Consider the following 284950-nt stretch of genomic DNA (forward strand, 5'->3'; position numbering starts at 1 on the left):
TTCAGAGCACAGTATCATACAACCTCAATGAGTATCTTTTTCTGATGGTAACAAAATCATTTCCCTTGTAGTGAGCCGGACATTTGACCACAGCCACCTCTCGGGGCAATTGAAGTGCTTCCAACAATCTTCTCACCACTTCGCCGTTTCTGATGGGTGATATCGATGAGGTCATGAAACGCCTTTGAGACCTCAACTGTCCACAGTCATGCACCACACAGAAGCCATACTGGCTGTCAGTAAAAATGGTCACCCTCAGTTGGTCAGAGACACAGCATGCGCTGGTCAAAGAAATTAGTTCAGCTACCTGTGTGGAGAATACTCCTTGCAAACAGGAAGCTTCCACAACCCCTGTGACAACCCCTGTGACAGTGCAAACAGCATAGGCATCCCTCGGATTTCCCTCATGATCCCTTAAACATGAACCATCTACAAACAGTGTTTGGTCAGCATCCAGTAGTGGTTCATCAATAATATTAGGATGGGGCTTGGTGCATAGTTCCGTGACAGCAAGACAGTCATGCTCTCTGTCTGGCTCACCCTCATCACTTTCCGGCAAGGGCAACAACGTGGCAGGGTTCAGTGTAGTGCAGGTTTTAAGGGTGAATTTCTCAGCAGCCAGTATAACCTGCTCATAATGAGTAAGTCTACTGTTTGTGACCAAAACAGGGAAGCTCCCCACCCCCTACCCTCAATATGGAATTAGTAATTTGGAGGACAGCCAGAAATACACAGCAATGGTTACTGATATATTGTTGGAAACACCTGCTTCTCTGTCTATTGGGATGAGATCCGGGTAAAATCAAACAAAATTGTGATGATGCGACTGCAAGGATTAGTTGATGATAAGGAAAAACTGTATGTGATATGAGGGTGTACTCTGAGGTTAAGCTCGGGAATTATGGATAACTGACTCAAATGGTGCCTTTGATTTGAGGATACTTAAAAAACCTATTACATGTAAGTGCAATGTAATGAGGTTTGTTTATTGTATATCAAATACTCAATCAAAAATAAATGTAAAAATCTACTGTTTGTGAGATTCTGTGTGCGTGTCTTGGTAAGCAGCAACTCCTCTGAGTGAGGAAAATACAGTGTGTGCAGGTGACCCATCACAATGCTTTCACACTTCTCCAACTGACATCTGTTGCAGCCACGGATTTGAGACATCCGGATAACATGGACACTACTGAGTCTTAAGTTGCAGCAAAGTAGTTAACTGGTCTACGGGCACCTCCATGAGTCTGTTAGCACTGAGAGAGCACAGCCCTCTCTTTCATAGCAATCGAGAGAAAACACTTTGTTGTAATCGAGCATCCCCAGAGCTGTAGCTTGGTAAAGGCTTCCTCTCAGCTCCAGGAATGCCCTCTAGCAGTCATTGTCCCAAGGTACCTGATCAGACACATCATTGTGTGGGGGGCGTGGCTTAGCACGCAATGGTGGAAGACGTACCCGGGTAGAGCTCCTGCCTGAGCTCCCCTATCCCGGGCCTTTTCTCCGGATTAATTATCCTGATTTGGCTGCAAATAGTTGGCGAGCCTGCACGCGACGCTTACCTGCCCGCTGGCTGATTTTGAAGAAGGCCGGACACCGGGGCCCGCGCCGGTGCTAGTGAGAGCATAGTGGCCGGCCTGGTCGCGACGCCGCTGGGGTGCATGTGTGTGCGAGACCGAGGATCTAGACGCGCTACTGGGCCTCGCGCCGCGGCCTACACGGAACCCATCCGGAGCCTGCAGATCCTAAGTGGGGGGGCCGGGCAGCCCTCTGAACACCGAACTGCGACTTGCCCTGCTGCGTGGATGTGTCTTCCTTGCCCGGGGCTACCGGTGACGATTGTGGCGGCATCGACGAACTGGCAGTGGCTGGGACCCTGAGCCGGGCCGCGACTTGAGGGGCCGGCCTGGAGGAGGACGAACACTGAGATGGCCTGAGCGCCCCCACCGGCGGGGAGGAAGCATCCGCCTAGCCTGCGATACCAATCACCACCACGGCACGCAGAGGTACCGGGACATCACCTGGAGGCGAGCGGTGGCCCCCCCAACGTTACTGCCGGCTGAGGCCCCCGATCAAGGAGCTGAGCCTGGGGGTGCGAAGGACTTGGCACAGAGCTGGACCCAGGGAGGCCTTTGAGGTCTGGACAGGGTGACTCCCCCTCCCCCCCTTCCCCCACTGCCGACCCTCAACGGACGCGGCTATTCAAAGGACGCCACATCCAAGAGGATACGCAACACCCCCCTTTACGACTGGGCATGGGGATGCTATTTAGTGCGAGACGTGCGACCAGGGAGGCCCAGAGACTCGGGTCACCAATGGCATCACCAACGACGGGGGAGGACCTGCCCACCCCCCCTCCTGCCACCATAGGGCGGCGCGATGGGCGCTGATGCCCACTTCGTGCTGCGCCTGCGATGGCGCCGCGCTGTGAGGAGCCCCGGAGGAGAGGACAGTTGCGGTGGGGTCGCGAGGGCCTCTGGAGGTGAGACGGGGACCCCCCCCACTGGAGCGATCATCCTTTCACACCCTCACTTCTTGTCCCATACCGCGGACTCTGGGAGGTGCCGAGACGGGGCGGTCAAAATCAAAAAACAGCGCTGCTGCCTACTAATGCCAGGACACCCCCCTATTCGGGTGCAACAGAAAGGACCACACACACCAGCCGTCACGCAAGCCTGCGGAGATTCCACCGCATCCGCAGCGGGTCCTCACCACTTGCCCTGCCCCGGTACCTATCCCAAAGTGGCCATTACAGCTGGACTTAACTCACGAGGACTACCTGACACCAGGGTGGTTCAAGCCGCTGCGTGCCGGGCCTACTCCTGGGGGTACAACACTAGCCCAGTCGCTACGCCTAGCCCATGTCTGGAGGGGTGAAGACACGGACCGGAACCGGTGGCACAACGGCGAAGGGGAAGCTACTCAAGGCATCGTCCAAAATGGACGCTGAACAGGTGACGTCCAAACTGGACAGTGTACTGGCGGGTCATGGAACGACTGGAGGAGTCCTTACAGCAGACTCGCACCTCCCTGGAGACTAAAATCGACAGCGTGGCGATTGACCTGACCCACCTCAAAGCTGACCACAAGAAGCTTCAAGATCGCACTTCGACACTGGAGGGGGCAGTGGCGGCGCTGGAACCCACTGTAAGCCAGGCGGACAAGCACATCCGGGACCTGTTAAACCGGGTGGAGTTCTTGGAGGAACGCGCGGAAGACGCGGAGGGACGGGCGCGTAGAAATAACATTCGCCTAGTGGGCATACCGGAGAAATGGGAGGGGATGGACCCCACTGGTCGAGTTGAAAACTGCTCCGAGACCTGCTGCCGGAGGGTGCGCTATCACCCCACTTTGTGGTGGCGCGTGCACATCGAGTGCCCATGAGGCCCCTTCCTGTTGGCCCCAGGCCTCTAATCTTTCGCGTCCTGAACTACAGAGACCGTGACACGATCCTGCGGGAATCCAGAAAGATTAGCGATATCCGGATAGACAATGCCACAGTGATGTTTTTCCCGGATTATACCGTACAGGTGCAAAGACAACGTCACTCCTTACTGGCGGTGAAGAGGCGATTGCGACAGGCAGACCTCAAATACTCGTTACTCTTTCCCGCTAAGCTAAGGGTAGTAGCGCAGGACAAAACGCACTTTTTCACTAATCCGGAAGAGGTCGAGGCCTGGTTGGATGGAGGAGTGACTGAAGCGGCTAGGAGGGTGCAGGGGACCGCCACGACCTCGCGCTCGCGTGGATCAAGGCGGCGCCGCAGGCGTAGAATGCCTATATTCCCCCACACTCGGGAGGCACCGACTTGCTCTTCACCTACAGATCTGATCCTGCAGGAACAGCAAGATGCGCTACGCAGGGTCACAGAGATCAGCAGCTCTCCGGTCCCCTCCTTGGCCCCAAACACCAGCCCGATCACATTTCCAAGTGATGATGAAGCGATTTACGGTCTGCCAGACTCTCAACAATCAGCGGATCCACCGGATATCACACCTCAGACAGCGGATCTTCTCGGCTGAGAAGGACCAGAAAACCTTCCTCCCCCGCGACACGGGACTGGTGCAGATATGCTGATTCACTTTGACTTGCCCTGAGGTGAGCGGACCACAATGCTGCCTGATGCAGGGGGGTTTCCTGCCCTGGGAGGCCGAGAGTCGACGAGCCGCAGTGAGTAACATTTTGTATTGCACACACAACCCAGTCCTCTACCTTCGCGGGACCAACACCTTGGCAATACTCACACGCCTGCTGAAGACCTCCACCCTGGTCTCTCCAGGGACAGGGACCCTATGGGGACTCTCCCCCCCGACTCCTGGTGCCGAGTGACCTTCCTTGCAGTGTTCTGGGCGGGTGGCCTCGTGGGCCTGCCAGGCAGCTAAGGCCTCTTTTACGGCCCAGGAGGGGCGACACTCCACTCACGAACAATATTATTGATCAGACTATTGTTACATAAGCCACTTCATACCCCTTAGAACTGTATAGTTTACTTAAGCTCACTTGAGTGTTTGGACGGCGGCATGTTGAGCAGCCGACCTTTTGGTATTATCTATCATGTTGTAATTTTTTGGTTTTTTATGTTCCCTTTCTCCCTTACCCTTTTGGAACAGTGGGGGTTATTACTTATTGTGTTAGCAGCTAGAGGGGATCTAGAGGCGGAAATGGAGCTTTGGGACTGGCGGGAGGCCTCGGTTGGGGGGCTGGACATGGAGGGCATGTGTGAGACTTGCATAAACAGTGACTATGGCTGAAATTCGGATTTGCACCTGGAATGTCAGAGGCATGCACACACCGACCAGGCGGTATCAGATATACTCTTATTTAAAACGTCACAAGATAAACATAGCGCTGCTCCAAGAAACGCATTTGAACAAGGCGGAGACACGAGCGCTACATCGCAGGTGGCGTGGGCAGCTCTATGCCACAGACTACTCCTCATATGCACGCGGCGCCATACTATGGATCCGTCCAGGAACCCCCTGGGCGGTAATGGACACACATATAGATCCCGAAGGCAGATACGTGGTGGCCCAGGGTAGGCTGGATGGGCAACAGGTGGTGTTGGTCTCCGTATACTCCCCGAACACTGATCAGAATGGCTTCCTCGCGCGCCTTTCTACGACAATGGCGACCTGGCATACTGTCCCATGGATACTGGGGGGCGAGTATAATTGCGTATTGGATGCAACACTAGACCGCTCCTCCCCACCTTTAGCTGGCGCACCGACGCACAGTGCCATGAAAGCACTACTCGGCTGGGCCGCGCAGTGGGATTTCCATGATGTTTGGCGATCACGCAACCCTGCCACGCGGGTTTACTCCTATTATTCAGGCGCGCACAAACTGCACGTACGGCTGGACAGATTCATGGTGTCCGCTGAACTTCTCCCACTCGTCGCGGACACACGATACATGGGGCGCACTCACTCAGACCGCAACCCACACTTCATGACCGTTGCTTGGGAACGCCCACACCCCCCCACACCCACCTGGCGACTCCAGCCGACGCTACTACTGGACGCAGCTTTCCGCCATTCCCTTATCACACAAACTGCCCAATACTTTGAAGAGAACTCTGGCACGGCGTCCTCTCCCCTAGTTGAGTGGGACGCCTTTAAAGTTGTGATCCGGGGACTCTGCTTGGGAATGCAGGGACACATGAGACGCCAGCTTGAAGGCGACTTAACGCGACTGGAGACTGACCTACTCGATCAGGAGCGGGAAGCGGTCGGTGGCACTGCTGACTCACTGACAGAGGCCCATGCAGAACATGATCGTCTCCTGGTGCGACTGCGCAATCTTAACTATGCAGCACACTCGGCGCGCACACACCATCTAAGCGATAGGCCTGGCAGACTACTAGCCTGGCTGATTTCGCAGGAGGACCGAACGGCTCCGGTGGCAGCGATACATGTAGAGGGGAGGGGCCTGCTATACTCGCAACGCCGCATTCATGAGGCGTTTTCGACTCATTATGGTGCACTCTACCGCTCCCTCCTCCGCGACCCTCACCCCAATATAGCAGAGTATCTCTCCCCCTTCAGATGCCACAATTGACTGTTGCTCAACAAGACGAACTTGGGGCCTCGCTCACCCCTGAGGAGCTCCGTGAGGCCATCTACAACTTATCGAATGGCAAAGCCCCCGGCCCTGATAGGCTACCGGCCGAATTTTACAAGGCTGCCTCGGACATTCTCATTCCGGAACTCCTGAAGGTGTATGCTGCGACCGCGGAGGACTCCTCTCTCCCTCCCACACTACACAACGCCAACCTGATATCCATTCCTAAGCCCGGCAGAGATAACACGTGGGTAGGCTCTTATCGCCCCCTAGCCCTCCTGAACACAGACTATAAAGTACTAGCTTCCACCCTGGCTCGGAGACTGGCTCCTCTGGTTCCCCTCCTGGTGCATCATGACCAGAACGGCTTTGTTCCAGCGCGCCATACTTCTTATAATATTCGTCGCTTGTTCCGTGTGCAGGAGTATGCTGTTAGACACTGGCCTAGAGCGGGGTGCCTGGTATTAGACCTCGAGAAAGCGTTTGATTCTGTTGAGTGGCCATATCTGGGTGCTGTAATGGAGAAATACAAACTGGGAGGTGGCTATGAGACCATGGTTAATCTGCTGTACAGCAAGCCCAGGGTTCGAGTCCGCACTGGCCGATTGCTATCTGATGCCATCCGTGTTCGGAGGGGTACCAGACAAGGCTGCCCACTGTCGCCCCTGCTGTTCTCTTTGGCCATGGAACCCCTGGCCACGATCCTCAGGGCACAGGGAGATGAGTGGGGCATCCCACTGGCAGATGGACTTCATGTGATCTCATTATACGCAGATGACCTGCTGTTATATGTCAAAGACCTGACTAATGTCCCTGGATCCCTTACGGATATTTTCTGACCTTTTGAAGATTTGTCGGGACTGCGGGTCAACTGGTCCAAGTCGGGAGCCTATTCCTTTAGCCCGGACATGCCTGAAAGCGAGATCCGCCTAGGCGGAGAGAGGCTGCAATGGTACCCCACCACGTTCCGTTACCTGGGTATTCATATCTACCAGAGCCCAGCGGACGTCCTGGAGGGAAACCTGCTACGGGCGATTGCCTCCATCCGTGCCCAAATTGGATTTTGGAAGACCCTACCCCTGAATGTACCTAGCCGTGTGGCGTTGGCCAAGATGATAGTCCTACCACGGTTATTGTACTACTTCGCCACTGTTCCAACGTATGTCCCCCATAAGATATTTCGGGAACTGGAGGTCCTACTTCGTGGCCTTATCTGGAACTCGGGTAGGCCCCGTGTGGTGCTGGCTAAATTGTACATGACGACTGACGCGGGGGGCTTGGCGGTTCCCAACATGGAGCTGTATTACCTTGCAGCGCAATTGCAGTGGGTGACGGGATGACTCTGCGGTAAGAAACTGGAAGAAACTGCCTCAGACGCCACCATTTGGACCCAGATGCAGGTTTGCACACTGTTCCATCCTGTGACTCGGGCCCACTGTCCCTCTCAGCTGCATCTTGCGGTGGCACGCAAATGCTTCCTTTGATGCCTGCGACTCACTAAGGCAACGAAGCCGTATGCCCCGATACTACCACTCCTGGGCATCCCCGGGACAGCGGGTGCACTGACAGAGGCCCTCTTGGCCAGCTGGACACGGGCTGGGGTGGAGACGTTGGGGGACCTCTACACTGACGGCGCGCTGCTCTCTTTCGTGGACCTTGCCACTAACACGGACATCCCGGCTGGGCAGTTTCTGCTACATGCATCACTTATACATGCGCTGACCGCCTCCTGGGGCGATTTATTGGTGGAGTTGCCAATGCATCATTTTATGCAGTATCTGCATGTTATGGGAAATGGCTCACACATTATACATTGGCTGGCACAGGCCCTGCTGACTCACACACAGCCTTCCACCTTGCCGCTGAGGGAGAGGTGGGCTACTGACAGAGGGAGGGAGTGGACTGACAAAGAGTGGGCAATGATTTTGGTTGGACCAACTAACATACCACGCAATCCCCGTTTCAAACTTATCCAATTTTATATTTTGCACCGGGCCTATCTCACGCCCGATAAAATCAACAGATACTTCTCGACCACTGACGCTGCCTGCCCACGATGTTCCTTAATAGGAGCAGATCTTTTACATATGCTCTGGCACTGTCCTAACTTACAAACATACTGGGACGAGGTTACAACATTACTCACGCAATCCACCGACGAGCGTGTGCCGCGAACGTGGGAAGCCTGTATTCTGGGGCTCTACAAGCGCACAAAGCTAAATAAGGTGCTGGCAAGGTTCTGGGACATGGGCCTGATCACAGCTAAGCGCTTGCTTACCAAACACTGGAAGGCCAACAACCCCCACACATCCGACATTGGCACACATCCTTCATTAATTGGGCACGAGCAGAAAGTACAGTACTCCTCCGGGAGGAAACAGCGGGCCTCCGGAAGGTTCCTATTGCACAGATCTGGGACGACCTGCTCAAGTCCTTCCAGCAAGCCTGTCAGGAACAGGGGATAACTTGAGCTGTAGTTCTGAAAATTCTGAACTCGTGAATAAAACTTTGTCGTAGCATGACGATTTTTATATCAAAAGACCGAGAATGGCTAGTACACTATGTACAAGCATTTTCGTCATATTCAAGTAACGATTTCACCTCGAAATCGTCATTTTTGTCCTGAAACCCTTGGCTTCCATTTTGTGTACGGCAGCCATTTTGTGGGTTGCCCTCACATAGGCTTATAATACAGCTAAATTCGATTCCTAAGGACACGTACACCTTAATTGACTTCTCTCTGACCTGGGCAAGCTGAAACCATTGCCCCAGGCCGAACCTGTTTGGTCAGTTCCTCTCCCAGTGGACGAACGAGATAGCATCAAGGCACAACATGCCATAAACCCTTTTCATCGCACACACACCCTGCCTAATCTTGCTCACACCTGTCTCTGTTTCTTTACATATGTCTTGCTTTATGATGAGGAGGTGCCCGTTTTTATTGGGGGTCCACCGATATCTGATGAAAATGTTGGGCCTTGCCGGGTAATTTGTTGTGGGCTGGACGAACTGAAATGTGGGATTGTCATCATGACTCTGCTTTTTCTTTGTAGTGAAAATATGTGAATGGCCTACTGTAAATTTAAGAATGTTTGCCTGAAGCATAATATTTTGTATAAAAAGAGAAGCCTGGCTTTCTAAATTTGAGCAGTCTCCTGAGAATATACACACCGTGCTGTTGTACTTCTAGGACGCCTGTTACTTGGTTGCAGTCAATAAATTCGATCTTTGACTTCACCTAGAAGACTCTGAGTTTCTGTGTCTGACTCAGGAAAGTACTCGAGGTCTTAGGGTGTACCCTGACACCGCTGGGTTACCGGTTCGGTACCGGTTCTGAAAAACCCAGTACCTCAGCTGGCGCCCAACGTGGGGCGATACCAACCGTACCGGTCCAAGCCAGAGGTTCGTGAGGAGCTTCGTGTGAAAATTCTGGAGGAAGGCCGCCACTTCATCGACCCCTGCATGTCGACGTGGTCCGAAGAAAGTCTTTGCTGCGAGGTTCCCCGCTTCCCGACGGCTACGAAGGACTGCTGCCCTGGCTATCGCCCTGATTTGGACCCTTGATGTTTGGTAGAGCGAAACGATAGACGAGTCTTCTGGTGACATCATCGATATCTCAGTTAAGTATAAGTGGAGCGTCTCCCAGTCCTTAGTTGGTCTTAGTTTGGGTATCCCTTTGGGATCTTTGATTTGGAACTTGCAAGTACCAAAGCCGAAGGACTCGTGTATTCACAAGAATATCGTATTCGATAATCCTTTGAAGTTTGAAGCTAGACTAGTGAGCGAAGATGCCTGGTCTTAGCAGACTTGGAAATTTGTTTTGTCTTGGTTGTAATAGGGATTCCCGATTGGAGGACTCGTGTCCGGTTCCTCCGATTGGAACTCCAACTTATGAATTGTATGTGAAACATGGAGTAGGCCCCATCACATATAATGAAGTGTGGATCAAATACACCAGAAAAGATGGTGTTTTAAAATGGCCCCAATATGGTAGCTTTGACACGGAAATCCTAGATAATCTAGAAGTTAAACTTTTTAAGAAGAGAGCCCGGCCGGCGATGTTTGACTCTTTCCGCCTATGGCGTAAGGAAGCCAAACAGAAGGAAATTAAACTAGCGAAGAAAAATAAGAGAGAAAGGGGTATTTCGATAATACAAGCTGCTATGCAGTTTAAAGATAACGAAGAAGAACAGATGAGTGAGCAGTTGCACAGGCAACGTAAAATGGTACACGATAAATGTTATCCAGTTTTGCCGCCTCTTCAGCAAGATGCAGCAAAAGACCTTGAAAAAGATCCTCTAATGTCGCATTTGTTAAGTTCGCCACCCCCTTATGCGCAGAATGCTACAGCACCTCCGCAACCTTTAGCTGCGCAACCCGTGGTTGCATTGCCTCCTGCTCCTCTACAGCACCCACCAGCTGTTCTTCAGTTGGCTCCTGCTCCTCCGGTGCAGCCTCCTCACCGGCTTTTACATCTGCTCCTCCTATACTTCCTACAACTTTAACTACTATAACGACTACCACTCCTGGTACTCCTCCTGACACTGCCTCTGCATCTGCCTCGCCTCACCCTGCTTTTCCGCTTGTCTTTTCATCGACTTCTCCTTCTGTTCGTCAGAGAGTGGCTAGTACTGTTACTAGTATTCTATATCCTTTCTTTGGAGCGGCAAGTCCAGCTCCTACCTCTGAGCGCACACAGTTACGTAGCCAACTGCCTGATTCTAGGGAGAAGGAAACGTTGAATCATTTGGCACATAGATGGGTGACTGACCCGATAAAATATGATCTAGAATCTGTTATGGATGTCTTCCATCAGTGGGAAGCATCAAAGCAGAGATACGTTTTTGAGAAAATGTGTGCTTTTCTGTGTAAAGATTTGGAGGACAATGATTTGGACTCCAATCCGCCCGAGTTGAGCCATGTACGGTTTGAGTTTTCAAAAGGCGCAATTGTGGGTTCAGATGTTAAGAAAGCAGTTGCGACGTTGTTGTCGCTTAGGACTGAAGGTGTTTCTAAGTCATTGTTTGAGTCTGATTCTTCTGTTAAAAAGAAGGGAAGACAATATCCCATGAGAGAAGTTCCCCCACAATGGAGGGAAGGGGACCTAGCAGCTAACCCACCTATTCAGCCTCATTTCCAGCGTGTGTGGGTACATGTCCCATGGAAGCGAGCTGAAGTCTTGGCCCTTAAACAGACATTGCCTGATCCCCGTAAAAATCCTGCAGGGTATTACAAAGAGTTGTCACAGACTGCTGGGTCATGTATCATGAATTTAGCAGATATAGACATGTTGTTTGGGAACGTTGTTCCACAGCCTTTATGGGGAAAGATTCGTCATACAGATCATGATCAGGAGTTGGGTGACTCATGGGCTAATATTGCTGCTGCAGATGCCCTACAAATTGGTGGTGCTAAACCTGAGCCTTTAGTAGCTGAACTTCCTGGTAAAATCATTAATTACATGAAGACTTTAATGCCTGCCATGCGAGTAAATTGGAATAAATTGTCTGCGTGTAAGCAGAAGAAAGATGAAACAGTGTCAGATTTCTTCACCAGGTTTGAAGAAACGTTTGTCGACCACAGTGGTCAAGATATGAGCACAGAAGGTGGCCAACGATTGTTCGTCGATAAATTTGTGCATAATTTGTTACCCGAGTTGTGTAAAAAGTTAAAAGATTCAGAGAGTTCTTGGGCAGTTTCCTCTTCAGCACAGATATTGGCTACTGCACAGTATTACGAAAATTGAGACAAAGATGAGAAAGATAGGGCAGAAAAGAAAACGAAAGAGTTAAAAACGAAGGTTCTGTTACAGCAAGCACGTGGTGGTCAAAATAGTGGTGCTCAGAGTAACTATCAGAATAACTATCAGCAGCCTCAACAGTATCAGAGGAACTCGCAAAGAGTCGAGTATACTCAACCACGTGTCCCTGTAGGTCCCAATCAGTGTTCGTATTGTAAGGAAGAGGGTCATTTTAAGTATAGTTGCCCTGTTTTGTTACAGCGCGCGAATGGTGTCTCAAGGGTACGAGGTCGAGGTGTTCAGCAAGCGCCTAGAGGTAGAGGACGTGGAAATTTCCCCCAGAACGCTCGTTCCTTTCCGCCTCAGAATTCAATGAATAGGTTTGATCAGCAGAATAACGCGTCTGGTAGGACAGCTCAGTACTATGCTGATGATTACTATGCAGAAGATGAGCATATGGAAGGTAATGATTGCTAGGACAGCCATAGACAAAGAGAGGGAGTTGTTTCAGTTCCAGTAGATCAGAGTGGACCTTACGTTGAGGTGATTACATCAGGTGTGGCAGAGCCTTTTCTGTTGGATACTGGTGCTACAAAGAGTTCTATTATGCACTCCAAACTCCCTGGCGCACCTTTGTCTGGCGAAACGAATGTATCAGTAGGTTTTTCTGGCGCCCCAGTTAGGAATCCGATTTCTGACCCTTTGTCCCTTTCTGTTGGACCTTGTGAATTCGAAGCACCCCTTATTCTGACAACAGGTTGTGGTGAAAACCTGTTAGGATTGGATCTGTTGAAAAGATTGTATGCAACTTTATATTGTTCTCCTTCAGGAGTACAACTTACACTGGGTAAGAAAGTGATTTCTCCAATGTATTTGTCAAGGGATAAACTTCCAACAGAATTGTCATCTCTCCCTAATATTCTTTGGGCTACTGGTCCTAATGATGTGGGTCTTTTGGAAATACCGCCAATGTTGTAACATTGAAAGCCAATGTTAAAATGCCACGCATTCCCCAATACAAAATTTCTAGTGAAGGTGAAAAAGCTTTACTAGCGATCATTTATGATCTGATTGAAAAAGATGTAATTGAAGAGACAAGAGGCAACGTTTGCAATAGTCCTGTTCTGCCTGTTTTGAAACGAACTGACCCTTCTCAGCCACCTGTGTACCGATTTGTGATTGATCTTAGAGAGGTGAATAAAATAGTTGTGCCACAATTTCCAGTTGTACCTGACATTACTGCCCTATTGACTATGATTCCAGCTTCTGCCACCTGGTTCTCGGTGATTGACTTCAAGAATGCTTTCTTCAGCATCCCGATTGCAGAGGAGAGTAGGGATATTTTCGGCTTCAGTTTAGGAGGTCGAAGCTTCCGCTTTAAACGCGCTCCCCAGGGCTATTGTGAAAGTCCATCAATATATAGTCAAGCTCTAAAAACACAGCTTGATACGATTGTTTTACCTGATGGCGCTACCCTCATTCAGTATGTTGATGATTTGCTTGTTGCTGCAGATACTGAGGAAATCTGTAAAGAAGCCACGTTGTCATTGTTGCGTCATTTGTGTGATTTGCATCACAAAGTGTCTCTCTCAAAATTGCAATATTGTCGACAAGAAGTGACCTACTTAGGTCATCTCTTATCGAAGGAGGGAAGGAAACTGACCCCAGAAAGAATTCAGGCAATAGCGAAATTGAGTGTGCCAAGAACACAAGGAGAAGTGCGTGCTTTCTTGGGCATTACATCATATTGCAGGCAATGGATACCAAATTTTTCGTTATTGGCCAAACCTTTGGTGGCATTAACTTGTAAAGATACACCGAATCCCGTCCCATGGTCTGAAGAGTGTCAGAAAAGTTTTTCTGAATTGCGCAGTGCATTATGTTCGGCTCCTGTGTTGGGTACCCCCAACTACAGTAAGCCCTTTACATTGTATGTCCATGAGAAAGAAGGTTGTGCATTATCAGTGTTGACTCAGTCTTTTGGAGACAAGCAGCGTCCATGTGCGTATTTTTCGTCGACTTTGGATCCGGTAGCTAAAGCATTGCCGAGTTGTTTAAGAGCAACAGCAGCAGCAGCTGTTTCTATTCGACAGTCTGCTGGTTTGGTGATGAATAACACGTTAATTGTGATGGTTCCACATGCAGTGGACACGTTGTTAAACAGAACCAAGACACAGCACTCGTGACAACATGTAGATCTGGCGGGAGATTTAACTCCAAATTGAAACTTTTAAGGAATTGCCTCTGTATATATCGATCATGATGTACTTTGAGAATACAAATGATTACTCCTGAGAAACTGAATTTAGCCTTGAGAAAGCCCTGGCGCAATTCGCCAAAGAGGGCGAAACACGTGTCGGCTGTCTTCGTTCAATTTTGTACCAATAAAAATGTTATACTTTGTCTAAATCCTGGATCGACCCTATTTGTTTGAATGATAACTTGAATCAACGTTTAAAGGATTTAACCTAAAAGATTACGCAGAAAAACTTGGAACACATACTCTACTTTTACAAAATAGCACTTAACTAGTGCTCGATTGTCAGGTTACGAGTTGACATTGTTAGCGAGTCATGTGCACATAAAAAGATGCAACACTCTTAACCCAGCTACGTTGTTGCAGAGTGTAGAGGAATTATTTATTTATTTATTTATTTATTTAAACACTTATAAAGCGCGAACGAAGGCCCATGGGCATCTCGGCGCTAAGTATCTGCTGGATTCAGCCTTACAGGAGGATGTGATTATTGGTCAAATAGCCACGTTTTAAGGTGCTTTCGAAAGGACCGTAGAGAGGGGCTACTTTTTATGGAAAATGGCAAAGTGTTCCAGAGCTTGGGAGCTGAAACGAGAAATCTTCTATCACCCCATGAAACCAGTTTGGTGCGGGGTACTTCCAGCTGGAAACGATCGGAGGACCGCAGGGACCTGGTGGGCCGGTAGGGAACAAGTTGTTGAGTGAGAAAGGCTGGTCCCTGGTTATGCAGTGCCTTGTAGACAATGCAAAGAGCCTTAAACTTAGTTCTATTCCTGATAGAAAGCCAGTGAAGTTCTCTGATGGTTCCTGAGACTGATTGAAATTTGGGGACATCACCCAGCAGTCTGGCAGCAGCGTTTTGAATAGCTTGCAGCTTATTAAGGACTCTTTCTTGAGAGTTCAGGAAGAGGGCATTGCAATAGTCCAAGGTGGACAAAACCAGGGACGTAATCAGGGTTTTGCCAGCTGAAGCAGGGAGGAAAGGGAGAATTTTCTTAATAATTCGCAACTTATAAAAAGCGGAAGAGGCGATCTGATTTGCGTGAGGGAGGAAAGTGAGACGGTCGTCAAACATGACTCCCAGGTTCCTCACTTTGCTGACGGGAGTAGGGGGAGGACCCATGGACTGTGGCCACCAGCGGGAAGACCATTCTGGGGTTAAGTTTCCAAAAATAACCACCTCGGACTTATCCGAGTTCAATTTAAGGCAATTGGAGGCCATCCAATTCCCTATGGCCTGCATGCCCAGATTGAAGTTATCGGCGATTTTTTGGCCGTCATTTCTGATGGCTAGGACCAACTGGGTGTCGTCAGCGTAGGATGTAAGGCTCATCCCGTGAGCACGAATGGTGTTGGCAAGGTCCGACACGTATATATTGAAGAGTGTCGGACTCAGGGATGAGCCTTGAGGTACTCCGCACGGCAGGGACAGGGTGGTGGACTGAAAAGGCCCTATGGTGACCACCTGAGTTCTTTCTGCCAGAAAGGAAGCCAGGAGAGTCCTGGCCTTATGCCGAATCCCCAGGTCTTCGACACGGTCGATCAGGATGGCATGATCGACCGTGTCGAACGCCACCGACAGGTCCAGCAGTATCAAGACTGCTGTACCACCCGCATCGCGAATGGTTCTAATATCCTCTGTTGCCTTGATCAGGGCCGTCTCCGTCCCATGATGTTGGCGAAAACCAAACTGGGAGTCATCCAGTAGATGGTGAGTTTCTATAAAGGCTGACAGTTGGACATTCAGGGCCTTTTCGACAACTTTTGCCAAAATAGGAAGATTGGCAATAGGTCGGTAATTTTTGAGCTCGTCCCTATCTAGGTTTGGTTTTTTCAACAATGGCTTTAGTAGTGTCTTTTTTAGGTCTGAGGGGTAAACGCCTGTATTGATCAAAGTGTTGCAGATAGTGGTAATAGCTGGGAGCAGCACTTCCAAGACTGGAAGCAATACTTTAAAAGGGCAGGGATCAAGGGCAGAGCCTGATTTGATGGATGACATGATATCCCTGACCTGAGTGATTGAAACCTCCTTAAACTGAGAAAGCGAAGGGCCAGCCATGGGGGAACTCGCCGGCTCAGGGGGAGTGTTTAGAGGCATTTTTACGCTATTGGCAAAGACTGCGTAGATGTCATTAACTTTGTCGTAGAAATAGTTTGCCAATGCATCACAAAATGATTGGGAGGGAGGAGGTTGTAGACTGGGCAAGCAGCCAGCCAACTGTTTGGTGGTCTCAAACAAAGCCTTCTTTGAGTTTTTGGAGAGTTCTATTTTCTCAGAAAAGAACTTCTTCTTGGCATCCAGGATCATGTTTTTGTATATGATGACCGTATGCTTGTATATTATTTTGGCCTCTTCGGAATAATGTCTGCGCCAGTTCCTTTCATTCCTCCGACACAGCTGCTTTTGTGTCCTTAGAGTCTCCGAGTACCACGGGGCAGACGGGGATGATCTATTTCGGGAGCTTTGTTTTGACTGGACCAGGGAGGAGGTCGCAGATGCAACCCATTCATTGTATTGAGTAATTGCAATATTGGGATCATATGACAGGGGTGGGCTAGTTTTAATCAAAAGTGATTGAAGGCAGTCACTGTCAATATCATTCCAGGCCAGGAAAGTCTGACGATGATTACCACTGTCCATAGCTGTTCCTGGGTCATGGTTAATTAGTGCGACCGTTATGACAAAGTGATCTGACCAAATGATGGGAAAAATGGCAGAGACCTGCAGGTCATTTAAATTGGAAAAAATGCCATCAAGAGTATGGCCTCCTTCGTGGGTAGGGGCTTTAACTAGCTGAGAGAGTCCGAAAGTTGTCAGGCATGCCTGAAGGGCAGCTGTGTCATTATCTTCAACTTTATCGAAGTGAAAATTGAAGTCGCCTAAGATGGTAAATGAGCCATCAAGGGCAGACACTTCCAGGATACGGCTGATGTCGGAGATAAATGCCGACCTTTGCCCTGGAGGACGGTAAAGGAGAATACCTTTGAAGTTTACCGAAGGAGTTAGTTTAATGGAGAATTGGAGGGCCTCACAAGAAAGGAGCGGTATCACGTTAATTCTGACCGCATAGGTGTCCCGAGCAATTATTGCTATCCCTCCTCCTTTCTTGCGTTGTCTATCCAATCTGTGGATTGAAAACCCATGGGGAACAGCGATAACTAAATCCGGATCGGAAGCATTGTCCAACCAGGTCTCTGTTAAAAACAGTAAATCTAACTGTTTATCTTCCATAAGCTCGGCTATTTCTTGTCGGTGTTTACCTAAGGAGCGGACATTAATAAGGGCCATGGAGTGGTCACTTAAGGTTTTGTTGGGCTTCCAGCGAGGGAGGTCCTGACAGTTTGATATCATGGCGGCGCAGTTCGGACAGCATTGATGAGCATTTCCCTCAGGATAGTATGGGTCGAATATGGAACATAGTGGATCTCGTGGAGGACGGCAGTTCCTAAGCTGGCTGGAAGTGTACGTTCCTCGTGGGGGTAGCGGAAAATGGCCAGGGGTGGTGGCCCTGGGCCCGGTCCCGGCTCGGACGGGCGCAGACGGGCTTACCTTTGGCGCGCCCGATGCGCCCGCCCGCTGCGCGGACGGGTGGGACCTTGACCTAAGTACATCCTGGTATGTGGGAGGAGGGTGGGAGGGGCTGCGAGCTCCAGCGCGAGCCTTCCCCGGCCCAAGATGGCGGCTCCAGTTACTAGGGGAAGTGACCAGCGCCTAGCAACAGTGGCGCCGTGTCACCCAATGAGAAATATCCTGGCGATGTAGATCTCGCTACAGGTAGGGGCTCCTATTAAAATCTCCACATTTTAAAATATCTACAGTTTTTAAAAGTTATTCGTAGTCAATAACTCACAAACAGTGACACAGTTTCAAAACAATCAGCGTTTCAGCTTCTCACAAATAGCGCGCAAGGGAGCACAAGGTACCCCCGGCTTCCGCCTCAAGGGTGAATAAAGCAAATCTCCCGAATGCTAATGTGAACGCCCTTAAGTACCTGGGAGGGCGGGAGGGGCTGCGAGCTCCAGCGCGAGCCTTCCCCGGCCCAAGATGGCGGCTCCAGTTACTAGGGGAAGTGACCAGCGCCTAGCAACAGTGGCGCTGTGTCACCCAATGAGAAATATCCTGGCGATGTAGATCTCGCTACAGGTAGGGGCTCCTATTAAAATCTCCACATTTTAAAATATCTACAGTTTTTAAAAGTTATTCGTAGTCAATAACTCACAAACAGTGACACAGTTTCAAAACAATCAGCGTTTCAGCGTCTCACAAATAGCGCGCAAGGGAGCGCAAGGTACCCCCGGCTTCCGCCTCAAGGGTGAATAAAGCAAATCTCCCGAATGCTAATGTGAACGCCCTTAAGTACCTGGGAGGGCGGGAGGGGCTGCGAGCTCCAGCGCGAGCCTTCCCCGGCCCAAGATGGCGGCTCCAGTTACTAGGGGAAGTGACCAGCGCCTAGCAACAGTGGCGCTGTGTCACCCAATGAGAAATATCCTGGCGATGTAGATCTCGCTACAGGTAGGGGCTCCTATTAAAATCTCCACATTTTAAAATATCTACAGTTTTTAAAAGTTATTCGTAGTCAATAACTCACAAACAGGGACACAGTTTCAAAACAATCAGCGTTTCAGCGTCTCACAAATAGCGCGCAAGGGAGCGCAAGGTACCCCCGGCTTCCGCCTCAAGGGTGAATAAAGCAAATCTCCCGAATGCTAATGTGAACGCCCTTAAGTACCTGGGAGGGCGGGAGGGGCTGCGAGCTCCAGCGCGAGCCTTCCCCGGCCCAAGATGGCGGCTCCAGTTACTAGGGGAAGTGACCAGCGCCTAGCAACAGTGGCGCTGTGTCACCCAATGAGAAATATCCTGGCGATGTAGATCTCGCTACAGGTAGGGGCTCCTATTAAAATCTCCACATTTTAAAATATCTACAGTTTTTAAAAGTTATTCGTAGTCAATAACTCACAAACAGTGACACAGTTTCAAAACAATCAGCGTTTCAGCGTCTCACAAATAGCGCGCAAGGGAGCGCAAGGTACCCCCGGCTTCCGCCTCAAGGGTGAATAAAGCAAATCTCCCGAATGCTAATGTGAATGCCCTTAAGTACCTGGGAGGGCGGGAGGGGCTGCGAGCTCCAGCGCGAGCCTTCCCCGGCCCAAGATGGCGGCTCCAGTTACTAGGGGAAGTGACCAGCGCCTAGCAACAGTGGCGCTGTGTCACCCAATGAGAAATATCCTGGCGATGTAGATCTCGCTACAGGTAGGGGCTCCTATTAAAATCTCCACATTTTAAAATATCTACAGTTTTTAAAAGTTATTCGTAGTCAATAACTCACAAACAGGGACACAGTTTCAAAACAATCAGCGTTTCAGCGTCTCACAAATAGCGCGCAAGGGAGCGCAAGGTACCCCCGGCTTCCGCCTCAAGGGTGAATAAAGCAAATTAGATGCTTCAGAACAGCATGATTGTTTCCTTAGAACAGAAGAAGAAACGAAAGGGAGAATAGACCTCCAGGACACTCCCCTTGCAAAGTGTGATGGTACCTTATGGGTGGATGGTTCATGCTTCAAGCTTCCGAATGGTGATACGACTGCAGCATATGCTGTCACGACTTTGCATACAATTGTTGAAGCTGCACGTATTCCACATAATTCAGCTCAAGCAGCAGAATTGATTGCACTTACGAGAGCATGTGTGTTGTCAAAAGGAATGAAAGTGACCATCTATACAGACAGCCAGTATGCATTTGGTGTGGCTCACAGTTTTGGACGATTGTGGAAAGAACGTGGGTTCCTGACTTCGCATGGAGCTAAGATACAGCATGGTCAGTTGGTGAATGAGCTTCTTGAGTCACTGACTTTGCCCCTGCAAGTTGCGATTGTGAAATGTAGTGCGCACAAGAAAGTGACTGATGATGTTGGTCGTGGTAATGCATTCGCTGACGAAATAGCAAAAGAAACTGCAAGGAGTGTCATGAGCCGAATGTATGTTGCAGGCCCTGCAAGATGGGTTGGTGACGTTGGAATGTGTGAAGACACGATAGAGAGTGTGAAATCGATTCAAGCTGAAGCTACAGAGAAAGAGTTGAGTGTGTGGAGAGAAAGTACGGGTAAAATGGATGCCAATGGTTGTTGGATTGAATTGTCAGAGCATCAGAGATGGTTGCTACCCGATGCGTATGTGCTTGCAGTGGTTACAATGGCCCATGGAATGGCTCACATCAGTGTGAAAGGGATTTGTAAGTTGTTGGCTCCGGTATGGCAAAATGCTGGAATTCCTAAATGTGCAGAGAATGTGGTCAAGAATTGCATGGTGTGTCGGAAACACAATCCTGGTAGGGGAACCCCAACTCCAGCTGGTCATTTTGCACCTCCTACATATCCGTTCGAGGTTTTGCAGCTAGATTTCATCCACATGGAAAGGTGCAACAATTTAAAATACGTACTCGTTGTTGTTTGTGCCTTTTCAAGATGGGTGGAAGCCTACCCCCTAAAAGACAACACTGCCTTATCCACAGCTAAAGCCCTTGTGAAAGAGTTCTTCCCCAGATTCGGAATGCCTAGAATAGTCTGGAGTGACAATGGAAGTGAATTTGTGGGTCGAGTGATGAAGAAAGTATGTGAAGGGCTAGGCATCCAGCAGAAATTCCACGCTGCAAATCACCCCCAATCAGCTGGACTAGTAGAATGCTACAACGGCACATTGAAACTTAAATTGGCCAAAATACAAGCGAGCTCTGGTCTTAAATGGCCTGACGCTCTACCCCTAGCACTCCTATCCACCAGAATGACTGTGCATTCGTGAGTGGGACTTAGTCCTTATGAGATAGTTTTTGGCCGCCCGGCCAACATATGGGGAGTGCCAAGGCCCACCAAATTCAGTGAAATTGAACACCCTGTTTTGCTTGACTACTTGTACGAATTGACGGCTAAATTGCGTGTTTTACATCAACAGGTGCATGATACACTGCCTCAAGCCTCTGAAGCTCCAGGTCACCAGATCGATCCTGGATCCTGGGTTCTGGTGAAGAACTTTCAGCGAACAAAGAACGACCAGCCCAGGTGGACCGGCCCACACCTCGTCCTTCTTTCAACAAGATCAGCTGTTCGTGTAGAAGGGAAGAAGCACTGGATCCACGGCGTACACTGCAAGAGGGTGCCTTTACCTCTGCCGTACGACCGGTGGGTCCAGGAGGGTGTCACCGACTCAGAGACTGAAACCGTGCCACGTTTTCTGCCTTTCAGTGATGCACGTGTAAAAGGAACACTTACTGAAAAAGAGAGTGACAACATTTTGCAACCAGCTGTATCACCGTCAATTCGATTGGACACTACAGAGCCTGAACTCCTTTTCCAAGACCAAACAGTACCTGGGAGAAAACGTTATAATTTGAGGCCGAGACCTATGGACAAATAAACAGAATTTTCCTTTTTGCTATTTTTGAAAGCGCAGCTCCCCCATATGAGAAACTTGCTTATTTTTGTTTTTCGAACCGCCATCCGGGTTCCGCTGCTAGGGCCGCGATTGCCCAAAGTCTTTGGGGTGCAGCTGACGACGTTAGGTTGACAGTTCTGGTTGGTCTAAGGGAGTTGCCCTAGACTGACAGAAGCATTCCTTAGCAGAAACAACCTCCCATCGCGGGCAGCATTTTAGAGAGGATGGAGTTTTTCGAGATGGAGAGATCTGCCAAAACTGTGAACTTTAAAAACCGAATATGTAAAATGATGACAAAGAAAAGCTTTTTGATATTGTGCATTTTCATGTTATTCAGTGTGATGATATTTTTAATAGGTTATGTTTTATTCTCTTTTCGAGTAACATTTGCACCCACTACATCGCCTATACCTCCTCCTTCTACTGTTTCCCCACACTCTTTTCAACCCCTTCCTGAACACGAATCAGCTAGGAGATTAGAGTTTATTAATAACTCCTTTGTTCAGCTCTTGCACCAACACCAACTTGTAATGAACACGACTAACTGTTGGGTGTGTGGTCTTAGGCCTCACACAACGGATAAAGGTATCCCTTATCTGGTCCTGCCTTTCAGCCACAATGGTTTAGGAATATAGACCTGGACTCAGACTAGCATGAGGATAGGTTAATTGCCTATGTAAGGGCAAAAGGAGGGTTTGTAGTTCTGAAAATTCTGAGCTCGTGAATAAAACTTTGTCGTAGCATGACGATTTTTATATCAAAAGACCGAGAATGGCTAGTACACTACGTACAAGCATTTTCGTCATATTCCAGTAACGATTTCACCTCGAAATCGTCATTTTCGTCCTGAAACCCTTAGCTTCCATTTTGTGTACGGCAGCCATTTTGTGGGTTGCCCTCACATAGGCTTATAATACAGCTAAATTCGATTCCTAAGGACACGTACACCTTAATTGACTTCTCTCTGACCTGGGCAAGCTGAAACCATTGCCCCAGGCCGAACCTGTTTGGTCAGTTCCTCTCCCAGTGGAAGAACGAGATAGCATCAAGGCACAACATGCCATAAACCCTTTTCATCGCACACACACCCTGCCTAATCTTGCTCACACCTGTCCCTGTTTCTTTACATATGTCTTGCTTTATGATGAGGAGGTGCCCGTTTTTATTGGGGGTCCACCGATATCTGATGAAAATGTTGGGCCTTGCCGGGTAATTTGTTGTGGGCTGGACGAACTGAAATGTGGGATTGTCATCATGACTCTGCTTTTTCTTTGTAGTGAAAATATGTGAATGGCCTACTGTAAATTTAAGAATGTTTGCCTGAAGCATAATATTTTGTATAAAAAGAGAAGCCTGGCTTTGTAAATTTGAGCAGTCTCCTGAGAATATACACACCGTGCTGTTGTACTTCTAGGACACCTGTTACTTGGTTGCAGCCAATAAATTCGATCTTTGACTTCACCTAGAAGACTCTGAGTTTCTGTGTTTGAATCAGGAAAGTACTCGAGGTCTTAGGGTGTACCCTGACACCGCTGGGTTACCGGTTCGGTACCGGTTCTGAAAAACCCAGTACCTCAGAGCCGACAGGATCCTACATCACTATAGCGATGAGGAACACCGCGAGAGACCGCAGCCCTCGCTTCTTCCCCCCCCTTGCCAACATACTACCCAAGCTGATGTTAGCACGCCTGACTTTTCACCACACCGCACACGCCTGAGCCGCGACATGTCCATGCTCACGCTTCCGTTTCTGATCGTTTATCACATACGCCCCACCGCTGATGGCAAGCTGACATCTCCTCCTCACCGGATGGCGTCTCCCGCACATAAAACCCTGATCATACACTTCGGGGGGTAACCCCTGCCCTGGCTGCACCCTGGGGGCTTCACACAGGGGCCTCCGCTTGGGCCCCCCCGCGTCCCGGCGACTGACCAGCCACGCCCCGCCTCGGGACCACTGACCCCCTCATTATGATTGCAACTATCCCCCCCTTAATGTATTGCCAGACTCTATAGTTTCTTTTTTGACTCCCTTCCCCTGACCTTACACCACTCTATAGGTTTTGGTATTTGTTCATTCACTGGTCATGTTTTTCGACCAGGCCCTTTATTGTTATGGACGGAATCACTCTACACACTGTGACGAGTCACGAAAAGATATGTACCTGTTGACACACTACACTTCCGCTCTGAAGACACGCCACAACCTATTACACACAAGAGACGCGGGCCAAGATCAAGATAAATACCACCCGACACTAGGCAAATGAGCCTATGAGCTGACTTCTATCTCTGGCACTCACACACATGTCACCTGCATTGGAGGGTTCCACGAGCACTAGGCCACCAGACGTCTAGATTACAACAGTGACGGCTACAGCCCAGCGCCGTCGTCAATACGAGCTTACTACTTCGCCTTAGTGAGCTATACCGTTACACACCTGCCCACGATATAGTAGCACCACAATTGTAAGACTACCAATACCTCTACTGTCCGTCCATACAGTATTGATTAACTATTGCCACCTTTTGATACTCCCTGTGGATTGGAACTCTAGTTCGTATGGTGCAGATGCTGGGGGCACATCGATGTGTCCGAACCAACAACAAAACGACAAAATCTACAGACCTGCTGGTTATTGTGCAGTATATTGAAGGATGTTTTTAAGTGTATTTCCTAAACTACGCCGCCGGACCCCAGGGTTGCCGGCTAAACGGCTGTGTCTTCTTGCCAGTATTTTTTTTTTTTATAATCGCTATTATCTGCTGCCGGCCCTTATGGGTTGTAGGCTGAATGCTGTGTGCAACAATACTTTGAACAATAAAGGTCTTTTCACAACAAAAAAAAATCTGACACATCATTGTGTGTCAGCCTCAGTAGAGGCTTAGCCATTAGACAAAAGCTGTGTATCCACTAGTAACAGTAACCCACCATTCCCAAGAACATCCAGACCTAATTCTGCGTACGTTGCTGATTCATTTGCATGATCGCTGTAATCCTCTCTTGAGACTCTTTTATGACACCCTTCGCAATCTTGTGCCCTGGATAGAGAACCCCCTTTAGACTGTACTGTAACTTATTTGGAAATACCTTATGTCCATTTTCAGACACATGGTTCAACAAAGCAATGGTATCAGTGCAGTACTCGTCCTGAGTATTTGATACAACTAATAAGTCGTTAGTATACTGTATCAAGACTGCATTGCAGGGCATGTTGAGATTTGAGATTTCTCTTCAAGATTTGGTTGAAGATCGAAGGGTTTTCCGTATACCCTTGTGGGACACAACACCACATTAGCCTGAGAAGAACGCCTTACAGAGGCCGTTGACGGTGAACCATTCGGCTTCACATGGAATCCGAAACAGTATCACAGATGTATTCGGTACCACGGGAAAACAAGGAGCCACAATATTGTTGATTTTTCAGAGATCCTGCACAATACGATACTTGCCGTTGGGCTTCGGTAAATCCAAAATGGGAATGTTACATGGGTTCCCAAGGATCTCCTTCTAAATCTGCTGACAAAGTGTGCACTCAATCACAGGCGTGATCTCAGTAATTGTCTCTGGAGTCAAATAGTATGGTGGCGTTCTGGGATATTCTGCATCAGGTTTAATTTGTATGCGAACAGGCTCAACCCCTTTGATGAGTCCTTTTCTGTAAGAATCCCAAACCACTTTCGCCTCTGTCTCTTTGAGATCTAATGGCAGATCCTCTAGGGTTAACAAAGGGAATAATTAAACCCCTTCCTTCTGATTCACCAGTTTGAACACCACATCCTCATCCTGGGTCTAGGTGTCAATACCCTCGGGATACAGTATATGGTACAATTGAGCTTACACAACAAGTTTCATTCCAATAATCTTACACGGCTTGAATCGCACACCACAAACTGATGATTGTCCTCGAAGGTCCCTATTCTCACAGGTACCTCCTTAGTCAAAAGGTTTTGCATTCTCCTATTAGGTACTCCTAAAACTTGGATTGTTTTTCCCCGAGATGTGTAGGTTGGGAGCCTATGCAGTCCTCACAGTAGAGGGGGTAGCACCAGTATCAGCTAGAAAGGTAAGGTTGTGACAATCTACATTCACATCAAAATATGGTCCAGTCTGGTCTACCTCCAAGACTGCATCAATGGTACAGTCTTCCTCCCCTCTCAGGCACCATCATAAGTCGTTTATTTCTCTGAGCCATCGAAGGTTTTAAACATGGGGACCAGGGCATTGTCATACGCGACCTTCTGGAAAGCCTGCAGTGGCACGGGCATCTGCATTACAGGCCTCTGTGTTCCTCCAATATTCTGGGACCTGGATCGGGTGATATTTTGCGATGCTACAAAGCTACCCTGGGGTGGATTGGATTCCTCACTCTGATCCCGGTTTGTAGGATTCAAACAACACTCGCGCTTCCAGTGCCCCACCCTGCTGCAATAGCGACATGGGCTGGTTTTCTTAAGAGTTGCAACATCTATTCCTGTCTTTGGGTCCTTCCCCTTCCTTTACCTGCACCCCTCCCCCTTGGGGTACCTGTACTCCTTGAGGGTAGGTTCCTCTCATAGGACCCATGTTCCCTCCATAAGTCTGACTCTGACCTTACCTCTTCGCAGCTTTCATTTGGACTAACATCAACTTCTCCATCTTCTTATGTCTTGCCTTGATTTTGTCACAACAATACTTGCAAGATTTCATCTATTGTCTTGTTCTGCCAACAAATCAAATGCTGTTAAATCATTAGGCTAATTTTGGTTCGCAGCACAGTCACAAATTTAGACACAACCTGTTCCATGTTTTTTTTTCTTTTTTTTTCTTCTTCTTTTTATTAAACAATTGTGATGGTATAATAACAGGTCATAGGACCACTATCAAAGCACAAACAAGGCATCTGCACATGTTTACATATTTCATCGCAGCACATTATAATATTAGACAGGAAGAGCATCAATGTCATTAACATTTTTCTCTAGTTCAACTGAGGGGGAGATACAAATATAGCCTCTTGATACATTCCACTTTTGCCAATTTATGATCCCACTTCGAAGGGCACCCTCGATGCTTAAACACATCTTTTTCTGCTATCATGGCATTGTCCATATCTTTGGCCCATTTCGAGTATTTCGGCAGCACACCGGTCCCCGCCCCTGAGCAATGTTTCTTTTTGCCAGAACAAACCCTAGGGAGGTGTCCCATGTCTTTAGGTTGTAGTGTATCAATTCTGCTTTACTGTTTAAAAGCCTGCAACATCTGCTCTTAGTAAGCACGCACTGCCTCTTTAGGTTTCTGGGTGGTTCTATCTATCTATCTTAACCCAGTCCACATCCTGTGGAGCCACCTTGGCCTTTAACCATGTAATCGCCTGATCATATTTCTTCATCACCAAAGGGGACGACCATGAGTCGTCGATTCTCTCTCAGGTTCACCTTCGAACCATCCTTTAGTTATTTTACATGCTGATCGTAAGTTGCACAGGACAACGATTTCAAACAACGTGCTAAGATCAACCCAAAAAACCTTTGAAATCTTTACAAAACGATCAACCTGTTATACCACTCCACAGCTTCTCTCTCAATCTCGGGAAGTCATTTGTAAAAGCAGCTAAATCACCCCTACTCCAGGGTACATGTACGTATCCACCGCTCAGTACCTCTCGCAAAGGGAATGCTCAAACACTCCCTCTTCTTTCCTTTGCAGCCTTCCGCTTTACCCATCTTTCCTCACACTTCTCTAACAAACTCCAAACTTGGATACATACTATTGTTCCCGAATTGTTTTTTCTAAGTCCTGGCATCCTCAAATTCTTCAGATCCTGGTTACTGTACTTAAGCCAATGATTTTTCTGTAGCGCCTTGTCCTTTCTATATCGACTTCATATTTAGTAGCCAATTCGGACAGTTTTCCATGTGCCTCCCTTGCCTTCTAGTAACATCCTTACTCATAAATAACAATTAATTTGGCTGCTATGAGCCTATTCGATAGAGCTCTAAGATCCCACTTATCATGGCATCTAATTCAGTTTTCAACTTTATTACATCTACCAAATCCATCATCACTGCTGACTTAAGTGTCCCTGAACTGGCGTCTGCTCTGGCTCTCATTAGTATGACTGTGCTTCTTCAACCATTTCTCTAGGTCCAAAACATCAAATCTACTCCGACTTTCAGCCTTCTTTTGGGTATTTACCTGCTCTCTAGATGTGCTAATACGCACTCTGGGTAGGGTTTCCGCATAGATTAATCCGCCCCTGTAACCCCTGAGGGCAGCCTGACAAGTCCCAGCCCAATTTGGACAACAGATGAATCTGAAGTAGTGGCACAGGGGGTGCTTGCATTTGCTGAAGTCAAAAGAACACATTTTGTGTTGGGACCCTTCACTCTTTCCTGTGCAACTCCCCATTCTGACACCCCTGGCATCCCTTGACCTCCGTTATCACTAGAACTTCCGTCATATATGAGAACGATGGGGCCAATGGTGACAGGTACAGTGAGGGTATCCGGGATCCTTGAAGCAAGGCCAGGATGCTTCCGTAACTCCTGTAGGTGTTCCCTCCAGCCCCACCATATGGGCGTTCCCCATTGAAAGACTCCCTACAACATTTGGATTGGCAGCCACGAGTACTGGGACACTCGCAGGGTCACTGGGAACATTAGGATTTAACCCACACCCTGGGTATGATGGACTATATGAGGGTGGACGCTCTGCCAACAACCTGTCCAACAAACCATCCTCAACATCACTGTCACTATCCTTCCCTTTATCCTTCCACTTCTTCCCATCCTCCCCTGCCTTTCTCTCTTCTGTCACCAATGCCAGGTACAATCTCACTCCTTCAATTACGTCTGCTCTCCATCTTTTTTGCTTCTTGTCCCATTGTGCCTCCTGGTATGTAAGCATTGCTTTTTTTTGTCTTTCCCTGATAACACTCTCTTTGCTTGGCATGTGCAGCACGCATCCATGCATCAAGTGCCTCAAACTGTGTGGGTCTAGGTAAAGGTTTCATAGCAGACAACATTCCACTCAAATGATCTATTATCCTAAAATTAAAGGTACCATAGCGAGGAAACACCAATGCATCCTCTTTCTCAGTGATCTTATGCCAATTTTTAAGCCAAATATTAGTGTGAAGCCCTACATTCATTGCCATATAGTGAGCGGGCATATCCTGTGGGGGTGCCTCTTTCCTCAATCTAGTCAGGACGGGCATTTCTCCTCTAAACAGTTCTCTGGTCGCTTTAAAACACTTAATTTCCTTTTCTTTTTAGCATTATATATAATTCACCTATAGACTGTAAACATCGGAGTTAGTACAATTATAGTTCCCAATCCAACGTATCCCAGCGTGGCACCTTCTGATGTCGCCCCTCCTCCTCGCAGTGGTTCACCCTCCTTCACAATCTCTCTTCACACACATACATGTCTTCTTAAACAACAATAGTCTCATTCACAAAAAGTTCCTGTTAGAAGGGGCGATCCCAGAGGGCCGGGTTGTGTTCACCCGGTCACCCCAAGACCCACCTCTTCCACAGAACTTGCCGAGTCTTGATTGTGAGGTCCTCACCGGGGAGGACTTCGAGTCTAGGATCGTACACACTGAGCTCACACCACACTACGAACAGACACCACACCGCTGGATTCTGGTAACAAGTTCTTTATAGAAGCAATAAATGAAGAAGCACTCTTATATACACAGTGGTCGAGGGACCGCAACGTCTTTGAGGATTCGGGAAGGGGGAAGCGGGACAGTCTTTTAGTCTCTGGGTCAGTACGAGGCGTACCCTGCGCACAGCTCTCAATCCTCGAGCCGGGGGATACGGGATGATAGTCGTACCGACTGTTTCGCCTCTTTCGGGTCGGCTCGGTTGTGATGGTGGTCTCGATGGTCCAGCCGGACCAGAGTACTCCTTGAGCCGCGACGAGGTCAGCAGGGCTCCGATGGTTACAGTTCAGCTTGAGCCGCGACAGCGTCAGCAGGGCTCCGATGGTTACAGTTCAGCTTGAGCCGCGACAGCGTCAGCAGGGCTCCGGGGTTCAGGATGAGTCTTCTTAGGGTCAGCCGCGATCAGATCAGCAGGCTTCAGGTCCAAGATACAACTGCCCGCTAGTTGTCGGGCGGGCCCAGTTATAGTCCTTTTGCTCTTTGATCTCCGGACCCTCGCAGGCAGAGGTCTCCTGCCCGGGGGGCTGGTCGTTGGCGGGGTCCGGCGGTCGGCTCTTTGATCCCTTTGAAAGATGGGTCCGGGAATTCCCAGACGCCAGCGGGTCTGGAGCCAGCACTCGGGGAGGCCAGAGTGGTGATCGAAACTGGCTCACAGGGGAGGGCCAAAGGTGTGACAGAAACCAGCCCCTCAGGGGAGGCCGGAGGTGCCATCGAAACTCCCTGGCTTATCTCACTCGGGGAGCCCTTTACCCCCCATCCGGGACTGGCGCGCCTTTGGAGTCTGGGTTTCGCTGGGGCCGGGGTCACGCTAGGCCCAGGAAGACAGGGATGTCGGGAAGGGAAGATGGCGTCTGAACCTTGTGGGGCATGCCAGGTTAGGCGCTCGGAGCCGGACGTGGAGCAGGAAAGGCAGGCCTAGTCGAGGTTCTAGGGGGATCTAGGCTTAACTGGAGTAGGACGACCAGGCTCGGGGTGTAGGCTACACTAGCGGGGAGGCTGCGCAGGGGACTCGGGGTATAGGCCTACGCTCACAGGGTGTGGAGGGACAGAGAAGGACCACGCCACGAGGCCGGGTCCAACACGCGTCCCCCCCAGCTGAAGGCGGGGAGAACTACCCATCCTCTTGGGGGTTCTCTTCGCTGAGGCGGAAGAATCGGGACAGGCCGTCTGCGTTGGCGTGGTCAGACCCAGGCCGGTGCTCAACAGTGAAGTCCATCCCCTGGAGGGAGATGGACCAGCGCAGCAATTTGGGATTTTCCCCTCTCATCTGCATTAGCCACCGGAGAGGTCGGTGGTCGGTCTGGACCCGGAAGTGAGTACCGAACAGGTAGGGCCTCAGCTTCTTCAGGGCCCAAACCACCGCGAAGGCCTCCCGCTCGATGGTGCTCCACCTTTGTTCTCGAGGGAGTAGCCTCCGGCTAATGAATGCCACTGGTTGGTCTAGGCCGCTCTCGTTCACCTGGGACAGGACGGCTCCGATGCCATGTTCGGATGCGTCCGTCTGGACTACAAACTCTCGGGAGTAGTCGGGCGCCTGTAGGATGGGGGCAGTGCACATGGCGTATTTTAAAGTTTCGAACGCCTCTTGGCAGGCAGAGGTCCAGCCGACTTTCCTCGGCTGGTTTTTGGAGGTTAACTCCGTGAGGGGGGCTACGATGCTGCCGTACCCCTTGATGAACCGTCGGTAGTACCCCGTGAGCCCTAGAAACGCCCGCACTTCCGTCTGGGTCATGGGGGCCTCCCAGGCCACGATGGCATCGATCTTGGGCTGGAGGGGGGCTACGAGGCCGCTTCCGACCTGGTGCCCGAGGTAGACTACGGACCCTTGTCCGATCTGGCACTTGCTTGCCTTAATGGTGAGACCGGCCCTTCTCAGGGCCATCAGTACCGCCCTGAAGTGCTGGAGGTGCTCGGGCCAGTGGGAACTGTACACTGCGATATCGTCCAGATACGCAGCGCTGAACTCCTCCAACCCCGCCAGTACCTGGTTCACCAGCCGCTGGAAGGTGGCAGGGGCGTTTTTCATCCCGAAGGGCATCACCCGAAAATGGTAGTGACCATCCGGGGTGGAAAACGCGGATCTTTCCTTGGCTCCCTCGGTGAGGGCGATCTGCCAGTAGCCACTAGTCAGGTCGAACGTGCTAAGGAAGCGAGCAGCCCCGAGGCGATCGATGAGCTCGTCGGCTCGGGGGATGGGATGCGCATCAGTTCTGGTGACTGCGTTGAGCCCGCGGTAGTCAACGCAGAACCTCAGCTCGGGAACAGCACCGGGGGCGGCCGCCTTCGGAACCAGGACCACGGGGCTAGCCCATGGGCTGTCAGAGGCTTCGACCACCCCGAGGGCTAGCATCTTTGATACCTCGGCCTTAATGCAGGCCCGGACTCGGTCAGGGACGCGGTAGGCTCTGTGTCGTACCGGTGGGCTGTCCCCGGTGTCCACGTCGTGGACGCACCAGTTGGTGACGCCGGGGGTGAGGGAGAAGAGGTCCGAGAACTGTCCCAACAACTGGCAACAGTCCTCGCGCTGCTCGGGAGAGAGGGAGGAGGAGAGACTCACCCCCTCTACGGAGCCATCTTTTTCTTTCACGCACAGGAGATCGGGGAGAGGCTCCGTTTCTTCCTCTTCCCCGTCGTCCGTGGCGAGGAGCAAGCTCAACTCGGACCGGGCGAAGTGGGGCTTGAGGCGGTTCACGTGAAGGACCCGCAAGGGGTTCCTGGGGGACTCTACATCGATGAGGTAGGTCACCTGACTCTTGCGCTCCACTACCTTGAAGGGCCCAGTCCACTTGTCTTGCAGGGCACAGGGCTCCACTGGGGCCATCACCCAGACCTGTTGTCCGGGCTGAAACTCGACCAGAGTGGCATTCTGGTCGTACCACCGTTTCATTTCTTCTTGACTGACCTCGAGGTTGGCCTCGGCCAGTTCTCTGAACTTCCTCGTCTGGTTCCGGAGGGCCAGAATGTATCGAAACACATCGGGAGGGGGCTCTGGGGCCGCCGTCTCCCACCTTTCCTTGACCAGGGTGAGGGGTCCCCTGACGGGGTGCCCATAGAGGAGCTCGAAGGGGCTGAACCCCAGGGACTTCTGGGGGACTTCGCGGTATGCGAAGAGGAGACAGGGAAGGAGGACGTCCCACTTACGCCTCAGGGGCTCTTCGAGACCCATGATCATCCCCTTGAGGGTCCGGTTGAATCGCTCAACCAGACCGTTACCCTGGGGGTGATATGGGGTGGCAAATTTGTACGTCACCCCACATTGCTGCCACAGGGACTTCATGTACTTGGAGATGAAGTTGGTCCCTCGGTCGCTGACGACCTCCCGGGGGAATCCCACCCGAGAGAAGATGGCCATGAGGGCCCGCCCCACCACGGGGGCGGTCACCGTTCGGAGGGGAATGGCTTCGGGATATCGGGTGGCATGGTCCACCAAGACAAGGATAAAGCGGTGACCCAAGGAGGTCCGGGGGTCGAGGGGGCCCACGATATCGATTCCCACCCTTTCAAAGGGGGTACTGACCACGGGGAAGGGCTGGAGGGGAGCCTTGCGCTTCCCCCCGCTCTTTCCGCTGGACTGACACGTGGGGCAGGACTTACAGTGGGCCCCCACATCGGAGCGCATGCCCGGCCAGTAGAAGTGGGTGACTAGGCGGTGATACATTTTGTCTTGGCCCAAGTGTCCCGCCAGGGGCACATCGTGGGCCAGGTTCAGGAGAAAGCCGCGGAAGCGTAGGGGTACCACCAGCACTCGGGCTGACCCTAGCTCGGCGGATTTTTGTTCGCTATACAAGAGGCCGTTTTCCCAATAGACAAAGTGGGAGCCGGACTGGTCACCGGCGGCCTGGGCGGCGGCCTGCTGCCGCGGCCCAACCAAGGATGGACAGGAGGTCTGTTCTAGGCAGAATTCTTCTCGGGACGGTCCTCCTTCCTGGCGCCACTGGGCCAGCTCAGGAAGGTCGTTCAGGCTCGGGGTCGGTTCGACGCCGGGGCCGAGGGGCCCTGCGTCGGGGGTCTCAGAGGATTCAGGGACCTCGGGTCCTCGGGGGTATCCGGTGCTGCCTCTAGGGTCGCCCCTTCGGGGGTGGCCTCTCGGGCGGTCATCGACCGGGTGCTCACACAGGCCCACTCGGGCAGGCCCACCATCTCCAAGTGGGTCCTTTTCTCAACCCGCTGCCAGGGGGAGCTCTCCAGATCGTTGCCGAGCAGGCAGTCCACGGGCATGTCTGAGCGGACTGCCACTCGTAACTCTCCAGAGACGCCCCCCCACTCGAACGGGACTTGAGCTATCCGGCAGGTGCGGACGGAGTTATCGGCTGCGATCACCCTGCAGGAGATGTGGGGAACAATCTGGGCTTCGGTGACTAGGTGCCGTTTGACGGCGGTGATACTGGCTCCAGTGTCTCGGAGCGCCCCTATGTGGTGGCCATTGACAGTCACCTGCTGTCGGTACTTCTCGGTGTTGTCGGGTAGGGGGGCTCCCGGAACCATCTCTCTATCACCCAGGGAGACTAGCATCATAGCTGCTGGATCAGCCCCCTCGAACTCTTCCTCCCCCTCCTCTTCTAGGGCTACGGAGGTAATGTGGCGCACTGGGGGCCCTGTAGCGGCGGGCTTCTTGAGCAAGGGGCAGCGGGGGTCATTGGCATAGTGCCCTGGTTGCTGGCAATGATAGCAGGCTTGGCTGACTCGGGGCCCTGGCTTGGGGGGAACCCTGCGCGCGCAGTGGGAGGCGAGGTGCCAGGCTGGTTTCTGGGGGGACTGCGCGGGGACCCTACCTGGGATCCCCTCTGTCTATTCTGATTCCCCCCTCCCCTCTGGCAAGATGGTCTTTGTTCGTTTCGGCCAGAGTCTCCCCCGGGCCCCCGGGGTACTCTAGTGCTCACCCAGCGATCGGCCTCGACGGCCAGTTTCCGGGGGTCAGCCAACTTGCTGTCCAGGAGGTGCTGCCGGAGTTCCACAAAGCAATTCAGGGACAAATGTTCATACGCAATGAGGTCGATGAGTCCCTCAAAGGTGGATACTTTGCTGCCTTTGATCCACCCTTCCAGGGCCCGGCTGTAGAAATTGACATATTCTACCCATGTGGTGCTGGGGATCTTCTTGCATTCTCGGAAGCGTTGGCGGTACATTTCTGGGGTGAGCCCGTACCTTGTGAGGACGGCCTCTTTCATGTGGCTGTAGGAGGTCTGTTCGGCAGGCGGTAGGTCGCGTAGGGTATCTCTCCCCTCACTCAGGAATCGACCCCACAGCCCGGCTCCCCAATCTTTCTGCGGAACTCGATGGGAGGTCATGGCGACCTCGTAGGCCATGAACCATTGCTGGATGTCATCGTTTTTGTAATATTCTTTGACCACATCCTTGGGGATGTGGACCTTGGGTTCCACCGGGGGAACGGACTCCCGGGTAGCTGCTGTTCGGTTGTCTTCGTTCCGGGCCTTTAGTTCTATTTCCAATACGCTGCGCTCGTGCTCCAGCTGGAGCTTCTTTCCGTCATGTTCTCGCTGGAGTTTCTTCTCCTCCAGTTTTCCTTGCAGCCGCAGCTGCTCGATGGCTAGCTTCTTCTCGGCCAGCTTGAGTTCTCCTTCCATTTTCAAACGGGCTAGTTCTAGCTCGTGGTTTCGGTTGCGTTCTCGGTCGGTCATCTCTTCTCGAGACAGACCTCTCTCGGTGCTGTGAGTCCGTGTCGGGGACTCTGCTCTTTCTTGCTCTGGGGCGTGGGTTTCGATCAGGGGTGCTCCCCCTCCATCGGCTTCCGTCGGTGCTGGAGGTTGGGCACCGGTCTCCACCCAGGCTGTTTGAGCTTGTTGGAAGTCCTCTTTGGTGTTTAATCCCGTTGACGGGATATGGAGATCTTTGCAGAATTGCTTGAGCTCACGGTGTGAATAGTCTCCCAGAAGCTCCATCTGGAAGGTGGTCTTGTCGGTCGTGATGCTCATTGTGGTTCTTCGTTTGGGTAGTGTGTCAGTGCTGTACGATCCCTAGACGTAGGTTCTTATCGCGACGCTGCCACCAATGTTAGAAGGGGCGATCCCAGAGGGCCGGGTTGTGTTCACCCGGTCACCCCAAGACCCACCTCTTCCACAGAACTTGCCGAGTCTTGATTGTGAGGTCCTCACCGGGGAGGACTTCGAGTCTAGGATCGTACACACTGAGCTCACACCACACTACGAACAGACACCACACCGCTGGATTCTGGTAACAAGTTCTTTATAGAAGCAATAAATGAAGAAGCACTCTTATATACACAGTGGTCGAGGGACCGCAACGTCTTTGAGGATTCGGGAAGGGGGAAGCGGGACAGTCTTTTAGTCTCTGGGTCAGTACGAGGCGTACCCTGCGCACAGCTCTCAATCCTCGAGCCGGGGGATACGGGATGATAGTCGTACCGACTGTTTCGCCTCTGTCGGGTCGGCTCGGTTGTGATGGTGGTCTCGATGGTCCAGCCGGACCAGAGCACTCCTTGAGCCGCGACGAGGTCAGCAGGGCTCCGATGGTTACAGTTCAGCTTGAGCCGCGACAGCGTCAGCAGGGCTCCGATGGTTACAGTTCAGCTTGAGCCGCGACAGCGTCAGCAGGGCTCCGGGGTTCAGGATGAGTCTTCTTAGGGTCAGCCGCGATCAGATCAGCAGGCTTCAGGTCCAAGATACAACTGCCCGCTAGTTGTCGGGCGGGCCCAGTTATAGTCCTTTTGCTCTTTGATCTCTGGACCCTCGCAGGCAGAGGTCTCCTGCCCGGGGGGCTGGTCGTTGGCGGGGTCCGGCGGTCGGCTCTTTGATCCCTTTGAAAGATGGGTCCGGGAATTCCCAGACGCCAGCGGGTCTGGAGCCAGCCCTCGGGGAGGCCAGAGTGGTGATCGAAACTGGCCCACAGGGGAGGGCCAAAGGTGTGACAGAAACCAGCCCCTCAGGGGAGGCCGGAGGTGCCATCGAAACTCCCTGGCTTATCTCACTCGGGGAGCCCTTTACCCCCCATCCGGGACTGGCGCGCCTTTGGAGTCTGGGTTTCGCTGGGGCCGGGGTCACGCTAGGCCCAGGGAGACAGGGATGTCGGGAAGGGAAGATGGCGTCTGAACCTTGTGGGGCATGCCAGGTTAGGCGCTCGGAGCCGGACGTGGAGCAGGAAAGGCAGGCCTAGTCGAGGTTCTAGGGGGATCTAGGCTTAACTGGAGTAGGACGACCAGGCTCGGGGTGTAGGCTACACTAGCGGGGAGGCTGCGCAGGGGACTCGGGGTATAGGCCTACGCTCACAGGGTGTGGAGGGACAGAGAAGGACCACGCCACGAGGCCGGGTCCAACAGTTCCCTATCTCAATTGGGGCAGTTGATGACGTCTGACAACAGATTCCCACAAAACAGAGCAGACAAATACTACACTGTGTCTTCTGCACCTTACTATATATCTCGGGATCTTGGACCACGTCGGACCTGATAACAACTTCAACAACATACCACCACATTCACACGACTCTCACAACATCTTCACCAGACATCCTACAGCGGACTCTTCAACTTCTAACAGCCACCACTCTCATCACCCTGTTAATACTTACTTCCTCTCCACCACTGGACTCTGCTCTTTCACCTCTCACATTTGGGTTCCACACCGGGGGGGACTATCATCGGGTTCTAGAAACCTAGATCTTGTTCATTACTTTAAGTGCAGAACCATCCCCTGTATCTACCATCTGCTAGCGCAGAAACTTGTCTCTTCAACGTTAGGTTCTTGTTAAGCAGCATGGGGGGTAAGGAACTCAATTCATTCACTCAGAAATAGAAATTTCTCAGTAACTCAAGTCCACAACTAGATAGTCGTTTGTCAATTTATTGTAGATTTTGAAACAGATTCAAATAGACCAATCTAAGCATAATAGTATAAAAGTACAGAGAACAGGATGAAGCCAAATCTCCAAAACCGATCCACCCTATATAACAAAAGAAAAACTACTAGTTTGGTTATAGCCACGTAGGTTATTAAAAGGCAAGAATGTAAGTTAGATTGCGTTGAAGCCTTTGGAAGAAATATTCCCCAAGTACCTTAACTATCCCTACACTATGGAAAGGGGAACCCTAAACTAAGCGAGTTCAAGGGAAGCATGAAAATGTGTTAGTCATCAGAGCCCTCCTAAGAGAAACTCTAACAGTGGTCGTGAAGCCTAATGCCACAATCCTCAGGAGAGGTTCGTACCTCGGGAAGTCTGCCAGAAGAGTGTCAGCTGTCCCTAACTTCATTAGTATTAAGTGGCCATCCAATACTGACACCTCTCAATCTGCAAAGCAATTTTCTATTATCCAAGGAGCCTTTATCAAATCCTGACTCCACCTTCTATTTCGCACAGTAAACTCCCCTCAAGTCCCTGGTGTCATCTCCGTCTCCCACGAGAATTCATTCTGTCTTTTTTATCCCATTCCTTCCTAAGCCTAACTATCAACTGAACAATGGACCCTTCTCTAAACTAACAATGTCGTGTCCACCTGCAGTGGGAACTCAAATACATGCAACATTTCCCAGTCTAAGCAAAATAAAGTTAAATGCTAGTCAGGGGAAGAAATCCGAAATACAGTTCAGGCCTACTGCTTTGGCTAAATTAGTCTGACACGAATTTCAATGCAGCTTCTCCGTGACTCTTAGAAAAAGTTAATTTAACATCCACTACATCATGAACACCCTATTTCTACTATGTTGTTATGACAATGATATTACAACGATTTGACAAACACTTTCAATGCTAGATTATTCTTGGGTTTTGATGTAGACTCTGAAGTTGTCAAATATATTTCTAATACTCACGACATACATTATAAAATGAAAGAGTCCATGAGATCTTTAGAATAGACCCTCTTAGTTCCTAAATTAGTTGCACAAGGTGTACGTGAGTGCAGGCTACTCATGGTTATAATGCACTTCTACGGAATCTATCAAACGAACTGAAACAAAACATAAAGCGTAAACGACGCTTCTCCACCTTGCAGCTAGAGAGTCTAAGAAGCAGGCGAGGATTGACCCTGGCGTTGTAGGGTCCTCGGGTGGGGAGTGTAAATGTTGTTGATAGGGGCCCTTGTGGCTGCCATGCATGAGCACTGCTTGCTGTCAATCCTAACATGCAGGATTATTGGCACAGCTATGAACTTCCCTGTCCCCTCCCACCTGCACCAGAATCCTCCCAAAAGGCGTTGGAGACCTCAGCTGGGGGTTGCAGCTGTCCTCTCAAACACCACACAGCTCAAGGTTCTACCCCCTGTCATTGCCAGTTCTATACTAAAACGAGCTTTGGGCCCACCCACTACTTACCATTGGTTGGCTTTATTGGTTTGGTTTCACGTGTCCTCTCTCCCCTGGAGCATGGAGCAAATACTGATTGATTTCCACAACAGTGTTGTTTCGTTGCTGCTTGCACTGGGATTGTGGTACTTTTTTGTGTTTCTTGTAAGGCACCTTGATTACGGGTTGGTGAAAAATTTGTAGCATGCAAATTACTTTATATCGTTATGCTATTTTTCCAAACAAGTAATAAATCACTTTACGAGGCAAAGTAATTTTCATGCTTTAATGTTGTCCCTGAACCGTAAGCTTGGAAACATAAACCTTTTGAAAACACTGCATGTTTGATTATGAATAAAACATCCTCTAAATTATAAAGCCGTGAACCCACAAGCAAACATTTTGACTGGCTGTCGCTTATACAGATTAAGAAACTTTAAACATAGTCCCTTTTTTGAGACTTTTGCTAGATTAATATGTGTTTTTAAGAATTAACGTTTGCCGTTGTGGAACATTTACTTATGTGTTGGCTACCTGTTTTGTAATTTGGAGGATGTTTTATTCATCATTTAAAACACAGTGTTTTCAAAAGATTTATCTTTCATCCTTCGTTCCTTTACCTCTACATACACTGAAACCCTAAATCACCCTTACCTCCCTTTAAATCTTCCTGCCTGAACACTAAAAACACCTTACCTCCTTTACCTCTACCCATCCTAAACCCTAAGATCATGCTTACCTCCCTTTACCTCTACCCACAGTGAACCTTAAAATCACATGTACCGCCTTTTATCTCTACCCAACCGCAAACCCTAAAATCATGCTCACCTCCTTTGAAGACTACCCATCCATAAACCCTAAAATCACATTTATCTACCTTTACCTCTACCATCCGTAAATCCTCAAATAACCCTTACATCCTTTACCTGTACCCACCCCATACACCTAAAATCACTTTTTTAAAATAACATAAAAATATGTTATTTAAAAAAAAGAAAACTTTACTGCATGGTAAAGGTAGAAAATGTTACCTGTATGGTACTTATCTGGGTTTTAAATTCTGCATGATAAAAGCAAGGACACATCCTCGCCTCCTTGTACATTACCCTGCTTTCGACCTAGCGCCTCTAAATGATTTTTAGGCACTGTCTGTTGTTGTATGCCATTTGATATGTTGGGTGGGCACCTTCGCTTCTTTGCCGGTTCGCCCCCAACACCATATACTTTAGGTCTCAGCTGAGGCAGTGTATGCCCTGTTACTTCAGAGACATTTTGTTTACTTACATAGGGCTTTGCGCCCACATCCATTGCTTAGTTTCATTATCACTCTTGTTTTGCTTGCTTCCCTATGATCAGCGAGTGCTGGCTTCACTACCTCTTTGTGCTCTTCTTGTGTTTGTCCTTACCCTGGAGCCCTGTTCTCCCTCCCCCCTTACACATTATTTCTTGCGCAGACCGCCAAGCCCTCTCCTGCATTGTTGCTTGTCCGGTAAGGCCAAGCCATCCAGCCCTTGTTGCTTGCACTGTCTGTCCCCCACCCATTTCCCCCTTCCAGCTTTTGTGCCTCCCATCCAGCCAGAAAAAAAGCACCCAAACGTTACTCCAACAGGTTTCAAGATGCTACAAAGATGCAGACAGCGCAGTGATCCCTGCTCTGCATGGCCTTGTGGCGCTGTCTTCATGTGGGAGAGTGTCAGACATCTGAGCCATCATGCCATGATCCCTCTCGCTTTTGACAACTTCAGACCGCTTTAAGTAGATTGTAGCCCTCGCACCAGTTTATGGAGGGCAGTTATTTATTTTTGTTACTATTGTTTAATTTGTGCTTTGCCCAGCCTTTGGCTCACATGTCCTACCCCCTTCAAAAAAGATTGATGCATATATATATATATATATATATGTATTTTAATTGCTTGTTGGTTTACGTTTGTTGACTAGGTATTATTGTCATTTGTACTTAAAAAAAAAAATTTCTTTGTGGAAAAATATTAAGAAAATGGATTATTGCACCATGTAGTCAGTGCCGGCAGCATCATATTGCTTCTGTTTTTCCTAACGTTCAGCCATGCTGTACATGTACAAATGGCTAAAACACACTGACAAAGCCAATAGCTCTGGCATAGACGCGGCCTATTGGCTTTACCAATGCTTGTTTTCTTTTTCTCGATTCCCCACAGTCAGAACAGGCTCGTTTGTCAGCGACAGCTCACACCCTCTGCCCAGAACAGACCTGTTAGTCACCGTCGAAGCAAACCCATTCCCCAGTGTCGCAGCAAGCACCACGTCGACGTTGGCCACGTGCCCAGCATTGAGCAGGCCTGACGCACGGTCGAAGGGGGCCGAGGCCCAATCAGAGCGGGTCAGCTGCCCAGTGTTCGAGCAGGCCCGGCCCTCAGCATGAATGCCACTGTTGTACAAGACCCCTGCGCCGGGGCACAATAGACTGCCTGTCGTGAAGCCTGTGCTCTGAGAATAAGTGGAACAGGAGGCGGCCGTTGTCCGGATGTCTCTCTCAGCTGTAACCACACGCACCGGCTTCTGTGGTGCGCCGGGCCCGAGCGCCAGTTATATTTCAGTTGAGCACCTCAGAAAGCGCGCCAAAGCCCGTCAGTGAGGCCTAACGTTCATCTTCTCGTGTCAGACGAGTTCAGTAGCTGCTGCTACGCAGCGTGGCCGCACACGAGGTGGGCTCCTTGTAACTGGTGCTCCGGCTCGGACTAGGGCCGAAAATAGGCCCCGGCGCCAAAATAGAGGTGCCACCCATCAGTGAATTTAAAAATTTAAAAAACTGGCGTAAAGGTACGTTGGTTAAGTGTTTTGCAAGGCATAGAAGACTACATGGGTTTGAGATTGCTCCAATGATATGTTTTAATATCGGGGAAATTGACAGTAAAAACCGGCCCAGCAGAACATAAAAGAGGAACACAAACAACCATAAAACCCAAGCACGCACTGACCAGTAAGACTAGCCCATCGGACGCTGCCTGGTTGCCCTACAGGCCAGTCCGTCCCCGGTGGTGCTATGAAATACGCCCCACCCCCCATTGTGGTAGGCAATATTTTAGCAAGGTCGGTTGTTTTAAAGGTGCTAGATGAGGAGGTCGAGCCAACAAACGAACAGAGAGCCGAGCCACAGACGAGTGGAGGGGTTGGCCTGACTCCAAGAGCCCATGCACAAGCCTAGCCATAGACACGTTTGGCATTAAATATTGTGCGATATACATCCAGCGTCGGATTGGTAACGGGGGCATTCGGGCAATGCCCGAGGGGCCGGGGTCCGAGGTCCAGCTGAGGGCTGCTTTTGAGCAGCCTGGGGGCCGATTTGGGCGGTGTCTCTGTTGTGCGACTATACCGCCAGCGGCCCAGTGGGTGTCTAAGTGGCCTTTCTGGAGGGAGATGGGCGCTCATTACCTCCCGTATAGCAGCAACAGGTAGAGGTGTCACCCCTTTTCTCTCGCTGGGCCTCCCATTAATGTAGGCATACTGAGCGGGGGCAGGGGGCCTGAGCAGAAGTGTCCTCACTTGTTTTCAGGTGTGTTTCAGTAGTGTAAACTGATGCGTGCATGTTTTTTCTACCCACCCCCAGGGCCGGACTGGGAACCAAAACCAGCCCCGGCAAAGTGCTCGGAGGTCTGAGCTCTCTGCCGGGGTCGGTTTTCGGCCGATTTTGTTGCAGAGCCGATTTTGCAGCTATGCTGCATAAACAGCCCTGTAACAAAAACGGCCCCCAGGGGCCCAAAACCAGCCCCCATCCTTGCTGCGCACCGGGGGATTGCCCAGTGCCTGCAACGGCCAGTCCGGGCCTGCCCCCCCCTTTTTTATGTAAAATTACGCTGAAGCAGTGATTTGAGGGAAGGCATTATACAAATGTGGGCTGATTTTTTTATGCATGTCCGGGCCGATTTTTAATCCCAATCCAACCCTGTATACATCATGTACAAATAGTTAGGGGCCAGGGCCGGCTTTAGTGCTGGTGGCGCCCAGTGTGACGATCATTTCTTGCGCCCCAAGACCTCTCCTCCTCAGATTCCCTCACTACCACCCAGCTAAAGTGCCCCTCAAATCTCCATAGCCCCTCTCCCAAATACATTTCATTTGTTGTAAACCGCTGGTAAAGACTTGCTTTACTGATCTATTCAACTATCCACATAAAATACAGATCTGTTCTTTGCAGCAGGCATATTAACCCTCTGTGCTAATTAATAGCGATCCAAAACTGCCTCTATACAAAACTCCAATCTCTCTGTGTAGCAGAAACATTAATCACAAGAGTTATCTTGACATTTTTATTGCTGCCTGAAAGCTGGACACCAATGAACTCTGCAGCAGGTGCTTTTAAATCTTAAATTATGCTAAACACAGTGCCCCCCTCCGGTCAGTGCCCCCCTCGAGATCAGAGATCAGTGCCCAGTGCGGCCGCACCAGTTGCACTGCCCTAAAGCTGGCCCTGATAGAGGCTCTTCAAAATTTAAAAAAAGAGTATATCTTTAACAAGCAGAAGCACTTCACATTAGTAAATCAGATTATTTAATTGCATTTAGAAGCATTTATTAAAAGTGATAGTTTTTAAGCATGAACTTATAAACATTCCTGCCCACCAGCCTGGTGGCAATCCAATTAGTAAAATAAGAGGCATCAACTGTCACGTACACTGAAATCCTCATGCTATGACCCCAAGGCACTTCCACCCTAACATCAGGATTCACCTGCTGTTGTTACGCGCCCTGCTCCGCCAATACTCCTCCACCCTGACCTCAGGGCTGCCTGGCTACCGCAGCACTGAGACCCTCGCACACCTCTGCGATGACACCTCTGATTTGATTTGCGTTTTTTCCCAAATTTTGGAGCCCTACAGATTTGTATTTACTCATGCCCTTAATTTCTGTGTCGTAGCACCTGTGTCAGTGAAATATTATAAAAGCCACGAAAAGGGGGATTGGGATTAGAGGGGAGACCATCATACCAGGTGACATTGTGACAGGCCGTGCCTAATCATATCTCTCATTTTACTTGAAGGTGGCTTGGGAGGCACTTAGCCTACACCTCTCCCTTGGCTAAACTTATCAGTGCAGCTTGCCTTGCACAGCAATAATAGTACTCCCTATTATTAAACCTAACACAAGTCCTATTTTTCCAACAATTTCAGACATGATTCTGTGTGCCTGTTGTGCTTTTGTCCCCACCCTCCATGCCCACAGCACCCCTGCAACCCCCTCCCAGCTACCACCCCTGATCAGGAGTCTAGTAAGTGAAGACATCTGTAGAGATAAGGCCTGCAGGTTTACAAACTTGTGGCTAGTTCACGATATGTTCTATCAGTATACATCATCTTTTTTAAGTGCTCCCGACAGGATGGTTTTTAGGCCAAAAGCACAACACTTCACAGGTATTTTAATGCAATGAGTATTAAAAGCAAAAGTCTGACAGGATGACATAGACAATCAATTTTTGCCACACCTGATTTCAAATGACACGTTTATAACTTTGTCTCCTACTGGGAAGCATCTCTGGACCTCCCTGGTGGTTTTGTGCAAAATCAATAAAAATCTTTTTTTTTTTAAATTGTATTAAATGCAAAAGATAAGTGACAAAATGAGTGACGGTTGGTGACATACAAAAATGGTGAGGCGCTATACAAACATGCATAAAAATGAACATTTAACAAAGAAAAAATAAAAGTTTCACTCACCTTAGCCTGCAGTACGTCCTCAATGTTCTCCGGTCCCTGACTCCAGACTGCTCTGAACGTGAGATCCCACAGCCAACTACCCTCATGCTGTTAACAATGTTAAGCAGCATCAGTAAAGCGCCTGGATTGGCTCGAGCAGACTACATAGGAGCGGAGGAGCATCGCCCCTCCCACCACTGCTGCAGAAAGTGTGAAGAAAAAATGCTAATAAAATAATTTTAGTACTGTTTTATTTTCTACTCTCTGACGAGCGGAGTGTGAGGACGGGGTGGGGCCAGTGCATCATTGCCCATGATTGTCAGCAATGAAGAGTGGCCACTTCCACATGAAGTGTGCAAGTCGGTTTGTCCGGCTGTCTTGCTACGGCCAGCCCGAAATGGGCAATTCAAACATCTCCAACTGGGTTGGACGGCAGGCACAGGCCTCCAGTGCCTTTCGGAGCACTGAGCCAGCCTGCTCTAACCAATCCAGGCGCTTCACTCATGCTGCTAAACATTCTTAACGGCATGAGTGCAGCTTCTGGATTGGATAAGATAGTTGGCTGTGGCACCTCGCGCTCGGAGGAGTCTGGAGGCAGGTAGGACGTGTTGCAGGCTGAGGTAAGTGAAATTTTTCTTTTTTCTTTGTTAAATGTTTATTTTTATGCATGTTCGAGTAGCGCCTCACCATTTTTGTATGTCACCAACCACCACTGCATTCATGAAAACACAATGAGATTGAGCATATGAATCGAGCTACCAGAAATGTTTCTGATGAAAATTGGACAACTGAACATTTTAAAGTTTATCATTCCCAACTATAACGAGTTTGAACAAGTCGCAAATGTATTTGCAAGAAGACTTTGAATTTAGGAGTGCAAATGCCTTATTACAAGTGTACATTTAGAAAATGTGATCCCAGGAAATGGATTTGCACACATAATATGGCATAAGTATGGTATAATACTACTTGTGAGCAACTATGCACCATGAGCCTGTGGTGGGCATTTGAGTGCTGTAATACTACCGAAGTGGATGAATACCCGCATGTAAATTTATGACTATTAATAACGGGGAGAAAACACCCAAAAAATCGGTTGGAGTAGTGGTAAAAATGGTTTCTCCACACAAAAAAAATGGTTTCCAAGCATAATGCTGATGCTTTTACCTGCCTCGTGATGCCTGCCTACATTAGAAGGTCATTCTAGGCAGACACAGAATCAATGAATAGCAGTCCAGTTGTTACTATGCCACACAATGTTGTGGTCCCAGTTTAGTGTCACATGCTGCATTCCCTTCAGTTATTTTGCTTCTAATTGGCTTCTTTTGCAACAGAAGATTGTGCCTCAGTTTATGCGTGAATTATGCTTTCTCATTGCCCCATTTCTGTTTCTGGGACGAGCCCTAAAGTATGCATGTTATCTCTAGAAGTGTATATCACATCTGAGAAGGAGGGGCTGAATACAAATGCAGCTTGTCCTTAGACCTTACACCTGTGGCTGTAATGAGTATATCTCTGCAGCAGCACAGCTCCTGGATTCCCAGTCAGGCCACAAGGTAAACATGCATTGGCAAAGCCAATAGTTCTCACCTATGCAAAAGCTATTGCCTTTGCCAATGTCTTTTAGCCATGCTGTACAGCAATGTGGCTGTGCAGCATAAAAAAAGGAAAGTTAGAAAAAAATGTGCCATGATGCGTCATCACTGGACACGTTCTAGCACTTTTTTAGGTTTCGCCTGGCGTCCACTGTGCAGCAGTGTTCGCGCAGACGAAATCTTTTGGGTTTCAGTATGGGGCTTTAACCCACCTCTCTGTTCCATTGGCTAGCTCCATAAATGGAGGCTAGCCATTGGAACAGAGATGCGTCAATCATTGTCCGAGCAGATTCGTGGGCGTACCGGTGATTTTTTCGCTTTCCGCCCCTTTAACCACATCATTGCGGCGGTGGGCGGATGTTTTTTTTTTTCCCCGTCATGTTTTGGTCTTTTTCGAAGTGTCTTTTGCCGGAGTGGGCTGCGCGATTGTCATCTCCGTGGCTTCTTTCCGTCTTGTTTTTTTGTTGTAGTCTTTGTTTTCCGTCTTTGCGTGGCTCGTTGTTGTCGTGTCTGTTTTCCGTCTTTGCCTGGTATGTATGCTCCTGTTTTTGCATTTAAGGTAAACTCGTGGCTGTCGTCTTTGTTTTCCGTCTTGTGTGCGTGAGCTCCTCACCCCCCTCCCCTCTCGTTCCTTGTGTGCGTGCGCTCCTCACCCCCTCCCCCCTTGTTGCTTGTCCGCCCTAGTTACATATGATTACCTAGTTCATGCTCATTGTAAATTTAATCTATTTTTATGAGGATGTAGATTGAACAACAATACTGATTGTGGAGCATCCAGTATATTAGTTTAATCAGATGTAGGGGTGCTTGTTACTAACAAAACTGCATCCTGTTGGACCCGGCCTCGTGGCGTGGTCCTCCTTGACCCGTAGTAATCCCTCCTGACCCGTACAGCACCCCATGGCCCGGATTCCCCCGACCATTCCCTCCATGACCCCCATCGCCGACACTGGGCTTCCCGGTCCTCTCCCTCCACTTCCCTGGTACCCGAGGCCGATGCCCATGTCCCTGTACCTAAGATGGCCGCCCCGGCCCCAGCCTGACCTCGGCCTTCGGCGCCATACCCGGCCAGGGGGTAGAGCGCTCCCCGTGAACGAGAGAGGAAGGAGTAGCTCGATCACACCTCCCACCTCCCCTCGAGAGATGAGTTTCGATCACCCATCCGGCCTCCCTGAGGGCTGGCTCCAGGCCTGCTGAGTGTCTGGGATCCCTCCAGACCCAACTTTAAAGGATGAAAGGAGCCGCCGAGGCAGAACCCCAACAACCGGCTCCCAGGTGCTAAGACCCCTGCCTGCGAGGACTCCGGACATCAAAGGCGAGGAGTCCTATATCATGGGTTGCTCAGGGATGATCAAGTCAGTTGTATCCTGGACTACGTGAGCCCTGCTGACCTCGTCGCGGCTCCTACCGAGCAGAGAAGGACTTCTACTCGAGGACCACCTGAGCCCTGCTGACGCTGTCGCGGCTCCCCTGCAACCTGAAGAACCACCCGAGCCCTGTTGACGCTGTCGCGGCTCCTACCTGGCAGAGAAGGACTTCTGCCCGAGACCACCTGAGCCCTGCTGACGCTGTCGCGGCTCCCCTGCAACCGTGAGACTCCTGAGCCCTGCTGATTCGATCGTGGCTCCCTAAGACCGTAAGAACTGCTACCTCCTTGCTCGAGCCCTGCTGATTCGATCGCGGCTCAGAGACTATCCTGGTCCGGCCGGACCCAAGATCCCTCCGTATCCCCCAGCTCGAGGATTGAGAGCTGTGCGCCGGATACGCACCCGCAAGTGACTTTGAACCTTGAGACTGTCCCGCTACCCTGTGCCTACCGAGACTCTTGGAGCCCTTGCTCGCCTGTACATAAGAATCTGCGGATCATAAAGATCCATTTTATTTGAAGATATAAGGCATACGTTCTCTTTATCCTACGGTGTGGTGTCCCTTTGTCGAGTGGTGCTAGCGCAGCGCGTACGATCCTACATTCGAGATCCTCTCCCTGAGGGTCTCCCACCATTGCTCGGCTGTGTTCCTAGGAGAGGTGGGTCACAGGGTGGTCAGGTGCCGAGTCTGTCCTCCCCTGGGATCGCCCCTCTAACATTGGTGGCAAGCGACGGGATCCGAGTTCACAATCTAGAGATCGTACAGTAAGCGGCTGATGCACTACCGAACAAAGATGGCAGAAAGAAACGCCAAGAGTTCCACTGAAGCCGACGCGTGTACCACGTTCCGTGCGGAACGGCTGGAAGAGTACACGCACAAAGAACTGAAAGAATTTTGCAAAGCACGAGGCATCGCTACCACAGGCCTGAACATGAAGGGAGACATGCAGAAAGCCCTACAAGCTTGGGTAGAGTCCGAGGAAAACACTCCCCCATCAGGAGGAGGAGAGGAGCAACCGACCGAACCCGACCCCAGCCCAAGAGTAGGCAGCAGCGCTCCGGTACGGAGCAGCGCACCAGATGGGGGCCTCTCCCCAGAAGAACTGGCAGACAGAGACCGAAACCGAAATCATGAACTTGAACTGGTAAAACTCAAAATTGAGTGCGAGTTACAGCTAGCAGAGAAGAGGCTAGCGGTAGAGCAGCTACGAGTGCAAGGAGAGTTGGAGGAGAAGAAACTCCAACGGGAGCACGAAGACAAGAGACTCCAGCTGGAGCACGAGCGCGGCCTGAAGGAGATCGAACTAAAGGTCCGGAGCGAAGAAAACCGAAACTCGGGGAACCGCGAAGCCGTTCCCCCGGTAGAACCAAAAGTCCACATCCCCAAGGATGTGGTGAAAGAATACTATAAGAACGACGATATCCAGCAATGGTTCAAGGCCTACAAAGTCGCCATGACCTCCCACCGAGTTCCACAGAAGGATTGGGGAGCTAATGTTCCCACATTGGCTTCAGGACAGGATGAAACTACTTCATCCCTGCTGTCTAAGGCCCTACATTGGCTGACTAACAATATGGTGATTACTCCCTGGGGTAAGCAACAGTTGGCAGAAGAATTAGTTATGGCTAGGAGGGTGGAGTGGATTGGAAGTAGCCCTAAAAGATTTAGGGGTGATTGTGTTGTACTGAATTTCTCAGATCCAGATGTATTAACTAACATTCTGCCCAACCTTCTCCCGCCACAGCGAAGAACAACTGATATTATTCCACTCACTTTAGACTTTTTTTATCACCGAAGAGGGAGGAGTCTTAACTCGTGTACACTAAGGACAAAATGGAATGTGGTGCCCAACAAGGGTAGGAGGGCTGCTCAATCTACCGAGTGGGGATTAAATCTTGAAAACAGGTTCTCAGCTCTCTCTAATCTGAACGAATGTGATTGACTCTCTGGGGGCAAAAGTTCTGTACTATTAGCTTCAACTGTTCAGAGTAGTGGTAGCCTGCCTGCCCAGAAGGGCAAGTGTTCTGGAAACAAGATGGTCCCTAGAATTGGGGCCGGGTTCGGCCCGACGGATCCCCAAACGGTCACGGCCTTATCCTCTGTATGCTGTGATTTTGTAGTTGGCTCACAGGGGGTGGGTAATAGTGATGTCATATGTAATGTAGCCCAGGCAAGTTCTGCAGTGATAATAGCGGGCGAGCCTAGTAACCCGGGCCCTACTCCTAAGTTGCAAGCTGGTACTCTGATTGGGATGGGAAACCTAATCTCTTGGAACTTGGCCGGGCTGTGTTCTAAATTAGATTGTGGGGACTGGCTTGGCTTTGTTAGTACATTCGATGTATGTATATTCCAGGAGACTTGGGCATATGAACCTGTTTATGCGTTGGGATATTTACATTTTTCTGTGCCAGCAATAAAGGGCCCAAAAGGGAGACCTATGAGGGGTCTCACAATTTGGGTTCGACAGTCCCTTAAACTAATAATCAAAAGTATGGTGACTAGCCACAATGATATCCAGTTAATCAGGATAACCAATGATAATTCAGGTTCACTTGATATCTATAATATATATGCCAGAAGTGCTAAGGTTGGTCGATCTGAAGTTTTGGGTAACCTTCTTGACACATACTCGTATGATAATAATATCGTTATAGGAGGTGACCTTAATCGGACTTTTGAGCCTTTGGTCACTGGCGAGGCCTTCCTTGGAGCCGAAGAGGATTCCCTTTGGAGTATCCCTGTGTTAGAACTGAAGCCAGTCACACGTTGGACTGAGGACATAATAGGTCTGAATGCTATGTGTCTCGAAAAAGGTCTAAGAGCTTTGAATGGAAGAACAGCATTGGATAAAAAAGGCTCTATGACTTTTGATAACGGGAGACACAAAAGCAGAATAGATTATGTAATTTGTAGTATGACATTATGGCCTTCTGTCTGTGACATGGAGGTTGTTGCGAGACCCGAGAGTGACCACAATCCCCTATGTGTGGAGCATAAATGGTAGCCCGCTGGGAATGATTCATTTCGTCCTAATGCTCCTGTACCACCTCTGATTATTCCAGGAAATGATATGCGTAGGCTCAGATGGGCTAGCGTAGTAATTAACTAACAGGCCATTGATAATATTAACCTTGAAACTGATAAAGCTATACAGGCCATGGAATTGACTAGCGTTTCTCCCTTGGGGCTGGGGGACGTGGTCAATATTCATGATACCCTTTTTGGCAAGATCAAAAATCATTTCTTGAAACCTGCTAAGCGCAACGGGGCAAGAGCTTGTATAAGTGCAAAATGGTATAATGCAGAATGCAGGGCGGCACGATTTGCTCTGGGTCACGCCATTAAGATGAGGGAGCCCGTGGCCACCCGCCTAGCCAGAAAAGACTATAAAGCCTGTATAGCGAAAGCAAAGAGAGCCTGGGATGAGCAATATTGGTGTAATTTGAAAAGAGCTAGTGACAGAAAAGATTCCAGACTGTTCTGGAACATTGTTAAATAGGGACGTGCGAGAGTGGAGGACCCCATTAATAACAATGTCCCACAAGACGACTGGGTACAATATTTTAGCTCCCAGTACGCTGCTAATAACCAGACCATAGGCGAGGACAGTATTATCCCGTCTTTTTCCCAAGGTAATCTCTTTACCTACAAAGAGACTATGTCTGCCCTAAATACAGTGAATAGAGGGCGTGCGCCAGGTCTAGATGGTGTCCCTGCTGATATTTTCTTAAATGACAAGGAGCGATGGTGTAAATATATTTACTTAGTTATCAACTTCATAGCTAAAGGTGCTGAGGTCCCGGCATCGTGGCGGGGTGCCGTGATTATCCCAGGGTATAAAAAGGGAGATCGTGCTCAGCCAGGTAACTATAGGCCAATAAGCCTTATTGACACTGTGCAAAAAATAGTCGGCCGTGTGGTCGTAAATAGGCTCCTTAACTGGGCAGAGGACAACAACATCTTATCACCCTTTCAAGCGGGGTTCCGAAGGTCAACAAGCACGGTGGACCAAGTATTCCGCTTTCAATTGCTACAATGGAAGACTGTGGTGCTGGGAGGAGGTAGCCTATATGCGGCTTTTGTCGATCTTCGGGCTGCCTTCGACCTGGTGCCACGGGTTAAATTGTGGCAAGTTTTACAGAGTTTGGGGGTCCCTGTGGAGCTATTGAGTTTGATAATGCGCCTCCACGAGCTTACTTTAGCAAAAATCCAGTGGGGTGGGCATGGGATGGTCACAGTGGACTTTCCCGTTGAGCGCGGGGTTCGAGAAGGGTGTTCAATGGCCCCAACCTTGTTCACTTTATACATTAATGGTGTTGTTTCCCGTATGGTATCAGCGTCAGTAGATGCTCCCTCTCTTTCAGGTCTAAAAATCCCTATCTTAATGTTTGCGGATGACACGCTTATTTTATCCAAAACCCCTAGTGGCTTGCAGCGTGCTCTGTCCATTTTTGATAAATTGTGTGGGGAACACGGTCTAGAGGTGAATGTGACCAAAACGAAACTCATGATTTTTAAACCACACCGTAGTTTTAAGTCCAAAATTGTCATGAGTGGCCGGCCTCTTGAGGTGGTAAATTCATTTACGTATTTGGGTATCCATATTGCAGATAACAACAGGTGGTGTCAGCACATAAATATTGCTACTCTGCGACATAAGCAACTAGCTGGTGCTATCAGTTCGGTACACAGAAAGTCTTTGACTAAACCCGTTAAGCCAGCATTGCTGGTTTATGAAGCGAAGGCAATTGGGTCCGCACTTTACGGTGCGGAGATGTGGGGGTTTGAAAAGTTGAGTACTTTACAAGCCACCGAGAACAAGTTTTTACGGTTACTCACTGGTACCCCGAAAAGCACTCCATTGTTGCCTTTAAGATATGATCTTGGTAGGAAACAAATCATGGATCTAGCTAGACTACGACCAATTCTGTATTGGCGAAGGCTCTGGATTACGCCAGAGCTTTCTCATTATGCTGAAGGTTTTATTGATGTCATCAAGGCGGACTGTTTTCATAAAATTAGCTGGTTCAAAACATTGAAAGCAATATTGTTTGAGCTTGGGCTAAGCTCGCTATGGTTAGACCCAGCAGGTGCAACATTTCCCACTAAGTCTGTGTTAAAAAATATATTCTGGGAAAATGTTGCGAGCAGGAGCCTGAGTAGATCTAGCATTGGGTCCATGACTGCGGGTTTTCTTGAGGTTAAATTGTATCCGGCTTTGGAGTCATACTGGGATATTATATCTAAGCCGGGAGATAGAAAGCTCCTATTCCAATTGAGAGCTGGAGCCCTCCCCTTAAGAACTTTGTCAGCAAAATGGGGAGCAGGGGGGTGTGACACCTGCCCAGCCTGTGGACTGGGAAAGGAAACCCTTGGACATTTTTTGTTCTCTTGTAAAGCCTACTGTGCTCCAAGACGCGTCTGGTTAGCACCTATGTGCAGGAATCTCGGGACCACCTGTAGCTCTGTTGCCCTGCGTATTATATGTTCAAGCTCACTTACATGGATATCAATTGCCACTGCAAAATATATTGGTTGGGCTTGGGCGATCAGACAGAGACTGCTAGTTAATTAACTATTCTCAGTCTGTAAAATCTGTATCCATGAATTTGATATTATTGTTTTTAGACCGTTAAATGTTTTTATAACTCTGCCATTTTTATCAATGTATTAACCTTTTTTTACTTGCTAAACAAGTACCATGGGAAACTTTTTACTAGAGTGTATTTTATGGATTCTATAGTGCACTGTCTTTGTGATTGACTGTAAATTTAATTGTATTTTAATTTTTGTGTATGTCTTGCTTTTATGAGTAATTACTCGAATAAAGCACTATTTGAATTGAATTGAATTGAAACTGGTGACGGTGAACGGCCACCGACTGGAGGCCCTTCGCGACACTGGGGCGAGTATCACCGGTGTCCTCAGCCACCTAGTCAGAGAGGATCAGATCCTTCCGAATGTCCTGTGCCCCGTACTGTCCACCGAGAGTGTATGTAGAATGGCCCTAGTACCGTTCGAATGGGGGGGAGTGATAGGAAAATTACGAGTCGCTGTCCGAGCCTCCCAACCTGTAGACTGTCTCCTGGGCAACGACCTAGAAAGTTCCCCGTGGGGACAGGTGGAGCGCAAGACCCACCTGGGCATGATGGGCCTACCCGAGTGGGTGTGCGCCACCACCCGATCCATGTCCGCCCGACTACCCCCCTCGGGGCGGTCGACGCCAAGCCTCCCAGCCACCGCCCTGTAGAATAAGATAGGGACGACCAAACTGAGCCCACCGGCCTCTCCCCCAGAGGAGAGCCCATCCCCGACAACGAACCCTCACATCCCGATCCCGCACAGATCCCTGAGCTGGATGATCTGCCCGAGTTGGCGCAGTGGCGTCACGAGGGGGGCCCCTCCCGAGAGGAGTTCTGCCAGGAACAAGCCACTTGCCCTTCCCTGGTCGGCCTTCGGCGACAGGCCGCGGCCCAAGCTGCGGGCGACCAAACTGGAACCCATTCTGTGTATTGGGAAAATGACCTCCTGTACAGTGAGCAGAAGTCTGCCGAGCTAGGGTCAGCCCGAGTGCTTGTGGTACCCCTACGCTTCCGAGACTTCCTCCTGGGCCTGGCCCACGATGTACCCCTGGCGGGACACTTGGGCCAGGACAAGACCTATGACCGCCTAGTTACGCACTTCTATTGGCCCAAGATGCGAGCGAATGTAGAAGCCCACTGCAAGTCCTGTCTCACGTGCCAGGCTAGTGGAAAAAGTGGGGGAACGCGCAAGGCTCCCCTCCAACCCTTCCCCGTCATCAGTACCCCCTTTGAGCGGGTCGGGATCGACATCGTAGGGCCCCTGGACCCTAGAACCTCCCAAGGTCACCGATTCATCCTCGACCTGGTGGACCACGCCACCCGATACCCCGAGGCCATCCCCCTCCACACCACGACGGCCCCCGTGGTGGGTCGAGCGTTAATGGGGATCTTCTCCCGAGTGGGTTTTCCCCGCGAGGCCGTGAGCGACCGCGGCACAAACTTTATCTCCAAATACATGATGTCCCTGTGGCAACAATGTGGAGTGTCCTACAAATTCACAACCCCGTACCATCCCCAAGGAAATGGCCTAGTGGAGCGGTTTAACCGGACACTGAAGGGGATGATCATGGGCCTAGAAAAGCCCCTCCGGCGCAAGTGGGACGTCCTCCTCCCCTGCCTCTTGTTCGCCTACCGGGAGGTCCCCCAGAACTCCCTGGGGTTCAGCCCATTTGAGCTGCTGTACGGGCACCCCGTCCGGGGGCCCCTTAGCTTGGTCAAGGAGGGTTGGGAGACGGCCCCCGAGACCCACCTCCAGATGTGTTCCGCTACATTCTCACCCTCAGAAACCAGACACGGAAATTCCGAGCGCTGGCCGAAGCCAACCTCGTAGCAAGTCAGGAGGAGATGAAGCGCTGGTATGACCAGAATGCCACTCTGGTCGAGTTTCAACCGGGCCAGCAGGTCTGGGTGATGTCCCCAGTGAAACCCTGCGCCCTCCAAGACAAGTGGACCGGCCCCTTTAAGGTCGTGGAGAGGAAAAGCCAAGTGACCTACTTGGTGGACGTCCAGTCCCCTCGGAACCCCCTTCGGGTTCTCCACGTGAACCGCCTCAAGCCTCACTTCGTGCGGACGGAGTTGAGCTTGCTCTTGGCCACCGACGACGGAGCAGAAGAGGAGACGGAGCCTCTCCCTGACCTCCTGTGTGCCAAAGAGAAGGATGGCTCCGTAGACGGAGTGAGCCTCTCTCCCTCCCTCACTCCTCAGCAGCGTGAAGACTGCCGCCAGCTCTTGGGGCAGTTCCCCGATTTGTTTTCCCTGGTCCCCAAGGTCACCGACTGGTGTGTCCACGATGTGGACACCGGGGACAGCCCGCCAGTGCGACACCGAGCCTACCGAGTGCCTGACCGAGTCCGGACCTGCATCCAGGCCGAAGTCTCGAAAATGCTCACCCTAGGAGTGGTCGAGCCCTCCGACAGTCCCTGGGCCAGCCCAGTGGTACTGGTCCCGAAAGCCGCGGCCCCTGGGTCTGTCCCCAAACTTCGGTTTTGAGTGGACTACCGGGGGCTCAAAGCAGTCACCCGAGCAGACGCCCACCCAATTCCCCGCGCAGACGAGCTCATCGACCGCCTGGGGTCTGCTCGCTACCTGAGTACCTTCGATCTGACCTGCGGCTACTGGCAAATTGCGCTCACAGAGAGAGCCAAGGAGCGGTCCGCCTTCTCCACCCCGGACGGGCACTATCATTTCCGAGTGATGCCGTCCGGGATGAAAAACGCCCCGGCCACATGTCAAAGACTGGTGAACCGAGTCCTGGCCGGGCTAGAAGAGTTCAGCGCCGCGTATCTGGACGATATTGCGGTGTTCAGTTCACAATTGGACGAGCACCTCCGGCACCTCCGGAGGGTGTTGCTAGCCCTGCGCCAGGCAGGCTTGACGGTGAAAGCCAGCAAGTGCCAGATTGGGCAGGGGTCAGTGACCTACCTAGGCCATCAGGTCGGAAGCGGGCAGGTTGCCTCTCTCCAACCAAAGATCAATGCCATCCTGGCCTGGGAACCGCCCACCACCCAATCAGGAGTTTGTTAAAGCGCGACTACTCACCCGTAAGGGTCTCAAGGCGCTAGGGGTGGGGGGGGGTTGGGGGGTGCAGGTTCCATTCCATCAAGGAGGGGGTCTGTCGAAGAGCCAGGTTTTGAGGTTTCTTGCGAAGATGGGGAGCGATGTTGTCTGTCTGAGGTGGAGCGGAAGGGCATTCCATGCTTTGGCCGCGAGGAAGGAGAAGGAGCGGCCTCCCGATCTGGTCTTTCTGGTGCGGGGGACCACAGCGTAGGAAAGCTGGGCTGATCGTAGGGTCCTTTGGGGTGCGTGGAATTTGAGTCGGCTGTCCAGGTATGCTGGTCCAGTGCCAAACCGAGGTCCGAGCCTTCCTGGGCCTCACCGGCTACTACCGGAGGTTTATAAAGAATTACGGCAGCATAATGGGTCCCCTCACAGAGCTGACTTCCAAAAAGCAGCCCAAGCGCGTGCATTGGACCCCCTCCTGCCAAGAGGCGTTCGACGCCTTAAAGACCACCATATGCTCTGCCCCCGTGCTCCAAGCCCCGGACCACTCCAAGGAGTTTGTGGTCCAGACCGACGCCTCCGAACATGGCATTGGAGCCATACTGTCCCAGCTCAATGAGGAAGGCCTAGATCAGCCCGTGGCCTTCATCAGCAGAAGGTTACTGCCCCGAGAACAGAGATGGAGTACCATCGAACGAGAAGCGTTTGCAGTAGTCTGGGCCCTCAACAAACTCCGACCCTACCTGTTCGGAACCCACTTCCGAGTCCAAACGGACCCTCGACCCTTGCGGTGGCTCATGCAGATGAGAGGAGAGAACCGCAAACTGCTGCGATGGTCAATCTCCCTCCAGGGGATGGATTTCACCGTAGAGCATCGCCCTGGTACCGACCACACCAACGCTGACGGCCTCTCCAGGTTCTTCCGCCTCAGCGAAGAGAACCCCCAAGAGGATGGGCAGTTCTCCCCGACCTTCAGCTGGGGGGGACGCGTGTTTGACCCGGCCTCGTGGCGTGGTCCTCCTTGACCCGTAGTAATCCCTCCGGACCCGTACAGCACCCCATGGCCCGGATTCCCCCGACCATTCCCTCCATGACCCACATCCCCGACACTGGGCTTCCCCGTCCTCTCCCTCCATTTCCCTGGTACCCGAGGCCGATACCCATGTCCCTGTACCTAAGATGGCTGCCCCGGCCCCAGCCCGACCTCGGCCTTCGGCGCCATACCCGGCCAGGGGGTAGAGCGCTCCCCGTGAACGAGAGAGGGAGGAGTAGCTCGATCACACCTCCCACCTCCCCTCGAGAGATGAGTTTCGATCACCCATCCGGCCTCCCTGAGGGCTGGCTCCAGGCCTGCTGAGTGTCTGGGATCCCTCCAGACCCAACTTGAAAGGATAAAAGGAGCCGCCGAGGCAGAACCCCCAACAACCGGCTCCCAGGTGCTAAGACCCCTGCCTGCGAGGACTCCGGACATCAAAGGCGAGGAGTCCTATATCAAGGGTTGCTCTGGGATGATCAAGTCAGTTGTATCCTGGACTACGTGAGCCCTGCTGACCTCGTCGCGGCTCCTACCGAGCAGAGAAGAACTTCTACTCGAGGACCACCTGAGCCCTGCTGACGCTGTCGCGGCTCCCCTGCAACCTGAAGAACCACCCCAGCCCTGCTGACGCTGTCGCGGCTCCTACCTGGCAGAGAAGTACTTCTGCCCGAGACCACCTGAGCACTGCTGACGCTGTCGCGGCTCCCCTGCAACCGTGAGACTCCTGAGCCCTGCTGATTCGATCGCGGCTCCCTAAGACCGTAAGAACTGCTACCTCCTTGCTCGAGCCCTGCTGATTCGATCGAGGCTCAGAGACTATCCTGGTCCGGCTGGACCCAAGATCCCTCCGTATCCCCCAGCTCGAGGATTGAGAGCTGTGCGCCGGATACGCACCCGCAAGTGACTTTGAACCTTGAGACTGTCCCGCTACCCTGTCCCTACCGAGACACTTTGAGCCCTTGCTCGCCTGTACAAAAGAATCTGTGGATCATAAAGATCCATTTTATTTGAAGATATAAAGCATACGTTCTCTTTATCCTAAGGGGTGGTGTCCCTTTGTCGAGTGGTGCTAGCGCAGCGCGTACGATCCTAGATTCGAGATCCTCTCCCTGAGGGTCTCCCGCCATTGCTCGGCTGTGTTCCTAGGAGAGGTGGGTCACAGGGTGGTCAGGTGCCGAGTCTGTCCTCCCCTGGGATCGCCCCTCTAACGTCAGCCTAGTGGAGGTAGGTAAAGTCTGTGAGAAAAGTGAAATTGTTAAAAGCGCGGTGGTTGTTGGTTAAGTGCCATTGTCTTTTGTTTTTGTTGCTGAAGATGCATGGCGGAAAAAACTGCTTCATTTCGAAGTGGTCACGGTGATAATTACTTCCAGTTTTTTAATTGAAAGTAATGTGTTTGCTGCTTTAGGGCCCGGCTAACGTTCTAACTTGCTGCGAGTATACTTTAAATCCGTGATACTCAATGTACGGCCCATGGGGCCGCTTGCGTCCAAGTTGACCTTTACATGCGGCCCCGCCTTGTAAACAGCAGCAGTGTGTGGGGCTCGCAGTGTGTGGGGCTCGCAGTGTGTGGGGGGGCTCGCAGTGTGTGGGGGGCTCGCAGTGTGTGGGGGGGCTCGCAGTGTGTGGGGGGGTTCGCAGTGTGTGAGGGGGCTCGCAGTGTGTGGGGGGCTCTGTGTGGGGGGGCTCTGTGTGGGGGGCTCTGTGTGTGTGTGTGGGGGGGGCTCTGTGTGTGTGTGGGGGGGCTCTGTGTGTGTGGGGGGGCTCTGTGTGGGTGTGTGTGTGGGGGGGCTCTATGTGGGGGGCTCTCTGTGGGTGTGTGTGTGTGGCATTTGCGAGAGATTAAGCTATTGGCATTGTAAATGACAATGCTATTTATTTATCTGTTTTCAAAACCAACACATAAATAAAAATGTTGTCATTTACAATGCCAATAGCTCTAACTTTTGCAAAGGCGAAACCGTTGCATTGTAAATGCTTGTTTTCTTATGCGGGTGGGGACAGGGCAAAAGAAACAACAGGGGGTTGTAAGGGGAATTTTCAACACAGATAACCGGGGGAGTGGTTGGGAGGTGTAAAAATCAACACTGATAATGGGAGGTGGAAGGAATTTGCAACACTGACAATGGAGGGTGGGAGGGGAATTTGCAACACTGATAATGGAAGGTGGGGGTGTAAAAGCCACACAGTCAATGGGGATAGGAGGAGGTAAAAGCAACGTGGAAAATGTGGGGGTAGGAAGGGATTTTGCAACCCTGACAATGGGACGTGGAAGGTGGTAGAAGCAACACGGTCAATTGGAATAGGAGGGGGTAAAAGCAATACGGACAATGGGTGGTAGGAGGGATAAAAGCAACCTGGACAGCATTGAGTTTGGGGGTAAAAGCAACACTGACAAAGCAACACGGATAACAGGGTGGTGGGAGGCAACATGAAACAAGCATTGGAAATGCAATAGGTCTCGCATTAGAAAAGTTGGAGTTATTGGTCTTGTAAATGACATATTTTATTTATTTGTTGGTTTTTAAAATTGCTAAATTGATGGCTTTGTCATTTACAATGCCAATAGTTATAACTTTCACGAATGTGACACCTATAGCATTTGGAATGCAACATGTTTTGTATTTACGTGACTTAGATGGCAGCTCTGGTCGTTAGGCCACATCTCTAGAGAGCAGGAGAGTGCAGCAGGGGAGAGAAGCACAGCAATGCAATAGGTCTCGCATTAGGAAAGTTTGAGCTATTGGTATTGTAAAGGACACATTTTTTATTTATGTGCTTGTTTTGAAAATAGCGAAATTAATAGCTTTGTTTTTTACAATGCCAATAGTTTTATCTTTCGCAAATGTGACACCTATTGTAACACAATATGTGTTGTGAGGGTGAGTGAGGGTGAGGATGAGGGGTTGAGGGTGAGTGAGGGTGAGGGGTTGAGGGTGAGTGAGGGTGAGTGGTTGAGGGTGAGGGGTTGAGGGTGAGTGAGGGTGAGGGTGAGGGGTTGAGGTTGAGTGAGGGTGAGGGGTTGAGGGTGAGTGAGGGTGAGGGGTTGAGGGTGAGTGAGGGTGAGGGGTTGAGGGTGAGTGAGGGTGAGGGGTTGAGGGTGAGTGAGGGTGAGTGAGGGTGAGGGTGAGTGAGGGTGAGGGGTTGAGGGTGAGTGAGGGTGAGGGTGAGTGAGGGTGAGGGTGAGTGAGGGTGAGGGGTTGAGGGTGAGTGAGGGTGAGGGTGAGTGAGGGTGAGTGAGGGTGAGTGAGGGTGAGGGTGAGTGAGGGTGAGTGAGGGTGAGTGAGGGTGAGGGGTTGAGGGTGAGTGAGGGTGAGGTTGAGGGTGAGTGAGGGTGAGGGGTTGAGGGTGAGGGGTTGAGGGTGAGTGAGGGTGAGGGTGAGGGGTTGAGGGTGAGTGAGGGTGAGGGGTTGAGGGTGAGTGAGGGTGAGTGAGTGAGGGTGAGGGGTTGAGGGTGAGTGGGGGTGAGGGTGAGTGAGGGTGAGGGTGAGTGAGGGTGAGTGAGGGTGAGGGTGAATGAGGGTGAGGGTGAATGAGGGTGAGTGAGGGTGAGTGAGGGTGAGGGGTTGAGGGTGAGTGGGGTTGAGGGTGAGTGAGGGTGAGTGAGGGTGAGGGGTTGAGGGTGAGTGAGGGTGAGGGGTTGAGGGTGGTTGAGGGTGAGTGAGGGTGAGTGAGGGTGAGGGGTTGAGGGTGAGTGAGGGTGAGGGGTTGAGGGTGAGGGTGAGGGGTTGAGGGTGGGTGAGGGGTTGAGGGTGGGTGAGGGTGAGGGGTTGAGGGTGGGTGAGGGTGAGGGGTTGAGGGTGGGTGAGGGTGAGGGGTTGAGGATGAGTGAGGGTGAGGGGTTGAGGGTGAGTGAGGGTGAGGGGTTGAGGGTGAGTGTGAGTGAGTGTGAGGGTGAGGGTGAGGGGGTGAGGGTGAGGGGTTGAGGGTGAGTGAGGGGGTGAGGGTGAGTGAGGGGGTGAGGGGTTGAGGGTGAGGGGGTGAGTGAGGGGTTGAGGGTGTGAGGGTGAGGGGTTGAGGGTGAGGGTGTGAGGGTGAGGGGTTGAGATGGGTTCATATAAGGTTCCAAAGGCGAGGCCTATTGGCTATGCCAGTGCTTGTTTTATTATTACAGTTTTCTGTTTTATTTTTAGCAGTATTTGAATCACGAGTTAATTTCCCTGTAACTGTCTGACACGAACCTCGAACAATTATATGAGCTATGTGCATGTTGTACTATTTTGGAAATCTTGAAAAACTCAAATAACAGATTCAAACAAAAAAATCACTACATCGTTACGTGCTTCATGTGCAGATTTTGAACCCCACATCCTACTGCCTTGAGTCTATTGCGCGCGCTGTTCCAAGCTGTGCACGTCAGCCTCCTGAGACATTTGTGTACCAATGCGTGCCGTCATGGTTGTGTGACGTTTTCTCCGTGCATGCTGGGAATGTCACACACGCTCAGTATAATGTGCTTGAGTAGAGTGCGCTAAATATAGACAACCTTTCACTGCTCACACAGTTTATTATTGCAACAGAAGCTTATATGCAGGAACGCATTGAGGCAACTTTCAAGACTTAACTAGCTTTGAGGTGTGTTTGACTTGTTAAAGTATGGCTTCAAATAAGTTATTTAATCATTAACCCAGTCCATTTCTCCAGATTCCTGGTAAACCACAGGTCAAATGGCAACTGTGATTTAGAGCATATGAGAACTGTATTATCGCAAATGATGGAAAAGATATCTCACCTGAAAGAAAAACAAGAAAGGAAACAAGACGGAGGGCATTGCTGTGGGGAGGGGGGGGAGGAGAAATGCACACGGCGGGCAGGGGAGGGGGCGGAGCGGGGAGAGCGGCATGAGGGTGTGAAGCAGCCGGGGCCTTTGAAGTGAAGCTAAGCTTCACTTCAAAGGTGTGGGAGGAGTGCGGCTGAGGGAACAGACGGCGATTTGGTGATGTGCACGCGCATTTTAGGTCAATGCGCTTGCGCATTGACCTAAAAGCCACGGGCACAGCACCAAATCGCCACAGTTAGGTAAACTTTGTTTAAAGCCCTATAGTCTCGCTTCTCTCAATGCGCATGCGCATTGATAGGTCACGAGACCTAACGAGAAGGTGGGAGGAGGTAAAAGAAACACAGAAAACGGGAGATTTACCCAGGTAAAAGCAACATAGACAATGGGGTGGGAAAAGGAAAGGCAACATGGACAACAGGGTAGGAGCGGGGAAAAAAACATAGACAACGCGGTCAATCAACAACGGGCACACAACAACGGGTGGATATGAAAACAAAAGTACTTCATTCCCTGCTTGAGTAGCAGCGGAAGAACACTAATCAAAGACAATCAAACAGTAATCAAAGACAATCAATCTGTATTTTGTCCATGCTCCCAAGAAAAGAAGAGGAATAGAAGCCTTCAGGAGCTGCCCATATAGGAGGCAGAAAAGAAGAGTGACACTGAAGACAACAAATGGTAAGCAGTGGTTGGGCTCCAAGACAATTTGTATATATCTACTGCAAGCCAGAGCAGATGCAGAACATGCGCTGTTGCATGCAAAACCAAAAAATACAGACTGCAGGATTCCAGGAGCCTGCATGTAAGCTAGCTGGTTGCTTGAGGGGTGCAGTTCAGTTGTTTTGACTCCTGGCTGACAATAGAAAGGGCGAAGGAAGAAGAAACTGGAAGACCTGGCAGGTGGGGAAGAGCAAGTGGATGAAAAAGGGAAATAAACTAAAGGAAGGATAAGGGGTAAAGAGTAGAGCAAAGGAAAGGTGGTACAAGCGCTGGATAGAAGGAAGAGAGTGAGAATTGGTGATTTGAGAAACCATAGAATGGAGTAAAGTGGAGGGGAAGATGAGCATATAAAAAAACAAATACAACTACCATGTTTACAGACTCTCTCCAAAGGTATATTGTAAAAGAAAATACACTATGCAAGTGAACTCTAAATACAATATCCGCTTAAAAATCCCTTTCAATATGGTTGCCCCTACATTGCGCTTTTTAAAGCCTGATCTCTTGAGTGAAAGGAAGCCCCCCTTGTGTCACTGGCACCAGTCTTTTAGTGAACCATAATGAAGTAAAAGAGCAATCATGGTGCTTGCTCACTCAAAAACGTAGCTGTTTTCCTGCACAGTGCTTCTTTCATTGTCACTGCAATTCATGGAATTAGAAGAAAGGCATCTAAAACACAGGATGGTGAATGGATCACTTTGACTTCCTCTAAATGTTTGACACTGCATCCACTGGTAAGCTTGCCATCTCAGGTTCCTTCTTGGAGCCTGGGATACATTGCCTGGACCCTCCTGCAATGGGTTGGTTCAGATGTGCAGACGAGAGGGTAAGAGAGCAGCTCCCCTCCTTCTTTCTGCCCAGTTGGAAGGGCAGGTGGACACACCTTTAACAAATAGTACTGCCACTGCTTGTGATCACTAGTGAAATTATAATCAGAAATCTAATATAACGAAGGCAACCTGTGCACCACTTCAACACAGTGACAGTGTTAACATGTTAATATCAGAGTTCTTAGTGTTTGTATTTGAGTTTTTGGTAGGGAAATCTGCTTTGTTTTCCATGTTTGGGGATTAGGGTTGTTACTATACCTTAAAGGTTGAATAACTGCAGATATTCCAGCTGAGTACTGATCAACACACGTGAGACCAGGAGGAAGTGAGTCGGACAGAGCACACTAGGAGAAAGGGAGCAAACGAATGACCTGGAAGGTAATTATTCAAGCTCTTGATCTAGCTGGGAAGCAAGCCAGCCTGGTGCTGGCCCTACGCTCTGCCAGGCACGATCAGGGCACCTCCACATGTGGTTTGCAGTTTATACTTCCAGTGTCCAGGCCAATACAGATGGTGTTGGTGGTGGCTGAACACTGCAGAGGCTAAGGTGGGATAGCACAGAGGTGAAACGGTACAAGTGATGGCACACAAAGTTGGAGTGGGACAGAAAAAGGGTCTTGACACCAAAATATAAGTGGCCCGATTAGCGAATTAAATAGCTAAGAAACATTTGCAGTGCCAAAATGTCTGGCTTTAAAAGAATGTTAAGTGGTAATGAGACGCATTACAAGTAAATAGCATGGGAATTAAAATGTATTTGTGTAGTAGGAAGGAACTGCAAAATAACATTGGTGTAGGTTAAAAGGTCAGGGGAAAGCTGCACTGTCAAGCTAGACCTAAAAATCCATAAAGGTTAATGACTGCACTCCTCTCATCTGTGATGCTGCCAGAGAAAAACAACATAAATTATCTAGGTATTTAAGACTCTTTAATAGCATTACAATGTCATATGTGTGCCCGTGAAAGTCCAACTCAGGCAAATGGATAAATAAATAAAACAAGCATTGGCAATGCCAAAAGGTCTGGCTTTAAAGGTATGATGTATCGTAATGTGAAGCATTACAAATAAACAGTATGTGAGTATATATGTGTTTGTGCAGAAGCAAAGAACTGTAGAATGATAGAATAATATTAGTGTAGGTGAAAAGGTCAGGTGACAGTTGAACTGCCAAGCCAGACCTTAAAATACATATAGTTTAATAAATGCCCCCAACCCATCTGTGCTGCTACCAGAGAAAATAAACATATATAGTTATCTGGGACACTTTAAAAGCCACCAATTGTCATGTGTGTGCCCCTTAAGTTTCAAGGTTAGGCAGATGGATAAAAACAAAATGATCACAGTTGCATGGAGGGCAAGCACTTTTTTTGTGGAAGAACACAAGTTCTGCTCAATCAAAACATACTCTTGGCTTCCAACATGTGGACGGAGCCAAATCCCCTCTCTAGTGAAAATAGACTAGCGACAGCTGTGCTGTCCAACCAGACCATAATTACCATAGCTGTGTGGATGGCAAGCACTTTTTGGTGGAGGCACACTACTTCTGCCCAACCAAAACATGTACTCCAGACTTTCCATATGTGGTCAAAGCCAAAGCCCCTCTCTAGTAATATTCACATAATTGTTAGGCGACAGCTGCTCAGCCAAGCCAGACCATAACAAGTGGTTCCACCTTTGCAAATCAAGGCATCCTTGAAAGTGTATTGACATCCTAAGTGTTTTGCAAAGCATGGGAGACGGCATGCATTTGTGATTGCAACAGGCTAGCTCCACAACACTATTGCCTCGTTCATAGTTTGGGCGAGATTGGAGGAGAATATATATATATATATATATATATATATATATATATATATATATATATATATATATATATATATATATATATATATATATATATATATATGCACACACACATACATATAGGCCTCAATCTTTCCATATGTCTCTCTGTCATGGCACACAGCACTCCTCTTCCATTAGAGTGAGATTTGGAAGTCCCTAGCCAGATTCAGCCAAGCAATTCAGATGTTTCATACGCTAATATCCACTTTACACTTGTGTGTTTCTTTTCCCTCTTTCACTTATTCTGGAAGCATATACAAAACTCAACAGTTCTGCATCCTGTGCTCATTAATTCAACGAGTAGGTATAGGCATTCCAGCTTTATGCCCTTCAGTACATCTCTTATGCTCGATGCGTTTCGGGCTAACAAGCACTTCATCAGGAGCCAGTGTACAGCTCTTAAGCTATTTTGCAGCTCCTGGTCTCCCTCTAGGCCCCCATCCTCCTCCTACCTTTCGCCAGGACGTCTCTTTCTTCTCATTTCTTTCTCAGAGGTCAGTAGAGATCTCGCCTGGTTGCAGCTACTGCACCCCAGTTCTCTAGAAATACTGCCAGGAGCATATGAAGACTAATGCATTTTTCATTTTTGCATAGCTCTAAGCTCGATTCCATAGCATGGTGGTACAATTGAGTGTGGGTGGCAGTAAAGGATCTTCTTTATCGCGGGGGCCCCAAAGATGTCCCAGATGAGCACAGGAATTTTAGATTTTGGGGTCCATTGAAGCAGGGATCCTACACACCGTAACAAGATGTAAAACTACATTTGGAAATAAATGTAACATTTATTTTAATAGTTTCATACGTCTTTATTTCGAGATATTCCATCATAAAAGACATCATACAAAAAATTCATAAAAATTCATAAAAACACTACGCTAAACAATATTAATATACACATTTATCCTATGTAAAAACATTGTGTCTAAGTTAATAAAACCTTGTATACATATGTTATTTTCAACACACAAATAATCAATGTATAGGGTGTTGGACAAATCGTACAAACTCATAAAACATGATTACATTTGCAGTTAAAGACGCACTCAATTTATTAAAGCTAAAAACTGTCAATTAATCAGCTCGCATGTGGGTACCTAGCTCTAATGATCCATGCCCACCCCAAGAATTTTGCCACTGCTATGGTCACAATCTCAGATGTGTTAGTTCTTAAAATCCAAAGCGCCTCTGCACCCACCCGTGTATTCATCTTTCTACAAATTGGTGTTAGCCATTTGCTCCGGGGGGCTAGATAAGCGGGACAAACAAAGAACATATGACCTATAGACTACTTTTGGTCACTACACCAGGGGCAGTACTCTGACAACTGTCCACGCCATTTTTTTGTAAATGTCCTCACAGGTAACGTCCCTACTCTAAACTGGTGATAGAGCTTTCTATCATTACTCCTGATAATGACATCCCAATAATCCTCCAAATGGGGGTCGAGCTTACGAACCAAAAACCAACCAGTCAAAGTAGTGGACTCTGTCAGAACAGCAGATTGGTGTCTTACGGTCGCCCAGTACAGTGTTTTAAATTCTTTTTTTGATGGAAAGGCGTTTTTACTGGGAGCTGACCACTGCAGACTAAGGCCCATATTTCCCAATATAGACTTCACATCTCTGAACCAGGGAAGATTACCTGATCCCATGATAGATCTTAGATCTGAGATTTCATTGGCAAAAAGGGCCAATTCCGGGGTTGACCATATTCTCCTCCACAGTGCTACTATCCTATACCGCACTACATCTTTAATAGAATGACAACCCATATCGAGGAGTAGGGGTTTCATTGGGGTAGATTGAGGAAGACCAACCAGATTGCGTAAAAATTTGGTTTGAATTCTAACCAATGGGGATAGGTCCAAGAAGCCCTATCAGACCGCACCGTACAAAATTGCTGAACTTATTTTTGCATCATAGATTTTAAGTGCTGGCATTATCCTTTTGGTCAGTGATGTTCTTTGTTCCTTGATTAAGCACCCTGTTAGTCGAGCAAATTTTAAACAGAGTGCATTGAGCTGTGGTTTCCATCTCAACCTGTAATCTAAAACTACCCCAAGATAAGTCATAACCTCCACCTGCTCTAATTCAATACCATTCATACTAGCATAACTCTTTAACGGCCTGTTTTTGGTTAAAACCATGAATTTAGTTTTGCTCACGTTCACCTGTAAATCGTTAAGTTTGCAAAAATCCTCAAACTTATTTATCGCTAATTGGAGTCCCTTTTGTGTTTTAGAGAGAATAAGGGTGTTGTCCGCAAAGATAAGGAGTGGAAACTTAGTACCACCCAGAATAGGTGCATCAGTTGGTGTGTCTGCTAGATACGGCACAACTTGATTGATAAATAACAAGAATAAAGTCGGAGCAAGGACACACCCCTGTCGGACGCCACGGGTGACGGGAAATCGCTCAGTCACCTGCCCCTGTCTACCCATCTAACCCTAGCATAATTGTCCTCGTGTAATCTTATTACTAACTCCAAAAGTTCTCGCGGCATTCCCATATTTCCTAGGGCAGCCCATAACTTATCTCTTGGGACGAGGTTGAACGCGGACTTAAGGTCCACGAACGCTGCATATATGGTTCCTCCACCCAAGGACACAACCTTCCAGTATATCAGAATAAATCTGAACACCTGATCGATTGTGCTAATACTAGATCTAAAACCAGCTTGCATCTGGGATAGGATGTTCTCATTCTCCATCCAGACCTGAATTTTAGCCAGCACCATCCTGGCTATGACTTTCTGTAATGCATCTATAAGGCTAATGGGGCGATAATTCCCCGGGGTCGAACGATCCCCCTTTTTATATATGGGTAAAATTTCGGCCCCTCTCCATGAATCTGGGATCCGAGCCCCATTCGCGATAGCATTAGCAAATGTCGTAATGTACGGCACCCAATTCGACAGGTCATACTTAAATAAATCGGCCGGAATACAATCCATGCCTGGAGCTTTGCCGGCTTGGACCACACCCAGCGCAATCTCTACGTCATTGTTCGCAAACACTAAAGGCGAGCGTGACATTGAGAACGTAGGTGACGGGTTGGCCAGTACACTTGTAAGTTCTATCTCGGGGTCCCTAAACTGGGATGCATAGTGATCAACCCATTCCTCAGCAGGAACATGATTCGCCGGGGTTTGCGAATCCGAGTTCCCGAACCATTTTACAACCTGCCAGAACTTGATCTGGTTTGAGGACATACATGATTCATATAAATCCTGCCAGCGACTATTATCCCAAGCTCTCTTGGCCTCCTTTTGGGCCTTCTTACACGCTAGTCTTGCCATTCTAATATCTGCAACCACTCTGGATTTTAAGGCTTTGATCAGGGAGCTATGAGCCTGACGGCATGATTTATTGTACCATTTGTTCCCTGATATTGGTGCCAAGACTATCCCGGGTTTGCCGGTTTTGGTAAAGAGAGCTTTCAGATTATCAAAAAGCTGCTTGTGGTAAACACTTATATGCTCAAGGAACCCTGCGGTGTTAGTCAGTGCCTGAATGGCACACCGGGTGGATGAGACTTCATATGAAATCCTATCTAATATAGCAGAGTCTTCTAATACCCTACTCCAACGGACCCTACATCTGTCGCTGGTTAGAATGGCCTCTGCTATGACACACTTGGTAACACTATTACGCCCGGGACCGCCCTCAAGTTTCAGACTTAAAATCATCGGGTTGTGGTCACTCTCAGGATGAGCAGAAATTAACATATCATCTAGTAGTGACCAATACTCAATTTTAATTAAAATATAATCGATTCTACTTGTGCTTATTCCATTATCAAAAGTTGCCCGGCCTATTTAATCGGAGTGTGAACGGCCGTTAACCGCTCTCAGCCCCCACTCAAGGCACAATCCCAGCCAATGAAGTGCTACCTCAGTTCCCTTCTTAATTGGATTTAAAGCAAGGTGTCGGACATTCCATAACTCATCATCTTCTATGTAAATGTCCTCCCTCTCACATAGAAGAGGTTCAAAGGTACAGTTTAGGTCCCCAGCCACAACTATAAACTTGTCCCTCCCAATTGAATCGAGGAAAAGGTCTAACTCTTCAATAATTGCTGGGCACTGCCCTCCAGGTAAGCCACGTGCATAAATGTTAATTATAAAAATATCCTGGTAATTTTCCCTGCTAAGCTTGATCCCAAGGATATCAGAGTTATGCACTAATACTTCAGTGGGCCTATAGCTGAGGAACTGGCTCACCCAAATAGTTAAGCCACCAGACGCTCTGCCTTTAATTCCCCGGATGGCTGGTTTAAAGAAATTTAGATACCCCATGCGAAAAATGGGGTCAGAGGCCCAACTTTCTTGAAAAATTAAAATATCATGCTCGTCTACAAAATCTGCCCATTCTCCTAAATCTAATTTCCCCTTGAGCCCTGCAATGTTCCATGAGACTATTTTAAGCAAAGAGTCCTGTGTGGTCAATTGACTATGTTCGGGGACTCCCAAGTTAGATCCTTGATTCCTCCCTTCCTCTATCGGCATTTCTCTGACAGGAAGTTCACAATCTAGGGAACCCCGGGTAGACCGTTCCACACCATAGCCAACATCCTGACCCACCTTGACCCCCTCTATGGGCCTTCAGTGTACAGAATCACTACTATCCACCACCCCAACCTCTAATATACTTGTTCCCCCTAGATCCCTTCCAGAATTTTCAGAGTGGAAGTTACCACCAGGCTTAGTCGAAAGTCAATCAACTCCCTCCAAGGCTGAGAGTGGTTTGAAACGGTTAAACAAGTGAGGAATATGTGGGGTATATGTTACCCGGTCAAAGGGAAACCTTCCAATAGGACTTCTCCTTCGGGACTTGGGTGAGTGGTAAAGAGGACCACAGTTTCTTTTGGGATAAAAATAGTGTAGGCCTAATGATTGTACTTCGCCCACCCTGCCAAATCTTGGTTCTCTACGAACAAAATCCACCACCCAAGGGTCCCTAAAATTAATTAAAACACAATCTTCCTCTAGATCCTTTGAACAAGGTCCCACCCAACTTACTCTTCTGGCGTTTAGAATCTCCGTTTTAGAGGAGGGAGAGTTCTATTCTTGTTTAGCCAAAAAATGACTTTATTTTTCAACTCCCTATATGATTCCGTTTTATCCTCCCCAATAGCTGGAACGCCCGTCAGTATGATAGTATAGGGGGCAGACTCGGGGGGGGGGTAGATTAACACATGGGAGACACTGTTTGATAGCCTCCTTCCCCGGTTCACTGTGCCATTTTGACTGGCCACCAGTTTCTGGTGCTCTAGGAATGGACTGTGTGCTAGGCGCCGCACCCTCCTTCGAGACCCTACCCCTGGCATTAGCCAAAGGATTATTACGGACGGGAATTTTCTCCAAACGTGGTCGTCCCTGCTGTATATTCGATGATTCGGTTGGGGCTGAAGGGGCCAACTTTAATATATCGCTAGACCCTATTTCCTGAGGATCAATGGAAGGATCTTTGGGGTTTTTCAACACTTTTACTAGTTTGTCCAGTGTATTAGTATTAGCTGTAACTATGTTCTCCAGCTGATCAAGTTTAGAATTGATCAACCTCGTTCGTTCCAGTAAGGGTAGCATCAGGGATTTAACAAGAATTTCCATCTTACCCAGAAGTCCATCATCTGTACTACGAATGGGACATTGGTCAACAGAATTAGTGGGGACCAATGAGGGATTCAGGGGGCTGGGTAAAGCATGTGAGGGCTGGGTTATGATATTTTTTGGGGGAATTTTAGCAATGCCCCCATTGTGGATTCCACCCCTTCTTTTCCTTTTGCTGGGATTTGAGTTTTTTAATACACCCTTATTTTGTGCATTTTGAGCAGGGCTAAATTGCGTTAAGCAAACACCCTCTCTATGAGTTGGACTACTTGAGGGCGTACTAGTTGTTGTTGTATTTAATATGGAACAGTCTACCTCATTGTGAGGTACTACCGACATAAGGTCTATAATTGGACTTTGAATATCTATGGGGGCTCGATGGCTAAATGTGGCAGGAGATACTACTGACCCAATATGACCTAAGGACGAGCGTTTACCCGTAATAAGATCCACGGATAAGCGCTTCTCAACAAAGGCTATTTCTTTTTCTAAAATACCGGTTGCCCGTTTAAAAAAGTCATCTAAAGTCCCCGATACCACCCCGCTCTTAGTTGAAACTTGTACAGTTCTGTCTTTCTCAGAACGTAGTGCCATAATGGCTAATAACTCAATACTTCGGTAAAGACAGCAATTAGTTTGGTACAATAAAGCCTTAAAAAATGGGTTATACTCAACTCGGGCCAGAGATTGGGGGGCGGGCCCAGCCCGGCCTCACTCGACCTCGGACGGCCTCAGACGGCCCGCCCTTTGCCCGGGGTTGCCCTGCGCCCACCCGCGCGCGTCGCGGGCTAAATGGGGTGATTATAACCCTTCCAGGCAGGGGGTGTGGACACCGAGGGAAGAGGCAGCAGCTGTGAGTGGAAAAGCGTGCTGGTCCTCGCAGTCCCTCGGTGTGAGTAGTTCGAAAGTTTCAGCCCCGTGAACGGCTCCCGTGGAGCGGGGGCCGTGAACTATCACCACAAAGTCCCTCCGGTGTCCTCCAATTCAGGCACGGCAGGTGATGGCAAATGCAAACAGAGGCAAACACGGTGAGCGGCACTCAGAGGTCAGTAGAGATCTCGCCTGGTTGCAGCTACTGCACCCCAGTTCTCTAGAAATACTGCCAGGAGCATATGAAGACTAATGCATTTTTCACTTTTGCATAGCTCTAAGCTCGATTCCATAGCATGGTGGTACAATTGAGTGTGGGTGGCAGTAAAGGATCTTCCTTATCGCGGGGGGCCCAAAGATGTCCCAGGTGAGCACAGGAATTTTAGATTTTGGGGTCCGTTGAAGCAGGGATCCTACACACCGTAACAAGAAGTAAAACTACGTTTGGAAATAAATGTAACATTTATTTTAATATAAAACCTGCGCAGCGCTGGCGGGCGGGGTCATTTCTCAGAAAGTTAATCCCAAAGGAAAGATAGCAGTAAAAAGAGGGCATGTTTCCCAGAATCCTCTTCCAGCGGCGCTGCCACTCATGCTGTCGGCGGCAGGAGATTTTGCACATAAGAAAGTAATGGCGGCGCGCTCGTGTTATCATCAAACGCTCTTTGATGCCTTTAACCAGCCGAATCTCGCAGCAGAGGCGAGAAAAAAGGGAGGCGAGGCCCTTTCAACTGCGAGAGGTGGGCCGCGCAGGAACATATCTGCCCATTAGCGGCAATGGCGGCCTCCCTGCCCTGCCACCAATTAGTTGGATGCGTTCTATTAATGGGACACCTGGAGTTCGGAAGGCCCTGGAGACCTGGCCTGACATTTACCTCTTTTATGGTTTGTTTCTCTAATATCTACCCACTAGCGCAGCAAGGATGCGATGGGCCCTGATGCAAGCAAGGAAAATGGCCCCGGTGACTGATTTGGCGTGGTAAAATACAGCAAAGATCATGGTTCTATGGGGTATCCGGTTCCACTGCAACTGCTGCACCAACGTACCCACGCCCCTGTATCTACCTCGCAGGTAGCGTGTGTTTAGAATCAACACGCAGGGATAGGAAATGGGCTGTTGTGGTTTGTGAGCTTTCACACCCAGCTCTCCAACACTTTCCACCCTGCAAATGGTCAGAGATTTTCTCCTTCAAAAATCTGTAAAACAACCCCTTCCTCGGAGTGCAAGAGAACGGAACAACCCCAAACTTCTTGGGATTGTAGGTGAAGAGGGTTCTTCAAGGGGGAAAATACTTTTTCTAAGCGAGGAAAGAAACAAACAAATGTGCACTGGCACACCATTGTGGCTTTCTCCCCGGAGCCGCTATCTAACTTAGCAGCATTCTGCACTGGGGAAATAGCCACTCTAAAAATATGCGGCATGGCATTCCTGCGAGTGGAACAGCTCTCTGGGTGCACTACTGGATATGTTTGTGACTAGGTAAAAAAATCATAAATCTACAGCCTAGCGCAGAAGCACTTTCACGGGTGCAGACTGACGATTCTGTTTGTGAATTTGCCAAACCTGTTTTCAGAACCTACTGTTTTGTCTGGAGTCAAACACATAACTTTCCATAAAGTGCGCGATGATACAGACCTGCAGGTTGATAGATGTCTGCTGCATTACAAAGTTGTTTCATGTCATACTTTAAGGGGCAGATTTACAAGCCCCTTGCGCCTCATTTACGCTGCCGTTGCGTCACTTTTGTGACGCAGCGGAGGCGCAAATCCTGCTCCATGGTGCGGGGGTACTTACAACGTGACGCATCTGGGAGATGCGTCACGTTGTAATGCCCTGCGCCACATGTAGGCGTTCCTGTGCAGGGGGGGCGTTCCGGCGCAGGAACGCCTCCTAAAAGTGGCTGAGTGAAATCTACAAGATTTCACTCAGTCACTTTTGAGCCCATGCTGCGTCAAAACCCTGCGCCAGCCTGATGCAGGCGTAAGGATTGACGCAGCATTAACTAGATAGGGCCCCAAGAGCATTGCTGGAGCTGCGTCGCGCTAGCGACGCAACTCCAGCAATGCGTCACTTTTACGGCACAGATGCGTGACGCATTCGTTCCGTTTTTGCCCCATGGTGCGCCGCATTGTAAATGCGGCACATCCATGATGGCGGAGCTGTGGCGCACAATAACTGGCGAATCCCTGCTAATTTGCATGGATGCGGCAGTTATTGTAAATATGCCCCTCTGAATCTTCAATGCAGGGAACTACAAATTGCCAGAAAATCGCATAATTTACATCATTTACACAACTGAAGGCATAATTTAGAGAGGAGTACCAATAACCGAATTCCAAGGGGTAAAACCAGCATTTCCCCCCGCTTTTACACGTGATGCATATTGCATGTTTTGCAGAACTTGCACACATGCCCAGTTTATTTCACATGCAATCCCCTAGCTAAGCTGCAAGAAACTCAAAACGCAAAAGAGTTAGGTGAGGTGCACACTGTGTAAAAACAATCACAAGAACAGAGCTGAAATCGGAGGAAAGTGCTATGGTCTGAAGTTGAAGTGGGCTCTGGCTTGATGATGCTGGCTTTTAGCTTCTTGCTAAAAGTTGCCAAAGAGGATTGACACGGAGGGTACAGCAGGAGGCCGTGCCCAAGCCTGGCATCGGCTACAGAAAGGCTCTGCCACATGACTACAATATACAGAAGGAAGGGGTATGAAGAAGAGATTGATTTGCAGAACATAGATAGCAGGAGGGAATATACATGTCAAAATTTAAGGCCCAAAATGAGAGAGTACACCGCTGTACGAACAATTGCTATAGATATTAATTGTCCACACTTACGAATTGGAAGCCCTTGCAAACGGCGAAGGACAGGATATGCCCATATTGTTCTTATCCCATAAGCAGTCTAGTCGCTGTATGTTGCTTTTTAGATGACTGATGAATGAAATAGAACATACCAAGTAGATAATATTACTATAATCTAACCTAGACTGCAGGAAGGCAAGAATGATTTAGCAAGTTAGTGGTAGTGGCTTAGAAACAGACTAACCCATCATCTTTAATCAGATGGCATCATAGGCCATCAAAGTAATTGTGTGCAGCTTAAATGGCCAATATAAAACATTCAGGAATGTTTGAGAGCCTTTAATTGATGATCTATGCCAAACAGACAACATGAGACCCTCTCATCTGAGAGTAGTGGAGTTACATTACTGACATGCCAGTGTCTGACCTTCCAGGAGGCAGCAGCGAATTATGAGATGAGTTGCGACCCTTCTAGGCATAATGAACATATATGTCTGAATGGTTTCTTTTTAAAAGTTTTGACAGGGTGGGTGTCATTCAATGTGGGTACGCGAGGTGAAAAAAGCCCCCCAGACAGATGATTGCTGTACTTATTATGTATGTACATCTGCAGGGTATCTTTTTACTTTGGCACTCAAGTGCTGTAAGAAAACAGGGCTCTTTGCAAATGCCCCCCCCGCACACATTTCTTTGCCCCCATTTGGACTACTAGATGCTGGTTTTTGACTCTGGAGGCTGCTATCATGCACCATACTGTAATAGCAGTGGCAGCACCCGGTGCGTGCTGCTCCCTGCAGGCTTGGAGGCTCATGCTCAGCTGCTAGAGCTCACCCTCCACAGTGCTGCTAAAACGTAACACTCTCTGCACCCGACACAGGCGTGGCATTAGCAATGCCAATCACTGACGTCAGGATGGTCAGAGAGTCAGAGGCCAAGGGCAACGCAGACTTCTGAGTCGCATGATAATTAGTCAGGTCTTTCTGCTCTTGCGGCGGTGTGAGCGGGAGGGCCGCGGCAGTTTTTAAAGTTTGGCAGCTTCGGAACAGTGCAGCTGGTGGGCAAACAGCAGCACAGGTCTCCACTTACGCAGCGATCATGATCCCGGAGATTCTCGACCCACCACTGTGACCGCCGGCTCGTTGTGAACGTGGCCGCCACCAGAGGACCCAACCCCAGCCAGCACTAGCGTCTGAGGCAGTGTGCATGTGCAGCTGAGAGGTCAGGGGCCCGTCTGAGCCTGAATTGCCACGGGAGTCAGATGGTCCACAGAGCCAATGCGGCTAAGGGGCCCACCAATTGCCGCCCTGGCTCAGGGTCGCTTGCTGGCTGGCGAAATACGTAAGTGTGTCTGATGTTGGTAACTTGCTATGGCTGCTAAAATTTGATTAATTCTTAGCTGCCTTCCGTGCCCCTATATGTTTCCCCTGTCTTCAATGCTTGATTTTTGCTCGTGCCACTCACAGTCGTTAAAACATCACTCATAATGTCACTGAAATTATGAAAATGCCACACATGGCAATCTGAAACCTTGGCAGCTATGTAGCACTCTTTGTGCCACCCTGAGTGACCCAAATAAACTACTGACAGCAGGTCTTCCATTGCAGACTGCAGGAGCAGTGCAAACTGCTATAACTCAATGGTGCCCTCACCATGTATGACACATTCAATACACTATTGTTAATATATGTCAGGCACCCTTATGGAAGGCCTCCTCAGCCCAGGAGGCAGGTTGCAGTATATTAAAGGTGAGTACATATAAGTAGAAGCCTATTTGTACCTATAGTGACATTCCCCATTGGAAACCTCTATAAGTGTTTGTGTCCATAAGATAATATGGGCTGCCACACTGGCGTTCTTGAGGTTGGCAGCTCCATTATGGTACCACAGAAATATGTCATGTTTGGTATCAAACAACGTGCCTTTTCACCCCTGACACAAATCTTGTGCCATGGGTAACGTGCCATGCACCCTGGTGGTGATTTTAGAGGTTGGCCACCTGCATGTCTCAGCTTCTCTGTGCTCTGGCTGGCAAGCCTGCACTTTCCCATGTCTGCTGCTGCCAAGGCAGGATTCTGACCTCTTGCTAGGCAGTGTAATCACTCCTAGGAGGAAGTCAGGAAGAAAGGCTTGGACAGGAAGGAGCTCATACCTTCCTTCTCCTAAGCAGGTTGGTGAAGTGGCATATCAAGGCGGTGAGCATCAAAGGCTGCACCGACTCTGATATGGATCAGGACTGACTCCCGGTGGAGGAATAACCCCTCCTCCTGCACCAGGCACATTTGCACCCAGGCAGGTGGGAAATTAGCTATGCAAGGAGATGTGCACTCCTAAAAGGCTAGCCACACCACCAGGGGGAGCAGCCAGGGCTGTACAACACCATTCAATTTCTGACATCTTTAGGAATGGCAGAATAGATGATTCTGGGTAGAAAAGGTGACCTACACTCCCAGATGGGGTCACGTCAGGGGTGGACTAGCTGCGGGGACTAGCTGCCCATTGGCTACTAGCACCCACACCCTGATTTCCCTTACATCTAGGATTAAAGGGACCCCATGACACTAGAACATCAGTTCTAAACAACTTGCATCAACGAGGCACTAAGAAGAAACCTGTGTCACCGACAACATCAGCGCATCCACTAGCAGCGCTCTTACTCTCAGCGCGCTCTTGATTGCTGCTTTTTAGCATTTTAAAAAAGCCCGTTTTTCGTATAGTTAATTTTGTTTATAAATTGTTTACCCTGCTTTTAACTTTGTTGGCCTTCGCCTACCTGCAATAACTCCCCCTCACTCGCACTCTAATCTGTGATACCACCGCTCTTTGCGCGTCCCTCGTCCCCGTTTTTTGACGGCGGCCATCTTAGGTTGGGGGAAGAGCTTGGACGCGCTAGTCCTCTCTCTGGGAGGCGACTAGGGTATAAAATTAGGCTAATTAGGTCAGCTCGCCCTTGACCATCAGCGCACCACTAGCAGCGCTCTTACTCTCAGCGCGCTCTTGATTGCTGCTTTTTAGCATTTTAAAAAAGCCCGTTTTTCGTATTTGAGTTAATTTTGTTTATAAATTGTTTACCCTGCTTTTAACTTTGTTGGCCTTCGCCTACCTGCAATAACTCCCCCTCACTCGCACTCTAATCTGTGATACCACCGCTCTTTGCGGGTCCCTCGTCCCCGTTTTTTGACGGCGGCCATCTTAGGTTGGGGGAAGAGCTTGGACGCGCTAGTCCTCTCTCTAGGAGGCGACTAGGGTATAAAATTAGGCTAATTAGGTCAGCTCGCCCTTGACCATCAGCGCACCACTAGCAGCGCTCTTACTCTCAGCGCGCTCTTGATTGCTGCTTTTTAGCATTTTAAAAAAGCCCGTTTTTCGTATTTGAGTTAATTTTGTTTATAAATTGTTTACCCTGCTTTTAACTTTGTTGGCCTTCGCCTACCTGCAATAACTCCCCCTCACTCGCACTCTAATCTGTGATACCACCGCTCTTTGCGGGTCCCTCGTCCCCGTTTTTTGACGGCGGCCATCTTAGGTTGGGGGAAGAGCTTGGACGCGCTAGTCCTCTCCCTAGGAGGCGACTAGGGTATAAAATTAGGCTAATTAGGTCAGCTCGCCCTTGACCATCAGCGCACCACTAGCAGCGCTCTTACTCTCAGCGCGCTCTTGATTGCTGCTTTTTAGCATTTTAAAAAAGCCCGTTTTTCGTATTTGAGTTAATTTTGTTTATAAATTGTTTACCCTGCTTTTAACTTTGTTGGCCTTCGCCTACCTGCAATAACTCCCCCTCACTCGCACTCTAATCTGTGATACCACCGCTCTTTGCGGGTCCCTCGTCCCCGTTTTTTGACGGCGGCCATCTTAGGTTGGGGGAAGAGCTTGGACGCGCTAGTCCTCTCTCTAGGAGGCGACTAGGGTATAAAATTAGGCTAATTAGGTCAGCTCGCCCTTGACCATCAGCGCACCACTAGCAGCGCTCTTACTCTCAGCGCGCTCTTGATTGCTGCTTTTTAGCATTTTAAAAAAGCCCGTTTTTCGTATTTGAGTTAATTTTGTTTATAAATTGTTTACCCTGCTTTTAACTTTGTTGGCCTTCGCCTACCTGCAATAACTCCCCCTCACTCGCACTCTAATCTGTGATACCACCGCTCTTTGCGGGTCCCTCGTCCCCGTTTTTTGACGGCGGCCATCTTAGGTTGGGGGAAGAGCTTGGACGCGCTAGTCCTCTCTCTAGGAGGCGACTAGGGTATAAAATTAGGCTAATTAGGTCAGCTCGCCCTTGACCATCAGCGCACCACTAGCAGCGCTCTTACTCTCAGCGCGCTCTTGATTGCTGCTTTTTAGCATTTTAAAAAAGCCAGTTTTTCGTATTTGAGTTAATTTTGTTTATAAATTGTTTACCCTGCTTTTAACTTTGTTGGCCTTCGCCTACCTGCAATAACTCCCCCTCACTCGCACTCTAATCTGTGATACCACCGCTCTTTGCGGGTCCCTCGTCCCCGTTTTTTGACGGCGGCCATCTTAGGTTGGGGGAAGAGCTTGGACGCGCTAGTCCTCTCTCTAGGAGGCGACTAGGGTATATAATTAGCCATGTCTACGCGCAGCGGAGACGCGCAGCGGGGATGCCGGAATATCGCCGGAGTTTCGCCAGAGTCAAGCCCGTCTGTGCCCGTCCGGGCCCAGACGGGCTCAGGGCATACCACTCTGCTCAATCCACCTAGACTTCTGGCCCCCCCCCACAGGTATTCACGGGATTCACTGCTTTCGCTTCGCGCACCTAAACTGCCTAGTTGCCGTTACTACTGGGTTGAGGGTACTGCTTTCAAACATTGTCTTGGGTGTTGTATGTCTAGTAGTTGTGTGATTTCAAATTCACTCACTATGGCTCTGCTTAATTGCAGATCACTGCCTTGTCACGCGATGGAAATACACTCCCTCCTTTTGGACCACTGTCTGGACGTGTTATTCTTAACGGAAACGTGGTTGACCGCGTGTTCGGGACCCGACATTGTCAATGCTCTCCCGCCGGGATACCTCATCTTCCATCTTGATAGACCGGATGGGAGAGGGGGTGGAGTGGCCATCGTGTATAGAGACACATTCGTGTGCAAGGCTGTAGACTGCGGTATTAACAACTCTGAAAGCTGCCACTTTTCCCTCGCCATATCTTCTTCCGTCTCTATCTCCGGCCTCCTTTTGTATCGACCGCCTGCTATGCTGGGGCACTTTGTTGATTCTCTCATTGAGGCCATTATACCAATAGCTGCTGCTTCGTGCAATTTTGTACTTCTGGGGGATTTTAATCTTCACTTTGATGACCCCAATGATGTTGTAGCAAGAGATTTATTGAGCTCGCTTGGTGCACTTGATCTCCATCTCGCGCATTCGGGATCGACTCATAACAGAGGCCATCAGCTTGATGCTGTTCTTGCTAATACTGTTAACCTGCAAGCCCTCCAGATGTTGGCCCTTCCCTGGACGGATCACCACCTTATTCCTTTCAGCTGGTTGTTGAAGAACCAGGGTGATCCTGTGCCTAGACAATATACTGTGGAACGTCTCTGGTCGAAACTGCCGGTTGACAGTTGGGTTGAAGAGCTAGCTATAGCTCGCCCTGACCCTGTAGATGACCCTAACATTGCTGATCAACACCTGGCTAATTGGCTCACTAATTCACTTGATCTACTGATTCCTAAGAAAAGGAGGCTTATCAGGGAGAGAAGAGTTGCCTCTGCCCCCTGGTACACTCCGGAACTTAGGAGTTGTAGAACCTCCTGTAAAAGGCTTGAACGCGCCTGGAGAAGAGAACAGACGGAAGAAAGCCGGGCTAATTATAAAAGAGAGATGAGAAAATACAAAAGTGCACTGAAGGATGCCAAAAAGAAGTTCTTTAGTGATAGGATTGCGAGGGCAAGCAATTCTCCAAGAGAATCGTTTAAAATTTTTAAAGAACTTTTGAAAGCCCCGGTCCCGCCAGTAGTGCATGCTAATCCTAAAGATAAATGTGAGGAACTGGCTAGTTTCTTCCATTCAAAAATTGATACAATCTTATCCTCTCTGCCCGCTATGCCTCAAATCTCTGAGTCGGTTGCTGGCCCAATAAGCTGTCCAACCGAATTGGTCTCTTTTGGCCCCTTCTCGGAAGAGGAGGTTATAAAGGTCCTGCTGGAGATGAAGAGTGGATCTCCGAGTGATCCAGTGCCCATGAAACATCTTAAACTTGTGGCTAGCACTCTGTCAGCTCCGCTGACCGACCTTATTAACCTTTCTCTCTTGCATGGCATAGTCCCTCAGAGATGGAAAAAGGCTGTAGTAAAAGCCTTACTGAAGAAACCAGGCTTAGATCCTGCCAACTTGACCAACTTCAGGCCAATCTCGCTTCTGCCGGGGTTTTCTAAAATCGCCGAGAAGCTGGTTAACCGTCAGTTGTCGTACCATCTTGAGTCCAACCACCTGTTGGGAGACTCCCAGACTGGTTTCCGTCCCGGCCAGGGAACGGACACGGCCCTGCTGGCGGTAGTGGAGGAAGCAAGGAGCACTCTTGATACTGGAGGATCAGTGGCAGTGATCCTCCTTGACCTGAGTGCTGCCTTTGACACCGTGAGTCATCAGGTGCTCCTCCAACGCCTGTCAGAGGTAGGTGTCTCAGGGACGGCCCTGAAATGGTTGGGATCTTTCCTCTCCAACCGTTTCTACCAGGTCTGGGAAGGGGCAGAGCAGTCTTCCCTATTCCCTCTTCAATGTGGAGTCCCGCAGGGCTCATCGTTGAGCCCTACTTTGTTCAATGCATACATGACTCCACTTGAACGAGTGGTAGCCCCTTCGGGGCTGAAGATCATCAGCTATGCTGATGATACTCAGCTGGTGGTGGGGCTCACTCAGCTGGCGGAGCAACCCAATGTATTACATGACTGCCTGGCCAATGTCTATCAGTGGATGTCCAACTCGGCTCTTAAGCTTAATGGAGGAAAAACTGAGCTGATGCTCCTGGGTAACTCCAGTCCCTCCATTATTGCCAGCTGTTGGCCCCGGTCTCTTGGCGACCCACCATCCCCCAAGAAAGAGATCAAGTCCTTGGGAGTATGGTTGGAGGAAGATCTGTCCTTCAGGACTCACGCCAGGAAGACCGCGGGGGTCTGCTTCGGTTTATTGAAGTCAGCCCGAAAGGTGCTACCACTGCTTCCGGATTCAGCTAAGAAGCTTTTAATGCGTGGTTTAATCCTTTCGAGACTTGACTATGGAAATGCCCTGTTTCTTGGCGCCCCCGAAGCGACCTTTAAAACTCTCCAACAGGTGCAAAACGCAGCTGCCAGAGTCTTGATGGAGATCCCTAGAAGGCAGTCTGCTGCCCCGGCCCTCAAAGCGCTTCACTGGCTCCCTGTCAAGGAGCGGGTGAAATTTAAGGCGCTATGTACGGCCCATAAAATTTTACATGGCAAAGGCCCTCCCATCCTTTTTAATATGGCCCGTCCTTATAAACCACCACGCCTTCTGCGCTCGGACCAGCAACATCTTTTACGATCTGCGAGAGTTAAGAGAGCTCGAACTGGGGGCAGGCGTTTCTCGGTACAGGTGGCATCTCTGTGGAACTCTCTGCCCCTCAAGATTCGCTCAGAGCCCAAGATCCTACTATTCAGGAAACTTCTTAAGACCTACTTGTTTCCATAGTAGTGAGTAATCGAGTCTCTCCTTTTTTGGTCTGTCGCGCCGGGATGCCCCCGGGTAAGCTGAGCGCGTTACAAGTTTCATATAATAATAACAGATCTTTGCCCACATCACCAAAGCAAAAAAGGGATACTTTGTCGCTTTGCCAACAGACTTGGAACTGTGTGAACAAACATCGTCCTTGGCTAAAACTCAGCACTTCCTGAGAGAGAAACCACTGTGGAAGCCAGAAGCACCCTCAGACACCACTGGACTAGTGGCACAATCACCCAAATCTAGATAGTCCAATCTATTCTGCGAGTTGTAGTCCTGCCTGCCACAAAGTTTCAGGCTTCTACCTCTCTCCGCGGGACCCCGTGAAGTGGCAGTACCTTTTTGCTGAGCTTACCACTGCCAAGGCATGTTGGTCACCAATGCGGCAACTAACCCCTACACTTGAAACTGAATTTCTTCATCCAACATCAGCAGCTGTGCATCTGTTGTGTTTTTGCATTCTGTTTTCTTCCTGCACAGTGTAAGAAGTAAGGTAGGCAAAGTAATACTTTATTATTCAGTTAATTTAAACTTACGATATTATCACAATAAAATTTCAATTTAAAACATCATTAAATAGATATCATCATAAAAATACTGCCATCATTCATTTGTAACACCAGTTTTTTGACTCACTTAAACACCCAACCCAAGTAAAAAAGGAAAAATATTAACATAATTCATTAATAAACTATGAACTATGAAATATAGGCATACTAGATTTACCTAATCAAGAGTATTAAATAGAAATGCTTTGTGCAGTCCTGATTTTTATAGGGAATGAACAATATAATCCATATATTGGATGTATGATGTATTCACGAATGCTTTCACAATGCATGCCTTCAGTACGCGGTCAATATAAAGTATGTGTAGTTACCACGTGTTCCATTACAGCTCAAGTCTTTACAACAACTTGCCTTGGGAAAGCACCGGACTTTGGAATAGTATATTTTACTATTCCAACTCCAGTCTGTGCCAGAGTATGGAAGGTATTGGATTTTAAATTCAACAATGCGCTCCCTAAAGCAAGTCGCTGTAAGGACTTGCGTTGTAATGAACACGTGGAAACAATGCATTCGTTGTAGAGCATGCGTTGTAATAGCATTGCACAGTTATATCTGCGTTGTAAACGCTGTTTCCCCCATATATGATATGAACACAGATACAGATTCACATTTAAATCACACAACAAAAATGGTGTTACCATAAGAGGCTAATTAATGCAAAATAGTCAGAAAAAAGTGCTAGGTGCATATCCTAAATGTTATACTTTGTACTAAAACTTTTTTTGACTCCCACACTACAGAATATAAAACATTCTAGCTTAACATGCACAATCATACTTTGCTTTTTCCTTTTAAATTTAAGAGAATGAATAATAAAATCATACTTAGTTTGGTCACCAATACAGATCCTTTAAAAAAGAACAATTTCGAAGGTCATTACACTGTTGCGACTAGAGGCACCGTTTGCCATGAAAATAATTGGTTAGTGCAAAATACGAAATACTTATTCTAGAATTCAATTCTACGTACTAAAACCACTACATTGTAAACAGTAAGACTGCAGGATTAGTCATAATTACAATCGTAACATTATATGTGGGGGAATAATGCTTTGTTGTTTAACTTTATTTCTCCCATAATTTGACCCAAAGTAAATGACTGATCATGAAGCATCTCCAGCGCTGGGCGTGGCCAAGCAGGCCAAGATGGCGGCAGCATTCCGCAAGGCAGCCCGAAATTGCTGCCTCAATTATGCCCTAACCTGACCATACAGCACAGCAAGCCCCAGCACAGTACAGGTGCCGGTGGGGGGAGTCGGCTGGTCCCGTCGGAGTGCCCGGGGAGCCTCGGATGGATGTGTAGGGGCCCGCAGGGCGGCTCGGGGACCTGCTCATAAAATGGCGGCGTCCGTTGCTGCCTGAGCGCTCCTGGGTTCGGACCGAGGGTGGGGAAGCGGCCCGCCTGTTGCAGTTCCCCCGAAACTGCTGGTGATCCCTGTGGGGGAACCGAAGAACATCCGAGGGGAGCTACCCAGCTGCCGAGGGCAGGTGAGAGCACCGCTGCGGCAGATAACGGACTCCCAGATCGCCCGTTCCTCAGTGCGGATAGCAGTCCTGCCAGGCGGGACAGACACGCTCGCGCTGCTCAGCGCAACAGAGGCCCCCATAACGAAGCGCGCAACACCGCGGGGGACACGGTGGTGACGGGCTGCTGGCAGGCGTGCCTAACGGGTGCAAATCTCCAGGCACTAGCGCACCCCTCCGCCGCAGCGGCGCCGGGCCTCGAGGTGCGCGGGGGAGGTGACGGACACAACAGGCCAGCCCTACATGCGAGACTGCACAGGACGACTCCCCGGATCATCTGAGGGGGCATCTAGATGCAGCGGGTCCCCCTAAGAGAAGCGGATGCTTTTGGTGGCCTGAGTGGTATAAGTTAACCACAGGCTCTACCAGTGATTTGCTCAGGAGAGCCTTGTGACCCGCCATTGGTGGCACTCCGGGTGGGAGCAGTGCCCGCAGCAGACCTGGGACTATCTCGGTGCCCCCCAGGGACCAGGGTGGGGGCACGGAAGTGAGCCTCTGCATTATATGGAACCCTGAGCCATTCAGAGTTTAAACAACTCCACAAATCAGCATTACACAACCCAGGGCCTCATCACAGATGTTATACCAGCCTGTCGGAGCGCCGCAGTGACACCCTTCCCCAGGGGGAGATAGGGGGCCCCCTGTGTCGGCGCCAGACTCTGAGGCATGCGGGGGAATCACCCACTCGGGGGAAGGACCACATGAAGGGAGCAACAGGAGCTGGTGATATCAACCCCCCCCAACAATCAATAATATCTCCTGGGTCATAGCGAAGCCCCGTCACTATGCAGCCTGAGTGCATGGCCCGAGGGGTGTGATATAGCTGCTATACCCATAGGCGGCAGTCCTCAGGGGTTCCAGAGGTGAGGCGCCGAAGCCATCCCTGGTGGGACAGCAAGAGATCCAGGTTGAAACAGCAAGTAGCAACTGCACCTCGGATGGGGGCGACTCCCCTGGCACCTCGTAGTGACAGAGACAGGCACCCGGACAGCACCAACAGATCCGACGCGCAGGGAGGGTGCTGTGGGGGTTCTCCGGCGGGATCCATGGAAAACGCAACCAGAATGGGACGCTAACGGGCGACGACCACAGCTCAGGTCACGGGGCCCCCAAGGGTGCCGTCCCCAAAGCCGCAAACCTCACGACAAGGAGGGGACTTGACAAGTTCAGACTTGATGTCGGCTAAATTAGACAGAGTCCTGGCGGCGATTGAACAATCAAGAGAGTCCATGGAGCACTAGTTCGGGGAGCTGGCCACGGACCTCAACCTGCTCGGGAACGACCACAGAAAACTAGCAGATAAGGTAAAACAAGGGGAATTGACACTGAAAACCCTAGAACCGCAAGTGCAACAACAACAAGATGCCCTGAAAAACCTGCAAGCGCGGATGAAGACTCTGGAAGACAGAACAGGTGATTTGGAAGGGCGTTCCCGGAGATGCAATATCCGCATTATCAATTTACCAGAAGGAGTGGAGGGAACAAATCCTCTCAGCTACATCGCAACGTGGATTGGGACATTCACCCCAGCAGGGGAATTGACCCCTTTCTTCTCCATTGAGCATGCACACAGGGTCCAGGCCCGAAAACCACCGCCGGGGTCAGCCCCGAGACCGTTCCTCCTGAAACGGCTCCATTATCAGGATAGGGACACCATCCTCCGGGCGGGTAGGAAACAAGGCATGATCAGAGTGGAGGACAAACAGGTAATGTTGGTCCCAGACTACTCAAGAGCAGTACAACAACAAAGGTCCACCTTCCTAGCGGTCAAACGCGTCCTACGCCAGAAGAACGTTCAATATGCGCTTCTGTTCCCGGCCAGACTTAGGGTCATCCATGAAGGAACCACGCATTTCTTCACAGATCCCGGGTCGGCCAATGATTGGGTTGAACAACACCTGTCGAATGTGACTAATCCCAGACAATCACATACCAATCGCCCTCCGGGCCACCAATGGCGTCAGCAGAAAAGGGTCACACTCACCCAATTCAACTCACGCTCAGATTCCTCCAATAAAAACTCTCCAGATCTTACCCAGATCATCACAGAACGCCAAAAAGCACTTCAAGCGGCTGCAGAGGTGGGGCTCCTGGGGGACAGCTTGGATGGCGAAAGGGGCCCGCACATATTCACGTCCGAAGAAGAGGGCAGCGACATGAACACACCGGGAGACGGTTCCATGACTCCACCAATCGTGACCCCCCAAACGGCAGACACTTTGATTTGTACTCTCAGGGCCGCCAGCGCCCACTCTACAGAAAATGTAGGGAACAGTTTGAGACCCATGAACTATTTACTCCTGTAGGGTCACCACATCAGGTCTATGGCAGGTGGTCCCACGATGGGACGGCTGGACAACCCACAGCCACAGCGGACCACACCGCACGGCACTGATTGCTGTAGACTCAGTTGGGCACCAGGATGACATAGACACTAATCGGGCTGCTGTAGCGATAGCTGCTGGTGGAAGCTGAAGACCATGCACCCTGTGAAACGAACTAAAAGTTAGCACATGTTGTGCAGTTTGGACGTATCGCCCCGAGCGATAGGTCCTTTTAGTTGGGATAGTCTCCCGTTTGTTAATGTTACTTTCCCCATGGTCCATTTCCTATACAAGTCCCCGGGGAACCGAATACACGTCATGCAAGATGTCGGTAGGGGGAGGAGGACACAAGCACAGAAGGGGGTGCCCCACTATGTAAAACATCGACTAGACATCAAGTACTATGACAGCTAGGCTCCCTAACACAGACCTGAAAGTGGTAACATTAAATGTCAGGGGTATACATACAGCAAACAAGCGATATGCAATTTATGTATATATGAAAAGACAGCAGGCCCAGATAGTACTCCTCTAGGAGACGCACCTTACAAAAACAGACGTGGGTCCCTTATGCAAAAAATGGCCTGGTATAATATGCGCCACAACATACTCGGCGTTTGCCAGATTAACCCTAATTTGGATTAGACCTGGGATCCCCTTTAAAGAACAATCCAGGAAAGTCGACAAGGAAGGCAGATATTCCCTAATAGCAGGACACCTCGAGGGCAAAGAGTTACTGATAGGAAGCATACACGCTCCCAACGTGGAAAAGGAGCTGTACTGGGTGTGAGAAGTTAGCCTGGCATATGATGTCCACTAGTTCTAGTGGGCACCTTGCACCAATCTAATCGACCCTTATTGATGGTGGTTGTAAAGTAAACCTTATAGAAAGATATCCTAGTGGTAGCATGGGCCAGCAGTCATCAGGCTAAGACTTCAGAGAGTGTATTAAGCAAGTTGTTTTACCAATTATAATCCCTTGAGTACCAAATGAAAGGACACCACACAAGGTATATATCAAATATATATGTATTCTAAACACAACCCCTCTGCACTCTTTATGAGGTCAGAGGTAAAAATACAATACAAGTCACTGAGTTAATATACGATAAGTTGCACAGTATACGTTATGCCCTAGGGGCCTCACAAACCATATATTAAAATAGTGGTATAAGAACCACAAGAGAATTAGAAAGCAGGCATGGGGCCTGTGGAATCTCTGGGGCTACTCTAAATAACCAAAGGTTAGGAAGTAGGAGGCCCACGGGAGACACGTGCAGTGTCTAAACACAGGCGTGGGTTACCATTGACTTTCTATGGGAAACGAAGAAGTTACAAATATACAATTTAAGGACACTTCCGGATGGACTACGATGGATCCCTTTTAAACTAGGACACCTCGAGAGTCAAGACCCACGGGAGCACCGGAGTACTCGTGTTACCTCACCCAGGGAAGCCAGGTGCATAGGTGTCTTTTCGTGTCGGGTTTGTCATCCTTTTCTATGAAGATCTGCAAAGAAGTGCTGCAGGCGACCAGAGGAAAAGTGTCCGGGTGGATCGAAGATCTGAAGAACCTGAAAGCAGAAGGGACAGAGTCTGGGTCACTAGCCAGTGACCAGGATGGAACCAGGAAGGAACCAGGCGATGTCGGGTTATTTCAGGTGAAGATGTGAAGTTTGTCTCTTCAGCCACGAGGACCAGGAGGCGTCGACGACAACCAGGAGCTGGATTCGAGCTGTCCCATAAAGGATCTAGTTGACTGCGGTGTTGGTATCTGGATTGGACCCAACAAGCCTTGGCAAACGCAATCCACGCATGATGTCGAGATTGGCTTCGGTGCACACCAGCAAGGTCTGTGGCACTTCTCCTTTGTAGGGAAGCTGGAGCAAGCCTGGAGCAGCCAGAAAAGCAAGTTAGATTCAAAATGGCATCTTCAGGGGGCTCACTAGCCAACGGGCAAGGAACCAGGAAGGCGCGTTAAGCTGAAATGCAAAAGCTGGGCCCACAGGACACTCGCGGAGTGTGGGAGCCTGTGATTTGGTGCAAATGATGCTCGGGGCTGGGACTTCAAGTACCCCAATGCACAACTTCATGATACCTCGAGGAAGGAATGCAGCTTGCAAAATGCAGGATGTCCAGGAGTTCCGGTCCCACGTCTCTCGTGTCCGCCACGGGTCTCAGCTTTGCTGTGGTTGTTGGTCGGATCAGAGATGTCTGAAAGTCCATGTCCTGTGTTGCAGATTCTTCGAGATCCGGCGGGAGCCTCAAAAATGCAGACCGGCAAAGTTGCTGTTGGTGTCTGTTTGAACAGGGTGGTCATTCCTTGACCACAAGGGAGATGTCTTCCGTCTTACAGTCGAAATGGAATGTCGAAGGTCCAGGATATGTCTTGCAAAGATTCATCCAGGGTTATCTAAAGTCCTAGGGACTGGGTTCCTATACTTATACTAAGTTTAGGGGTTGGACCATCTTTAAGGTCCCTCCTATGGGTGGACCTGTCAAGGGGGTGGTTACACCCGTTTGTCCATTTTCGCGCCAGAGCTGGGGCAGAGTGCCCCAGCAACCGGTTTGAACTGGGAAATGCATGGAGCACCTAGTGTGCCCCAGGCAGTGTCTGGAAAGCATTCACTGAATGCAGCCCTCCCTGCCCCAATACACAAAAGCCTGTCTGGGGAGGTGCTGGCACCTCCCTGGACAGGAAACCTATTCTCCAGGCCTCCCCTGTCAGAGATTCGTCCAGCAACAGGAGATCAGACTCGTGTCTGTGGCAGCAGCATCCATTTTGTGATGCTGAGGCTCTGTTTAACTTTAACCGGGTAAACCAGTAACTACATGTCTTCTCCCTCTAGAAGGGTGGAATGATACCCCTGCCGCCAGGACTGGCGGGGGCGGGGGGGGGGGTAGTATTCCAAAGTGTTTGACACCTTACACGACATGTTTTGATAAAGCCAAACCAAAGTTAGCATTAACCGCGAGGATTATAATGCACTTAAGAGTATACGGTATGGCTATTTCATAGAACAGATATAAGGAGATGGTTCCGAAAGCTGCATAGGGGCTCAGCTCATGCTAGGGCACCCTCTCACATAAAACCAAGCACTCTGCCTCCAGGATTGTTAAGGCCTGCCATAGGAGTGACATATAGGTGTATATGTGTCTATATGTATATATAGATATAGGTATACTATATCTAAGTAAGGGGTGATTACACCACTTTACCCAGGCTGTGTGAACAGACCTGTGGTGTCAGTTTGGAAGGCAAACCAGGGGTGGCACAATACATGCTGCAGCCCCTGGTAGGCCTAAGGTGCACCTATGCCCTGGGTACCGATGGTACACTATACAGGGGCTCACAAGGCTGACCCAGTAACCAATCTTGTATGTACCTAAAGTACATGGAGTCCATTTTATAGAGAAAGCAGATAGACTAGGGCCCTAAATAGCAGGATCCCAGGCCAACTAAGTCGAAAACCAGCAAAACACAAGGAAAAAGTGGGGTTAACCATATAGTCAGATTCCATCTTCCTACACTGGGCCCACCTCACTGAGGTATTAGCACACTACACTACAGTACCTTGGTGTAGTGAATGAGCCACTTTAGTGGTCTGCTGATCTTTGATGACCCTCGATCACCACCATTGTGTACTGATTTTAGTGTGCTATGTTACTTTAGCCTTAATGTAGGATAGTCTTTCATTACAATAATCTTGCCAAAGAATAGAAGGTATGGGATGTCGAGGTGCAGAGTTGTTGGTGATGGTGCACACATGTGCTCCATAGTGGATACTGAGGGATTAAAGGCATAGTGTTATTTGAGTTAGGTGAATTATGACTTTAGCCTATTGGCTTTGATGTGGTCTAATATCATTCTGTTTTCCAAGTAGTAGAGGCCTATGCTTGAGCAACTCCATATTCTAAACTGCAGCCATCTTCTGAGCCTCTGTATGTGAGAGGTTATATTTTAGATTACATGTGTTGTCCACCAGTAGTGAACCAGACGGAACCGGTTCTTATCGGGTGGAATGTGCTCTCTTCGTGCCGAGTCAGAGCAAAACGCTTGGCCAGCTGCTTGTTGTGCTCTTGGTACGAGGTGGTGCAGGAATCCAGTGAGAACTGTGGGCGGAGTTAGCTAGAAACTTCGATGGAGAGCTGCATTCTATATTAGAGAAAGGGGGTCCGTGAGAGATTCAGAGAGAGTTTCTGAGATGGTGAGATGCTGAGATGCTGGTCTGGTGTTTTGGCGGTCTGATGATACATCACGGTGCAGACGTGCAGACGTGTTTGTGCAACAGAGAGTCCGGAACCAACCAGTGAGGGAAAGAGAGACGGACCCTTCTTCAGATGACCAGACGCCTAAGATTATGGTGAGGTGTTCGATGTATATCTAACTTTATCTAACTATGCTTTTATTTTCAGGCTCTATGTATATGTATGTGTTGGTGATTGCTATAAATGTTCACTGTGATATTTAGTTCTTTCTTTCTTTTGTCATTCTATTATCATGTAATAAAGAAACCCTAGAGCATATCATTTGTTTGCATTCCTTGTGAGGGAAGGTCGGGACCCTTTTTTTTTTACCAAGTACTTACAGAGGGATGGGCGATTCCCCTCTAATGGGTAATTGTTGATACAGGAGGGAAATCGGCTCCCATCAGGGATGTCTAAATTACATTGCTAGGAGGAGCATGTGCTGTGTATCCTCTTAGATTAGGAGGTGTTGTGAATTTCTGTGTACCCTCCTGGATTGGGAGGTGTTGTGACTTGTTGTTATTTGAGAGCTCCTCAGCAATGGTCTTATATGTTGTCAGTGTTTATTCCTTTCTTGGGTAAGTATTGTGAAATGTGGTGTCTTTCTGTAACCTGAGAAAGGATGTGGTAAGTAATGACCTGGTGACTGACAGAAGCACCAAAACATACAGAGAAGCAGGTCGTTACACTTGGTTACTGGGGGAGACTATAATTGCACCCTAGGCATTGGGCCAGACAGATCGCATCCCCCTCCGACACATTCCCCTGCACGGAAACAGACAGAGCTTTTTAAAACTTGGGTCACCCAGTGGTCGCTGGTAGATGCCTGGCGAGCTAGTAATCCGTACGCTAAGATATACTCATTCCACTCTCTCCCATACAACCTCAGGGTACGACTTGACAGATTTCTCTGCTCAGAGGCATTACTCCCTCAAATACAACACACTGACTACCTAGGCAGAGTTTTGTCCGATCATGATGCACACACCGTGGTTCTTAGATGGAGGTCACCACATTCCCCAGTACCTACGTGGAAACTGCCCCGGGAATGCCTCACAGACCAGGCGTTCAGTCACACACACAGTGAGCATATTCAGGAATATTTCTTACTGAACGCGAACACTGCCTCATCCAGATCGGTGGAATGGGACGCATTTAAAGTCAAGGCAAGGGGGCACTGTATCTAACATATAGTAGGGGTACGGCAGGTATTAGAGCAGTCACTACGGCCCGCCAAACTACGATTGGGTGATCTTACCAAAAAGCTAGATGCCGGGGAGGTTACCCCCGCACAGGTGGCGGCTGCGAAAACTACATATGCGGAAACCATAGATGACATTTGCAAATACAATTTCAGAGAATATGCTGCCCGGACACATAGAGAGGGGAATAGAGCAGGTACACTTCTCGACTGGCTTGCGAGACAAAACACGGACATGCTACCTATCACAGCACTACGGGATGAGGCCGGTACTCTTAAACAATCACAAGCAGATATACTTTGCATCTTCCACGACTATTACACAGGCGTTTACAGCGCCCCACCATAGGTACCGCACCAAATGTTAACTCAGTTCCTCCACTCCACTCCCCTACCAGGCATTTCACCGGTGGACGGAAAGGCACTAGACACAAAGATAACCTCCCCAGATGTTACTAGTGCAATCAGAGCGCTAGCACGCCGGAAAGCTCCAGGAATGGACGGCTTTCCCCTTGAATACTATTCCGCCTTCTCGAGACAGTTGTTGCCACAACGAGTGATCATGTACGATGACGCATTGAAGAGGGGCGAACTCCCCATCTTGCTCAGGGAATCTACCCTGGTGACATTCCTTAAACCAAACAGAGATCCCACACTCCCGGCATCATACAGGCCCATAACGTTACTTAATGCGGATTGCCAAATTTTAGGGAAAATACTAGCAGACCGATACATCCAGGTCCTCCCGCAACTGATCCACCCAAACCAAAATGGCTTTCTTCCTAGGCGTAACGTATTGCAGAACATATGTAGGCTCTTTCATATACAGGATAGGGCACAGGACTCCTTCCCGCGTGCCGTATGCCTTATTTTAGACATCGAAAAAGCCTTCGATACGCTCACATGGCCCTATTTATTCGCGACCCTACGTAAGATAGGTGTTGGCCCGACTCTAATGGCATATATGCAACTTCTCTATAAGAACCTCAATACTAGGGTGAAAGTGGGAAAGTATATTTTGAACCCACTTGCGGTAGAGAGGGGTACGAGACAGGGGTGCCCCTTATCCCCCCTGCTTTTTGCCTTGGCAGTGGAGCCCTTGGCCATTCGTTTACGTCAGGAGGGTGAAGCCTGGGGTACCCCAATTGCAGATACAGTTCATTGCGTATCGTTATACGCTGATGACCTGTTGATCTATGTGTGAGATATCACAGGAGATCTCACATCAATAAGGTCAATACTGCATACCTTCGCGGAGGTCTCCGGACTTAAAGTTAATTGGGGGAAATCGACGGTCTTTCCGCTCAGTCCCCACCTTGCCCCCTCGGAGATCCTGATAGGACCACAGACACTCGAGTGGAGTGCTGCGGCACCCAGATACCACGGAGTGAGACTGTATCACTCGCCTGAAGACCTCTACGAGGGGAACCACCGTAAGATGTTGGCAGGACTTCGAGCGGCAGTAGCCTTCTGGAAGACCCTTCCCTTGGCTCCTATAGGTCGGATAGCCTTAGCGAAGATGATAATGGTTCCCAGGCTACTCTATGCCTTTACCAATCTCCCGGTGATACCGCCCAGACCTTTTTTCAAGAACTAGATACATTACTCACAACATTGATATAGGGAGCCAGTAGGCCTAGAGTGGCATTACGAACCCTCTACTTGCCCACAACTTGCCCCCTGGACCCTTCCCAGTCAGGGTTCCGCAGCAACCACAGCACCGAGACCGCCATCATCGCCGCCACCGACGACATCAGGACCCTGCTAGACAACGGGGAGACTGCAGCACTCATCCTCCTAGACCTCTCCGCCGCCTTCAACACCGTCTGCCACCGCACACTACGCGCACGCCTCCACGCCGCAGGGATCCGAGACAAGGCTCTGGAATGGACCACCTCCTTCCTCTCCGGCCGAACCCAGAGCATCCACCTCCCCCCGTTCTGTTTTGAAGCCTCCGAGATCATCTGCGGCGTACCCCAAGGATCCTCCCTCAGCCCGACACTGTTTAACATTTACATGGCCCCGGACGCACACGTCGTCCGACAGCACAACCTCAACATAATCTCCTACGCCAACGACACTCTGTCTCACCAAGGACCCCATCACCGCCAAAGCCAACCTCCATGAAGGAATGAAGGCCGTCGCCGACTGGATGAAGATCAGCCGTCTGAAGCTGAACTCGGACAAGACGGAGGTCCTCATCCTCGGCTCCAACCCGTCAGCCTGGGACGACTCCTGTTGGCCAACGGCACTGGGGGTAGCCCCGACACCCACCAACCACGCACGCAACCTGGGAATCATGCTCGACTCAACGCTCTCAATGACCAAGCAAGTCAACGCCGTCTTCTCCTCCTGCTTCAACACCCTCCGCATGCTCCACAAGATGTACAGATGGATCCCGACAGATACAAGAAAGACAGTCACCCAGGCCCTCGTCAGCAGCAGACTCGACTACGATAACGCCCTCTACGCGGGAGCCCCAACCAAGCTCATCAATCGACTACAACGCATCCAAAACGCCTCGGCACGACTGATCCTCGATGTACCACGACACGGCCACATCACCCCCAACCTGAGAAACCTGCACTGGCTCCCCGTCAACAAGAGGATATCCTTCAAGCTCCTCATCCACGCACACAATGCACTCCACAACACCGGCCCAGCCTACCTCAACAGACGGCTCTCCTTCTACACCCCCAACCGCCAGCTACGCTCCGCCGACCTCTCGTTCACCACCGTCCCCCGCATCCGAAGAACAACCACTTGCAGGCGATCCTTCTCCCACCTCGCCGCCAAGACATGGAACACCCTCCCACTGAACCTACGACAGACCCAAGACCTGCTGACCTTCAGGAGGATACTAAAGACCTGGCTGTTCGATCAGTAGCAGCTCCCACCTCCCCCCCTGCGCCTTGAGACCCTCGTGGGTATGTAGTGCACTTAACAAATGACTGATTGATTGACACAGGGGGGCCTGGGAGCCCCATCCTTCAAGGCCTATTTTCTGGCGGCTCAGATCCAGTGGCTGTCCCATTGGACGGCAGAACGCCACATAGAGGAAACATTTACCAATGATGGCCGGATACCTCTACCAGCCATCCTGAGACTGCTGATGCCGGGAACCAGACCAACGAGCACACACCCCTTACAAGTGACAATAGCCCGCAAATGCATGCTACGCATACACCGACTTTCAAGGGGTACGCCTCTTTACTCCCCACTGCTCCCATTAGTGGGGTTGCCACAGAATGAGAACTACTTCACATCCGATGCCCTTCAGGTGTGGTCGGAACATGAGGTGACAGAGATAGGGGCTTTGTTTGAGGACGGGCAACTGAAAATGTATGCTCAAATGTGCGATAGCTATGATCTGCCCCCGGGGCAATTCCTGCTACACAGAGGGCTAGTAGGTAGTGCGCGGCAACATTGGGATCTAACCGGGGGGGAACCACCGACACACTCAGTGCTGCACACCATCCTCCGAATGGGCAGCGGCAGACACTTAGTTACATGGCACTATAAAGCAATAAGGGAACTGACAGTGACCCCATTTCAGTCCCTACATCAGAAATGGGAAGACGAGATAGGTAGAGTGTTTAATGACAAGGAATGGGAAAAGGCCCTAGAATACCCAAAGAAATTATCGAGCAACGCACGATTCAAAAACATACAATTTAACATTTTACACCGAGCTTACCTAACACCGCATAAGCTTCATCGTTTTTACCCAGACACACACTTTGCGTGCCCCAGGTGCCAAACGCCAGCTGCAAACTTCAAGCACATGTTCTGGGACTGTCCCGTGATTCAATCATATTGGGACGGTATACACCGGGTTCTAGAGGCGACGGTCCATCTGATGCATATCACCTCATGGGAGGCCTGTGCTCAGGGGATCTTCCGCAGGCGGAAGACGGAAAAGGTGCAATGTCGCTTTGTGTCCCTAGCCCTGCTCCTGACAAAGCGGGGGACAGCCATGTACTGGAGGGCACCAGCAGGACCCCCAGAAGCATCCTGGATCGGAGGGGTTAAAAAACGGGGGGCAGCAGAAGAAGCCATATTGAGAGATGAGGAGGTGAAGGGGATTCGTAAACACCCCATCTCGATGGAGTGGGCACAACTCCTGTTCCAGTTCACGCAAGAGACCACACAATACGTTTCAACCAGGGACACGCCAGCCCTGTTCCAAACCCCACCCCTGTCCCCGGTAGCGTCAGCACATACCACGGTGCAATAGCTGATCCATACGAAAAGCCGGTCATGTATCAGGAACCTTGTTGATAGGCTCACAGACAACTGCAGGGAAACATAGCCTCACTGTATATATCCCCCATCCCGATTCTGACACCGTAGGCATCTCACGGATGTACTGGTACCCACTGCAGAGTAAACACCTGACGCACCTTATCCCCCTTTTTTCTGTTCTCCTCTTCCCTTTTATTCCCCGGATTTCCCCCAGGCCCCAAACCCCCCCCCTCCCCCCTCCCCACCATTTGTTCACAGTTTCATGTTCATGTTTTGACACTGCAGAGTAGAAACATACACTTTGGGAGTGCACTGGTCATTAAGCAAGGAGGGGCACTAATAAGGAGTGGGGGACTACTTACCAACCCGCGCCATCGCGGAAACTCCCTCAGCCTGACACACAGCTGTAGCCACCTCACTGCACCCCACACAGTCTTTTTAGCGGGAAATATAGTTGAACGATGGGATAACTCTCAGTCGATGTGGGCGATGTCTAATGAGATGGCGGGTACAGAATGTGTCTATATTATTTGCCTGTCTGTATGTACCTGACATAACATCTAACTTGCATATGAAATATGTTGTACTATGAAGACCAAAACTCTCAATAAAAAAATGTTAAACAAAACAAAATGAAGCATCTCCAGCGCATTGCAAATGCCACAGAAAAATTTCCATTATGAATCATACTTTGCTAGTTTTAACTCTGCAATACACATACACTTAAGGAATTTCCAACAGAACATTGCATCATCCCCTCGGAGACAGGCTATAACTGCTTGCCGACACGTACGTATGGTCTTTATAATGAAGAACTGTCTCAACAGCCCTTTCCATGCTGCCATTAGTTCTGGGCAAGTACAGACAATAGGACAAATGGCTTCCCTAGGATAGTTACAAAGCCGACATGAAGTCTCTACAGTCGATCTCCTCCAAACAGGGAAATTAAAACGTGTTTGCAAATTATAAAATTGTAGGCACTGCAGCTTGAGCTTTGGCTTTAAGCCACACAAACACTCTAAGTATGTTTGAAATTTGAGGGGGCTGTATGGACCTATTACCAGCCATGCATGAGATCTTTTAGACAGCACAGCTTTGTCCAGTAGGTATGAGATCCCAGATGAACTTATGACTCTGTTAAAAGCAGGTTGTGAGAGGGTTAAAACCCAGAGCTCCTCAGCCTTATAGGTGGTTAATGCCAGGTTTAAATAATCGTATGCTGTTGTGTTTCTTGGGTCACTTATGGCTTCCCACACAATGGAGCTTACAGTAGGTCTGAGGTCATTTCTTAGCAAGTAGCAACATTTCAAGAAGGTACCCAAACTGCTTATGCTCTGCCTCCTAAGGTCGAACTCTGAATCAATTTGGGCAGGAGAGGCCTGACGAAGAAGGTTGAACAGGCATCGGAATGTACTTGCAATTGCATTATCAATTGTTTTGTCCGCTCTTCCTCTCAAATCCTCAACTCCATACGTAAGAGAGGGAGCAAGTTTAGCTATCATTACTTGCAGGAGTGGGAGGCCTTTTAAGGAGTTCTGTAATGAGTAAAAAGCATCAGATAGTGTGCTATTTCTTCTTTCAGACAGTGTGTTATTATTTCTTCTTTGTATTGCACCACACTGATTTGTAAATGCACCTATGGAGTTAAAATTCATCTCCACATACTTGTACTCTGTCACGGTTTCCAAGGTTGACCCATCTTTGTAGAATGTGGGTGGTAAGGATCTTCTCCTTGTCACTAACAGAGTTTTTGTTTTATTAAGATTCACTCTTACCCCATGTTTCGTGGCGAACTCAATGTAAGAGGTAAAACCAGCATTCCTGTGGCTCCCGTTTAGCACCACGAACAGCCAAGACAACTCTGCACCTGGACTCCAATGGCTAGGTAAAATTGAACTGACTGTTGTGGCCTGGTCCTTGGGCCCGCATGACCTTAACCCTGTAAGAGTTCCACATAAATCGACCTGCAAGAGACTGATTGTTACCAGTGGTTTTACCCATTGAACCGCAATGTTATATATTCTATGTATTATTCTGCACTGCTTTAATATTGCTTACAAAATTATAACTCCGATTATATGTATTCTATTCCATTTGTTTGGGTGTCTAAATTAAGATAAGAATACCCTTTCTTTTTATAAATTAGTGTTGGATTTCGATTGAGTCGTGTCAATTACTTATCATCCATGTTGGTAATCTGAAATGCTTAACACATGCTCCTCTAGTAAAGCTTGACTGCTCTTTGCCATTCTACCAGGACTGAGCTAAGGATTTATTAGTGTGGATCCAAGGACCTTCTTTGGGGTGTTATGCTGGTATTATGTGGCGAGGTCTAACCCCCACACCACATAATGCTCCTCTTTCCTAGAAATGGATTAAAACATTTCAGGTGAAACAGAGAGTAGGTGCTAAGAGCAAGCCCATTAGTTACCAGGAATCTGGTCGAACCTAGGGTTGCCCATCTGGATATGACAGGTGTGACCAAATACAACGGAGACCCAGCACAAAACTTTCATTAAAATTCTGAAACACAGGATAGGAATTACGAAGATGGTAAGAAGCAAGGGGGATTAGAAGTTTGGAGACATGCACATTTTTCAAGAAGCTTTCAATCACAACTTGATATGTCGTCAAGGTTAAGTTTTGTTTTTGAAGGCCCAGCAAGATGGGCCCATTGTTGTGTGGTATATAAATAAATAATACCGGATCTAGGTTTGTCTGGACATAGCAATAACAGATAGCTCAATAAATAAGAGTCAAGATTCGAGGTAGTAGGAGTTTGCAGGTTTAATACAGCATAAAGGACAGGAACAGGACAACCTGCACGGACAAGATCTGGGATGAGCGCGCTCCAGGATAGGACAGGAAGGATAACTTTAATAACAAATGCATAACATATATATACTAAAACAGTTACATTACAGTGAATTACAGTAGGCGGAGCAGTGGGTGTGGTCAATAGCAGTCGCGAAAGATAAGGGTGAAAAATGGGTGTAACAGGGGCGTATACATAGACATGTGATGTAAACGTAACAGTATATGTCATAAATGGGGCGGAAACATGGAGGGGGCTACCTAAGGAGCCGGGACCTCTAACCTAATGGTGCGCGCAAACTGACAATGACGTGTTACTAGGAGAAGCTGGGGGCTATGAACTCTGTGCTAGGAGCAGAGACTGAAGTCTGGAGAGTCAGGGCGACATGTACCTAAACAGTATCTAGTATCTGATGTTTAGAGAACATGTTGATAGAATCCAAAAGTTATCGGGGTAAAGGCTAACAGACTCTAAGACTGGAGCATGCATTATTCTACATGTAGTGCGTGATGAAGAATATTAAATGACCATTAAATGCAGTATTTCTCTTACATGGAGACGTAAAGGCTAGACAATGACGGAAACTATTGATGCGATTCAGTAGCTTAGGAATGCAGAGAAGGAGGGCTGGACTGATAACTAGAATCATAACATACTCTTGGCAGACTCGTAGGCAGAGCCAGGCTGAGCCGGGCACTGTGAGGCGGGAAGTAAGTGAAGGGTCAGGAACACAGGTGGGGGCTGTATCGCTCCTCAGCGAGGACTCAGAAGACAGGAGCTGAATCTGGTGTCCGGGCCCTTTTGAGGCCTAGAAACGGGGACTTTACAATGAAATAACGTGCACACTGAGAAACGTGGCAACGCAACTTTACATAGGCCTAATACTCGTAGCTTTCACGAGAACTGGAAACTGGCATACTAGTGATGGACACAACTGTAATTGCGTCTTTAATCAAACATGGGGGATACATATGCATATTTAATCATGCACACATAACATAAGATGGAGGACACGTAGGGACACAGAACATGGCAAAATTTACTTTTCCACATTCCCTCCTTGTCACTACGTTTCCATCAGGAAACATCAATATTCATGATACCATCTATCATTTCATACAGTATCATTTGCTCGTCTCGAATTTTCTTGGAACTGGATTTAGAACGGGACTTGGGACTAGGAATACAAGATGTAGCACAAATGCCGCAAATCGCAGGGCCACATTGTAAACAGAGGCAGCAACTGAATATGATCGCTACTGCAATACCCAGAAATGACAATACTTTCCATCCCCAGGCGGAAATTGTATTCCAGAACCAACCGGACCATGTCCAGGTGCCTGGATCTTGGTGTAACATATGGGCAATATTATGGAGTCTGGTAATAGCTGAATAAACAGACGGTGCGTTATTAGGAATGAAAATGCAGCAACTAGATCCGATGACTCTACATGCCCCGCCCCTATCGGCCAGTATGACGTCAAGGACGAGACGATTCTGGAGCACGACAATTCTCATAAAGGATTGTTCTTCGGTTAAGTTACCTAGAGCAGAAGTAGTCTCAATCACTACTGCTTCAAGTGTTCTGGTTAATCTACGTATCAGTTTACTATTTACAACAGTACCTAAGTAGGGGAAGACACCTTTATTGATATCTATGTATTGTTCTAGAGCAGTTTCAGTATAATCGACAATCGGGAGATTTCTCTTGTGTCTAGTATGTACTAGATGGGAATTCCTATGATAGTCAGGTGGGGCTAGGAAAACTGGTGGCAGTAGGAAGGCAATGTAACATGTACCATCCCAATCAAGGGGCAGACGAACATATGCGGTCTGACCACAAACAAAATAAGAATGACGTGAAGCTTTGAAAATAGATTTCCCACTGTCACTATACTTGACAATAGTAGTACAATCACTATGGCCTACATGTACGGAACCATTATTTCGGACACATAATTCACCTTTGACTGGTAATACTGACATAGCAGGTAAGTCTGGAGTAGAATCAGACTGAACATTCAGGACCATAAAATTCGAAGAATAATTACCTAAATTATAAACTTCATTTTCTAGATCTAACCCTGTTCTGTGGGGAAGACCTTGCTTGTCTGGGAAACATGTACTGTTAAGTAAAGACATATCTGTTGAGGATGACGTTAACGTGGACCATGCTCCACACGAACCATTATGTGAAAATGGATAAGGAAAGAGTGGCAGAACTCCCTTCGGTGTCTGGAAAGGGGGGAGTCGACCACACACCCAACAATTTGTGGCATTGCTGGTCTGGTGTGAATAATGTAACATGCGGATAAAGGAGTTATTACGCATAGCAAGACGATAAGAAAGTTCATGAGGAGGCAGATCACTAAACGTGTGCTCTACTGTAACATTAACAGACTTATTTACATGAGAAACTGAAAAACACAAATAAAATGCATAACTGGTGCAGGAAATCATAATGCTAAAATATAGCAGAAAACATAAAATAATAGTGCAACTTCTAGAGTTCTCACTAACTCTCTCTCTGTGGGGGTCTATTATATACATGTCAGAAACCGGTCTAACCGTTTCACCTAGGGGAGGACTTAGACAATCAAACTGGCTGACTTATTTTACTAGACCTTAGTTTAAGCTTATACTCCTGTTGCGGAGTTTTCTCTAACAGGGAAGGGTTCGTAGCAATGTCTTTTGCGGGACAGTCCTTAAGAATAGTACTTTGGCAGTTTTTAGAATCCTCGGGAATGTTCTTTGAAACTGGTTTCAGTCCATAAAACTTTTTTATATGCGACAGATGGACCCAGCCCTTCCTGCCTTCTAACTTGACGGCAGTACGGGTGGCCAGGAGGACCAGTCGGGGTTCCTTCCAGCGAGGCTCCAGCGGACTTGAACGATCAAAGTTCCTGACAAGAACCATGGATCCGGGAACGATTTCATGCGGTGCCACCTCGGTATTGTCTGGAAATGCGGCGGCAACCTGTGAACGACAAGAGTTGAGGGCAGACATCAAGGAAGCTAGGTAATCTGTCAGCATATTACTTGAAACATCGGTAATACTTCGGGGTCTAGGTGTACCCCACATGTTAGGGGGGCGGCCGAATACGACCTCGTACGGGGACAGACCTGATCTGGAATGTGCGACCATGCGCATATAAAACAGAGCAACTGGCAGAGCTATTAGCCAGTCCACACCTTTCTCTTTACATACTTTTGCAATTCGGATTTTCAGGGTCTGATTATGTCTCTCTACGAGACCGGCTGCTTCTGGATGGCGTACACAATGAAACTTCCACTGGTACCCTAACAACAGGGAAATATGTTTCATAAGCTCAGATGAGAATGGCTGGCCGTTATCAGAATATACGACTCTAGGGAGTCCGTAGCGGGGGAAAAATTCACGAACCAACTGCTTGGCAGTGGTCGCGGCTGTGTAATCTGGGACTGGATATGCTTCTGTCCACCTGGACAAAGCGCATACAACTACAAGGACATACTTGAAACCTCGACATCGCTCCATCTGAATATAATCCATCTGGAGGACTTCAAAAGGGTGGTCAGGAGGCTGGAATCCACCTTGTTCCACCGGGACACTTTTACCTGGATTAAACTGGCAACATATCATACAGGTACGGACTTTCTGCTTGGCTGCAGCTCGTAAATGCTTGTTGAACCAAATGGTCTGGATACTATCTAACATAGCTTTTTCTCCTAAATGTGCTGGACTATGTGCGGTATTGATAATGACTTGAACCATAGAGTCGGGGAGAAACCATGTGGCTTTACCCTTCGTTACCCATCCCTGATCTGTCTGGACCCCTCCTTGTTCGGACCATTTCTTGATTTCATCGGGAGTAGCATGTAACTGGATATCTATGACATCTTGAGTGGGGTCCTTAACTGTCATACATGTAGTTGGATCTGGAGTGTGTGTCGGTGTCTTATTAACTGAAATGTCTGGAGTCTGAGCTGTAAGCTTGGCTGTGCGATCTGCTAGATCATTACCTTGAGAAATAGTGTCAGTAACTTTCGTATGTGCTTTGCATTTCATGATAGCAATAGATGTCGGTAAGTGTATGGCATCTAACAGAGCTTGAATAAGGAGACCATGCTGAATCTTGGTTCCATGAGAAGTCATGAAACCTCTCTCCTGCCAGAGCACTCCGAAGTCGTGTACGACTCCAAATGCGTAACGTGAATCTGTGTAAACATTAACTTTCAGGTTTTTAGCGTGTATGCAGGCTTGAGTCAGAGCAACTAGCTCTGCTGCTTGAGCAGACAAGGTGTCAATACGGTGTGTTTCTATAACTTCAGTGTCTGTAGTCACTGCATACGCGGCTACTAGTTCTCCTGTACTTGTTCTCATACATGAACCATCCACATAAAGTGTCAGGTCGGGATCTGGTAATGGAATATCTGTCAAGTCTTGTCTTGGCTTTGTCGTAGTGTTAACTACTTCCACACAGTCATGTGTGGCAGGATTTGAAGTAACTGATGGTAACAGTGTAGCAGGATTTAGAACGTTGCAGCGTCTGATTTCTATGTGTGGCTGGAACAGTGTCAGTTCATAACCTGTTAAACGTGCAATTGTCAAGTGCTGAGTCTGTGTTCGGTTTAAAAGAACTTCCACGGAGTGTGGGACTTGTACTGTCAAGGAATGTCCTAACACTATGGAATCACTCTGTCTGATAGCTAGTGCTGTGGCTGCAACTGACTTGAGGCACGCAGGCAGCGCCTGGGCTACAGGATCTAATGTGCTCGAAAAATAAGCACAGGGCTTGTATTGTCCTGCTTGATCTTGTGTGAGAACAGATAATGCTGTACCTTCACGTTCAGTGACGAAAAGTGTAAAAGGCTTACTGTAGTTCGGTGTAGCTAGAACTGGAGCTTGGCATAGGGCTTTCTTTAACTCGTTGAAACTAAGTGTATGTTCAGATGTCCAAGGGAGGACAGTCGATACGGCTGCCTCCTGTGTCGTTAACTGTATCAGTGGCTTGGCTAGAAATGCATACTGAGGAATCCATTGTCTGCAGTAAGAAGGGAGGCCAATAAAAGCACGTACCTCCTTCTGGGTCTTGGGCTGAGGAAGACTCGCTATTAACTGGATACGGTCAGGTGTCAACTGCCTACCCCTCTTGGACAGTAAGTGGCCTAAGTAGATCACTTGCTGGACACAGAATTGAAGCTTAGAAGGGGACACCTTGTGCCCCATCTCGGCAAGGAAATACAAGACTGTAAGGGATGCTCGCTCGCAAGCACGTTCAGAACGGGCTGTGATCAGTAGATCATCGACATACTGGAGCAGGGCAGTGTCAGTTGGCATGTGAATATTGTCTAGTTGTCTCTTAAGTGCTTGACTGTAAATACTTGGACTTTCTGTGAAACCTTGAGGAGCGCGTGTGAACATATAGCTCCTTCCATTTAAACAAAATCCGAAAAGAAACTGGCTGTCTGGATGAATGGGGACACTGAAAAACGCGTTCTTGAGGTCTATGACTGTAAAAAATGTGGCTTCAGAATCAATGGCTGTCAATAGGGAAGAGATATCTGGGACAACTGGGTACTGGGGAATAATACATTTGTTGAGTTCTCGAAGGTCAATCACTAATCGATATACTGGGGGTGCATTTGGATCAGTACGTTTCATGACTGGAATGATCGGAGAATTACATACATTGGAGTCAGTTTCTACAACTACTCCTTGAGCGATGAGCTCGTCAATAATTTTGGATAAGGCTGCTACAGCCTCAGGTGGCAATCTGTACTGTCTGATTCGTGGTAACACTACACCTGGCTTGAGAGTCACACGATGGGGTGTGATTTGCATATAACCAACATCAGTTGGACCTTGTGCCCATAGATGCTGCGGAACATTGGACAATCTCGGATCAAAATCTCGTAATACATAGTGACCCTTGAAGTCACGTAGGAACAATCGTATTCCCTCTGGGGAGCAGCAAATAACTGCACCTAACTCTTTCAGTGTTTTAATGCCTAATAAATTTTCTGGACATGACTTCGTAAGTAACAGATCAGTAGTACGGGACAATGGACCTACTTCTAGAGTAACTGGCTGAGATATCTCGTTTACAATAGGCTTTCCTGAAAATCCAAGGGAAACATTTCTAGAGCCTGAGAGCGGAGCCCCTGGAACCTCGGCGTGACTGATGGTGGTCCTACTTGCCCCTGTATCAATCAGAAACTTTCTGTCTTTCCCTAATACTTGACTGTGAACATAGGGACCCTCTTGATCTACAGGTATCTCGATGAGAGGCAAGCCTACCTCCCTCTCTAGGCTGTTTCATGAGTACGGCTGATACTCTGGATACTCGGACTGTGCATACTGGTACATCTGCTGTGTAACATGCTGTGTTGCAGCAATAGGCTGCGGTGCTGGAACTGTCTGTTGTGCATTCTGTGGCTGAGAAACCTGTGAAACTTGTTCTTGTCTAGGCGGACGTGGTCTTTCTTTAGTCTTACCAGTAGCTATGTTGTGTTTCAGAACTGCACACTCGTTTATATAATGACCTGGCTGTTTACAATAATTGCATGTCCCTTTAACGGGAACTGCAGGATGACTGGCTTGATTCGTACCCCTCTTCTGACTGTCTTGAGGAACAGATTGTGCAACTAGTACTTTCATTTTCGTGTCTTTCATACGTTTCCTTTCATGATCTTGCTCTTCTCTGATTCTATTCTGGTGATACTGAAGCATCTGCAACATCTGGGACGGGGTATTAGCTTGCCAGGTACTTTCGACTTTCAAAACTCGATTCTTAACTTGTGGACTTGAATTCTCGACTAATTTAGTAACAAAAAGATGAGGGTATGACTCGCTACTTGTCTTGAGGCCACTGTTAATACTAAAGCATTTCTCAAATCTAGAATAAAAATCACTAGTGTCTTCATCTTGTTTCTGTTTACAGGCTGAGATTGCATCCCAGTCTTCCTTTTTAGTGGCCAATAATCTTGGCAAAACTTGTATTAACAATTCTGGTAATTCTTTACATTTTTCTCCTAGACCGGTACCTGGTACTCGTATCTTATCTTCAGCTTCTAGAACTGCCCAATCGATCTTTTTCTCTCCCACCTCCCAATCTTTTTCCTTGAGTTTTTCATATACCCCTGCGGGCAACAGGACTTTTAACATTTTAATTATATCTGGATACGTGTATTCTCCCATACGGAGCATGTCTTTTAATTCTCGGTGGAACCCTGCTGGATCTTTGTCATGACAGGGAATTAATTTCTTCATCTCTAAGAGTTCCATCTTTGTAATCGGAGTGTAAACAAACACTCGTTGCATTTCACCATCTGTTGTCCTAACTGGGTGTACTTCTCGTAACGGATTCTGTCTGTCTATGTAAAACGGTTTACTTTCTGGAGGTGAGACATGAACAAAATGCGGGTTCAAAAACGTTCTATATTTGTGGCGCTGTTCTAGAATGACACTAATTAAATCGGTACCTAGACCTTTCCATCTATACTGGAGTAACTCGTTCAGGACATCGTGTAACGGACCTGGATCAGAATGTTGACCCTCATACAGAGTAATGAGGTGTTGGATCATATACATACCCACCAGTCGTTGCTCGGCTGGGGGCAGTTTCAGAAACATTTGTGCCACTATTTCGTCTGGAAAAGTGGTAGAATCAGTAATCCATCGGACTGCTGATCGGGCTAGTTCTTGTTCATGCATAGTACTTAACTCACTGTAACCGATTCGTGATTTCAGAATGTGATCGGTAGCTTGAAATACTTGTTCTAGAGAACCTTGTTCTGGTGCTGGATGATGTAAAACTGATTTGTGTTCTAGGCGCAAATGGCGATCTGGAAATCTAGATTTTCCTACATACGCTATTCTAGCGGGATTCTCGTCCTCTACCTCTTCAGTAGAGTCATTTTCTTTCTCGCTTACTTGTGCTGCTTTACGTTGTTCGTGTAACTTTAGTATTTCTTTACGAATTTTCTTGTACATACTCTCTATACTACTGATAGTCTTGTGCTTACCCTCGGCTATATTATCACTCCACCTTGTCAGGATTCTCATTTCGGCCGGATCTTTAGTTGGGTAATCTTGTTCTCTTATTAGACAATTAATCAGAAACTTTAATATCATAAGCTGGATCTCAGCTTTCCTTTGAGACATGGCTTCGCCAATACTTTCTGGATCATCCCCTGTACGGATGAAACGATATATTCTGTCTAGATCTCCTTTCATATCTGGTAGGGTGTCCAAATACCCGGTCACCCGTCTTACACGGATGGAATATATTACTGTACTATCATCACCTGCAACTGGATCATAGCGGCATTCAGTAAGAGCTCGTCGGATATCTGCAACGGACTTATATTTGGGCGTACGCTGTAACGCACATTCATGTAACTCGGCCAACGTTCTACGTTGGTGCGGTGGCGGGGTACCAAGAGGACCTCCTCCTGCGGCCCCTAAACTGGAATCATCGACTGATACTCTTCGTGCTGGCAGAGTGGGAAATTGTAATGTTGGCTGGACCGGGGGTACCGTAGCAGGTACTCCGGTGACTGGAGGAGCAGGATTTACATTATTTACAGGAGCTGGCGGAACAGGATTTGCATATTCTGGGACTGTGTCGTCCAAATAGGATGAAATAAAAATATCAGCTGCGGTCGGTTTGTGACGTAGCTTGGTCGGAACTAATGGTGGCGGAAAATTACTGGATGCCTCCGGGGTCGCTTTTGGCAAGCCCTCGGCAAGAAGAGGATACATACCCTTGATGAGGGCATTCCTCTGTCTGTCTGACTGTTCTGTTTTAACTCGTTCACCTATCTCGATTAGTTCCCTTTCTTGGGCTCGTTCCAAAGATTCTCTACTTAGTTCTGACTTTCTGATTTCTTTTTCGGTTCTTTTATGAGATTCTTTGCGCCATAACTCGATGGCATCTTTCTGTGACTGTCTGGCTTTCTTTTTCCACAATGCTTCTTCTACTCTCATGATGCACTCGGCATCCCACGTACCTGATACGGGCCATCTATACTTTTCCTCTAACTCTTTGGTATACTCTACCCATACATCTAGATATAATATGGCACTTATGCCATGCTTCTGATACATAAAATGACCTGGACTGTCCCTAGGCGGGACAGGAACTGCTGCTTCTAGCAGACCTTTTCTAGTTTTTAGCTGGCGTAGTTTAGAAAATAAGGGCATAACTGAACTGTAATCTAGACACAATACAATACACAATGAACACGATAATTACTCCACATTCATACCACGACATTAAAATACATGAAGAACATTTAAAATAACAGTTCGAACAGAATATTACCTGGAATACGGAAAACAGAATACATGAATTTTCTCGAGAACAGAACTGACTAGAACAGAAACTAGATGCACTGCTGAAACAGTACGAAACTTACCGGTCTCATAAAGAGACACGTCAGGACCCGCATCCACCGAAGTGGACACTTCGTTTTGGGTCTGTGTACCACCAAAACCCACGGACCAGAGTCAATTAGATTGACCCTGTCTAGATACTACCCCAGCAACGGTACTCACCGGGCAGCAAGAACGGAAGGCCTCGGACTGGACTGGACTGCTTCGACGCCGGACGGACGAACTTCGGACTTCTGTTACGGGTGGGCCTCCGGATACCTCGGACCTTGGACTCTCGGCTTGGGCTCTGGTCGGGACTCGCCGCGTTCCTCCACCGCCTCGTCTGGATGCTGGACCGCCACCTCCGTCTCCTCCGTGGGCCTGAGGGATACTTGAAGCAGAAATATCTGCACGTGCACGGTATGGTTCCGTCACGGCTGCAGAGGGTCAGGGGGCCGGCGTGGCTTCACCGGCGCGTGGGGAAAGGGCAAGTCCCTGTTCGGGCGCCATTATGTGGTATATAAATAAATAATACCGGATCTAGGTTTGTCTGGACATAGCAATAACAGATAGCTCAATAAATAAGAGTCAAGATTCGAGGTAGTAGGAGTTTGCAGGTTTAATACAGCATAAAGGACAGGAACAGGACAACCTGCACGGACAAGATCTGGGATGAGCGCGCTCCAGGATAGGACAGGAAGGATAACTTTAATAACAAATGCATAACATATATATACTAAAACAGTTACATTACAGTGAATTACAGTAGGCGGAGCAGTGGGTGTGGTCAATAGCAGTCGCGAAAGATAAGGGTGAAAAATGGGTGTAACAGGGGCGTATACATAGACATGTGATGTAAACGTAACAGTATATGTCATAAATGGGGCGGAAACATGGAGGGGGCTACCTAAGGAGCCGGGACCTCTAACCTAATGGTGCGCGCAAACTGACAATGACGTGTTACTAGGAGAAGCTGGGGGCTATGAACTCTGTGCTAGGAGCAGAGACTGAAGTCTGGAGAGTCAGGGCGACATGTACCTAAACAGTATCTAGTATCTGATGTTTAGAGAACATGTTGATAGAATCCAAAAGTTATCGGGGTAAAGGCTAACAGACTCTAAGACTGGAGCATGCATTATTCTACATGTAGTGCGTGATGAAGAATATTAAATGACCATTAAATGCAGTATTTCTCTTACATGGAGACGTAAAGGCTAGACAATGACGGAAACTATTGATGCGATTCAGTAGCTTAGGAATGCAGAGAAGGAGGGCTGGACTGATAACTAGAATCATAACATACTCTTGGCAGACTCGTAGGCAGAGCCAGGCTGAGCCGGGCACTGTGAGGCGGGAAGTAAGTGAAGGGTCAGGAACACAGGTGGGGGCTGTATCGCTCCTCAGCGAGGACTCAGAAGACAGGAGCTGAATCTGGTGTCCGGGCCCTTTTGAGGCCTAGAAACGGGGACTTTACAATGAAATAACGTGCACACTGAGAAACGTGGCAACGCAACTTTACATAGGCCTAATACTCGTAGCTTTCACGAGAACTGGAAACTGGCATACTAGTGATGGACACAACTGTAATTGCGTCTTTAATCAAACATGGGGGATACATATGCATATTTAATCATGCACACATAACATAAGATGGAGGACACGTAGGGACACAGAACATGGCAAAATTTACTTTTCCACAGTTGGTAGGGTGCCTACCTACCTCCTCTCAAGACAACTCACAGTCATTGCTACTTGAGAGTCTGTCATAGAGAAAGTTTTCAATGTGTAGCGCTGTAGACGCCTAACACCCTCCTGGGGTCTTCCAAGGACAAATACAGCAAAAAAGCTACTGGATCTCACCTCACTTTCATGTCTATGGCTTTTCTCCTCCATAAACTGGGTACATTTTGGGTTCTAGTGGTAACTAGATGGGGTAGAGTGTTGAAGGGATGTTACGACGGGTCTTAGGCATTGAGGTGATCCAAAGCACTTTCTTCTATCGATTCGTATCCTCCTGAGAAACCTGTTTCATGTCTGAAAACAGTCCTATCTTTGCCCTCATTACAGTGCATTGTGTTGCAGCACGGTGTGGTGATTTGGTTACGATATTGAAACAGGATGCCCTGTTTTGGTGCTTTTCATGTTGGACACTTGGGATGATGCCCCTATTTTCTAACCCTTCCGAATGACGAGGGGACTTTGTCAACTTGGGATTTACCTTCTGCTTCCCGACTAATAATTTTTAAACTCAGATGTTCTCTATATAGACACGAACACCACTCTTCCAACCATATGCCGTACGCTGTGTAGCTTTCTATTTGTGTGGGTAAGTAATTCAGCGCCCAACACAATGGTAGTAAGTGCTATTGTACCATATAATACAATATAGTACAATGCATTGCTTTCAGTTTTAAACAACTTTGATAAGTAAAGTCATGGAGAGCCAATAGGAAAGATAATTTGTACTGGCTGCGAGGCTAAGGGATAGAACTAGAAGGGTGGCTCTTTTTTAACAAGCTAAATATCATAATAATAATCATTAGTGCTGGGGCCCAGGGTTTCCTTAGGAGCCCACCTCCAGCCTTCTCTGATACATAGGGTTGCCGAATAGCAAGACAGCCACATCTTTATTCCATGTCACTCCTCTTTGTTCCACCATGCTATACAATTCCTGTTTCTTTATCTCACTCTTACAAATAGCTTTTCACCCCTGCCTTCTCCCTTTGTTACTATTTCCTACCTTTTGCTTCCTCCTTCTTTCACCCTTTTCTGCTTTTATCTCTCTAGCTCCGGTTCAACGATTGATGATGAAAAATAAGTCCTAGTCCCCTGAAATAAGTGCCAATTTCGACCACTGTAAATCCCGGCAAAAATTAAACGCTGAGATTGTCCCATAAATCCTACACCGAACAGCACGGATATGACTGCCCAGACGCCCTAAAGAAGCAGCCAATGCTCCCCAGTGCCATCTCAAAGATTTTCAGGGTCCAGGCAAAATATATTTTGGGGAATCATGTTCTTACCCATTTTCAGCTTTTTGAAGCCCTAATGCATTCCCCTTCACATGTCGCAATCTCGCTGAAGTACGGAAATCATAGCACTCCTCCGTGGGTTATCACCATTCCATCAGGAGAAATCTGATAATGTTCATCTTAATTCTCTTTCCCTGCCTTTTCCCTCCTCTCCTGTTTCTCTATGTACGTTCTTGTGGATTGATAGCAGCCCCTGACTCTGCAGAGGTAAATGAAAAGTGTGGGGTTTGGATACAGGAAAAACAATGGTGTGTATAGTGCGAAATGCGATAAAGGGTTAAAAAGGCATGGAATATAGACAGACAGGTGAAGCAGAGAGAGGTAGAGTATAGGGCAAGAGTTGAGGTAGCGAGTAGGAAACTATAGCAAGGTAAAAGAGGAAAAGGTATTTAGAGAAAGAGAGGTAGAGAGATAGATGAAGTTTTCCACAGGTGTAGAGAGAGATAGGGAAAAGTAATGTAGAGAGAGGAAGTGGTTAGTGGTACACGGATGAGTGAAATAAAGAGAGATAAGGAAGAAATAGAGAAGAATTAGACAGAGGCAGATGTGATGAGATGCTGAGGTAGAGAGGTGAAATAGTGAAGTAGTTAGAAGGACGGCGAGATGCAAGGCAGATAGAAAAGTGGTGGAGTAGAGAGAGCCAAAAGTAAAGAAAGAAAGGTCAGGTAAGGAGAATTGAGAAGCAGATATTAAAGAAGAAAGAAGTGTGAATGGTGGAAAGAGAGAAGACATAGAGAGAGCGGAAGTGAAACAGAGACACAGGTAAGATAAAGAAAGAGAGGTGGGGTTAGTACAGAGGTGAAGAGAAAAACAGCAAGGTAGAGGGATGTGAAATAAAAAGAGAGGTAGTGATAGAGGTAGAGAGATATTAGAGAAGGGTGTAAAGAGAGAGATTAGAGAGCCTTGGGGTAATGATCAATATAGAAAAAGAAGCAGAAAAGAAGCAGCAAGTATGAAGTAAGATGGTGGAAGGGGTGAGGAAAAGGGAACAAGGTGAAATGAGACAAAGAAGACACGACCACCAGGAGGACCAAGGTCAGGATTGCCAGGACCAGGAGGGCTAAGGCCAGATGTACCAGCAGAACCAATTGGTGGAAAGCCGGAAGTATGATCAGGAAGACCAGGAGGAAGGGAAGGTTCAGCACAATCAGGAGGACCAGGCCTGACCATTACGATGATAGGAGGACTGGGACAAGGACAATCAGCATTAGAAGGAAGATGACCAGGAAGAAAAGAAAGACCATGAGGTGAATGTTCATCGGGAGGAGGACCAGGAGAAACAGAACAGGGAAGAAGAGGTGGAGGTGAAACAATCTGACGGTCCAGGAGGAAGAGGAGAACCAGGAGGGTGGCCACCATGAGGACTGTGAAGATGAAGAGGAGGACCAGGAGGATGAAGAAGAGGACACGCAGCAACAAAGAGTGGTGGACCAGGAACAAGAGAAGGAGGATCAGAAAGAAGTAGATTACCTGACAGAGGAGGATGAGCAGGAATAGCATGAGAAAGAGGAGGAGTAGAAGGACATAAGGGGCGCCAGGATCCAGAGGACCAACATCAGGACCAAAAGGACCAAAACCTGGAGGATTAGGAGGACAAGCAGGAATGGATGGAGGACTAGGGGGAGGTCCAGGAAGACAAACAGACAACAGACTCTTGACTACGGAACCAGTACCAGATCGATAGTAGGATCAGTGTAAAATAAAACCGCAACACTCTGGATAACCTTTAAAGTCTAAAATGCATTTTAAAACAGTCAGCAAACAACCAAAAATATTTTAAGGCAAATGCTCTTTCAATCGACCAGAACTTCGCCTTTCATCAATTGGAGCATTCACTGCTAAAAAGCATACGATTTTTACACGTTTATACATTTCATCTCAATGCAAGTGAATAGGAGACCACATGATAAAGCAAACATTAATAGATAATGACTAATGAGCAGGTGCCAGAATCTTCTTTTGGGAAGGAATGTTAGAGGCCATTGACAACATGATAAAAGTAGCACTTGCAGGAACTGACTCCACTTCTTTCTAAAATGCTCCCTTCATTGTGCCAATCTAAGAATGTGGCTTGGCTTTGTCTTACTAACACAGTTCAGTAAATGCGCAATTGTACAACATGGAGTTAAATTGTCACAGTATATTAAACGTGTGTAAATGTGCCGGAATATATTAAGATGTTGGTGGCCTTCAAGCTAAAATAAAACAACATAAAAATGATTAATACAATACAACAGCACACATTAAGGCGCACATGAGTGTAAGCGTTGGCATTGTAAACATGTATGTACAAATTATGTACAAATGCACATGAATGAATGGAATAGAATGAATTAATAATTTTATTGCCATATTACTTAAAATCGTTACTGTAGAAAAAGGAATTCATACAATCAAATTTAAAATCTCAATGTGATCTTAATTCGCAGAGTACTTTATAAAATCTAAGCAACAAATTTTAAATATGTGAAAGGTTGACTCTCGTCCCAGCAGCATAATGTTGGCCAAGGTTTCTTTTTACCAAACTTAAAATAAGGTGACTATAGAGTGTTGCGAATGATCCAAGGCTGCTTTAAAGTGCAAGTGCTATTGAAAATTCCCATATACCAAGTAAAAGGCAACTATAGTCTGCTATTAAGAGTGTCTGCACATAGACTGTAGGGAATCAAGCACCCATGACAGGCCTTGGTTCTTGTTTTTTTCACTCTTCGACAGATCGAAATGAAAAGCTTGTCTGTTGGTATGCAAGAATTAGTTGTGTCGATTAGATTTTTGTTTAGACTTGTTGACCTTATGTACAAGTTTGTGCCTTCTGATAAGGTTGTCCTTTAAAGTGCAGTCATCCTTTTGCTGTTTTTTTTTGTTTTTTTTAAATTAGTGCAAATTAGCAGGCATTAGGGCATTGTACAGATGCTGGGCCCCTGTAAAGAATGTGACTCGTCAGACCGCTCCTTGCTTCCGCCATTTTAGGCGGGAGCGGCTGTGCTGTACAAATTTCCCGAACTTAGCCATGACTTCCACAGTGTCCAAGGTGTATGATAAGCAGACGGCTTCTTTGGCTGTGCGGGTGCCCTGGTGGAGGAAAATTGACCTAAGGAGTCTTTGACGGGCCTGTGACAGTGCCGGGCAATAGGAGTATGTAGAATGATTCCCTTTTATTGCACAATCTACACTCTGTGATGGATGTATGATGTTACAACGCGATCAAAATGATCGCGGTACATCACAACGCATCTTTTACAACGCAAGTCGTTACCACGACTTGCGCTGTAGGGTTCTGGACTTAGGAATAGTAAGATTTACTATTCCAACTCCAGCCTACGTACAGTAGGGAAGGTGTTGAAATAGTAAATCTACTATTCCTTAGTCTAGAGCGCCCTCCAGCGCAAGTCATGGTAACGACTTGCGTCGTAATGGCACTGCGGTGTTTTGACCGCATTGTAAAGGTTGTTTACCCTCTGTGATGGATCCAAGGGATTCCAGGATGGGTGCAGTTCTCTTATGGGGAGCGGGGCACACCTTGCTGATAAGATATGATTTAGAGCCCATATCCCAATAGCCTGATTAAGATGTGACTTTGATGTTTGGATTGTTTGAGGCAATTTGGCTGTTTCTTGCAGATTCTTTGTCTCCAGAGCTTCCATGTCTAGTTCAGGAGACCCAAGGCGCAGTTGTTTATTTTATTGTGGTTGTGATGCATGTATATTCGATTATGTTTGGGTCCCTGTTCTCCATCGTCAGTTGCAAAGATTTCTTAACTGCCATGATGTTTATAGACCAGGCGTTATTAGTTCTAGTGAAAATAATTTTTATGAGAGCCTTCATGGAGTTATCAGAGGCAGCAGTTTCCAGAAAAAAGTGCTTTGCTAAAGTGGCCAACCTTTCTAGTTTTTGGTGGATGAGATCAAATTCTAGGCGGATCAGGGTGTTCCTTGTACAGGTGGAGAGGTGGAATAATTTCTTGTAAGCTGAACATTGTATTTTTCCCAAGTCAGCTGCTAGCATACCGGAGAATGCCTGTCGCGTGTAGTTGACCGAAGGGAGCAGTTTGGCCTCTGTCACCCTTCCTATGGCCGATGTCATTGAACTGTTGAGGGTGGTGTTTAGCTAACAGAGGGCATATGTTACCATCTTCCATTTCAACCTAATGCACATATATGTTTAAATTCAATTTCTCATCAGAAAGAACACGCAGAGGTGAAAGACAGAGGAGGACTATCAGATAAACCAGGACCATCAAGACCAGGCAAACCAGGAGGAATAGGACTGGTAAAACTTGTACTCTGAAGAGAAGGACTATGAGGACCAGAAGTGGTTCTAGGCCACGTGAATTAGGATATGCACTTTTGACGATAGGCCATGCCCCTTAAACAACATTTACTTAGGCCGCCGTCCCTTTGGAGATCACCCACTTCAGGGAGAATGTGCTAGGCTTAGGGCTGGAGGCAACAGGGACACATCAGCAGAAAGTGAGTGGGCAGGCTGCTGCCTATGCTTTATTTGTTATGCATTTCATGGATGCCTGTGCTACTGCTGTCTATATAGTCCATGTTGTACGGAGAACTGAGAACTGTTGCTGATCATGCTGCACCAGCTCTGTGTGAGGGGAGATGGTACTTTTGCTGCCAAAGCTGTGTTTGTCCCGAGTGCAAATAATGTTATCACTGCTGTCGTTGCACTTGCAGTGCCAGTTCTTTGAAAGTAAGGGCAGCTCCCATTCTTGCTTTCCAGGCTATGCCTCTTCTGGAAGCTTGTACTGGTGCTGCACCTTTTAGTGTGTGAGGAATGCAAACAGGGTTTCAGCTTACGTTGCATCCATTCTTTGCAGGGACACCTGCTGCTGCTCATGCAGAACCTTCTGTGTGCGAGGGAACCTTACGTGCTGCTCTTGCTGCACCTGCTGTATGTGAAGGGCGCTTGCATTGCCGCTGATGAACATCTTGTACCACTTCTTTTGTGTGAGGGAAGCCTGCACTACTTTCCAGGTTACGTTTGTTTGCCCAGGCTACACCTGTTTAATGCGTGACAAAAGCTTATATACCTTTGGCCTATTTTGTCCACTGTATGAATGCTGCTGCAGTTGGTTTAGTAATACTTATCCTTTTAGTTTTAATAATTACACATTTTATTGATAACATGTAAGTTTTATATAACTCAAGTTACATTTTCAATTCAGTTTATCCAAAAAGATCCATTAATGGTATAAACAATTTGCTCTGTTGATGTCCTATGTATCTGCTCATACTTTGTAGCACAAACTTCACATTCAGTTCTGTCTGGCCTTTCACAAACCTGTTATCAGCAACCTCGCTATTGAAATCTTACCTGGTTCAACGCCACTATTTAATAAACTCTTTAAAAGTGAACCTAGCGTACCACAACACAACCGCACTGAGAGTAACCACCTCATGCTCTAACACGTCTAAAGAATTAAATCGAAGCTATCAAAAAAGCAAAGAGATTTTACTCCACGTTCTACATGTATTCACAATTATCAACAAAGTACGTACTCCCAATTGCTCCTTCTCGTGCATCACCCATACACACTTGCTGGTAAGAGAGAATCTAAAGACCTATTCATTTCCTTCCAGCACCCTGCACCCATCCTCCTTTAGCGGACAGCCGGACACTTAAAGCCAAGCGCCTAGAGGCGATGTGGCAATCAATGTTTACTATATGAAAACGTACTGTTAATTGTATTGTCTTTACAAACTGTTGCTGGACTTGTACCACCATTATAATGCAAAGCTATATAATTATTTTTGTAAAGACATTGTCTGTCAAAATGCTGCCCCTGGTGGGTGGCGCGGCTGGGGGTGGCTCTGTCGGGGGTGCCCGCCTTCTACTCCTCCTACGGCTCCTCCCCACTCCTTCCCCGCCCCCGGAGCCCGGACACAGACACACCGCGGCGGCCGCACTCCACCCGGACCCGGCTCCTGGCCCCCTCACCCTACCGAAACGGCTCCAGCAGGTTTCCGGGGCCCCACACCCCCGTCCAGCAGGTACGAACGGCACCCCGGGAGGGAGGCGGGGGAGCGGCAGAGTGGCCTACTCCAGGCCCCGGCTGCGGCCTGTTCCGGCCTTTGTGCCCCTCCAGCCGGGGCCTCAGTTGGGGACGGGGTGCAGCAGGCAGGGGGCTGAGGAGGGGCAGAGAGAGGGGAGGTGGAGGAAAGCCGCCGTTTGTACGAGACGTGAATGGAGGATGGGGGAAATCAAGCCGTGGGTACGATGAGGGGCTGTCAGGGAAAATCATAATGTTCCTGGTTCAGGCACCGGTACTTCTATACACAGCCTATCATCCCCTAACAATTCCCTTTCCCTCATACTCATCCATGATTCATACACAGCTTTGCGTTCCCTTTTCACAGCTTCATTTGCTTTTTCTTGTCACAGTCATATTATACATGCTTTCTGATTCATGCCAACGGCGCCCCTTTAGCCAGCCCATGACTCCCCTTATTCAGCCCCCCCCCCCATTTGTCCCTTCGACAGCCCGTTCCAACACTCCCGGTACTCCTCACCAAACCTGTCCCTACTATATCCTCTGCTGTTTAAACCTTTCCTGCTCCGTGTCGGGTCAAGTCTGACTGCCCTTACGATTTAAAAGCATTTCTTTTCCTGTCTGCTCCGTGCAGGTTCTTAGCTTGTGGTGCCAGCCTCCCTCTGCACTGTACAGGTTGTAACAGGCCATGAGCTATCTGTCCCGACATCCTCTGTACAAATTTAAGGAGGCCTCTGGTTTCAAACCATCTCTGCTGAGTACAGGTTCTAGGATGCTTCTAACTTCAGTCCCTGTGATCTCTTCCAGTTTGTGAGATCCACCCTATTCCACAATGTGCCAGCTCGAAGAGACTACTGGTTTTATTATTTGCCAGTTCTGTTGGGGCTCCGAATGGCACAGAGGTGTCAGCCGCTACCATAGCTTTACAATATTTGAGGCTGGGGTATTGGGTCATACTATTGAAGTCTCAAACTCACTCTGTGCACTTTGCATTGATTCGTATTCATTGAGTACAATGAGGTGGCCAATGAGGCGTTCATCTTTATGTGCCTTCAAGCCCACCCTAGCTAATAACATTACCTCTGTATGCGGTTCATGTAAAAAAACAAAAAAAAACGTTGCGGTTGTTTCTACCTCCTGTTGGTTATCACTACTGAGTACTTCTAAACTTTGTAATTATTATGCGCCTGGTGAACAAGGAGAACTCCTATTTTCTTTGTCTAATGTATATCTACGTTTATGTTATGTGTATTTGTAAAAAGCACTGTCACCCGTGAGGGTATCCTGGTGCTGTGACTCTCATATAACTCCATATTTACTAACTAGACGCAGGTAAACGTATGCTACTGTACTAAGTCCTGTCCAGGTTTGTGGGCTTGTTTGTTAAAGTTGAGCAAATGTAGCGCGGATATATATATGGCGAGTGGGTGTAAGATATTGTATTGTGTTTTAGTGGTGGTTCAGTGTTCAGGCAACAACTACAGTGTAGTGTCTAGAGTCTAGCTGTGGAATTATGGGTTGGGATATGGGTGAATCTGAGTACATTTGTAACATATAGCATCTTATAGACTGTTTTGTCAAGTGGTATTTCAGTGCGATCAACAGCAGTCCGGTTTGTAGCATAGGGCCATGGCATGATGCACAACTGGGTTTGTGATATGGGGTGTACAGAGTTAACCTTTGTGGATTCGTAGCTCATATTGCTAGTTGATCTAGTATCTTGTTGCGGTGGAGAGGCCTGGCTGTGGGTGGCCGGTGGGAGGGGAGGTAGTGAAAAGTGAGGTAGGTGGTGGAGAAGTGAAGAGGGAGTGGAGTGTGTGGGTTGAGATGGAAGCTGGTATCTTATGTTGAGTTGTGTAGCCATTCCTGCAACATCATACCAGTAATACAATTTCCTGGATATTAGCAGATTGAAGTGTGTAAAGGTGAAAAAAGTCTTGGGGTGGTTGTTGTGATGTGAGATTCAGTATCATGAAAAGGATTCTAACAAAACGCAAAGGCAACCCTACTCAATAAGAACCAGGTCATTTAAGCAATATCAGAACAACTGCGGTTCTTATTAGAATTGTAAATGGACTGCGGCGGCGAGGCTTGATCCCTGCATCGTGCCTTGATTCATCTAGACGGATTGTCTTTCGGAAGCGCGGCTCCCTGGCAGTACATTGGTGACGGCCCATGAACACCTTTCATGGTGTACGCCCTACCTATCTGAAATATCTCACACAAGTATCCTTCTCCTTTACTATATGCTTTGGTGGTGTGAACTCTCTGTGTTCTTTGTGTTTATTTTATGACTCCTTTAGGTATCCCCAATATCGTTTGGGCCTTATAAGACCCATATTACAAAGGAGGTCGAAACGTCGTTGCCCTATTCAAACAAACCACTTACACGACCCCTTTGATTGTCAAAAGGGCTCTCTTGCAATTGATAATTTAATAATTTGGTCGTTTGCTACAATTTGGAAACTTTTACTTTCTATTTTGTATTGTTTGTATAATTGTACTATCTTTTATGGTTTGTTCTTTCGGTTCTGTTTTACATGGGACACTAGGCATATCACGCGTATGCATTTACTAAATGCAGTTTTTTTTTTTACACAACCAATGTAGGACTACTTTGTTTCGTTTTCCCATCTACATACTTGAACAGGCTTAACTTAACTTGTGACTGAGCATATCCTTGCATCAAATATCCACTTACAATTTTAATAAGAACTGCTGTTTTCTGATATTGTACAATGAAAAGGAGCAGAGCTAGGTGGGGGTAAAGTTGAAGGGTTGGAAAGACTGGGAATGGAATAGGGTTGGGTGCTTCTTAGGCCTAGTTGTTGTGGGGAACTGATCGTTTATCTGTTGTGCTGATGCATTATTGTAGGCTGTGTGTGATGCCAGGGCGTTTTCTGTGTGCATTCCGTGTTTGTGTGAAGGAAAAGCTGGTCTTGAGTTGAGCTCCGGAGGTCAGCCTTTTATTCTCCTATTGAAGCTTAGTTTCTTATTAAGTTGAGCCTTATTGGATTTGAGAATACAGGACTTGTAGAGATATGAGGAACGTGAGTTGTTGAATTTGGGCCATTCATCATTGAAAGCTTTTATAATGAGACACACAGCTTCAAATTTGACTCTTTAAGTGACCAGAAATTGGACAGTAGTCAGTAAGAGCAGAGAAATGTTCTCTGGGGTATAGGTCTAGAAGGAAATTGGCAGTTGCATTTTGGACGTAGAGTCTTCCAGTGAGGTACCTTGGGAGACCCATTGATGAGCATGTTTGTGTAAACCGGTGGAGAGAGGGATGGGAATTATGATCTGAAAGCTTTTCAGGCATACCACATAAGCCAATCTGTGTCAGAGGGTGTGTAGATATGATGTGTGGACTACTTTGTTGGCATGGGACTCCAAGGAAAATTCTGAATCCATTATCCCAAGTTAATTTCAATTATTTAAGAATTGGGGCCACAATAGCCAATAGTGTGTGGCCACGGGATGCTACATGAGGCATGACCGATTAGGATGTCTGTTTGGTCTGGTTGTATTTAGGGTGGTTCTTGACTATTGAGCCAATGGTCTTGTATAAGTAACAGAGAAGGATGTTCAGAATGCTCTGGTAGGTTTCAATCTTTACTGATGACACACTGATCATCTTCATAGTTGTAGCATGCCACGCCACATCCCTCCAAATGACAGATTCATGAGTTTATCAGCGGCATGTATACATTGAATAATGGTGGCATGAGCGTTCAAGTACTCCTTTGTGTGTTTGAAGAGCTGGTGGGGTGAAGGGGTGATATATGCACCACTTGGGTTTTGTTTGTGAAGGATGAATAATCGGCCAAGATCGAGTCCAGGATCCTAAAGTTTCCCAGTCTTCTGAACAGTATTTGAAGATTCTGTGCGGAATTCTGCTGAGAGGTCCGGGAATAATAAAATGCATGTGTTATGTTGTCTTCTATGGCTTTTAGATCCTCCAAGATGGCGATTTGTGCTTAGTCTCTCTCCATTATTGGGTTAAATTCTACTTGGGACTGAGATGAGCAGGAAGTCCAAATTAAGATGCACCAGTATGTTTACTGGGCTTCCGTTTTTGAAAAATAACAGAAGCAAGGGTATAATGGAGATCCAGCAGGTCCATAGGTGGCATTTGTTTGTTTAGCGAGGAGAGCATTATAGGGTGAGGGTGCTACCAGCGTTTGAAGTTTGGGTTTGCGGACGGATGCAGTGAGGGGTTCTTCCCTGCAGGGGTAGAGTATAATGGCAAAATACAAAGATGTGTTTCCTGGAATTGTAGCATTGTGTTTGTAAAATGTTTGCCCAGTGTGCCACAGAGCTCTTAAATACGGGCTGCATTGTTAATCAGGGGATTTGGATCGCAAAATTCAGAGATGACCCAATACGGCTCTTTTGGGGTTGTCTTCCTGTTGTGTGTGTTATTTGTTATGTGAGTGGGTGCCCTAGATTCCGCCTGAGTTATCATTAGACTGTTGGCAGGTCTTGAGTCTAGTATGTACAGCTCCGGTTCTGCTCAATGGTCGGTTAGTTCTTTTAGGTTCTGGTGAGGGATGTTGAGAACTGGATTGAGGGGCTCACCTTATAGGAAATCTGAAATGTTTTGGGAGGTGCGTTGGGGGTGGCCATTAACTAGTTATCGATGCTGTTAACCAAAAAAGGCAGGGATTAAGGCTTGAGGGATATCTGGTAACAGTGATGGCGAGGCACAGATGTCTAATATTAGAGGTTGTAAATAGGGCAGAACTGTTTGGGTACTTAATATACATCTTTACTCCACGTAGTTTCTTGTAGTTGGCCAAGGTTAAGTGTCACTGAAAAGAAACAGCAGTTTCCAAGGTGAGCATCTGCCCAAATAGCTCAGTAGGAATCCCACTACTCAGATTATGGCTCCCATGGAACTAGTAGGGCGCATACATGAAGAGTAGTTGGACAGTCCTACACACAAGGAAAGACATTCCACCATTAAAAGTAGTCTAGGAGTTCTAAAACAGTTGGATAGAGGAAAAGGTGTTTTGGGAGATAGCAGGGAGTACTGACAAGTAATAGAAAGAAGTAGGTTATGCCCAACTGGCACAGAAAACATGAAAAACAGATAGAGGTGTGCTAGAATAGATGATGCACAGAAACGAGCGATGCCAAGTTGTTACAGAAAGCAAACACAAGGAGATGATGGACGGAGCATTGAAACTTTTCAAACACTCACCCCCAGTCACAGATCTGGGTTGAATTCATCATCATTCTTTAGCTCACTTCACCACCCCAGTTCAGACTCAGCCATATGCAAATCAGTCTTGACCCTGTTTCTCATGGGAACAGTTCAGCCCGGAATGCCAAGCCAGGTCTTTCCTGGACCTAAACCAAGCATCCTGGGACCGGTTTCGGGGTAACACCATTCATCAGCCAGGCTAGCTTAAATCCAGTGGCAAAGTGAGCAAGGGACCCACATCTTGGGATACCCTGCCAACTTAGGGCGAACAAAGCAAACACAAGGACATGATGGACAGAGCGTTGAAACTTTTCAAATACTCACCCCCCAGTCACAGATCTGGGTTGAAGCCATCATTGTTCTTTAGCTCACTTTGCCACCCAGTTCAGACCCAGCCATATGCAAACCAGTCTTCACCCTGTTTCTCATGGGAAAAGTCTAGCCCGAACTGCCAAACCAGGTCTTCACTGGACCGGAAACAAGCATCCAGTTGTTAAAGAAAGCACGGTCAGTACTATGAACCCCGAACCAGCACTGCTAAAAGGGGAAACCCAGATATTTTCATGTTGACACAGAGACTGACCGCAAAAGCTAGATGTGAAGTTAGTTTTGGTGTATACAGGAAACACAAGGAGGCGATGGACAGAGTGCTGAAACGTTTCAGACACTCACTCCCAGTCACAGATCTGTGACTGGGGGTGAGTGTCTGAAAAGTTTAATCGCTCCGTCCATCATCTCCTTGTGTTTGCTTAGTTTTGGTGTATGCCATATGATTTGCTGCATAACCAAGCACAGCAAGGAATTAACATAGGAGCTGGCCTGCATGTGACAATAATGACTTCTTCAGTGCAAGTAAACTTCATCTGAGAACCGTAGGAAGAATGTATATGTAAGATCTGGTCAGGTTAAAGTAGTGGTTATGAAGGTACATTCTAAATGTGTGACGGCTAAGCATTTAGCACTTCTTGTGTCTAGTGTGCTGGTTCCACCGCCTGCTCAGGGCTGCGGCACAACTGGCGGGATAATTCTGGTACATTTTATCCTGTGAAGAATGCTTGAAAATCAGCTCAGTTGATGTACTTTGTATCTTAAGAGGTCTCATTAATTCTGTGGGTTCAACTGTGTCCTCCGACTCCTAACCTGAGGGGCTAAAAAAAGGGTTCGACACCATTGTGGGTAACCACTTTACAGATTCAAACATCTGTGAAGCTTTGGTTTGTATCTAGGTTGCCTGAGTTTATTGTACTGGAACCCAAATTGGTCACTGGAGAAAAGAAAGCTCCCTTCTCCAATCAGATTCCACTTTTGTTTGGAATTTTTCACCCCCCTGGTCCATATCCACAAATAAATCGTCACTAGATATGTAAAATTAATCATTCAAAAGACATGCACCGCTTTTTTGTAACATAAATATCTCAAACTTCTGAATGGATTTGAAATCAACCACAAAAATTGCCTATTCTGTGTCAGGTTATATAGTCATTTTATTTGGTGTATTTCCATTCAGGAGTGGCTGCAGTACTGCAAGCAAGAATTATTTTTGGACATAACATGTGAAACTGCTTTTAGTTTACCTCAGATAATATTGTGCCACCTTGTCATTGGTGATAATATTGTTGACATAAACAGTGAAATCAACAACGCCATTCAAGGGCAATGCATACCACAGTTGACTGGGCTCCGCCTTTAGACAAACTGAGCAGGCTCTGTAGAAAGACTGGCATTCAACGGGGTCCTGCGCTGGGGGTGAAGTGTTTGAGTACAGCACCTCACGAAAGGCAAGGTCCATGCTCTAGAAGATGAAAAATGCTTATCTGTACTCGATCATCTCTTGGTGGAGGGCCCTGCTCGATGTCAGGCGTACACTCCATATCCTTAGCCTAAGAGACCTCTGACCAGAGCATTTATCACTGCCCAGCTGGTTTAGGGTACTGGCCATTTGTTTAGTCCCTCTGGCAACCGCCCTACTGTCGTAGCACTTTCAGAGATGTTATCAATAATGTAATTTGCGAGTTATCCGTGACCACTAATGCTGTGACTTGTGTTGTCATTTGTGACCCAATGTGTAATGTCATGCTTGAGCAGTGCATTTAAGTTAATGTTGCACGTCACCATAACCATCATTCTTTAATAACCCATTATCATTGAAATTTTGAGTCACTAACAACATAAACATAAAGCTTACAGATACATTTTTACATCCATATCACTGTCCGACAGTAACCAGTTCCTTCGATTCCATATCTAACATTTCACATTATTACTTACTACAATCCTAACTCTTTCCATCCACCTCCCCGTATGAGAATGTGTTTTTTAGAACAAGCTCAGTTTAAAGACTTATTTTTCCAAAACCCTACAACTTTTCATATTGGATCGCGATTTAGTAATCTCCAGGGACTCAGTATCTGGATCTGCAGATCTCTGCAATACCCCTTGTAACGATAACCAAACCTAAATTCACTAAAATCTTTTGAAATCTATTGATATCATCTTGTCTACAATATTCAGTAGAGCTATTTTCAGGGTATGGGTAACAGAATGGTGCACAACACCTGAATAGATTACCCTTAAAAAAAAATTCAGCCCCATGGAACACCCATACTCTTCCTATAGAACATCTGACCTAACTATGACTACAGAATGGTAACCGCCACTATGTTATATTCAGATAAATATTATATACACTGTCCCTATACAGTGAGACCATGCCCTCCATCCCAGTCTCCCACACAAAACCAGTCACACTGAGGTTTGATTTAAGAATTCACAATGCCTTTTCTGACCTTGCTGTATTCTCTGTTATTGCCACCATGGTGATTTTCCTTAGCACAGCTTTTATGGACCATTTCTGGTTTCTTGTTCAGTGAAAATGATTGCAACATTAATTTTCTGATTATAGTAGTCTACCAAGTCACAAGAAGCTTCAGAAAGTTAAAACGGTTGACTGTAAAACAGTTGAAACAAAGATTTGTTTCACTGGTAGCTCGCCAACCAAGTATTCGTTCCTGATTCTGTAGCCTAATGCACCAGCTATACTTGAAATTAACTCTTTCAAGCCAGCCAAATGCCTTTTTAAAGAAACTACTGGGCTGATGTAAACCAAACCAATAAAAAGCACCATCAGGATTTTTTTTTTGATAATCAAGTTCATTGGTGTTTTAGAGAACAAATCACAAAATACAATGGCAGCATAATCAGACACGGTATATAGATAAATTACATTGGAAAGAAGGACGACAGAGACTTGCACACTATCAGGATCAATGTTCAATATTTAGACCAAGTTTTGAGTAATTCTTTTTGGCACTTTGCTGTAGCATAGAGTAAAAAATGTATATAGGACTTGAGATCAGATGTTCATTTTAAACCATTCACAAGTAATTTTCTTGTTCTCCTTTGACCACTTTGCACACCATTTGAAATGAAGAAATTGAGCTGAATGGGCCAGGCATGTGCCAACTTAAATGCTGATTGGTCACACAGTTCTAGGGCCATACATTAGCCTTACATTTCCATTTCCAAAGGATTAGCAGTGTCATCTATAACTACAGAATTACAGACTCAAACTCTGTAATGTAATTTTTGTGTAATGTATTTTTAACCCCTTCCATGCTGATGACGAACCCCAGCCGTCACGCTCCACGGTGCTCGTGTGCTGATGACGGCTGGGGTTCGTCACGGCCCCGCCCTGTTCTTTTGTTTACCGCACAGCGGCGGAATCGGCCCAGCATGGAAGGGGTTAATTATTGTTTTTAATATGGAGGCTGCACGTTTACAATAGTCCTCACCATACACAGAGCACTCCCAAGCCGAATTCCATTTTGACAAAACCAAGCCTTGTTGCCAATCTGTCACTGGACACATAGTGGCCTTGGCAAACACATTCTGTAAACTCACAAAACATCGGGAGTATGGACCCTCCTCACCCAAGCAAGAGCATCACAACTTAAAAACATCTGGAAGTCAAGCGACGTAACTAGTGCACCATTGATTCTCTGGAAAATCAACCCATGGCTTGAGATCTATTGGTTTAAGGCAGCATAGCCATGTATAAATAGCCACGTCCAGTTTCCATATGTAAATTGACATTGTATCAGTTATTGTGATAAGTAAACCGCTCCATGATCAAGATGTCCCTGAGACATCCCTGCCACTGTGACAAAGATGGGGTTCCCACCAGTGACAATTCAGCTGCTGAGAGACAGAACCAGTAGTTTATTTATTGGCTTTTGTCATCAATTTGCGTCCGTTCCCAGCAGTATCTTCTCTAAAGTTGCTGGAATTGAGGTACCCAGCATATCTTTGATGGCCCTGAGAATCTCCTTCCATATTATGGACAGTTTGACTGTGTCACCAGATATGTGCTTCACCCCCCAGCACTCCACAACCTCTCCAACGTTTGGGATTCATTGATGGATGCATGCATTGCAATTTGAAAGGGGTATCATAACAACTGGAAAATACCTTTGTAATGCACCTCTTTACTTTGACCACTCCTTATTGTTCCATACAAGTCCTCCCATAATGACTCACATTCCGGTTTGCTGTTCACCGTACCCATTTTCTCATTCCACTTGTTTTTATGAGACCACCACTGTGTGGAAATTGAAAAACCTAGCATTTCTGAAATGTTAGGAATGGCGCCCTTAGTATCCGAGTTCACAGCAATACATTTCTTATACCCCAATTTCTCCATCAACATAAGCACGCTGTCTCATCAGTGGATGTGTAGCATGATGCCTAATCTGACCATAATGAAGTATCTCTTATTGTCCTGCTATCTACGACAAATCCACCTCAAAGTCCTGTTTGCATTATGCAAATGATTTTTCAAACATATCTGAAAACGGGAAACATACTTAACCACGATTTTTAAATAACGACTTACCTTAACCACGAAGAGTTAACGAGGAAGGCTGAGCCACGAACGGCGGAACAAAGAAGAACGGAACAACGAAGGACTGAACAACGACTTTCAGAATATCACCGTCTTGCCCTCCTGCTCGTCTTCCGCCTACCATCACCTTACGCTCACTACGATTGGGCATTGAAGGAGTGATACGTCACTCATCTCTGCCCAATCACAAAATGTCTCCGGGGATAGGTTAAGAAAAAAAAAAGTTAACATTGGCATTGTTTCGTCTGCACACGAAATAGCGTAAAAGGTAGGAAATTACTTAAAATGAAATCATGCAACACATAAAAAAGGGATTTGTGGGGGGTGTGGGGGGTTTCCCCCCACAAAAAAAGAAAAATTAAAGGAATTAAGTTGTTAAGGAAGTAGTTATAAAAAAAAGTAGTTGTAAAGAAAAGATCGTAGTTAAAACATTCGTGGTTTAGGAGGTCGTGGTTCAGGCAGTCGTGCATCAGACAGTAGTTATTGAGTCATACAACCATCTGAAAACACCCTACCTCTCCTTTCCCATCAACAAAAGGGATCATATACAGAAACTTGGGTATGTTTCCTCATTAAGTGGACGGGAGCGCCAGGCGACAAAAACAAAGTCAAACAATACGTGATCGCCTCCTTATTCCATGATAACAGAAGTTTTCTTGTTGGGGTGGTAATAGGGAAATTCAGGGCCTCTCTGTTGTCACGATTCAGGTCACATCTCACAGCACCCTTCCTATGATTGCCTGGTCTGCATGGATCCATAGTGTGCAAGATTTTTCTTGGCCTAGTTGGGCAGTACTATGACATGATAATATAAGAGAAAATCGGGGAATAAGAGGGCTCCATGTCCTTTAGACTTATGAAGTAGTTTTTCCCCGTACCATATTTCTTTGGGAACCATGCTTTGCAGTCTATCAAAAAAGTCTTGTTCAACTCTGACATGTAGGTTCTAAAAGAAATGCGAGACCCAGGAGAGGAATTCATCTTGACTGCTGGGATCCTTTCCAGCCAAGAAATTATGTCTGGTTCCATCTGCCCAAATAATTCTGCAGTTCTAGTAATAAGGAGGGTGTGGGATTGGACTTTAAGACAAACCAGGGTTAATCTTGATATGAAAATGTGGAATGTCTAGGCTCACTTGATGGATGGATGCCCTGTCCTGAATGTCTCAGATCTCTTCCAGATCTCCCCATGTTGATTTTAAATCCTGTTTTCTGCTCAAACATACTCCGTTGTTGAGTAAGGGAGTGACTGGAAGTTGTGGTTCTTCACACAGGAAGCCTCAAATTACCTCTATGATTACATCAATCAAGTCACTGCTAATTGTCCTTGTACGCATCAGTTGATTTCCAGGGTTATCCGCCTTGTTTCTGTACCTATCCTTTACAAGTACACAGATTTTCAAAGGCCTAAGCCAGTGGCCTACTCACAGTATGGGAGTAGGTGCTGTGAGTACTGGACGCTGTTTTTTTTACAGACATATTGCCTAGACTTCACTTGGCATGCATGCAAGCTGTGGTAATCGGTGTTAAGCACAATACCTAGCATTCAGCCATGTCTTTGATCTATTCTAGAGCCTGTTAGGGATGGACCAAAGGGTATGGAAGAAGTGTTTTTGATTGAAGGGAGAATAGAATATAGCTTTTTTTTGTTTTTGGAAATAACGTTTGACCCATTAGATGAAACTGAACCAATGTTGGCTCATCTTCCTCATGCTGTTTGTCTCTACTTTGGTGAGCATGATCAATTAGTTAAAAGGTTATTAAGGGCAGTACATTTTTGGGTGGTTTATTTTTGCTTTCTGCTATAACAAGTAACGTTGAACTAATTTAAAACAAACTTGGCATGAAGATAGATTATATATCAGAATACCTCCTTATTGTTGTATACTTTAAATCTATATTATAACTGTTTAACCCAATAGCTGCTGGACTTCTCCCCCCTGTGCAGAGCCCCTATTTGGATATAGCGGGTAGTTTGCGCTTAGGGCTCCATAACATTTTTTCCACATAAGGTATCAACACTAAATTTGCGTCCTGTTTTTTGAACATTCTGGGGATTATAAAGGTACCCAACGTTTTTGAATTTCCCTGGAGGGTACTGAAAAAACCCACAATTTAGCTTAATTCTGTGTTTTTTTAATAGAAAAATAGGGAAAATGTGCTCTAGATAAGTGTTTATTTTTTTTTGCTCCTAAAAATTGCATCAACTAACAGTTTGCTGTACTAAAGTCTCCATCTTCCCAGCTATCAGGAACATGCAGAGCTGAATCAAAAAACCTAATTTTGGACAACAGTTTTGGCCGAGGTAGCCCATTTTTCTATTTGTTGTGTTCGCCATCTACTTCCAGTGTGTGGTAGAAACCTGTGTGAAACCCGTGGGCGATCTAAGAAATCTATAGATTTCTGAAAAGTAGACAACATTCTGAATTTAGCAAGGGATCTTATGTGTAGCTTCATCAAGGTTTTTCCAAAGAAAATAACTGTTGAAAAACAAGAAATATTGAAAATGAGTAGGGAAAAAGAGAAATTTTTGATAACATTTTCATATGTAGCTTTTAGTCACAGTGGCCGATTTTTAAAAGCAATATATCCTTGCGTCCACTAGACCCTTCTTGTTGCGGGGATAAATAGGGGTTATAAGTTCTCTAAGAACCCATGGTACCCAGAGCCATCAACTGAGCTGCATGCACTAAACAATGTTTTTTCATTGAGTACCGATTATAGACCAAATTCATTTAGTGAAATTTGCAGAGTAAAAAATGGTTATCAAGAAAACCTATGTGTTTCTGAAATGGGTACAAGATATGGAGTTTAGGAGCTGTGATTATTTGTGCATCACAGAATTTGGGGGTACCCGTACTAGTTTATGATTTAGAGGGTATTTTTCAAAGTGTCTTTTTTCTTATACACTGGGCTGCATTTGAAGGGAACAAATGCAGCAAAATCCAGTTGGTAATAACAAATGTTTCACTATTCTATGCCCCCCTGCCCCAAGTCTTCCGATAAAAATGTTACCTCACTTGTATGGGTAGGCCTAGTGTTCACGACAGGAAGCGGTCCAAAACACAACATGGACGCCTCACGTTTTTCCACTCAAAGCTGACTTTTTGTAGTTGTTGCAGAATGGATAGCTGTAGGCTTTGGAGCCTAGCTCAGCCGGGAAACCTAGCAAACCTGCACATTTTTTATAACTAGGCATCTAAGGGTATCCAGCATGGTGTGAATTGCGTGGCTCTTACCAGGTTGTTTTACGCAGAGTCCCTTGCATACCTCAACCTTTGCCTAACATTGCACATTTTCCTTGCATTTCTGTGATGTAGACTTCTGGAATCGGCAGGAATCCACAAAATTCCTACCACCCAGTATTCTCCCACTTGTCCCGATAAAAAGCCTACATTACTTGTGACTGGGCCTAGTACTTGCGTCAGTCAAGCATGAAACCAAGGTCAATGGGAGTCTCATGGAGGGACTCTCATTGACCCTGGTTTCATTTGTGACTGTCAAGGGTTTAAGGCTAAGTCACACAAGTGGGGTAGTATTTTTATCAGGACAAGTGTGGGAACGCTGGATGGTAGGAATTTTGTGGATTTCTGCTGATTCTGGAAGTTTACGTCACACAAAATGTAATTTCAGGCAAAGTTTGTGATTTGGAGGACATTGTGGTAAAGAAAGCTTTGTGGGAGCCACGTGAGGCATACTACCCTGGACTCCCCAGGATGTCTAGTTTTCAGAAATGTCTGGGCTTCTTAGGTTTTCCCAGGAGGCAGATGACCCAAGGTCGAAAAGTGCAGCCATGCAGCATAGAAGTAGGACGATATTGGGACTTAGTTCAACTCTATCAATCAATCAATCATTGACACTTCTAAAGCGCGCTACCTACCCGTAGGGTCTCAAGGCGCTGGGGGGGGGGGGGGTGCCGCTACTGCTCGAACAGCCAGGTCTTCAGCTTCTTCCTGAAGGAGAGGTGGTCTTGGGTCAGGCGCAGGTCGGTCGGGAGGGAGTTCCAGGTCTTGGCGGCCAGGTAGGAGAAGGACCTTCCTCCTGTAGTCGCTCTTCGGATGCGGGGGACGGCGGCGAGGGCGTGGTTGGCTGATCGGAGGTGGCGTTTGGGAGCGTAGAAGTTGACTCGGCTGTTGAGGTAGCTCGGGCCTTGGTCGTGTAGGGCTTTGTGTGCGTGGGTGAGGAGGCGGAAGGTGATTCTTTTGTTGACGGGGAGCCAGTGAAGGTCTCTCAGGTGTCCGGAGATGTGGCTGGTTCGTGGGATGTCGAGGATGAGTCTGGCTGAGGCGTTCTGGATCCGCTGGAGTCTCTTCTGGAGCTTGGCGGTGGTACCGGCGTAGAGGGCGTTGCCGTAGTCCAGTCGGCTGGTGACGAGGGCCTGGGTGACGGTCTTCCTGGTCTCGGTGGGGATCCACCAGAAGATCTTCCGTAGCATGCGTAGGATGTTGAAGCACGCCGAGGAGACGCTGTTGACTTGCCTGGTCATGGAGAGGGAGGCGTCCAGGATGAAGCCCAGGTTGCGTGCATGGTCTGTCGGTTTGGGTGCGGTGCCCAGGGCGGGGGGCCACCAGGAGTTGTCCCAGGCGGAGGGCGAGGAGCCCAGGATGAGGACCTCCGTCTTGTCCGAGTTCAGTTTCAGGCGGCTGGTCGTCATCCACTCGGCTACCTCTTTCATCCCTTCGTGCAGGTTGGTTCTGGCGGCGGCGGGGTCGTTGGTCAGGGAGAGGATCAGCTGGGTATCGTCGGCGTAGGAGATTATGCTGAGGTTGTGTTTGCGTACGATGGCCGCGAGGGGGCTCATGTAGACGTTGAAGAGGGTGGGGCTCAGAGATGATCCTTGGGGGACGCCGCAGATGAATTCGGAGGCCTCTGACTTGTACGGTGGTAGGCGAACTCTCTGTGTTCTTCCGTCGAGGAAGGAGATGATCCATTCCAGTGCCTTCCCCTGGATTCCGGCGTTGTTGAGACGCTGTACTAGGGTGCGGTGGCAGCCCGTGTCGAAAGCCGCGGAGAGGTCTAGGAGGATGAGGGCCGCTGTTTCTCCCTTGTCCATCAGGGCTCGGATGTCATCGGTGGCGGCGATGAGGGCGGTCTCGGTGCTGTGATTGGCACGGAAGCCGGACTGTGAGGGGTCGAGGGATCCGTTCGTCTCGAGGAAGGCGGCCATCTGCTTGTTGACGGTCTTCTCGATGACCTTGGCTGGAAACGGGAGGAGCGAGATGGGTCGGTAATTCTTGAGGTCGGTGGGGTCCGCTGTTGGTTTCTTGAGTAGAGCGCTGAGTTCGGCGTGTTTCCAGCTCTCCGGGAAGATGGTGGTGTCGAAGGATGTGTTGATGATGTCTCGCAGGTGGGGTGCGATGACAGCGTCGGCCTTGTTGAAGACGTGGTGAGGGCAGGGGTCGGTCGGTGATCCGGAGTGGATGGAGTTCATCGTGCGGATGGTGTCTTCGGTGCTGATCGGGGTCCAGGCGTGGAGGGTGGTGGTGGGGGGTGGTTGTTCGGTCCTGGTGTGCGTAGGTTGGTTGTTGAAGCTGTTGTGTATGTCCGCGATCTTGTTGTGGAAGTATGAAGCGAGGGAGTTGCAGAGGTCTTGCGATGGGGTGATGTCGTTGTTACCTGCGCTGGGGTTGGAAAGCTCTTTCACGATGTTGAAGAGTTCCTTGCAGTTGTGTGCGTTGTTGTCCAACCGGTCCTTGAATGCTGTTTTCTTGGCGGCGCGGATCAGCTGGTGGTGTTTCCGGGTGGCAAGTTTGAAGGAGGTCCTGTTGTCTGGTGTCGGTTCCCTTCTCCAGACTTTCTCGAGGGCTCGGCAGTTCTTCTTGGAGCTCTTGAGTTCGTCGGTGAACCATGGGGCCTTCTTGCTGCCGGGTCTGCTAGGCGGGGTCCTCAGTGGGGCGAGTTCGTCGGCGCAGTTGCTGATCCACTTCGTGAGGTTGTCGGCGGCCTGGCTGGGGTTCGCTGAGCTGGCAGGAGGGTGCTGGCCCAGGGAGGTGGCGAGCTGGTCTGCCGTGATCTTGTTCCAGCTTCTGCGGGCGGCCTGTTGCTGGTGTTGGTGGGTCGTTGTTCTCTTGAAGGTGAAGTGGACGCAGCTGTGGTCCGTCCATTGAAGCTCTGTGGTGTGGCTGAAGGTGACGTCTTTGCTGGATGAGAAGACGGCGTCGAGTGTGTGTCCGGCGAGGTGGGTGGGGGTGGACACCAGTTGCTTGAGTCCCAGGTTGGCGAGGTTGTCGAGCAGGGTGCTGGTGTTGCGGTCGTTGTTGTTCTCCAGATGGAAGTTGAGGTCTCCCAGGAGGATGTAGTCGGCGGATGGGAGGGCATGCGGGCTGACGAAGTCGGCGATGTCCTCGCTGAATTGCGTGCGTGGTCCAGGGGGTCGGTAGATCAGGGTGCCTCTGAGGGTGGTGTTCGGGTTGGTGTGGATCTGGAAATGCAGGTGTTCGGCGCTGGTCGGAGTGTTGTCGGTGCTGGTCGTGAGACGGATGGTGCTCCTGTGGATGATGGCGATGCCTCCTCCCATCTGGTTGGCGTTTCGGTCCCTCCGGACGATCTTGTAGCCCTCCGGGATGGCGATGGCGATGTCGGGAGCTGAAGAGGCGTTCATCCAGGTCTCCGTGAGGAAGGCAACGTCAGGGGCTGTGGCGTCTAGGAGGCTCCAGAGTTCGATGGCGTGTCTGTGGACGGAGCGGGTGTTGAGCAGGATGCACTTGAGGTGGGTGCTGCTGGTGTTCGACTTGGCGGGTGCTGGTGCGAGGCAGGTCCGGCTGCAGGTGAACTTGCAGGCGTGGCAGCTGAAAGGTCCGTGGGTACGTCGTGGAGTGGCCTGGTGGCAGTCTGGAAGTCGGCCGGTGTTGAGTGCGATGAGGGTAGCGGCGGAGTACGTCAGGCGGGTCGGTCGGGGTCTTCGGGGGCCAGGGGTCCTGGCGCTGGTCGCGATCCGGTCGCGGACGGGCGCAGACGGGCTTACCTTTGGCGCGCCTTCGGCGCACAATCGGCGCGCCCGCTGCGCGTGACCGCTGCGCGTTCGCACGGTCGCCATTTAAGGCGAAGTGCGCGGGTGGGCGGAGCAGCTGGGAGGCGGGAGCGGGGAGGGTTACAGAAGGCAGAAAGGGGCGGGGCCAAGCGGCGGTGGCGGGAAAGGGAGGGCGGGGGCGTCGAGGTAGGCGGTAGGCGGTAGGCGGACAACAAGGAAGGAGGGCAGCACGGAGGAAAATACAATGCAGTAAAAAACAGGCACAAATGAACGCAACAGCAGGGAAAAACAAGTTTATCCCAGACAAGCACAAATATCCGTCAAAACAGGCACAAATGAACGCAACAGCAGGGAAAAACAAGTTTATCCCAGACAAGCACAAATATCCGTCAAAACAATACAAAAACCACTCGCAGCGGCGGGAGCCGGCAACGAGGCAGCAGCGAGGCAGAGGGCGGCAGGGGGCACACTCAGCAGCTGGTGGCCGTGCGGCGCGGGGGTGTCCCCCAAGTGGGTCACACTCACCTGCGTCGCACGGTCGCCATTTAAGGCCAAGTGCGCGGGTGGGCGGAGCAGCTGGGAGGCGGGAGCGGGGAGGGTTACAGAAGGCAGAAAGGGGCGGGGCCAAGCGGCGGTGGCGGGAAAGGGAGGGCGGGGGGCGTCGAGGTAGGCGGTAGGCGGTAGGCGGACAACAAGGAAGGAGGGCAGCACGGAGGAAAATACAATGCAGTAAAAAACAGGCACAAATGAACGCAACAGCAGGGAAAAACAAGTTTATCCCAGACAAGCACAAATATCCGTCAAAACAGGCACAAATGAACGCAACAGCAGGGAAAAACAAGTTTATCCCAGACAAGCACAAATATCCGTCAAAACAATACAAAAACCACTCGCAGCGGCGGGAGCCGGCAACGAGGCAGCAGCGAGGCAGAGGGCGGCAGGGGGCACACTCAGCAGCTGGTGGCCGTGCGGCGCGGGGGTGTCCCACAAGCTACCCTTATGTATAAAAAAAGCATCCAAAAACAAAATTTCCCTTCTTGCCAAAAAAGATGGGCTTGCTTTAGTCTTCAGTGGTGCAGAAAGGCTAGTGGGGTCATATTGGAGGTGGAGACTAGGCCCAAGTGTGGCAGGCCACCCCGCACCTTGTAACAATAAAAGACTTCCTGGTGTCGAGTGAGCATTTACACATTTATGCCATAGCAAGCTCTTTTGCTCGCAATGTACTGCCTGAACAGCAGCAGCCCTTTGAACAGGATCAAGGACTCATCAATGGATATATTCTATCCAGGAGTCTAAATCTCTGGCAACCTGGCAGACACATTTTTCTATGACAAGATGAATTTTGAACAACCTGCCATGGTCTGGATTGTCCCAGGAAAACACATCAGAATTGTCATTGAAATGCAGCCTATGCTGCAATAGCAAAAAAATTATCTCTGCTCATTTATGGTGCGAAGATGGGGGTATCCAAGTCATGCGAGTAGACCAGTTGGACTGCAAGGTTGATTTCTGCACTAACCCCTTTCTGAGTGTAAGGCCCAAAAATATCCAACTCCTCAAGTTAAGTGGGAGTCCACTGGTGTGCCCTAAAATGAGGCCCTAGAGTGCCTCCAAGTTCCCTCAGAAATTGTTCGGCATACAAATTTGTTTGATGCATGTTTGCTCAAGGAAGTCAACATCCAATACTGGACATAATCAGTTAGATTGTCAGTATCAACTTTACATCCTGCGTCGCCAGTGAAAAGCAGAATTTGGATCTGAACTAAATTAGGGTGTTGTGTGAAACAAGGATTGGTAGTGGTGTTTCCCAAATGGGAATAACCACACCTACACTTATTATTTGTACAAAGAAATTCAAATGGGCTTATGATATGATGTGACACATCTAGTTGAGACGAAGGGCTACACAGACCACTGTCACTCACTACCAAGGGTGACTGTTACCAATCAAAAGGTTGGTAAATCAACACATGCAAACAAAAGGGTCAGAGGGAGCACAACCCTAAGTACATGTAAAGCAAGTGACAAATTAATCAGAAAGGTTATATACAAAAAATAGCAAAGTCCAGTTCAAAATATCAATGAGTCTTCACTTTTGGACAAGATACACAATCAAATGAAGTCCATGTATGCGTATTTCTCCATTTATTCAAAGGCTTCACAGAAGATAATCAAAGCATCAACAAGAGCAGCCAACACGTGTTTCGTCGGTACATCCAATTTGTACCATGACTTTTTCAAGGCTAGATGAATGATTGAGAGCGTAATGGATCGTGGCCATGCTCATGAACCAGAGTTCGAGAAGTCTTGTCTTGGACCTATTTCATATATGTGTATGAGCACTGTAAATTAATCTTCAAGTTAAAACTTCCTAGAGGTAGATGCTATAGCTCTCATACTGGAGTGCAATTCCAACCCAGCCAATCAGAGATAATAGGCTGTTGATTTGAAGTAGTAGTGGTCCACACACAAATCTATTAAGCAAATCTTAATGGGCAGTAAAATGTCAAACCAAGATAACGCGTTATCATGCGGACCTAGATGTACATACTGAGCTCTTCAATATCCTGTGCCTTCGCCACTCACTGCTGACTCTAGGACTTTCTCCAACGCCATTTATCTACTGGGGACTGTCTAATTATCAGGGCAAAACCATACATATCGTCTTGGTCTCTAGGACATTTAAGTAGTCTGGATACTGTTTTAAATAATTCCTTGGATGAATTAGTGGCCTCTTGGATTTGTTTTGTAAAGTATCATTTTATAGTCCTCTAAGGCTTTCGTATAATCCTTCCTATGGAGTGGACTGTAATCAGATCTCCAGATCCGTTCCTGGCATTTAATTTTGAAGTGTTTGACCTCTGGTGTGTACCAAGGTGAGGTGGCTAGTTGTCTCCAGGGTTTATTAATTTCTTCAGGGGCTAGTTCATTTACTGCCTTATATAGCCATTGGTCGAAATTATTTGCCCCATCATTGCTGCCTTTAAACAATGGGGGATTACTCGTCAAGATTTTATTTAGTTCGTCTCCCTGAATGCATTTCCACGGTCTAGTTTTAACTAGCAAGGGGCGTTCTCATCGCCCATGGGCAGGTGGATGGATTTTGGCATTAAAATGAATTGCCGCGTGATCTGACCAAGGGACCGGCTGGACCGATAACACTTTGATGTCATCATTGCTGGTAAAAATGCCATCCAGAGTATGGTCGGCTTGGTGAGTAGGTGTAGGGATGATCTGTTTCATCCCGAAACTGTGCAAATTATCAATTAGAAAGGAGGCGTCTGAGTCCTTGTTGTCTTCCAGGTAGAAGTTAGTCGCCTAGGACTGTGTAGGTGGTGGTATCTAGGCAGGATTCTAAGAAGGTTTGCAGTGTTCTGATAAAGGGGCCTCTTGTTCCTGGTGGCCTGTAAATCAGTAGACCTGTGATAAGGTCTTGATTGTTGTTTTTAATACTGAAAGCCATAGCTTCAGCCTCCAGTCCTGATTCTGGTGAGGAGATCACTTGGAAGTGTGAGAGATAGATTAGCGCAATTCCTCCCCCCACTGCCAATGTCCTTTCTACCTGCATTACGGAGTAGCCTGCAAGAATAGCCGTGTTCCAGTAGGGTCCCGAAGTGGTAGAGGCCCAGGTTTCCGTGAGAAATGTTTGTGTTTGGGCATGGATCTGGTGTTTAGCAGGATATATGTGATATCACTGCAATTCTGATGTGTAGTTTTATTTATTGATTTCCCAGCGATCGGGTAGTTCTCTGGATCTGTTCGATTTGTAGTGCTCCGGCCGCAGGAGTTGTTGACATTCTGGTAGCGGTTTGCCAGATGTATTGGTAGGAAAGTGATCCTAAGACCGCAGAAGAGCAGGCGTTTGAGTTTGCGGAGTGGTTGTCGAGTAGTTTAGTATGTTTTGGGCACTTGTGGATATTTAAGGCCATTAGTTCATCACGGGAGAACTTGACTTTGGGAATTTGGGCAGGGTATTATGGCGCTAGGCGCGTCTTGGGCTCAGACGGGCTTGCCTTTGGCGCGCCGGCGGTTGGAACTTATAGGCTCTCCCTGGAAGTATCGACAGCTAGAGTGCGGCCCCACCACTCCCAAAATGGCGACTTTGCTCTTTCGAGCCTGGTGTCTCCCTGCACTCCCTTCGCTCAAACGGGACTTCCCGAGGCAGACCAAGGAGTCAGGCTGTGAATAAGGTACGGTTTTTAAAAGCGGTATTTTTTAGTGAGTTAAAAAATTAATAATTGTAGAAAACTGCGCATTACAGTAAAATAGATGGCAGTCTCCCAAATTCACCTTACATTCAACAGGCTACAAGCGATTTGCCAGGTAGTGGTAAATGAACGCGTTACCACCTCCGCTGCGCGTCCGGATGAGCACTAGATCTTATAGGCTCTCACTTTTTGCTGCAGTCTTGTAGTGGATTATATTTCCACCACTACTTTGCGGGTCTTGGACAATCCTTTTAAACTTGGTGATTTGGGTAACTGCATGTCCTTTTGATTGTCCAGTTGGGTGGAGCAACTTCATTCTTAATACTTTTTGGGAGGCTGCATTTTGCAGTGGTTTTCTGCTGCTACAAACTGGGTCCGTTGTCTTCTAGTAGGCTTAGCTCACTAGAAATACTTGGTGGGGTGGATTCTGCGTCTTCTATAGACTTCCAGCATTCCCACATGTGTAACCAGTCTCTGGAGTCTCACTTCACACCCACTTTATTCCCATTTCTCCTCTTTGCTCCCATTCATTTTAGAATTCTCCCTCACCTCCTGTCATAGCTTCAGTTGTCCCCTTACTGCAACAGAAACCCACGTCCTACACCTGGCCAAAGAGGGCATGAAAGAGCTGACATAGGATCATAAATTAAAAACTGTTCCGAACAGGGGACCCCAAAGTACTTTTGGCCCAGGGCCTCCAAAATCCTTAAGATGTCCCTGCCTTTGTTGCCATTTTAAGTATATCAGATTCACGACCATGCAACTTTTTTTTTCTTTATATGGGGGCTGGCCATTTGAAAGTCCTCCAATATGGCCTGGCATTCAGGGTGTGTCTACCATGCCCCATTATATGTTGTTGTCCTCCTTCAGCACAAAGGACCCTGCATCCTGAAATGGCTTCCAAAGATAAAATGTTCTCTTGAGGCAGCCAATCGGATCTCTCAGTATTGTGGTAGCAAAAGGGTTAACTGGCAAAAAGGCTTCTTCATCTGATCAGATGTCTTTTTTTTTTAATTCCCAGATACGCAAATCCCAAACGTCAGAGATACCAAACCAAAACAAGCATTGGCATAGCCTAGCCAAAAGGTCTCGCATTTGGGACCTTGTAAGTGTTTAGCCATGCAACAGTTGGTGTTGTTGCACCAATGATATTCTGCTGCATAACTAAATACTTATAGGGTCCAAAAAGCTAGACATATTGCTATGGCAATGCTTGTTTGTTTTTTGTTGCTGTTTTTTTTTACTTGCCAGATCTACAATAGCTGGACATGGTTTTTGTTAACAGTTCTTTGCATCAAATGAACTTGTTTTCATTGCTATGAATGTTGTTTCCATTCTGGTTGTAAGAAGCAGTCATTCCCGGGGGTGTAGGGGCTGCCTAGCTGTGCGCATGCGCCGAACTTTGTAAATGAGAAAAAGCCTGGTGCAGGCGCAATTTACAAGTGTGGAGTGAGTGAGCCCGAGGCAGCATGACTCACTCACACAGGAGTTCATGCACTGCAATTGCATACTCAGCATGGTTTAAGGAAACTCCACCCACTCCCTCCCAGGCATTAAACACATATTTACCAAGAAACTCTGAGAAGAGCCTGCCTGCTTGCTGACTGACGGCTGGTGGTGTGTGTTCCATGGTGGAAGCGTACACTGACGGCTGCTGGTGTGTGTGCCTGGTGGAAGCTGCACCGACGGCTGGTGGTGTGTGTGCCTGGTGGAAGCTGCACCGACGGCTGCTGGTGTGTGTACCTGGTAGAAGCGTGCACTGAAGGCTGGTGGTGTGTGTGCCTGGTGGAAATGTTCACTGACTGATGGTGGATGTGTGTGCCCAGTGAAAGCGTGCATTGACGGCTGGTGTGTGTGCCCGTTGGAAGCATGCACTGACGGCTGGTGGTGGGTGTGCCTGGTGGAAGCGTGCACTGAAGGCTGTTGGTGTGTGTGCCTGGTGAAAGCTTGCACTGACGGCTGGTGGTGTGTGTGGCCGGTGAAAGCATGCACCGACGGCTGGTGGTGTGTGTGTGTGTGCCTGGTGAAAGCGTGCACTGACGCCTGGTGGTATGTGCCTGGTGAAAGCATGCACTGACGGCTGGTGGTGCATGTGCCTGGTGAAAGCGTGCACCGACGGCTGGTGGTGTGTGTATGCCTGGTGAAAGCGTGCACTGACGGCTGGTGATGTGTGCCTGGTGGAAGCGTACACTGACGGATAGTGGTGTGTGTGCCTGGTGGAAGGGTGCACTGACGGCTGGTGGTGTGTGTGCCTGGTGGAAGGGTGCACTGACGGCTGGTGGTGTGTGTGCCTGATGGAAGCGTGCACTGACGGCTGGTGGTGTGTGTGCCTGCTGAAAGCATGCACTGATGGCTGGCTGTGTGTGTGCCTGGTGAAAGTGTGCACTGACGGCTGGTGGTGTGTGTGTGCCTGGTGGAAGCGTGCACTGATGGCTGGTGACGTGTGTGCCTGGTGTAAGAGTACACTGACGGCTGGTGGTGTGTGTGCCTGGTGTAAGCGTGCACCGACGGCTGGTGGTGTGTGTATGCCTGGTGAAAGCGTGCACTGACGGCTGGTGATGTGTGCCTTGTGGAAGCGTACCCTGACGGATAGTGGTGTGTGTGCCTGGTGGAAGGGTGCACTGACGGCTGGTGGTGTGTGTGCCTGGTGGAAGGGTGCACTGACAGCTGGTGGTGTGTGTGCCTGATGGAAGCGTGCACTGACGGCTGGTGGTGTGTGTGCCTGCTGAAAGCGTGCACGGATGGCTGGCTGTGTGTGTGCCTGGTGAAAGTGTGCACTGACGGCTGGTGGTGTGTGTGTGCCTGGTGGAAGCGTGCACTGATGGCTGGTGGCGTGTGTGCCTGGTGTAAGAGTTCACTGACGGCTGGTGGTGTGTGTGTCTGGTGTAAGAGTGCACTGACGACTGGTGGCGTGTGTGCCGGGTGAAAGCGTGCACTGACGGCTGGTGGTGTGTGTGCCTGGTGAAACGTGCTCTGACGGCTGGTGGTGCGTGTGCCCGGTGAAAGCGTGCACCGACGGCTGGTGGTGTGTGTGTGTGCCTGGTGAAAGCGTGCACTGACGGCTGGTGGTATGTGCCTGGTGGAAGCGTTTACCGACGACTGGTAGTGTGTGACGGCAGGTAGCGTGTGTGCCTGGTGGAAGCGTGCACTGATGGAAGCGTGCACTGATGGCTGGTGGTGTGTGTGCCTGGTGGAAGGGTGCACTGACGGCTGGTGGTGTGTGTGCCTGGTGGAAGCGTGCACTGACGGCTGGTTCTGTGTGTGCCTGATGGAAGCGTGCACTGATGGCTGGTTCTGTGTGTGCCTGATGGAAGCGTGCACTGATGGCTGGTGGTGTGTGTGCCTGGTGGAAGCGTGCACTGATGGCTGGTGGTGTGTGTGCCTGGTGGAAGCGTGCACTGATGGCTGGTGGTGTGTGTGCCTGGCGGAAGCATGCACTGGCGGCTGGTGGTGTGTGTGCCTGGTGGAAGCGTGCACTGGCGGCTGGTGGTGTGTGTGCCTGGTGGAAGGGTGAACTGATGACTGATGGTGTGTGTGCCTGGTGGAAGCAGGAGCATTCACAGTGATAGAATACACAAATGAAACTGACCAGGAGGGAGGGGGAAAAGGGAGGGGGTAGTGCAAGCAGAGGAGCCTGATTACCAGCTCGTGAACGCAAGCTGTAGGCCAGCAAAAGCCTCTGGTGGCACTTTTAAAAGCCACTTACTATGCGCTGTCTCAGGCGAGACCTAAAGACACAGATGGCAGCTGTGCATGTGCAGGAGCTCGTGAACGCAAGTTGTAGGCCAGCAAAAGGCTCTGGTGTCATTTTTAAAAGCCACTTACTAAATATCTTGAAGAGACAGTGCATGCGCTGTCTCAGGCGAGACCTAAAAAGCAAGTTTCTGAGACCTGTTCAAATTTTCATGCCAAATTTGGTACAAATGCGTTCAGTGGTTCAGGCTGTTCGGCGGTTGGGGCTGTAGATGTGTACAAAATTCCCTGTGGGAGCTAAAATGGTGGAAAACACTTCTTTCTTTTTTTAACACAGTCTGTTTTTTATCCCGCTGGCGGATCTTCATTAAATGTGGCATGCTGAACTTTAGCTGACAAAACTAATGGATTGCCAGATTTCATGCTCATCTGTCCTCGGGGTCAAAAGTGGTATACTATGCAAAAAATGCCTTTTCATTGAAAGTGGAACTGAACAAAGTTACACAGTGGCGACTGTCACAGTTTAATATTATTTATATGTGTGTGTGTGTTTAGGTGCTTGTATTACACAAAATGCAGAGATTTAAAAACCTATATTTCACAGGGAACTGACTAAGATTATGTGTCAGGGTTATCTAAATCATGCAGCACATTCTGTAGCAATATGTTGATACAATTGCACTAGAAACATTTTAGCAAAATCTGTGTATTAAGTGGCAATGCACTCTATGACGATGCGTTAAATGTAGCTACATATTTCATAAATACACTGGCACTCACTGTAATCCATTGTTTTGTCAATGATTTATTCAAGAAAAATCAATAAAAATAAATAAAACATACACTTTCTTATTTCAATTGGTGCCAATTGTCAACTGTACTTTAAAGAACCCGCTTTGTCAAGTGCAATACCACAAAATAAACATGCAATACAAACAATACATAATGGGTAGAATGTATAATATGGTCCTATATTGCAATTTCAGGTTTCTGGCTACATTCAAAAACCAATCTGCCGTTAGTCATGTGGTTTATGATGTCAGCAGAACTGCTTGACTGCACAAGTCAAACTTATTACATGGTTGCCTGTTAAATATCCTCGATTCATCTATCTGAAACCGCATTTTTGGTGTTGTAGTTAAATTTGGTATTTTTAAAAATGTTTAAAACATTCTTTCCTATCTGGGTTTGGATCATGGGTATGCCACAGTTTCCCATTGTTAACATATATTCATATATTCGGCCACTTAATCATTTCCAAGCACAACAAAATGATATTAACACCCTGTTTATTTCAATTAATTTCTTTCGAAAACGTTATTTTAAATTGGTTTTTTTATTACATGTATGTTCCAGGAGTTGATTTCATCCAATGTAGTTCCTCAGTTTTCCTATTTCTATTAATTTGTATGCTTCACTCCTCTTTGCCCTCATCTCTCTACCTCGCACTTAAAAAGTCTCTAATGTTCCCTTCTCTCCCTGTGTGTGTGTGTGTGTATATGTATGTATCTATATGTCTATAACTATATATAGAGGATTATATATATATATATATATATATATATATATATATATATATATATAATCCTCTGCTAGTTAACCCTCTTATCACTTCCTCAACCAGAACCCTCCTTTAGCTTGCTGTCCATTACTTTGCTCCTGTCTACATGCGCTCACCCCTTCCCTCCTAATCTACCTACTAGTATCCTTTAATCAGTTTCCTACTCTGCTCCCCCCAACCCCTCAGCATGTTTTTCAGCCTCCTGGAATTTCACTGTGCACATATTCCATCTGCCCATCTGTCTCCCCTCAAACCTACCAACCACTGACCCCTATTCTCATCTTGTACTACTGCATGTCAATAGAGCATCATGGATGCAAGCTCTTTTTGACCCGAACATCATCTTCCTAACAGAAACATTGCTTTAAGACTGCACAGCCACTGCTCAACACATAGCAAATCCACCAGGCTAGCAAATCCTGATCAGAAACTGGATCACCAAGAGACTGGTGAAAAATTTGCGTTCATTTTCTAGAACTCCTTACCTACTACCTGAATCCAAACCCGTTCAGTCGTGGTAGGTGAATCTGTACTTCTCTAGTGCTCCACTTGGCCTGCCTTTTATGTCTTGTTTCTTCCAATCTGTAGACTCTATATCGGTACAACCCATTCATCTCCAATGCCCACCTTGACTCTATTGCTAACATTTCTATTGGCCATCCCAGTCTGTGCATATTGGACAACCCCAACACCTTGTTTGACTACCCAGCCTCAACGCCACATAGATTCATCCTTTCGAACCTAGCAACTGAGAACCTCAACCAACTCATCTTAGACTCCAAGACTTGGCAAAGCAAACCCACTTTGTATTAACCTCTGTAGGCTACTTTAATGTTATAGGAAATGTATTACTTACCTCGAAAGATCACATCATATACTTTAACCTGAACCTCTTTTGCTTCTTCCACATTAATTGTCTTGAATGCCATGGTTGTCTTCTAACCGTGGAAGAAACTTCATCTGTGTTCTTCTTTTACAGCTTGAGTTTTCATGTTTGTCAGCATCATGTTGACAGTTCAGCTCTATCACTTTTTCACTGCCACCTTAGACAAATTGATCTCTCTTAAAACCATTTCCCGCCCACAAACCTGACAGAAGACTGGTTGGTTCTTTTCCTTCAAACAGATATTAAAAGCAGAAAACAAATCCTTGCAAGTCTGTGGATAAAAACTCAAATTAAATGGAACTTCGGAAGACAATACTCCACTATAAATAAGTTAAAGAGACAGCATTATACCCAAAGCATGTCTGAAGTTGCAAACCTATCAAAGGAATAGCCAAATTCATTGCTAAATTCCAGAGTTCAGGCTGCTTATCCTCATCTGACTCGATCCACTGAAAACAACTCTGCAACATAGTGGCAGACTATTTCATCTACAAAGACAAGTTACCTGGAGATATACCTCCTGATCAAATCACTTGCCAGACTGTACTATAGTGCCCACACTCAGGACCCCACTCTGGTCAGCAACGACACTACTCACATTTACACTATTCCCTACCAACAGCATCATGGAATTGTCAAGACCTGGACACTCTTGGCTTGCTGGTGGACAAATGCCCCCTCTCAGTTATTCAGGAATGCCCTTCTGTCCACCACAGCTGCTGTTGTGACCAGTGCAGTCACCAACTACTCTAACATCCAGAACATGTACCAGTGACCTTAAGTTCTTCCATATCGCACCATCTAAATCATACTATGTCTCCACCTGTCAACCTGAGCTACTTCAGGCCTATCTCCAACGGGCCCCTTAGGTAAACGGCTACGAGCATTACATTTTGCCAGATTTCTCCCTTCCTTTAAGAAAGCTGCTTTCTTTTCAGACACCATTATAATGCATTTGTAATAAAGGTACGTGGGCATCGCCACATTAGTGACTTGAGTACCCATCCACCAAGCTCTAAATCGGGCTGCTTGTCTCTTCAGCTTTTATACTCGACAACTATCAACCTTTTCTGCTGCTCAAGGCACACCTCTGCCGTGTCCTGCACCTCATCAAATCCTTTACCTTGTCTGCTACAACTATACGATGACACCCTAGGTTATCTAAAAGCTTAAAATTGCCTCGGTTTGGACTTGTGTACCCTAGGTCAGTGCTTTCCATAGTGGACCACTGAATGTTATGCAGCTGCCTCAAGATTCTCATTTGGAGAACATGGACTCCACCCTACAGCTAAGAAACGTATTGCCCCACCAACCAATACAGAATACAGTTGAAAATTGCCTGCATGACACACATGGCTGTACACCACAAGTCACCCAACTACCTCACCCAAAAGCTGACTGTATCAGGAGGCTCGAGAACAAACAGAAGCTCAAAAAATCTCCTCCTGAAACCTCGAAGATTCCGGAAGGAGAAAACATACAAACGCTCCTTCTCAGGAATGGCACCTAGGATCTGGAATTCACTCCCTCCCAAAACGAGGCTGATCTCCTCCACTGCATTTTTTAAGAAAGAAGTTAAAGCCATCCTAATGGCTAAATTCACTTGAACTCTATTTTGTTCCGATCTAAGACTATACACCGTCTCTTTATTAGCTGTTTACCTTATTATCTACTTGTTTTATGCCTTTATCAGACTGCGACCTTATTGTGTTACTCACATATTACCTACTACTATTATTGTAACTAAAGTCTGCTCAATCACCCTCTTGTTTCCCTTACCCCTTCCTTCTGTAAAGCGCTCTGATATCTGCAAAGATCTTGTTCGCGCTATATAAAACTTTGAAAATAAATAAACCATCTGTGGAAGTGAAGAACCTGGGTTTGAACATGAACTCCAACCTCTCCATGGTACCGCAGATAAATAATGTAATCGCCTTTTTCCACATATTGGGCTACCTCACAGGGTACAGGCCTCCAACTCCCTCCTGTTGTGCCGTAACTTATTCAAAGAGAGATTATGCTACAGACTGCATCGATGGCCCTTCTGTACTTTGCAGACTACTGCCAGTGCATAATGCAGCCATCAGACATCCCTCATAGTTGCGCCTGTATGACCATATCAGTCCACCCCCTCAGGTCTGTTCTGCCTCTCTGTGGCAATACCCATCTCATTGAGGTCACTCTGTATCATGCACTGGCCCATCCCTTGGTTATGAGTAATTTCCTTACCGCTCCTAGCTGGAACCTACTGCCAAACAATGGCACTCAAATCCAGGTAGGTCCTGCTGCTAGGCATCCCTTCCTTCAGAAATGCTTGCATTCGTAGTACTTCTTTCTCTAGATTGTCAAATTCCCTTATGGCAAGAATAAGGATGTGCCGAATCCAAATTGAATTTAAAAGATCTAGTCTCTTTCCAAATAATTAATCACCACAAGGTGTAGATAGTACAGGAAGGCGATGGTACATTGTTGTGGTCACAGCTGTCTTCTGTCTGCATAACGTCATGCACAAGAGTAGCTTTGTTTTTACCACAGCACGATTGGTGCACTACTCCAGACCACATGCTTATCGCCCACTGCTTCCCGCACAGGCTACAATTAAACCTACACATTACCAACCAAGTGCAACTTACAAAGTAGCTTCAAACCCAACAACCTATATACGAATATACAGTGCCAAGTTTGGTAGGTTTTGTGAAGTACTTATCACTGCAGTGGAGAGGAAAAATTAGAATGTTACTTTTAGATCAACCCATGTTTGCCTCTCCTAGAAAGATCTGTACCTAAGTTTGTTGAAAGACTAAAGGGACTAAACTCTACTTGCCAGGTGACTACCACGTTTTCTGCAAATTTGTCAAACTACACTCAAGTTATTAGTAAATTAAAAATATAATTTTGCCTTGGAAAGTGCAGCTTAAACAGAATAACATTTGCCTTCACCAAACACACGCTCACAAAATATGTATTGCTTGTTTAAATAGCGCTGACCTCACATGCTCCTGTTTGTTTAATAATATATGTACTATTAACCAACCATTTAATGCTCGTTTAATTGACCTGTTGAAGATGAGAGGCTGGATTGTTGCTGCTGAGACGTGAACCTGTGATGTGCATTATCTCTGCAGAAAGCGCTCCATGCTTGCTGATCAATTGGATTCCGCTATAACGATGCTTGAGTTAGAACTGGCAGTTAAGAGTCTGGCAATTGGCAAGGCGGCAGGTCCTGACAGAATTCCTGCGGAGGTTTATTGACAGTTTTTTAATAATATTAAGGATGAATTACTGGCTGTAATGCAGACGGCACAGCGGGGAAGCCCTCCTAGCACCTGGTCGGAGGCGACTATTGCTGTATTTTGCAATAAAGGCAAAGCCCCGGACTTGGTGGGATCTTATCGGCCTATATCTTTATTAAATGCAGATAACAAAATGTACTCAAAGATTTTGGCCAATCGCTTATCTGGAGTTATAACATCTTTAGTATCTCGGCAACAGCATGGTTTTATACCTAAAAGAGGCACTGTAGATCACATAAATAAAGTCATTACGCTATTTGATATTGCGGCTGCGAACAATAAAGAACTAGCGCTTTTTTTGCTGGACGCAGAAAAAGCGTTCGACCGGGTGCACTGGGGCTATTTGTGGAGGCTCATGGCTAAAATGGGATTTGGTCAGAAATTCATTATATCAATACAATCCCTTTATTCTAGAACCAAAGGCTAGGATATCAGCTATGGGATTACTCTCAGATTCTTTAAATATTACTAGAGGGACTCGCCAAGGTTGTCCTTGTTCCCCGTTATTGTTTGCCCTGTACATTAATCCCTTTATAGAACAATTAAACCATAATATATTTATCCCCCCCGTATTATGGTTTTGAATATGACTTTTCTGTTTTCGCGTACGCGGACGACATCGCTGTTGTAACAGTCAATCCGGGAACTGCCATTGTAGAGATTGAGAGGCTGGCTAAGGAGTTTGGAATGGTAACTGGGTATAAACTTAATGAATCGAAGACGCAGATTCTTTGCTCTGAAGCTTTAATGTGGGAAGACGAAAGAGTGGTTAAAGAAGTTACTTATTTGGGGATAATGATCAAAGCTAATATGCTGGAATTGGTTGACTCCAATTGGAATGACATGTATGCCAAAATTAAGTTGTCTTTTGAGAGGTGGGAACGATTGTATTTTACTATCATTGGTCGCACTAACATTATTAAAATGAATGTCCTGCCTAAAGTTCTATATTTGTTTAGGTCGATTCCTTTGGAATTCCCCAAACATAGGATACAGGCCCTGCAATCTTTATGTGGGAAATTTATCTGGAGCCCTGGAAAGCCAAAGGCGGGCTATGAAGCATATGATGTTACCATTAGAGAGGGGGGGGCTAGCGGTCCCGGATTTTTTTCTTTACTATGTAGTTTGTTTTTTATTGAAAATGAGGATATTGATAATAGGGGGTGCAACTGATCATATGGTTAATTACCCATCAATTTTTGAAATTCTGTTAGGGCCCTGCGTGAAGCAGAGCCTATTTATTGAAATTGATGGAAGCCATTATAAGCGTACTCGCTTTAAGGTGCTATTGGGTGCCTATAGGATTTGGAGATGGTTAGTCAGAACAATGGCTATTGGGAAATTTTCGTACTATACACCTTTTAAAGCTTCTAGGATACTGCCTACGATCTTTTCTGATGGAATGTCACAAAATTGGCAGAAAAAAGGGGTGAGGTGGTTGAGTGAAATTTGCTCGTGAAGATGGTACGTGTAAATCTTTTGAGGAGTTAAGAGAACAGTTTTCTTTCCCTAGAGCTTATTTTTAAAAATGTTTGCAAATACGGGATTTTTTTGTAAGACAGAAGCTAATTTTGCAAAGTAATCCAGTAATAGAGGGAATTAACAAGCAGGGTAAAATAGGTTTTTTGTATCGGATACTATTAGGGGAAAAAATAGACGATCTTGAGAACGTAATGGCAAAGTGGGCTAATACTCTAGGAGATTCAGGAATAGTGGTGGAAGATCTTCTTCTGCTGTCCAAAGAGGCATTAATGTCTGCAAACCTAAAAGCCCAATTTTTTAAAACTGTGTTTGATTTGTATTACACTCCTGAACGCATGGCCAAGTGGGGTGAGCGATTCGATGGTAAATGTTTTCGATGTAAAGCGGACCACGCGGATAGTATTCATATTTTTTTTCTCTTGTCCTAGGTTACATGGTTTTATAGGAGGAATTGAAAAGTTAATTTCTTTAGTTCTTAACACTTTGTAACTATTACCCCTGCTATGATGCTCTTGGGGAAAATTCCCATTGATAGCTCCTTGGAGAGGTTATACTCTCATCGCCACTTTATTTATTTTTTTATGACAGTGGCACGATTATGTATAGCTACTGAGTGGCTTCAGGAAAAGCCGCCTGTTTATCAACAATGGCAAGCAAGAATGTATAACTTATATTATATAAATTGGAGGGGGGGCTTTTCTCAATTAGTGGATCAAGGAGAAAAAAGAAAATGGGTATGAAAATTTGGGGTTCTTTTTCGACTATTATGAACGAGAATGTATATAAAAAATGAATTGTATTTGTTAATAATGGATTTATACTGACCACTAATTGTTATTTTTATTTGATATATGTATAGTAATGACTACCCGCTCTTGGCTGATTTATGTTTTATTGTATATACTGCTTATAGAACAACTTGGTATTACTCTCATGCTGTATGTATTGTATTGCTGTGAACATACAAAAAAAGAAATTTAAAAAAAAGAAAGCGCTCCATGAACTAGACTGCTCTACCTACTAATGTACAAGAATGCAGCGCAAGAGGAGCTGGTCCTACCCCTCCCCCCATCCATAGAAACACTTTGAGATGGAAGAAAAAGAAATTAATATGGAGGTTAAAACTGCCTGCCCAAGATGGCTACTTGTGTCAGTGGGGGACTTGCCGTAACGGATGACCCGCAGGGTAGTGAGGTGTGTTTATGGTTGTTAAAGGAACTTCAGCTTCTACTTGAGACTGTCCACCCTTCTTTGGTATGCATTGTAAAATTGATAAGATGGTTTCCTGGCTTCTGTGCTTGGTCCAGAGATTCAGTTAAATCAGTTTTATTAAGATTTTTTGTGGGCGGGACAGACTAAATTATTCATCCCACTCTCCATGATCATTAGTTATTTGGATGCTTGGCTCATTTACAGCTGCATGGCAATGCTGGAGCACTTTATCAAAGTTTTTTTTGGTCCTCGTTCTCTTCAGGTTTTATTGGCTTTTACCTTTACCTTTTCTCTGCAAAGGAGAAAACCATGTACCAACACAAGGGGTAAAGTTAAAAGGTGCTGGGTTAGGACACCATCCTCCTTCAGGTATATCTCAGACAACGTCCCATTTTCCGGCGGCTGCATAAAGTGTATTGGGAGGCCCGTGCAGCTTAAAGCAGAGACCTATGTCGGTGTAATCATTTGACAGGGGGGTTCTTCTTGTTATCTTCTTATTGCTCTTTTACCCATTCATTGAATTTGGTTAGCCCGTGCCCAATTTTGTAGTATATCCCAGAATCTTTTCCTCTTTTTGGACCCCTTTCCTAACAAATCCATTCTTGACATATAAAACACGGACTCTAACCACTTTGAATGCTAAGGCAGTATTTATCTTATCCGGTTACGGCATATCTCCCTTCTAGCAAGCAATAATGCGTAAAACAAAAAGTTCCTAGTGACACTTGACACACCCTCCATCGCCCCAAAAATAATTTGTGAGCGGCTTACCTTTATGTGTATACCCAAAATACCCGGGAGTGTTGCTTCAACTTCATTCCAAAAATTCTGTATTTGTGTACATTGAGAAAACGTGTACATCTGTCGCTTTTTCCAAGCCACACTTTGCGCAGGCAGCCGACTTTCCTTTCCCCATTTTGGACAGCTTCTCCGATGTTATACATGCCCTACGAAGTGAGAAGAAGTGATTTCCTTTTAAAAAATCAGGCTTAATAGTATAAAGTGTACGCATCGATACTTGCCAAATATGTTGTAATTTGCAGCTCGGCATCATCTTCCCCATAAATCTTCTACCAGGGTGAATACTCCTTCGATGGTATTTTGCAAATCCCAATACCAGAAGGAGACTTCTTTCACACCTGGGAGATTACCCGCCAGTCGTTCCACCAAGTCATTGGCTACGCCCAATTGTGTTTTCCGTGTCCGCGCCCAACTTTTCGATTGCATATACTTTTAATGGGAAATGGTGTCCCCCATAAGATCTTTTATCTCGTTCCATGCGATTAGCTGTCCGCCCTGCGTGACCTCACCCCAGACAAGTATACCCGTCTCCCACATTGATAAAGCCAATTTATCCTTGAGACATTCCAGTGTCCCCGGAGAGTCGCAAATTGGGGCTGAGAAGGAATAGTAGTCTTTTTTTTTTTTTTAAACACATTTTATTGTGTCAAAAAGTCATAAACAGTGCAGTGCTCCTTAACCCAGGAAGCAACTGCCATATCAAACATTGCAAGTCTTTGACAGATGATTTACTTATTTTTATCAACAATATCTAAAGATACAATATAACATGAACTCCGTAAATGCTCCCCCCTCCATTGCACCAGCACACAGCTACACTTAGGTTATTACCACAAATCCCATTCTCAGCAAAACTGTCCCACCATTACAATCCCATTCTCCTATTCTAGTGACCACGAATCAGGGCAGGTATAGAACCATCCACCGGGTGTATTGGGTCTAGTTTTAGGCCCCGGTAGTCTGCCTATTGTTTCCAAATAATTTTAGGGTGTTTTTGCGGGCAGCCCCTGGGAATAATAGCCTATTTTGAGCCGCCTTCTTATCGTATGCCACATTCTGGTGAGTGCATGTAGTACTTTTAACTTCATCTTCTTGAAAAACTTTGGGTCCCCAAACTTAAAAAGAAAACCCAGTGCCTATTTTGCTCGCTTTATTAATTGCGGAGAACATAGCTCCAACATCCATGTCATCTGAGGTTCTAAAGAGCTTTCTAGAGTTAGGGATTTGAAAAGCCCAAGCGTAGTACTGAATGTTCGGTAACGATTGTCCCCCTTTCTCTCTACATCCCCGCATTTTTTTCCAAGAGATCCGGACCAGTTTATTTGTCCAGATGAACTTCAGCTTCTACTTGAGAGACTGTCCACCCTTCTTTGGTATGCATTGTAAAACTGATAAGATGGCTTCCTGGCTGCCGTGCTTGGTCCAGAGATTCAATTGAATCAGATTTATTAAGAATCTTTGTGGGCGGGATAGACTAAATTATTCATTCATCTCTCCATGATCACTAGTTATTTGGATGCTTGGCTCGTTTACAGCTGAAAGGCAAGGCTGGAGCACTTTACCAAAATTTTGTGAGCAATATTAATACCCTTTTACTCCAAGAACTTTTTTATCAGTATTTTAACTTTAGTGAGATCAGCCCTTGTACCTATGCGGATCCACCGCAATGCTACTTATGGCATTGTGGCATAATGCGACTTAAAATCAGCCTTTGCCGTTGTTGGGGTGACAGCAGTGTCTCTAAAATTGTTTAATGTGCAAAACCAGGTTAAGGCTTGCATCAAAGAATGTTATATGCAGGTATGTTCCTCTTTCACCACATGTCTGTCCACATCACCAGGGCTTGCTGTCCTTTAGCACTGCACCTTGTCTGTAGAAGTGATGAATGACAATGAGTGACCTTAGGCACGGACAAAATTGTAATGGTTGATAGTTGGCATTGGTTCTCTTTATGATCTCATCCCTGGGCATACCATCATTACCAGTACTAAAAGTTGCTTAGGGCCCTTCTCCTAACAGAGGTAAGCAGGCTTTAAGAGGATTGCATTGGAAGAGCCTCCATTTCCAAACTTTTCATTGCAGTATCGGGTACAGGTAGAAATCTGCAGTTTCCACGTCGGGTCCAGGCAGTAGTTTGTAGGGCAAGCATGTTGGCCCACGCTGCCATGAGGGTGTGTAGAGATCCAAACTCTAAGGGAATCATATTGGAAGAATTTTATACACAAAAACGATTTTCTCCCAAGATTGGAGAATGCGTCAAGGGGAAAAACCTAGAGCAATCTTAACTTTTATAATTTGAGAACCCCTTTGTTTTCATAGAGTAGGCAACAGAACTGCCAGAAAGTAGCTGGACCTAGAGCATAAACTCCCAATGGTAGGATCTGCAGATGTCACGATCCCTTAACTGGAGGTCTTCTACAGCAGGTTGGCAAATAATCCACTAGGTTACCTCCTCAAACTTGTCAGTGTGCTCTGGTCTGCCACAAGTTCTCACAGTCCATGGAAGGAGGGTGTTTGCTGTATTATATTTTCTCTTAGTAGCTTTCCACGAAATATCACGCTGCAGGTTACTGTGTCATTTCACCGATCTTAGTGAGAACGATCTGACTGGCTTTGTAGTGAATGTACTCTCCTGTAAAGGAGGAACAAGCAGGCTAACATGATGACCATTGTGTCAACAGCGAGGTGGAAGCAGCACAGTATGCGGGTCCCCAGAGGATGGTACTGTCCCCTCTTTTGCTGAAATGTTATGCGGATCAATGGGGTATTGTCAGTTGTGTTGTAAGAACAATTAAAACAAACCAATCTGTGTCTTGTTTTTCAGGAGCACTGATATAGCAGTTAGCACCCTGGCTAATTGCCTGCCTGCAGGAGTCAGGTGGTAGGAGGACAGCTGGCTGCATCTGAATCCTGATGAGAGCCAGGAGATTGAGTTACAAGGCCAGATTGGGTGAATGCATAGTCCAAATAATTAAAGCGATTACCAGTTTCATGTGACCAAGGTCCGTAAACTCTGGGTTCTCTCAATGAAGCTTCAAGCAAAGAAGCCCAGAATGCTGCTACAGTTAAGATGAGCTCTTACCCACCAAAAAGCTTGAGATTGTGAGCGCATGTCTTTCCCCCAATGTGTTGTTCAGAGTCCAGTTGTGGGTTTGCGATGGCGTTCTGAAGAGCACAACGTTTATTAGGGTTCATTGTTCCAGTCAGCACATGTCAAACCCAGTTAAAGATGCTCGGTGACACAGAGTAGGATTGTGTGCCCTATCTGTAAAACGGCAGCAGGTATCTGTAGGTCATCACACCTCTAGTGTGAAGTTTGTTGGGGTTTTCTGATGGGGATTGCCTTAATTCTCAAGCTGTTTGAACAATATTTCTAGTCCATACAGCTCCAAGAGATAACCTTTGAAGTTGGAGTCAAGCCTTAACCCAAAAGACGGTTGCTAGTTGAGTTTGCTGTGGCCAGTGACTGTGGTAAATGCTGCTGGTACCATGGGTATCCATGCACCTGGGAAATATAAACCACAACCATTAGATCCTGAGAAACAGGCCTCTGAAATATTACTGCTCCAAAAGGTCTTCTTCATAGGCCCTGACATTCTATTACAGCTGTCTCTGCACAAAAATAGTACAACCAGTTGGCTGCTAAAATGGTTGAGGGACGACTCCGTAGTCTTTCAACCATATCCAGAACTGGGGCCTCCTTTGACTTTTCCATTAAGATCCTCAAGGGAGCATCTTTGACCTCACTGGGGTGGAGTCCCTGTAGCTTGGGTCGTAGATTGATGCTATACTGTATCTTGAGTGACACATTTTACCTTTCCTTGAATGCTGAGACCTCAGCTCATTTTGTTGTCTGTTAGCGTACCGATGTCAAGACTCGCCTCCAGAGCTGCCATGCGTGTAATTCTGACACTCATTAAACAGCTCACCTTGGCTGTGAAATAGAAGCTTTTGGATAAGACCAAGACCAGAGCGACCCTGAAGATCAATTAGCCAAATTGAATGTGGCCCCACAGGTTAACATTGCCTCAAAGGCCAATGTTAAGAGAAAGCCAGCACTTAGCATGTTGTTGGAACTGTGATGATTATTTGTGCCCTATTTCAGCGCCCATTGGGTGGTGGCATCCTCAGGTTTACATTGCTTGACCTTGCCCTGTTTAAAACTGTTGTGGTCACTTGCCTTTTAACCAGAGCGGCGACGGGAGGGGGGGGGCGTGGGGGGGTTAAATTGGCCAGGTACCCTTCTCTTCATGTGCATTCTTGGAGCTAGAATACATTCATGATGCAACTTTGTCCCTGGATAATTCCTGAGCTCATGGACAGGGGTTGCTACTAAAGAGTGTTGCATTTGTGTACCAGCTAGGCACTCTTTATTCTATCCCTTTCCGGTGCCAGTTGGAAATTGTCTGTTTGTAGTTGCAACTATTCCGGTATTTTTTTCATTCTGTTCTGTGGAGTTTTTTCTCTCTTGGCATATTTTCCATGTTGCTTTCTTCTCCGTCTGCCATTGCTGTGGTTAGCAATAGCACTCACTTGACTGCCTTCCCTTCCTGGACGCATATTGCTCGTTATTAGCCCGCTGCTGAATCCAACATTTAAAGTTGTTGGCTGTCTGCCACATCCTTCTTTAGGGTCCTTCTGATTCCGCAACTCCTATATCCTTTCTTCTGTAAATATTGTGCTTTGTTTTGTCTTTCTGTAAATTGGTATTGTAGCTCACGAGTTAACTCGGATGTTATTCTCTTTAAAAGGTCTGGCGGTGTTTGCAAAAGCATGAACCAGCGCTGACAGAGCCGAGGTTATCAAAGTATTTCATTGAACATCCCTGGCACCGTTTGGTTTAGTCCAGTTGTCCAAGTCTTTCAGTGTACGTCCATAGTACTGTTTAGTGTGGCAGCTCCTAGGTTTGTCTGAGCAGTTTGTCCCTCTCATACATGTCTGTGTCTTAGTCTCTGTTCTGTTGGCTGCACACCAGTGGCCCTTGCCAACTGTTCTTTTTTGCCTGTCCTATCCTCTTCTGCTTATTGTATCTATATTCATTTTCTCTCTTACAACCGTAGAATCCTAGATCCCTTTACTCATCATTCTATCTCACACGTTTTCTTGCCTTTTATCATAACGTGCTTGTGGTTCTGGGCAGTAACATGGCTGTTCAGTGAAGTGAACAGGATTTGTTTATTTGTGACCTAGAATAATCTGTGGTAACTGCTTAAGCACCCACACGTCACTCCCTCCCAGGACCTCTGCAACAAGCGCGGCTCCTACTTTAACCTGAAAATCAAGGGCATCTACGACCACTTCAGCGAGCAGACTCCAGAAACCACCCTTCCCTCCAGCAATGACAGCCGGTCCTCCATCTCCGCCTGGACCCTGTCACCACCGAAGAGACCACCACGACCATGAAGAGTACTCACTCAGGAGCCCCCACAGTCCCCTGCATGCCAACACATCTTCCACACAGCCACCGCCGCCATAGCGCCCGATCTACGATGCACCATCAATGCTTCCTTTGAATCTGGCACTTTCCCTGATGACTGGAAACTCGCAGAAGTCAATCCCCTCCTCAAGAAACCCGCTGCATACCCGACGGACCTGAAGAACTACCGACCCATCTCTGTCCTTCCCTTTGCAGCCAAATCACCGAGTAGATTGTCAACCCCCAGCTGACAAACTTTATCGAAGAGAACGCCACCCTTGACTCCTCCCGATCGGATTCCGCAGTAACCACAGCACCGAGACGTCCTCCTCACCACCACAGACTACATCCGCACGCTCTTGACCAAGGCCACATCCCAGTACTCATCCTATTCGACCTCTCCACAGCCTTCGACACGGTCTCCCACCGCACTCTCGCAGCCAGACTCCACGATGCCAGAATACAGGGAAGCGCCCTCGACTGGCTCCGCTTCTTCCATGCCGGCAGAACCCAAAGGATCAGACTCCCGCCTTTCTTCTCCGAACCCACAGAGATCAGCGGCGGAGTATCCCAAGGATCACCGCTCAGCCCCACGCTCTTCAACATCTACATCGCCCCCCTCACCGCCGTCGTCCTATGCCAACGACACCCAGCTCATCCTCTCCCTCACAAAGGACCCCAAAACCACCGGACTCCGCTTCCAAGAAGGAATAAAAGACATCGCAACTTGGATGAGCAGCAGCTGTCTGAAACTCAAGTTGGAGAAGACAGAAGTCCTCGTCCTTGGACCCACCCCCTCAGCTTGGGACAACTCCTGGTGGCCCTCTGCCCTCGGCACCCCCACGGACCTCGCCTGGAACCTCTGCATCATACTCTACTCCTCCCTCACCATGACCCGACAGATCAATGCCCGTCGCCTCCACCTGCTTCAACACCCTCTGCAAGACTTTCAAGTGGATTCCCCACCGAAGCCATTCACCCACGCACTCATAACAAGCAGACTGGACTACGGAAATGCCCTCTACGCTGGAAACAACAAATGCCTGCTACGCAAACTCCAGACCATCCAGAACACCGTGGCCAGACTCGTCCTCGGCATCCCACGACATGAGCACATCACCAAACACCAGCGAGACCTTCACTGGCTCCCCGTCGAGAAGAGAGTAACCTTCAAGCTACTCACCCACGCTTACAAATCCCTCCACAACCCCTGACAAAATACCTCAACGAAAGAATCTCCTTCCACGTACCCAAAAGGAACCTCCGCTCAGCTGACCTCGCCCTAGCTGAAACTGAACCAGAGCGGGTGGAAGAGCCTTCTCCTACATTGCGGCCAAAGCCAGGAATGAGCTCCCAGTCAACCTCAGATGCTCCCCTACTCTGCACACTTTCAGGAAGAGCCTCAAGTCCTGGCTCTTCGGCTGAACTGGAGCTGCACCCTCACCCCCAAAGCCACTTGAGACCCTCACAGGTGAGTAGGGTGCTTTAAACCCCCTGATTGATTAACTAGAGTGTAACCCTTTCACTTACAACATACAACTCCAACATAGAATGTATGATTTCAGACCCCAATGCCAGCGAAACCAGCAAATAAAAGACAAAAATCCCATGGGTTTATTGGCCAAAAAGTACAACGCATCATTATACTCATGGCCATTGGAATTATGCGATGCTGTGCCATTTTTCATATAATTTTAAATTTGCCATATAATCTGCTACAAAAAATTGTTTCCTGCTCAAACGGTTCAAAAGTTACAAAAACTGCAGCAACACGTGTTGCTATGCAGTTGAAGGCCCTGTGCAAAGGTTGTCTGGTCACCTTTCTGTTGCTTATTGCTATATTTGAGTGTTAAACTGGTACTAACGAGGTGCAACCAATGCCCAAACAGTGTTAACCAGCATAAAAATGACAATACTAGTCATAAAATGCGCTGCATCAGGCTACTTAATTTTTCCTTTCTTGACGCATATTTTAATCAACCTTGCTGCATAATTTTGCTCTCCCCGCCGCACAATTCCTGTGGCCACGAATATAGTTTTCTCCTTTATCTTGGGCTGGTATGTAATGATATATACTTTTCACCCTGATTTCACCAGACTGTGCACCTCCAGGTATGCTCACAGTACTTACACACAGAGCAGAATTATCTGTTTCTCTTTGATGTAGCACTTCAGTGATGTTCGTGGCCAGGATCCCAGGGATCTGGTGGTCAGGGCCTTTCGTACTATAGTTCTAGGGTGGTTTCCTAGCCAGTAACTAGGGTAGCGGGCTTTGCTGATCAGAGCTATATGGGAGGATTGTGGGCTTCTCCTGGACATGCTCATTCAGAACTTGTTTGCCTGGACCTAGGGGGTAGGGTACTAATGCCTGTGTGCTGAGAGTTGGCCCTGCTGACCATGATTTGGGAAATTGGAGGGGAGATCCTGCTAATCGTAGTGGTCTAGGGATGGGCTTTTTTGGCCATGAATTTGGAGGTTGGAGTGGTGAAACCTTCTAATCAAGCTTGTGGAGAAATAGGCTCTTCTGACCATGAGGCTGGAAGGTGGCCCTGCTGACCATGAATTTCAAGATGGGAGGGGGATCCTGTCCATGATTTTGGGTGGGTGGGTGTAGTGAGCTCTGCTTGCATAAATCTTGGCTGTGGTGATGCCTTCCTGACTAAGTTTTCTGGACGGTATTACTGCACACTTATAAATAGACTGTCCATGCTCCAGTCCTGCTCATCTCTCGCGGACTTGGGATTAGCACGCCGTCCAGCTGCCTGAGGCAGAAGGTCAGGTGTCCGATGGGATGCGAGGCGAAGATGGTCTCCATCCATTAACATTTCAGGCCTGGGCTGGGTTCCAAGTCACCAGCAGCTGTCAGGAAGCCCCCGTAGTTAAAGCGCACACAGTGCTTGTGCACCGTAAACCCTCCTTTTTCCTGGAATGGTGACTTATACCCAGCTCTGATTACCTTCAATAGTTCTTACACACCCGGCAGATTCCTGCATATCTGGTTCTGATAGGCGTGGTCTGATCTGCAGTCCTGGGTGGCCTCATTCCTGGTTCTTAAAGAGTAGGTTAAGTATACCTTTGTTCCTGGTTGACTGCAAGCCCAGTTTGGGAAGGGTGGGGCATGTCTCCCTATGGATTCCTAGGTGCTGCAATCCTAGTTGTGATAGGATGGGGCAGGTCTCCCTATGCATTCCTGTGTGGCTGGAAGCCAGGTTGTCGTAGGATTGGACAGGTCTCCCATTGCATTCTTGGGTGGCTGCAAGCCTAGTTCTGATAGGACGGGACAGGTCTCCCTATGCATTCCTGTGTGTCTGAAGCTCTGGTTCTAGTAGGATTGGACTGGTCTCCCCACGCATTCCTGTGTGGCTGGAGGCCAGGCTGGTCTCGTAGGATCGGACAGGTCTGACTGTCCATTGCTGGGTGCCTGCAGACCAGTTGTGCTGGGTTGGGGCAGGTCTCACTGTGCTGCCCATGGTGGCCACGGACTGGTTCTGATAAGGTACAGCAAGTCTCCCTATGCTTCCCGGGTGGGCTCTGGAGTGGTTCTGTCGGGTGGGGACAGGTCTCGCTGGGCATCGCAGGGTAGTTTGGTATATGAGAGGGTAGTACTTGTCTCCCTGTGCGGACGCTGGTCGGGTACAGATGAGCCACACTGTGCAAGCCGGTATCGGATCTGCAGCACTTGCCGATGCTGCACAGAGTCCGTATGTTGGGCGCGCTTGTCTGTTTAACCGGGGAGTGGCGGCGTGACCCCACCCTGACCCCTCCCTGACCCTGCCGCCGGTGACCATGCCCTGCCTCGGTGGCAGCTGGGACTGGCACTGTGTCGGATTCTTGGCCGGGTGTCGGATCACGTTGACACATTGCCGGGATGCTGAGAATTAAATAGGTTGGCACAAGTAGCCGTCACCGGGCGGACGCCCCCTGCCCGCCTCCTTCCCAGAGGGGCAGAATCCGCCGCGGGACGCTGCTGCCTGGCGGCCGCGCTAAGCGGCGCAGTCACGCCCGGTGTGATTAAAACAAATGGAGCAGAGGGTACGGTGACAAGCTCTTGACAACCAAAAACCGGGACATTTAGGAAAACTAGAAGAAGGACTTCAATTTTTCACCCACGGACTGGCGCAGAATGACAGCTCTCATCAACATACGATAACAAAAGATGCATTAAGAAAATAAAATGTAATTTCTGCAACCAACATCATACCTATTAATCAAATTGCTTACTTATACCATCTGCTAACTAGCCCAGCTTTAGAATACTCAAAAAAGTGCCTTTCTTTTTTTTCAGTCGCCCCCTCTAAAAACCGGGACAAGAGCCAAAATTGCCGAAATCTGCCCGGACAGCCGGCGAAAACCCGGGACTGTACGGGCAAATCCGGGACGTTTGGTCACCCTAGCATGGGGGAGGGTGCGGTGTTGCTCTCACAGCCCCTCTCTCGCGGGACCATTCCCCTCGCTTTCCCTCTCTGGAGTTGTGTGTGCCCGAGCCCTCGTCTCCGCCCACAGCCATCACCATCTGGGGGCGGGGGGGGGGCTGTCGAGTGCTGTGAGCCTCGCTCTTGGCATCTCTCACGCTCTCCCTCACCCCACCCGTCACATCCCTAGCGTTGTATTCGTTCTCTAGCATCTACTCTCCTTGGGAATTATGACCCTAGGGCTCAGACCCACCCTTGGTACTCTACTGTGCCCTGTTCACCTCAGTCACCGCCTGGCCGCGGGTGATCTGAACATTTCTTTCCCTCACTAAATCTCTTAAATGCATTGGGTGCGCTGGAGCCACTCCCCCCCCCCCCCCCTCCCGGGTGCTCTTAGCCCACATTTCTTGCATTGGCTGCTCGTGCCACCGTCATCACTTCTCAATCAAGATCTCTGTTACCTTCTTCGCACTGGTGCTCCCTCCTGCCCCGCCATCACCTCTTTGCACCTGGTACCCTGAGCATCTATAGACCGTGTCTGTACACCCCTTTGTTATCTGCACCTCTTCCCCCCTCTCTTTCGTCACCTCTTGGCACCTGGTGTGCAGAGCCCCTCTGCGCCCTTTTACTCTTCCTCTCCTAGCACCAGCCCAACCATCCCTCCCCCATTATATTTCTCTCCCCATGCACCTTATCCCCTCTGCACCTCTTTCTCCTCCGTTACTTTATCCCACTCTGTTCACATTCCTCTGTTCAGCTCTTGATTTTCTTTCAATCCCTTTACCCATGGCTCTGTTTGCCTACCTTTTTCTCAACTCCCATCTGTTGTTCTCTCTCTCTCCCTTTTCCCTCCCCATCTGTTGCCGCCCTTCTTTCTCGTCCTCTTTTTTTGGACCTTTCTCCCCACTCTCTAAACGATCTCCCTCTCTCTATACCGATGTACCTTTCCTTCTCCATACTAGCACTCTTTCCCCCACTGTTTTCTTTGGTCGAGGTGCCAGGGCATTTAGGTAATGCTTGGTAATATTGGTTTATTAGGTCTGATTTGACCACGCAGATCACACTAGATCAGGGGTCTCCAACTTTTTCTGTAGAGAGAGCTACTTCTGATCAGTGAAAATCGTTGTGAGCTACTAAAGGCGCAGCAACACGCAATTTTTTTCGAGGGTAAGTTTGTTCCCCGTATCTTACATGCAGTTGTCTGTTTGCTTCCTGCTCCTCAAACACAGAGCATCATGCCAGCTTGCCCTTCAAATGCACAGCCTCATGTATGCCTCCCCGCTTTGCACATGTACAGCCTCTGTACCTGCACCTCACATTCACTGTCATGTAAATTTGTTCTCTGCACCTCACACACACAGTGTCATCTTTGCTTGTTTCCTGCACCTCACTTGCACATCATCCTGTGTGCAGCCCCTCGGGTGCAGATTCTTGAGTGACCCCTTCCCTGTGGCCCATATTTGCAGTATCAGTGTGTTCCCTACACCTCACATAGCCTCATGTTTATCTATCCCTTCGCCTCACATACAGAGCTCCCGCTCTCTGCTGTACTTCAAATGTTCAGCCATCATGTCTGCTTGTTTCAGAAGCCAGCACCTCACGTACAGAGTGGCATGTGTGCCCCCTCATTGTGCAAAATATTGTAATTCATGAGTGCATCATCAATCTCTTATCCTCTTCTCACCCTCTCCAGGGCACGCCTTCTCCTCTTTATTGACAGTGGCTCTGGGCAGGAATATTGGGCACGCCTTCTCCTCTTTATTGACAGTGGCTCTGGGCAGGAATATTTTTGGCACCTGGAGCCGAGAAAGACTAAGGCTAGGGCAGGGGCTAACTATTATTCAGAATTAATTCAGTGGCCAGGGCACAGCAACTAATTCAGGCCAGGACTTAACTACCGAAACACTCGGTTCGTACTGGAAAAGGCAAGTGGTGCTTGCACTGATAGGGCAGTAGCCGTTCAATACTGCCTGTCCCACGCCACTTACATGCCAACAAGCTTTTTGGCCCCTGCTGCTCCGCACCGGCAGTGCACTTCACACAGGATGTAAGTGTGGTGCACGGCTCCTATAGGCAGTGGGAGTTTCTCCTTTCCAGCAGTGCACACGTTACCCACAATGAAGAGCGCAGTGCCAGGCTCTTAAAGGCAGGGGAGCAGATGGGCTACGATGACTCTGATAAGAATAACGTCATCTTCTTCAGCCCACCCCGCCCCAGCTAAGCTTAGGCCTATCAGAGCAGCTGGAGTGGGTGAGGGCAGGCAACGGCTCTTCAAAAATGTCCAAAAAACCAATAAAGACCATAAAGGGCTACAAAATGAAAATGCCATCGCCAGCGACTCACGGGGCCTCGGCGAGCTACCAGTAGCTCGCGAACGACAGACTCCTGGATTAGATCCTATATTATCAACCTGTAAAGAGCTTTCAGGATTATTACACAGAGGGACTTTGGCTCTGCACATATGTTGCTGGACAGGAGTACATGTTTGGATTGGGCACAAGTTGTGTGCTTCCACAGAAAAAGTGTTTACCATCCAAGAGCTATAATTATTGGTTTATCAAGTTATCAGAGCTCTTTATCAAGTCTAACTTGTATAACAACAGCACTTGACATTTAGGTCAAACATACAACACTCCAATCCAAGATAATTATGGAATTTGGTCTTCTGTGGTTGCAGCACAGCTGAGAGAAAGGTCACAAAGAGGAACGTGTTGCTGTATTGCAGTCCCAGCCGCCTCCCACTTCCTTTTCTCTCATCAACCTCAGGGATATTTCATCGTGCACTCTGACACAATGGTATTTTTTTCATTCTAATTCCTAGATTTGAGATTCATAGCCTGGAGACTTTTAAGCACCTCCGCTCCCAAAACCTAATTTAATGATTCCTTTTAATTTAATATCTAACTTTTGAAAAATAACGTTGTAATGTTATATTTCTTTTAATTCAAATTTAGTATTGGTATATATTAAATAAATATACTAATTTAATAGACTGCTGCTTAAAGTTTAATTCCATGAATCCTAAAAAACCCTTACTGCTTCTTAGCACTACCATTCCCTGAACTCTGCACACGTCTTGCTCCCCCTCAATGCTACCTTTCACTGAACCCTAAAAACCTGTTACTGCCCTTAAATGATACCCTTTCCTGAACCTTACAAACCTGTTAAATCCCCTCAATGGCACCATTCCCAGAACCCTACTTACTCCATACTACCCATTAACACTAGCCTTCCGTGAACCTTAAAAATTCTATACGCCTTAACTCTACCATTCCCTGAACTAGATAACCCCACTACCTCTTAGCATTACCCATTCCTGAACCCTAAAGAAATCCATGCTACCCTTCTCTGAACCCTACTATCCATTAATGCTACCCTTCCCTAAACTCTAAAAACCTTTTACTACCCCTTAATGCTACCCATCAATGAATCCTAAGAAACTCTTACTGCCCCTTGCAATTACCCTTCACTGAATCCTGCAAGCCATATAACCCTTCCTTCCCTAAACCCTATGAACCCCTTAATATATCTTAATGCTAGCTAACCCTCAAAACCCTTATTACCCTTTAGCGCTGCCCTTCACTTAACCCTAAAAGCCTCTTCCTACACCTAATACTACCCTCCCCTGGATCCTAAAAATTTCTTGTTACCCCTTAACACTACTGATCCATGATTCCTAGAACCCCTTACCATTCTTAATACGTTCCTAAACCTTAAAAATGCCATACATCCCTTAGCGCTACCCTCCCCTGAACCTGAATAACCTTTATCCTGAATTATAAGGACCCGTTAATACTAACCATCCTTGAACCTTTCCATGACTTCAAAACCCCCTTCATATCACGCTACCCATTTCTGAATCCTAAAAATCTGTACTACTCAGAAATGCTATCCCTCCTTGAGCCCTAAATAATCCTTACTGCCGATCACGCGACACCTTGCTGAACCTTAAAATCGACTTGCTACTGGTTAACACTACCCTTCCCTGAACCCTAAAAACTTCCTACTACCCCATAACTATAACCTTCCCTGAACCCTACAAAACCTTAATGCTACTTGTAGGAAGGTAGGGTCCTTCTGCATGGGGACCCCCACTTTTTTCCTCGTGCTAAGCTGATTTTGACTTGTCTAAATGGGATCCTGCCAATCAGGACCCCAGTCTATCTGCTTTCTCCCTTAAATTGTTATGTTCAGTACTTGGGTACATCCTGGATTGGATACTGGGGTACCCTTATCAGTCCCTGGTATAAAGTACTAAGGTACCCTGGGCATAGGTACTCCAGAGGTCCCCCATGGGCTGAAGCATGTATTATGCCACCAATGGGAGACCATTCAAACTGTAACTACAGGCCTACCATTGCAGCCTGTGTAAGATGGTGCTTGCACCACTTAAGAAAGATATAGGTTTCCTATATTTAGGGTCACTGCACTTAAAACCTATAAGTCACCCTTATAGCAGGACTTATCAATGCTGAAGGCAGGGTGGGTGGTTCTAAGTGTGAGGGTGCCCCTGCATGACCATGACACCTCTTCAGCCTACAGAGTCCATTCTCACAGGTTGTAAGTGAAGCAGCCATATATAGAGGAGCACCCCGTAATTATGCGATGCCCATCTTGAAATCGGCTGCAATTAATCCTATCATGTTTGGTTTAAAAAATGGTGGAATTATACCCCAAACTGTTAACAGTGTGGGAGGTAGGATTACAAGCACTGGAAGAGCTCTCCGTTAGGCTGTCAGTGCTCAAGGTACCAGTCTTCTAGACTCAGGCAGCACAAAATGGTTGCTGCCGACCAGAGACACGAGTCTGCCCTCCTGCTGCTTAGCCAAGCGCGAGTATGGGAAGGCAGAACAATAGGCATCCTGTCACAGGGAGGTGTGACCACCTCCCAGACAGGATTTAGTGTATTGGGGCCAGGTGGTTGCGCTTGCCAGCGCCACTCAGTCTGTACGAGGGGCACATTTGGTGTCCCCATGCATAGTCCAGTTCAAACCAGCTCTTGGCGCCTTTGGCTTCTGCTCTGGCGCGACACTGGACAAAAGATATGGGAGTAACCTCCCCCCTGTCCAGACCCTCCCCTTGGAGGGTCCCCTGAATCATCCCAACCCTTTCCTTAGGGTACTTAAGGGCTTACCTGTGGGTGGGCCCCTAGATTCGTCGTGGGACAAGATTCAATTCAGACACCACTTCTTCTACTGTCTCGGTACTCTAGACTTCGCTGGACTTTGTTTCTGCTCGACTTCATCCCCCTTTCATTCTGCTGCATCGTCTGTGCCTGTGCACCATTCAGGAACCTTCCAAGGCCTTTGGACATCCAAGACACTTGAAGGAATCTCCCTTGAAGTGAAGGACACTTACCTGCATCTGCAGGCACTACAACCAAGCTGACCGGTCTGCTGATCCGCAGCTCCTACAGACTCCGAAGGGTTCTGCAACACAGGTGGTGGTTCTCCACAGCTCTCAAGGCCTGCCCTGCCCTCTCGCCAAGTTTGAGGCCAGTATCCCTCATGGGAGCCGCAGGAACCGAACCCCTGTGCAATGCGTCAACTTGCTGTTGCAAAGGCTCCAAGTAGCCCCAACCTGATGCATCTCCCGTGACTAGAATCTTCGGTCACATCGCATTGCTTGCACCCTGGCCTGCATCTTTTGGTGACCTGCTTGAGGTCCTCTTGCGATTCCAGTGCCTCCGGCCTGTGGGTCCTGTTAAGGGTCATCTTTACTTCTTTTGGGTTTTCCTTATTGCTCGGAGCCTGCCCTGACTCCCCTGCTTGTGGTGATTCCCCTGGACTTTACTGGTCCAGACATTGTACCTTCTTCGACGTTTGCGTTGGTTGCCTTTGCCAAGGCTTGTTGGTTCTCCCGCCGGACACCGACCCCTCAGCACTCGCCATCCGACGTGGGACAGCTCGTGCACGCTCCTGGTCTTCCTCAGCGTCGCCTGGTCCTCACAGCTGCAGAGTCAAGGTCACCATCAACTCTCCTGCAACACCCGACATCGGTGGTCATTTGTCTTCCAGATCTCCTGGTCACTCCTGAGTGACACAGACTCTGTCCACTCTGCTTGCAGGTACCTCTCAACCAGAATCCACCTTCGGACTCCACCGGACACCTTTGCCTACTACAGCAGCGGCACTTTCCCGAAGTCCTCCATTGGGTTCGACAGCGGTTTCCGACACCCCTTCACACTTATTCACCCAGCTTCCCTGGTGTAGCTAACGTGGGTGCTAGGGTACCCATGGGTGGGGTGGCTCTCAAACCTTCCATGGGGTTTCTTCTGGGTTCACTGGGAAGGGTCCTTAATCTTTAAAATTCCCACTGCGACGTGGGGTTCCTTGTCACTCACCTTGGGTCCCCAGCGCTTCTACGTCCTCTCGACATTGTCCTGACCCGAGTTGTTGTTCTTATACAACTTTCTTATTATATGGTTTGGTCTCTCCCTGGGGCCCACTGTGTATTCTGTGCTATTAACTGTATTTCTATGCAAAGTATTGTGTGCATTGCGTTCATCTCCGGGTAGGAGATATCTAAATGTGTTAGAGAGTATTATATAACACATACATACCTTTTATAAACATCGTGTGTGCTTCTTTTTCTCTTTATCTATACTATAAGATTGCATCCTGGTAAAACCAGCTGCTTTACACTTCTTCTGGACTAAGCCTGAAGGCTGCTTTCTACAGCTACTACTTAGAGAGCTTTCTAAGGATTTCTACGACCTCTTAAATCAACATAAGGGTTGTTTGGACTGATGCAGGGTGCCCACATACATAAGTGGACATCATGTACCAGGCTTCTCACACTATCCTTTTGTGAACTCTACAAACCCTTACTATCCCCTATTGCTCCTCCTCCCCAAACTCAAAAAACCTGTACTGCCTCTTGCCAAGACCCTAACTTTTTTTTTCTTCAAAAAACCTTTATTGAGGAACTAAGTCATAACAGACACAGTATACCGTGCAATTCCGCAGCTCTCATCAACAAAATACAATTCAAGTCAGTCATTTAGTTACAGGTAGATGACTTTTACAGCAACTTAGTAGGCCAGGAATGTTGAGATCACAGCTCCACTGTATCAAGGACACATCCCCCCAAGGAGAGCACACATGATAAAACAACAGCAGTGAGGATTCGGAAGAAAAAAAAAGAAAGCGGGGGCGCTAATGGAAGGGGAGGAGGCAGTCACTGACCAGCGCTGGGTGCCGCCCGCACCCAGGGCCGGCCGGGAGCGCCGCTTGGGTGGGATCGGGAGAGGAGATAGGCGACCAGGGGGCCCCAAATGTCATCCGGTCTAGATCTGGCAGGCATTAAGTCCCAAAACTTCGATAGGAGAGTCTGGCACCAAGAGGCATCCTCCAACCAACTCTCAACTTTAGGAGCAGGCTGCCGACCCCCAACACATAGCCACATTGCGTCTAGCAAGGACCAGCAGCATCGTGATCAGACGTCGAGAAGCATCAGGGCAAAATTTGACAAAACCGAGAAGGCACAGGGGTGGGTCGGGACGCACTACAGCGCCGGCGATGTCCGAAATGGTGGAAAGTGGGGTTGATAAAGGGCAGGATGAATCCAAAAATGCAGGAAGCTGGCCTGGGCACATAGGGCATAGATCCTGAGATCAGGCGCGCCCATCCCAGCAGCAGACATGGGGAGAGTGAGGATGTCGTAAGCCACTCTAGGTTGTTTACCCGCCCAAACAAGCGAGATGACCAGAGAGCGCATTTTACGGAAAAAATTAGAAGTGAGGGGGATGGGTATGTTTAAGAAGAGATAAAGGAATTTAGGAAGGACCACCATTTTGACTTTTGCGATTCGGCCCGCCAGAGATAGCGGAAGTCGGCTCCACGATGGGATATTGGATTCAAGCCAGTCTACCGCCCGCCCGAAGTTGGACCTCCACAGTTCGTCTAAATCCCTACTTAGCCAGATGCCCAAGTAGCGCGTGGGGCCAGAAGTCACCACGAACAGAAAATCAGGTGGGACTGGCACTTTGGCATCAGTCAAGGGGAACAGAACAGGCTTGCTCCAGTTCACCTGAATGCCCGAAAGCCCACCAAAACGTTTGATTTCCCTGACCAGGAGGCTGAGGTTTTCCTGAGGATGGCGGACATATAGGGTAACATCGTCCGCGTACAGAAAGACGAGTAGGGAGCGGGACGAGAAACTAATACCCCTGTGAGTATGGTGCTGCCGAAGCCTGGCGGCCAGGGGCTCCATCGCGATGGCAAAAAGCATGGGCGATAGCGGGCAGCTCTGGTGAGTGCCACAGGCAATACTAATGGGGTCGTAAATCTGACCATTAATGCGGATTGGTCTAAAGTAGTTTAACATTACGCAGAAAGTGGTCGCTGAAACCCATACGCGGTAAGATGTAAAATAAGAAGGGCCACTCCAGCGTATCAAACGCTTTCGTAGCATCGAGTAGGGCAGCAAGCGTTTTGTTAAATGAGGTTGGCAGGCAATCCATGCCAGGGGCCTTGTCACCAGGTAGGCTATTGATGGCTGCCAGTATTTCTTCCCGGGAAAACGATTTGTCAAGGAATTTTCAATGGTAATCCTCGAGCCAGACGAGGGCGATAGACTCAAAATACTGATCAAACTCCTCCCGGGGCAAAGGAGTGCCGGCAGAGTAGAGTTGTGAATAAAAATCAAGAAAACAGGATTTTATATCCTCTGAGGAGGTAGACCTTTCTGGGCCGCCATCACTGAGGGCCGTTATATAGGAGACAGCTCGCAGTGGGCGAAGAAGGTTAGCAAAAGAAGGTTAGCAAGGGTAAGCCCCGGGCGGTCCCCCTCCCCGAAGCGGCGCGCCTGACCCTCTCTGCCCAGGAAAGACCGTTCACGGCCAGCTTAATCTGAGAATTCGGTATGCTTTTGGCATAGCAGCGCCATCGTCTCGGGGCTAGGGCGCTCCGCCTGAGCAGCATCCAGATCCTTAATTTCCTCCTCGAGCTTAGCCAGGGCATTGCGCATAGAACGGAGGACGCCCGCCTGTTTAGAAATACATTCGCCCTGAATGACAGCCTTGAAACCCTCCCTTAGAGTAGAGGCGGAATCGACGAAACCCGTGTTTAAATCGAAGTAATTAGTTATCGCAGTGTGGATGTCCGCACAAAACGCAGAGTCCCGGAGGGCGTTGTGAGGAAGACGCCATGTGAAGGCCCATCGCGGGGAATGGGGAGGCCTGAGACGGATTTGAACTGGTGCATGATCGGAGAAGGTGCGAGCCATGTGCACGGCATCAGTGAGCCAGGACAGGACATACGGCGAGGTCAGCCAGAGATCAATTTGCGACCAACAGCCCCTCGCACCAGTGACACAGGTGCCTTCACGAGCATTAGGACGAAAGTGGCGCCAGGCAACATAGATGCCACAACCCTAACTTGAACCCCTTAAACCCATTACTAATCCTTAATGGTACTCCTCCCTGAAACCTAAAAACCCTAACCAACCAATTATGCTACCCTTCCCTAAACCCCTATAAACTCCTTACTACACCTTAACGCTCATTATGCGAAAATTAGTACCAGGTGATTGATTGTGCTTAGGTACTAATAGGTGTTGAATTGAGTACTGTTCTCTTAATGCAAAAATGGTGTTAAATGCACTGTAAAACGCTTTCCACACATAGTGCATTACTATTCTAAATTGTTTGTAATAATGGCCTATCTAGGTAAAGTAAAGTTCCCTTTTTAGGTCTGACTTGACAGTTTTTCGGATTTATATATTTTTAGCTATTCTTTAAAGAATGCAGAGTGGCCTTTGGCTTGGCTCCACCCAGAGCCTTATTATTCTCTCACTTCATGTTATCAGCTGATATTGTATAATTCCACCTTCCAGGAAGTGATTCCATTAGAATGGGTGAGAAATTATTCTAAATCTGAAAAGAAACCTCAACTGTGCTGTTTGTCAGTTATTTTTCTCGTATATGCATACATCAATGTGATAAACAATATTTGTACATACAATGCATGCAAACATCATTTGTGATTGCCTGTATGGACCCAGAGACCCCAAATTTCCTCATCACAAACCGGAAACTTGAAAGAAGACTACATTGTTGTAGAATGTTACAGATATGGCATGGATCACTGGAGCTTTGTATTTTGTTTCTGTCACGTTTGTTTCACTCTCGGTCTCCTAACTTCACTTTATACCCCTGCCCTCATTTTGCTTTTCTTCATATCTCTCACTCATGCTCTGCCCTCTTAATCCTATATTCCACTGAGAAGATTGTGTTCATTTGTCTAACAAACTCTTTTTGCCAGGGAGGTTGTATTTGGTTGGCCTTGCCTTGGCATCTCCTGGGAAAGCTGTATCCGCTTTCATTAGGCCTTGTTTGAACAGGCTGCATTTGGTTGGCTGAAATCCCTTCTCTCTTTAGAGTGGTTACTCCTGGTTGGCGTCTCCTCTTTTGAGATAGCTGGGTCCTGTAGGCAAGTTTTCTCCTTTGGCCTTGGGAGACTTTCCTGGTGGAAAAGGTTCCTCTCTCCAGATAGGCTCCCCTACTGGGCAGTATTAATCTCCAGGGGAGACAGCTTGGGTCAAGGGTTTGGAACTAGGTGAAAAATTCTCCTTTGACACAACCTACAGCTGAGCTGCTGCTGTTGGTGCAGATAATGATAGTCTCACACTTGTTTGTCTGGCCCCGTGTTCACCACCAAGAGGGTGAGTGGTGAAGCCATTTGTGATGGGGTGTTTGTGATCTGAGCTGCTGAATTTGTTCATGAAGAAAGACCACAGTTCTACTTATATGCGAGGGATTTGATATTCATTAATCTTGCTGTAAGTCTTGACATTTCTCCGAAAGATATGGACCTGACCTGGAGAATGCTATCCTTTCTATTTTGCAGGACATTGTTTGGTGACGCCCTCCACTGACCCTTATGAATCCCCTCAGTCACGCTGGATTAGTGAAGTCTGCTGAGTAGACTCTATTGGAACATTCAGAAGCAGGTGAGCAGACCTTGACGGTCCTTTGAGTGGTATGGGCTCATATTAGGGTGGTATGGCTCCTTTCCTCTGACAGGCCTCTCTCGGCCTACTCGGGGGTGTGGAGTTTCGTGAGACATAACTTCCTCAGGTAATTTAGCACTTTCCAGTGGTGTGCCTGGCGCCTGCCAGTGATGGATGGGTTCCTTCTTAGGGGCAGGAAGGATTCATATTTGTCTGGGTGAGATCATTCTTTCCTTTGACAGGGCACTCTCCCACTCGAGGGGGCGGGTAGCATTCCTTCCGCTGGCATGCTAGCCACTTCCAGGTATGTGAGCGGGTGCCTTCCATGAGTGCAAGCAGGCACTTTGCAGTGGTGTGAATGGCTCCTCCTGCTGTGATATGGTAGCTTCCTTCATGCTTCGAAGCATCTTTATCCTTGGGCTAGTGGGCTCTTACCCAGCACATAAGGCTTCTTTCATTGGCAGGGATCCTTATCCCCATGGGGGAATTTCATTCCTTCGTCTGGGCTGCTAGAACCTTGCGCGAGTCGGAATGGCCACATTGGTGTGGCAGGCTCTTGCTTATAATGGGGCGGATTATTTTATGGGACTTGGCATCCTTCGGCTAGAGTTCTCGTTCGCTAGCTGGGAAGGCTATTTTCCTCTGGCAAGATACTCTCTCCACTCAAGGAGTTCCTTTCCCTGGAGTCCTTCCAACTTGCTCTGTCATGCTGGTACCATCTTCTACCTGGTTAGCACTTTCCAGCAGTGTGGCATGCTTCTGTCTGCAATAGGGCAGGTTCCTTCCTGGGATTAGGCACCTTTCATCCTTGGCTTTGTGCTCGCTGGTCACTTCTGGCAGGGCAGGCCACATGTTGTGGACTCTACCACGGATGTGCATTACTGATTCAAGCTGGATGAGAAGGTTTATAAGCCCATGACAATGACGAAATCTGTAAAAAGAAGATAATCTGCATTTGCGATGCACCCTAACTGAATTCAGACAAAGAAGGGTCACGTGAGATGGTTTGTCAATACCAATTTTGCAGAATTGCTAAGTAGATTCCTCAGAATCTTACTGGCAATCTGGCCTTTTCTGCTGCAGAAGCTTGTTACTGGTATAAATCTATCTGATCCCTTCAGCACAGCTGGAGTGAAGCCTTTCTGCTGGCCAGGAGATCTTGGGGATCCACCTTTTTCTTCACTGTTCCTCGCAATTATGCAAGTGTAAGGTTTCTGTCTTTGCCTCAAGCCTTGAGAGAAAGAGGTGTGCCACCCCTCCTGTCGTGAGTGTGTCTGTCCCTATGAGGGGATATTTTATATTGTGCCATGGGAGGATTTAACGCTCGGAGCCCTCTTAGGCTGTAAAATTGTCTTTCAGTGGGCCTGTAAATGTGACTTTGTTCTCAATAAGGTACGGTTGTCTTTAACCATGTGCTCAAAAATAGATGGAGCCAGGTCCTCCTTTAAACTATATGCAAATCAATGAGAGAGAGAGAGGAAGTGTCAAGAGGAGCTAGGTCATTTTCCATGTATGAATATGTATAATCAAAAAGAACTGGCTTGTAGTTGAAGCCTAAATTTTGTTTTTCAGTGGAAAACCGTTAGGTTTCTTAAGAAACCCCTCACCCACCAACCTAGTTGGTGTCATGCTTCATCATCGGGTCCCGCCCTGGGTGTGCTACGACGCCTGAGCTACAACGGAGCTCTTTTTTTAATGTTGTGTGGTACAGTAATTGTGATGGTAAAACTATCTATAGGGTCCCTTTTACTAATTAATTTTAATGGTGGGCCCTATGACAGGGTTATGCGGATATGTGTGTCCAGGAAAGTGGGTAATTGTTCCACCTATGCAGAATTGCACATAGGTTTTTCACAGCTGCTGTGGTAGCATCTTCCCTGTGCCTTCCACCCGCATACACCAGTCAAATTCTCACAAGTGCTCAGGATCTGAGGCATAATGAGAGGACTGTTGGCTCAAGCCACCCATACGTGGCAAGCTCAAGCACTCCATCCGTTTTTGTCCTTGTGCTGCATCGCCATGACTGACTTCCCACACACTGTTCCTGAGCAGAAAACAAGCTCACATAGAAACCATAGAGGGACTCTCCTAGGTAGGGGGACTCTCCTAGGTGCCCTGGTTATTTGCAACGCCGACATCTAGAGCCCGATTAAACTAGCCTGCTAAATTCTGAACCCTGCAAAAACACCTGCTTCTGCAAAATAACTCCAAGTCGTTTGGACTTTATTTTTATTTTTTTAATTAAATGTATTTGTATTTTCTACTTTAATACATATCGGAATACATGTCACAAACATTACAACTGTAATAATTGATTGAGTCCAAAAACTTGTCATCATCAACATAGTCAACCCCACCATCCCTTTAGTTCATATTGGTTTGTGGTTACCACCAGTATCTTTATATGTCCATTATGCATTCCAGCTTGGGTCTGGGGAACAGCAGTAGTTAGCGACCAGAAGTTCTCCCTATGGGAATCTCCCCTCAGGCCCACCTGTGGATGTCACCTGGGATATGTGTGTTGTGGATTGTTGCGTGTCGTCTCCCAATTCCAGCCCAAAGTGTCTCCTACATGGACCCCATATTCTGTGAAATATTATGGGGCGTCCCCTGCTGCGTTATGTAGTGTGCTCAGCTGCCATATACAAGTCCATTCCTCTCATCCACTCCTGAATTGTAGGGTTTTCAGCCACTCCCCATCTTCTAGCTCTGTCTCTTTTGGCCACCACCGGCCCCAGAGAAGCGAAACTTAGTTGGATCCTGGTGATGTCTCCCTCACTTGGAATCCCCAGCACCACAAATCATGGTTCGACCGGCAAAGTCACCCCTAGGACCATTCCTAGTGTCTCAAGTATCTGTGTCCAGTATGTCTGCAGCTTTGGGCATGCCCATATTGTATGGAAAAAGTCACCCTTGACCGTTTTATAGGTGGGGCAATATGGTGACACCCACATTCCCCGTTTATGCAACCTGTCCTTGTCATAATAGATTCTATGTAGTATCTTGTATTGAATGAGACGGAGCCTTGCCTTAACGGCTACTTCTCTGGGGTGCATTAACACTGCCTCCCAGTCTATATCTTCGAGTGGCCCCACATCTCTCTCCCATTGTGTTCGCAATCCACTCAGCCCATCTGGAATATTATTGTTAATAGTTTTATAGGTGAATGAAACCGCTTTGTTTGGACTTTTTTTGCACCCTATAAATATTACGATTAAATCCGCACCCCTCGGATACATTTTGGCAATCAAACCAAATGTTTTTTATTGGGGAAAAAAGGCCTTGTATTTACCAGGACATCCAGATTTTGGCCCATCAAGTACCCAAATCTACACGTTATTCCTCATTCCAAAGTACCAATTGGGAAAAACGAAATTTAATGCACCTGATAAATGCTGAACCTAGGTGCATCTGATTTCTTTGGGTACAATAAATTGTCTATGTACCTCTCATGAATTTGTAATCGGGCCCTTAAGCCTAAAAACAGATGTCCTTTTTGGTGAGATCCTAGGATTCTCCACACAGTGCTTGTTGCAGTTCAGCCTGCACGGGTGGGCTGTTTATATTGTGTACTTGCTCTTACCAGACCCACCTTTGCCTGGCAGAAGCTGTTGCTTTCTACCCTTGTGATTTTACATTCCCCCTTCCCTTCCTCCCTGTGAGCCACGCTTATGGTAAGCTGCTTTGTCTAGCCTCTCTGTTTCTTTGTTTCCTTAGGTAAGCGTTCTGCTCGCACCTTAGAATGGCTTAAAGCAATACACAAATAACCAGCATAATGAAACGCCTATCTGATCCTCTCTGTAGGACCTGGGAGCCAGGGAAAGGGGATGAACCCCGAGACCACCCCCGGGAAGACTCCAGAGGAGATGTACATCCAACAGAAAGTGCGGGTCCTGCTCATGCTTCGGAAGATGGGCTCCAATGTAAGTTGGGTGGTTCACCACTCCTGCACCCCTTCACCCCATAGGCTAAGAGCCCGGAAGTCCTTCGGACCCTTAAGAATCACTAGCCTGTCAGGAATTTGCCTGCTTTCCCTGAACTCTAGTATTCCTTTGTGAATGACTTGTGGCACGAGTTGAGGATGCTGGTTCCAGTGCATGTGTGGGCATTGTTGTGTATTTTCTTTGGGGTGCCTAGCTACGCTCTGTATTTGATCGGTGTGTAGCCTACCTACGCCCTCAGCTGAAGAGTCAGCAAGCACGAGTTGCCAAGGAGGCAGGCATGACCATTACTCCACAGATGGTAAACTGGCACCCGGGGGGGAGGGGAGGAGGGGGCGCACATGCACAGAGCTTCACCATCGTCAGCCAGGCATAAAATAATTTGTTCTCCAGGGGTTGTTAACTGCTTACGTGGGGTGGAATTAGAAGTTAGAATGAGTATTAAAATAAAGACATAATATGAGATCCTCACACAAAGACTGAGGTGCCATCCCACAATTTGAATCCATGCCTCAACTAATAACCATGAATGACGCTAAGATGTAAACGATCAGTAGCTGTATGTAAAACATGAAATATTGACTTTTAAATGATCTGTGTAACCTGCAAGAGCTTGAAAAAGCCAATAAAACAGGGCTATGAGACAAATAGAAGATTGTGTGAAGGTGTGGGTGTATGCAGGCATTTTCTGTTTCCCCAGCGGTGTATTTGATGACTAATAGTCTACTTGTGCTGAGTTTGTAAACTAGTTTGATGTCAGGATCTTGCACAATGTTTAAATTTGTGGGACAGTGAATTAGCCAAGAATATTAAGAGAGGTTTAGGGAGATGTTATGTTTAGGGGCATATTTGCTGTCTTTTAACGTATGGTTACTGAGACCCCCAACAGTTGTGGCCCCATGGAGTCACAAACTCATCCTGCTTTATGCTGAGAGTCCCTTTATCTCCGTGTTCTTAGGTGGCCACCAACAGCCTGTTGGAGGCCATACACCACCACGAGTCCTACAGGAACATTGTGGTCTAGAGAGCCCCAGGACCAGCTTCACTCAAGAAGTATAGGGTTGGGGTTGCTGGTTCAAGCGAGCTACTAACCATCTTCAGCTTTTTTTCTTACTTTTTCTGGTTTCCCTAGCTGACGCCGAATGAGGAAGCCTTTCTTCGGACGTATGCTTGCGTGGTGAACAGTCAACTCAGCCAGCTGCCGCAACACAACATTGACCAAGGTGAGTGCTGGAGGGCGAGCAGGGTCTCATCTCTAATTGTGGGAGTGGGTGTTAGTGGCAGCCCTCAACAGGGTTCCACCAAGTCCTAGAAGCTCACTCCTAGAAAGTGAAGTTTGATGCTTAAATGATCTCTCCGGCTGAATGCCACGAAAGGGAGGTTGATCTAGTTTGCCAGAGTTTGGGTTAGATTACAGTACCTGTGTCCGCACATGACTTTAAATACGAGTGGTCGTCTCATTTATTTATTTATCCATTTATAGAGCGCATGGTTGCACCACCGGTGGGTCCCTGCGTTAAAAACAGACTCTCTGGAGGGAAGCGAAAATTATTCTCACTTAGCAGCCACTGGTCCCTGACATTGACTCATCGCTTCAGTATTGCATATTGTTGACCTCGTGCCTAATCTGGACTGCTGGCTCGTCTGCTACTTGGATAGCTTAGTTCCCATCATCTTCAACTGCCAAGTAATGTTTGTCATCCTGCTTGCTAAGAAGGGTTTTCTCGCTGCCCTAAACCTGTATTTGCTCTTCTGCCTGCCTAAGCCTTTGATACTCTTCCCTCGCTTTTCTTCCTCTGCCTTGTTTTCTGCCCTCTTTCAGCCTGCTCTCCCATTTTTAAGTGGCTCTGTTCTGCCTTATTTTGTCCTGCTTCCATAACCAATACTGAACTTTTCTGCCATAGCCAGCCCTTCCTGGCACAATCTCCCATGTCCTTCCTATCCAGTCCCACCAGCCTTCTCCTGCTTTGGTAAACCTGCCCGCACTACTTTCGCTTGCAAGCCTCATGCCATTCACTGTTCTGTGTACCTTGCTTTATCTTACCGTAACCATGCCTGCTTTGATCTCTCCTGCCCATCTCTGCATTCGCCTACAATTTCCTATGGTGCGTTTGTGCCGAGGGACAGATGGACATACATAGACATACATAGACATACATAGACATACATAGACATACATAGACATACATAGACATACATAGACATACATAGACATACATAGACATACATAGACATACATAGACATACATATACATACATACATATACATATACACTCACACACACACTCACACAAACTCACACACACACTCTCTCACACACACACTCTCACACACACACACACACACACACACACACACACACACACACACACACACACACACACACACACACACACACACACACACACACACACACACACACACACACACACACACACACACACACACACACACACACACACACACACACACACACACACACACACCCCTAACACACACCCCTAACACACTTGCACAAACCAATTTTTTCTTCTGCGTATTAAGCTGAGGTCCTTTGTTGTAATTGTCCAAAATTGGAGGCTTTGTGGTCCTTCCTATATATATGATTGAATGTGCCATTTTGCTTTCCTTTTGTGTGATCCTCCATCTCTCCTTCTGTCCACTGGAGGGCAGCATTGCATCGCCAGACACACTGCTCTCGCACAATCAAACCAGATTTAAATAAAAAAAAGATAATAAAGCCTGGTACAGCAAGCGACTAAAATACCTAGTGGCGGCGAAAGGCATGTTTTTACCCAAAGGCGTCACAGTCAGGGGCGTCAGGCCCCGAGAAGCCGCATTGTCCTCACTACAGTACGTCGAAAAACGTTCCAAAGGAGGTTGCGTCATTGTGACTGCAGCTTGGCAAAGGATATGTCACTGCTGCAATAGTCCCTGTTAGACCGTGAAGCTTTGAGTAGTGATATGTGGACACCTGCATCCCAAGCCAGTCTGGACTTCAGTCACAACCTTAGAGAGGGTTCCAAAGTCGTGGAGCTCGATTCACAAATCCATATTTTGCCTTAAGCATACATTTACAGCTTGGAATGGCTCTATTAGACTTGTCGAATCAAGAAATCCCAAAAGCACACCTGGCAGGCGTAAATGGTTTCACTACTAACTGTGCACAATTAGTACTAAGCCCCACGCAAGGACACAACTTTCCAGACATTCTACGGAGGCATGTTTGTGAATTCCAAAACGCTGTACTTTTACGCTTGTACATGGAACTACGTTTGCGGGTGTAAATACATAATATTTTCTTTTGAATCGCTTCCCAAGTTTCCCCTAATTTGTGGTCACTTGTTTTTGAATCTCTATGAGCCACAGGTTTCTATTTGTTGTGAGCATATACAACTTCCCTATGACTAAAAGCTGTTTGCCACCTACTTTAGTGTGACTGACCAAACATAAAAATAAACTTCGACATTAATGGAATGAACAATCCGATGTTAAAAGCGGGTCATTTCAGCCCGAGCAATTGGTATATCTGTCAGAACCAGGATTTTAATATGTGTTACTAGTTATTTGGTTCCCCTTCTTTGGTAGGTGTAGCCAGCAGTGAAGCATCAAGGTTCACTGCAGGCCAGTTGTTAACTTCCACCCTTTTAAGGTAAGGTGGAGTGAGTGAAGTGAATTCTGACACCAGTACTGCCATCTTGGTGTAGGTGCTGTTTGCTGATGCTGTTTCCATTACTTGAGCGGGGCTGTCGCTCCCTTGGCTCAGTATGCAGGACTGGGGTGATTCCTATGAACGCCAAAGACACCTCCGCAGTAAAGCTGTGATGACCCAACGAAAGTATGTAGACCCAAGGATGCGTGGGCTTGAGAACAGATGGTGCCTCCATCTATTCTCGGCTGTTGTTTCATCGATAACTAGAGCTTTGCAGCCACTGCTCGGTCTTTCCACTTCTGTATTAAGGCCTAAGATTTACAGGTCAATCAAGGCGTCTGTTTAGAGTTTTCCAAACCTAAAACAGGCAAGTGGAAAGCTGGTGAGTGTTATTGGGGTTCAATGGAGACCCAAGGTTTGGGGAACAGCATGAAAACTTGTATCCTGTCTATGTTCGTGTGATGTCAGCTTGCCGCCTTTGGGCAAGTTGGTGATTCTAAGTGCCATATTGGACTATTTGCACCATTTTACATAGAAACCCACCAATATTCCAAGCTCTGAACTTTAATAATATACTATCCATCTCAATCAGCCAGAAATGTAGCATTGTTAATATATAGCCCATACCAAATCAAACTTTATCCCCTGTAATTTGCACTCTGTCCCCTAACTCTTGTACGAGAGTCAGCAGGAGGAGAGATGGATGCCAGCAGGAGGCAAGAAGATGTAGATGAGGCTCTTAAAAGCCATTAACCAGAGTAAGTCACAATATAAGGCTAACCCATTGTCCTTATCAGGCAGCCTATAAGGGATGAGAAGCAGAAAGTTCATACATTTAGAAATGCTGAGATAGAGAACCGCCTTTGCTCAAGAACACCTCTTCACTGATGCTACAGCCTCAACCTTCTTGCCTCTGGATGTAAAGATTCAACCATTCTAATCACCTTTAGAAAACCTACTGCATCTGGCTCCTCTTGAGTAATCCTCTTATCTCTAATACCTGAAATATGCTGTTTCAAATCCTTACTCCAAATATTTGTTTCCCTGTTCATTTGTGTTGTGTACTTTGAAATGAGTTCTATGTAAAGAGCGCTAACACTCTCTTTGCTGCAAGAGTGCTCCATACAACTGTTAAAAAAGCACATGACTACAGTTATCAGCTCCTTCAGTGGTCAAAATCTGAGAATGTTGGCCACGAAAGGTAAAAAGAAGCCCCAGCCATCTTGAAATGTCATCCATCTCTTCATCTTTGATTGCAGGTCATTGACAGCGTGGAAAATAAGACAGATGCAAACCTTCTCCTCCCAATAATTCAAAGATAGACTGTACATAGGGTATTGACAGTACATGTAGTACATAGGATGTTGACAGTACACGTGATGTTCACATTACAGTCACAATTTACTGAATCTTTAGGCACTACAAAGAGACACAAAGTAACGGCCACGTTGGGAGTCCTGGTCCTAGGAGCCTCCAAATCGTGATGGTCAAAGAACAGCCGATGACAGCCAACGCGTGTTTCGTTACTTATTATGTAACTTTCTCAAGGCTCGCTCTTGATGTGTTGAAGTGGTGAGTATATTTCCTTCACTGTGTATTGGCTTTGTGCGATAAAAAACTGATAGCTTTCTAAGTGATCTACAAACTATCAGTTTTTTATCGCACAAAGCCAATACACAGTGAAGGAAATATACTCACCACTTCACACATCAAGAGCGAGCCTTGAGAAAGTTACATAATAAGTAACGTAACACGTGTCGGCTGTCATCTGCTGTTCTTTGACCATCCTGATTTGGAGGGTCCTAGGACCAGGACTCCCAACCTGGCCTTTACTTTGTGTCTCTTTGTAGTGCCTAAAGATTCAGTAAATTGTGAATTTAATGTGAACATCACGTGTACTGTCAACATCCTATGTACTACATGTACTGTCAAAACCCTATGTACAGTCTCTTTTTGGAACTCTTGGCATAATGCCCAGAGCTTCATTGTATTTGATACCATAAAATGTTTTGAATTGAAGTGATATTAAATAGAACAAGATAACACATTGAATTTCTTGATGTTCTATTCCTGATCTTGGAATAACAATTAGGATGTCCTTTCATGTATGAGCTGTTTCGTATTACATGATTAACTGATAATTGGCCATCAGATATACATGTCTAGATAAGAACAGAAAAATTGTGAATTGCGTAAACAAAAATCAGTAGAGTGCCGAGGTACAACAAATCTTTAAGATATTTCACATCAGGTATTTCTTACCTGTTGACCTGACATCCTTGGTAGTGGAATGCCTCTGTTACCTGGATTGGCACCGTAATCTCTATATATCTCAAATAAAAACGAACATAATTCTGTACTGTCAGATAGAATTAGATGTGCGACTTGTCTAAAGCACCACTACCATTCTGTGAAATTGTTAAATTCAAAGACAGTTGAAACTATCAAATATGCAACACCTTGGAAATAATAATCCTAGGCAAAAGAAAGTTTGATATGTCTGTGGATATGTGCACACTGATTACCAGCAATACAAATTGCACAATAGGCAAAACAGCATTGCTCCACATCCTGGATTCCCTTAAAGTCAATCCATAATTTGTCCAACCTGCATACTGAAGACAGGCTGAGTTAATAGTAGACCAAGGCCGCTGGAAAAAACTAGATAATAATGTGGCCGAGGATGTAAGGAAGGACTTAAACAGCTTTACAATAGAAGATTGAGGGTGTCCATTTTAGAAACACCTTTGGAGTGCCACTGGAGATAGCAGACCTTTTCCTGGCAAGGTTTGAATTTCTTTTTATTGATTTTCAAAGAAAACCTAAATTCGTTGGATTAACATCAGCAAAGTGGCAGATCATCCTTATCAGTAAAATTGAAATAGTTGTCTTCTCTTTCTTTCACAGTCCGTCGGGTGGCTGTGGACATTAGGCATCACAGATAATAATGATATTCTCTCATGGTCTGGGCTATTTTAAGTCTACAGAGTATGTCAACCTGCAATGTTCTCCAAGGAGGTCCCCCTACTCCCCAATCTCATCTTTCTCCAGGTATCCCATATTTTATAGAATTTCCGAAGGCTTCTTTCACATATCAACCTTTCCTCCTCCATGCACTGATCCATCCATTGTGTTGTACGGAGGATCACCAGTAAAGCAAGTAATTGTAATTACCGGTAGGTACTTTACTTACAAAGTCATGAGCCCAACCTAAGCTGTTCATCTGGTTTTAGTGGGCCATGTTAGACTTTCCCATTCTCTAGCTATGTCTCTCGTCGCATCACCAGTGAGCAGAGGGCTCGTTTGCTTGTGTGAGAGTCAGTGTCTAGTGTTCCAAAACTAGATTTTTAGATTTGTGTATCCGAGGCATCGCAATTCCTAGGATTTCATCTGCTCATTCCGTATTTCTTTTGAGAATCTCTGCACCTTTCTATCACACCACTGGGTGTGCAAAAGTTCATATGTTTGCCCCGAATTATACAACAAATGTATAACTGACTCTTTGTTTTGTTGATTCTAAAGCTGAATTTGACATGGTGTAGACATTTGGTATGGATAAAGTATAAATTATTAACACCTGAAAGCTTAGTGAGCCTATTAAATAATTTTCATTCTAAGACACAGAATTGGGTGCAATTTAATGGTGGAAGAACTGCAGGGGTGCCAGGCAAGACTGGGTTGACCAAGAGGTTTGTTCCCTCCCCAGCATCTACACCCTGCTGTCCTCTTGTTTATTTATTATCCCTTCTAAGGATGGCAGCTGGTAACCTCCCTCCCTCCCCAAGGATACTTAGGCCCTAATTACGATGCCGGGCGGGCTTGAGTCCACCCAACACCGTCTTAGTGTGGGAACCGATCGATCATAGTTCAGTGGTTCTGAACACTGTATAATGATGTGACAGCCCGCAGCACAAGCTCCCATAGAGAAATGGGAGGTTGCGTAAATTCCTGCAACAGGCACCTGACGATGTCTGCCACACAGTGCAGGGATTTACAGTGGAGCACCATAGATGCCCCCTGGCTCCCAACCGGAGTCAGAAAGCCCGACCTGAAAAGCTTGTTGGAAACTGACATCAGAATCCCGACGGCTGAAACACCGTCCGTAGGGGATTATCGAGGTTTTCCGACTGGACGATGGGCTCCTTGAGGCCTGGAAGCGAGCCAGAATGACCGGCCAGTTTGAATTCTGACCGCCGTATTCGTAATACGGTGGTTGGAAGTAAAAAAAAAAGGGATGTCGGTCAGAGGCTTTACGACTGACATCCTATCGAGGGCTGTAATGTTCCAAATTATGTATTGTATATGTAGATGAGCAAAAGGTTTAAAAAGGCATTTGGATGCTTCAGAAGTATATTGTACATCTAATAAGTTAACAATACATATAAACAACTGGTTGTAAGAAATGGAATTTTAATTGGAACTAATCATTATATTTGGGAACATTTTAAATGTTCAGAAATACAGTTCTTCGAGTCATTGACCAAATGGATTTGTCCAGTTTTTAATTCTTGTCTAAATTTGTCAATTGAAAGAATGCAGTTTTTGAAACCGGTGCTTTGATTTGATGTAATTTTTAGAAAGGCGCAACAATTACCCGAAGGCATCAGGGCGCTGTAGCCGGGCGTCCAAAACGGAGCCGTGTCCATAGACCCACCATATAATAGTAGGGGGAAACGCTGCCTATATATTGTAGAGCCCGGTTTTAAGTGCCTTTCTAAAAGGCATCCACTCTGTGATCACCGTAAGGCACTATGGATGGGAGCTCCAGAGTCTTCCTGCGGCGACCGAGAAGGCTCTGCCTCACCATTTCTTCTTTCGGGGCCAAGGTGCAGAGACCAAATTACAGTGTGCTGTGTGAAGGTTTCTTTCAGAAGTCTACCATTGGAACATCTCTTTAATCCCAGCAGGGCTAGGAAGATAAAGGGCAGTGTGCACAGTACAGATAGCTTTAAACATAATGCGTTTTCTGATGGGGAGCCAATGCAGATCACACAGCCCAGCAGCAGCTGATCGGTGCCTTGGAATATCAAGGATAGCTCTAGCAAGAGCACTCTATGCCACCTGCAGTTTTGCTAAGTGCTGATATTGGAGTCAAAATAGAAGGAATTATATTAGTCCTATCTGGACATGACCGGGGCTAATGCCTGATTGCTTGAGCAATCTGCCATTCATATGGTGAACAAGGCTTTTGAAAATTAACGTTAGAAAAAGATGTTGTTCTAGAAGCAGTTTGGACTTTCTGCAGAAACCTTTTCTTTGCTCTTGATGTAACTGGAGGTTGCATAATCAGTGGATGCACTGAATAACATTTTCCACAGGTTCTACAGCACACAAGGAAACCGTCAAGAAAAGTCACCATTGAAAATAATATTCTACCACCCCACCTCTGCTTTTCAATTGCTGGACAAAAAAGAAGGGCTTTCCCATAGAAATTAAATCTTGATTCTTAACAAGTGCATAATTTTAACATTTTATTGAAGCAAAATGATCTAACCCTGTAAATGCAGAAACCATAGAAGAGATCCAGGTTATTAACGGAATCCATCTTGGAAAACATCCTTACATCATTCCTTTTAAACATTTTTATTAACTACCTTGTTTAACATTGCCTTCATTCACTGTTTGTGGATGGTCCATCCATTGGTAATTAATTGTAGCACCACTAAAACCAAGAAATGCAACCAGGCCTGCTAGGCCAAGCTCTTCTAACCCTACTCACAAGCAGCTCAGATCTGTCTTTTGCTTGTTGGTCAAGAGTAAACTCAGAAGGCTTCTCTCGACCACTGCCACTGCCATAGCACCGTTTAGTAGATCTTTAAGCATGTATGAGAGGACTGTTTCAGGAGCAGAATACAAAGACCTATTTCTTCCAAATGTCTTTTTTAGTGCAGAGCTACTTCTCTAACTTTGACATTGCGGCCTGAGCTGGGCGTCCATTGGGTTGACTGTACTGCAACCCTAAAGTCAGTCTTACTGGGCAAAACTATGGTGCAGTCAATGGGTGATGCTTATTGGGTAATGCTAAATGAATTGTCTTTCAAATCAAGGGTTGATAACTTGTCAAGGATAAGGCTTGTTCGTCATCAGACGCTGTGGAAACTAAACCTGGAGTAACTGTTGGTGCTTAATTAGGTCAGATGTTGTACTAATAAAGATCTCATTGTCAGACGTTAATTATCAACCAACCTCAAGTTATAAATATACCCTGCTTCAAAAGTAAAAATGGCGAATACGCTCGATTTTTATTTTGAAAACCTAAGCCCTTTATGACTTGGAGCCCTTTATTCTAAATTTGGGAGTGCGTACACCTGGGTCCAATCATAGGACATCTTCTTGGGTGTGTTGCCTACGATCTAACAATGGGCATGGATGCACCCGTCCTCTGTTTTATGTCACCTAGCTTAAGGATCATCTTTGAGGTTATTTAGCTGTGGAAAACTACAATGTGCTGGGTCATGATGAAAATGAATGCTATATAAGTAGAAGGCATGTGGCCAGTAAGTTGGCATCTCATAACAAGATTAGCTCAGGCATAAAGTGCAATTTGTAATATCAACATTGATATTTTTAAATAAGCATTGAAATTCGGTCAGATAATCATCCAGAATAAATATTCTATGCACTTTAATAAGAAAGCTCCCTGTTTATTTGGCTACTTGCAATCACATTTAAGAATTAGGTGGGCGAGGGAGTAAACACCTTGTGAGTCAAAAGAAGGACCGTGTGCAACTAAGAGAGGTATTTGTTTATTTCCGGCTCTGCTTTTTTTCTTCCTTTATTTTTTTGAGATTGGCTTGACTATTTATTTATGGTTAATGATTGTATTTCTTTCGAGAACTATTCTCTGTCCCAGTATGGAGAGAGAGAGAGAGAGAGAGAGAGAGCAGCAGCCAGAACCGTGTGGGCTATTCCAGGTCCAGTCAGCTAACCATGTCTTTCTCAAGTCCTATACTTGAACTTTGGGGGCTAAACTTTGCAATAATCCCACTGTTTTACCACTTGTTGGCTAGTAACTCCAGGGGACGTGTTCCAGGGAGATAACAATGCATCTGTCAGGTTGGGATTCCAGTCTTTTTTTACCTGTGTATTGATCCATTTATAACCGGGCCCTATCCCTCTTCATCAATGTTCTTTCGGCATGGCTATCAGATTCTCTGCGTCGCTTGAAGCATGCAAGCGAGAATGACCTTGGTACTGCACTGAGGGAGAGAGCGGTTGGGCTCCCTGTCTCTCCATACCACACCAGTGCCCAAACTGCAGGAGTCAGCCCAGCCTCACAAGACTCAAAACCAAAACGTGCTCCTCTGGTGGGGTGAACGACTTCCACTGAGACCGTTTCCATCTTGAGGACAACTCCTTCATCCCTTCTGATCAATAGATATTCAATATGGGTGGGAGTTTTCAAACAAGAGAGACCTCACATCGGGGAAAAGTTGAAACTTTGCTACAGAGGCAATGTGAACTTACGATTTAAGTCATCGTGAGCAATACCAATTACACATATGGCTGGCTCCCAAGATAGAATAGTTTTTTTTATTCTTTCAACATGATTTTCGAGACCTAACCACTAGATGACAAACTGACTAGTATTAGGGAAATTATTGCTCTTCTGGCAGAGAGTAAAAGTGAGATTGTTTGGGGCGAGAGTGTTTAAAAAAAAATAATCGGAATTTGTGTCGATAAAAACAGCCAGGGTGGGAACTGCGAGAGTGCAAAAGTTAAGGGCTTTGTTGCAGTGGATAATGAAGAACTAATGGTTGATTGATGTTCGGCAAGGGTCCCTGTGGCGAGGCAGTGTTTGTAGCCTGTGTGACATTTGATTCACATGCTCTGCATACTCCTCCCATCTAGTTTTGGGCTTGGACTTTTGCAAATTGGTTTTCTTTGCAGAAAATCTTTCAAGTTATGGGATGCACTTTGATTCCACCCTTAGCTGGAAAGGCGCACGGACGTAGATCCCCATGTATTTTTCTGGCATTTGGTTTGGATGTGTAACGATGGTGCTGTGAGTTATGGCGTGTCCACCATGCTCCTTTGGAAGCACGCTGTAAAATTCAACACCAATATTCAAAAAAGCTTTCATCGTCCGCGCTTTCAGCAACCTCCTTAGGCATCCGTCTTCAGTCAGTCGCCACCCAACTGCTAGGACTTCGGGCCTTCCCTGGGGTCCCCATGCCTCTCATCTTCGACAACTCCTTCATAAAGAATGCACAAAGATTGAACAGATATTTTTCCAGATCTGTCCTCGGTGCCATGCAAAGTCCCTGTGGTCTGACAGCAACAATACCACATGCAAAGCTTGGCTCACCTCTCGTTTGAATACCCTTCAAAACCGTCAAGAGAGGTGTTCGGCACATCAAATGATTCTCAGACAATCCTGTGACCGTGTCCTCAACCTCTTTGGAGAGCAAGGGTCACTCAACATCGAGGAGGGTAAAAACAGCGGCCCTTCAGGCATTTTGCCTCGCCAACCATCGCCTCACACAGAGGCAGTTTTCTCCTCTGAGTCCAACCAGGAAGAGGAAGAGGGGGTCCCTTTATTCTCAACCCCTACTGGACCGTGAATGAAGACCTTTGCCAGACCTTCGAGTATGGTCCTCACCGACATTCACACGTATGCAAAGAGGCCTGACGCATAGGCAGAGCATCATCCAGTGGGGGTCATGCGCTAAGTTCCATGTCCAAAACTTAACAGCCTTCAGGGCCTCTGCTGCCTTCGGGCTCCCGGCGCACAAATCAAGGGCATTGGAGCCGACAAGACCTCTGTCCGCAAACACTACCCTACCATGATTGTCAAGCCCAAAGATCCACAAGGCTCCAGGCTCTTAGAAGCTGAAGGCCCTTTGATGCTGAGGCTGCCATCAACTCCGAAGCCACCATTGGCGCGAAAGACTCTATAGACAGCTGGCTCCAACAACTCTGAGCAACCCATCCTGCAAAGTCTTCAAGAAAAACTGGATGTAAGGCAGAAAAGATTATCATCCAACCCAGGAGAGCGAAAATCTTGACGCCGTGAACTTTGCTGAAATTCTCAGGGACTCTGCCTCGGAAGAGGAAACATTTGAGGAGGAGATTGCTGTGGAGCTACTTCCCAATCTCAAAAAACATAGGGGCATGGGCACCAGCCCTCTCCCCTACACTTCACTTACTCCTCTTCTACCACCTCCACACCCAACACCTTCTTGACCACTTCCCCCATGCCTCGATACTCACCGGAGAGATCCCCCACATTCTTCTATGAGCCTGGAAGCTCCTTCAGCTCTGCCAATCCTTATGATACTCCATTTCACCAAGAGGCTATGTATGACCCCCTAGGATGATTAGAACAAGAAAAACCCCCGCAACCCTGAACCAACTCGCATGGTAACTGCAGGAGGTTCTCCCTCTGCTTCAGTTCAGTAAGGTGATTGCATGATGCCTACTTTCATATCCCCACCCATCCCGCCCAGAGGTGCTACCTCTGCTTCATGGTAAGTGTCCACTATTGTCTACTCACAATACTTCCCTTAGAGGTTACCACTGCTCCAAAGGGTCTTTGCAAAGTGTCTAAAGAGCTGTAGCTGCACACTTGAGGAGGATAAGCATACACGTTTTCCCATACCTCAAGGATTTGCTGACTAAGAGCACAAGCAATCATTGATACCTAGCCCACACGCAAGCCACCATCTCCTTACTCGACAGCCTTGGTTTTACATTAAATGCCACACAATCCCACCTACACCCTCTCCAGACCCAACCACTCCTATGAGCGGTAGGAAATGTGATCACGGGCAAAGCCTATCTCAAGTCTGCAGAGGATGTTGGTATTCCAGCTCCTCTTACCTTTTTTTCTGCCTATTTGTTTTTTTAAAAACATTTATTTATTGGCATTTCCAATGTTCTCATCAGCAGTTAAATTGCATATATAACCATCTGAGCTGTTCAGTATGTGCATTACTTTATTTGTCCCTTTACATTTCACATCTTTTATTCACGACATGCATTCGATGCTTTACATTTTTTGGGTTCAGCTATTATCATTTAACACCACCTATTGCTACGTTTTGTCCTCTCTATAGTTTTGGTACCTAATTGTAACCTGCTTCATTTTTACTCATTGTTCGTTCCGCTCTACGCCCATGTCCAGGAGTTCCCAGGTCGGATGGAAGCCTGTTACGGTCACAACTAAGAACACCATAACTAAGAACTTGCCCTTATCCTATTTCTGCCAGTTGGCTCGGGGGTAATGCCCTGCCTAGTAGGGGAGGAGGGGGCTGGGTGTACGTTCAGGGCTTACATTAAACACTCGACATGTGCTATTGGTCTCAGTAATATCTGATCCGGATCACATTCCTGGTGTGATTCGCATTGTGTGGCCCCCTTGGTTTGAGTTTCTGAATTTGTCGTGATTTCCTCCTTTCTCTCTAGACCCTTGGAAGTGCTATGTCCATTGGCTGCCCGCTTCCCCCATCATCCAGCTTTCCATTGTCTAGGTCCAGACCCCCCCCCCGGCTCTCATTAATTCTCTCCATTGGTCCACTATAGGCTTCCTGCGCATCTCTATCCCTTCCTCTCTGAGGAGCGCCCTCGCCTCTACCTCAGCCCAGATCGTTGGGTCCCTTTTCCATCATTTTATATGAGGCCCTGTACTAGATTTCCAGGCCATTGCCACTCTTCTCTTAGATAGCCAAATCAATACATTTATTTCCTACTTTGCATTTTGGAGGGCGGGGAAAGTGGCCCAACAGGCATATCTCCACTGGGCTATCTAGCTCTCTCCCTAGTGGTTTCCCCCGTCCTACAAACCACTTCGGACCAAAAGGAGGCCAAAGACTGACAACTCCAGACCATGTGGATAAAGTCCACATCTTGTTGATCTCATTGTGTACAATCTCGCATCTTGCATCTCACCACCATGTATCATTCGGAGTCTGTGTGGAGTTAAGTATGTCATGTGGACATAGTTAAATTGGATATATTTCAGTCTTGTGTTGTGCAATATTATTTTGGGGGAGGCCAAGACTTTTTCCCATTCTCGGTCTGTGAGTTGTTTATTTAAAGCATGTTCCCAACGTTCCCTAATCTTCTGCAGGGTTGTCAGGAATGCCCCCACCACTGTTGTGTAGAACCACTTTACTTGAGGACCAGCATCACCCAAAGTGAGCAATGCATGCATTAAAGGATGAATTCCCGGATTCTCCCCTACCCCGCCTCTTAACTCTCAAAATGTATAGACCAACGCCTCGTACTGTAAAAATTGGCCGACTGGCATCCCATGTTGCTCCACCAATTCCACAAATGGGACTAGGGCCTTTTCTTGGTAAATATCACCTACAGTTCTGAGGCCCACTTCTTCCCACTCCGATAGTTGTGCCGAAGTAAATTTGCAGCCCATCTGTTAACTCAAAGTCAGAACTTTTATGCACCTCTTGGGCTTGATGGCTTCTTGTATTGCCATAGTACCCCAAATTCATCCGCTACAGGAATTTCTCTCGGGGTCAGTGGGAAGATCCTCTGTTGTTGAAGGTCGGTGCCCATCGCTCTCTGTCGTGGTGGAACAGCAAAAATCTTTAGACGGGTAGTTCTTTTCTTACATCCCATTCCGCAAGTCCCCATCATCATTGACGCCTCTGTAGCTGGTGGAGGGGGCGGGGGGGATCTCAACCACATGACTACAGAAAATGTGAGCCCCTCAGTACCAGGGCACCACATATACTACCTCAAACTCCTTGCTATAAATCTTGCTCTCAAAGCCTAACACTCATTCACTGCAAAGTAGCCCTAATCTGAACATACAATATGACGGCCATGTGTTATTTCCAAAAAGAGATGTTTTCACTCTCTGCTCCTGTCTCGTGCAGCAGATCAGGCCTGGCATTGGACACTCCATCACCTACATACACTCCTGGTGGCGTATTTTCCAGAGGTTGATAACAACTTTGGCAGACCTGCTCAACAAAACGCATCAAAAAGTCCACGAGGGGGAACACCAGCTCCAAGTAGTACTCCACTACTTCCAGTGTTGGGACACTCCACATATAGCACTGGTTGCCACACCCAAAACTGCATAACGCCCAAACCCCGCATCCAGGTACCCACACCCTCTGTCCACATGCAGTACACCATGAATGAATTGGTCAGGAACGTTTGTGTGTGCATTTCCGTGTCTCTTTCTCCTTCCATACATTGTGCGCAATATACGGCAAACATATCCCCTTGATCAAGGTAGCCCCCAAGTGTGCCAAACCACTTTAGCACTCAGCACTCCTCCAGATGTCAGTGAACCCCCTTGGGAAGCTCTCCAATAGCCCGGACCTTCTCACCTGATAGCAAGTTAGATCAGACACCCAGGCCCCAACTTACTCAATCTAGCAATCTGGCACCTGGGGGGTCTTAGAATTTAGCTACCTACGTCTTCTGCTGATGTGCATGGACATATTGCCTGAATTCTGCAGTCCTGCTGAGCGGCAACATTGAAGAGATGCGTCCATTATTAGGACTCCAAACATATCAACACTCTTAAGCCAGAGGGTCAGGACGTCATCTGTTATCTGCCAGAAATCAGCCTTGCACACACTTCCTTATGGCTCAATTTTGCAGCCATAGCTCTTACATGCATAACAGGGAACACTCCTCACTTTTTCACACCCTTGTAGTTAAAGTGCTGATGAAGGGCCTCTAAAGGATCTGCACTCCCAGAGTTCCCCTTGCTCATTGTGGAATCTCAATGTCGTCCATAGTAGGCTCATGGATCCCCCCTTTGAGCCATTACACTATTTCCCTCTCCAATTCCTTTTCAGGAAAGTAGCTTTCCTCGTAGCCATAACAACTCTCCGATGCATCAGTGAGTTGCTGGGCCTCACATTGCAGAAATCCTTCTTTACACAGGGACAGGGTTGTCCTCAGTACCAACCCAAAGTTCCTTCCTAAAGTGCTATCCCCCTTTCATCACAACCAAACCAGAGAACTCCGAGTATCCTTCCCTCAAACAGATCAGTAGCACAGAGTGCCCTCCACTCCCTAAATGTCAAACGGGCTCTCATGTACTATATTGACAGAACCAAGCCCTTTTGCAAAGCTGACCAGCTCTTTCTAGCCTTTGCCAAACCCCAAAAGGGCCAACCTATTTCTAAGTCTGGCATTGCGCTATAGTCGAGAACATCCAACCCTGCTATCACAGTGCCCAAAGAGCACTGCCTGTTGCTCCCAGGGCACACTGCACACAAGAAACTGTTTAATGGCCTTTCTTGGCAATATCCCAATAGCTGAAATATGTAAAGCATCTACCTGATCAACCACACATTCTTTTACCAAGCACTATTGTATGGATATCTTATCTAACCTTCACGCAGTGGTTGGCCAAACAGTCTTGAAGGCCTTATTTCAGAAATCTGCATCATCCGCATGCTAGTTGCTGCGTGCATCGGGGCAATGCTTTACAGTCTGTGCAGAGCATGGACATATACAGCAACACATGCAAAATGTGTTGGAAAATGTTACCCTTTAAACATCTTTAAATAAAGTAAATAAATAATTAATAAATAAATAATTAATTACCGATACTATTTTTCTATACATTAACTATAACAGATAGCTCAATAAATAAGAGGCAGGATCCGTGATATCTGAGTCAGAATGGCTTTAATCGGATGGCTCGAGCCTAAAGACCATGATGTGGCATGCAATGGAATGGAATGGCAGCTGCGACGTCTCATTAACATTACATAGTATATATAGTAAAATAGTACAATTGTATTGCATACAGTAGGCGTAACAAGTGACAAAACGTAAGATAAGAACATATGGGCGTACAAAGAAGGCGTGCACAGGGCGTGCACGAAGACATGTGATGAAAACGTCACAGAAGTGTCATAAATGAGTGGATACATGGAGGGGGCTACCTGGGCAGCTGGAACCTTTAACCTACTGGTGCGCGCAAACGGGCCATGAGGTGTAACTGGGGAGAGCTGGGGCTCTGACTTCTGGCACTAGAAGAGGAGACTAAAGTCTGGGATGTCAGGACGACATGTACCTATAGCATATCTGATATCTTGTGTTTAGAGAACATGTTGCTTGAATCTAAATGTCATCAGGGTAAAGGCTACTTGACACTAAGGCTGGTGCATGCATATATTTCTTTATGTATTGCGTGTGCTATGAATCTTCTATGGAAACTAATTCAGTAATTCTCTTGCATGGAGACAGGAAGACTAGACTATAGCTGAAGATGTTTATGCGGTTCGTTAGCTTAGGAATGTGAAGCCGGGGAGCTGAACTGATAACTAGAGGCATAACATATTCTTGGCAGACAGGCAGGCAGGCCAGGCCGGGCACCGCGCTGCTTAGCAGAAAGTAAGCGAAGGGTCAGGGATGCGGGAGGGGCTGCATCGCTCCTCGGAGTGGTTTCAGGAGACTTGAAGCTTGAATCTGGTGTCCGGGCCCTATGAGGCCTAGAAACGGGGACAACACGATGAATTAACGTGCACAATGTAAAACGTTGGCAACATAGGCCTAATACTTGTTGCTTTCAGGGAGACTGGATAACTGGCATATTAACGTTGGACACAACTATAATTGCGTCTTTAATCTGGAAAGGGGGAACATATGCATGTCGATCATGCACAAATAGTATATAGTGGGGAACACGTAGGGACACATGACAGGGCAAAATTCAATTTTCCTCATTCCCTCCTTGTTCCCTACGTTTCCTTCAGGAAACATCAATATTCATGATACCATCTATCTGTTCATATAGCATCATTTGCTCGTCTCGAATCTTCTTGGAATGGGACTTAGGACTTGGAATACAAGAGGTAGCGCACAAGCCGCAAATCGCAGGGCCACATTGTAAACATAGGCAACAACTGAATATGATCATTACTACTATTCCTAGGAATGACAGTACTTTCCATCCCCAGGCAGATATTATACTCCAGAGCCAACCGGACCATGTCCAGGTGCCTGGATTCTGGTGCAACTGGTGGGCTATCTTATGAAGTCTGGTTATAGCTGAATATACAGACGGTGCGTTATTAGGAATGATAATGCAACAACTAGATCCGATGACTCTACAAGCTCCGCCCCTATCGGCCAGTATGACGTCAAGAACAAGGCGGTTCTGAAGAACAACAAATCTCATAGCAGATTGCTCTTCAGTTAAGTTACCTAGAGCGGAAGTAGTCTCATTCACTACTGCTTCAAGGGTTCTGGTTAGCCTACGTATTAGCTTACTATTCTGGATAGGTCCTATGAAGAAAAAGAAACCTTTATTGAAGTCCGTATATTGTTCTAATGCAGTTTCAGTTTGATCGACAATTGGGGACTCGATCTCCCTTCTAGGTCTGACGTGTACTAGATGTGTATTTCTGTGATAATCGGATGGGGCTAGAAAAACTGGTGGCAGTAGGAAGGCAATGTAACATGTTCCATCCCAATCTAGGGGCAGACGTACATATGCGGTCTGACCACATACGAAATACGAATGACGTGAGGCTTTGAAATTAGATTTCCCACTGTCACTATACTCGACCACAGTAGTACAATCACTATGTCCTAAATGTACTGAACCATTCTTTCTGACACATAATTCGCCTTTCAATGGTAGAACTGTAATAGCAGGCAAATCTGGAGTAGTCTCGGACTGAACATTCAAAACCATGAAATTCGAGGAATAATTACCTAGACCATATACTTCATTTTCTAGATCTAACCCTGTTCTATGGGAAAGACCTTCCTTGTCTGGGAAACATGTTCTATTCAAAAAGGACTTATCGTCTAGGGATGATGTTATCGTAAACCATGCTCCACACGAACCATTGTGTGAAAACGGATAGGGAAAGAGTGGCAGAACTCCCTTCGGTGTCTGGAAAGGGGGGAGTCGACCACACACCCAACAATTAGTGGCATTGCTGGTCTGGTGTGAATAATGTAACATTCGGATAAAAGTATTGTTGCGCATGGCAAGTCTATAGGATAACTCGTGAGGAGGTAGTTCACTAAAAGTGTGCTCTACTGTATCAGAGGAAAGATGTACATGTGAATCAAGAGGAGGAAAATATACATGTAAAACATAACTTATGCATGTAACCGTAAGACTCAGAAATAACATAAACAATGAAGTGATTACGCATCTGCTGCGCACATTTTTACAATAACGTAGTTTCTTGGAGTTTCGTCTAACTCTCTCACTAGGGGGGTCTATCTCATACATGTCAGGAACCTGTCTAACCGCTTCACCCGAGAGGGACTTAAACAATTAAACTGTCTGACTTGCTAGACCTGAGCTTTAATTTATACTCCTGCTGCGGAGTTTTCTCTAACAGGGGGAGTTTAGAGTCAGTATCTGGGCAGTCCTTGAAAAAAGTCTTTGGACGGAGTCCATGAAAACGTTTAACGTGACTGGAGTGGAGCCATCCCTTGCGGCCCTCCACTTTGACTGCGGTCCTTGTGGTCATCAGTACGAGTTTCGGCTCTTTCCAGCGGGGCTCCAGCGGACTTGAACGATCAAAGTTCCTTATGAGTACTAGGTCTCCTGGAATGACCTCGTGCGGTTTCACCTGGGTGTTGTCTGGAAAGGCAGCCGCAACCTGTGAACGACAAGAGAGTAGTGCAGACATCAAGGAAGCTAGGTAATCTGTCAGCATATTACTGTCAACATCAGTAATTTTACGTGGCATAGGTGTACCCCACATGTTCGGGGGACGACCGAAAACAACTTCATAAGGAGACAGACCTGAACGGGAGTGAGCGACCATTCTCATGTAAAAAAGGGTGACTGGCAGAGCTACCATCCAATCTACGCCTTTCTCGGCACAGACCTTCGCAATGCGTATTTTCAGAGTCTGATTAGGTCTCTCGACGAGGCCGGCTGCCTCGGGGTGTCGTACACAATGGAACTTCCACTGGTACCCTAACAGAAGAGATACTTGTTTCATGAGTTCGGATGAGAATGGCTGGCCGTTGTCTGAATACACAACCCTGGGCAAACCATAGCGGGGGAAAAACACATGAACCAACTGCCTGGCAGTGGTCGCGGCAGTGTAATCTGGGACTGGATATGCTTCTGTCCATCTGGACAAAGCGCATACAACTACGAGGACATACTTGAAACCTCGACATCGATCCATCTGAATATAATCCATCTGGAGGACTTCAAAAGGGTGGTCAGGAGGATGGAATCCACCTTGTTCCACCGGAACACCTTTACCTGGATTGAACTGACAACAGATCATGCAGGTACGCACTTTCTGCTTGGCTGCTGCTCGTAAATGTTTGTTAAACCAAATATTCTGGATGCTGTCTAACATGGCTTTCTCTCCTAAATGTGCTGGACTATGTGCGGTATTAATAATGACTTGAACCATAGAGTCGGGGAGAAACCATGTGGCTTTTCCCTTCGTCAACCATCCCTGATCTGTCTGGACCCCTCCTTGTTCAGACCATTTCTTGATTTCGTCTGGGGTAGCATGTGACTGTATGTCTAGTACGTCTTGTGTAGGGTCCTTTACTGTCATGCAAGTTGTCAGGACTGGAACGTCTGTCTTTGTCTTGTTAACTGGAATGACTGGAGTCTGAGCTGTAAGCTTGGCTGTTCGATCTGCTAGATCGTTACCCTGAGAAATGGTGTCAGTGGCTTTCGTATGTGCTTTACACTTCATGATGGCAATGGCTTTCGGTAAATGTATTGCTTCTAACAGAGCTTGAATGAGGGGACCATGCTGAATCTTGGCTCCATGAGAGGTCATGAAACCTCTTTCTTGCCAGAGGACTCCAAAGTCGTGAACGACTCCGAATGCATAACGTGAATCTGTATATATGTTCACTTTCAGGTTCTTGGCTCGTATGCAGGCTTGGGTCAGAGCAATGAGCTCTGCTGCTTGAGCAGACAGGGTGTCAATACGATGTGTTTCTATAACTTCAGTCTCAGTAGTCACTGCATATGCGGCGACTAGTTCTCCTGTACTTGTTCTCATACATGAACCATCCACATAAAGTGTCAAGTCTGGGTCAGGTAATGCAATGTCAGTCAGGTCTTGTCTTGGCTTGGTCATGATGTTAATAACTTCCACGCAGTCATGTGTGGCAGGATTCGATGTAATCGAGGGTAACAGTGTAGCAGGATTTAATACGTTGCAGCGTCTGATTTCTATGTGTGGCTGAAACAGTGTCAGTTCATAACCTGTTAAACGTGCGATTGTCAAGTGCTGAGTCTGTGTTCGGTTTAAAAGAACTTCCACGGAGTGTGGAACTTGTACTGTCAGGGAGTGTCCTAACACTATGGAATCACTTTGTCTGATAGCTAGAGCTGTGGCTGCAACTGACTTGAGGCACGCAGGCAGAGCCTGGGCTACTGGATCTAATGTGCTAGAGAAATAAGCACAAGGCTTGTGTTGTCCTGCTTGATCTTGTGTTAGAACAGATAATGCTGTCCCATCACGTTCGGTAACAAAAAGTGTAAAAGGCTTACTGTAGTTTGGTGTCGCTAACACAGGTGCATTACATAAAGCTTTCTTTAACTCGTTAAAAACAAGTGTATGTTCCTGGGTCCAAGGGAGGACAGTCGATATGGCTGCCTACTGTGTTAACTGTATCAGTGGTTTGGCTAGATATGCGTACTGAGGAATCCATTGTCTGCAGTAAGAAGTGAGGCCGATAAAAGCTCGTACCTCCTTCTGTGTCTTGGGCTGTGGAAGATGTGCTATTAACTGGATACGGTCTGGTGTCAACTGTCTACCCCTCTTGGACAGTAAGTGTCCAAGGTATACCACTTGCTGGACACAGAATTGCAGTTTGGAAGGGGACACCTAGTGCCCCATGTCTGCCAGGAAATACAAGACTGTCAGTGACGCACGTTCGCAGTCACGTCTGTACGGGCTGTGATCAATAGATCATCGACATACTGGAGCAGGGCAGTGTCAGTTGGCATGTGAATACTGTCTAGTTGTCTTTTAAGTGCTTGACTGTAAATACTAGGACTTTCTGTGAAACCTTGAGGTGCTCGTGTGAATTTATAGCTTCTTCCGTTTAAACAGAATCCGAAAAGAAACTGGCTGTCTGGATGAATGGGGACACTAAAGAATGCGTTCTTGAGATCAATAACAGTAAAGAACGTAGCTTCAGAATCAATGGCAGTCAATAGGGAGGAGATATCTGGAACCACTGGGTACTGGGGTATGATACATTTATTAAGTTCTCGAAGGTCAATCACTAATCGATAAACTGGAGGTGCATTTGGATCAGTACGTTTAAGAATCGGAATGATAGGAGAATTACATACATTGGAGTCAGTTTCTACAACTACTCCTTGAGCAATGAGCTCGTCAATAATTTTCGATAAGGCTGCTACAGCCTCAGGGGGTAACTTGTACTGGCGGATTCGTGGCAATACAACACCTTGTTTCAGAGTGACACGATATGGTGTAATGTGCATACAACCTACATCAGTTGGACCTTGCGCCCATAAATGCTGTGGTACATTCAGTAATCTTGGATCAAAATCACGTAACACATAATGACCTTTAAAATCTCGTAAAAACAATCTCACTCCTTCTGGAGAACAACATATAACTGCTCCTAATTCTTTCAATGTTTTAATACCAAGTAAATTTTCGGGACAGGATTTCGTAAGTAACAAGTCTGTAGTTCGGGACAATGGACCAACTTCTAGGGAAACTGGTTTCGATATTTCATTAACAATAGGCTTTCCTGAAAATCCAAGGGAAACATTTCTAGAGCCTGAGAGTGGAGCCCCTGGAACCTCGTCATGACTGATGGTAGTCCTACTTGCCCCTGTATCAATCAGAAACTTTCTGTCTTTCCCTAATACTTGACTATGTACATAGGGACCCTCTTGATCTACAGGAATCTCGATGAGAGGCAAGCCAACCTCCCTCTCTAGGCTGTTTCATGAATACTGCTGATATTCTGGATAATCTGACTGTGCGTACTGGTACATCTGTTGTGTAACGTGTTGTGTGGCAGCTATAGGCTGCGGTACTGTAACTGTCTGTTGTGCGTTCTGCGGTGGCTGGGCATTTTGCGGAACATGTTCTTGTCTAGGAGGACGTGGTCTCTCTTTCGTCTTACCTGTAGCTATGTTATGTTTCAGAACTGCACATTCGTTTATGTAATGACCTGGCTGTTTACAGTAATTGCATGTCCCTTTAACGGGAGCTGCAGAATGACTAGTCTGATTCGGACCCTTCTTCTGACTATCTGGTTGAACAGACTGTGCAACTAGTACTTTCATTTTCGTGTCTTTCATACGTCTCCTTTCGTGTTCTTGCTCTTCCCTGATTCTATTCTGGTGATACTGTAACATCTGGAGCATTTGGGACGGGGTATTAGCTTGCCATGTACTCTCGACTTTCAATACTCTATTTTTAACTTGCGGTAAAGAATTCTCAACTAGTTTAGTAACAAAAAGATGTGGATACGATTCACTACTTGTTTTCAGACCGCTATTAATAATGAAACATTTCTCAAATCTGGAATAGAAATCACTAGTGTCTTCGTCCTGTTTCTGTTTACAGGCTGAGACGGCGTCCCAGTCTTCCTTTTTCGTGGCTAGTAATCTTGGCAAGACTTGTATTAACAGTTCGGGCAATTCTTTGGCTTTATCCCCAAGACCAGTACCTGGAACTCGTGTATTATCTTCGTTCTCTAACGCGGTCCAATCTATCTTTTTCTCTCCCACCTCCCATTCTTTTTCTTTAAGTTTTTCATATATGCCCGCAGGCAACAGGACCTTTTACATTTTGATGATATCGGGATACGTGTATTCTCCCATACGGAGCATGTCTTTTAATTCACGGTGGAACCCTGCTGGATCTTTATCGTGACAGGGCACTAACTTTTTCATTTCTAGTAATTCTATTTTCGTTATAGGGGTGTAAACAAATACTCGTTCGAGCTCACCCCCCGTTCCCTTAACAGGATGCACTTCTCGCAACGGATTCTGTCTATCTATGTAGAAAGGGGGTGAAACAGAAACAAAATGCGGAGTCAGGAACGTTCTGTATTTGTGGCGCTGTTCTAGAATGACATTAATTAAATCTGTACCTAGACCTCTCCATCGGTTCAGGAGTAACTCGTTCAGTACATTATATAAGGGACCTGGATCAGAATGCTGACTCTCGTACAGTGTAATGAGGTGCTGGATCATGTACATACCCACCAGTCGCTGCTCGGCTGGCGGTAGTTTCAGAAACATTTGAGCCACTACTTCGTCTGAAAACGTGATAGAATCACTAGTCCATCGGACTGCTGATCGGGCGAGTTCTTGTTCATGCATGGTACTAAGTTTACTGTAACCTATTCGTAATTTCAGAACTTGATCAGTAGCCTGGAATACTTGTTCAAGAGAACATTGTTCTGGTACGGGAGGAGGAAAAACTTTCTTGTAGTCTAGGCGTGTGTGTCTATCAGGAGGTCTCGTCCTACCTACATACGCTATTCTGGTGGAATTCTCGTTGTCTACCTCTTCGTCTGAAGAGTCATTCTCTTTCTCGGCTACTCTCATTGCTTCCTCCTTTTGGTGTATACTTATAATTTCTTTACGGATCTTTCTGTACATAGTTTCTATACTATTCTGTGTTCTGTGTTTTCCTTCTGCTATATTGTCACTCCATCTGGTCAGGACTCTCATCTCTTCTGGATTTTTATCAGGATGATCCTGTTCTCTTATTAAACAATGTATTAAAAATTGCAAAATCATGCCTTGAATCTCGACTTTTCTGTGTACCATAGCTTCGTGAATACTTTCTGGTTTCTCCCCTGTTCGGATGAAATGATATATTCTGTCTAGATGTTCTTTCATGTTTGATATGGTAACCAAGAAGCTTGCAACTCGTCGTAAGCGTATGGAATATATTATCATACTATCTTCACCTGGTACTGGATCATATCTACAATCAGATCCGCACTCATTGAAATACTTTTTAAGGGCTTCGTACGTAGTCACTTTTGGCGTACGTTGTAACGCTGCATCTCTCAGCGTCAGGCGTTTTGTTTGAGGCGGGGTGATAGGAATACCTCCCCCTGCCCCTCCTGAACTGGAATCGTCAATTAATACTGAGTGTGCGGCTACTGGTAACGTGACTGGCAAAGTAGGGGTACGTAATGCGGGTTGGTCCTGGGGTACTGGCACATTAACAGGACCAATGACTGGAGGCACAGTAATTACATTATTAACAGGTGGAAGTTGAACTGGCGGAGGATTCGTATTAGCATATTCTGGGACAGTGTCGTCCAAATAGGAAGAAAGGAAAATTTCAGCTGCAGTCGGTTTATGACGTAGCTTAGTCGGGACCAATGGTGGCGGTAAATTACAGGATGTTTCCGGGGTCGCTTTAAGCAAACCCTCGGCGAGAAGAGGATACATACCTTTAATAAGGGCATTTCTCTGTCTGTCTGACTGTTCTGATCTAACTCGTTCACCTTCTTCTAGTAATTCCCTTTCTTGGGCTTTTTCGGAAGATTCCCTACTTAATTCTGCTTTTCTGAATTCTTTCTCTGTTCTTTTATGCGATTCTTTACGCCACAATTCTATGGCATCTTTCTGGGATTGTCTGGCTTTCTTTTTCCATAATGCTTCTTCTACTCTCATGATGCACTCGCCATCCCATGTTCCTGAAACAGGCCATCTATATTTCTCTTCAAGATGTTTGGTGTAATCCACCCATAAATCTAGATACAGTATGGCATCTAAGCCATGCTTATGATACATGAAATGTCCAGGACTGTCCCTGGGAGGGACAGGAACTGATTCTTCGAGTAACCCTTTTCTGGTTTTTATCTGACGTAACTTCGAAAACAAAGGCATATTTGAACCGTACTTGGACTTGAACGCAATACACAATGAACACAGTAATGAATAGCAAAACGATCACTCATACCACGACATCAAAAAACACATTAATAACAGTTACAACAGATACTACCTAATACATTGAAAACATAATACTTGAATTTCTCGAACAGACTTACTAGAATTACTGGATGCACTGCTAAAACAGTACAGAACATACCGGTCTCCTAAAGAGACACGTCATACTGTATCCACCTAGGTGAACACGTCGGACCGGATCTGTGTACCCAAACCCGTCGGACCGGGCACAAATTAATGAACCCGTCTAGATACCCCCAGCAACGGTACTCACCGGGAAGCAAACTGAAGGCCTCGGACTGGACTGGACTGCTACGATGTCTGGTAACTGCTACGCACTACGCATGCGCCTCGGGCTTCGGAAACAGGTGGGCCTCCGGATACCTCGGACCCTGCTCTCTCGGCTTGGGCTCTGGTCGGAACGACCCGCATTCCTCACCGCCTCGTCTGGATGCCGGACCGCAGTCTCCGTCTCCTCCGTGGGCCTGAGGGAGACTTGAAGCAGAAATATCTGCACGTGCACAGTAGGGTTCCGTCACGGCTGTAGAAGGGTCAGGGGGCCTGCGTTACATCGCCGGCGCGTGGGGAAGGGGCTCGTTCCTGTTCGGGCGCCATTTTATGTGGTAAATAAATAATTAATTACCGATACTATTTTTCTATACATTAACTATAACAGATAGCTCAATAAATAAGAGGCAGGATCCGTGATATCTGAGTCAGAATGGCTTTAATCGGATGGCTCGAGCCTAAAGACCATGATGTGGCATGCAATGGAATGGAATGGAATGGCAGCTGCGACGTCTCATTAACATTACATAGTATGTATAGTAAAATAGTACAATTGTATTGCATACAGTAGGCGTAACAAGTGACAAAACGTAAGATAAGAACATATGGGCGTACAAAGAAGGCGTGCACGAAGACATGTGATGAAAACGTCACAGAAGTGTCATAAATGAGTGGATACATGGAGGGGGCTACCTGGGCAGCTGGAACCTTTAACCTACTGGTGCGCGCAAACGGGCCATGACGTGTAACTGGGGAGAGCTGGGGCTCTGACTTCTGGCACTAGAAGAGGAGACTAAAGTCTGGGATGTCAGGACGACATGTACCTATAGCATATCTGATATCTTGTGTTTAGAGAACATGTTGCTTGAATCTAAATGTCATCAGGGTAAAGGCTACTTGACACTAAGGCTGGTGCATGCATATATTTCTTTATGTATTGCGTGTGCTATGAATCTTCTATGGAAACGAATTCAGTAATTCTCTTGCATGGAGACAGGAAGACTAGACTATAGCTGAAGATGTTTATGCGGTTCGTTAGCTTAGGAATGTGAAGCCGGGGAGCTGAACTGATAACTAGAGGCATAACATCTTCTTGGCAGACAGGCAGGCAGGCCAGGCCGGGCACCGCGCTGCTTAGCAGAAAGTAAGCGAAGGGTCAGGGATGCGGGAGGGGCTGCATCGCTCCTCGGAGTGGTTTCAGGAGACTTGAAGCTTGAATCTGGTGTCCGGGCCCTATGAGGCCTAGAAACGGGGACAACACGATGAATTAACGTGCACAATGTAAAACGTTGGCAACATAGGCCTAATACTTGTTGCTTTCAGGGAGACTGGATAACTGGCATATTAACGTTGGACACAACTATAATTGCGTCTTTAATCTGGAAAGGGGGAACATATGCATGTCGATCATGCACAAATAGTATATAGTGGGGAACACGTAGGGACACATGACAGGGCAAAATTCAATTTTCCTCAGTATCGTGTAGTGATGTAGATTCATATGTGCCAGCACTCCTCCCCGGAAGAGTGACCTAAGTTGCAGGGCTCGACTTTACTCATTTATTCCTTTTCCACAATGCACATGTGCACCATACTTCCATTACTTGCCTCTCTATACTGCTGTCACCCGCTATGCAAAAAACAATCTAACCTGTTATTGTCAGCTAAGGTTGCATCACAGTGCGTCCTGTGAGTCAAAAGTCTTTCTTCAACGAGTCCAATGCTAGATGGCAGATGCATGCAGAGCATGTGAATCTACAGAACTACATGCTACAAACAGATGATTACAGGGTAGTAAGTAACTTTTCCCCTATCCTCTATTCCTGTGAACATAAGCAGTCCTCCAGGATCAAATATTTGATGAGTGAGGCTCTGGTTTTGTCGGTTTTGTCAGTGAAGTTCGGGTGTGTTCTCTTCTCATGTCTCACACACATTAATTTGGAAGTATATCTGATAGAGGAAGCTGCTCTGCATCCAGGATGAACCTTCCATAAAACTTTAATAACTACTCCCACTTTTGGTGATGTTCTTCAGAGAAGACCTTTAGAATGTATGCAATTAAATCCAGCTATTACTGAAGGGTTTTGGGTGTGGGATACATTGAAAGCTGTCCTCGGAGAATTTTCTATTTTAGTAAATGGCAGAGAAGACTAAGCAGGAGCGAGTTAAGATTCTAAGTGTATAGCAAGAAATTCAAAGTTTAGACTATGAATTGCAATTTACCAGTAAACCAGGTATATTTCTTGTTAGGACTGTCATGTTACCTTTTCAAAATTATTTACAGATGAGATTGTTAGGTGCTCGCAGTCAGTGACAGTAAGTTCTTTTGGGTCCAGGATGTGAATCGGCACTATATGGGTCAAGCAACTGATGCCTCAAGCTTCTGCAAACATATTTCCAGATGTGAAGAGATAGCTGTGGTGACATTAACTGCCTGGCCTTTGACACCATAGAGCCGCTTGATGAATGTTTATCATTCTGCTGTAAACTTTATATCGAAAAGTTGCTCCCTGGGCACTGGAAAATAATGGAATTTTCGGGTGCATGTAGTGTTTAGTCATTGTCAACAGCCCAAGTTGCACACGTGAAATCTGAATAGCTCTCCAGATGGCTACAAGGGGTAGCCTCTGAGCCCAGACATGCGACTATGGAAATATAAAAATGTGAGAGTGGAGTCTTGGATTAAGAATTTGAATATTGTTTACTTATTTGTTGTGCTCTGGTGCAACTCTTCGTGAGAAGGCTGTTATTGTAGTTGTAGCTGGCAAGAATCCGAGGGATTGTGGCTGCTGTGGGTCAAAACCTCACCTCAATGATGAGAGCAAATTGTCAGTCAAATTCGAGTTAATCCCCTTAATTCACTTATCCCTAGATCCACTTATCTTGCTTGATCCACACCGACTAACAGAAGTTCATGCCTGAGAAACATTGATGCACTCAAACGCAAGCCTTGTTGACAGTTTTCAATTACGCTGCAGACAATCCCCTGGCCTTATATGGTATTGGCACAGAAACATTGTTTTTAAAGATTGTTACAGAGATTTCTATAGGCCATTATGGCATGCATGCCCTTTGGTAACAAATATGTCTATGCCATACAGACAATTTACTGCAGTTCATCGATTGTGGTTCTAGTGAATGTCTTGATTGCCTTGAGACCCTCACGGATGAGTAGATGCACGTTACAAGTGATTGATTGATGTTACCTTTTTTCTGTCACTATGGGCACTAGGCAAAGGTGCACTCTCGTGCCACTGTAATTCGTTTTTATGGGGTGGTGAATCTATGCAGGTGAGACTTTACTCTGACAACGTTATTGGGGGATGAAGTATCTTCAGGTTTTTCCTTCATTCTTTTGTGAAACTTTTTCTTATTTGAGGATGTAATGTTAATCATTCGAAGACACAGGTTGTGGCTTGGAACTTCATTTATGATGCGATACAGCCCCAGTCCAAGTTAAAATACTCATGGCCACTCTGCTTAGTCACGCGCGCACAAAGAATTCTGGAAGGTTATGAGTCGAGGTGGGGAAGTTGCTTAAAAGAGGACCAAATCTCTCTCTCTTACCTTAAGGAGGGACAGTGCAGTAAAGATGTTCACCTCACTCAAATGTAACTGCAATAATTATTTATTACCTAATATCTAAAAAATAAAATAAAGCTACAAGGCAGAAAAGGTCTCTCTATGAATTCGGTAGGTTAGCAATTCCCAGGGATGTTGAGGGGGTAATAGGTCTCCTGGGTCATAGAGCGGTTACTAAAAATTGAATGATGGTGCATTTCACTAAAACATGAAAAGTGTTGCACTCAAGATATTCTTTCATTGGCTGTTCTGGTTACTGCCTTCTCTATAATTCTGCCACTATACATCATTTGTTTTTAAATATTTTGCTTAAACTTCTAAGGTAGGTGGGTTTTGAACTTCCAAGAGGATTTAAATGTACTTTAATTCGAATGATCTCAGGCCAAAGGAGGGGCAGTAATTTAATTTGCTCAAACATAGGTAGGTAAAGAAAGGCCTGCATACAGTTTGAAGGGGGAAAAGGTAGGATTCAGCAAAGAGAACCTTTAAGAACTGCAGGTGCACTGGAATTAAAATGCATCGAACTTCCAACTATTATAACATCTTTGTAAGGCATCTTAATAAGAAGCTTTATCTCTCTAAGGAGGGTTGGGAGAAGCATATTGGGGTAGAGTTCAGTCATAAGGACTGGATAAAGATCTTGGAATGCAAGCACGAAATATTGACTCCAACCAATTTTTTAAAAAGCACGTTTACCTCATCTGCAATTTGTGTTTAACTTAAGCAGATTTTGTTTAATTATTTTATTTCTTTTTGCATAAAACAGATCGAATATGAAATCAATATATTGAAGCATTTACCAGTACATAACAGTTCTGATGCACATGCATTCACGGGGGTACGGTACTAAGCAGTAAAGATAGAAAAATATATTAAAAAGCCTACCCTTGTCCAAGATGCCCCGCTCCATAATAAGTAGGCACCTGCATAAACATTCAGTCACCTAGACGGTCCCGAAGTGGGATGTCTCCATTATCTGCATGATCCAACCCATAGCAGTCCCTCGAAAGCTGAAATTTCAGGGGTCAACCGGCCTCATTCTTGTCAGGCTGAGCACATTTTTCCAATGGCTCTTTTTGCAATTATAAGCTCTAGGAAACAAAGGATATGTTTAGTTCTTGTCAACTCTGCATCATTTGAGTTGCAAAAATCATAAACTTGGGACCTTACTTAGTACATACTGTTTCAGTGACTTTATATAGCACTTCACACCAGCAGGCCTAAGTAGTTCTTGGTTCCCAAATAACGTTAGGAGTGTGTGTTTCTACTTGTTACATTTCATGCATTTGGCATTACTTATTATTTCCATCTTAAATAGCCCACTCCTATGAAAATAGCATTCATGAAGGATTTTCAGGCCATCCATATTGCCAGCCCCCTTCGATCAATCAGAGTAGCCTTTTAATCAATATATTTGAAGGGGCTCAAGTCTTGTTTCTACTATGCTGTAAGAGGATGTACACAGCGGGACGTATTGTTCAGTAGAGTTCTATAAATACCCACCCTCCAGTCAGCTCTCTGTTAAGACTCTGAACTCCAGAAGTCTGCCTCCATATCAAACCAGCAGCAGTGCTTAACCTTTTCACTTCTGGGGACCCCCGACGAATCACTACTGGAAGCTGGAGAACCCTACCTGAGCAATTTCTATGATCTGAACCTCAGAATACTGCACAAAACATATACATCAAGCAGATACACAAATTAAAACAATTAATTAATTTACAAACAAAAATATACATGAAAATCGAAATTTTAATTTTAATGGGAAAGTTGTAGCCTTTCAGAATCTAATTACCAAGTGAAATGCAGGACACAAGCATATCACTTTTTGTTTTGCTCCTATGTCATGCTTTTTTTGTTGCCCCATACCATTGCCTCTTAAATTGTGGCCACCAATAGTCCCTACTAGATTCTGTTTGCTGTACTTGCTCTGCTCACAGAAATCAAGATAATGATACCATATACATTTTTAGCTTCCCGTTTCAAATTTCTTCATACATACAGAACGTTTTATAACTTAGTTACAATTTGATTTTTTATGTTTATATTTTTTAATAATCGGCTAATTTTATTTCGTTTTCTAAAAGCCACGGAACCCTGAATAGGCTTTTCAGACCCCCCCCCCCAGGAGTCGACAAACCACAGGTTAAGAATCACTGGTCTAGGGAATAAGGTGTAAAAGCATGATGCTATTGTAAGTGTTTAAATTAAATTACTAGCGAGGGAGGAGGATGGCTGGGGTAATATTCCTTTTCCATTTTAGCAAATTACTCGATCTGTCCTGAATCCCTTCATGCTGGCCATATCCTTCAGTAGAGTACCAACAGAAGGAAGATTATTTTGTGATATTTAAGTCGACCTTACCAGACTGTACAAGCTGTCTTGTTGAATAAAACTTTTTGTTAACTTGCTTAACAAGAATAGGAATACCAGGGCCTCCGCAGGAAACCCATCTCCCTCAAATGGAATGCTTTGGTGTTGAGTTTTAAAGCGCAGGATATGACACCAGACTGACCATCAATTGCACAGTACTTTAAAATGATCACCTTGAAGCAGGTCATTCTCATGATATCCCCCATTTCACCCATCTCATATGTTAACAACATTTATGTTAACAACATTTCTAGGTTGTTGAGTCTCGCCTACACATCGCGCAAGCGTTGCTTAGGAGATGACCTCTTGAAATCGCTCAGGGCTTTTTGGGAAACTCGTGCATGTACTGCACTGTTCCCAATGAGCCCTCGTGCATGTGTGGCGTTTACCTTGCGGGAGCGAACAGCGGCACCACCTGTGTGTAATTATCGCGCTCGCTGCCGCAAGGTAAACGCAAGGTAACTTTCATGGCTGCGGGTCGCTCTTGTCTTTCAGCGCTTGTTAGAGTTTGGCACTAACTGTACTATAAATCTGTTTGATGTAATTTGTTGTTCTGCAAAGATCCTGGCTGTCTCTTAAAACTCTATGAGAATAATTGTTAGGTACCTATTCAGACTCGTTGGACAGTGGATCCATATTGCGCTTCCAGGAATATCCTGACAGACTGAGGGCTGTTTTTGGGAGAGAAGAGGATGATCTCAGTTTTGTTAGGGTTGAGTTTCAGATGATTGTTGTGGAACCAGGTTTGGATCTTGGTTAAGGCTGTGTGAAGGTGCAGGATATCAGTATGGGACAATTGGGTGTCGTCAGCATATAGGTGGTAGTGGATTTTTTCTTATTTGAGTATCTGGGTAAGGGGTTCCATAAAGAGGTTAAAGAGAGCGGGAGAGAGGATGGATCCTTGAGGGACACCAAAAGGAGACAGGGGTTGGGCTAGAGAGGCAGTTTTGAATTTTAATTTGTTGGGCTCTATGTTGAAAGTAGGAGGTGAACTAATTAAGGACAGTGCCACTGAGGCCGAAAAGATTTTGTTTCTTTCACTTGTTATGACTATCTTTTTGCTTCTAGTGATGTCAATTTCCAAGCAAATATTTAAACTCACGATGCCTGTCTAACGTTTTCTGCGTCACACCCAGTTGCTAATGTCTTTAAGTCCTGTTCCAGTCTGGGATTCTGAGAGGGAAAGTGCAATGTTTTACAGAATGTTCTGGAAAGCATCCACGTCCAGTAAGATGTTGCTCCGCCATCACTGCATTTTACCAGTTTATACATAAGCAACGCGGGGGCCTTAGGGAGGTGGCATTTGTGTGATAGCGGCCAAATTATCGATTCCCAGCATTCGCACTTGCTTGAGCTGTATGATCTTTGGCTAAACACTTCATCTCAAGAGGTTTAGGTAACAAAAAGTGTAGGCGTCAGGCCGTCTACATAATCGAAATGTTATCAGAGATATCGTTTGAACGATAAGTTAAAGCTAAGCTAGGTTTTTTGGCACCAAGAGATTACAGGCTGTTTTTCAGCTCCTGTTCGTTTATAAGAAAAGCATGATCGATTTGGACCGGACGCCACCAGGGATTTCATAATCAATTCAGCCATTATTTACAAAAGCAGTGGGGGTGCACAGGTGCCTGCTCCGGGCAGGTACGCGCAAGGGTAATGTCATCAACGGAAAAAAATACAATAAAACAAACACACGGGGCTTCATACAAGTTATCAAGGTGGCAGAGGCCAACCCTCTCGCGCTCCCCTACCCGAACATTTTATACATACCTTTGTAAAGTCAATGAACATTGCCTTAGAGGGCACCTCAGTGCTGTCAAGGTGCATGACACCGAAACGATTCTCAAAACTGCAGAGCAATCCCCGTCAAGATTTGAGGTTCTGCGTGGGATATACATATGTACAAGTTGCTGCTGAAAGTCAGTATAAACTTTTACATATTTTTTTCAGTTTTGCTAAGAGCCTGCATGGCACTGGTGTTGCACAGCGCGGCACATTAGCTATCCAGAAATATAAAGCAAACAGAGACATTTAGTAACATTAAACGGCTGAGTAAACAATGATTAAAGTTAAGTGGAACGAGAAGTCATATATCTTATTGACTTTAGTTCCTTGGCTAAATACTTCGGCTCATGGTCCCAACACAACCCTTACTACTACAACTATCTATTCTAGTTTGGAACAATATGCAACCAATATTTTGCATTTATATGGCCAGCAAATACAATACACATCAGCGGTTAGTAGTGCGATCTACTTAAAAAAACAGTTATATGAATGAACTAGATATGTACCTCGAAACAAGATGCGCTGTACAGCTGTGTTAGAAATATACAATAAAATTAATGCATGGTTTCAAAATTCTCCTGCTTCACTATATTTATTACTTTCGAATCACTGCAGTTCAGTTCATGTTCGCTGCGTTTAAAATAACAAAGGACAGCTAAGTGCTAAGACAGTAAGCGCTATTCTCCTTATAGGTCCAAAAGATTCACATACTCCAATTGACATCCGATGCCTCATAATAACCATCACACATAGTGAAGGGCCGCTGTCACCTGCACTGGGAGGGGCCCAGGTGGACCCTGCCACCGCTGGCAGTCTTCCCTAGTCTCCTGCGTCATCACCGACTCCTAATCCCTAATGGGTGTTATTGTTTCCATGTATTCCCTCTTTCAGCAATAAGTAGAAAGCACTGGCTAGTTACACTACCACTACTCTACAGTTAGTCGTATGGCACTGGGCCGATCTAGGTTAAGAGTCGCCTAATCAATTAGAGCGTGCAAGCCCAGCACCAAAACCACATAAGCCGCACTTCATGCCTACACCGCACTGTGTTTAGAGCATGTGTTAGACCCTCATGCACCAATCGGCATGCACAACGAAACAGAATACAGCAAAGAACTATATAAAGTTCTTGTACAAATCCAGTATAGATTCGACTTCTCAGAATGGGGAAAGGGTACCTCTTAATCTGAAGATGCCACGTTCTTATATAGTGTTTTAGGCAAAGGTTTCGTATATTTACTACATTAGTACCTGGTTCACACACTCATAACCAATATAACAAGCATTGGCATAGCAATAGGTCTCGCCTCTGGGACCTTATAGGTGTTTAGCCATGCAACAGTTGATGATGTTGCACCAAGGATATTGGGCTGGATAACTAAATACTTATAAGGTCCCAAAGGCGAGAACTATTGGCTATGCCAATGCTTGTTTAGGATTGTGACCAAGATACTGGATCCAGGAAGGTCTACACGTCTTCTGCAGGACCAGTAATGTCATCACTTTCACCTCCTCAAACCGATCCTTAGAAACACCATATACACTGCCTGCGAGCCATCACATACATAGGATCCCCAGATTAGGTGACAAACTCAAAGGGTTGGGGGCGGGGGGTATAGTTCAGTGTTTATTTCTTTAATGCATAATATTTCAACTCCAAGCATATACAATTTGAATGATGCTCCCTGTAACACTTTTTCATATGTTATGTACCATTCTCCTATCAGTCATAAATTTGAGAACTGTCCTATCTTTGAAAAAATTTATAAAGTTGTTTTAAAAAAAAACCTTGCTTAACATGAACTTATTGTGGGCTTAAAATGTGCCAATTGCTTACCATGTTTGGCTTTATTGTCACTCTTTATTTGCTTGCTTTTAATTTAAGGCTTGACTTGTCCATCTTGTGTTTGTCCCACCGAGCATAGTCTCTGTACTTATGTCCTCACTTTTAGGGAACTACTTTTTTATTTTTTCTTAAGTGGTTCATGAAACTGCATGTTTCCAGCGGTCTTCCTCCTTTGCTTCTCCCCCATCTCCATGTTACGCGCTTTCACCTGTATTTCTCTTCCGCTGTACCCTGTGTTGCTCTCTCTCACCAGGTTTCTCTCCTACTGTGCTTCATTTTTTAAAAACTTATTTTATTGCATTTTCAATAAGTATAGAATACAACAGTCGCATTGCAGTGCTATAATACAAAATTAAGTGATACATTTATACTTTTAGCAATGTATGAGATGCGCACCACGTGCGTTGCATTAGCATGGATAACAAGACCACAAAATGGTAGCAACAAATTAATAGTTAAACTATCCCCAAACGCCCTGCCGCCCCACACCCCCTGAAAAAATTGGGTGGTCATAGTATAGGCTGAGTAACAATCTGTAGGGTGTATGTGGAGTCCTGTGTGTCCCCGGAGGCATTAGAATAGATGTGGCCGGCTCACCCAGTGGATTCTGCTAGAGGGGTGCCCCAGTACAAGAGATGAGCGAACAACCCCATGAGGGTTTCCAGGTCACTAACCAAGTATTGGGTGCTAGGATTAGATCTCCCCACCGTGCTTCATATTTCTCTTGCCCATGTGCTTCCCCTGTGTTCTCTCCCTCGTTTGCGTCCCCCTACCTTGCGTGTTGCTCCCTCCCTAGTTGTTTCCTCCCCCGCGTGCTTCCTTTCCCTTGATGACTTTCGCTTTATATATAAAAGCGCTTTCATGCTACTTCATTTTTGTTTTTGGTGTTTTTTGTGACCAATTCATCAGTTATGCTTCCATACTCTGGGAGCTCAAACTTATTGCAGCACACGAGTGAAGTGTCATTCTGCTGTATTCAAAGAGCTTATAATAAGCAGGTCACAAGTGCATATTGTCATGCTGCTGTATTGTATGACCTCGTATAACAAGCAGCTCGAGTGCACACTCATGCTTCTGTACTCTGGGAACTCCTACAACAAACAGGGCACGAATGCACACTGCCAGGCTGCTGTAATGAAATGAAATGAAAGAATATTTATATAGCGCCTATACTACCCGGATGCCTCGTAGCGCTTCAGAACCAAGAAGCAGCACCACAGAGTTTTTAGCAAGATTATTGATCGAATAGGTGCGTTTTCAAAAGTTTGCGAAAAGCAGTTAGACTGCGGGTCTCTCTTATTAACTGAGCTGAGGGAGAGCGTTCCATAGCTTGCCCGCTGAATAAGAGAAGGAGCGGCCTCCCCACCTTGCTTTCTTGACCTTCCTGGTAGTCGCTAAAACTAGGTTACTGGAGCGGAGGGATCTAGATGGTTGGTAAAGTGGTAGTATAGAATGAAGAATAATGGGACCTGTTTTCCAGATAGCTTTGTGGGCTATACACAGCGCTTTGAACTAAACCCTAGCGCCCATAGAGAGCCAGTGTAGTTGACGAAGGGCGGGCCTAGCAGATTGTCTCCTCGGGACTTGCAGGACCAATCTTGCTGCGCTGTTCTGTACCACTTGAAGTTTGTTCATTGTAGACAGTGGAGCTCCTAAATACAGGGAATTCCCATAGTCCAGCAGAGATAAAATCAACGCCTGGATCATGATCCTGCGTGCTTCAAATGGGAGGAGAGGGAGAACCTTACGTGACATCCTTAACAACCCATAGCATGTTGATGATCATACAGTGGCTTGGTGGCTGAAGTTAAGTTTATCATCAAGCCACACGCCCAAGCTCTTTATGTGCTGCTTAGGTGGAGGGGCTGGTCCTAGGCATGAGGGCCATGTGGGAATCGGTGGTGAGGGGGAGGGGTTGCCTAGTAACATGATCTCTGTCTTATCTCCGTTAAGGCAGAGGTAAGAATCCTTCATCCATCCGGCCACTGCTTCGAGGCAGGGTGCCAGCCCATCCAATGGTCTTCCATCGTGGCCCAGAGATACCACCAATTGGGTGTCGTCCGCATAACTGACGATCTTAACGCCAAATGGGCGGACGACAGCTGCCAACGGTTTCATATACGCGTTGAAAAGCGTTGGGCTTAGGGCCGACCCCTGTGGAACCCCGCATTCCAGAGATTGACTAGACGAGACCACGTCTCCTTCAAAGACTTGGAAATGGCGATTACTGAGGAAGGAGGTGAACCACTTCAGAGCAGCGCCCGGCACCCCGCTCATTCTGAGTCGGTTGATCAAGATGGAATGGTTGACCGTGTCGAACGCTGCACTGAGGTCCAGCAGAATGACCGCAGCTCTTCCTCCCTCATCCACCAATCTCCTTGCCTCCTAGGTCACTAGCAACAGGGCAGTTTCTGTTCCATGGTTTGGGCGAAAGCCAGTCTGGGTCTCGTCCAGCAGGTTATTGGATTCGAGGTGGGCAGTGAGAGTATTATTAACATGTTTTTCCAGTAATTTACTGAGCCATGGTAAGAGGGAAATTGGACGATAGTTCGATAGTATGGACGGGTCCAAGCTGGGCTTTTTTATCAGTGCTTCCACCATGGCGCATTTCCACATGTGGGGAACGGTACATGTTGATATTGAGAGATTTAAAACCTCTATTATGGTGGTTTGGACAGCCTTGATAACTGCCTTTATCTGTTTGGGCGGTGCCACGTCCAGTGGAGAGCCTGAAACAACTTTGCTGATAATTATGTCAAGTGCCTCTACGTTCAAGGGATTAAAGTGGTCCAAAACAGGAACGTGAATTAGATCAGCAGAGTTGTTGTACTCTAAGTCAACTTGATTAGAGGAGAAGGCATTATAAATCGTTTCTATTTTCTCTTTGAAGAATACTGCCAGTTGATTGCAGCGTTCAAGCGCTCCTTTACTGGAAGGAAGGGTTTGTGGAGGGGAAATCAGTGATTTGGCTATAAGAAATATCTCTTATGGGGAGTTCGCTACAGTACCTATTTTATCCTCATAAAATTTTGCCTGAGTTTTTTTATCTCGTTTTTGTAATTCCTGATGGCTTTCCTGTAAGTATGTTTTGTTTCTCGCGAGGGGACTAGTCTCCAGAGTCTTTTCAACTTGCGGCAAGATTGTTTTAATATTCTCAATTCAGGGCTAAACCAGGGAGCCGCGTTTTTCCTATTGCATTTCTGTATAATGACTTTAGGGAGGGTCGTATTTAGTGTTTCTTGGATCCAGGCATTAAAGTTGGTATTTGCTTCTTCAATGTTTGTTCCTACTGTAGGCTTGGTGGCTTTTAGGGATGCTTACCATTTATCCAGGGGTAACCTACCCCACTTCCGGTCCCACGTTATTTTAGAGGGTTGTGCCCCTCGAGTATTATTAGTAACCCAGAATAGGGGAATTAAAAGGTGGTCGGACCACGGTATGGAGATGGGGTCTCCTGAGGTAAGATTATGTAGGTTGCTAAATATAGGGTCAAGAAGATGGCCTTTTTCGTGCGTTGGAAGATGGCACTTTAGGTCTAGACCTAAGGCCTGGAGGCGGAATAGAAGATTATTAGTAGTGGAAAGAGAGGTATCTTCTAGATGTATATTTGGGTCCCCAAGAGTGGTGAAATTGGCCCTGGTTACCACTTGTTCTGAGACCAAATCAATAAGTTTAGGGATAAATTAATTTAACGCCTCGGGCGGGCGATAGATTAATATGCCTGATAGACAATCAGTGGGGGACAGTTCCAAAGAGAAGGGGAGATTTTCCCCATCTTTGAATGTCGATGGCAAAAGACGACATCTGTAGGTGTCTTTATAAATAATGGCTAAGCCTCCACCTCGTCCTCTACTGCAATCTATTCTGCAGATATTATACCCTATTGGAAGAGCGCGAACAATGTCTGGGTCGTTCCCTGCTTGTAGCCATGTTTCGGTTAAAAATATGGCGTCCAACTTGTGTTCCTCGATTAAAAGATCAATCTCCGTGCAATGTTTGGGCAGGGATCTACAATTTAAGAGGGCCATATTATATTGAGTAGTAGAGGTATGGTCTCTATCTAAATGATCATGCGTTTTAAAATACAGATGGTATTCTGGCAGCTTATGCAAGCATGGCACAAATGCACACTGCCAGGCTGCTGTATTCAGGGAGCTCGTGCAAGGATGGCATGTATGCTCCCCGCCAGGCTGCTATATTCTGGCATCTCATTGAAGTATGGCACAAATGCACACCGCCAGGCTGCTGTCTTCTGGCAGCTCGTGCAAGAATTATACGAATGCACGCCGCCAGGCTGCTGTGTTCTGGGAGCTCATGCAAGCATGGCACGATTGCACCCCGCCAGGCTGTTTTATTCTGACAGCTCATGTAAGCATGGCACGAAAGCACATTTCCAGTCTGCTGTAATCTGGGAGCTCTTACAAGCCTAACATGAATGCACACCGCCAGGCTGCTGTATTCTGGGAGCTCATGCAAGCATGGTAGGAATGCACACTGCCTGGCTTCTGCAGTCTGGGAGGCTCTTACAAGCATGGCACTGCCAGGCTGCTGTTTTCTGGGAGTTCATGCAAGCCTGGTACGAATGCACACTGCCAGACTGCTATATTCTGGGAGCTCATACAGCAAGCAGGACACAAATGCAGTGTCATGCTGCTGTCTTTTGACAGTTCATACATGAAGCAGGAAAGAAGTTCAGTGTCGTTCTGCTTTAATCTGGGAGCTCGCACAACAATCGATACACGATTGCAGCATCATGCTCCTGCTTATTTGTGGACTCTCACTGGCGAACAGGACATGAGCACACAGTGTTATACTTTTGCCTCTTGGGCACACTCCTGTACAGCAAGCAGAATACTTTTGAAGGTATTCAAGACACTAAATTAACTATTTCCCTTAAAATAGTTTGACCTTAAGTTCAGCCTTATATAAAAGCCACTGTTAAATATTCAAGATAAGGAAAATCAATGATTACACTTCATATTGCCACTTACAGTTCCTTCCCTTTTCCAATGTAACACATCTTAAATTATTCGAAGCCCTTAATACACTGGAGTCATTTTAATCTAATTACCTGCACCTTACACCTCATCAAGAACAGACTAACCTCAATTAACACCAGCGGTGACTCTTACTCCAGACCCATCAATTCAGGAGCAGTTACCATTTACTGGTTCATCCAGTAGTAAATGGCCGCTGCCGGGCCACCTGAAAATTAACACTACAACATTTTATTTAAGGGACGGGGGGGCGGTAGGGGATCCGTGGAGGAGCGGGTGAAGAGAAAGCTGTGTGGTAGGTGGCCCAAATAGTTAAGGGTGTGGGGAGCAGCACAAGAGAGAGAGCAAGAAAACACATTAACTTTCATGGAGTGCTTGATTAAATAAGCATTTGCAATGCAATAGGTCTCGCATTTGCGAGATTTTAAGCTATTGGCATTGTAAATGACAATGCCTTTTATTTATGTGTTTTGATAACTAACACATAAATAAAAGGTGTTGTCATTTAAAATACCAACAGCTGAAACTCTTGTAAATGCAAGACCTATTTCATTTTGAAGCAGAGGCCGCTATTGTCCCGGGCTTTTGGAAAGTGAAATCGCCTATGGCTGTGCTGAATTTTGAAGAAAAGTATGTTGTGCCTGCAGTAGGAGAAACTCATTAAAGAAAATAGTGCTTACAGACTAAATGAGACATACAGTGTAACAGAAGTAAAAGGGCCAGTCCTCATGGGAGGTTACAAATTAAGACAAGGCTGTACTAATGCAGGACTAGCAAGCCTATTAACGAATCAAAAGCCAGCATTTACAAAGGACAATGACACAAGCCAATGAAAAATATGGGCGGAGGGTGGGCGTAGCTTCAACTCCATACTCTAATACAGCATGCTTTTCAGAGCAGCGCATGGGCTACCCAGGCTCAACCTAAAAAGTAGCTTCCTAAATGTGAGCAGTCTAGGGATACGAGTCAGCAATCAAAAGGACAGTACAAAGATTATGCTCCAGGAAAGGGACAAACACAAGAAGAGGAAGGAAAGCCATCAAATAAGATGTAATAAACTAGAGTGACAGTAAACACCACTAATGGTAAGCAAAAGGCTGCCTTTAAGCCCATTCTAAGTTTATGAATGTAAAGCAACAGTTCTTTCAAATATAACATACAAGGGGTGAGGGAGCACACGGCCTCTCTTCTCAGCACAGTTAACCCCATTGCAGTCTGGTAAGGTAAATGCAGCACGCTTACTTCGAAGTTGCTGTAGTTTTTCAATACGTTGGTGCAGGTAGTGCTGTTATCTGTAGTCCATGTGTCTAGGTTTAGCCCTTTATCAGTAGAGAGTAGAAGTAGGAGAGAACAGAGAAAAATAATCTGGGGTTGCTGAAATGCTGATCTAGTCTTCACAGGTCACAGTACCACTTCACAGGTCACAGTACCACTTCACAGGCACACAGGTGCATCCCAGGTAAGCTCGACAGCTTGTTGGCTCAAGGTAGCCGTTTAAACAAAAGGGGGGGGGGGAGTACACTGCCTCTCATCTCAGCACAATTCCCCCCATTGCTTTCTGGTCAATGCAGTACGCTTACTTCAAAGTTGCTGCTGTTTTTCACCAAAGTTGGAGCGGGTGGTGCTGTTGTCTCTAGACAAGTGTTTCTAGGTTTAACCCTATAAGACAAGCAAAAGCTATCTGACAGCTAGACCTAAAAACCAAGACACGAGTGAAGCTTCATGCTGTCTCATTCTGAGAGTTCATACATCAAGCAGGACACAAGTGCACAAAGTCATGCTGCTGCATTCTGAGAATCTATAATAGACCCATTAAAATCTGAACTCCTTCTCCGGCGTGAGCATGTTCAAGTGTCATCTAGCTAAAGTCGGTCCAGGGGATGCAGTATTGTACTACTATCGAAAGAATTCTTCATATTTTGAAGCTGCTGGATAGGCTTTCATCTGGAATTGAAAATGTTTTTTCGTGTAGAGCAAGAGGCATTTCCTATGCACTATTTGGCATTAAATGCATTTTAAACTATTTATTGCTTTGGACTGCACCTTGCAGTATTTAACAAGAAGCCCCAAAGTCTGTTTTTATTTTAAGTGCCTGTAGGACGTACTGTTCTACAAGGATTAGAGAGTAAATGCCTTGCAGTGCAACAGTCCGCTATATCCAGGGAGCTTAATGCAGTGTTATCTAAGCTTATCGGGCTGTCATTTCGACCGTTGCACAGATGTGATGTGAAACATCTTTCTTTGAGAAGTTTCATTTATTGTGACATTAGCTGCAGGTCGCTGTGCCTGTAAACTACAAACATTGTCTGCAGATGAACCATTGACTTGATTTCCCCAGGAGGTTGTGTTGTGCCTAAATAGGTATTTTTTGCTAAAGGGCTTTACAAAATGTTATATCAGCTAAACAATTGGTTTATTTGTACTCTTCATAAGACAGTAGATCAGTCTTCATATACTTGATATCAGAAGGACACTAAAATATTAAATTGACAAGACTGCAGACATTAGAAGTACTTGTCATTTGTTTTGTATCCTTCTGGCCTGTTGACAGAGATATTTTTAAGACAAATGTATCTATCTAGCTGAACATTTGCAGGAATTCACTTCTGTTGACACTTAACCAACAGACGGGTATCTCAGTCTCACACCGCAATGCTGAGAACTAACACTGAACCCACACTTGGATATAAACTTACGTGGGTAACCTACTTTGTCAAACCCTCTTGCAAAGTGATATATTAATTACTAATCGATGTAAAGCATGCGTGTCTACAACTGATTCGTGTACCAAAAGGAAGGATTATCCTTAGCACCAGTTTAGTGCCTGCTATCTACACATGAAGGTAAGTCCAGGTTGAGCTGACTTTGGATGATTCCTGTCGACATTGCAAATTCAGTTGCTTACCACGCAGTCTAACATGTTCAAGATTCAACCATTAGATAGAAAACATGTGAAGCATGTGAATCTGTACGGGCACTCAGTGCACACAGAATCAAAGGGAGAGTCCCAAAAGGAAGGAGAGTCCGTACTACTCCCTATCAAATGTGTACTCACTTAAAGTACGCTCTCAACAAAGCATCGACGCAAGAGGGAGAGGGTCCTCACTCATTAAGTGTTATCAACGTTGGGCCCAGGAAGGATACGTGTGCCTAAAAAGTAGGGAAAGATGGCGCGAAGTGGGGAAAACCTTTTCTTAGGTCGAGAACCCTCACTCACCCAAGGGTGACATGGTTCATCATAGGATCCCTCCTTACACCCGGGCTGCAAGATCCCTGGTGTGTTCTACAACTCGTAGATCAAGAACAAGTTTCTCCTGGGAAGAATTAAACTATACTGAAATCAGTCATGTTAATGAATCTCAACCTTAGAGTCTTTTTCTCTTATCTGCATTCATTCACAGCACCCATAATGTTACCATTTGCCACCAATTGGGACCCCAATGGTCATTCATGTGAAACAATACTCTAAAACAACTGATTGCAAAAATAGACAAATTAATTTTAATAAAATTGCATTACATGTAAATAGTGCAGTGATTAAAAAAAAAAAAAAAAAAAAACTCCTATGGACAAATTTGTAATGTACACACATAATTAAAAAAACACAGATATATTATCAATAACGGATAAAAAAAATGAATAAAAAAGAGCAGCAAACAGTAGTGCAAAATCATAAAAACATCCTCATTTTCGTTACTCCATATGAAATTCAATATAATATCGCAAGAATCATATCATCAATTTGACACCCAGTCAGATCCTTGGATGTAACACCATATAGTGCGTCAACTCTTCTGGGCTACAATAGGAGCTGAGATGTTTTATATGGAAAAGGGACCGGAAATGGGGAGAGTGAGGAACAGAATGGAGAAAAAATCTTTTTAGAATAAAACTGGCTCTGGTAGACCAATGTCTTTAATATGCGGTCTCGCCGGACAGGGTTAAAAGAAAAGAGGATTAGGGGTTATCAACAAATATACCTCTAAATTAGGAAAAGGTCTTCCCCCCACCTCACCCCATCTTTCCCAACATTTTAAGTGCACATATCCCAACATTGATAACACTTCACGAGCGGGGATCCTCTCCCTCTTGCGTAGAAATCTACACAGGCAAGCAGCAGTAAAACTAGTGGAACTGATCAGTTTTACCTATATCTCTCTCATGTGTACCGGCTATGTCCAAGTTAAAATTGTAATATTAAGTGCAAAGTGTGTCCTTGCAGGGATCTTTACATCTTTGTGGAATATTATCATTTTGCAGAGTTTTGAATATCCTCAAACGCTTACCTTTTCTACAAAATTTAGCAAGTAAAAACGAAGATGATGAAGAGTGCTATTAAGGTGGACTTTAAACATATTGAGGAAATAAGTGTTCCGATGTGTTTGTAGCGTAGCTCTGCCCACACCACCCCTTTCCCCCTCCAGGATGTAGCCTCATATAGTCTACTAGAGGCCAATTCATAGATTCAGTTTCTACTATCCATAATAAGAAATGGGTTTTGTCTCTTATGGTTAACCTGTCCTATATTAAAGTGCTGTAATGACCTCTCTCTTTTTAAACAAGTTTTATTAGTTGTCCCCACAATCCCCATTAGCAGTAGAACCCAGATCCAATTCTCTAGTCAGCCAGTGTAGCTGCAGTCCTATGCCACAGTCGACAACCACACTGACAACATTTTCTTTAAATAATATTTAATCCTGGTGAAGTTAATTGTCCAGGATCACACAACTTGGATTAGTACAGAAACATTCAAATTGAAATAGAATGTACAATGCTGCTCAGAGTGGTGGAACCTCCCTCATAGCTCTGCAGTATTCAGCTGGTGGAGGGGAAGCCCGGAGAGGCCTGAAAATACCAGGATATACAGGCTTGAGGGGCTTGGATTCCACCAGTAATTTAGAAGAACCCAAGGGTTAGGCCAGGACAGGGTTGGATTGGGATTAAAAATCCGCCCGGGCGCGCAAAAAAAAAGTGGCCCACGTTTGCATATTGCCTTTCAGCAAAACAATGCTTCGGCAAAATTTTATTAAAAAGGTGGGGGGCGGGGGGGAGAGTTAAAAAAAAAAATGCACAGATTAGTTTACACAGGTGAAACCCACCTGAAAACAAGTGAGGCCACTTTTGCTCAGGCCCCCGGACCCCCCCTCAATATGCATATATTAATGGGCCGTCCCATCCAGAGAAAGGGAGCGACACCTCTGCCGTTGATAAAAGGGAGGTAAGGGATGCCCATCTACCTCCAGAAAGGCTATTCGGGCACCCACTGGGCCGCTGGCGGCATCGAACAACGCAGAAACTACCCAAATCGCCCCTCCCCCCCTAGGCTGCTCAAAAAAGCAGCCCACAGCTGGAGCTCGGACACTGGCCCCTCGGGCATTACCCGAGTGCCCGCATTACCAATCCGACTCTGGGCCAGAACCCGTCACATTGTTTACTGGCTGTACATAAGTGAGACTCGTGTATTGCCATAAACCTGATTTCTGTAAAACAAAGTATGTAAGCGTGGTCACCATTTATAAACTGATCTTGGTGGGATGTGACACTGCTGCAATTCAAAGCCAACTAGCATTTCTCAAATCATGTGCACCCAAACATAACATTCAAGGTAGAACATTTACTTTACTTGTTGAAAAATTAGTTGTTGTTTAATTTAATTTACCAGGCAAGTGTACCCCTTTGTTTTAAAATTAAATTTTCACTCATCTATTCAATCAGGCCCTTAATAGATACAAAATATGTATGCGACTTACAATTGGTAAAATAACTATTATTTTCCCATTTCCAGTTAGGATAATGTTATGTTTATTTTTTTAGATCTCAAACAGTCAGACTGCCTCCTAAATGCACCAATCAAAAAACCACTTGATCATAAACCTCTGAGATATCTGCATGTTATCTACGTATGAAAATATGTCCTGTTGCAAACCGTATATTTACGTGCATATGAAATACACATTGCTATGTTTTCACCTCATTTATGACTGTCATGAAGGGCGCGATAAGTTTGGGAGAGCCTTGAAATGATGAGGTGACCTTGATGCACATTGTCTGCACTAATTATTTTCCAGCAGTTTTTTCCTGGGACTTGTTTCCTTGCTTTCAAGGTTCAAGGAATGACCAGCTGGGGTGACTAGCACTGCTTGTTTGGCACCGCACAAAATGAATAAGTTCCCTAATTTTTGTGTTTGAATCAGGACGAGTTCATTCACGGTCTTTGCCATGAAGTGCATTTGATTTGAGTAACGCCTTGCATCGAGACACAATCGTATATATATATATATATATATATATATATATATATATATATATATATATATATATATATATATATATATATGAACTTTATTGCATGATTAAAAAAACCATTGCAAGTACATTTTTTTAAAAACGTATCAGAAATTAATTTAAAAATTCATTTAAAAAGGGGAGTGAAATAAGTCCGAAATGGGTTGAGGTGACGGGTGGAGCTTGCTGAAACGTTATGCCAATGAGGGATCACAAACTATAGCCCCCTCACAAAGTTTTTTTGCTGCGTGATCCATGAACCTTACTAGGGCACAGTTTAGTTTAGTGTTCCTAGGGTCAAAGCAGGCCAAAACTGCTGCATCTGGGCCTACCAATAAAATGTGAACTTGGCTTTCTTGGAAAGTACTGCATTATGTGGTCTTTACTGTTCCTCAGCCTGTAACACTGACTCCGAGCTGCGGACCCGAGCGAGGCCTTAACACGCTGCGGTCAAGTTACTCCCAGGTTTGGCTTGTGAGGCCTCTTGTGTTCTAGGCTTCCATACCTTTCTTTACCCCATTCCCCCTTCTTCATCTGTGCCTCTAGATGCGCAATACTAGGGCGGGATTGAACCGAGCAGAGGGTTGTCTGGCTACGAAAAGGCTATCCTGCCACACTTGCGTGCCAGGGGATTGGCGGCCCGTGTTGGTAATGGTGGACTAGGCCTCGATTTCGGGGCTCCTTCCCTGCCCCTCGAGGCTAGTCGAATTTATTGTGCGCTCATCTGAACGCTGCCCCGGTCTCCGCCGCTAGGGGTCGTCTTTAGGGCAGGGAAGGAACAGACGGTGTTCATTTTGCGCCGGGTCTCCACGGTGGGCCCTGCCTCTCCGCTGTCCCCCCGGCCTGCTTTCCCCGACCCCTCTGAACGCCTGGGTAGGGGCGCCTGGATAGGGCCTGCCTGGCTCTGAGCGCGCGCGCTGCCTCGCTCGAGCCCTCAGCTGGGAACATTACCTCGAGCCGTGATGTTGCTCGGAGCTCAGTTTAATCCCGGGAGATTAGAGGGCTGCCGTCTCCATGGCAACGACAGGAGCCTGCTAGCTCGTGGTGGCGTCCTTCGGGTGATCTGGGTACCGCTGCTTCCAGAGCATGCAGGTGGCGCGCGGGGGGAGGGGCGGAACTAGGACAGTGGCTGCACATGCAGGTGGAGCGCGCCAGGTGCGGGGGTGGGGCGTGGAAACGGGACAGTGACTGCTGCTTTCCTCGCATCTGCAGGTGGCGCTTGCTGATAGGTAGTGGGATGGGCGAAGGGTTTAATGGGGTGGGAACTGGGTAGTGACAGCTATGCTCTCTCAGCACATGCCAGGGGCGGCAGAAACAGGACTGCTTCACCATCACATGCTAGTGGTGCGGATCAGGCGCTATGCTCTCTCAGCACATGCCAGGGGGCGGTGGCGGTGCAGAAACAGGACTGCTTCACCATCACATGCTAGCGGTGCGGATCAGGCGCTATGCTCTCTCAGCACATGCCAGGGGGCGGTGGCGGTGCAGAAACAGGACTGCTTCACCATCACATGCTAGCGGTGCGGATCAGGCGCGTGGCTGCTCCTCCGTTCTCGGAGAGTTTATGTAGATGTGTATAGCCAGGCGTGGAGGGGTGAAAGCGCAGCAGTGACTGCTAGCAAGCGCCCCCTCCAACACCTGCATACACTGAGCACCAGGGTAAAGGTGCAAACAGTGCAGCGACTGATCTGTTCCTCTATCCAGCTCCTGCGGTCTGTGAGGACCAGGCGTGCTGGAGGGGTTGGAACACGACCGTGATCGGTACTGCTTCCGTATCCAGCCAACGCACTTAGTGATCAGTGGGGGAGGGGTCCAAACAGGACAGTGACAACCACTGCTTCCTCCTACCACACCCGCAGATGGTGGGCACCAGGCATATGGGATGGAGTGCGTAGAAACGGGACGGTGACAGTCGCTGCTTACTCTTCAGCAGCACACCCCGGGGACACGAGTGAGGGGTAGACATAGGACCGTTACCATCCTCTGCTGTGCATGTGACTCGCATCCAGCGCATGCAACGTGCAAAACAGTGGCCGCGTCCATATGTGGGTGGGTGCAGCTGTGTTTGTGGGTATGCGACAGGGATGTGTTCTGAAGTGGTTCACGCTCCTCGGCTTGTAATGCACTCTCCAGTAGTTCCACTAAATCTGTTGTATTGTGCAGTTCCTTGTCAGTAGTTCCTGCTCCTTCGCGCTGCTTTAAATTCTACAGTGCTTCCTGTACACTTCATGCATCCCATTGTGTGTAGCAGTTTCCCTAGAATTGTTTCTGGACCCTGGTGTATTCGGATGTAATCCCTGCACTGCAGCTCCCCTCTGCACATTTTCAGGGGTTCCTGTTGACTCTTTTTGTTTTGCATTGGTTCCTGCACCCCTTCTCCTCAGCAGAGATGCCTGGACCTCTCTGTGTCCTACAGTGGTACCTGCATCCCCTCCTTGTGTAGTGATAACTGGACCTCTCGCTGGCCTGCAGTGGTCCCTGCATGCCTGCTGTATTCTTCTGTGGTCAAATTGTCTGTGATTTTTACTCCTCAGTGTGTTCTGCATGCTTTGTTACTCCTCATTCTATTTAGCTGTGGTTCCCACACTTTTATTTTCGTTTGAGGTTCTTCAGTGAGTCCTTCGCGCATAGTGTGCGCACCATTTCGTTCGTGATTCCTGCACTCTCCCTAGGTTCTGTGGCAATTCCATCCACCTCATGTGCAGTTCAGAGGAGCTTGTATTCCAGCAGTGGTCTCTGTACTACTGTTGTGTTTTGCAGTGCTCTAATAACTATTGCACTGCTGAGGATCCTATAATAATTTCTGCATCTCTGCTGTGGTCTATGGGTTTTCTTTGGCTCCTGAACTCCTGTTCTACAGATCTCCCTTCATCCTTGCCGTGCCCGGTGCCTGCACTCTTAGTATGTCCTGCAGTTTCCTGTGCTGTAGTTCCTGCATTCGTGCTCTGTCCTGCAGTTGTGTCTGCAATAGTTGTGTTCGTTGTGGTCATCTGGCCTCCTTGCACTCACTTACATTTTGCAGTCATTCCACACTCCTGCTGTGTTCTGAAGTTTTGGTCCAGTGGTACCTGTACTCCCTCTATGAGTAGATGGCCTTACTCCAGACCACTCGTGCACCTTTGATCACTTGACCAGAAAATACTAATCCACCACCTCGAATCAGTGGCCTCATTCACAAATGGAGCACTCCCATAGTTTACATCCTACCTGTCTACCTGCGACCCAGGGTATGAACTAAGTTATGAACTAAGTGACCTATTGCCCCCACCCAGCCCAATCACTTGCAGAGTATACTTAAACCTCCCACTCCCCGAGATAGCCTACTCTTTGATATTTATATTAAACGCCTCGTGGATCCCACCCACTCCCACCATCTCCATCTCCTATACCTCGGTGTCTCCTAAGAATAAAGACCAGTTATCCGCTAGTGCCTAATCTCTTGAAGCACCCCCCCCCCCCCCCAGACCTGGATGGGACACAAAAGCCTAAAACTGAACTGCTCAAAAATGGAAATTCCCGTCCCAGCACCACCTCAGTGGCTCAATTAAATGGCACTATTCTGCCATGGCTCTCCCTTGCCAAAACACTAGAACAAAGATGAGAAACCTATGTGTTGTGAGATGCAGACCTCTGCCTCAGCGCACAAATCATCATCATCTCGATTACTGTAGTACTATTTGCCCTGGTCTATCTGCCTGTCGGTACAAAAAACTTAAAAAAAAAAAGCCACAAATGTTGCCCGACACCCCATTTCAGGTTAAGACTGCCTACCTATAGTGACGCAACTAACAAGCCTTCACTGGTTCCCTTTGCAAGTTACGTTCTACAACAAAGTCTTACCAGGATGTTTATCCATCTGTCTCCTTGAGAAGATCAAAACACTATAACCTCACCCTCCTGCTCCACTCTCCTGAAAGGAGCTTACTGGGTTCTCCCTCACCAGATGCAATCGCAGAGAGAGAAGATACTTTGCAGTAGCTGCTCCTTGGCACCGGAACAATCTTCACAATGATGAGCACTAGACGCCCACCATCGTGCTGTTCAGAGTATACTGAAAACACGCCTCTTCTAACACTGAGTCCTGGTTCACATAAAAAATATCTCATCCACACCAGATGAAACGCAGTGCTGCGACCCAGGACATTTTTTAACATAAAATTGCCATTGTCACCAATGTGGAGGGGTGAGTAAAAATCAACCCTCAATGTTTGTCTTCATACAGCTTGTTCAGAACGCTGTGCCTTCCTTCTCCATACACTACCCATTTGGTGCCTCCCAGTGAAAGTGTTATGTTCAATATATCAAGTCCAAGGGAAGTTATTGTTGCCACGAACCCTCTCCTACCCAGTTGTAGATAATGTACATTATGTGGTTGCTAGAGTGCGGATTATTAACACAACTCTTGCCCTCCAGTTTGCTGGTCTCAGGAGCACCTAGAAGTAATTGGCTGGTGAGGTGTGTGCCATACTAAACAATAAACATAAACTGTACCCTGTTTTTACCCCTGTTGTGCTTTCTGTAACAGGCTGTGCTCCTGGGCTCCCCTGCCTTCTGCAGTGGTTTCTTTGCTCCCACAGCATTTTGCAGTTCCTCCACAGTCTGAGCCTGAAGCAGGTAACCACTAAGGGGTTAAAAGGTTTTTAACATCCATTAACGCTTTCTCGGTGACTGCTAGGTTTGGGGCACATCGCGTTAGGACAGATGCATCTCTAGGTTTCAGCCCTCCCCGTCTGCTTCAGAGGAGTCATTGATTGACATGCCGATTGGCAGGATATCATGTCTCCACGGAGAGCAAGGGCATCGTGGCCTTGAAGAGGCTTCACTGGGATCGCTGTGCTGTAATGAGGGTCACATCACCAAGGAATCAGGTTTTAATACACACTTGGGAGTGAAAGATGGATCGTCTCAAGAATAAACTGAAGGGATGATAAGCTGCGGCGTGTGCTGTACAAGCAAACTGAAACCCGAAAGAGATGCTGGAAGGTACATGATACAGAGTCCAGGGTTCAGGACCTGTGTGAAGATACACGGTTTGAAACCAACTCCTGTCATTATTCTCCCCCTGTCATCTAGCTGTCCTATTAATACCCCATGGCTATGCCCACACCACACAAAAACTGTTAATAAGATCAAATAAAATGGAGTGGGACGGTATTCTATCCTGCAGGAAAAGGCAGAACCCTCCAAGCAGTTTTTAAGATGGAATAAATAATTTGTTAAAAAATATGCCATTTAATTATAAGGCCCGTAGGATTACATTTTGATTTCTCTTGAAATCCGGGGTATTTCTAACTTGAAGGACAAACTTTGTGTCTTTAGTTGTGCTCTTTGAAACCAGAGGACAAAGAATATCACTAGCCAAAATAGCTTTTCAATTTTTTTGCATTGAACATGTCGTGGCGTTTTTTGTACTCTTATACCTACTTCTTTCATCTTAAATGGAACTCACATCTGGTGTGAAGACACCGGCCTACAGGTTAGGTATGTGTGCCTTAAATGCATTGAACCCTTGGGTGCAAGCAGGGCTCTGCCTGCACCAAGATTTCACCACAACCAATACCCATTAGCTCCCCAGTGTTCAGGCCTTTCTGTGGTTTGCACATTGCTCAGGGTGGCGGTTCTCGTTTGCATTTATTTTTAAGGACTGTGCATTCTGCTGGCTGTCAATCTCTTTTAAGGTCTGAGGTACTGCCTAGAGTAGTTGGTGCCACCTTAAACAGGCTTTTATGTTTCATTGCTCGTTCCCTTTTCAGTAAGAACAGTCAAGAATCGGCTGTTTTAGTACACAGAGGTTTGAGTATATGAGCACCACAGCCTTTCAGGAAATTCCCTGCACGGAACTGAAGCTAAGCTAGCTCAGTTAAAACAAGCATTTACAATGCAATGGTCTCGGCATTATTAAAGGTAGAGCTATTGGCATTGCTCATGACATTTTTTTTTTTAAATCATAAATAAATGGCATTGTCATTTACATTGCCAATAGCTTAATCGTTAAATAAATGGCATTGTCATTTACAATGCCAATAGGTTAATCGCTCGCAAATGCATGACCTATTGCATTTACACCCACACAGAGCCACACACACAAAGCCACCCACACAGAGCCACAGACACAAAGCCACCCACACACACATACAGAGCCACCCACACAGAGCCACAGACACACACAGTCACACACACAGAGTCACACACACACACAGAGCCACACACACACACAGAGCCACACACACAGTGCCACACACACAGACCCCCCCACACACACACACTGAGCCACGCACACACAGCCCCACACCCACCCACCCAGAGCCACACACCCACCCAGAGCCACACACCCACCCAGAGCCACACACCCACCCAGAGCCACACACCCACCCAGAGCCACACACACACCCAGAGCCACACACCCACCCAGAGCCACACACACACACCCACAGAGCCACACACACACACACACACACACACACACACCCAGAGCCACACACACACACCCAGAGCCACACACACACAGAGCCACACACACCCAGAGCCACACACACACACACACCCAGAGCCACACACACACACACACCCAGAGCCACACACACACACCCAGAGCCACACACACACACACAGAGCCACACACACACACACAGAGCCACACACACACACCCAGAGCCACACACACACACACCCAGAGCCACACACACACACACCCAGAGCCACACACACACACACCCAGAGCCACACACACACACACACCCAGAGCCACACACACACACACCCAGAGCCACACACAACACCCAGAGCCACACACAACACCCAGAGCCACACACAACACCCAGAGCCACACACAACACCCAGAGCCACACACACACAGGAGAGCAAGCACATTGAAAGGGCAGGGAAGCAAGCACAGCGAGGGGGCAGGGGAACCAGGGGGCAGGGGAGCAAGCACAGCCAGGGGGCAGGGGAGCAAGCACAGCCAGGGGGCAGGGGAGCAAGCACAGCCAGGGGGCAGGGAGTATGCACCATATGCAAGATTACCAGCAGTGATCACCTCATTGCATCAGGCCCGGTTTCCAGCATTAATGTAAAACATGCTTTTTTCAAATTGTAATGCCTCTACATGGCCAATACAGAAAACAAATAGTTGCAGTGCCCCTGGCACCAAGTTAATATTAGTAATACATCTCCACAACACCAGCTTATAATTTCTGAAAATACATAAATTTTTCTTTCAAATACACACTTTTCAATTTTGGTATCTATATCTTTATTCAACCAAGCGAAGGCTTCTCGTTTACCAGGCTGGGCTGTAGACTGGGGACCTACTTATGGGTAGCTGGAGGACTGCCAAAAGCATCAGAAGCTACTTGTCTGAGAAACCTGATCGAGATCCCTCTCTGGCTGTTGCAGCTCTCCAGTTGATGCGCTGGGCTCTAACCCTCTAACCACCGCCCAGCCCTTCGCACCCAAACATGCCCAGTATGGTGCTATTTGTAAAGCTCTTACAATTCTTGCGCCCTCAGTGGCATGTAGTCTTCTGCACAGTAGTCTAATACTGGACTTCAATACTGCCCTTAGTTAGTGCTGTTTCTCATCTATTACACCATAGGAGATCAATTCCATCCCCATAATATAGCATACTTTTGCATTCCAGTCTTAGGTGGTAGGGAGCAGCCATTTAACCCATTTTTTGAGTAGCACCCACTTACCAGCAAGCAACAGAGAGTTTACAAATGCCTGAGGTGCTTCCGCTGTCCCTGCGCAGGACCTCAGTCATCCACCCCAATACCCCACTTAGACTATGTTGGCTGCACTCTGGCTTCCTGGAGCAGGCCACCCCCGCTCACAAACACGGTTTCTCGGAGTTTGCTCGCATCTGTTACATCAGCGCACTCGGCCCACTGGTGGCTTCCATTCCAAGCATGCCATTCCGAGGGAGCTCTGTCTGCAACAAACCATCGCTTCAGTTGAGCACATTCCAGCAGCCATCGTGCCGCTCCGAGGAAGAAACACCTACTGTTCCCAGCAGGAACGGATGATGACGTGAACTGGGGCGAGCCTATGGCTGGGATCTCGTGTTACGCTTATCTGGTGGAAATGTAATGCCTTTTATTTACAGACGAAAATATGAACGCCCCAAACTATGAAAGCGTCCCGGCTTCTTGGAGAGGAGTAAATTAATTCCACAAAGGTGTATCTTGCTATCCCAAATAATTCCGCTTGAAGATAAAAAAAGCCCTGCATTGCGAATTATTATGATTTCACAAGAAAACAAACCTGTCCTAATCTCGGTGCCGGCTGCACGTCTGGAGCCTCCTTGCGGCACCCCGAGGCTTAGCAAATGGTAACCTACCCGAGGAAGCGGCTTCAGCCGTGAGCAGGTCTGCGGCGAGATGGACAGCTGTCACACGCAATGGGGAGCTTCAGGGGCCAGGCTGCTTTCTTTCAAAAACACACACCTCTGTGTAATTCAAAACAAGGCGGAATAGAGCCCGGCAGCACAGGCCAGGATGAAGGGAGTCCTGCAGCTCGTCTGTGGGACAAAAACAAAATGGCGGCCACAAGCTTCCGAATTTTTCGGAATTAGGGGCGTGTTCGGTGTTCTCAGAATGGGCGTGGCCTAAAAGTGGAAAGAAGAACACCGAACACACCTCCAAATCCGTAAAGGACTGTGCCTATTCGGAGGGACAGCTCTCTCCTCCAATGGCTGGCCTCCGTTTAGGAAGCCAGCCAATGGGAGAGAGGCAAAAACAGAGGCGGGACAAATAGTCCACACTAAGAAACATTAAATCTCGGTACTTCCGGTTCTGCCTTCGGCAGACCGGATATTACCTCGACCTAAAAAGAGCCGGTGCCACCAAGCTATTGTTTCTAGACATGGTAACCAATTTGAGTACGCAATCGCCCTAACTAAGACGATTCTGGGCCCAACCTCTACTATTGTCCAATGGTTCTTTGAGGCCCAGCACTGTTGTCCAGTCCAAGGTGACTTAATATCCATCTGGAGAATTTGTGGTACCCAAAGGGAAGCCTGTGAATGTCCATATGCTCAATCCTACATTGTGTGTGCAGCGCTCAAAACCATGGAAATGGCCACCTGTTTCACCTGACCCTCTTACTATAATGAGGGAGAATTGAATGATGAAGCTTATACCTGAATGCCTCTTCACTTGCAGCTACAGTCTTCTCAGACAGCACCCCAGACAAGTGGAAATGTTATGAAGTAAATTGCATGCCTTTGTGCAAAGAGTATGCAAAGACTTCTGAGGACTCTTAAAACAACTTCAGTATTTATGCTGAGCTCATTTCGGGAACATGTTTGCCAGGGTTTTTTTGAGGAGAAAAGATGCACTCAAATTCGTAGCGTTAACATTTTTGATTTTTATATCCTTTTATTTAGTGCGGGTGATTTGGTTCACACACAGAGGAAAGGAGGAAAAAAAACAGCTAACACGTGTTTCGCCTGTGGCACCTAATTGGCCGAGGGCTTTCTCAAGGCAATGATCTATCTATATCTTACATATCTAAGTCTATACACGTCTGGTTTCGTCCCTGCAGTCCTCATATCGGCTGTTTGTTTTCTTCCTTTCCGCTGCCTGTGAACCGAATCACCCGCACTAAATAAAAGGATAATAAATCAAAAAATTCATTTTTGATTACATCATTTTTATCACTACTAGTATGAGTGCATCTTTTCTCCTCAAAAAAACCCTGGCAAACACGTTGAACCAGGAACTCATGGGTGTAGCTCCTTGAGGAGAAGGTGCCAAACACATATTGGGTTTTGCCCTTGAAGCGGCGCCCTTAGAACAGGATCTATCCATTTGCCTACAACAAACATTGCAGGAACATGTTGAAGAGAAATTCACATTCTTTCTAAGATCATAAGGTCCTCCACCTATTGATTACGTTGGTTCTGTGAATTCACCAGTAGCACAACGTGATAGGCTACACCCCCTCTCCTCCATATCCATTGGAAACCCTCTCAAACTGTTTTTCGTCTCTGCAAGAACAACCAGTCAGAAGAAGAAAAGTTGACTCCTACCTTTGTCACTCAGAAATCATTATTCTAGTTGGGCTAGAATTTATGTTACGGCTGGGTTGGAAAAAGCTCACCCAGGATCATTTGGTCTTAAACTCTAAGGAAAAGGATTCATAGTTCTTGTTGCTCCCCATTGGCGCCAAGTTTCATCCAAGCTCCTTTAAGTTCAGAATCTTTGGGATCTGAGGTCCCTGTCTTAAGGAGCTTGGTGCTGCCCATACATACCCTAACCTAAAACAATACAAAACAAATACTTCCAATACAGACCAGTCAGTGCTTCTGCTTCACTGTTTTTTTAGCACCCTATCAACATATTCCTCTCAAAGGAGTGGATGAAATTCAGAATATTATGCAGCAGCATGCTTTAACCTGTTTCCGGAAACTGCTCCTCGGAACCTCACCACTGTCTCCGCACAGATAACTGAGACATTGCTGACACTGAAACTGCTCAAATGGCTGAGAATTTATTTTTAAGGTTTTAGATCTTTTTTATTATTATCAAATGATAGGGTAGGAGATACAGTGGCTGGTGGTGTTTCAGTTAACTGTAAGGCATATATGTATCTTAGGAGGGAAAGATTCAAAAGCGATAAAGATAGAAAGGGAAGATAGCAGGGATACTGGGTGTAGAAAGGGCAATGATACCATTTAGGGGCTGTACTGGCGGAGATTAGTGAAATAGCTGTCACAAAGGCAAATAATTGTGACGCCGGGTCACGTGATGAGGTTAATCAGAGTATTCGCAAATAGAACGGACAGGGCAGTTTGCTGTACTCCTTAGAGAGGTATTGAATGCATTGTTGCCACATTTTGTCAAGTAGGAGAGGCGGTGTGTGGCGACTGCCATTAACTTTTCCATTCCCAATATTTTGCCATAATTTGTGCAACCAATTGAAGTTTGTAGGTATGTCCTCCGTGCCCCATTTAGAGAGGAGAACTTGTGTAGCGGCTCCCAGTGTCAGGGCAATTGCTCTACCTGTACATGATTTCAATGGATGTGTGAGCAGATTAGGAAGACCCAGAAGCAAGTAGCTAGAAAATCTAGGGATATCAGTATTGAATATAGTGTTCACTGCCTTCAGTACCCCTCCCCTGAAAGATTCCAGTTTGGGGCACTGCCATAGCAAATGCTTGAGGGTCCCTCATTGGCCAAACTGACGCCAACAATTTCCGTTCATGCTCTGATCCCATAGGGCGATCCTGCTGGGGTGAAATACCAGTAGTGGGCAATCTTCAGGAACATTTTCTTTCTAGTGGTATTGAGGGCAGAAGTCACTGCCCGGTGTAAAATCTCATTCCACTCCCTGTCATTAAAAGTACGCCCACACTCCCCTATATGGTTCGCGCAGTGGGTTTCAAGGGAGTCGGAGGAATAAGAAGAAAGGCGTATATATCAATTTTCTTATGCGACGCGCAAGTGAGAAGCCACTTCTTAAATGGCGTGAGCACCCGGCTAGCACATGGACGAAGCCAGGGCTGCATAACCCAATGAGTGGCTGCTAAATATTGGCAGCGTGCTGTATCGGGGAAACCAGAAGCTTATTTAAGCTTTGGTTATCCAAAAGACGATCTACATCCAACCGATTTCCTATTCGCTTGCAGTTAGCCACCTGCCAGACCGTGAACGTTGTCCCATTCTCAGCCAGCAGGAAATCTGGATTGCATGTCAACGGTGTTTGTGGGGATAAGGGAGTAGACGGGCCATGTTTCAGTTGTACTCTCTCCTGAATCCCAACAGTGGTTTGCACCACCGGGGAGACATATACTTCTGCTGGCCTGTGAGGCTTCAGGAGTCAGGACACCTTCCAAATGTGAATGCCAGCACAGCCTGCTCGTTTTTCAGTGTAGGGTCAGGACCATTACACCATATATCGTAGCTGTGCGGCTTGATAATATCTCCGTAGGTGCGGGACTCAGAGACCCCCATCCACTAATGGAAGATATGCACGGGCCTTAACCATACTTGCACACTTGCCCTCCCAAATAAAGTCCCAGATAAGGGATTGCAGCTTGTCTAACATTCGTGGAGAGGGTTGCAGAAGGGTTTGCATTACATAAAGAATCTTGGGCAAAAGCATCATCTTGACCGCTGCCACTCATCCGAGCCAGGGAAGGCCATGGCCCTTTCATCTTGTAAGATCAGATTTTGTGGTCGTTAAGAGGTCTCCATGGTTGTGGGCAGCAATGGCTGCAGGCATGGAGTGGATCTGTAGGCCTAAATATAATAGTTATTAGTCTGCCCATCTAAAAGGAACCCGGATGAAAAGGCGGGCCTTCGCCAGATTGGGGATGGTTAAATTAAGAATTTCTCGCCCAGACATGGACCCTAGTTATTGTTCCCAGGCAGGGGGACGCTTTTAGTTCAATGTGTTCCCACGTCTCCTCTTCTCATTTCTCTCCTCTGTTCTGCTCAAGATACCTTTATGATATGCAACACTTGGTCTGGCATCCTCTGGCATATCGTGGACTATACCGTCACACACATACACATGGTGATATCCGTACTTAGTCTCAATTTACGAGGCCTTAATGCACTGGTAAACCATTTAGCTCTCCTCTCATTCCTTAGGGACACTAGATGCAATGTATGTTTGTTACAGGAAACCCACCTCCTGCAGGGGGATTGGAGACTGATGTGCTCTCGCTGATTTGACTGCCAATATTTTTCATCCGGGGTGGTCAAGAAAGTGGAGGTTGCGATTCTTCTTGCCACACATTTCCCGGTACGGGTGGTACAGGTTTACATGAAGATTCCGGGCAAGCTCTTGGCATTGCGTATTGACATGAAAGGGGTTGGCTACACCCTGGCCACTATATATTCCCCCAATTATCATCAGGAGGACTTTATTAGGGATTCCCTTGGACAGGTGGTCGCTATGCCAGACAAAGATATTGTGATAGGCAGGGACTTCAACATCGTGATGAATGCACAGAGGGAAAGATCCACACTGCAGATTGGTCAGGTTGGTGGCCTTACTCCAGCCCCTAGACAATGGTTGGGGGAGGTTGGTCATCGTCTAAATTATTTGTTTAAGATGCATTGGTTTCACCCCTCAAGCTGCCACAAAATAACTAGCTTAAACATGGTCTTACCCTGGGAGCACCTCGCAACACAGTTTCTAGACCCTACTCGAACTCTCAGTATGAGCTGGGCACAGTGCTACATGCACTTTACGACCACTGCAGGTGTGGACTCCTCATACAGAAAACTAAATATAGGAGGAGTATGTGAAGGGTTGGAAGAGTTTCAACTGGACTTGCCAACAGAGGACCTCGACATTCTTCCTTTGAGGCCTTCTTCCCTAGGTGAGATTGGCTTATACAAAAGGCTGTGCCTCTCGAAGGTGTGCAGCTTGAGGGGGACAGATGAGAACACCTGCTTATTGGTTGTGACATTCTGACATTAATCCCTCTAAAGAGGAAGAACACGTTTTGCATCGTGACCATAGTCACTTTAATTGAAGTTTTAATTTTTAGGGAAATTCCAGTATTTAATTTTTCAACATCTTATTATTTTCTCTTCAAAGTGAAAAGCAGATATTCTCTTTAGTAACTTTTTAAAAATTGAATATATGTTTGTCGTGTAGTTCCTATAGTACCCATGCAGGACCTGTGCTTTTGTATAACATAAACTGTGGTAGACTGGTTCCGTACACCCCCACCGAGAAATGTTAGCCTATTTGCATTTAGCTAGCTCACAGTGCCACTAGGGTCTCCTATTATCGGGGAGAGATTAGTTTCTGGCAACCTCAGAACATGACAACCCTGATCTCTCAAGGTGGTGGAAACAATGTACAACTTTTCGCTCAGTCACTCATGCTCATTTAGTTTATCTCAGAGATACACAGAATAAACAGTCTGGGCGTTTCGATAAGGATTTATTGAACAGTTGTTATTCTTGTGTAAAATATATGAGCAGCAACAACCATGAGACAGTAGCATAGATATATGATTAGCAGTACAGTGAATATAAAAGGATGGTACAGTTCTACCATCTTGCAATAAGCATGAATAAAAAATGCATGATAAAAGTGCGCGTACTCCTGCGATTCCTATCTAGATGTACCTAAGTGTCCCGAGCATGTGAGTTGGTGTGAAGCCAAGAATCCCTCTAGGATTTAGTTGAACCCCATTACCTGAAGTGTGAGAATGCAGGAGCCCTTCTTGGTCTCGAGATGGACACCCTACGAAGACTGTTCAGACCACTGTTAGCTGGAGCGTCTGCATGCAGGAGCATCTGTGTCTCTGGTCAGTGTGTCGTCCTGGAAGCCTCGGTTCCCTCTAACTAACACTAGCAAGAGGTGCTTTATGTATACAGAAAGTATCTAGGGCTCCTTTGTCCTTTGTTGCTTGTATTAGCCATTGTTGGATTTGAGGTTGACGTATGGGATGAACCGTGTATATAGATCTGGGGAGGAAGGTGGTGTAACCCCTGGATTCTAGGAACTCATGAATATTCATTCATACTGTGTGAGTCTATTGATGGAGTATAGTACTTTATTACTTAGGAGAAACCCTCCTTCTGCACCCAAGACTAAAAGTAGGTAAAAGGTTCAATCTAAAAAAGGCTTGTTACAGTGTAGTGTAGGGGAGGTAATGTACGTGAAGGGATACGATGTTACCCGGGATTATATTAGGGTACCTATATGAAACATAACAGGTCAGATATTGCTTACGGTACCCTATGTGCACATTAGATGAATCTGAGGCTGCTCCTTCCAGGATTTAATTCCTGAGCTTTGAATCTCTCTCTCCATGAGCATTAGAGCCCTCACTAATCACCTAGCTTTTAGCCCAATCCTAAAAACATTCATGTTTGATTAAATGATCTGTTCTCTGATCTTTTCTTTGTATGTTGCTGTTTTAGCGCCAGAATACTTATGGATGTGCTTTTTTAAGTAAATACATGATAATAATTATCTCCTTCACTGAAAAATCTCCCAGGCTGTTTTGTGTGCATTACAAGATCTATTTTTCACTCCAGTCATACACAGCCAAGATGTGAAATGTATGCAGATGTTTTTCTTCAAGTTTACAATTTGAAGTTTTATATGCATAATGGTAAATGTATGCAGAATTTTCCTCTGCAGCTTTACCTATTGTGACATGAATTGTTAAAAATTTCACAAATTGGGGAAAGCATAAAAGTTAGTGAAGGTAAGGTTTCTGTAGACCTTTACAAATGTTACAAGAAAAACATTCCACAAATCACCATATATGTATTTGAATATAAACATACACCCCCCACCATAAAAACGGATTATCTGTTATAGTATAAAGCCCTTGGACTGTGAACATTTCAGAGAAATTTCCAGTAATTGTCATAGATGAATGTGCAATTCGAGAAATGTCTTCATTGTCACATATAATTGTTCAATTTGACATGATTTTTCATACTAAATAATACATAAAAACCCTGATTCTTCATGCAGGTTAATTTGTAACAGCCAACACGTGTTTTGCGAATAATCGCTTATTCAGTGCACACATTAAATTCTGAAAAAATAAATCACTCTGCTCAATAACTTCATCTTCCAATCGAAGAGGTCTCACTTATGAATACAAATAGAACTATCTTGAGTGCCTTGCTCCAGTAGCTTTATCCCCTTGATAAATGTATCCCGTGCTTCAAAGTGATGCATCCTGATTTGAACGCTACACTTCACTGTAGCAGTTGAACCAGGATGCACAACTATAATTGGAAGGTCAAATTATTGAACAGAGTGACAAATGTTTTCAGAGTTTGGTATTGGAGCCCTAAAGAAGCGATTATTGGCTAAAGAAGGGTTGCCTGTTATCAATTACTCTGTATGAAGAATCATGGTTGGCATGTATTCTTTTTCATGAAGAATCATGTCAAATTGGACGTTTTTCTGTGACAATGAAAATACTTCTGTTGAATTGGGCACTCATCTGTGATAATTTAAACCCATTTCTATTAAATATTCACAGTATGTGCACTTTATATTGTCTCTCTGATAATCTGTTATATCTTGTTCTTGCTTACATGAAGCCTTCCTTCTGAAAGGTAACTCTGTGATCTGAGAGTTTAGTGCCAGGTGAGATTTCTGTTATTTTTTTAATGCATATAGATCTAGATTTAGGTATATGTTTGTATACGTTTAAAGGATGAAACTTTATCCTTATGGATTTTTTTTCCTATTCAGGAATTTAGTAACAATTGGTTTATGAATATGTTTGTATGTATGTTGCACGAATTTTATGGATTAATCCTGTTGAATTATTCATGTGTCTGCTTTTCAGGTGCAGAGGACGTGGTAATGGCGTTTTCTAAATCCGAAGCGGAAGACAGACGGCAATAACGAGAAATATCTTCAATCGGAAGAAACAATTAGGACTTAAAGGGTGGATGGGAGGGGGGTTCTGACCGGCCATGGTGTCTGCTGAGTGGTGGTCTGTTTTTTCTTTCTTATTTTTGACTGAGCCATGTGTTTGCAGTGAGGAGGGTCCACCTTTTTTAATGTCATCTCCAGCTTCTCCTCCTTCAATACACTCCTCAGGACTGTCATGAAGCACAGAAGACGTCGGCGGCATTGCCATGACTGACTTAAGACAGATGTCTGTTTTGGCAGAAGTAAAACATGAGGAGGAGAGAAGCATACCACGTGTGTTTTGAGCTCATCACCAACAACATGAACTTTTCCCTCTCAAATTGGATCCCGGGCCACCTCCCTCTACCTTGCAACAGTATGTCTGGAGTCCAGCTTTGGGGGAGATTGGACAGCTTAGCTCCTTCTTGGTCCCAAACTAAGGAGTATTCATGTTGCAAACTGTCTCTGTTTTGATTGTTTCCAGGAGATCTGCTGACATGGACTATTTTTTTTATAGTATTATGAATGTGCTGATTGTTGCTCTCTTCAGTTGATGTTATGCTGAGTTTGCTGACTTGAAAGGCCCCAGGGTGCTTTGTAATATTTATTTTACTCACGGAGAGACATAGGGTTTAGTAGGCTGTGGGACTGTGACTGTTTTTGTTTGTGCTGCTGGCTGGCAGATGTCTAGCGCCGTTTGTTGCTCTAAAGATAGAGGCTCTTTAAGCCTCCTGCAGTTGATATCGACCATGTTACCGCCCCAAAAATAGAAACCCCCTCAATGAAGAAGCAGTCCTAGTTGCTTGCCTTGCCACTAGTTATTGTTGAGAATAGGATACCTGTGACATTGGCCCTGACCGCTCATTAACAAAGATGGAAAGATTTAAAATAATAATTTCTTACTGCTTCTACTTCCAAATCAGACAGTTTACGACATTTGGCTGCACACTATATGTTTTGCCGCCTTGTTAGCAGTAAAGTGGGTCAAGCGTCTTAGTTGCATTCAAGTGCTGATCTTCAGGTTTAATCTGTAGTCTAGACTTGTCTAGGATGAGGCAGTTCCAGTATATTTTTTTCTTCAAAGTGCTCCTCCGACCCTGATATATCGGAGCATGACATGCAGTGCCCCAACGTTGCAAGTTCAGATCTTGCTTGAATCCTGGAAGCATTCCTCCGACTTTTCATTGCAGTACTTCACTATTTCTATGCCTGTGAATCATCCCGACTCGGTTACTTTATTACCCCTTTCCATATATTGTTAATGGCGCCAGGTTTTCCTGCCAAGATCCCCACTGGAATGAAGGTCCATCTATGAGTGGTTGAAACTTGGGTCAACCAAGAGGAAAGCTACCCATGGTGTACTGCAAGAGGACTGAAATTTAGCATCCTAGTAGAAAATTACAATTAAGTGAAAAATGATTTGCAGGTGGGGCTGCTGGTCAGTGTTCCTTGATGGGATTCTCGAGCACAGGAATTTCTCATTTTGGACATGAGCCAATGCCAAAGTCCCCATTGGTTCATTTTCTTCTAAGTCCTTGCTAAGCTTTCCGTCCTGACATCTGTGTTGGTTAACAGCGGTCAGAAAATGTGGGCAGGGGTCACTTTTTTATTGTGGGCAGGGTTCCCTTTTTTATTGTGCACTGATTTGTACTACTTGTGACTACGGTCTCGGATCTTTAGACTGTGATGTGACATAAATGATCAGCACATTAATTTCATATTTTCTTTGCACATCATTCATTAGGAGGCTTCCATTCCTGGTTTCTTGTTAAGAGTCCTCTTCTTCTGTTGGTGGTTATTAGATAATTGCGTCCCGGATGCAGTGATTTCCTTCACTTGATGTACCATGGCTGCTTCATGTCCTTGGGAGGAGGGCCACATTCTTTATACTTACCAACATTAAAACCAGGGTGATCTCTCCCTGCAGCCCCACAACAGGGTAAAGGGCTGTGAGGGGGTTCAATTCGAGTAGGAAAACAGGGTAATGTCAAATGCGCACAAACAAGACACGAGTGGCGTTCACGGACTGAGGTGGAAGCGGCGGTAGAAGGGGCCCTCATATTGTTGGGGTCTGTCTGTTAATTATTTTGTCACCCTCACCAAAATGTGGACAGATGCTGAGGCTTAGTTAAACTGTGCCCAATGCGACCTATTAAGCAATTGTGTTGTAGAACCGTGCAATACCAAATTTGAACATGATTCCTGAGAATGTGCAAATGCTGTTCGTGGAGTACCCTGGCCGAAACGTAGCTTGATGCTTGCCTAAAGAGACGATGGATAACAATTACCAAAATATCTGCTGTTAGTGCAAGACCGCGATCTGTCCTTCAGATGCAGGTTGCTCATCATTTTGAGTAAAAGCAAAGGTTTTGAGAGGAGACAATATTTGGCAGTGGTGTGGTTGGTCATATGATCAAGCACCCACCATTAACCTTTTTAAATGTTTCTCTCAAGATATGGCATTCTTAAACTGTGGATGATATGAATGGTTCCCTGAATGAGCTCACATACTAGAAATATGGATAAAGACACAGTGTAGATATGGAGGTTGTGGCTCACCAAGAGGCGAAGAATTAGGTTGAAAAACAAGTATAAGAAGTTGCTGCAGTGAAAAATGCTAGCCTTTAATCACAAAAGACCATCTCGTGATGAAGCATCAGACGAGGAGGCAAGTGACACTAGATTTAGGCAGCGAAAGTACTGAGCATATCATGAACATCAGTAGTGTTTTTGTGCTATCATGCTTGTTTTCACATGGCCCCTCTAAGTTGTTCAGTGTTTAAAGTCACCATTATCCTACTAGATGCTCTGATTGATAGACAATTGAGGATGGCTGTCCAATGAGAAGGTTCAAAAGCTTAACATGGCTTTTTAAACGACTTGAGTCCAATTTTGGAACCCAAATGAGAATTTTTCAAGCCTTATAATCTGACATTGAACTTTGAGACCTAAAACAAACAGGTGAGAATGGAGTAAATAATAATTGCAGTGTTTTTTCTTCAAAATGTGCATACTGCCTGGCACATGGCAACACATTATGAGATTTTGACTTTGTCCTGCAGTGTTGCTGAGAGCTACGCTAGTGCTAGAGGAAAAGCTTAATGCATCCAGCAGCAATCCGCAACCACCCACAAACTACAATTAGTCTGCACTGCAGCAACAATTACCTGTAGTTTATATATTGCGGTTCAGCAGCAATCCCAAAATGTGGCCAGCAGCACAGTCTGTGCAATTCATTGAGCTGAGATGGGTTCTAGGGCGTGCTTGGGATTATGATATCTGCATCTATCACAGTTCAACCACAGAACAGATCATATTCTGTTGACTGAATCGGCACTATCTGTAACCTCTGACCTTTGTCATCGCTTCCATCCAAACCAGTGTGAAACATATTCACAGGGTAGAAATGTTGCCTTGATCATTGTGTTTTCTCCATTCAACTGAAAATGTAACATTGGGAAAGTAACAATACAATTTTTAATTGCTAGCCCTGTTTCTGATTTATTTTCTGGGAGTCCGGGCATGGTTACAATTGAAGTACAGGTATGTTCTGGTATTGAAATCTCTGGACCTACTTGAGTTCCATATAATATTAATGAAGATTGACTTGGGGCGACCAACAAATGTATTTGTAACTGCATCAGCATGGTTAATTGAATTGTTTGTAGTAGTACATTAGCACCGAAGCAACGGCCTCCCTTTGCTACAACCTACTTTCGAGCCATTGCACATCTGCGCCATTTTGCAAAGCACCACATCGCCTGCACAGACACCCAACAGTCGTCCACATATCCAAACCCAGAGAAGGGAAATAATGTTCAAACTAATAGAACCAACCTAAGCACAAACCCGTGAAATTCAGTGCACCCTGCTTGCTCATATGCTTTCTACTGGGATAGTGGAAAATGTATGCCGAATGTATCGGCAAGTTTGTGTTTTGTGTAGCTTTTGTGTGGACAGTGTCATTGGAAAAGAACAATAAGTTATTTTGAGTTTTTTATAGAAGGGTGCCATTGTGATGGCACGCAATATGACATTCTAAGTCTTGTGTCTTTGGTCGTGAACAGCTGGTGGGGAGGGTTAGTTGTTGGCCCCAGGTCCTAGTCTCTGGCCTGCTCCTGCACCCAACCCTCAATCCCCTTTTAACCCTACCGTGCACAGCCTTCAGCTGTGTTCAACAGGGGGTTGTTGCAGGGACTGAACTGTTCCCACCCCCTGTGGGCATCCAAAACACACACACACACACACACCGCCACCACCTGCCTTGCACCTAAACCCTCACTGTGCATGGCCTATGGTCTGCACAATGGTGGTTGGATGTTTTGTTTTTGTTAAATAAAGTTCACAACTGCAGTACCACTAGGGAGGCCACACTGGGTACAGTGGTGCTATGCACAGGTATTGGTGACCGGAAATATATATATACATATTTAATGTTTCCTTAAAGAAGGACCCTGACCCCCCATTGCCCTGAGGATCAGGCAGTGGCATAGCAAGGGGGGGACGGTCCGCCCCAGTTGGCACGAGTTTTGGCGGCAGGGGCGCCTCCCCTTTGGCCTGCGGCAATCGCGGGACAGCAAACAAATGCAGAATTCATCCCCCCTCCACCGCTCTTTACATGGGGCCGCTGGGCGGAAAACGGTCTAGCTAGACCATTGAGTTTAGGATGTGCCCCCCTGCCCACTTATACAGCCTTTAATGTGTCTTTTTGTTTGAAAACTCTGACAGAGAGTCCTGTATTGACAGCTAAAATATGTTGTTCAGTGTTGCAGCCTGCCTGTCCGTTCATTTCTGTACTGAAATGACTGACTGGAGCAAAAGCTCACCCACCTAATCATATTTTGGTATTGTACGAGTATGCTACATTACCAACCCTCCATTATTCTAACCTTTTCTGAGCCATTTTGTGAACAGATGTAAATCCTTTCAGCCAGTCATAACAAGCATTTGCAATGCAATAGGTCTTGCATTTACCCGAGTTTGAGCTGTTGACATTGCAAATAACAATGCCTTTTTATTTTTGTTTTCATTTTTAAAACATATTAAAAGGCATTGTCATTTACAATGCCAATAGCTTAAACTTGCGTAAATGCGAGACCAATTGCTTTGTAAATGCTTGTATCACTAGATCTTTCTAAAATTGCTATCTGCACTCTCACGTGTTATCTCCTACTTCATCCGTTTTTGCACTCTGTCCTTCTGCATGCACTTCCTTGCATCACCTCGCTTTCACTATACCATATCTGTGCCTTACAGACACACACATATTCTCCTCACATGTAAATATTTTCCTTTCTATTGGTGCTGTCAATATATCGGTAATTGTAAACCTCTCACACATATTAACATATAATGGGAATTACAGTCGCCATGTCTGACAATCACTCTGCAAAGAGTCCAATGCTTGGATGAGTAGATAGTCTGAACACCTCTATGGTCCACTGGCTGGCAGTGTGATAAACTCCGTGAATACGGCCTCTTCGACCAGAGCTCTCAACATCATGCACACCAAGCCACAACCTAAAGCCACCTAGGCAACGAGGTTAGGTCACCCCGTTCACAGTAAACCCTATGCAAGTCACATTTTGAAGGGGCGGAAGGAATTATCGCAACACAACATCTGAAAACAAGCATTTACAATGCAATGGTCTCGGCAGTATTAAAGTTAGAGCTATTGGCATTGCTCATGTTTTTTTTTATATCATAAATAAATGGCATTGTCATTTACATTGCCAATAGCTTCATCGCTTGCATGTGCGAGACCTATTGCATTAGCACCCACACACAGAGTAAGTAGTAGAGTGAGAAGTTGATGGTGAGTAGGAGAGAATTATTAGTAAAGAGTATTAGAGAGCGCATCAGAGCTGTGTGAATAATAACAGCTGTGAGCCCGTGCCTGAGGTGCATCATCAGAGCTGTGTGAATAATAACAGCTGTGAGCCCGTACCTGAGGTGCATCATCAGAGCTGTGTGAATAATAACAGCTGTGAGCCCGTGCCTGAGGTGCATCATCAGAGCTGTGTGAATAATAACTGCGTCAGCCCCGTGCCTGAGGTGCATCATCAGAGTTGTGTGAATAATAACAGCTGTGAGCACCTGCCTGAGGTGCATCATCAGAGCTGTGTGAATAATAACTGCGTCAGCCCGTGCCTGAGGTGCATCATCAGAGCTGTGTGAATAATAACTGCGTCAGCCCCGTGCCTGAGGTGCATCATCAGAGCTGTGTGAATAATAACAGCTGTGAGCCCCTGCCTGAGGTGCATCATCAGAGCTGTGTGAATAATAACTGCGTCAGCCCGTGCCTGAGGTGCATCATCAGAGCTGTGTGAATAGTAACTGCGTCAGCCCCGTGCCTGAGGTGCATCATCAGAGCTGTGTGAATAATAACAGCTGTTACCCCCTGCCTGAGGTGCATCATCAGAGCTGTGTGAATAACAACTGCGTCAGCCCGTGCCTGAGGTGTACCATCAGAGCTGTGTGAATAATAACTGTCAGCCCCGTGCCTGAGGTGCATCATCAAAGCGGTGTGAATAATAACAGCTGTGAGCCCCTGCCTGAGGTGCATCATCAGAGCTGTGTGAATAATAACTGCGTCAGCCCGTGCCTGAGGAGCATCATCAGAGCTGTGTGAATAATAACTACGTCAGCCCCGTGCCTGAGGTGCATCATCAGAGCTGTGTGAATAATAATAACAGCTGTGAGCCCCTGCCTGAGGTGCATCATCAGAGCTGTGTGAATAACTGCGTCAGCCCCGTGCCTGAGGTGATGACCTCTAAGACTAATCGTTTTTTAAGTATTTTACTCACCAACAATTTCAAGCAAATAGGGCTTTTTCCGATCACCTATTGTTTTTACCCCACCCCACCTCACGTCATCCACACGTTTTTCGTGCTAAATTGTGAGCCCGTGCCTGAGGCGCGCGCGCAGGTCAAGGCACGCACACATGGCCAGATGAGAAACACTTCGTACCACTTTTATTAAAACCATACGAAGTTTTCCCAAATACTTCACCAAGCACGTTAGTATTCTCAAGTCACTCGCAGGGATGATTAATGTCGCAGTCCGCCGTGAAAAAAAAAGAGCTGGGGGAAGATAACGCGTCTGCCGGGATCCCTCTGTCCTCCCCGTGAACCCCTGCGCCTGTGAGCTCCGTGCCTGCTCGACATTCTGACGCGCGCCTTTGGATTGGGTCGCGCGCGTGAGCTGTTTACGTTACAAGCTCACGCGCGCGACCCAATCCGCCTCCGCCATAGACAATGCTGCGCGCGTGGCCAGCTCTTGTCTCCACTCCTTGTCGGCTGAGCCGACGACTAGCCAAAACCCAACAATTACTCTTACAGAAGATTAGAGGGAGAGGATGTGACGTAGGACTAAAGCTGTAGACTTATCTGATTATGAAATCTGGAAATCCGGTTCCAGTCTCGACGTTGGCTCAACATCCTGTGTTTCTGGGCATATCACTTAATCTCACGGTGCCTAACAAAAATAATCCTTGTTTAATGTAATGGTGCTCGTGTAAAGGCTCCAATACCTTCCGGTACAGAACTGCAATAATAATAATGCAACGTCGACAAGGACAGCATTGGACCTTAAGAGTTTTCAGGACCAATGTTAAAACTGATCACTATTTGTGTATTACTGTTGAGGAAAGGAGTATTGTCAGTTTTTAAACTGTCCAGGTGTGACACTATTTAAAGAAAGCCCCAGGTGTCAGGGTTCTCTCGATGAAATCGGCATTCCTGGTTCCCTTCGCTCTCCTCCCCTCTGGACATATTTTGGTGGCGTGTCCAGTCCATTAGAGGTAGTGGCATGAATGCCGTACTGCTTCTAGCCAACGAGGTGCCACTGATGCAACGGGCCCAGCTGGGTACAGCGAACACCAGTACAGGCCAGAGTTGTCTTTGCCCAATCAGAAGTCCAGCAGGGACATGGCTTCAAATGCTTGAATTAAGATACCAAAGTCATCCACGAATCACCTTCTCCTATGTATTTGGAAAAACCCAGGCATCATTTCTCCAAAAGTTAATGTAACACCTTACTGAAAAGACTAAATAGATGTACTAGTGAACGAATCTGTCTGCAATAGAAGGGTTTTTCTACAAGTATAAAATATATGATCAAAACACATCCTGGATATTTAGGGGAGTTAAAGGAGCAGCAAGTGGCGCAGTTGTGCACAGGGGTACAAGAAAAGCAGAGGAAGCAAAACTCGGCGCGGTAGTAAACAAGCATCGATCTCATAGCTTTATGGGGCCATGTGTTTCTAATTTGCATGAATTAGAAACACATGGCCCCATAAAGATAAGAAAGCGCTTTCCGACAGCAGCAAAGCAGGTGACCCCGTCGGATCGGAGACAAAAGGGTGTCCACAAAAAAAAACTCCTTTCCAATGGCAGGCCACCGTTTAGCATAAACGGTGACGCTAGCCAATGAAAATGAGGGATGGAGCTTAAAGCCCTTTTCTGAAATCCCTCTCACAAAATTTCTTGCCAGCGAGCAGCGCATTGGTTGCATCGCAGGCGAGACCTAAAAAGCGCACTTTCTGAGTAAAGCTCTAATGTTTTGCCAAATTTGGTTAATTTCATTCAGCCATTTGGCTATTTCCTCTGTATTGAAGAGCAAAGGTTCCTTTGAGAAATAACATTGGAAATTGTTGGGACATCCCCTTTTTCGTGGCCCTTGGTGCACACCTTTTCATGTAGATTCGTCAGATGGCGTCAAAGATATTAATAAAAAATAATGCTTTTCCTAGGAAACACAGATCTAACTATACAGTGCCAACTGCCACTGTATAATTTCCATATCGGTGTGTGTGTATGTACATATATTCACTGAAAAATCAGTTAAAGATTGGTAATGGTTCAGTAAACTAAAAGAAAACAAATAATCACTGAAATTTGACTTTTATAGTATGCACCACACAACATACACCATAACTGATGCCCCTGCCATGCTCAGTACACACCTTTAGTAAAGATGTGAAGAAAAACATCTGTCTCCCAAGTACAAAAGCAGGTTGGCTCTTGGTTGTGATGTACTTCGAGTTGATTTTTGTGAAATTCTTCTTTTTTGCTAAGTTTGTGATACATTCAGTGTATTTTGTTGTAGCGGCACACTCATCCCAACACAGGGTCCATGATCGGACAAAGCCTTGTCTATTGATGTAATGGACGATGGTGGTATAGTTAGACAGAATGTGAATGGCACCCCCTGAAATGGGAGAAAGGCTTTCAGGGCAAGATGAACTGTCTGCAACTCCCAACACATGTATGTGTTGTTGCTGCTCTGATATGGACCAAACTCCTTGCATCATGATGTAAACCAGATGAGTAGCTTAGCCCAGCAATTAGATGTTGGTAACTGAATGAGCCTGCAACTATAGAGTACGGTATCAAAACAGTGTGGTCGCGGCAGTAAACAATTTTGTCTGTGCAAAAAAAAATGATAGTAGCAAAAACACAACACAAATTAGGTGTGGCTTGTATCAACATGAATTTGTTTTATAACAATTAAAAATATCTGATGCAATTGTATTCAAAGCATTTACAGATAGAGGCAATGGAGTTACTCATTGCGGCAATAGTGCAATATCATACAGTGCTCTTGTTGAGGTAGGGAAGAGGGGAAGGAATGGGTATTGAGTATTCAGGTGTGGGTAGGGGACAAGGAAAGGTATACGCGACATATATGCATCAACATGGTTTGGTGTAGACGTTTCCGCCTGTGAATGATCAAATGCCACACTTAACTCCACTAGGGAAACTGTTTAACGACCTACATCAGATTCAATCCCCAACACCTATTTACTATAATAACAAAAAGGAATCTGGTGGTCAAAGGTGAATAGCAGAATTAAGATAGAAAGAAAGTACAACTATTGATCATGTGCCCTCCTACTAGATGTGTTACATCCAAAAGAGTAGACTATTTCTAAACTAGGGAGGTGACTATTGGATTTCCATCAACTGCCCTTCGTGCCCAGTGTCATCATTTGGAATTCCAGCTTCCCTGTCACAGCCCCCATTCAATCAGGAGGTGACTCTGTGATCAAAACGTAAAAAACAGAGAGCCAAAAAAACAGAAAGTCACAACTATTTGACAATAAGTCTATAGTCTTAAATACGCAGGCCAGATACCGTGCAGTGCAAAACTAGTGAAAAAAAAAAGGATCTGGCGGCAAGCAGGAAACTTTATTAGAGCTTGCTACCAAACCTATTAAAAAGAATGCAGGAGCGGCTGTCAACAAATATGACGCTGATCTTGGTCAGACGTTTGGTATAGGCGTTTCCGCCTGTGAATGATCAAATGTTCCCAGTGTTGAGCATAACTCAAATGGACCACAAAGTTAATTGTATATAGTGTCACATGAGTTTGTGTTCAACATTTATGTTCTGCTTAACACTGGGAACATTTGATCATTCACAGGCGGAAACGTCTATACCAAACCATGTTGGTGCATATATGTCACGTATACCTTTCCTTGTCCCCCTACCCACACGTGAACACTCAATACCCATTCCTTCCCCTCTTCCCTACCTCACCAAGAGCACTGTATGATATTGCACTATTGCCGCAATGAGTAACTCCATTGCCTCTATCTGTAAATGCTTTGCATACAATCGCATCAGATATTCTTCATTGTTATAAAACAACTTAATGTTGATACATGCCACACTGAATTTGTGTTGTGTTTTTGCTACTATCATTCATTTTGCACAGAAAAAATTGTTTACTGCCGCGACCAAACTGTTTTGATACTGTACTTATTGACCCAGGTCAGGTAGTATATACGGGTTACCCCCTTTATATACAATGCAACTACAGAGGGCTAAAGGGTTGACTCACCAGTATAGCCTGGAGGGATACATCCACTATTGCAGATCAGATTGGAGGAACACATCGCCAGTGCAGATCTGAAATGACAAAGTCAAAAATCTGCACTAGAGCTGAGAAAACCATTTATTGTCAATTGGATCAGCCTAAAAACTTCCTGTACTGGTGGCATTGTTTAGCCAGATAGGCTAGACCCAGTGAGTACGTAATGACTTTTCTGTTTTTGAAGCGCTCCAAGGAAGAGTCTGCCTTCTCTCAGAACAGCCACTCGCTATCAAACAGTAGGTTTGTGAAGGTTACTTGAACATCTCCAGAGTTGGCCAGTCAAACGCATTCAAGGGTTACAACATTGGTCAAGCCATAGAATTCATGGCCGCTAGGCTTCACTTCAGGATATGGTTGCAAGTACCAAGTTCATAGAATGCCTCTTTCATGGGCTCTGGTAAGTTCATAAGTTTTTTTTCCTGCTCTTATAAGTCTTGGTACCATGTGTCATATGCTGTGCAATGAGCAAGTTCACAAACAGCAAATACTTTTTGCATTATAGAGTCCAGTCTATTCGACTCTTGGTCTGGAGAAACTCTAGGTAAAGCATTTGATTTCAGCTTTGCAGAGGAAGCTTGGACCTCTAGGCTCTGGTGAGCGAGGTGGTCATAAAACGTTCGGGTCACAAGACGCATGCCTGTGTAGACTAACAGGTTGTAGCTGCTTCTGAGAAGTGTTACTCACAGGCAGTCAGTACAGGCTCCAGTGGTGCCTTTTTGAAGGGTAGCAGCAGTCCTGCGACTAGAGGAAGGTTTCAAGAGTTGTGTCAATATGTTAGATATTGCCTTTAGTACTGAATAAAACCAATCTTCATGCTTTTGCTGGTTTATGTATCACTTATGTGAACAAAGAGCTTCTTCTGAAGGGGTCCAGTAAAGTATGGATGTCCTCCTCTGGAGATGTCCCCAGGCCATGTGAGTGTTGGAAGTCCAAGAAGGGGTCAGCATCTGTGATGTAAGAGAGAAGGAGGTTATTAGCTCTTGAATCATCCTCCTCTTTAAGGCCATAGTCTTTGCCTGGCAGGACGCGAGCCACAGAATCAGACCAGAAGAGTTCCTTTATGCAAGCAAATCTCTGGGCCCCTAGAGATGTGTTATTCCAAAGATTTATGAACAAAGTACTCACTTTTTCTTTAACCGCTTGTATAATACTCAGCAAATGTAATGGTTTTGAAGGGGCTTCCGAAATCTGCTCAGGGGACCGTGTTTTTATTGTAGGTGCCGCCTCTTGGTGGCAGCGTCTTGGATGGTACAGGTTTTGTCAAAAGCAGTGCCAAACCTTGAACATTGGAGGCACTATGTCGTGGGGTACCCGAGCCCTAGATGCCAGAATCTCCTATCCTGCAGGAGCAGGTCCAACCTAGTTGAGTGGCTTAGTATGTAACAGATTAGTACAGAGTTGCTGATGCAGGATTGAGCTCTAATGACACCGGAGAGCCCTGTTTTAGGGAATGGCAGTGAGACTCTGAACAATCCCGAAAGCCAGACTGATTTTTTGTAGTTTTGTTGGACGATCTTTTAGGAGTTTAGTCACTGTAGGTGAATGTAACCTGAAGGAAAACAATTCAGCATATCCTTGTCAGGCTTTGGCCAAACATAGCTTGGTCTGCTCCTTGTTGGCCTCCAAGTGTATCACTGATGAGTCATAGACATATTCGGACCATAGCATCCTCTGCAGATATCATGTGCTTCTTACAAGGACATCATCTTGTTGCATCTATGACATGGTTTGAACCCTAATAACCTTGGAGGAAACATTAAACCTAGTCACTGGCAAAGGCTGAGAAATTCTGAGTGTACCACTGAGAGGAACTACAGACTTGTGTGGCAAAAACAGGAGTTGCCTGCATACGAAATGGCGCCTTATTTCATCAGATTCTGGGGTAGTGGATTTACGACTGCGGCTGCATAGCGACTAGCGACACATAAAAGTGCCGAAGAGTAGTTGCGGGGAAAGTTTTCAGAACCAGGCTGGTGCCTATAGGATATTAGTCCAGTGAAAGCTTGCTGACTGATATAGTATCTATTAGAAATATTGTTTCAACCATATCCAGAGCCCACGGGTTAATTCTGTGCAGTGGAAAAGTCGGTAGAGCTAGGCCTTGTGAGCATGACCCTATTTCCTTTCTACTGTAAATGTATTCCAGACCTGAATCTGTGAGAAAAATAAATGTTTTCACAAGTCACGGAAGCTGCGAGGTAGTGATAAGAAAGTGAATTTAAAAAATATAATTTATTGAGCCATATTTTATTTAATTGGCTTAAATATAATGAGCATGAATGCCACGGCAAAAGCTGCTGGTCTCCTTTGCTGCTGATCGAAGCCACGGTTAGTGGGAAACCACACTGCAAACCCCTCATTGGACCACACATTTCACACCTGAAGCACAGAAGGCTCTGGCCCTGTACAGCAATAGACAGAGGTATGGTAGGATAGAGCACATATAAAACTGGAGTACACCAACAGTTAGCCTGGAAACGGTACAACGGCACATACGTAAGGCAGGTGCAGAGAAATAACAGCACAAGAAAGCAGGGAAGTCTATGCAGGCAATGTGTCTAGTGGCCTACAAATGGGGGGGGGGGGTCATATAGTAGCCTGCAAAAATATTGCATATTCTACATTATCTAAGTTGATAATTACTACTCCTAACTACGCATTGCAATGTATGAGTTTATTGAGTTAGGTCAATGCAGTGGATGCAGTATTTGTCTTTTGCAATAAAACGCAATTGATATAGCAATGGAGTACCGAGATGGGTCGACACACGGGGCGTCAATTACCACTTACTTTTACATTTCTGATTCTCTGCTAGATTATGTTAATAATCTCCTGTCTGGTATGTGCCGGGGCTTGCAGTTTCGTCTGGCGCTACATTTTGTAAAGACTAGTTTTGTTGCAGAACTTCTAAGCTTTTATTGTTGTAATTAAGAAGTCGGGGTGGAATCTGACGTGTTTTTTGGAGACTGGAGGGACGCTGCTGCAGAATGCACCGACGCCTCGCCCCAGGTATGTGATTCATATTTCATCTAACACGTTACCTTGCAACGTTTAACCTTCAGAATAGTGTGCTTAAGCCTTCCTCCCAGCTCACCAAAAAAGAAGCTCACTGTTTACCTAAAGGCCCTTCTATCTGCCTGAACTCTCCCCACCTCACTCAGAAGGTGGGGAGAGAAAATGCAGCAGTAATAGCATTGGTCCTGGTATAAGCTTACCCCCTCCCCCCACCCTTGGACTTGTTCTGTGCAAAACATTTACATTCGAAAACCTCTACTGGAAATACCAAACCAGGGAAATTGCTTTTTGCTTTTCATTAGACGATATACCAGACAAATTGAGTTTGAAATGACCATAAAGCTGTTGTTAAAGGTAATAGTGGCTATATCTAGACTGGATTTGTCGGCAGAGTCTGAGCGAGACCCGTTACCTGGGCCACAATGTAAAAAAGTGCCTCTTTCGCAGTAGTTATGCTAAGGGCAGCTGACATGCTAGACTTAAAATTACCTGCTGCAAACACTAAGGCAAATCCTACAGCCACGTCCAGCCTCTTCTGAACCACTTGAAATTCAGTGAGACTCTTACAGATGCTGTTATTGTTACCTGGTCCAAGCCATGCTCTCTGCTCAGGTGTTATGGATTGACCTCCAGGGAGTCCAATTTTCTGACAGGACATCCTACACTTCAAAGTCTGGTGGTACAGGCGTCAACAAATAAGGTTATTCTAAACCCCTTCCTGACCAATCTTCTAACAATTTAAATATATTGATGCCTTCTGGAAAAGTATTTTCTCTTTGGCTAGTTTAGCTTTAAGGTCCTGGACACAGTATGCCTTATGGGCAAGTACACCCATGCTCTATAGAGCACGACTGGAAAGATCTTGCCTGCCATGCCAGAAGATCTTGGGTCGTTGCTATCTCATGATTGCACAACACCGTGACATATGTTTGAAATACTGGCTTGGACACCACAGACGGTGTTGTAAGTTCTGGTGGCATCAGTGTAGTGGTTAGATGGCACACCTGGATGTGATCAACCGGGTTTTTAGGAGATGCCGAAGCATCGATTATAGACATGCACTTTGATGACTCTAGATTATTTGGAGAGCAGGCTGATTCAGAGTTTGAAATATTTAAGGAGAGTTGAGCCACTGCTCAATCCTTGGGACTCTTGTCTGCCACCAAACAGTTCCACCAACAGTACAGCAATTCTAGAGTTTACTCTAGAGGGGCTACCTCACAGACAGCACCAGACTTTCCAACCTGTGCAAGTCATGGTGGCTTCTGAGGTTGAATGCAATAGAAGGTACAGCTCTCCCCTCTAACTTTTCTTCCCCTGCTGCTTCAAGTGCCAAACGCCTTTAATTTGCCCACGCTCAGCTGTTGAGAGGCAGGATAAGGCATTTCCTCCACATCTGGAAATGTATCATGTCAGAAGGATGGGCCTTGCACCTAACTTTCATTTCATCTCTGCCTTGTTTCCCCCCCATGCCAGAGCGACTGCCTGTAGACCATTCTGCAATCTTGCTGCAAGAACTCAACCTTCTACTGGCCAAGGTTGCCATTGAATGGATGTTTTCTTCACCGAGAGGAGTGGGATGCTATTCATGCTACTTCCTCGCCTGAAGAATAACAGAGACCTGGACCTCCACCCACTGGCTGAATGTTTCAGATTCTTTCTCCTCTGGACCCATGAAACCTGCAGAACTCCATTTATATATACCTATCCTGCAGTCTTACAAGTGTTATCTGTGGTTCAGAGTGGGAATTGGAACACTACCAATTTGCTGTGCTCCACTTTACTTTACATCGGCCACTTGGGTGTTCTCGAAAGTTATGGCGTGGTCACTGCCCACCTTCAGAAGTGGGAAATATATATGTTCGCATTCCTAGACGACTGACTGCTCAAAGTGGGCTCACTGCAGTCAGTTGTGACCACTTTCAGACATCCGATGAATTCCTGGCATCGCCGATGTTTTCCATTAAGCAGCCGAAGTCTCACATAAGCCCCACTCAAGAGGATTCCCTTATTCGGGCAGTCCTCGTCCCTTGGCAATCAAGGCCTTTCCACTGTTGCTGCTATTCTCTAACTTTCAGGATATGATGCAATGTTTTCTGCTCAATCATGGGTCTCTGTAAGGACGGTGGAGGCTTCTTGGACTTCTAGCTTCGTGCATCCTCCTCGCCCTGAACGCCATTTGGTAGATCTGGGCCTTACAGTGGCACATCCAAATATCAGTAGGCCAAGCACCTGCCAGGCCTTCCTTCCAGACTCCATCCAGATCACTGGGGAGATAGTTCAGGATTTCTATTGGTGGCAGTGAAGCACCAATCTGATTTGCGACAGGCCACTCTCCTTTCCCCACCTGAGCTTCACAGTTGTGACAGAGGCATCCCCTGGAGGAGGTGGACATCAGAGGCCTCTGGTCTCAGATGAAGAGCCAGCTCCATATCAACATTTCGGAGTTTCTGGTGATCCTTAGTCCTTGAAACATCTCCTATCATCAAGGGGAGGCTAGTGGTGCAGGTGCGTACAAGCAATACAACTGCCATGCAGTACTGCAACAAGCAGGGCAGACTTTGGGGGGTCAGTGGTCTTTTACCAGGAGGCCGTACATCTCTTGGGGTGGCTGGACCACCAGGACATTTTTCTGGTAACCAACCATCTAGCAGGATCTCTGAATGCCAGAGCGGATGTCAGTTGCCCAATCACAAAGGGCAGCTTTAACCAACCAACTAGCAGGATTACTGAATGCCAGAGCAGATGTCAGTTGCCCAAACACAAAGGGCAGCTTTACCTCGATGTGACAAGGAGCATGTTGGATTAGTGAGACATGTCCTGGCTAGATCTATTTACCACTTCTGAGAAACTACTGCACACTGGAAAGTCCTCCAGGAAAGTCACTGGGGGACGCGCTCCAATTGCAATGTAACTTGGGTCTCCATTAGAAATTCCTGCCACTCCCTCTCGTTCTGGGGAAAGTCAGGACTGACCAGGCCCATGTGACCTTAATAGTTCTCAATTGTATCAAGAGAGTATGGTACCCAGCACTGCTGAGCATGAACGTGTCCTCCATTCCAGCCACAACTTTGGGTGCGCCTCTGATTTTAGAAATAAGGGAAGGTCTTATACCAGAGTCTCAATAGCCTACTCCTCAATGCTTCGAGCGGCTGCAATTAAATATAAATGGATTCTGCAATTAAATATAAATAGATTCTATCTGTGGAGCTGCAGTTATCAGTGTTATCCTTGCAGCCTGGTGTCCTTTGATAAAGTCAGTCTAGATTGGGGACTAGGAGATATTTGTTTCCTTTTGAAGTGCTCATCACACCAAACACCTGCAGGCTAAACATGTGGAGGTGTTAGTATAGCAAGGCTTTGTGTTGAGCGCATTTAAGGGTTATCTGTTGACCCTGTCAGCTTTTTGGTGTTTACTTGATCAACCCTCTCTATTTAAAGCACCGGTTGCAATGCATTTTATCAAAAGCTGAAAACAGTTTTCCCAATTCCCATCACCAGATGTCGCCGTATGAGTAAACTGCTGCCACTCTCAGTGAAACCGCCCTACATTGCCTTCTTCTGGAAAAATTGGTACTGTGGACCAGGGTAGCCTTGTTACCAAAAGTTGTGACACCGTTTCAGGTCGGCCACTCCATCACTTTGCCAGTGTTTTTTGTTGTTGTTCTGCCTCACCCTTCAAAAGGGGAGAAGAGACCCCATTGGCTCGACCCTAAAACAGTGCTTTTACCATGACCGCACCAAAGACCATTGTGGGATGACCGGCTCTCTGTAGAACTCTCTGAAGCAAAGAAAGAGAAGGAGATACAGGAAAGGAATCTGTCATGACTAGCCCTTTCCTTCAAAATATGATCCACCCTGGCCAAGAATCAAGCCCCGGAAGACCTGATGGCTCATTCCAGCAGCTATAATGGCAGTGTGGGTGGGGGGCAGGGCATGGTGAATGCTAATTTAGGATATCTGCCACGCTGTGCCCTTGAAGTTAGTGCTCATGTTCATAAAACACTACCACCTTGACGGTCAGTTCCAACAGTCGGGCTATTTTGCCCACCTGGTTCTGCAAGACTTTGTCCCCTCCAAACCCATCCCTTCCAATGTCCCTTCATTTTACTTGGCTGTCATGGCCTGAAAGCTTTGCCCCTGCTCACATGGTGAATAATTTGTCAACGTTGTTAGGTATGCAGTAGGTGGTAAAGTTAGAAGAGGGTGGGTAGGCAATGTCAGACTGCCTGGACATTCCTCTATAGATTTTGGTGCCAGGAAGTGAAAGCAAGGAGGGGTGAATCCAGAGGTAGAACTTGGAAAGCAGAGATGAATACTGGGCTACACAAAGTATAACTGTGATCACAGACGTCCAGAGGACAGGGGCTGCTTGTACACTGAGTCTGTGAGAGCCACCGGAAACAGACGAGAACTAGGTTTGATAAAAGTAAGGGATGTTGTTGTACATGACAAGAGGTCCTAGCTCACAGAAACACAGTGTGAATGGAATTCAGAATGCGTGTGAGCTAGCTGCAGCACTGCAGGTGAGAGCAGTTTAAGTCCCATTTCCAGCTTTTTGCCAGGAGGGGTGCACTGAAGTTCCAGGAATCAACCAGTGCACAGAACAACTCCTGAGTGGAACAAGGACCAGATCTATTTTCAGAATATGGCAGGAATTTGTGCAAGGAAACACATGGGCATGCTGGAAGTGGCAACACAGAGTTTAAAGTATAATAAAATTCACCAACAAGATCCTTTCTCGCTCTTACCTTTGGGTAAGGCATACACGTACCATACTGCATTAGGAGTTGATATGTAAACCCTGGAGTGAAATCTGCAGTGGATGTGATTTCCATGAGGATTTGTAAAGTCTGTGAATGAACATGGAAGTGCAGCACAGGTTCCAAACTAGTGTACGCAATGTAAGCAGGCTCACTGAAGGTCTTCAAGTAGTGAATAAACAAAATAGAATCCACAAGGTGGTTATTCAGTGGTCCCTAAAGGATGGGGAGCACACCGTGTTTTTTAAATGCCCCTCACACACCAACAGGCCCCTTGGTGTCATGCTTCATCATCGGGGCCTTCGCACCCCTCTACGGGATGCGGCGTGCTACGACAGAACGACTACGTAGGAGCACTTGGCAGTGAGCTATGTGAGGGTGTGTATTTGCGTGATGTGAGTGAGGTGAGGTGAAAAGGTGAATAAAAAATACCTGACACTAAGGATAAAAAGAAAATTTTATTCCGTCCCTGGCTGGTATTGGTAAAAAGTGCAAAGACTGGTTGAAAAATACGGGCTAGGGTATATCAACCAACAACAGTGTCAACATGTTTCGGAGCGCAAGACTCCTTCTTCAGGACGAGGATATGCACTATGATCCTCACCTTACTCACATGGAATGTGAAAGTGTTCAAAAAAGTTTTTTATAAAAACAATATGTAATGTACCTATCAATGTTTTAAGTGATGGTATGTTCGTTGCGCCCAATTGGCGTATGAAATATCTGTAAAAGAAAGACATAGTAAATAAACTAGTCGGATGTCCAGGAACATAATAAACTTGCTAGTCGGATGTCCAGGAAACATGAAAAAAAGGGAATTCCTATTATAACAATGGTAAGTATGCAGAATTCCACTGTGGATCTGGTACCTTGTGAGAGAAAGACATTTAAGGGGGACATACAATTCTTAACACATTCGCACATACATACATGCAATCTCCCTGGTATAAATGGGAATGAAAAGTTGGTTTTTTGCAGTGGTACAAGCTTACTTAGGTTCAAAATGCGGATGGCCCCATGAGCCTTAGCGTAGTATTGGGGGTATCACTTCTCGTTGCCCAGTCAGCAACCTAAAAGATAGTAAATAACGGTATGATGAAGCATGACACCAAGGGGCCTGTTGGTGTGTGAGGGGCATTTAAAAAAACACGGTGTGCTCCCCATCCTTTAGGGACCACTGAATAACCACCTTGTGGATTCTATTTTGTTTATTCATGACGCCTAGGGTGACTGAATCCACTTCTCTCTCTCTCTCTCCCCCCTATTGTTATCTCTCCGGTCTTCAAGTAGTGCCAGCTGATGGTAGGATTCAAGGATCCGACCGATAGGAGAGTTGGTGGGCCGATAATCGTTTCAACATAATGCTCTCGGAGGCGAGTTTGACTGCTGCCACTCCTGCTGCCTTTAAACAAAACAGCTGAGAAACAACCAATTACTTGCTGATAATATTCATTCCTCCTCTTCTGTCTCCCATTTGTTAGAGCCTACTTGCCCTCCCTTTTTCACTGGACCGTCCTTCAGACAATGGCAGGAGGATGCTGGTGTTGTAGGGCCGGGCGTATGTTTTCAACATGCTAGCAGAGTTTCCTATCTGTAGGTGTGATTCTGCTCATAAATAACATATGAACTGGGATGAGGATGAGAGATGTAGAAGTAATAATCTGCATCCATCATTAGTTTCAAAGAACTCTTGAACTTCCTGCACCCACCACAGAGGGCATCAATGAACAATGAGACCACCACATTAGACTGCGGACTGGATGTTCTCATTCCAGCATCTTAAAGAGGCATGCTGCGGTTAGAAGGAAGAATTAACACGTTCCCTAACTTGACCAGACTGCTAATCACTAGCAGACTAGAGGTATGTGTGTCTTGTTTCCTGGGGGACTTGGCCCAAGCTGTTTACAGAGCTATGTGGCTACCCACAGGTGAAACCTACACTCAAACCTTTGACTGCTTTGGAGCTCAGTCCCCAAGTCCACAGGAGTCGAGTCATTCTAATCCAGGGATGCAGATTTTGGAATGGAGGACCTTCAAGAATTCACTAGGCAGCAGAAGATTGAGCTAGGGCACAGATCTTTTGACTAGTGTGTGGCATAATGCACAAAATGCCACCTTATCAATCCAACCCCAATTTGTGAGAAATGTTAGTGTTTGACAAATGTCAGTAGCTCTGGGTTCTTTCTGAAGCAACCCAAAGGATGCAGCCTACGTGGTATGCAATTACAGTATAACTAACTTAACTAACAAAAATATTAGTTGAAAAACATACATTTTTATAACATTTAGTTAAAACACAGTTTTTATTGCCAGCATCTAACAAGATTGTAAATAGAACTTTAATTCCTAAAATATCCATTATTTAATTGTTACAATTGAGGCACTTTAAACAACTTTATTTACATTTTAACAAGTAAGTTGTTGTGCCTGTAGTGACAGCTGGTATGTGTAGTCTTACCACTGGTCTTAGGTTAGAGTTGAGCTGGCGTTATACTTGGGTTCCATGGCTAGATGTAGCTTTAGCCTTAGGCAAGGGACATGGTTACAGTGTTAGTTTTGGTGTTCGCATTAGTGTAAGGACCTTATTATCCTTAAGCTTGGGCTTAAGGATAGCGTATGGCTTATATTCTTGGTTGAAAGTGAGTGCTAAGAATAAAGTTAGCCTCTGTTCAATACACTCTGCTTTAATTGTTTTAAAGACATTTCGAGGTTATGTTTTTGCAATTATAGTATTAACAATTGTAATCGTATTTTTACCTATTTCAGTATCTTGTTTCCAACATTATGGATTTAGGCATTAATATTTCAGCATTGTGATATAAACCCAGCAACTGCTTAGTGTAGCCCTAAAAACGTACAGAGCAAATCTCAAGGTGACTTAGTTTCTTTTTACCATGCTTGATGGTCATTTTTCCATGATCTCTGAAAAATAACTGGCTGAGTCTGTTCGACCTTGCTTTGAACCCATGATCTGCTGGTTGCGCGTACATCACAGTAGCAGGTTCCGAACTTATGTGCCATATTACAACTGGTCATTGCTATCAACATTCAGTCAGTGGTTTGTAGACATTTAAATCACCTCCCATTGGGCAGAACAGCCAAAATATTTTCAGCTAAGGAATACAGTCAGTTCTCTTAGGGTGTCCAATAAATAGTCAAATGGGTTGTAGGCCTTGTATAGTTCATAGAAAGGACTTTATATTTCAAACAGGATTGGTCTGCGCTGTGGTGGATTCTAGTCCTACGTGCATGGGACATGTGTGTTTGGGGCTTGTAAGGCTGGAGCAGCCTGTAGTATAGAATAGTTATCGCAGGCCAGCGTATCTGGCAACTAGCCACCACTTATCTCCAGACTTAGAAGACCATCTGGCTAAACAAAGATGTTCTAATATAATACCATTCTTCTTTTTCGGTTTGCCTAATAAAAGACAATGCATTTCTAAAGAAAAACGCAAAGAAAATATATGATGACTGCAGCAGAAAACTGAGAGATAGTAGCAATTTCTTGCAAGAGGGTATGCTGGATGCTGTGTTCCCTTTAAGCAAGGAAAATAACAAGCATGTTCCTTACATATTATATATAATTTAGAAACTGTGTGTAGGTGTAATGGAGTGTATGTAATGTAAAGTGGATTTGTAGAGCGCTGACAGTTTCACTGGTCCCGCATGTCTTCAGCTTCTCGCGAGTTCAAGAAGTGAGGAGGAGGAGGTGGCGGTCCTGATCTGTGGGGGACGTTGCACCAGCATTTGGTGTCTTGGTAGGAGAATGGTCGAACTCCTTGTCTGCTTCAGTGGATGCGGTGTGTGTGCGAGTTAGAGTGATGCTGAGCGAAGTTGTATGGTGGGTTGTTGGAAGTGAAGCAGGTGATAGAGGTATGCAGGTCCCGTAGTGTTTAGTGACTCGAATGCATGTGTGAGGAGTTTGAAGTGGCAGTGCTACTGTATGGGAACCCAGTGGAGCTCTCTGAGGAGTGGAGTGGTGTCTGTGCATAATTATCATAATAATGGCTATTAAAATAGCACACAATTGAAACTGAATTTTTTTACACTAAATAATAGATGTTAATTATCACCCAACTCATTGGTACTCAATTTAGAAACATCAGAAGGTTAAGAATCTTGTGTTCGTTCTGCAAGGATTCAACCCTGCACCATGCTTGTTACATGCTGATGTCTGCAGCAGGAGCAAAATCCATTGAGCTATTTACGAAGATATGAACTGACATGTATCTTGCATAATGATCTCTTCAACAAATGCTGAAAAAGACTTTACTGTTTTTTTAGGATTTAAACCTATAACCTGCTGGTCACAAGCAGTACTGTTCAGAGGACACATTTAATCCTGAGAAATATTTTATAATAATTCAAACTTTTGACCAGTGGATAACAAACACACACGCAGCAAATGCAGTAAGGTTTTGGATTCCTTTACCTGAGCGCCAGTTATATTACACAAGAACACATTCATTTTTGGTTGTCACGGTGGGATAAGGTGATTAGCCCAGAATCACAGGATGTTGATTCAATACCGAAACTCAAACTTGGTTCCCCAGCTCCAAAGTCGGCAGCTCTGGCCATTACGCCTCATTCCTTTCTGCATTAATGCCATCTGGCTCCAATGGAGAAAGAAGCAACAGGATCTGGTGGATGGTGGGAAGGGGATAGAAGCAATCAGGCTCAAGAGGGGAAAGAAGCAACAGGCAACGGGGGCTGGATGGGAGGGGAAAAGAAGCCACATGAATGGAGGGCAGGTGCGAGGGGACGGAGCAAGTGAAAGCACTCGTATGGAGTGCTTAAACACAAATATAAAAGTAGTTCCAGAAACGGGAGCAGTGGATGGACACAAGTTCTTGGTCTGTGCTCTAGGAGAGGGCCAAACAGAAAAAGAGACATGACGTATTCCAGGGGCGGCCTTAGGCATGTGCAAGCTGTGCACCTGCACAGGGCCACCAAACCCTAGCGGCCACCATGCCAATATATATCCTTAATATAATAATCCTCTGAGGATGGATACATATTTGCGTGGCGGCCCCTGGCAGGCATTTGACAGCCTCTGGCTCTGTTCCACACTGGCCTCCCCGCTCCGCCACGCCCGGAGCCCCTCTTCCGGGGCCCCCTACCTACGCTCCCTGCCCAGGGCCGCCATGAGCCTAGAGCCACCCCTGCGTATTCATGTCATGGACAAACGGGATTGAAGGATACAAGAGCGACGTTGAAGCGAACAAACTAGTCCGCTGATTGTAAAGAACATGTCTTGAAGAGAAAGCTCATGCGCTGTCTAGCTGAGACCAACAAGGACTTTGAAAGGGGTCCTTATTCGGCCAATTAATGTTCCTTACAGAGAAAAAACTGATGGATTACTCAGAAACGATATATTGAAAATGACTGTAAAACCATTAAGGTAATCCATATCTGAGAGGTAGCCCCTGTTTACACTTATATGTTTTACTTAATATACTTCCCGAAATGTATTTGCGGTTTTCAGGATGCTGTTTTTCTGCGACTTTTTCATGCTGCATTTTAATCTTGTAATGAGTATACTGTGAACTGGGTCATCTGTAGGTGTCTGTGCGAGGTCACGTTGCAGGTGGGTGTGCATAACGGGCCGCAATTGAGAGCTCTGGAGTTGTGGCAGAACACAGTGTGAGGATCACACACTGTTTGTCAGCTCAGAAATCATAACCCTGGGGTAGGGAATAACTGTAAAATAATAAGCAATAAAGCAGTATCGCTAGATATAAAAATATGATTTCAAAATTGAATAACCGTTCAGAAAAAGGAAGATGAACACAAATCAAACAGCAAGCAAGAAAAAGAAGAGTTGGAGAACAACCAAAAAAAGTTCACATAACCTAATATACCGTAACGACTTTTCTCAACTGTATAAAACAATATCAAACTAAGTAAGAGACAAGGACCGACAACCCTTGCGGTGTAAAGAATTCGAAAGATGCAGGCTACAGGGTAGAACGCTTGAGGAGAAGTGCGTTGTGCTGTTACATTTATAAAGCGCTTGCTATCCCTAGGTGTGGCACTAAAGCTGTTGCGCTCCGTGTAGGGTGTGTGGGTGGGTGGATGATTGTCATCTTAATATTGACTCTAGAGTGGAAGTGTTTCTATGTAATGCCCGAGAGGATGTTGTTGTGTTCTGGATGTAGCGCTTAGCAGTATGGGGAGTGAAAAAGTGTGAGGAAAAGATTCACAACTTATGTTTTTAGATATGCTGCCATCATCAGTCAGCCTTCCAAGACTATATGTAGTTATACTACCCTGTTTCTGTATTAGTTGGAGCATTAAGGTCGAATACGCTATGATGTTACGAGACAGGATATGTATTGGGACGAGGGAAGAGGGTGTCAAAGATGTGACACAGTCCCACTATGTGATCATCATGGTAGGAAGGTAAGTGATGGTCAGAGTATGTAGCTAGTGGGGTCCTGAAATGTCCTCCCTTGGCCAGCATTGTTTGGTACATCTTTCTATGGTATACCTATTTATGCAGGCGACACAATAAGTATACTAAACAGTGATGAATGGAATGCTTGAATTAAACTCAGCCTCTGGTAATCACTCTTGCCGTATCCAAATCATTGTTATTCTGCACACCATGACTCCTCAGTGTCTACCCAGCTATATGCAAATCAGTCCTGACCCTGCTCCAATAGGAACACTCCAGTCCAAACTGCAAAGCTAGGTCCTCCCTGAATCGGAACACAAGCAACACAGGACCGCTTTCTTTCTTGTTATGGGTACAACTTGATTCCAGTGTCACAGTGTGCAGTGGACCCACATCAGAGCATACCCGACCCACTTAGGGCAACATAATAAGTGTACAAATCAGTGATGGATGGAATGCTTGAATTAATCTCAGTCACTGGTAATCACTCAACGCATCCCAATCCATTATTAATCTGAACACCATGCCACCTCAGTTTGGATCCAGCTATATGCAAATCAGTCCTGGCCCTGCTCCAATAGGAACAGTCCAACCCAAACTGCCAAGCTGGGCCTGTTCAGGAAGGCCTTGGCCTGGCAGTTCGGCTGGACTGTTCTCATGTGGAGCAGGGTCAAGACTGATTTGTATTTAGCTGGGTCTAAACTGAGGCTTCATGGTGGGCAAAAAAGCATGAATTGAGATGCGGCCCAGAGCGATTGCCCGTGGCTGAGATTCATTTAAGAATTCTATCCATCAGCTAGTTGTTTTTGCATTTGCCGCCCTAAGTGCGCAGGGTATGGCCAAACGAGGGTCCCGGACTCACTGTTCCACTGGAACCAAGCTATACCTGGCTGAAGAGCCATAACTAGGGCGGAACCGTTCCTAGGTTGCCCCTGTCTGGTTCAGGGAGGACCTGGCCTGGCAGTTCAGGCTGGACTGTTCCCATGAGGAGCAGGGTCAAGACTGGTTTGCATATGGCTAGGTCTAATCTGAGGTGGCATAGTGGACAACAAAACATGGATTAGGATGCAGCCCAGAGCGATTGCCAGTGGTTGTGATTAATTCAAGCATTACTTCCATCACCTTGTTGTTTTTGTATTTACCGCTGCAAGTTTGCTGGATATTCCAAGACTTGGGTCCCGGGCTTACTGTGCCACTGGAACCAAGCTGTACCTGGTTGAAGATCTCTAAGAGAGTTGTTTGAGTTCCGGCTCAAGGAGGGCCTGGCCTGGCACTTCGGCTGGAGTGTTCCAATGAGGAGTAGGGTCAATACTGATTTGCAAATGGCTGGGTCTAAACTGAGGTGGCAAAAAACAATGGATTGGGATGTGACCCACAGCGATTGCCAGTGGCTGAGAAGAATTCCATCAATCACATTGTTTTTGTATTTTTGTTGGCAGTCTGACGAGTTGCTGTAGGGTATTCAGTTGCAGCGGTCTAGCATAAGACATTCGCTCAAACAGCAGTCCTGCAGTCCTTCCTTCATGTCTATTTGTCTATGCTAAAAAGGGATGGGTGTTTATCCTCTACCTGTCTTTGTTACAAGTGGATATGGGTCCAGTGACTGTTTAACAAAGCAGCAAACCAGAAAGAGGTAGGTGTCCTGTGCCTGCCATCCAATTTTGAGAGAGTGTTGCTGAAGGCTGTATTCAATACAGGCTATCATTTACTAGATTATGATGAACCAGGAGGTTGCGGTTGTTGATCGGGAGTGGCTGTCTTGGGAATAGGCTGGTTTCCTCCCCTGATTTTTAAGTATTTTTGTATGCAGCAGATCTTGCCCGTTAGAGAGTTCCTAAGTTTGCTCCTTGGAGTGAAAAAAGATGATCCTCCTATGGATTCTTAATTGTAAGGTGTTACAACAATCCAAGGGGCTAGTGTGTAAAGGAGGTGTCTATTCAGTTTGTATAGTCTAAATTATGTTTGAAGGGATAGTCCTACTTTTTATTGGAAGGCTCTGTGTACTATGCACAGTGCTTTGAACATTGATCTTCTTGCTGCCAATAGCCAGTGGAGTCCAGGTAGGATTAGGGACATGTTCCCTGGTGTGTAGTATTCTGGTTGGATGGGTCAAAGCTTTTCCTCCTGATGAGTGCTTTGACGTGTGAAGAATTTACCTTTTGGGGAAGAATCTTAGCACTAATACATTGTAAGAATGTTCCTAGCTGTTTTCTTCTGAACAAGTTGTTGAAGGTTATTTTCTAAAGGTATTTGGAGTGTCAGTGTCTGAAGGTGAGCTTTATGGTGTACTTGCATAGATGATGTTGTGGAATTCAGTCTCAGGGAGGGTATTGATGGTGCATAGGGATGGCAGATTGGCGCCCATCCTCACATGGGTTCTGTCAGGTATAAGGGCGTTTTGGCTGATTTGTTTATGGAGTAATTTCTCCAGTTTCTCAATTTTGTCAAAAAAGGCTTGTGAACGAGGGGGTCTCTGAATTCTGACACTCTGGTTTACGTAATTCTGCAAGGCTCTTGTGGAGTGCTATTGATGGGCCACCTTGATGCAAGTGGAATAGTGTTTTGATGGTCCTTATGGCTGCGTCATATGCTGCTATGTATTGGTGCATAAAAATCTTGTCTTTTTCTCCCCTTGATTTACAATATTTGTGTTGTAAAACGCTGAGGTTTTTTTTTCATTTATTTAATTTTTTCCCCGGCCCATGTTTTTTTTCTTTTTCTTGTAGATGATGCAGGAGAGGGTTTTAGTGGTATCTAATAGTCCAATTTTGAGCTAATCTATTTCTCAAAGGTGGTTACATCTTGTGGATGCTTGTTGAACAGAGTATTTTCAAGGTGGTAGTTACATACTGGTGGGTCCAGTTTCCTCTGCTGTATGTATTTGGTAGTATTGCTGTCGACTTTGAGCTATTTTTACAATTTGACATGGAAAGTTTGAAAGAAATGATGTGGTGGATGCTCCTGATGACCGGGGAATTGTTGGTTATATATGCCACTCCCGGAGGGGTGAATATGATGTCCAGAGTGTGAGAAGTTGGCCTGATATATGATGCTCACTAGTTCTAGTGATCACCTTGTATCAGTCCAAACAACCCTTATAGTGATTGGTTGTAAGTCAACCTTATAGACCAGCTATCCTAATGGTAGCATGGACAAAGCAGTCTTAGGCTAAACTCTTTTGGCATGTGAAGCCAGCTGTTTTACCATAATATAATCCCTTGAATACCAGATGAAAGGACACCACACAGGTTGTTATGAAAATAAACAATATATTTATTAATAACAAACACCTCTGAACTCTTTATGAGATCAGAGGGCTAAGCGCATGACAATCTCTTAGGGAAAATACGATAAGTTGCACAAATTACAATGGTGCCCTAGGGGCACGGCAAACCATATACTAAGTAAATGGAATGTGAAAGTCAATAGAAAGAATGGAGCTGTCCAGAGGCTGTAGGATCGCTGGGACTATGCTATCCTAACTTTAGGTAAGTAATAGGAGGCCCACGGGACGCGTGTGCAGAGTGTGAACTCACACGCGAGATGCGTAACAACGTCTATGGACAGTACAGTTCAAGAAGAAGGTAAGTACGGACAATCCTGACTATTTAGGACTAAAACGTCTGTGGAACTGGACACTAGGAGAGTCAATCTACCCTTGAGCACTGAAATGCTCTTGTTACCTCACCCACGGGCTGCGGGTGCATAGGTGCAAAGTCGTGTCGGGTTCCGGCGTTGAAGTCTATGGAGCCTGGAAGAAAAGATGCTGCAGGCGACCAGGAGGAAGATGTCCAGCGTGATCCAAGGGTGGATCAGAGATGCTGAAGACCTGAAAGCAGAGGGGACAATGTTCACAGTCACTAGCCAGTGACTGGAGTGGAACCAGGAGGGAACCAGATGTCGTCGTCGCGATCAAGTGAAGAGTGGACGCTTGACTCTGCAGCCACGTGGACCAGGAGGTGTCTTCAACGACCAGGATGGAGGCACAAGCTGTCCCACGCAGGCTCTCGCTGTCGGCGGTGTCGGATCCGGGATTGGAGTCAACAGGCCTTGGCAAAGGCAACCCACGCGGTGAGTGGAAAAGGCGTCTGGTGCGGACTAGGAGAGTCCGGGGTGCCCCTTTTTTGGAAGGGAGCAAGGGCCAGTCTGGAGCAACCAGACCAGCAGTGAAGATTTCAAGGTTCGTCGTCTAGGAGGCCCCTAGCCGGCCGGCAAGTGACCAGACAACGCGTCGAGCAGCAAACAAGCAGAAGGGCCCCACGCAGATCACGTGGAAGCTGGAGGGCTGATCTTCGGTGCAGGGGCTGCTTGGGGCTGGGGCTTCTCAATCCCCAAAGCACTTGGTCGAGTTTACCTCGGGAGTCGTGCTGGAAGCGAAGTGCAGTTTCTTTCAAGATGGCCAGTCCCACGTGTCTCGTCGCACCCACGGATCTCAGCTTTGCTGCAGATGTGAGTTGAGGTCGGAGAGGTCTGGGAATCCGGGTCTCGTCGGGCTCTGAAGTCTGGATCCTCGAGGGAAAACGACAAAGTGAAGCCACTGGACGCTTGATGGTGCCTGCAGTTGCAGGGTGGACACTCCTTGCCCACAAGGGAGATTTCTTCAGTCTTCTGTGGAGCAGAACGTCGAAGTCCAGAGTTTCTTCTTGTAAAGTTGTTCAGGATAATCTAACTTGGAATGGGACCAGCTCCTACATTTATCCTACTAAAGGGGGCTGCACTACTGACTAGGTCCCTCCCCTGGGTGGGACCAGGAAAGAGGGTGGTTACACCCCCTATCCTTTGTCCGGTTTCCCGCCAGAGCTGGGGCTGGAGTGCCCCAGCAACTGGTTTGAACCGGTGTATGCACAGGGCACCTTGTGTGCCCCAGGCATGTCTCATTCCTTTCAGGCCTGTCCTACCCAATACACAAAATCCTGTCTGGGGTGGTGCTAGCCCCTCCCCAGGCAGGAAACCCTTTGTCCAAGCCTCCCTCGCTGGAAGGACTCCCAGCAGCAGGAGGTCAGACTTGTGTCTGTGGTGGCAGCATCCATTTTGTGATGCCAAGGCTCGAGTTAACTTTAACCGGGGTTTACAGTTACACACATGTCGTGTCCCTCTAGAAGGGTGGAATGCTACCCCCGTCGCCAGAATTGGCGAGGGGGTAGTATTCCAATTCGTATGACACCTTACTCGACATGTTTTGATAATGTTATTCCAGAGTTGGCATTTAACCGCAAGGTTGATAATGCACTTAAGAGTATATGGTATAGCGTTTTAATGGAAACAGCTAAAAGACTTGGTTCCGAAAGCTGTAGACAGGCTCAGCTCATGCTAGAGCACAATCTCACATAATTCCAAGCACTCTGCCTTCAGGATTGATAAGGCCTGCCATAGGAGTGACTGATAGGTGGATATGTGTCCATTTGTAGGGTTAGATATAGGTATACTATATCTATAGCAAAGGGTGATTACACCACCTTGCCCCAGCTGTCATGCAGCCAGTTGTGTCAGTTTTAGATGGCCAGCCAGGGGTGGCATAATACATGCTTCAGCCCCTGGTAGGCCCTGGGTACACCAATGCCCTGGATACCTAAGGTACACTGTACAGGGTCTGATAAGGTGGCCCAGTACCAATTGGTAAATGCACCTAAAGTACATGGTTGTCAATTTAGAGAGAGAACAGCTAGGCTGTGGGTCTGATTGGCAGGCCCACAGCCAGGGAAAGTCGTAAACCAGTGAAGCAAAAAGCAAAAATCTGGGGTGACCATAGGATTGCAGACCCCACTCTCCTACACAGAGTTTGAGCAGTAATGTGAGTAGGGCCTGATAGGATTTTATTTATAGTGAAGTCCTCTACATTGAAAGTAATAGCCATTGTTGCTGTTACGTCCTCCTTGTCTAACCAGATTTCTTTTATTTTTTATATTTTATTGAATTTTTAAACCATGAACAAATGATATCCACTCGTTTTACGCTTACAGAGCATATTAACTCCTTCCATGCTCATGACGAGCTCAGCTCGTCATGAGGCACACTGGAGCTGTGCTAATGACGAGCTGACCTTGTCATGAACAATGGGAAATCATGGAATGCAGCACAGGAGGAAAATATCTCTAGCAGCCAAGGTGTTAAAAGGTACTTGTCTCTCATTATACAGTAAAGTATCGATCTTTGTCGCTGATACATTAGCAAAAACATTTCACGTTTTCCAACACAGTGCATAGCAGCATAGCAAAACACATATATTATTGTTAGACACCCATTACTCAGTGACATATGAGATCGATTCTGCCCGTGGGGGTTCACATATGTTTCCTCTAAATGCATTCCATTTACCCCATATCCTAGACCACTTCTTGGGGCATCCTCTGTGCATATATATATATTGCTCTTTCCGCTACCACTGTGCTGTCCTTGTCGTTTCTCCATTGTTGGTAAGTGGGGATCAGCCCCGTACCCCAGTTCCGGGTTATGTTATGTTTTGCAATTGTCATCCCCTGCGCCACCCAGTCCTGCATCCTCAAGTTCAAATCCGTAGGCTCCCAGATATTGAGGAGGCATCTTTTTGGGTCTGGTGGGACCTCTGCCTCCCCCACCCATGAGATCACTGTTGTGCCTTAATCTTATCTGCAGCGTGATGTCATGTGTGTTCTAGTTCTACTCTGCATCATTATGTGCATCATGTAGAGCGTTAAGAATAGTAAGTTCTGTATTCTGCATTCTTGATCTGGCGGTTGCTGAGGCAGGATAGAGATTACTCCTTTCATGTACCTGTACCTTAAAATAAAGAAGACTGAATTCACCAGTGATCGCTTGATTGTACCTTCCTTCACAACATTTTTGGCGACGATCCTGTTCACCTTGTCCATCGATCCGATGCTTCAATCCAAGAGGAAGTGCCAAGAGACTGATTGCTGTTAAAGACGCTGCATGCTGTTGGCTACTGCTCGCTCGCTAAGTCACTGGTGTTTCTTATTTCATCAGCGAGCCTATCGAAAACCGTATGGTTTGTTGGCTCTGAAGGTACTTTTATATATCTTTATTTTCGTTAACGATCTCGCGCTCAGTGGTAAGCCGCGAGAAGGAGTGTGCGCGCGCAACCTTAAGTCGCGTATCAAAGAACTTTGCCTTCATGTCACGACGTTGAGTGCGTCATCACGTCATCGCGCACAGCGTCTGGTGGCCATTTTGAGACTGCATTCGTTTGCCAACCATCCTATTGGTGGTACTAAGGATTTGCCAACCACGTTTTTTCAATCAGCAACAGTTGAAGTTTTCTCCATTTCTTTGAAGCCAACCATAAAGTCGCATGCACCGATCTAATTAAATATACTTCTTGAACAAGCGCTTTTACTAAAGAGTGTGTGTGAATATATATTTATTTATATTTCACCAATAGCAATAGCTTTTACTACTTTATTAATTCCTGCCTCAGTCTAATTCCGCAGAGTCATTTATATACTGAGTAAATTGATTTAATACTCATGGCAACTACAGCCAATCATACTATTTCTCCTCCGCCTGCAATTCTTATTGAAGGAGAGATTCCTACCACTGAATGGGAAGAGTGGTTAGGTTTTTTTGAAAATTATTTGGAAGCCATAGATGGTCTTAGATTTCCTGCGACAAGAAAAAAGGCTATTCTTTTGAATTCTTTAGGTAAAGCAGGACAACATGTCTTTAAATTTCTGCCGTGATCGCTTGGTTGTACCTTCCTTCACAACAATCACACTCATAACTTTTTCCCAGTAGGGGTCTAACCAGATATTGAAGTGAATAAGGATTTATAAGTTGGAGTAATTTAGTTGGGACTTGTTCAATGTGTCCAGTAGTAAGTATTTAAATATTCTGTTACTTGGAGGTGGTCCGAGGTTGAAGAAGAAGGAGCAGGTGACATTGGTTGTGGGTTGTCCTATCACTAGCAGTTATTTTTAAAATGTCATGTTGAAGTAGTAGATTCTGGGATATTTGTATTGATTTCTTGTCATTGACTGCCAAGTCTCCACCCACCTTGCCAGTGTGATTCTTGCCGATAATGGCTTAACCAGGTGGGGTAGCTTTGTGGCATGTGGGTGCAGTATTGTTGCTAAGTCTTGTATTTGCGATGCATTCGTTGTCTGGGTTAGTTTCTTGGAGAAGATGAAATATATTGAAGCAGTTCTTGTTCATAGATCATGCATTGCTGATTTTCTGTCTTTTTGATCAGTGAAGGAATGAGGTTAGGGTTTGTGGGAGAAGGGAGGGCAAAGTGAACAAAAGTGGGGTGCGGGAAGAGACCATGTCTATGTCTTGAGGTGGGGACAGGAAGGGATGTGCTTATATGCTCGTTATCCCAGGTAGTCTGTTGGAAGGGGGTTCATGAGATTAGGTAGGCAGGCAGGCCTGAATATCAGAGCGGGCTGGATTGCTGTGGTAGGGCTGAGCTGGTTTCAAACTGTACAAGGAACCACTAGGGAACCTAGTGACCATGCACTCTTGCCTTCCTTGTGTTTCAGTTACCTCCTGCCAAGTGACAGTGTAGAACACCTCAACTTGGGCTGTGCTTTTCTGAAGCTATGTCCTTAGGCCAGCTATGTGACATCAATTATGTTGGTGTACTAGTAGTAGTGTTTGATGGCTTGGCTGACCCTGCAAATATCTTAGCTTTGTCGTGTTTATGGGTCTTGTTATCAAGAGGGTGATAGAAGGATGCTGGAAGACTGGTGGGGTCTGAGTGTTGATGTTATTTAATAGTGGTGTTTGTTCTCACTATGTGGATTAATTCTTTGATGTAGGTTGTCCACCTCAAGAGAACTTATGGAATGAATTTAAGAGTTACTACCCTCCGTCTAACTATAACGTCCCTTTAACATTTGTTTTTTCGTTTAATTTCTAAAGTTTGTTTTACTAATGTAAATAAGATATAGTTACAATTCCTAACATAACATTACTGAATGTAACAGAAGGGGATTAAGGAAAACAGACACTGTACCATGCCATGTCAATTGGTTTCTCCAACTACCTTGCAAAGGAGTGTTGTTGGCTGAAAATATTTAAATTTGAATGTGAATTTGTAAATATGTGTTTGTGTTTTTGTGTGTATGTATATGTGTGTATATATATATATATATTCACTGAAAAAACCATAGGTTTCAGGCCTTATATAGTTAGGAATCAGCATTTAAAACCTTTGAAATTCACTGAAAAAACCATAGGTTTCAGGCCTTATATAGTTAGGAATTAGCATTTAAAAATACCTTTGAAATTCACTGAAAAAACCATAGGTTTCAGGAGTTATATAGTTAGGAATTAGTTTTTAAAAAACCTTTGAAATTCACTCAAAAAACTATAAGTTTTAGTGGTGTTATAGTTAGCTGGACATTTTACTCATACAAAACCAATGAAATTGCTCCTATATAGTTAGTTGTACTAACTATATTTCGCGCACCCGCAATCCACTGCTGATGATGTCACATATTAGATCATTCATGACATGGTCAGTGACATCACTGATGACATATCAAATGACATCACTGATGACATCATCCAGTGAATGTGGTTTGCTTCGTTATTTAAATATGCATTATATATTTGGCAATTTACATTGAAGAATGAGTGGATATATATAAATAAATATTTGGATGGAGGATTTAGTAGCAGTGTAATTGACTGTTTACTTGACCAATTTATAATGTCTCACTAAATATAGTGGATAGTGACTAAACTGTGTGAATATCTGTATCACTTTGTCAGTTGTTGTGTAAACGGATTCTACAGTTGGTTACTAGCTATGTGAAAGTCTATATTAGTTATTGATTAGTTAACTGAGTATTTGTATGGGAGTGTGAAAGTGTGTGTGGTTCGGTGGGGGGTGTGTGACTGTCCAAAGATGTGTGAATAGTTGATTCAGTAGATATATGAAGTTAAAACTACATGTTCTAACAGTTTGGGTGAGGGAATCTCTTTATGGGTGTGGTGATGAGCAAATATATTTCTCAAAGGTACAGGTCCAACAAACTAGAAAAATAAAAGGCAGTGTATGTGCCAGTTGTTGTATATAAATAAGTATACATAAGACACAATGATTGTGTGAGTGACTGTATGGATAACTGTATACTTGTAATAATGATTTTATAATTCACTAATTATGACTTACTATCTAAATGAATAGAAGAAGTGGTGTTTATATAAGTGTTTTGCTAAGTAAATATGTAAGTATGATCCATTGTTTGCATAAGTGAGTAGGATGACTTCATATGTGAATAGGATGCGTGCTGTTGTTTAATGTCGATATAGATGTATAAGTATTTTTGATAGTGTTCTATTGTTCATTGACAGCATGTATGAGTGAATCCATAGGTAAGTGATTAGATGTGTGTATACATCTATGAATCACTGAGTGGATTTTTAGATACTTGTATTGCTGTGACAATGGATTTAAATATGATACTCTGTATTGTACAAACAGTGATGAAAAATTGTAATAGTGTGTGACGCGGGGGACCCGGACACGGGCCCCCCTGGCCTGCCTATTCATGTGTTGCCTCTATTGTTTCAGCACACAGACTCATGGAAAACCACGGACGTGGTCAGCTGCCTTCCGGTGTTGGACAGTGAGGGGCCCTGTTCCTTTAAGTGGGCGGCAACGGAGCGTGTACCTACCCACGTCAGCTCGATAAAACCCTGCCCTGACCCTGGACAGGTGTGTGTTACACCTGGAGGTGGAGAGTGGAGACTGGAGTGCGAGGACGGAGGGGAGCGGCGAAGGAGTGAAGACGGAGAGGAGCGGAGACGGATCGAGGACGAAGAGGAGTGGTGGAGGATCAAGGACGGAGAGGAGCGGAGGAAGAGTCAGGACGGAGAGGAGGGGTGGAAGACCGAGGACGGAGGGGAGGAAGGAAAAAACAACGACCCAAGCGGGACCAGGCGAGACCAGGACGGACCGGGAGTGGAGAGGAGAGGAGGCAGCCCTACGGAGAAACGAGACTGCAGCGACACGCCAGGAGGCCACCGAGAAGGCGCATCGCCCAGCCACGCTTCCCGGGAAGTGTGGCTAGGACAGGTACGGTCTCGTTTCCTGGGCTGGGCGGGACGTAATCTGGGCAAACCCCCTTGACCCATACGGGACACCGCTATCAAAACCCCCCCTTATGTTTTCCTGCACAAACCCTCACGTATAGCGGGGTAGATAGCTTGCACGCGTGTCTCCTCACCACCTATCCCTCACTCCTGTTCGGTTAGGACAGCCGAGTAATACTGGTTTCCTTTGTTTTCTTCACTTTGGCAACCCCCCCGGACCCCTCACGACCACGGCGGAAGCACGGACTACGGCTCCCAGCAGACACCGGGAGACGAGGCGGCGGAGCGGAGTACGAGAGGCTGCTGAAGAGGCTGCAAACCCTCTTCCATTCTACAGGATTCCAGTGATAAAACGGAGACTGTATAAAATAATAAAACCCGCCCTACCTAAAACCCCTTTGTCCGTGGATTTGTTCGACAACCCAGCTGAAACCCCACATAGTGTATGAAAAGGTGTATGTGATTGTCACGTGGATGATGTCATCAGTGATGTCATCAGTGATGTCATTTGAGATGTCATCAGTGATGTCACTGACCATGTCATGAATGATCTAATATGTGACATCATCAGCCGTGGATTGCGGGTGCGCAAAATATAGTTAGTACAACTAACTATATAGGAGCAATTTCATTGGTTTTGTATGAGTAAAATGTCCAGCTAACTATAACACCACTAAAACTTATAGTTTTTTGAGTGAATTTCAAAGGTTTTTTAAAAACTAATTCCTAACTATATAACTCCTGAAACCTATGGTTTTTTCAGTGAATTTCAAAGGTATTTTTAAATGCTAATTCCTAACTATATAAGGCCTGAAACCTATGGTTTTTTCAGTGAATTTCAAAGGTTTTAAATGCTGATTCCTAACTATATAAGGCCTGAAACCTATGGTTTTTTCAGTGAATTTCAAAGGTTTTTTAAATGCTAATTCCTAACTATATAAGGCCTGAAACCTATGGTTTTTTCAGTGAATTTCAAAGGTTTTTTAAATGCTAATTCCTAACTATATAAGGCCTGAAACCTATGGTTTTTTCAGTGTTTTTAAAAAAAAAATTGATTGGTTAACTGGCTTATTAAGTGTATCTTAGTGAATACATATATTAGCGAGTAATGTTTAAATATTTAAATATATGCATGAGTGATGTAATATGTGACGTCATCAGCAGTGCATTGCAGACGTGCAAGTTATAGTGAGTCCAACTAACTATAACGTGGGAATTTCAATGGTTTTATGCGAGTAAAATTTCCAGCTAACTATAACTGGTGTGAAACCTATGGTTTTTTTCAGTAAATTTCAAAGGTTTTTTAAATGCTAATTCCTAACTATAACTGGTGCGTAACCTATGGTTTTTTCAGTGAATATATATATATATATATAAAATTTCTATGGCAAAATGAAACCCCTCATTTTGTTCCTTTTCAAATTAAATGTATTAAGTGTTACAGCTTTATTCGAATCAAGATGACTTCAGGTGTGCCATACTTTTGTCAGAAGTAAGACTGTTAGCGTTCTAGTTGTTCTTTAGAACACTCTGGGACATTCTGTCATTGGGCTATAGTTGGGCTACATCTGGCTGATATTTGGGCTACATTTGGGCTCTTTTGTCTCTGGTGGCCATCTTGGGAGACTGCATATCAGAATTTTTTTAATGAAATATAAGAGGATTTGAGAAGTCACTCAAAATGTGCCCTAATTTTTCTTTCTTCAGCACTAATCATAATTTCTATGGCAAAATGAACCCCCTCATTTTGTTCCTTTGCAAATTAAATGTTTTAAGTGTTAACACTTTATTCCAATCAAGATGACTTCAGGTGTGCCATACTTTTGTCATAAGTAAGACTGTTAGCGCTCTAGTTGTTCTTTAGAACACTCTGGGACATTCTGTCATTGGGCTATAGTTGGGCTACACCTGGCTGATATTTGGGCTACATTTGTTTTTTTTGTCTCTGGTGGCCATCTTTGGGCTACATTGGGCTACATTGGGCTACATTTGGGCTCTAACATATATATAGCCCAATGTAGCCCAATATATATTTTTTCAAAGTTAATTTTCGTAAAAACCACTGGAGCACATATCTTGAGACATAGCAAAGGCACATCGGGCTCCCAGTCCCTACAATTTTGCCAAGTTTGGTGGAAAACCATTCAGCCGTTCGGGCTAAAAGTGAGTCCAACCGCCCTATGGAAATTAACATGGGGAAAACACGTTTTGGGACCCCCCTTTTATCTCGGCCCCCGCTTGACGAATCCCCCCCAAACTTTCAGAGAAGGAGCGGAGCGCCGCGAGGCAAAGTTAAGGAAAGTTTCAGGAAGATTCCTCAACCGGCGCCAAAGGTATTCCCAATAGAAGGTTGCGATTTCCCTATGGAAAACAATCCTAACTATATATACCTACTGGCTATCGCCAGTAGGTAATATATATATATATATATATATATATATATATATATATATATACACACACATATAGTCAATGTGCTATATTCTGTGTATGTAAACACATCTATATATATATATATATATATATATATATATATATATAGATATATATATATATATAGTTGGAACAGACGTTTTTGCATGGGTCCGGTGCCTGGGCGCTGAGGAAGGGAATGACCGAAATGCATTCGCCGCCACCGGAACAGAGGTCCGAGAAATAAATCTCTTCAACCTTTCCCCTGGGTTCCTGCTCTTTTCTTTTGAATGGAGAGTTCCTACAGACATTACTGCGTTGGCCAGCAGCGCATTTCAGGAACCCTGCCACGTTTCTGGGTCCGGACTTAACTGGCAAGCGTCCTGGCCTTTTGTTGTCGATTCGGTTACGAATCCAGCCTGGACCCGCCTTGGTGGAAGGAAAAACGGAGCAGTTTGAGGTATTTACCTCTCCTGGGCGAAATTGCGATCCGCGTTTTGCCCCTGCCAATGGGATTCCTAACACCGACGGCTGTGGCATATAGGGGACTCGAGGAGAGACCTGTTTTTTGGACATTAGGCAAAGTGCATCACCGTCCCTGTCAAGTTTCAGTGGCACCGCATCAGTGAACTTTTAACAAACCCCCGTAATTTTCACCAACCTGCATGTCTACCACATAGCATTGTGGGTATTGTAGTCCAAGAATCATGACGGACTGCAACAGGTGAACATTATTTTCATCAGCGGAGGAGGTGCGGAAACCACGTGACTCACACTCTTAAGGCAGTTGGAACAGACGTTGTTGCATGGGTCCGGTGCTTGGGCGCTGAGGAAGGGAATGACCGAGATGCATTCGCCGCCACCGGAACAGAGGTCAGAGAAATAAATCTCTTCAACCTTTCCCCTGGGTTCCTGCTCTTTTCTTTTGAATGGAGAGTTCCTACAGACATTACTGCGTTGGCCAGCAGCGCATTTCAGGAACCCTGCCACGTTTCTGGGTCCGGACTTCACTGGCAAGCCTCCTGGCCTTTTGTTGTCGATTCGGTTACGAATCTAGCCTGGACCCGCCTTGGTGGAAGGAAAAACGGAGCAGTGTGAGGTATTTACCTCTCCTGGGCGAAATTGCGATCCGAGTTTTGCCCCTGCCAATGGGATTCCTAACACCGACGGCTGTGGCATATAGGGGACTCGAGGAGAGACCTGTTTTTTTGGACATTAGGCGAAGTGCATCACCGTCCCTGTCAAGTTTCAGTGGCACCGCATCAGTGAACTTTTAACAAACCCCCGTAATTTTCACCAACCTGCATGTCTACCACATAGCATTGTGGGTATTGTAGTCCAAGAATCATGACGGACTGCAACAGGTGAACATTAATTTCATCAGCGGAGGAGGTGCGGAAACCACGTGACTCACACTCTTAAGGCAGTTGGAACAGACGTTGTTGCATGGGTCCGGTGCTTGGGCGCTGAGGAAGGGAATGACCGAGATGCATTCGCCGCCACCGGAACAGAGGTCCGAGAAATAAATCTCTTCAACCTTTCCCCTGGGTTCCTGCTCTTTTCTTTTGAATGGAGAGTTCCTACAGACATTACTGCGTTGGCCAGCAGCGCATTTCAGGAACCCTGCCACGTTTCTGGGTCCGGACTTCACTGGCAAGCCTCCTGGCCTTTTGTTGTCGATTCGGTTACGAATCTAGCCTGGACCCGCCTTGGTGGAAGGAAAAACGGAGCAGTTTGAGGTATTTACCTCTCCTGGGCGAAATTGCGATCCGAGTTTTGCCCCTGCCAATGGGATTCCTAACACCGACGGCTGTGGCATATAGGGGACTCGAGGAGAGACCTGTTTTTTTGGACATTAGGCGAAGTGCATCACCGTCCCTGTCAAGTTTCAGTGGCACCGCATCAGTGAACTTTTAACAAACCCCTGTAATTTTCACCAACCTGCATGTCTACCACATAGCATTGTGGGTATTGTAGTCCAAGAATCATGACGGACTGCAACAGGTGAACATTATTTTCATCAGCGGAGGAGGTGCGGAAACCACGTGACTCACACTCTTAAGGCAGTTGGAACAGACGTTGTTGCATGGGTCCGGTGCTTGGGCGCTGAGGAAGGGAATGACCGAGATGCATTCGCCGCCACCGGAACAGAGGTCCGAGAAATAAATCTCTTCAACCTTTCCCCTGGGTTCCTGCTCTTTTCTTTTGAATGGAGAGTTCCTACATATATATAAATATATAGCGTTCCAGTTACCTCCCAAAAGAAGAACTCAGAGGCCAGAGGGAGTTCAGGGCAAAAGCTCGTTTATTTCACAGGCTCCCAGTGGCGGCGTATGCATTTCGGCTACAATAGCCTCCTCAGCGCCCAAACACCGAGACAAGTCCTCCCAAATGGCTCCTTCCTGCCAAAATACTTTGCAGCATCAAAATCTCCATCCCCTTAAGTGGTCGACACACCCACTGTAGTCCGTGTTGAATTTCGAACCACTAGTCCCAGAGTGCATTGTGGCAGGCATCTCGGGCGGGTGGCGTGGAGGAGTGAGTAAAACTGTGGGTTCGTGCTGATAAGCAGGAAGGTGTGGAAGGCACAATGTCTTGGAGCCGCTGAAAGTTCACGGCCGTTGTCCTTGGTCCCTCGTACCGCTACAACCAGAGGTAACACACTGTCGATCCACAGGGCAGAGGCAGTCAATGCGGACTGGAGTCCCAGATAGGTAAAATACCTATTCAACCCAATGGTGCTGTGTGTCTTCTGGTGGTCACTGGAGCTTTTCGATACCTCGAAAATCCGAGCGCTGCAAGCAGCGCGGTGTCCAACTTTGCTCCAGGGCAGCTTAATGTAGCGGGGCCGTCCGTTCTGCGTCGTTGGCTGGCGCAGTAAGCATAGCGTTCCAGTTACCTCCCAAAAGAAGAACTCAGAGGCCAGAGGGAGTTCAGGGCAAAAGCTCGTTTATTTCACAGGCTCCCAGTGGCGGCGTATGCATTTCGGCTACAATAGCCTCCTCAGCGCCCAAACACCGAGACAAGTCCTCCCAAATGGCTCCTTCCTGCCAAAATACTTTGCAGCATCAAAATCTCCTCCCCCTTAAGTGGTCGACACACCCACTGTAGTCCGTGTTGAATTTCGAACCACTAGTCCCAGAGTGCATTGTGGCAGGCATCTCGGGCGGGTGTCGTGGAGGAGTGAGTAAAACTGTGGGTTCGTGCTGATAAGCAGGAAGGTGTGGAAGGCACAATGTCTTGGAGCCGCTGAAAGTTCACGGCCGTTGTCCTTGGTCCCTCGTACCGCTACAACCAGAGGTAACACACTGTCGATCCACAGGGCAGAGGCAGTCAATGCGGACTGGAGTCCCAGATAGGTAAAATACCTATTCAACCCAATGGTGCTGTGTGTCTTCTGGTGGTCACTGGAGCTTTTCGATACCTCGAAAATCCGAGCGCTGCAAGCAGCGCGGTGTCCAACTTTGCTCCAGGGCAGCTTAATGTAGCGGGGCCTTCCGTTCTGCGTCGTTGGCTGGCGCAGTAAGCATAGCGTTCCAGTTACCTCCCAAAAGAAGAACTCAGAGGCCAGAGGGAGTTCAGGGCAAAAGCTCGTTTATTTCACAGGCTCCCAGTGGCGGCGTATGCATTTCGGCTACAATAGCCTCCTCAGCGCCCAAACACCGAGACAAGTCCTCCCAAATGGCTCCTTCCTGCCAAAATACTTTGCAGCATCAAAATCTCCTCCCCCTTAAGTGGTCGACACACCCACTGTAGTCCGTGTTGAATTTCGAACCACTAGTCCCAGAGTGCATTGTGGCAGGCATCTCGGGCGGGTGGCGTGGAGGAGTGAGTAAAACTGTGGGTTCGTGCTGATAAGCAGGAAGGTGTGGAAGGCACAATGTCTTGGAGCCGCTGAAAGTTCACGGCCGTTGTCCTTGGTCCCTCGTACCGCTACAACCAGAGGTAACACACTGTCGATATATATACACACTTCACAAATGCCGGTAAGAGATTTCCCGCTGTCTTGGCCGTTCCCAGTAAGGTCACCGGCAGACCCGTGTCTTCATTCCAACAAAAATCCCGTTACAGGAAGAAACCCGGACACCCAAAGCTCCTGGCAGGAAATTTTATTATGCACCTGCATAATAAAATTTCCTGCCAGGAGCTTTGGGTGTCCGAGTTTCTTCCTGTAAAGGGAGGTTTGTTGGAATGAATATATATATATATATATATATATATATATATATATATATATATATATATATATATATATATATATATATATATATATATATATATATATATATATATATATATATATATATATATATATATATATAATCGTTTGGTAACCTCACAAGTTTTATCTTTGTTCCAATGTGTTATCCTCTTAAATTTCATTTAAATAGGTGGCGAAGCCCTTGTGGTCAGGTGACCAACCCCAGGAATCAGGTGACCTCCTCGCCACCAGCAGAGTCCTCACATTTCCCAGTACCGTGCCCAGAACCCAGCCAGTCCGGTATTTATTTCTTTGCATTCTGGGGCCTGGCCTAGTCTTATAATGGGATCATATGAACTACAAATCTTACAATGCAAAAAGCATCTGGTCTGACTGAGCTACCCAAACATGGTACTTGAGAATTCTGCCCATAGTATACTCAGGGTTTCCCTATATGCAGGAATAGGAGTCACAGAGGTGGGGAGTGAACTGGACTCCGAGCAGCCAGAGGAAGACGTCACAACAGCAGTAAGCAGAGAGAAACAATGCAGCCACAGACAGAGCGTTCCTCATTACTGTAATTGTGTTAATTGGAAGAGAACCAGCCCTGGAATTATCATGTCAAAGAAAGACCGGGTAGGCCCAGTAATAGCAGAGATGAAAGGCGAGTCCCACCCTCTGCGCGCTCTCTTCTGCGCCAGCGGCCCTGGCAGTCTAGCATTCCCCGGTGAGGCCTGTGTTACAAGCCAGCCTGTCCAATGCACTGGAGTCTATTAACACAAAGACGCTCTATAGAGTAACAACTGTTGCAGAATGATACAATCCAGTATTACTCAGATTAAAAATAATGTAAAACATAGCATGCTTAAAAAAAGCAACCTTTAATAGTCACGTTTGGAGAGTTTATTGCAAGTAAAAACTCAAAAGGCAGACTTAAAGTCCCACATTCGCTAGCTTTTAGGAAAGGGTGTAAATACTGTCTTATAACATAGGGGAATTTGAGACAGGGAAGTAATTTTTTTTGTTTGATCTGTTTATTGACATTTGTAACAGAGACATATAATTTAATAGTAATTGCTACCAGGTACCTGGTGCACATACATGGGGCAACGATAACCATGGTTATCAGTAAGTCATATTCCGACAAAAAGTAACATATAGTGAACTCATAGGGGCAGATTTATGTTAACTGGCGCATCCCCAGGGATGCGCCAGTTAACATGCGCCACAGTGCGCCACTGCTCCGCCACCCATGGTGCGCCGCATTTATGATGCGGCGCACCATGGTGCAAGGCAGTGAAGATGCGTGACGCATCTCTCGGCGCACGGGCGGCGCATTGCAGGAGTCATGTCGCAAGTGCGACATGACTCCTGCAATGCACAGGGCCCACCTGTTCAATGTATGGTGCGTCACCCTTACGCCTGCTTCAAGCAGGCGTAGGGAATTGACGTAGAAAGTGACTGAGTGAAATCTCATAGATTTCACTCAGCCACTTTTAGGAGGCGTTCCTGCGCAGGAACGCCCCCCCCTGCGCAGGAACGCCTCCTTATGGCGCAGGGGTTTCCAACGTGACGCATCTCCTAGATGCGTCACGTTGTAAATAGGGCGCATTGTTTGCGCCGCCGTTGCGTCACATTACGTGACGCAATTGCGGCGCAAGGAGGCGCAAGAGCCTCATAAATCTGCCCGATAATCCTTAATATTTTCATCAAGTTCCCATTATATTCTGCCTTTCTCACATCTCACCTAGAGGTCTTTACAGTACCCCATATACAGTTTTAAGGTCAATATATATATATATTATATTAACAACCTAAACAGTCTCAGGATACAACAAGTCTCAAGACATCTCCCCCATAGCAGTCGTGTATCCAAATAAAAGCATGTACTTTATACCTCCCCAATCAGTATTGAGACAGGGAAGTAATAAATTACATTTCTGCTGGAAACATTCTTGCAAAAACACAAACCTTCTTTTACACGCTTCTTACCTTTGCCTCTAAACCTTTTAGGTATTCTGTACGCTGTGCATTCACTTAGAATGATCATCTAAGTACGTACATGATCATATGAAGAACATGCTATGAATCTCTACTATATAGTACATGGGATCCCATAGATAATGTACCTCTGTACTCCTGGTGGCTGACCACACTGGGAACCGCTCCAACACCCACCGACCA

At 46.5% G+C, this 284950-nt stretch overlaps 1 protein-coding gene across 2 annotated transcripts; it reads left to right on the forward strand.

Moving 5' to 3' along the window:
- The first annotated feature begins 116931 nt into the window (after positions 1 to 116931).
- Positions 116932 to 243550, forward strand: CTNNBIP1 (catenin beta interacting protein 1). Of its 2 annotated transcripts, XM_078642285.1 has the most exons (5): positions 116932 to 117093; positions 171985 to 172087; positions 175892 to 176010; positions 177161 to 177251; positions 239996 to 243550. In XM_078642285.1, exons 3-5 carry the CDS (start codon positions 175915 to 175917, stop codon positions 240052 to 240054), a joined length of 246 nt encoding a protein of 81 aa, XP_078498411.1. In that variant the 5' UTR covers positions 116932 to 117093; positions 171985 to 172087; positions 175892 to 175914; the 3' UTR covers positions 240055 to 243550. The 2 variants fall into 2 exon arrangements, with proteins under 2 accessions (XP_078498411.1, XP_078498412.1); XM_078642286.1 differs by lacking the exon at positions 171985 to 172087 and having other exon boundaries at positions 116964 to 117093.
- Positions 243551 to 284950: the final 41400 nt, after the last annotated feature.

Source organism: Lissotriton helveticus, chromosome 5_1 (genome assembly GCF_964261635.1).
Source record: "Lissotriton helveticus chromosome 5_1, aLisHel1.1, whole genome shotgun sequence".
NCBI classification, from domain to species: Eukaryota; Metazoa; Chordata; class Amphibia; order Caudata; family Salamandridae; genus Lissotriton; species Lissotriton helveticus.

Bases quoted from the DNA above. Each gene is read 5' to 3' on its own strand.
- CTNNBIP1 (XM_078642285.1), top strand. From the start codon at position 175,915: ATGAACCCCGAGACCACCCCCGGGAAGACTCCAGAGGAGATGTACATC. The intron at 176,011-177,160 runs GTAAGTTGGGTG...TGGTTTCCCTAG, and splicing joins TTCGGAAGATGGGCTCCAAT to CTGACGCCGAATGAGGAAGC. The intron at 177,252-239,995 runs GTGAGTGCTGGA...TCTGCTTTTCAG, and splicing joins GCAACACAACATTGACCAAG to GTGCAGAGGACGTGGTAATG.